Source organism: Platalea leucorodia (genome assembly GCF_965183815.1).
Source record: "Platalea leucorodia genome assembly, chromosome: 6".
NCBI classification, from domain to species: Eukaryota; Metazoa; Chordata; class Aves; order Pelecaniformes; family Threskiornithidae; genus Platalea; species Platalea leucorodia.
The window spans coordinates 42588023-42876380 of NC_138828.1; the positions used below are offsets into that span (position 1 = coordinate 42588023).

General features: G+C 38.9%; 5 protein-coding genes and 1 long non-coding RNA gene across 7 annotated transcripts; 5 read left to right on the forward strand and 1 right to left on the reverse strand.

The window, feature by feature from the left end:
• Positions 1-46078: 46078 nt before the first annotated feature.
• On the forward strand, positions 46079-46749 carry APELA (apelin receptor early endogenous ligand; the record flags this gene model as incomplete). The annotated part of the gene is made up of 2 exons (XM_082315330.1): positions 46079-46160; positions 46661-46749. 2 exons carry the CDS (start codon positions 46079-46081, stop codon positions 46747-46749), a joined length of 171 nt encoding a protein of 56 aa, XP_082171456.1.
• An 8851-nt stretch (positions 46750-55600) lies between these two features.
• On the reverse strand, positions 55601-73560 carry TMEM192 (transmembrane protein 192). The gene is made up of 6 exons (XM_082316156.1): positions 73487-73560; positions 70514-70660; positions 66180-66444; positions 64019-64153; positions 59581-59683; positions 55601-57198 (listed from the first exon to the last, which is right to left on the reverse strand). Exons 1-6 carry the CDS (start codon positions 73526-73528, stop codon positions 57075-57077), a joined length of 816 nt encoding a protein of 271 aa, XP_082172282.1. The 5' UTR covers positions 73529-73560; the 3' UTR covers positions 55601-57074.
• Positions 73561-73916: 356 nt separating this feature from the next.
• On the forward strand, positions 73917-81156 carry LOC309592152. The gene is made up of 2 exons (XR_014228516.1): positions 73917-73996; positions 80879-81156. It is a non-coding gene; the product is annotated as an uncharacterized lncRNA (long non-coding RNA).
• A 4160-nt stretch (positions 81157-85316) lies between these two features.
• KLHL2 (kelch like family member 2) lies at positions 85317-145392 on the forward strand. Of its 2 annotated transcripts, XM_082316133.1 has the most exons (15): positions 85317-85452; positions 87705-87830; positions 92302-92408; positions 96981-97102; positions 121850-122012; positions 132508-132617; positions 134064-134180; positions 135105-135254; positions 136139-136256; positions 136897-137094; positions 137860-137961; positions 138886-139014; positions 143258-143398; positions 143563-143706; positions 144354-145392. In XM_082316133.1, the coding sequence occupies exons 1-15, from the start codon at positions 85430-85432 to the stop codon at positions 144380-144382; spliced, it is 1779 nt and encodes a 592-aa protein (XP_082172259.1). In that variant the 5' UTR covers positions 85317-85429; the 3' UTR covers positions 144383-145392. The 2 variants fall into 2 exon arrangements, 1 of the variants encoding a protein (XP_082172259.1); XR_014228642.1 differs by lacking the exons at positions 143563-143706; positions 144354-145392 and having other exon boundaries at positions 138886-141547; positions 143258-143332.
• A 1221-nt stretch (positions 145393-146613) lies between these two features.
• MSMO1 (methylsterol monooxygenase 1) lies at positions 146614-155050 on the forward strand. The gene is made up of 6 exons (XM_082316399.1): positions 146614-146694; positions 148382-148691; positions 149753-149901; positions 150485-150611; positions 152407-152561; positions 154074-155050. The coding sequence occupies exons 2-6, from the start codon at positions 148437-148439 to the stop codon at positions 154279-154281; spliced, it is 894 nt and encodes a 297-aa protein (XP_082172525.1). The 5' UTR covers positions 146614-146694; positions 148382-148436; the 3' UTR covers positions 154282-155050.
• A 9435-nt stretch (positions 155051-164485) lies between these two features.
• On the forward strand, positions 164486-221275 carry CPE (carboxypeptidase E; the record flags this gene model as incomplete). Its single annotated transcript, XM_082315277.1, has 9 exons — positions 164486-164774; positions 204025-204221; positions 206089-206256; positions 207207-207324; positions 208326-208508; positions 214813-214952; positions 217244-217343; positions 219497-219615; positions 220804-221275. The coding sequence occupies 9 exons, from the start codon at positions 164486-164488 to the stop codon at positions 220900-220902; spliced, it is 1413 nt and encodes a 470-aa protein (XP_082171403.1). The 3' UTR covers positions 220903-221275.
• Positions 221276-288358: the final 67083 nt, after the last annotated feature.

Below are 288358 nucleotides of genomic sequence, written 5' to 3' on the forward strand. Positions count from 1 at the left end.
CCCATGGGATCACGCTGGCCCTGCCGAGCTTCCTCAAACTGGAGAGGGGGGGAAGGAAAGGAGGAAGTGACTGAAATAATCTCCTGAGGCACACAGCAATAAAGCTGCTGGTTTCTGCCATATCTGACAGTAACTAATCCTGCATTAACTTGATTTCTGTCTAAAAAAGATCTATTGTATGGGCATGTTGCTGAGCAACCCTAATGGAGTGTTCTTAACATACATGTCATCTCATAAAACTTCGGGCTGCTTAACAATTTGTGAAACAATAGTGGTCAGCATGAAAGGTAAATAAGTGTCACAGCGTTTGCTGCTTGCATGCCAATTAGGTTTCTTTCTTGCTCTTCTGCTCCCTTGGATTTTACATCATCTCTACACAGAAGGGGAAAGCGTTCGAAAACAATGCACATTTCTGCAGATAAAATGTGGTTGCCATGAGAACTGACCTCATTCAGACAGCGTGGACACAAGCAGTTTTTCCTAGGAGAAGTCCATTGTACCGACATGGCAAGAACTCCTCACGCTCTAGCGAGGGTGGGGGAAGTATGCGCTACAAGGCGTGCAGCCCCCATGGCAGCAAACAAATATCTGCAGAGCAATTTTGCACAGGCATGAACATGAAAATGAGACACTGTTTCACCTGTCTGTAACTGCAGTGTGTCTTACAAGATGAAAAAGGGAAGTTAATGCAATCATATTGATTTTAAACTTACGCCTGCAAGTATGCAAAGACAAGGTTAGGTCTCCTTCCTTGTCCTCAGCTTCCACAGTAACTTGCTACAGTGATACAGTGTGAGTAGCGCTGACAGTATCTCCTTACTGTCAAAACTGTATACTTTCCACTTGTCCTGTTTTTATCACCACAGCCATGCTTTCAGTTTGCAAAGTGAAAGCTAAATCTTCTGCTGAGCACTATATGAGAGCAGGATCCTGATGTCAGATCCCATAGGTGCCAAATGTCTTGTAGACCTTGGTGCACTCAGCAGGGCTAGTTCCCCCGTTCCAGGTTAAGACTATATGCAAGGCATCTTGCATGCAATGGCCTTGGAGAGAACTGCTGTGAGAACAAATTGCACTTACTACGCTAGTGAAATAACCCGCGAATTCAGGCAATGTCCTCCTGTAATAACAGAGCCTTGTAACCATGTTTATGTCTTTCTCCTACAACGTTTTTTAAACTCTGCATTTAGAGGAACAACTGGCAAGCAGAGAATCTGAAATAAAGCCTGCTGCCTACGACACAGTGGCAACAGGAGAATGAAAACCATGTATCGTCTTTGTGCTAACAATGAGGCGTGTCATGTTGGAAATATGTGCCTTGATTCAAAGCTAACTGAAAAATCCCACAGGTGCTTGGGTGAGGAGATGTTCTTCAAAGGACTTTTAGCATCCTCACCCTCTCATACAGCAGTAAGGCAGTGGGCCAGTCTACTAACAGTTGAAAGGGGTCTCCTTTGATTTCCATATTACATGTTATCTGAACAGAAAAGGAGGGCTATGGGAGGATTCTTATTTATACTTCAGTTATTTCAGTTCAGTTATTTATGTGGGGAAAGCACTTTTGTGAGAAGATGTGTATGGTTTTTTTATTTTCTCCTGTGGCTGGGAAGCTTGCACATTGTTTGCTTTTCCCACAATGCAGAACACAGTATGTATTTTTCAGTTATTTATTTAGATTAAGGAAAATGAGAAATAGAAATATTATACTGTGTTTCTCAAGCTTCTAAAGCGATTTTTAAGGGAAATTGTCCTGAAAAAAACAAGCTTACCTTGTATTACAGTATTTTATCATGGTATTGTATAGCAGAGTATATATAGTGTGAAGCAGCAGTTACTGTGCCAGCCCAAAAGCCAGTGCTCAGATCTGCCGTTTCAATGGAGGCAAGGGACTGGGAGAGAGGAGTGCACATGGTAAAGTATGGCCAACTAGAAATACCAAGTAATGTAGTTGGAAAGTGAGGGGAGGTATGCTTAACTTCTATTCAAAGAGACATTTTTCTTCCCTCAGAAAAATGAGGGCTTGTTCTGTAAGATTATCCTACATTTGTGAAAATATAGTAATCCATGCAAATGTAAACATAACAGCTTCCTTCCAAAGTCTGTTTCTAACTGAAGAAGATAAGCAGATGGTTTGGAACAACCAGGGTTCCCCTGTTCAGGGAAAAAAAAAAGAAATCCAAGAGCATTAATTGAGGCCCTAGTAAGACAAATAACATGGCAACTGAGATACTTGAAGAAGGATACTGAAAAAGTACAGGATAGGAGTATGTCTTTGCATTAAAGATGGACACTACTGAAAAATTCAGAAGTGCCTCACTAGATGTGTCATAAGGAAACTTCTATAGTCAAAGCCTGTTCTGCACCTCTTTTGTTGTCAAAAGATTTCTATTTCCAAATCATAACCCTAAGGTACATGAAAAATAATTCAGAAAATTAAATAAAACATGTATCATTACCATTATACTATGCATAATAGTAGCTTTTGGAAGTACTACAAAATCCTACAGGAAACCTATATGCAAGATCAAGAAAATACTCATCGCATGTGTTGCAAAACCTTTTTTTCTGGTATTACACGTTGTTCCTTACAATTAGAGGCCTACAGGCTAGCATCTGGCACAACCAGAGGTACAAGACACAGAGCAAAAGGCGACAAGAATGCAAACTGCTTGGAGATTTGTAATGGATGTGTCACTCTGAAGGAGGCTGCAGCATGTGTTTCTGGCTGCCCTTTTAGAAGAGGCTAAATCCACTGTCACAAATTATATAGAACATAATTTTCATGCCCCAGTGCCGCTGCTGCTAGGAATAACAGTGAGGAAGCAGTCTTCTGGTTTCTTTCGATTCTTTCTTGTGTGTAGCAGGTAAGCCTTGACTTCAATTCCTTTAACTATTTGACCTGTATCCCTCTCAGGAACCAAACCACAGCTCCTTGAAGCAAAGCGCAATGTGCTTTACAGTTTTGTTTTAAGAAACGTAAAAGATAACAGATTTATTGTAGAAAGGTAAAAGAGAGCAAGACATTAATAGCTTGTGATGCATTTGCTGCCAAAGAGAGACAGTCATTAGAAGAGCACAGTTTCAAGCAGAGTTCATGCAATAAATCTCCCACTGGAGGGAGTTCTCTAGTCACCGTGAGCCACTAGCTGTGCTACTTGGAGAAGAATTATCTTGCAAAGACCAGAAAAAACACATGAATTCCTGGAAGCCTTGCTCTCAGCAGTGTCTGTTAGAAATCTCAGCAGTGTCTGTTTGAAATCTCAAGTCTGAAGATTAAAATGCCTGTCTTGCCATTCACATCTCCATAGCATGACAAGATATTCCAAACACAGGTGCATGCAAGGGAGTTCTTCTATTTACTTAGCAGATTTTTGCCTCAGGGAAATTTGATTTCATATGCACTAACTGAATTTTGGTGGAATAAATTTACTGGTTTGCTCCACTTACACAGCATAATCCAAATGGCAAGACAGCAAGGAAGATACTAGCAAGAAAAACTCCTTGCCCCATAAAATTTGTTTCTCCTTATCTATAAATATATATTTTTTTTCCAGAAAGAAAAACAACTGTACATATAGAGGAAAAAAAGAAGGATTGCCTATAATAAACCACTATTTTAAAAAGTTACTTAAATTAAAATGACTGAAATTCTTTAAGATGCCTTTTTTCATACTGGCACCCAAATGCCTCTCCCTCCCCACTGGTACAAAGTCCATAACTCTGCCACTAATACAGAAATCTGGGGAAGGATTCTGTCTGTATTCATTAAGAGCGAGTTGTGGCATTCATATGATAAAAACAATATTTCAAAAAGCTCTAGCTATTATAAAGTAAATACCATCCCTCTGCGAAAGTAGAGATGACACACTGACTGTGTTAAACACCATACCTGAGTTTTTCAATGACTTGTTCTAGCCTGATGACTCAGAATACCCTGAACTCAATGCCTAACTATCTCTACAGGAGAGATGGTGGCTGGGAGGTTAGTCAATAAGAAACGTGAGTTACAAGTGCAGCTCTGAACGTCAGTGTCTCTCCGGTCTTAACACTTACGGTCTGCTGGGGTACATGAGGAACTGAGCCTCTGTGGCCATGCAGATGGAGAAGGAGCCACCCTTTTTCTACCATAGCCAGTCAACCAGGATTTAGGAGGTATGGGTTAGCTTAAAGCCATTCTCAAACCTGAGAGGATTTGAATAAAAAGATACCCTTTCCAGGAGGGTCCGTAATGCCAGACCGTGGGACAGGCTCTGATAGCTGCTGCTGGGAGTTTGCCACTGCGCAGAAGGGGTGCAAGCTCCACTCTACGAAAGAGAGAACAAGCAAGAGGTAGCCTGGCTTTCTAATCACATGAGAAAAATACCTGAGGCTGGGGAATGTTGAATACGATCTCTGCTTTGGAGACTGCTTAGGTATCTTGAATAAAATTTACCTGCTCATCAAATAAAACCTATACACATATACATAAAAGGTAGAAAGTGTATAAACACTAAAACACAAAGCACTTTTGATGTCCTTGCTGAGGGAAGTGAGTTACCATCTAACTTTCCCTTCTGGGATGGGAAATAATAGGGAATAAAGCCCTTGCCACAGACCCAGGCATCACTGACTGGTATGTCTCACAAGTGTCAGCTAACAGCATAAGTTTCTGGAGCCTTTCTCTCCCAGGGGGGTGATTCCTCTTTCTGAAATATTTAACAAATGCCGCTTTGAGACAGGGAGAGGTTGCTCTTGCAAGAATACCCCAGTGAAACACTTCTTACAGCTCTTCATTAAGAGCATTTTCTGGGATGTGGCATGAGCCATCGGCCTACACTTCCCAGGAAAGGTAGAGACAGGGAATGCTATATCCCCTCAACATACACTAAACAGAGCAGTGCGTCAGGCAGAGTTGTCCTGCAGGGCAGATCTTAAAATCAGAGTGGAGATCATGCAATCTACATCTTAAGAACCCTCTATACAGTCAGAGCTTAAATAAACTACATTGGAAGCCAGGGTGGCTACATTAGCTACGAATACAGCTGACTAACTGAACTATACATTATGCAGGAAGACACAGAGATTCTGCCTACCTTCCATGGATGGTGACAAGAAACAAGATGTATTTGAATTTGCCCTATCCTTTACATCATAAGCAATACCAGAGGGTACTGAAGTATGCCAGCAGTACACACAGTTTCATCATATATGTCTGGCTAACTGAATCTCAGTTTGCTCACATGAGGTGCAGAGACTTATAATGGGCTTTGTATTGACAAAAAAAGCCAAAAAGGAACATGAGAATGAAACCATATATTTTTAAGACCTTTTTTAACCTTGATATTTAGGAATAGTGACCATAGAAGTTGAGGTTGTCTGAGTTGATCACTTTGAAGATTCCTCTATAAACCTCTATAATGATTTGAGTACTGCTGTACTGGTCAGTGATAAATGCAAACAGTAAGTGCATTTAAGAACTTGTTATTCTCTGAAATGTTTAGGGTACTGTTGATATTTTTAATATGTTGCATATTAGGAAAGTTTAATGTTTCCATGATTTCTCTAATGAGAATTTTTTTTTTATTACAAACTGCTGGTAAGACTTTTAAGGCCGTGGACTCACATGGTGTACTCGAAGCACGCAAGTTTGCAGACAAAACCCCTTCTGTTTCTCTTTCTTATAAAAATAAAGGCTCAAGCAAGCTCAGTGATCACACATTTACAAAAAGCAGATTATTTCTAGAAAAATGACATGAGCCAAAACTTCCAAAATCTAGCCAAAGGGAACAACAAATGTTGTACATCAGCTACTACTTTACAGAATGAAAAGGCTACGGGCCAAGTCCTGAGCACCACAAGAAATAAAAAAAGAGTAACATTGAGAGCATTGTTTTGTACTAGTAAGTAAATCTGATTACACCAGAGAACAAAATACCGAGGAAAAGGAAAGACTTAATCATGTAATACAGATTTTCTTAACCAATTACTAGGAATTCCTAAATAATTTTTACATAAAAAACTTTGCATTACACAGTAAAGTTTTCCACACATTTCCATGGAAGCATCCCAGCTTCATCAGTCCCCACCTGTATGTTACCTACAAAACCTGCAAAGTATAATTTTGGGAATAAAGAGACTTGGCTGTGCACTTGTTCTTATTAGGGAAAATCAAAGCACATAACAACAGGGTTAGATCTGCAGAAGGAAACCTGGGGAATTAATGTTTAACTAAACGTAATTAGTATTTTTTAGGCTTTGCTATGATCACCTCATTTCTTTAACAACTATGTTCCTTCTGTCTCTAGTGTTTGATTTTGCCCTGTGTGAAAGGTCTTTAAAATACTTTCAGTATCTCCCTAATAGGAAGCCAAAACTCCACCTGTATTATAAAATATTCAGAAGCATCCTATCTACTTAAGTAGTGAGACAACAGTAAAATTTTGGTTAATTTGATAAAAAAGAATTTGGAATTTTGGAATTTACATTCCTTGTTTTAAAATCAACCATAAATGTGAGCTCCTTACCACTCTGATAATGTAGCAATAAAATAAAGGTATTTTTCAATAACTTCTTTAAACACTGCAACAATATACTTATGCAACTTGTAATAGACGTTACACTACATTATGGACACAAAATATAGAAGTATTACTTGGGTTTCACAACAGAGATATTAATAATGGTTTTTAAACTGAATAAAATTACCTGAACGTATAAGACCCCCTCAGTATGTGGCATATGTCCCTTTTACTACTGGGAGTACTTAGAAATGAAGTTTACTGAAATCAATGGGAAAGACTCACTTGGGCTTCAGAATCAGAATCCATTCAGAGCCACTTTTAGGACTGACCACCGTCACAGCATGTCTCATTTAAGAATATTATCAGACCATAAGTGGTCATGACATCATTAGATATATTAGAGGATGGAAGCACATTCCAGCTTTCCCTTATTTCTTGCTTTATAATTGAAAGTTTCCTTATTACTTTCCTTCTGATGCAGTTTAAAAAATGCCAGATATCCATTTTACAATATCTTAAGTCGAGAGGCAGCTTTTGTTGACCTGGACGTCCCTTTCACAAATAAGTAATAAAACTATATGTGATTCATGCTCAAAAGAACAACTTCTAATCCTAAACCCAAAATAGAAAATGTATGTTTAAGACCAGTATTACACCTAATGGAAGATTAATGCAAGAAGAGGACATTCTCAAAATTTAAGTACCCCACGCATTCAATTGTTTGAAGATACTGAAAAGTGGGAGACTATATTATAATTATGTTCCTAATTTCATGATTTAAAATAAAGCATTTAAAAATGGTAGATAATGAGACCTGTCAATGTGGGAGGATTTTTATATTTAATATTCTTCTCTATACTATGTATATTTGCACATATATATATTTCTCTTAAAACTTATGGAGATTTGGGGAGGGTGAGCATAGCTTGCAGTAGAATTTGCAGACATACTGCTAAAACCAGGCTATCACTGCATAATGGAAACATAGGGTCTTTTTACACTATGGGACCACCCACAGTGTAGCTATTTAATAACAGTAGAGCCTACACTGGATTGAACTATAGGAGATGCTGCAACACAACCATCTGTATGGCAATACAGACATGGCCTTAGAGGTGAAAATTTGCGGGTAATTGTTGAATAATGAAATAAAAGATTGTATTTAATCTGAAATAATTATAGTGATTCCTTTGGCTGAATGTAATTTATATGCAATTTTAGTTGCTAGGAGTGTGAAAGTCTTTAAAGGTATAGAGGCCAGAAGAGGAAGAGATGGATGAAGGTGATAAGAAAGAAGACTAGAAAAGTTTTAAGATCATACCTGAGGAAGGACTTGGTTCCCTTAACTTTTAGGCATCTGAACCCAGAGTTGAACACGTCAGTTGCTGTGCACAGGCTGTGCATGCCAAACAAAGAAGTTCCTAAACATCTGAGAACATCCTAAATTCATGAGAACGGGATGCTTTGGTGAAGACTCACTCTATACATGTCTGTTTCTTTAATTCGTTCGCTAAGAGTTAATAAGTATTTGCTAATGGTCACTGTCAGAGAGCATACTAGGCAAGATGTACCTTTTAAGCTGATCCAGTATGTCCTATACCCTGTATGCCGAGCATGAATCTGTCTACATCGGGTCAAATGCAATGCTGCGTGTAGCATTGAGTCCCAAATCCCACCATATGCTGGTCCATAGGACCCATCAGGGCTGCACAGGAGGCACAGTCTGCCTTCTTAATGCTTTCCCAGTGGTACAATGTCGCCAGAGTAACATAAACTAACTCTTCTTTTCAGAAGACTCTCTTGTGCACCTTCCTCTGGGCAAGTGCACAAACCACAGCAGAAGCCTACTGAATTTTAATTATTTTCTGCACACTTGCCACAGGATAGATTGTGCCTTCAGCTTAGGTCATAATTTGGTGGTTAGCACTTTCTTTGGTGTATTTAGGCTCCCTTGAGGAAGGCACTGAAATGAAGTTTTCCACTTCCTGCATGAATGGTCTTAACTGCTAAGTGATTGTAATATAAGCAATGGCCATGCTTCTGTTTCACAGGAGGACCTGTGCCAAATTGCTTGAGGGTAGGGCAGAAAGCGTTAAAAAAGGCACGCTACCAGGAAGGAGAAGATTCCCAGGGCAGCAAGGGAGAGAACCAGAATGGATGCTTGGCTAATTATATCATTTAGCTGGCAGGAGGAAAAGCCATAGCAACAAGTGCTTTTCCTCCCTGCCTCCCATTCACTCAGCGTAAGCACCGGGAAGATGCTTCCATTCATAAACATCATCTGCCACTGCTCTGTCAAGTGCAGACTGAATTCAGGATTTCAACTCAAAATGGCACAATGAGCAGACCATGCAATGCCTTGTGCTGATCAGAATGAAATGGAGGTATTCAAAGACAGTTATATCAAAATCAAATACAAAATTCAAAGGGTCTGGATCATTAGCAGCAAGACAGTTTTCTTGTCTTGCTTTTTTTCTGAGAAAACTTCTGGAGAAACCTAATAGGCCTACAGCAAGTCTCCCCACACACAAAAACATTACGAGGGTGCTTTCATGTCACTCCTTTGCCTCCCAACATATAGGCTTTAAAGTTTACTAACTCCCTTGTGTGCCAAAACTCAGAGAAAATAAGCCACCTTTGAAAAACACTACAGGGGAGGATAGAAAAGAAAGAAAAAACAGCCCTGTGTTTTCAAACTGATGATGTGGGAGTTAGAACTGAACATTAAGACTTTCCCAGGAATCCCTAAAGAATTGATATATATTATTTTAGGACTAAACTCAATCCATATTGGAGTCATAGGATTGCTTTGGAATTGTTGGCTAACATTCGTGGATTGGGTGACTTTCTTACTAAACTCAGAAGTATACAACAGTTTTCCTCTCCCTGGGAGGTAAATGTTGCTGATAAATTTACAGCAGAGTAAGTGCCAGAGAGGTTGAGGAGTCCTTCCCAGATAAAAAAAAAAAAACAACCCACAAACAAAAAACAAAACAAAACAAAAACAAAACAAAAAAAAAACCCAAACTAACAGTTTGGGTTGGAAGAAGGCAATAAATAAGATTACTCCACCAGCTCCTGTTCTTTTCTGTCTACTAATTCTACTTTTCCCTTAGTAATATGATACGCTTGCACCCCATCTGTGTAAGTGGTGTTTAGAAAGGGCTTTTTGAGGACTACGTTTTGCGAGTAGGATAGAGGCTTCCCAGTTCTCTCTGTGTAGGAGAATTCACATCCGAAAGAATATAGGAAGAAAAAAAGCTTGCTTATCTCAAGGATCTCTCCTGGCTTTGTGCCCTAGAAAATTATTAAGAACTTGCAAAGCTACCTGTATGAGCATGTACTCAGACTCATTTTGTAGCTAGAAACATTTGCAATGTGAGCGTCTGAATTAGTTCACACTTCTTCGTGGCTCTCATGTTCCTTTCTGTTCCCCGGAACTCTCGTTCTACCTCTGCCTTCACAGAATCCAGGCAGCTCTCCTCAGGCCAGTACTTAACAGTTCCTGTGAAGTACAAGCAGCTGTAGAAGTGTAGATAAGTGACTTTAGGTAGGCTTTTGCACGACCTGGCTGGAATCTTGGAAACAGACCTCTAAATAAAATTTGTTTTCTTTTAGTTTCCTGTAGTCTTCACTATACAGCCTTGAATTTCATATATCTTTTGTTTGTGGCTGATGCTGTGGGAAGGAAGGGTGGGTGTATATTTCTGTGAAAACACCATGAATCTGTGCTCAAACTGGTGTATAACAGAGAAGAAAAGGTTTTCGTGCATTGATTAAAAAAAAAACCAAAACAACTCCCTTTCTCTAGATATTTTCACTACTAAATAAGACTGATACCTAGGGTGAAATAGAAAAATTACTTATAAACCATGTTTTAAAATGTCAGGTCTTTTAAATCAATATATTTCCTCATCATGATTGGATTTCATGCAATTCCCATCTAAATACAATGAGGAATCTGCTAACCTCTAAGTTGAAGACTTCTGTATTCCCTGTTCCATGGCAAAGGATGCTCCTGACTTCCATAAACCTTCTCAAGAAGTCTTTCCAACCTGAGGGAAGTGAACAGATTTTTAAAAAAAACACACCCAAAAAAACCCACTACCCAAAAAACAAACCCCAAATTTCAAAAGATTCAGAGATTGTTGATGGGATTTCCATAGAAGGTAATCTAATGGGTCAGGAGGTGCAGGAGAAAGAGAAAATACTAGCACTCGGTGAGGCGGAATTAAAAGTGCAAAGGCAAAACAGGGCAAAATTAAGATAAAAAACATAGCTGCTTTTCAGTGACCTCTTCATATCAAAAAAGATTTATAAAAAATGGAGACATGGTGAGGCAATTAATACCAAAGGCATCAGAAATTAATAGTGACTAGATAATCCCAAGCACCCCCACTCCATTCTATAGTTCTATAGCTCTGTGTCACCTACAAACAGTCTATGTTGCCAATTCCTCTATGTATGAACTTACACTTGTGTATCTTAAACACAGGGGTTTTGAAAACTTCTTTCATTGAGATGCAAACTAACAGCACTTTCCTTGCATGTGGTGCAAGTTAAGAACACTCATATGAACAGGTAGGATGGCTCATCTGTAACTTGTTACACTAACATAAATTGGCCATGTTTGATAGAGGCCATAGCCTAAATGAGACTCATGACCCCAAACAGAAAGAACAATTCAAAAAAGGGATGTTACCAAGACAAGAGCAAAGACCCGAGTCCAGCAACAGTGCAAATATAGGAGAAGATAATTATAAGGACAGGTTAAACAAATATTTGAAGTATTGGATAACTATTTCAGAAGGCTGTAAAAACAAAAGTGCATGTTTTAAAGGTAAGAAGACAGATGCTTAAGGACTTCAAGACCAGTCAATTATGGAGAAAGTATGGAGGAGTAGATGGAGATGAGGGAATAACAAAAAAAGAAAAGAAAAGAAAGAAAATCAAACTAGACTTCACAACATGTAAAGGCACCAGCATTCTTCTCAGGGAATGTAATATTTTTCCTAGCTGCAAATTTATGTAACAGGTCAAATATGTGTCGGCCTCATTTTCTTTGATGGTAGATCGTATAGCTCAGATATCAGAGCCTAAGTATGTTCATCTTATGCAAAGACTGTAAGCCAATTTAAAAACAACTAATGGTGGTCCAAGAGAAAAGAACTGGAAATGGAGTAACTCCCTAATGATGAACTTCAGGGTTTGGATGCTATCAAAGCAGAAACTGCAGTGTATTTTATAGAGCTAATAAAGGTCAAACATCTGAAAACATGGACCAGGATGCATATGAAACTGTAACATGAAGGAAATTAATAGAGCTTCCCAGAGGAAAAGAAAAGTGGAAAGCCAAAGAAGTAAATTAACACTGGAGATTGAAGAAGTGAGAGCTTTGCATAGAAATGGTTTATGAGTATATTTAAACACCTCTTACTTCCTTCTGCTATTAAAGAAAATTAAAGAGGCCCACAACAGGCTGAAGTTAAGATATTGCAGTGTGAAAATAAGGCCAGTGAGCTCCTCACCTATAGATAAAATGCAGGAAAAAAGTCAATTTTCAGACAAAAATACAAAAGTGTGGCGAGACTGAAGACTAGAGATGCTGTCGAATAATCCATCAGTTTTCATCTCTGTTTCATGGTCTCAGACACATGGATGCTATGGAGAAAACTGCAGCATTATAGTTTAATGATCTTAGCATTCCATGGCTAAATTGGATTCAGTTAGATCCTGACTTAGAATAAATAATAGAAAAGCGGAGGCTGTAAAAGAATGAAGTTAATACTGATACGTAGAGCTCAGAATGAAATAGTGAGTTTATACTATAGAGTGGCACCAGGTTTTTTTGAGAGAATGGGAAGATTTTTTTAATAAAAGTCACAAGGCATACTGAAATATGGGTAAGATAGGCTGTTTTAAATTTGTTATGCATATTGTATTTCTTAGGATCATAATTAAAAGAATTAAACCACTGCTCAGATAATAAACCTGAACAAACATAATAATACTGTGCTAGCATTCATAGGTCATATAGATAGCTATACCCAAGTGCATTTATCAATTAGTAAAGTGACCTTTTTAACAAGTTAACAGAAGCAGGAAGTAGGATACTCAGTTTATCTGTGTCATTTCTTCCTATTTTACAATACAAGAAATATTTTAAAAGAAACATAAATGCCAATAGGATTTTGAGAAATCAGTATCAGACAGTTCTGATAGGAATATCCCATGATGGTGGCATTCTGAAGGAAAACAAATTCATTATCAAAAATGCAATACACTTGAAAAAATAGCATAAAAAATAAATACACTTAGAGATAGTTAATGTTGGTAATACTTCTAGGAAATTATCTGTCAGCTAATAATGGCAAAATGGATTTATAGGAATTTTTTTCAGAACTTTAGGGCCTACAGGTATAAACAATTCAACGGATTTAAAACCAGTAAGATGAGAAGTGTTATAACTGTTTCACATGTTTACAGTTACTTGATTATTTTATTCTGGCACAGTATATCAGGGATATAAAATTAAAGATTTTTGAATACTTACAAAAACATTAACAGCCAAGGAAAGACAACCTTATGGAATCTTAGATTTTGATTTTATAAACTCAGAAAATGTGTTCAGACTTACAGTTCTTATTTCTCTTGATTTCAGAAAATTCCCTACTACCAATCATGCTAATGAAATTAATGTTTAACAACACAGCATTATTTACTTATTTTAAAAAACAGTACTTAACAGTACTTAAATCACACTGAAAGCCAATCAAATTGTAATCTTTCATAGTTCTGAAAGATTATTCCTTCTATTACCATGACATGAGGTTTTAGTTATGCTTTGGAATTAGACTTGGCAAATAAATCCCAAATTCTGAAAAATTTTTGAATATTTTAATTGTAGTGGGGAACACAGGTAGTTCTGTGCCCACATAAATATATTTTCTGCTAAAAAGAGAGGTGCTATTTGACATTGGTCTGAAAACAGTAATTCCTTTTCTTAGGACACCAAACAATCATGACATAACTTTCAGTCACAAACAGCTTGAAATAAAGGGAGGAACATTCTTTACTTATTCCATATCTTTTCCACTGCCCATAGAGTTAATGTTCTGCTTTTGGCACACAGTTAAGTCTAATAAAGAAACAAGAACTTGGAAAACACACAGATGGCCACATACTATAAATTATGTCGTTGTCTTACGTGGGTGGTATGTAAAACATTGCTTCTTCACTCCCTCATATCAAGCCTGAAATCAGAAGACATTTGGTGCTTGATAAGGCTTTTACATTTTCTATTTTTAATGTATTTAAGAATTTTCCAACCTCCAAAAATAAGTCTTGTCAAGTAGGAAAACCTTTATGTAACATAATCTCTCAAAATCTAAAATGCTTATAATTAATTATGGCTCTATTCTCTCCAGAGGAAAGCTCCACACAGGAAGTGGACAAGAAAAGGATCAAATCCAACAAGAAAAAGACACGTTCAAGTATGACTGACGTGGTTTAGAATATTACCCAGGCCCACTGTTGGAAATACTTCTGAAAGAGGTAGCTCTGGAAGCTGGTCACCTGAAGACAGTGAGAAAAAGGATATAAGAAAGGAAGGACCTGATCGTCCGTCAAATGGAATCCAGACATGACAATTAGAGTTAACGAACCAAGACCCATGAAGCTGCTTCAGCACCTTTTTACAACCCGACTTCATGGCCTTAATAAAACTACCAGGGCTTTTTTTACAGAGCACATCTGCTCTAAATTCCAAAAGGACAAACTTTAAATTCAGAAGCTACATTTGGTTTCTTCCATGTTTTTCAGTCAAGTATAAAGTATGTTTAACAGCCGTATATTTACTTTTCTATCTGTTTAGTCAACAGAACATCAGCATTAGAAGATAATATTTCTACAACGAAACTGTAGAGTACTATAGTAGTTACTGAATTTATATTAATATTAATAAGCTGCTGAAGCTGACTGAAAAGTATCAGGCAAATATTTTTTTAAAAATTCTCCAGTATAATGGCATCTATATTCAAGTATTGCTTTTGATTTCAGATATTTAGAAAGTTTATAGTATGCTTTACAAAAATTAGGTTGATTTGCTGCTCTTGAAAGGTGCCTCACTCTACCTTGATACTGAAGTCCTCCATTTCTTCATAGAGCAGGTATGGCTAATGAAGCAATGCCTCTTTCTCCCTAAAGTCTGGAAGATGTGCTGAACTTCAAAGGCTGAGGTTGGAACTGATCCTTCTTGACTCGCAGACAAAGCATTTCTGCAGTTATTCAGTTTCCGGATCCTACCCATTTCCTTAGGTCTCAAGTACCAGTACTACACCAGCACTGCTTCTTCTGCCCACAAGTAAAAAGAAGCAAGGGGAAGGACAAAGTAGTTCATAGACTAATTGTTAGAAGACTCCCTTTTGCATATTAGCAGATGACTGGAAGAGCTCTGGGCTGGGCTACAAGGTACAACGTATACAGGGAAGGAGAACTTATTTCGTTCCTCACCACGGTGACAAGACTAAAAAATATCAAGCAATTGACCTTGCTGTATGACAAAGCTTCAGATGACCGTCGCTGAGCAGCCTAATTATGATACATGCTTTTCAGATTGTCAGTGTTTTTCAGGAAAGTAAAAAGAATGTCTTATTCTGTCAGATAGCTAACGTTAACCCCAAATCCCTTTTTTATCCCATATCACACCATATCTTTTTAGAAAAAGAAGACAAGTGCCTTTCAGAGACTTTCACCAGTTTCCCCAGATCACCAGAATGCATGCATTTTATCTTTTGCTATTATATGGAATGAAGGATTAATGCAGGGCCCAATAATTCTTGTTTTTCCATATCAGGCATACCTTCCCCCCGCCTTCTCCTAAGATGTTCTGCCAGCTTGCAATGTTCTCCCTACCTACAGCAGAGAGCTCCAAGTCTCGCTGCATGCTAACTTCCCTATCTTCTCCAGTGACGCTGCACACTGCTTTCTCTTCACCCCTAGCTACCTTTCCTGATGTTTCCTGACTCCCCTGCTTGTCCTCCCCACAGCAGGGACATTGAAATAGCAGGAGGAACAAAAAGGCAGATCCTTGGGAATCCCAATCTATTTGATCTCTAAGAAATTAAACTCTCTCTCTTCTTCTAGACCATATGTTTAGATGAAACTGTTACCCCCTCCCAAATGTATATTAATCATTAATTTAAAAATTAATCAGGCTGCATATTAATCCATGACCAAATCAATGTTAGAGCTATTTGCTAGAAAGATAATTTCATATTTTGTCAAGACATTTTTTGTCAGCCTGAGGTCTAATATGTATACAGCTTATACTGGCACAAAAATGGTTTTCTCAAATCAATTCACTATGAAAACTGACATCCAAATTACAATTGCTTTTTGTTAATGGTGGGCAATTTTAGGAACACTTTTCCAGTTTAGGCCTTGTCAAAGCCTCCTACAGTAAGATACATTATTCCACTCTTTTTATAATAAGCAGAAAATATTAACACCTTTGGGCAACATGTTGCTTTGCTTGCAGGAACTCAGTGGGAGTTGGTGCCTCACACAGAAGACCTTCCCACTGTGTTCCCGCAGCCTGGCTCAGAAACCCACGAAGGCAAGATACTGACTGCAGAGCAAGAAGCTTGCAAGAACTGAGAGACAGTGTCAGAGCAGAGGCCACCTGCGTCCCGATTCCCTCTTCTCACCGAGTTAAAAAGTGATTGGTCACATCCTGCTTCTGGGGAAGACAAAGGTGTCTCAGTAGTCGGCACCTCTTTAACTCTGACCTGGAAGAAAACCATCATTCAGAAGAGTCCAGTTCGGTCTTGCACATGGAAATGTCTGTGGTATGTGCAGGACCTCATTGGGAGTCATTGCCTCTCAAGAGAAGTGACTCATAGAGATTTGTATCAAAATCTTTCCATATCTTAATTAACGGATTAAATAATAAACCACTTCATTTTATTCCAGCAAGTTCTCTCAATGCAAAAAAAAATATTAACCTTCCAAGAGCTCATTAAATGTTACTAGTAATGAAAACATGGTCAAACAAGTGAAATAAAATAAAATGGGAAGTTAATTTAAAAATTAGCAAAATTTAAAAATTAGCAAAATATAGTGTTTTTGCTGGAAATACCTTCTGCCTTGCTTAAACATCAAATTATTTTTTTAAATGTGTGTTCAGAGAACACATATAACATAGTCAATAAGCCACCCACAGACCAGGTGAATGACATTTTATAGGTCCGCTATTTTAATATTTTCCTTCAACTCAATAGTACTTCAGTAAGGAAAGAACATATAACATTACATTAAAGAAATAATTGTTTTTATCTTCAGGTGTCATATCAACATATTTAGTGGAATATCTCTATGTAAACAAAGTTTTCTAAGAGAAAACACTCTACTAGACATTTGTGGTTTCATGAGCTGTTTACAAGTCATTCTGGAATGAATCAACCTAACAAGGATCCAGATTCTAGCACTTCTTATTTAAAAGCAAGAGTAAATGGAGTTTCTTCATAAATGGAGTTTCTTTGGTTTTTAATTAATTCAATTATTTTTTTAAATTATTGCTTTGAAGACATTTAATCTACAAAGCAATTATTTTGATTAAAAAAACCCACTTTTCCTCATCTGATGTTCTCATCCAAAACAACTCATGTTTGTAGGGAGATACATCCAGGAAAAAAATATTCTGCATCGACACAGAGATAAGAGATCACTTAACAACTCAGAATCGTGTCTTGGAAGATCCGAATAAAATATACATATTCAATCCTTCTTGTGAATTACAGTCCAAGTTTTTGCATATATTCTAAACAGAACTAAAGTGAATTTTCCAATCTTTTAACTAATAGAAGTTATATGGGACCAACCTCCCAGCACAGTAAGTGTATTTTAAAAAAAGTCATGTGTACTAATTAAATTACAGAATTAAAAAAATCTACGTCCACGTTCTCAATCCATGTTTCGGTGGCCTGTGTCCTACTTTGCATGCTAAGTGAGACACAGCTATATGAAGATTTATAATCCCGCTTTCAAAGGGGGAGAGGATACCAGGATTGGATACCAGGTAACTCTGGTATAGACAGTAAAATGCCCCATAATGAAAAGAGGTATAACTGTGGAAAAGTACTGTGTTCTTCTTGCTCATGAAGTTGCTATTGCAAACAGAAGCTGCTATTAGACAGAAATTAATTTCAACTTTGTCTTGAAGGCTCTCTTAACACAAAAAGTAACATTAAATACTGCAAAGAAATTTCTCTCCACATGAAGAGAGCCTCTGAACTGATCATCATACACTTTGGATCTTTTTTAGTTAAGAATTTGATTGCAAACATGTGTAAGCTGAAGTGTGAAGAAACTACTTTGAAATAAGAATATCCACACAGGAGTTGTATTACTTTAGAAACATTTCATAGTAAAGCAACTTAACCTTCCTGTACAGGCAAAGAGTGAGCCTTTCACAGATGTGTTGGCAGATACCACAGTGCAGAGGTAAAATCACTTCTTACATTATTGCCCAGTCACAACAAAACTAATTTTAATGGTCTGTAGTTATAAAAGCCACTGAAACATTAAAGGTACCATACAATCCTCACCTAATTACTTGCCTAACCATTAAGAGACAGGAAGCAACCATGCATGCACAGTAAAGAAGAAAACCTTTCACTAGTGACACACAGTTATACTTTACCAGGCTGAAATTCTGTGCTCTCTTCTACTGCTATCCACAATTCGGAGATATTGTTCTACTTATGCCTATTTTTTGTGCTCTGTAAGAGGACAACACGCTATCTTCCACCTTGAACAGCTGTAAACCTTCCTGCAGGTAATTTCTGCACTCCTTGAGTATCCTCCTTCTCCTGCCAGACATAATGCCATTACTTCTGTCACATATGGTACAGTTTTCCAGCTGTAGAGAACCCAAGTAAAGATCCTGGCTTTAGACAAATCTTTCCTGTAATGTACATCTGGTTCTATCGAAGTCCGGACATTTTTTACAGTTGAATTCAGTTAGGGGACAACTTAGACTTAATAGCCTGTTCCTGCTCCTGCTCACGGCACAAGTTAGAGAAGAGGAACTGTAATTTTGGGAGTGACTTATTCAGCCTAATGGCCACATCCTCAGAGCTGAAGTTAATTCATTTTTTACTAAAAACTCCCATAAGAGTGAATCCAAAGGAGAAGCAATCCTTTCCAGTACAGACACCGTACAGGTGAAGTAATTATTTTCTTATTCTGAGATTTAGTGGCTATTGCTCCTTAGTTCTATCCATAAAGTGTACTATTTCTGCACTGACTGATAGGTGTAGTTCCTGCTGACTGTTGTTCACCTTATTAAGCTTTAGTAGGTTATTAACAGTAAGAAGCAGAAAAGAAAGAACACTATTAGTTAAGAAAGTTAATTTTAAAAAGTGATGGAAAGTACCTCATCAAAAATGTGGATCCAAGCCATGAACTTTAATGAGGTAATAAAAAATAGTTAGAATGAAAACAAATGTGTATGAACAATTATTTTATGTGAAATTGCATAAAGAATTAATCATACCAGATCACCATTGCAGCAGTATAGCATTTGTATATAGTAGGCCAACAGCTGAAATCCATATGAGATTATTATTTATATGTACACTTGAATATGTTTTACTATAACAGACAGACAGTAAAATTTCCAAAAATTCTTGCAGCTATAGACTTCTACTTCATTTTGAATTGAAATATTTTTATATTATCAGGCAACATATTCAGGTTTTGATTCTTAGTACTGAGTCATTTAGTAATACCTCTGACTCTCAATAGCAGTAGGTAAATTTATAGTAGCTGGTGATCCAGCCATCAACTTCTAGACAAATGCAATACCTTTAATTTATTCTTCTTCTAAATATTATATCACACACATATATATATATATATCAAATTATTTTGCTGCAGGAGAGCAGCTCTTATCCATCATAATCAGAGAAGCTGTAACATGAAGAATGAGTGCTTCACAGCACAGATATTTTTTCTGCTTTCTAATACTCATGTAGATTTCTAGTTTTGTGATTTACTTGCACCACAGTGAAATATCCAACATAGTTCAAAGCTAATGATATGTAAAGTATTAACCTTGACAGCTGAATAAGATCTTTATTCTCAAAAAAAGTGAGGAATGAGTAAAGGAGGAGAGGACAGAGGTGCTCACAGACGCATCCATGATTCTTAGCAAAACATACTTAAAGAAGGCACATTACAGCATTTCTATGCAACCAAGCTCTTACAGTCTAAGCTACAGCTACAGTAGCTGTTCTACACTAACTTTCTACATGGGCACTCTTGTACTAGAAGAGGGGTGATTTTAACATTTTAAGCTTAACTCACTTTCAAAGACGACTAAAAACAAGGGTCTTGGTTCAACATAAGATTTAAAGGTAATACATTTTTCATACTATTTTCTTGCACCTGGAAATTCTTAGTCAGCCATCTCCATCCATTTCCAAAACAGATTACTGGTGACCGTCTTCCCTTTCACTTGAAAGTGGTTCAGAAGCCTAGGCTGCAGGTACTAATGACATGCAGCCATGTCATATGAATTGATATTTGACCAAGTCTTACATTCATCTTAGTATTTTCTGAACAATTAGCAAACAAGGAAAACAAACAGGAACATCCTGTTTGGAAAAACCCTCACTTTGAAGGACTGACAAAAGCTACCTCACTACAGTCACTGCAACCAAATGACACTTTCTACGACTGCCAGAACAGAGCAGCACACAGTATTCATAGGGGATCCCTTTGATCCCAAGAGTATCATTTACCTGTGTTACGGGTCATTTAATTATTTGTCTTCTCAGTCAATATCCTTTGATGTAACAAATTCAGGATGCCAGTGCTCTGGTATATGGAGAAGTGATTAATTCCAGCAGGAGTATCTTCAAAGATGACGTTGCAACACAACACAGAAGAAAGAGGAAGCCACAAAACAAGAAAGAGCTTAGACATAAATAGTATAACTCTCTAATTCAGCTAAGAACCAAACTATGTATGTTAGGCTGAGTGAGTTTTTTGGAGGGGTTAGCTATACAGTGTAGCTTTTTTCTTTGTTTTATGTGATACATGTAAATCTTGTATTTATTAAAATGTAATTGACAGATGTAAATTCAAGGGACTATACGTTTACATATTCTAAAGAAAGGTAATATTAAAATGCTAAAAATAGCATTCACTTATTTTTAAATGAAAGAATTCAGGGTGTATTCTCATTCCTTTCCTAACAACCCTCATAAAGTACAGTGATACTGAAGCCATGCAACACACAGTCCACACAAACACACATATATACTGGCACTCTGTGCCATTATCTCTAACTTTATAAACTGTATCATTTTTTGAGGTTGATCAAGGCAGACCAATGATAAAATGAGTATTCTGTATGAATTAAAAAATCCACCCTTGCTGGGCTTTTCCTGTCCCTTTCTATAAGGTACCTAGGCTCCTAGTTATTTTTGAAATTTCTCTGCGGCTCACTCTTGAGGTGCCCTGGACCATAAGGCAATATGCCCACTTTTGTCCTTAAATCCTGAGAACTAGACTGACTGCCAAAAGACAAAGTTCTAACTCAGAAGACTGAGGTTACACCCGCGTGAGCGAGTAGCGCAGCCCAATGGGAGAAGGCTTGTTGTGCAAAGCCGCTGGTGCTGAGAATGCACCAACATACGTCTCAGGAGCGTTTGCTCAGACTAGTTGATATCAGCTTCCGCGAACTGAATGCCCATTAGCAGTTGGACTTCATCTGTTGTACTCATCTTCAGTTCATAACTAGTTAGAAAAGAATCCAGTTTGCAATTTCTGATACTGCTTCATGACATGAAGTAAAGCACATAAATGTGAATGACTGGGATATTCACTTTAAAAGTGCACTCCTGATAAAAACAAAACACTAAGTTCAGCAAGGTGCTGGACAGTGTATGATTTCGTGAACGTACATAGTTAGTGTAGCTGCACAAAATCTTGAAGCTTAATATGCTTACCTACTTTGTTAGAATTCAGCCAAAGTACTCAGCCCTAAAATTTGACATTTTACTCTGTTTCACATACTCTAACTCTAAAGAGTTGAATTCAAATTAGACCTGGAAGCAGTCATGCTGAAAGATTAAAGTCTGTTTGTGTATTCCTTTTGGGCTACTACTGTGCATTTAGACTTTGAGATTACTCTTTGATGTGCATTTTCTAATTTTTTTTTAATCTATCCATTATCTTCTTCATAAGAGTTCTCCCTGAAGAAGTAATTTATCAGATTCAAAGGTATGATCTCTTCAACTGGGTGAAACAAATGAATTTGAAAAGCATGTGAAGCCTGATTTTTTTTTCTGGGTCGCGGGGTTTGTTGGTAAGAAATTGTCTTTATTTCTCTCCATGTTTGCTCATTCCTGTAATGGGATGATGACTGTAGTAAAGGTCATATTGTTTTAATATAGCACAAAAAAGCAGCACAGAAAGTTTTGAACTGTACATCAAAGAAATGTCCTTACCATTTCAATAATTTTATCTTTGTTTTATTAGATGTACCATTTAACTACCTATTAATGTGGAAACTGCATAAAACGTTACCAATTTACACTTCGATGCAAGCCCAAATTAGTAACTGAAATTATAATTGATGAAAACACAGCACTTCAACTGTTGGCTCTATGCCTCAGTGTATTTTTTTCTCAAACAAAAGATTATTTGGAGTGAAATATTATGGCTTGAGAACACAGTAATGCTCCAGAAGAGCTGCACATCCATTAGTGACAAGGGAGTGAAGAACTGCTCATAGAGATGGAAGATTTTCATCTTTCCTGCTTTCTTCAGATATCCTGGGGAACCAGGAAAATAATGGATATGTAGCACACAGTTCCCATGTGGTCTCTGCCAGGCCTTCATATCAGCACCTGTCAAAGCTTGATCTACAAGTTGATTTAATGTGTAGTCACTCTGAATGGTTGCTTTCACATGAAACCTCCTTATCTACCTGCTTTGGTTGTGATAGATGGAGGAGGTCATGGCCTTGGGAGGAGTTATTTGCAGATTTTCCCTCTGTCTTTTTCATTTAGTTTTCTATTTTAAAGGGAATCTGAGCGGTGTTATTTACAGCCCTGCTAAGGAAGATTAGCAGAAGTGAAGGACAGTAATACAGACAGAAATTTTATGATGTTATTGCTCCAGGCCGAAAGAGATGAAAGTACAGTGCTAATGACGCAACGTTTTGGTGTCTGCTTTCAAGTTATGGCAAGGAACGTGAAGGTAAGAAAAACATATTTACAAAGGTATTAAAGGGCTATGATATGGATAGGTGCTTTCGGGTACCTAGTAATTCTTCTCCTCTTCCTTCCTGCTCCTCTTCCTCCCTCCTCCTCTTTCTTCCTTCCTCCTCCTCCTCTTCCTTCCTTCCTCCTCCTCCTCTTCCTTCCTTCCTCCTCCTCTTCCTTCCTTCCTCCTCCTCTTCCCAAGACCCTATTAATCAACAAGAATACGGAACTAGCGGTGCACATAGCACATATAACAGGCACAATAGCAGGGAAAAAAAAAGCAAGCCTTGTAAAGCTGAGATTGCAACAGAATTGCAGGCTTCATTAGAAACACTACAGGTATATTCAGCATCCACGGACAGATTGATTGAGCTTTTAGAAAACAGCCTAAAATATAGCACAAAAACATAGCTACATAGGGAACAGGATGGTGATACTAGCTCTCAGTTTGTTTTGCAGTAGCTGGAAAGAGAAGAGAGGACACCAGCTATTAAGAAGTAGGGCAAACCAACTATTTTTGTCTCCTTCTCTGCCTTATTATTGAAGACTAGGAGCAAGTAGAAGAGGCAGTTGTCAGACCCAGCATTCCTTGGTTGATATTAAGATTATTACTGAAGAAAGATCTCAAATGAATGCACATTTTAATGTCAGTAGTCAACACAAAACTCTGCTGAAACGCCTTCTCAACAAGCTTGATTAATGTCAAAAATCTGAGAAAATAACTGTTCTGAATGGAACACCCATTTCATTTGATGTGCAATCACTGCTCCTTGCTGGGGAATGACCCTGTGAATTTATTGCCCTTATAAGGCTTCAGCAAACATTTTATATTATTCATCATTACTCCTAGTCATTAGTTTTACAACAGTATAAACCTAGATAATAAAAATACTACTGTTTGGGAGAAAAGAAATTGTGACTTCCTTCTGCACAGAGGAAGCAATCAACAAGGATGCATTTTATTTAACATTTAGTAAAATTTTCACTGTTTCCAGAGCTGATATGAAAGACTTCAGTGGTTTTTTGCTGTGTTATATATTTAATATATTTATTTTACTTTTCCAAAATGTTTATTAAATTTTAGATAATTTTCTCATCCTTTAATTACTACTCCATTCTTGCAAATGTATTTTTTTAGAACCCTTTAGTAAAAAGTATGGATTTTCTTGCCATTCTTTTAATTATTGTATGCACGCTTTATCATTTTGAGACTGTTAGTTTTTCTGCTAAAATATGGTATTTGAAGCAAAGCTTTCTCTACAGCAAATACCCACGTTTTTCCCATACTACATGTTTTTCCCATGCTAGAACATCAAGCACCTCTTAAAATTACCCATCACCAGTTGTTTCAGAATACTGCTATTAACATTGTAATGTGTTGAACCAATTATGCATGCACGTGCAGAAAGTCCTTTTCAGACCTGAAGTCTTCAGCCAGACACATTTGTAGTCGTAGTTTTCACAGCTAACCATCTCAAACCCAGTCATAGCATCTACGAGCATCTATGAATCACTAACTTTCTGCAGGAATGAGTTCCATAGGATGCCTACACACTCAGGAAAATGTTTACCTATTTTAACAGCATCTTCTCCTGTTTTCTACCCCTGTCTCAGAAAAGCATTCAGATCCTTTTGCATCCTTGAGTTTACATGAATTGTATAGCTTGAATGACAGTATAGGATAACACTGTCTCTCCCTTTTAAAATCCAAACTGATACTGAAAGAATGTAAATTATTCTATTTTTGTATATAAAAAAATGAGTTGTAGAATTGTTATAACTACTGTATTTATTAAGATGTGTCAAACTATTACAAATTACATCTGTTTCAGTTATGGTTTTCAAGAAAATTTGCTGATATTTAAGTAACTAGCTTTCACCCACTATTTGATTTAAACTCTTTTTTTAATTTTGAACACTTTTTGGTTGTAGATTTAAAAGTAGAAAGTCAAGGACTGGCCTAACTTCAAAACAAAAACTCCAAAAATTGGCTCTTCCTGAACATTCTTTAAACTTCCCTTCTTGACATTTATAACGCTGCTCATCTTTGAACTATAACACATGAGTTTAAAGAATGAACACTGAATGAAGTACAAATATCTGCATAGCCACATGCCAAAACTGGCACAAACTTGGACATTTGTTTTTACTTCTTCTTTCAAGACCCTGAAGCTGAGCTACTGGAGATAGCATAAGCTACTGTGGCTGCTGTGGCCTTCGTATGTTTTAACTGAGTTACAGAAAATGGTAAGAAAACAAGGGCATGACTAGAAGAATAAAGTCTGGAAGGAAGATGAGAGCTGGAGTCACAAAATAAGGGACAGAGAGGAAGGATAAAATGAAAAAAAAAAATGAAAAAAAATGAAGATGAGAGCTGGAGTCACAAAATAAGGGACAGAGAGGAAGGATAAAATGAAAAAAAAAAAGAATTACGGATAGAGGGATTAGGGAAGGAAGAAAAAGCAGGATGAAGAGAAAGCAGGAAATCAAGCAAGAAAAATAGATTTTGGACACTGTTTTTTACTCAACTGTCTATCTCTTTTATCAGTAGTTACTCATAATCTTGTACTAAAGAAGGAGCCATTACATTGGAGTTCTTTTGTTTAGTACAAGAACTACCTCTCTTCATTGCATCACTTAAATGAGTCTTAGATGTTTAAGACTTCTTTTTCTTTCCAGTTTGGCTCTTAGTCTGTCTCTCTAGGTTCTTAGACTTTTTTTTAAAGTCTTCAATGAAAGCTTTTGTACTGCCATCCTTGGCTAAACAGTTGCTCATAAACACATGCAACAGGCAAATGTTATGCTTCTTTGGTTTGCTTTTCATAAAATTCAGCCAGGCATAACACTTCCCTGACAGTGGTGCCATTATTATTGCCACCATCAGCATTGAAGAAAGCAGAACTGGCAAGCAAAACAGCTTCCCTTTTTGTCATGTGAACAAAACCAACCTCAGCAAATCCAAGAACACAAACTCAGCAACACTAAAAAACATGGAAGAAGACATTCTAGCAGAGAAAAAAATCACTATAAAGAGAAACTGAGAAAGAAAAAGATATCCCTCTTGATTAAAAAGCAATTGATGTATACATTCGGCATGCTCAAGTAAAGCCAGTAGAGACATAAGCATCCAGTGCTGCTCATTCATAGCACAGTGAGCTCAGTGCTTGAAGAAAGTAAAACATCCCCTCATTCTTTAGAGCTCATCAAATTCTCTACCCTTTTTTTTTCCTCTCGTGTTTTTGGCAAAAACCTGTCTATGGGTGTTTTAGTTATCTCCTTTCATCGAAGTGCCAATTTCTTTATCTTTTGCATTCATAACATCTCTTATCTTATTGCATTTCTCTTCCTCCTCCCAAATATCTCCTACGGACTTGTGAGTGGGAGAGGACATAAAAAGTGCAGTGGGAATACGAATGGCATTTCTCAACTAGTTTTCTTATATTATGTGTCTTTATCGATTTCCTGTTGTAGGGAAAGAAGTCCATGGCTCCTCCTGTGAGCAATTTATATTCATGTGGTTTTTGCTTTTAAAGTATTTATTTTGTTCAGGTGGATATCTAAAAAAACAGTATTATTTAAAGGAGATAGCTTTTGGTGTTTTGGTGACAGGTGGCCCCACTACCTAAGTGTTGGTATGTATTTGCTTAGCTGAATTGGCTGTAGATAAGTGTTATACAGAATAGTCCCCTCTTTCCTCAGAAGGTGGTTAAGGCTCATGTAATCTGTGATAAAACTTTTCCACTCTCTCACTGTTTCTCTTACAGAACCCTATTCCCTTTCTTCATAGCATTACTACCTAGGAGGGCGACCACCAGAAAGGTGCATGGACCTTAACAAGTCTTCCCCAAGAGCCTGTGTCACATATTTGACAAGTTCGTACAATGCCTCCATACCTTTGACACTGAAGGGAATTAGGACTGGTCAAAACTTTGCAAAGGAAGCCAGATCAACACTTGCAGATTCAGAATGAAAGTTCTCATACAGCAAAGCTGTTAAGCAAGTGTTTAAATTGATCTCTCTTCAGCAACCAGCCCTTGGATACGTGCCTTAACAGCCTTATTGAGCAATGATGGCCCACTGAAATGAGGCCTGAGAGCAACCATAGCTCCACTGAAGCTGGACAGTTCCCTAGTGACCATGACAGTATTGCACCCCTGTAATTGAAATTGTGGTGATTTCCAGCAGTCTTAGATTTTGAGTTGTTAACTTTTTTTGTTTAAATTGTTTTACCACATTTAGACTCTTTTTGAAGTGTCCTTGTCTTTCATCTGCTACTGTCCTTTTGTCTGAATTAGTTGCCTATGCTGAATATTAAAAAAGAAACACAAAAAACCACACAACCCCCCAAAAAAGTTCAGTGGGTTGCAAAACAGAGAAAATGCAATTGTAGAAAAAATTGTAGTCCATTAGCAGTTACCAGAAACTGATGTCATGTAGGTTGCATACAGTGAGAAAAAAAGTTCAGTGACTTAGTAATTCAATACTTGTTGAGATATTTTTGAAAATGTACAAATTTTACTTTTAGTCAAGTTCTGACTTCCCTTTGCTAAGGATAGAAGGTGTTTTAAACTACCGCCAGTTCCAAGCATTCAGTTCAAATGGGCATTGATGTCTGAACCTAATAAGATTTTAAGGGTTGCTTTTAAGACATCAAACCAAATTTTTGAGTATGCTGAACTGCAACTTCTAATTTTAGCAGATCAAGAATTTCAAGATAAAGACATTGTCTTCATACATATTCACAAAGTACTAAATATATGCCTTGCGTATGTGAGTTATTAACAACATAATAAAGAGGAATCTAAGACAGAATCACAGTGCTCCATAAAAAAACAAAGAAAATTAGCATGTAATGTTTTGCCTCAAGTGTCTTCAGTGACCTCAGTGATAAGAATGTAATAACTCATGACCATGCAGTAACAAAAAAATGGGACAAACTAGAATTCTGCCCTTGATCCTCTAGCTTATTCTGGTGTGCATAGCCTTGAAATTGTAGAGTTTCACAGATTAAGGTGACTATATTTGCTCATTAGTAACTCCCCTCCACAGCTCACATGGCTGGGGACCTTTAAGTGACTGTCTGTGATAAACCAGCCTTTACAACACCTTCTGTGGCCCACTCTGGTTCTGCTCACCTTACCTCCACCGAGATGGTCAGTGGTTATCAGCTGTCTCCAGCATAACTGGGTGCTATGACAAGATGGCCTTACAGCTAAGTCCATTCTCACAATTATTTTTTTTCTTATCTGCCAGCTGCCATCAAACAAGATGCTTAGATTGAAAAAGAAAATCTAAAATTTAAAATATCCAACTAATCACACATAGAACGGTTTATGACACAGCCACAAATTCCTACCCTACTTGAAAAATAGTTTTGGAGAAAGCATTTCACATATTGGCATGGACGATGACTACAGGGCTGCTTTACAGAGTAGTTTTTCCCACAATTTTTAATATCTCAAGTACTTAGAAACCACTTTGCAAGAGCTGTTTAGAAAGCTGTTCAGCAGAGGCTGCTAAAATTTACCAATGCCTAAATTTTACTGCTATATTTTATTTTGACTGACAATGTAACTTTTTATCAAAATAGCTCCACTACAGAATAAAGAAATAGCAATGTCATTAGAAAATACTTCTCTGCTGATAAAACTGCAGCCACGTTAGAAGGCTAGCAATGCTCTTTAGTATTTTGTTCTGGAGTAGACAGGTCTAAATGACAGCAGCTGAGAAAAGGTTGAAGGGTAGAATATGATCTCCAGCTAAAAGCATGTTTGCCCCGCGCTGTGGAGCACCATGCAGAAGTATCCAACCCAGGTCTGATCAAGCAAGCACTTGAACTACAAGTAGCGAGGTCGGATTAGCACAGTTGAGTGGCAAGGTTTATTAGCTGGAAAGCAGAGCCTATAACCCAAGCTATACTGCTTTCCAGATACAAGCCACAGAGTGCTGCCCTATATCACGCAGAGGAAAAAGCAGAGCTGGCACTAGCTGTAACAGTACTGTTAGGGAGTTCTTTAGAAAAAGCAAGCAAAAAAGACAACTCCTGAGGAAAATGAAGGAAGCAGCAGAGACCGCCTTGTGGGAAAACTGTAAAATGAGAGACATGAACTCAAGATAGTGAGGGTAGATTAGGAAGAGACCTTATCTATTCAAAAGAGGATTCAATGGTCTGGAAGCCAGGGAAGCTTGAACTCCCTTACCTCTTCTCCTGAGGGCACTTCTGTCCCAGTAGCTCAAGGCACAAGTAGCCCCTGATGAACTGCATAAAGGACCGACGTGGGCAGCCACTCATGTGTGCCTTGGCTGCATCTAGCCACACTAATCCGTCCGGCTGCCTCTGTGTGATGATGCTTATAGATGGGCAGCACATCTAATTAGAAGAGTTAGGAGCCATATTTCAATACTCAGTAATAAAAGCCGAAGCTGAAGAGGTACGAGGCTGCTAATATAATCAGGACTTTTGACCTTGCCGTGAGGTCTTATTCTGAATGAGGTTTTATCACAGTATAAAAATCTCTTCACCTGTCTTTGCTAGGGCTTACACAATGGCTACACCAGAGCAAACATGCCTCTGATGGTCATTGAATGTATTCAGGCACTGTATTTTTTTCAATGTACACAAAGCTGATCAAAACCATTTTCCATCTTTTTGCTTCTGTTTGTTTTAGAAAATGCCAAACAAACTGAGCTTTGGGAGTTGTAACTCATGCTGTTTAAAACAAACTGCCATTGGCAAAACATAAATATCTAGTTTTGCTGCGTTTTTTTCATCCAAAACTGATTGAAGAGGTAGAAAATCAACAGAATAGACAGACTGCTGGTCACAGCCTTTTAAACTTACTGATATTATTTCATCATCTGCCTCGTCCCTCTACCGTTTCTTGCACTTACATTATAAAAAGATTAGGATTTAGGAAAGGATGATACCTTTTATTAGGCTGATAGATGTAAGCAGGAGAAACAGGCAAGCTTTAGGACAGGTTTGAGATAGAAGCCACAGGTTGAGAACAATTTCCTTTAAGTTTATATTAATTATGTTAACGATTAGACAATCTGAGGGAATAAAAAAGTTGGAATAGGTATAGCAAAAGAGGTTATAAGTAAGCAGAGACAATTTAAGATTGTTAGTACTTGTGGGACAGAGACTAAAATGCAAAACTGTTAGGTGATGGTAAAACATATAGAAAAATCACATTGTGCTATAAAACCAATACCCTATTTCATTCCTAGTATCAAACATTTTGGCTTCCATCTGAGGCCTAAAGTAGGGCTTGTGTGCCTGAAAACTCATCTGTTTTTCCTCAGAGACTGGGTTGATCTAAAAAGAGATCCTTTTCCCTGTAAGTCTTGCCTTATACCACCCACAGCCACAATAATGCTATGATTATACAGTGGGTTTTTGGTGGGCTTCAACTTTGTTTTTGTACAGTACCTACAGCAACAGGCAGTGACCCATGTCCAGGCTGCCTGGGTGCTGTGGTGCCTATACAACTAATACTGACCGATCACTTCTCTCCTGCTTCTTATTGGTCTTCCAGATCGAGGATAAACTTCTGATGACTGTGGCGCTGGATGGACCACTGCTATGTTACGTGGTTTGGTTGTTACAAAATTTGTGCCATCTTCTAAAAAAGAAAATTTCTGAGTTTGTATAGCCAAGGACCAGCAACTGTGACAAAATCAAAGCCTAATCAAATGCAAAATACATGGAATTGTATAAATTAGTACCCAATTGTATTGGGTTTGCATGGCAAGGTTTTGGTAGCCAGGGGGGCTACAGGGGTGGCTTCTGTGAGAAGCTGCTAGAAGCTTCCCCTATGCCCAATGGAGTCAATGCCAGCTCCAAGTCGGACCCACTGCTGGACAAGGCCAAGCCCATCAGCTACGGAGGTAGCACCTCTTCAATAACATGTTGAACAAAGAGAAAAAACAACTGTGCAACTGTAGCCGGAAAGAGGAGTGAGAATATGTGAGAGGAACAACCCCGCAGACACCAAGGTCAGTGAGGAAGGAGGGGGAGGAGGAGCTCCAGGCACCGGAGCAGAGATTCCCCTGCAGCCCATGGGGAAGACCATGGTGAGGCAGGCTGTCCCCCTGCAGCCCATGGAGGTTAACGATGGAGCAGATATCCACCTGCAGCCCCTGGTGGACCCCACACCAGAGAGGAGCCCACGCTGGAGCAGGTTTGCTGGCAGGGCTTGTGACCCCGTGGGGGAGCCACGCTGGAGCAGTCTGTTCCTGAAGGACTGCACCCCATGGAAGGAACCCACACTGGAGCAGATCATGAAGAACTGCAGCCTGTGGGAAGGACTCATGATGGAGAAGTTAATGGAGGACTGTCTCCCATGGGAGGGACTCCACGCTGGAGCAGGGGAAGAGTGTGCGGAGTCCTCCCCCTGAGGAGGAAGGAGCGGCAGAGATGATGGGTGATGAACTGACCGCGTTGCGCCCCCCGCCCCCGAAGGTAGAGAAATCGGGAGTGAAGTCAAGCCCAGGAAGAAGGGAGGGGTGGGGGGGAAGGTGTTTTAAGATTTAGGTTTTATTTCTCATTATTCTACTCTGATTTGATTGGTAATAAATTAAACTAATTTCCCCAAGTTGAGTCCGTTTTGCCCGTGATGGTAGTTGGTGAGTGATCTCCCTGTCCTTTGACCCACGAGCCTTTCGTTATATTTTCTTTCCCCTGTCCAGCTGAGGAGGGTGAGTGACAGAGCGGCTTTGGTGGGCACCTGGCATCCAGCCAGGGTCAACCCACCACACCAATCGGCATTAAGTTCTTATGAGAAAACACTGAATCATCCATTATTGTTATAAAAGGGAACAGTGCCAATGCACAGCAGAATCTAAATAAATTGATTAAGTCAGCACAACTCCTGCGTATAAACAAGGATCACAGCAAATTGACACATCCTCCAGTTGTGTATGAGCAATTAAAACAAACTGAAGCAATACTGTAGCAAACTTATTTTTAAAAATAAGTGATGGACAAAAAGAGATTGGGGTCCCATTCTCAATAAATCTTCATGAAAATTCACACTTAACTACTTCCTCAGTGTTGGGGTTTGTTTTGTTTTGTTTTGTTTTGTTTGTTTGTTTTTAATAAAAGACTTGCTGCTTTTACGTGTTAGTTAGAAGATCTCGTTTAAGGTTTTTATTTCTTCCTTTTACACAAGACTATCAATTATTCACTTATGGTTACTTTTTAGGGGCAGCTCACCTCTGGCATTTTTTGGATGATTCAGTAAAGAATATTGGAAAGGTCTTTTACTATGTATGTTAATGGGTAGATGTTCAGAGAGCAATTTAACATACTAGTGTTAAATCTGTTTTAACAAAAAAAAAGTTTACATATTTTGAATTAATTCAAAACAGTCTGATTAACTGGGTTACTCTCATCAGTATGCAATGCTGGGATCCCCCACTTTTGTCAGACAAAGATAATTCTGGACAAAGTAGTGACTGTCTAATGCTAAAACAAGTGGACACCCTGGCTCTTTTAGTTCTTCATAACAATAGAGAAAAATGCATTTTGATTTGAATAGCCTTTTTCTCCATACAGGATGATCGTTAAATTGATCTGGATAAAACAGAAATCCAAACACTATAGCTAGTTTTGGGATTAATAGTTCCAAAGTATTAGGGATTGATGCTACCCTTTGCACAAACCTAAAAATATACCAAGAATTGGAAATGTTTCTAAAAATCTCTTAAATGTTTTTAGAAGGGATATAATTGTCTGATATCTATTAAATCGATAATTGTCTATAACTACTATAACAGATAGAAACACAGCTAAGGCCTTTCAAAGTTTACTCTGTTAAACACAGTGGGCCTTTCTTTATAAGTTACCCTACCAAGCTTTTACTCCCTATTTCTTTTCTCTGAAACACCGCCTCATTTTTAATACAGGACAATACAGGTGTCAGCTTGCACTGACTTTGAAAATTAACTCTAAACCATGCTATTTTACCAAAGGGTAGTCAAGAGGTTAGAGGGAGAGAATATTACTCTCTCTCAGCATTAACAAATCCATTCCAAAAGGGACACTCTTCACCTCGTTTGTAAGACACATAGTCCCATAAAGCCAAGATTTATAAGGCTGTATAAATTATGCGTACATGTCAATGAGACAAAAGCAATCTCTGTCAGCACTGGGGTGTACTTAACAAATTGCTTAACAAAAAAGAAAGGAGCATGCAATTTTCAAAAGGTCTTCTTTCATCACCTGGAAACTAGATAGCTAAAGGATAAACTGAAATCAGAAACAAAGTTATTATGTTATCTGAATATATCCATTGGGCTTCTGGTTAGACAAGGAAAACACCACGAGGAAAAAAAAAAAGTCAAGAAAAGAATTAGCAGCTTTGCTGTGAAAATTTGAAATCTGTAACAAGCTGGATCTTAGATGCCAAGTTAATGGGTGAGCAACTATGTCATCCTACAGAAGTAAAATTCTTTTTAATTTACAAGTGTAAAATAAAATATGCATTTATTGTTAAAAATCACAATTCTCCAAATGTTCCTACACACTCCTTCAAGTAAAGGGACAGTCCTAACGCAGTCAATGAGTATATGATCTACCTCACATTTGATTCATTTTCTGCTTCTGCTGGCCTTTCTGTATGGATGAGGGAGCTACAAGCAACTAAAAATATGAAAATATAACTATAAAAAACCCCAACCAAATTATTACAAGGATTTTGCTTCGTCTTGACCCTTTAAAGCAGCACTACATCATGGTTGGTACTCAGTATGGGATTATATCTACATATTGAACGTGGGAGAAATTAGTTATAAAAAAGGTCACTGAGATTTTTTTTAAATTATTTTGTTGGTAAAAAGCATTTTTAAGTCAACAGAAATTTTCTTAAGGGTTGGTTGTTTTGTTTGGTTGGGTTTTTTTTGTTGTTGTTTTTTTTTTTTTACCATTCTGGATCTTCATCAAGAAATAAAACCCAAATTTTAACAAAATCTATTAAAAAAAAAGGACCATACACTGAAGACTATTCTCTTTTTCTTCACAAAAAAAACCAAGCAAAAATACCCCACCCCAAAACACATTCCTAAAGTCATTCCAGTTCAAGATATTTAACTTTAGGTGACTAGGGTTTGTATGCTTAATAATACCATTGGTGTTACCATAAAGCTGATAGTATTGCTAAACATGGTTCTGACATCACTGAAGGCAGGGTCCCTTCTGAGTAGCGATCATATTTTCTGTAAGTGGAATCCTGAACAAATTGAAAACCAGGACACTTTTTTATCAGCCTCAGTGAGCTGAGAATAATCTTTTCTGTCTTCATGCAAATAAAATATCCAATGGTGTGTACAAGTGCTAAACACAGGCTGGCTCCACCTGCTTCTTTCAGAGTTAATCAGTCTGTGAGATACTAGAAGTGGAAGAAACTTTGGGGAGCCAAACGCAAAGAATGGCTGGTTGATAAGACTACCTTTCAGGGGCAGTAAAGCAAAGACAGGATTTCCTGTTTGATAAGAGAAGAGATAATGAAACTCTGAATAAACTGATAGTATTTCAACAAAAAATTCAAGAAAACACCTTTCCTTTTCTGTGTTTTATACCAGTAATTCTTAGTGGTCTCTACCACTCACTAGGAGAGGGGCCTCATACAAATGTCTAAATAACTCACATTTTCATTTCTGTTAGGTTTGCTCAATATTAAGAACTGGTCATCAGTTTTCCAGTGTAAAGACTTTGAGATCTTCTCCCCTATTTATAAATACTTCAGAAGATATTTTTCCTATAAATTACCTCATTAAAGAATGTACTTTTCTTTTATGCATTTCTACTTACCATGCCATTCCAGTTAGTGGCCGCTGCAATGCAGTCAATCCATCAATCCAAATTATATCAAAACTACTGGAGACGATGTGGGGTGAATACAAACTATTCCCTCTGAAATACTGGGCTGGGGGGTGAATAGCTGGCTTTCAATTAAGCCTGACATCATAAGAAACATGCCTATTCGCCTAAAATCATTACTTTCATGGTTCTGCATGCATCACGTCAGCTATAATGATAATTTCTAGGCAAGGATAAAACAAGAGTACATTAAATGTGTTTATGATCTCATGAGCTGCAATCAAATAGAAAGCAACACTTTTTGTAGAGCAAATCAGTTGCTGCTCACATACATTAATGAGCACCAACTTTGTGTGTTGGATGAAGATGTTCTCAAGTCCTTCACCTTTTTATACTGAAACTTTCCCAACAATACTTATTCATTCTATCACACTTTGGTCTAGCAAAGTATTCATTCCTGTACATAATTTTAAGCAGACAAGCAGTCTTAGTGAAGCTCATGGATCTACTTACTGGCTTACAGATACACATACACTCAAATGCGCTACTGGATCAGAGCCTGCAAGTTGCGAAGGATGCTTACTAGCTACAAAATTCATTGAGCTACACAGGAATTGTAATCTCCCAGGACCTCTCCGTATGTTATGACCTCATTTGGAGCTTCTGATCAGCTGCCAAACATTTACTTAGCTGTTAGCACTCTGTTAGTTAATGTGTAACAACTGCAACGAACCCTGAAAATAATGTATTTCAACCAGCTAGCTGTAAGTCACTTTATTTAAAATCTCTATAAAAATTCTATATAAAAAGTGTAGTCACAGTTCTATAAATATGACACTATACGTCATTTAAGCTTAATTTAGAGTGTAATAAACCCCAGCTTTCTATTCAGGTTCTTCTCAGGTCTTCATGGAAAAAACAACAAGAAAAAAATATTTTTGCAGTATAAACATTACTTTAACAATTCAATTATTACTGATACACACTGAGAAAATTATACAGTATTCTCTTCATCAATAAAACTGTGAGCTGAGTTTGTTGCTGTTGAGGTTCAAATAAAAGGTTCTAGTAAATCCACATTAATCTTTGAAAAACAGGACAAGGAATAGCAAGTTTGTTGGTGCCTTCCAAAGATGACTGCAGTCAATTTCTGTTTGAATTCTGAAAGAGTTTTCATATGCCTAGTATTGTAAGTATTTAAAGTCATGAAATCCTGCTGTTGGTACAGAAAAACATACGAATTATCTTACAAGAATAGATCATGGTCTGTTTACACTGCTACATGCCAGAGACAGACAATAGATGAAAAGAATAAGAGCTGTAGCTGGTGGCCTTCAAGCAGAATGCACTTATATTAGTACGTTATTATATATACCCCTCATATAATTTATTTAACTCTCTAAGTACACAGCATTTAATGTTGGTTAATGAGGTTGAAATTAGCACCAATTCAATGATGGCCTTAAATCAGTTAGCTCAGGAAAGCTACCCCTGTCACCATGACAGCATGGCCCTAAGAACAGGTTGTAAACACTTCAGAGGACGTGAGCAAACACTCAGGAGCATGGCTATTTCACTATTACACCACTGCGGTTACCTGAACTAGCACATCTAAATCTGGTATGGGTAAATCACTCCAGCGATAACACAGTCTTGTGAAGAATACCTCTGATGCTCATTCTATAAATTCATCCTTCATTGGGATTTCCAGTTGAAATACCATCCACAAGTTGCCCAAGCTACAGTGCTCAGGACATTTTCTGTCTGCCAGCACAAGCTGTGGAACTTGTAACCTGTTGTCAACTGCTCCCAGCCTTCAGGCCACAGGACCCTTTCCACATCTTGTAACAACTACACATCCACGATATGACAGATGGGAAGCCAAAGGGCTCCTCAGGAAAGACAGCAGAAGCAAGATGCTACTGGCACAAAAACAATTCATCCAGCTGGTGTTCTCCATCCTGACCATTCCTGAGAGTGAAGATGACTAGGAAATTGCTGCAAGAAATGCCTGGAGAGTGGCGGCCCACATCGCTGGCCACCTTCTCTCAAAGCAGCTTGGAAGCCAAGAGGCACTTGCCTGTGTCATGGGTAGCGCAACACATGCAAAGAAAGCCCAGTGCCTCCAAGACTCCATCCATGAAGACATGGACTGGCAGACCCAAACCTCTGTGGTAGTCCCAAACACATGACAGAGAAGTGCTGAGACCTCACCAGGCTTTCAATGCTGGATATCACTGAAATCTACTGTAGACAAAGTGTAAGCCTGTGAGGGCAATCTGTATCGAGAACATGGGACACATATGTAAACACTTCGGGTTTCTTTCTTTCATTACGAAAGTTATAAAAGGGAAACAAAAATACTGCTATTGCAGTCATACTGAATCCAAGCCCAAAGTTCTTGAAAAGACAGCTTTTCAAAGATGATGGTGTGTGAGTTCATATTCAGTGGACCTTTGCTACGGTGCCCTTGTAGCAGTGTGACAACACAAGGGGGGCATGGGCAAGAGGGAAAGGGTTACTGAGCCCCTGTGAGACAGCTGGAGACTCACACAGCCCAGAAAGAGCAGAACTACTGATAGCTGCCTCTGCAACTTCACTGCCCACTCAACCTCCTTGACAGAAACAAGCCTGGACTCCTGCATCTCATTAATCCCTGCCTGTTGTCACGACAGCTCCCTGGAGGCTTTTAAAGGCAGTTTAACCTAAACCTAAGTAACACAGGGGCTAAAGCATCGCCAGGCAGCTCAGGCAGCCAGGGCAATGCACAGCTATTTCACGCCCACTGCACTCGGAAGGGCTACGGACTGGCCAGAGGAAGCTTTCCGATTTCCATATTTAATTTGCTCACTGTGGAAATGAAAAACTGTGTTTTACTACCTATCAGCACCACAATATATACTTGAGCTGTGACATTCATGGTGGGATTTTTCTATCCTGCATGTATCTTGCTGGAAAACTATTAAGCCTATTTATAATTTTAACTACAAAGGTAGAAATCACTTTGTCTCCAAGTATATCCTGTAAGCCCACTGCTAGCTATCCACTACTCACCTTAGTGGCTCATTAAAAAAAAAAAAAAAAAAAAAAAAAAAGGCAAAAAGTAGCTTTAGTATGCATACATATGCACAATAGCATCCAAATGTGAACGCCAGTTTTCAAAAGTCAGCCCTCAGTGGGATGTACTTCTACAATTACTTTCAATTTCAACTTCTTTTCAATATAGAGCTCTTCTCGAAAATGTTTAAAGAATACATAGCTGTTTTCATGAGCATTAGAAACAGCATTTCAATCAAGTTTGGTTTTTGTGAGAAAACATTATGTGTATAACTGGAAAACAAATGAGATGATTGTCTTACACAACTGAGCAACACAACTTGAATTTAAGCTGTGCAGTATCAGTCCACAAAGCTAAAATAAATTAAAGATTCTTTAAACTCACATAGTTAAGAAATTCAACAAAATCACTAGTTACTCCTTGACCCTGTATACATATTTATATACATTAGCATCTTCACCTCTGTCTCAATAATAACATCATCTTTGTGTTTTTAAAGGATTCAAACACTGCAATCAGGAATAAGTTGAAAGGAGCAAGGACCACATCTCCTTTTGCAAAACAGACTTTATAAAATATCACCCATCAAAAGGAAAGTTCCTCAGGGTCTCTGGTAACAGAGATTTTTATGACTATTTCGTAGAAATTTGCAAGCTGAAAATATTTACTAGCCTCAAAAGCAAATAAAACCACTGCCAAATTCAACTGAGTTTCTAAAGCTGTGATGCAACACACATCATGAACTGCACCTCCTGACATTAGGTTAAGTTATGCACACAACCTAATGTAACCTCTTTTCCACGAAGCGTGTATTTTGTCTGAGGGTTGGGTGGTTTTGGCTGCTGTTTTGTTTCCTGGATTCATCTATTTTTGAGCGAGTACAGTATCCATTACAAAACTTTGGTGAGCCTGGAGTCTCAAGACCTTCTTTGAGGGCTTAACACAAAGATCCTTGTGGCAAACACTGAGATCAACTCAATTTACTTTGAGCTTTGCTTTGTGACTTTTATTCACATTACAGGTTATTATTATTTTATATATATATATATATCGCAGAAGGAAAACCAGTGCAAATCATCGTCACCTTTCAAAACCAGCAAAATAAACCCCCAAAACTTTGCTGAACTGCTGCATAGGTGCTTCAGCTTCTACAAGATATTCTTTCATTATATCCCATACCTAATGTCAGGCATTACCAAAATTTCTACTACATCATTCTCCTAAATTGGTCTTTGGTCTTTCCATTGATAGGGATAACCCTCCTCCATTAAAAAAAAAAAAAAAGACTGGACCCTATTTGGTATAGCTATAGGTGTTGTACAGCCAGTAATCACTCTACGGGATTAGAAGGGGGTGACAGGTTACAGCGCTCTGTCTTGTAGCAGGCTATTTTCCTCAAAATTTCCCACCTTTCCTATCAATGCAGCTTCAACAGTGGGAGAAATGGTAGTATCATTAGTGTACGAGATCTACGGCAAGCCCTGATCAGAGCAGTCTGATCTGCAACTGCAGCAGTTAAAGCATTGACAGCTTCTTCAGAGCAGTCTTTTCAGTGGGGTGGACTTTGTTACCACTGCACAGTAACTTAATTATCCAGAGTATGTAATTAAAAAAATATGGTGGCACAGATAGGTCTCAAGTCTACAACATAAATCTTGTCCCTTGGAAAATCTGTTATTAGTTAGAAGTATACAATAGCTAGACCAGCCAATAGAATACTCAAAGCTAGTTATCATGTAGGCGCTATTACCCTAACTAAGAGTAGGCATGGCAAAACATTTCAACAAAACTATATAACATGCAACTGGAAAACACTGGCCTTTCCCACACAGCAGTCAAGGAACAAACAATGTAGGAATTCAATGAGAAAGTCAACATTTTCCTAAATAAAGGCTTCACTTTCTTGCCTTTGTTCTTTTCCATGTGTTGATATCTTTTATTTGAATGTAAGCTTGCAATTCCTGCTTTTCAGCTTGCCTGAAGATTGGAAAAGTGAAAAATCATACATACCTTCTCTGCTTTTGCACCTCCCACCAGTTGTGTGGGCAACAGAAAGGCTGACCTTCCTGACCACACCAGATAAAGAAATAATTCAGATAGGAAAAATACGAAAAGGCAGTACCACAGCCTAGCTGTTGATGAAGAGCAAGGCAGATCTGCAGTCTTTCTGCCAGGAGGCAGAGTTCAAAGGACTGTACTAGAAAGGTCCAAACCTTCATGGGAAAACTCATATATAAAGTGCACATTTCACCTTGTTGCAAGTTGATGACCGGCCTTGCAGAAGGTTAATACTAATGGTGACAACTATCTGGAATATTAAAACATCACACTAGACCCTCTTATGGGAACTTGAGCTCTTTCTTCCTACAGAGCTGCGTCATGCGACACCATATCCCTAATGATAAACTGCAAGCAACATAGAAAAAACATCTACTGAAACTGCAAACCAAATTTACTACCCAAAGTCAGAAGTATAAATATGCAAAGAGCTGGAGGGTCATCTGAAATTCTCTCTCAAGTAACTACTCATCCCATCTCTACAGAAATTTGCCAAGCACGTCCTAACACTTCCTGCATTAAAATTTTGCGGTGGCTAGTGGCTGCCCAGATCCAAAACAGAAGATCAGTTATGTAGAAAATTATCTCCAAGAAATTAAATCTTTCTATCTGAAAAACTCACTGACCTTCGTACAACTAAATGGATAGATTTTGATAAAACCAGTAATTTTCCAACCGCATGTGAAGCTCTAAAACTTAGAGTTTAGGACAAAAATAGATCTGTCTTTCTTTACTGACCTTTCCCTAGCAAATATAAACAGTAACGTGTGTGTTAAATACTGCAGCAAGCACCTCTCTTTCCTAAATATGTATGTTAGAAGCTGTAGCAGAAAGGTAACCTTGTTCGCCTTACTTACATGATCACTTATGAGAGTTTTCATTATAACATGAAAAATACACTTTTTAAAGACTTTGCCTGCGAAACCTAGGTCACGAAGGGTCTAGATATGTAAGGCAGTTACATATTTGAAAGTTATCCGGCAAATAAAAATTAATTATAGAACCTTGTGCTTTGCAAGCATTGCGTTTTTTTTCTTGAATGTCATTAATTCAAGACAACATAAATGTCTCTTCAAATTGTAAAAGCTCTGAAATTTTGACGGGTGCCAGAGAAGAATCTGACCCTAAATGGGTTGCCTGAAATGGAACATGTGGTCGCTCTGGTGGGGATCACAGGCACTGCTGCTCCAGAGTTCGCCTCTTTGTTTTCCTATTAAAAAAATATGTATATATGTATTTCCTAGATGAATCTTAGAATCAAATTTATTTGTTAAGGCTGGAAAACAACTGAAAAATAAGTGCAACTTCAAGCCCACATAAACGTGTTTTCCTTAAATAAAAAGGAAAATCCATCAATACAGTTTTGTAGGTAACTGATGAAACCATCATTTGTCTAGGAGGGACTTTATGATTATTCAGATGCATGGCTGGTATTACTTTCATTGTATTAAATGAAATCAACCCTACAGATTGTAGGGTTACAGAAGTAAGACAGCCTGAAGTCTACCAGAGAATTTTTTTCCTTTTTATTATTATTCTAATAATTATAATTATGACTTGTACTGCAGTAAGACTCTGAAGATGCTGCCATGGACGCAGCAAACTTTCTTCCCAGTTTAAAATAAAAGAAAACGTACTTTCTAGGTTGTGCATCTCTGTAACACAAGTGGAAAACCTCTCAAACAGAGAAAAAAAAGCCAAAATTATACAAGGTTTAGCCTAGTCTGAGCCGTCCCCCATTTCCTTGCCTTGAGCACATCTGTCTCCAGTGTCAGGTTACTGGTGCGCATTCCTCCAGCCTGATGACCACCATTTTCTTCCGGAGCACTGTCACCCCCCAGGCAGGAAAGGCAGCTGCGCACAAACAGGCAGGGAAGCGGATTTTTTTTTTTTTTCTCCAGAAAAAGCATAAAATGCAAAAGAGGAGGAATGGGTTTTAGTTTCTGAGTAGGTTTTGATTTCCAAGCACAGATTAAAAACATGACAGAGTCCATCATTTTCTCATTAAATCATAATTTTCGAGGTAATGAGTTTTGTCTAGAAAAAGTAGTCTTCACAATTATAGTCAATGAAGAAGGCAAACATTATATTTGGCTTCTGATGCTGTACCCTGGGCTGAAGAAAAACCATCCTTTATATTCGTGGCTGGCACACAGACCCAATAAAACCATGGATAATAATCCCAATGAAATTTGTGGTGAAAAAAACATATCACAGACACCCAAACAACATTTCAAAATGTATTCCTTTGAGCATTTCTTTGCCAACTTTTTCCCCTCAAGCAGTGACTCAAACAATTTTTTTGCATTTTTTCTTTCATTCGTTGCACAGCTCATATACCGTGTTGCAATGTAATAGAAAGGAACTAGGAAAAGCCTACAACTTTTCCTAATGACATTTGCCATTGGACTTGATTATTTGCTTCACCAAATTCTTCTGCAGTAAACGTTTTGATCCCTGATCTTGTCTGGTTAGCGAAATAATTCCTCCAGATCAGCAGGATGGATGAATTTGGGGAACACAAAGTTAGAAAATCTGATTAGAAACTCCGATATTAAATCTTATCTGACACTTCTAAGCCAAAATAAACAAGAATTTTCATAGTTATCATCACTCTGCTGAGGATTTGGCATGTCTTCTCATAGTACAGTAGAGATCCACAATGAGCAATGTATTTTTACGGAGGGGAAGAGATAGTATCCAAAGACTGAAACCAGTATTACCATATATAACAATTAATTCCTGTACTTGAGAAGCTCTATTTATCATTTGATATTGATAGCATTCCAAAGCTGTTCTCAAAGATTAGTGACAAGCACTGTTTTTCACTAGAATTTACAGTTATGTGCTGGTCTTCAAAGGAAAGGTAGGATTCAACTTCTGACTAGCAGTCCAATAGGGAATGCTAATTAATCCCTTACTCCTTACTAGGAGGTGCCCAATTATCTCTCTCTCCTGTTGTTATCATCCAACTCTGTCTATTCCACTTCTTATTACTATTCATCTTCCTGCTCCCACCTATTATTTTATCTTTTGTGCTTCCGATCCTCTCTTGGTATAACTCCCGTCATATACAACATCTGTTCTCAGAAAAAGGCATCTTTCTGTAAAAAAGCATCTACATTCAGTCCTTCCATCTCCCTGCAAAATTTGACTTAAAAACGTAACATCACTCGCTCTCTCATTTAAATTATCAAAAGGTTTATATTTTTCTATATGTGGCCAAACAATTTGATATTCCCTCAGTCACTTTTCCCCTGTTTCTCCCAATCTTATTCCTAAAAATGGCATAATGATTTCAAATTATTTTTCCCAAATAAATAGGCTGTAACAGACACTCTGTACTGAAAATGTCATGCAGAACAAGTTATATCCTGTGAAGTGATACAGTACTGAATATAACTTATAAAAATGTGTCAAGCAAAAGACAATGCCATGTGTGTTGCTTACAGCTAATCCTTGATATCCAGGAAAGGCAGTTCTAAATTTTCCTTGTTGTAACTTTTGAGATTATTTCTGCTACGTGTTAACTGTGTTTTTTACTTTCTGGAAGTAAACTGATAATTTGACTATTTTGATCCTATCAAGGGGGAGGTAGGGAACAGAGTACCTTCTGGAAAACGAGCAGTGATATAGGTAATAAATGCTGAAGCCATCATCCTTTCATCGTGTTCCCTTCAGATTATAAAAGAGAAGAGAAGCTTTTGATTCAAAGAACTACCTCTTCCAGCTCATAAAGCATTATCTACAGACCTCCAGCTTTCCTATGTACTTTACATTCCCTTTCCTCTAAAGCCAATTAAAAAAAAAAAAAAGACAACAAAAACAAACAGCAAACCATGAAAAAAGCAGAAATGTTACATTGTTACATTTTGTCTAGATGTTCTTTGCCTAATTTCAAGTAGTGGTATGTCATATGAAAGTAAGTACCTGAAGGAAATCTGCTTGCAAAAGAACTATAAATTCTAGCGTAGGACTGTAATAATACATTTTAGAAATTTCTTCAGTGGGTAAGCATAAAAATATTACTCTAGCTTACACAAAGATTACAAGGAATCTGCGATGCTGATGTTACAGTGACTTGGATTCATTTAAACCTTTGTAAACTTTTGCATAGAGTAAGCGTGGATTGAATAGCTCAAAGTAAGCTAAGGGTAAAAAAAATATATATATAAATATATAAAAATATTGCACTTAAACATTGTATCTTACTCGGTTCTCTGAAAATGTAATGTCTCCTCAGAATGCCTGTAAACTTCACCAAATACAGGTGCAGAAGAGGCCTAGATAGCCTGAGGGACTGGCAATGGTCTATGCATTCTTTCTGCCCTTTTAGCTATTTACAGAGTCCCTATCACTTTGAAGTCTGTACTACTTTTCACCTTAAGGTTATGAGTCTGAACCTTACATAGCTCACCCCTGAATGAAAGTCATCATCATTTACATGGCTGTATGAACGAGACGGCCAGCGTGTTCTCATTCACAGTGAGCAAGTGAATGCATCCCTAAAAGCATACCTGCGGAGATGGCGTTGGAGTGAGATTTAGGATATTGAGGATGTAACCCTGGTTCTGCCACAAACACCCTGTGTGAGCTGGCCACACCACTTCTCCACCACCTTTCTAATTGAAATGATACACTCTTAAGGACAAGTCTGTCACTGGCACCGTGGGATCCTGATTTCAGCTGAGCTAGTGGCATTAATATTAAACAGAAGTCTAGTTTAAAGGCCAGAGATTGTACAGATGAACGCTGGGAAGCATGTGCTGCTTACAACAGATCAATGTGATCAATCAGCAGAGGATTTCCTTCGTTGATGTTTTGTCTGAGACATCTTCCTAAGCAGTCTTGGCATAATTTTAAAATAACTACATTCATAATTATTCCCACCACGTATTCAAGCTGCAAGTTGTCTTTTAATTCATACAGACATACTTTACCTAGACAAACCAAGTAACCCAGTAATGATGTATAACTTTATGAGGAGGGACTAGCATGCACTATTGAGTTAAACAGGCTCTTAAAGAAAATGGGAAAACCCACAACAGGGGAAAAAAATACGGGGGCAACTGAATTAAAAACAATTTATATTCCACTGTTTAGGGAATTAGGAAAGGAACAACTTTAGACAACTTTCTATAATAGTTATCTATTAATAACAGTAGTATTTCGTCTATGCAGAAATGTACTGTTTCCTGCTAGTTTAAAACACAAACTTTTTCCCCAAAACTGACAAATTTTCATTTTCCAAATCACTGGGTGCTATGCCATCCCAAGAAATCAGGAGGTTGAAAATAAGAAAACGACCAGTCGAATTTTAACTGATGCCAGTAATTCACTGGATTTCAAAACCATCACTGCTGCTAACACATTTCTCAGGGTTTGTCTTTCTTCTCTCCAGGCTTGCATATCTGCACTTTTATCACACTAGCTGGAGTTTGTTAAAGCGATCTCTCACCATAACCTTGCGAAAATATAACACAACGTACAGGTGGGCTATGCAAACGTAACGTCCTCTCCGAAGCTGCTTTCCCCAACATGGCACTGTTGTACCAGTTACATCGAGTTAATACTTCTATTTTACCCGACAAGGTAAAAAAACCCCAACCAAACTCGCAAATTAATTCCAGAATATTCTGATCCTTTAAAAATACTTGACGGTACAAAAGACGCCCATTAGCCTTAACTGCTAGCAGTTTCACTTTGAATAGCCACAACTTGGCGGATAGTTTAGAGAAGAGAGAAAGCAGTTGAGCTGGGAGGAGGGCAGGGCTTTGGGGGGGCTCCACAGCCCTCGCTTTTAAGAGGGACAAAGCCGGGGGGGGAGGACGGGGACTTCCTGCCACTGCCACCAGTGCTTGCTGCATGTGGGACCAATATGGGCAATGCAAAGTTTAAACAGTTGCAAATGGGGGAGGGAACATCGGGGCTTGTTTTACATATTTTTTTTCCTGCCTGGGTTGAATTTAAAGTGAAGTCGCTGCATTGTTCAGGAGGCTCCTTGCCCCTAATGCATTGACAGAAGCTACTGTGTACACGGATTTTTCATTCCTGCATTGTTTGCTTATGGAAAATAAGGGGGAGTGACAAAAAAAAAAAAAAAAAAAAAAAAAAAGAAAAGGAGAAGGGAAGAGGGAGGCACTGACCGCAGTGCAAACCGAGGACCTTGCTCCCGCCTGATCATTAACCTTGCTGGAGAAGGCGCGGGCGGCTGGCTCCGCAGCTTGTCACCGGCCCGTGAGCCGGCCGGGGCGAGGGGGCTGCCCGCCGCCCCCGCACAGCCACGCCGGCCGGTGCTCCACGCCTTGCTTCGCCGCTATACCTACACGCACCCCCCCAGCGCGCCCCTGCGCTGCCCGCCGACATGCGGCTCCAGCTGCTCCTTTGTATCGTGTTTTTCCTGCTGGCGAGCCTCCTCCTCCTCCCTGCCGACGGGCAGAGGCCAGGTAAGCGGTGCCTCAGCGCCACTGCATGCGCCGGGGGGGTCGCGGCTGCCGCGGGCACCCCCGGCCTGTTTTCTACCCGCATCCCACACCCGCTTTCTCCCCTCCGGGACGAGGTTGTAGCTGCCTGGCGTCCGCTGCCACGCGTTTTACCGAGGGCTTTTGCAGCCTGCGTCTGTGCGCTTCATCTCGATTTATAGCGGCAGCGTGAGATAATGCATCAGGCACCTCAGGAGTCTGGCAACTTTATGGGGGTTGGAATAAATTAGGACTCAAGGTCGGCAGCTGTCGCTAGCCTGCTCCCGGGGAAGCGCAGCCGGCGCCGGAGGAGCGGCGGAGGGCACCGGTAGCCCACGGCGAGCGGCGGGACCGGGGCCGGGGCCGGGGCCGGGGCCGCCCCGTCCCGGGAAGAGCAGGACCGCTCGCCCCGACGCCGTGACCAGCGAGGGGGAATGCCGGCGACCTCCCCTCACGCCCTGCCTCCCCTTTCTCTCTCTCCGCAGCCAACCTGGCCCTGCGCAGGAAGCTCCACCGGCACGGCTGCTCCCACCGGCGCTGCATGCCGCTCCACTCCAGGGTGCCCTTCCCCTGAGCCCCCGCGGAGCCCGGGCGAGGTAACCCGCGCCTGTCGCGCCACACCCGCGCCTGTCGGGCGAGGTAACCCGCGCCTGTCGCGCCACACCCGCGCCCGCAGGGCGCAGCCACCGCCGCCTCCCGGCGGGGTTGGTCCGCAGGCGCTGGGCGCGCTCTCCGCAATCAGCACGTTTCCTAATTTACACCTGCCTTTCCGAACTGTTTAAGAGGCATTTGACGAAGCAAGCCACGCCACAGGTGTGATTTCATCAGGTCTGCGGCGGTTTGTTCTGAAAACAGGGCTCCGGGCAGGCGCACGGCGGGCGCCCAGCTCCTCGCTTCCCGCCGCCCGCCCGTTTTCCCCCGCCGGCCACCGCTCCCCGCGCAAACGCCTTGGCCGAGGCGGAGCGGGAAATTCCCGAGCCTGCTAAATAGGGCGAACTACCGCCCTGCAAGCCCTTAAGACTGTTGGCAAAGCTGCGGGGCAAGCAGTGTGATGAGGGTAAAGCGGGAGCTGGAGAGGGTGCTCCGGGACTTCAGGCACTGACACCTCTTTCGCGTTGGGTGCAGGGCAAAGTCACCTCGCTCTGCCCGTCAGTAACATGAAGGTAGCAGCATTTACCCACTTCAAAGGGGACTGTAATTCTTAATCATTGTCAGCAAAAGACTTTGAGCTCCTTGGATGAAAGGCTATACAAGTGCAAAACATTAATGCTTTATAGCTGATGAGGGCATATACATTCAAATACTAAGTGACTGCAGAAGCACACAGGTAGCATATGCAAATAGGGTAGGCATCAAAAGGAAACCAAGGCGGTCTTGCAATTTAAGGATGAATAAAACATGCAGTCAGTAGTTTTGCATCTTGTAAACTCATTATATATTAAAATAATGTTGTAGCCCCAGGCGTGACAGCATCATCAATAAATGATGGCAGAACCTGCACTCTGTGGACCAAAGATGTTTCAATTTACTAAACGATTAAAAGTGAAAAGGAGACCAAAGTCAAACTTTTAACAACTCTATACCAAGAATCTTGTCAATGTATAAACTGCCTTGGTGAAAAGAGACTACGCCACTCCCAAAACAGCCATCCAAAAAGGTACCATTCCGCTCTATAGTGCTGGCCTATAAATGCATGGAATGTGCATATGGGATGGTAATCTGGCAAGTTGGTGAGGCTGAAAAAAGATTACCATATCTTAAGTTTAATCTCAGGTGGCCTGCATACTGAGTGGCAGAATTGAGCTGCAAGCAGACAGAGGGACATGCCAGAAGGATGCTTTACTACTGAATGCCACGTCTCCTCACTGCGTTCATTTCAATAAGAGACGGATTAAATGCGTTTAAGCATAAACCTAAAAAGAGGATAAGCAATCAGATCAATTCACTCAGCATGCAGAGACTGAACGTCAGGGACAGTGGAATTTAGGTCCAGAGACTTCTTGAATCACTTCTGAATGGCCTGCTTCAGTTCCTAAGAAAAGTAAATTTAACCCCTCTTCCTCCAGTTTGGCATCTCTAATCTGGAGACTGTCTGTGCAGAAAGCATCTACACTTTCTCTAATGTGCTCCGAAGCAGTATATAATGCATTTTGCTTGAGACTGCAGTAGCTGCACGGTACACGTGCACTTACACTGGAATTATTTTCCCTACAGAACATCAAGAGAAAAGCTATTTTCAGTGTTATCTCCTTTTATGTGAGGAGCTGATTTCTTGTAACAAAAGTCAATGATGAAGCAAAACTGTGTACTTATTAATTCATAATATATTTTCTAGACATTTAGCTACAGATAATTCCGCTTCATAAAGCTGTTTAGAAATCCATAAAACTTGACTGGGGAGTAAGGGGTGACAGGCACCTGAACCAGCTCCAGTCATCATTGGGGGTGCTCAGCTCTTTTATCTTAAGTAGGATTTACCATTTACGTTTACATTCCCTTCCAGTTTTAGTCCTAATTCAGCAAATATTTACATGCCTGGGTAACTTGACTCATGTGAGTAATCTTATTGATCTCAATGGAGTTGTACATATGGATAAAGCTATTTGCAGATGCAAACAGGATGGACCCTTAAGCCTGAATTTCAACAGGTGGTTGGAAACTGGGATGAATGTAGCAACATTCTTTTTCGCAACAACGTTTGGAATGAGGTGGGGATTGAACTTGACTTTTCATCAGTTACATAGGCAAAACATGGGACAAAAAAAAGTGGGAAAAAACCTTATGTTAGAGGCCTTCTTGCTTTTGGCTTTTTGTTTTTTCTTAACCTTTTTAGCTGGAATTTCCAAATTAAGAAACATTATCCCAAATTTCAACCATGTATTTCATAAATAATATATTCTCTTTTGTATGAGACAGGTTACTAAATCTCTCATTAATGGCTATTTCTCCTTTTTTTCACAGCAATTTCATAATGGGCTTTTCAGTGTTTTAAAGGAGCAATAATTAAACCGATAGAGAAGTTAGTCAGAAGTCCAGATCGACAACAGCTGACCTGATAGAGCCACCACAATCCCATCTTCAGCAGTCCTGTCTGTCACATTCTGCAAGACCTGGAACAAAGGCCTCTGGCTCACACCCTAGGAAGGGGGGAAAGAAACGGAGGGTGGTGATGGGAGGATGTACGTGAAACTCAGCTGGTTGAAACATTCTGTATAAATTCTTTGGTTCTCGTAACGACCAGTGAAAGTTAAAGACCAAATCAAACATCGGGTACCTGAGATGGATTTCCAGTGGCATTAAGAAGGATCTGACCAAGGGGACTCTTAATGGTCTGTACTATTCAGACTGAGAGAAATTGGACATGCTGTTGACTACTCAATCAGGCTGTGCGCAGGGCAGTATTTAGAGTTAAATAATGTCAGACTCCAGCACAGAACTGTGAAAGTCCATTTTTTGATTATACTTTTATATATTAATAATATATACATATATGTTTTAACACCTAATGTTGCATCTTTATGGAATTACCTTAATGATAACATAGAATGTATTACTGTAATACTACCAAAGTCAGCAGCAAACTAACGGTCCTACTGGTTTCATGTATAGTAAGCATAGTAAGAGTTTACAATATAAGAAAGCAAAGGGAGTATTATCCCTCATTCTATAGATAGAGAATTGAAGCACACAGAGATAAGAGATTAGCCAAGGGTCACGCAAAACTGATAACTCACATCTCTCAAGTCAGGCCTTAAGGTCAAGCCCATCCCCTGTCTAATGAGCTGTTACTGCAAAGCCTATCATTTGTTTTCTTAAACCGGGCTGCCAAACCAGACAGCTAAAACATACTTGAAAATTCAGTACTATAGAAGTATTTGCTTAATAGTAGTTTTCCTAAAATACCTGCTACAGTATTATAAATAGAGCATAAAAATAGACCATTGAAAAGAAACCTTTGTTTGGTCAACCCCAGTGTTGCATAGTACTCTATTCCTGTAATTTAAATGAATGGGATATTTGGAACATGCCACTACAATGAATGAGAACTTCAAACAGAAAACAGCCTGTTCTTTTCAGCACTGGAGGTCACGAATACATTGAGCTTTTACTTCACTTTTTGTCTTTAAAAATATATGCTTCCCATCTCCTTTTTATATAATCAGAAATTACAAACCTACATATAAAGCAAAACACAGTAGCCCTTTCACCAGCAGAACTAAAACAAACCTGGAAATAAGTCACACCCAGATTTTTGAGTCACTATACTAGTCTTGAAATGTCAACATTTTTTGTAAATTGCATAAAGATGAGCGAAGATTAGCAGTGTCACAATTTAAATCCAGTATTAGAATTTTGTCCTGCAACACATAGTTTCTAATAAGTAAAAGAACAGCAATCAAGAAAACAATTAAAATTTAACATTACACTCTATTCTGGAGCTTTGGAAAATAATCAGTGCCATAAAAAGATGGACAAACTTGTCTATACCAACAAACAGCCCTGCAGGTAAACCTTTGGAGTTTTGAAAAAAAGCAGTTTTCCAAAATTAGAGGCATACTACCACTAATTTTATTTTTTAATTATTTATTTAACTTAGCTTTCACATGTATCCATGGCTATCTCTCTTAAAAAGTACAGGCAGAGTATGGAAAAGCAAGAAAAGTGAAGAGTAACTATTTAACAGTTATATCTTATAAATGAGTATATGGATTTAGTGTAGCACTGGATATTTTATATAACCATAATTATTCAGTTAACTTTGATAAAATTGTAAGAAAAACATAATGTATCTATCAGAGACCTATATATGCGTGTTCCCTTACAGATGTAAAAAATAAATAAAACATGTACCAAAGTGTCCTAGGAAACCCATTGTCAGTCTACAAAATTATTGTAAATGTCTGTTCTTTTTAGACATGCTGATACCGTAAAATCTTGGTTAAAAAGGCATTGATTTTGATTTTTGATAGATATGTTTATAAACTAGCTGGTTAATTGTATATTTTGTAAAAAGATAGTATGCACTTCAAATTAACAATGTCTCATTTTAAATAAACTTTGTACACATTTTAAAATTTATGTTCTTCAGCTGTCAAAGGCAATGAATGTAAAGAAAATGGAGAATTTGTGTCATTTCCTTGTGGAGTCATAAGGGATCAGTGTGTAAAACTTTTTCTTACTCAATTTCTGACACAAATAAATAGTAGCTACTAATGTAAACATTTTCCTCATATTTTCTGTCTTTCTAAAAATGCAAAATTCTGATAAAAAACATGTAGAAAGAACTTAGTTTAAAACTACTGGTTGGTGTAATCACAGCATGCTCTAACGTGACATCATGATATCTTGACAGGATTACAGCAGAACCCAGACTATGCGTTGTCTTAGTGCCTAGAAAAAGTAATATTTTAAATTATCTTGGAGTGGTAGGTCGTGAAATCTGAATGTTCTCACAAATTTCAGACAACAGTCTTTCCTTATTTCAGGACAAAAAACAAGTTCAGAAGTAGCCTGAAGTGTAGCAGAAGCTAAAATGTGTGGTAACTTCTTCCAGTACAGGTTGGATACTATAAATTTCTAAGTGCTAGACGTCTTGCCCATTAGAATTAGAGAGCCAAGCGATGCTACTACAGCACAACACTACGTTGACATTTAACTTCAGTGGGAGCAGGGCCTCAAGAGACCTTGTTTTCAGCTGAGCTGGATTTGCCTTTGACTTTGTTGAAATTACCCGTTTTCATTTGATTTGCGCAATATAAACTTCATCTGGTAATAATCATTTTGCATGATAATGGTGTGATTACATATAAACATGAAGCATTTGGACACAGTGCTACAACAGCTGAACTGACTGAACTCTCCATGTGCATGTACGAGTGTATGTTTAAAGGACGTTTGTACAAATACAAATTGCTGTGTATCGAAAGTCAGAATTGAGGTTTGCATGGATCAAGTTTCAGAAAGGTAAATTCAGACCTCAAACTCTGAAAGCCAAAATGCAAGTTTCTGAAACTTAGAATTAACTCCTTGTCTTGTAGAGTTACATAGGAAAATTTTAAATTTTATTTGAAAGTCAGTTTCATGAAGTCTTTTAACCTATATTGGCTATTTTAGAGTGAAATACAAAATGATGTAACAGCAGGTCAACAGGAAATAGAGGTAAATGTAAGGCTGCGGTGAGAAACAGCAGATTAGTGTGTTCCCAAAGGATAATAAACAATTCACCTCTTCCCTTTCCAGTATGGAAAAAAGGAAATTATAGAAGAATAAAGACTGGAAATATTTCCCTTACGCCACATACATATGCTATAAATATCTCAATGTCTGTACACACAAAGCCAAATTTTGCTAAGGGTCACATAAGATTTATATCAGCATCAATCAGGAGAAGCATTAGTATGGTAAATGTTTCAAATGTTTGACTATGATCAGACAAGTACAATTAGCATACTGATCTCTCACTGCTGTCGATGGCCTTTATCTTTCCTGCTAGTCATCAAGCTGCAAAATATTTGTGCAAAGTGGGAACACTCCAACAGCACAAACAGCAGGACCTACGTCTTTAGTTAGCAATAACGCCTGCAAGCCTAACTCATTCCAATGGTGAGGATGCTTTTCCTCATCTCTTCAGTTACCTCAAGGTTAGATTGTTGTTTGCCCAAGTGCCTTTGGTCCTTGATACTTTCTTTTTTAGATTAAGAATGACCTTCAGTGGCACAAGTCTGCTTAACTGCATATTCATATAGAACCCTAAAGCATGAAAATCCCATTAAAATCCTTTGCAATCAGTGCTTTCCTTTGTGAGGTGAAATACTGAAGTGTTTATATAAGTGAAGAATTTCCACTATGAGCTATTCAGGAACAGAAAACAAATATCAACAGAGAGTTTTTCCCTTATATATGATGTGCATTCGTAAGAGATCATCACAATGTCTTTAATGTGTACAAAATACTTTGCACATTTCAGCCTTTCATCTAGAAATTATTAAAAAACCCACAGTGTGAACAGTTTTTGGGCAACCCTGAATCTTTTATGTTTCTTAGGTGGTCTGAAATACTTGTTTTCCCAAACCTGAAAAACATACACATTGTTGGGGCTATTGGGGTACAAACTGAATAATAATAAAAAACAAAATAAAAAAATAGATTTTTTTTTTTTTTTTTTAAACGTAGAGCTGCAACATATATTAGGAAACATTCCTTCTTTTTCATTATCTTCTTGCTGCCCCGGTTGCAATCCACTAGATCTTAACAAGTTAAGACCTCAGACCTGCAAATATTTATGCATTTCAGCAGCTGTAATTATATAAAGAGCACCGGTAATTTCTTCAGCTGTTCGGATTCACGTCTATTCCCCCACGTGCAGGTTTGCCCCGCCACGCCCGAGAAGGGCTGCGCCAGTGCTTAGCAAAGCACCGCTGGGCAGCAGAGCACCCGCACACCCCCGTGCTCCCAAGGCGGAAGGGACGGGCACCAAGCGCCCGCGCTGCGAGCCCGGAGGCCCTGCCAGGCGTCGAGAGAGGGTTGGGTCACGAGGAGGGGCCTAGGGCCACGTCTCTTGGTTTGATGGGTGTCTCAACCGCTCCTGGAACTGGGAAGAAAGAAGGATCCCGAAGTCCAGGAGCTGGGGCCAATAAATAGGGGCATGTGGGGGTGCGTGTGGGCTCTCTACACCAAATACCCCCATTGGCAGGTGAGGCGCTGGATCCAGGATTGGTGATCTCTCTATTTCTTCCCCCCCCCCCCCCTTCCCCTCCTAAAGTTGTTGAGTAACGCGAGGCTTACCTTCATTTCCCATAAAGCTGCACAGCTTAGGTCGGTATAATTGTTAGAGGACCAGTGTTTACACAATATTTGTTCTATAGAAATCTCCCATTAAAGCTGATGTTCACGTACGGACCTTGAGTGTTATTTCACCTTAATCCACACCGAGGGGATTTGCGAACCTGAGTCCCTCCCTGCTCCCCACAGGTGGGACGTGACACAAGGGGATACTTTTTTTTACTGAAACTCGTCCCTAATGCTTTACTGCTTACTGAGTGTGCAGCGTGCTATGGATTTTACTTCGGAGAGTGAGGGTCCAGCCTGCGACCCGGTGCCGATGCTGCGGGCTGCAGCGACAGCTACTCAGGCTGCGTCGACGGTGCTGGACCACGAGTTGCTCCCGAGCTGACCGGGCAGCGTTAGCCACCGCGGTGCCCAGCTGGCAGAGGGTAAGGTTAAGATAAGATGCAGCTTAACCAGACAAAACAGGACTGGGCATCCGATTTCAGAGCTGTGGCCTGTCAGATGCAGCGAGGCCGCGGCTGAGCACCACCGCCGCCATTTGCCCCTTTTACGTTGCATTTTAAGCGCCAGCTGAGGGATCGCACCTCCCCGGTCAGCTCCGCCGCCACCCGCCGCGGCCCGACGGGCTCGGTCGGGAGAACGGCGCCGGGGCGGCTCCCCGCCGCCCGGCCGGCCTACAACACCCAGCCTGCCACGCCGCCCCGCCCCGCCGTGACGCCACAACGCGCGCGTAGCGTCACAGCGCGCCTTGCGGCCGAGCGGGCCGCCGCGTCGCTGCTGCCACGGAGCCGGTGGCAAGCGGGGGCCCGGGAGCGGGGCCGGGCCTGGCCCGGGGCCCTCTGGCGCAAAGGTGCCGGCGGAGGCCCGTGGGGCTGACGCTCACCGGTGCGTGCGGCCCTTGCCGTGCTCCGGTAGCTCTGTGGACAATGCGGTGTAGCCCTGCCGCAGCCCGAGCTTAGGAATTGTTTAGTACGAGTAGTAAATCTTTTCCACAAATGTGAAAAGCCTTCCCCCCCCCGCCCCCCCCCCCCGAAGCTTAAACATACTACGAAAACAAGATACAGTGGGGATACGATAAAAATTGAAAAATGGGGAGTGGTTGTTGCAAGTTGTGTTAATCATTGGTGCCCTTACAGAGAGCTACGAGTTACAAAGGGCGGGAAATGTGCGTGGTCACACCTGACAACTTGCACTTTGCTTTCCAGCTGCTGTGTTCCATAGAGAGCAATACTGCTGGTTTTACCTTAAGCAGGCATGAAGGGGAGGAGGGTATGGGCAACACCCTCAAAATACAATGAAGTAGTTCTGCTGCACTAGGTAGCCTATTCCTCTATGTTGGAGAGAAACAGGAGTAACAAATTCTGAAGTGTGATGGAAAACATTAAGTTTCATTTTATTGTCTTTCCTGGGTAAAGCTTCAAAATGAGTGCACAGCTACCCTTGCCATAACAGGTTAAGTACTAAAACTGTGCTGCAGGAACTTGAGCATAACAGAAAATGTGCCCAGATACCCATTACAACAGTCTTCACCAGCTGTACATGAGCTTAGAAATGACAGAATTCACACTTTTCCTTAGTTGCATTTATTGTGCATGAACTTCACAGTCACATTTTACTGCTTTTCATAGAAATTACAGAAATTGATACACACAACCACATCAAAACCTGAGTTCTAAAACCAAAACATTTGTATTCCTCACATGTATACTATAAAATCTTGGCTGCATTTTCAAGAAACAACAGTTAAGGAGAACAGTTTAGTGTTGGATAGCAGCAAAACCTCCAATCTTTATTGTTTTCCTTTAAATGAGACAATGCCCATGTTTGTTGCACACTAAACAGTTTATTCTAAAGATGTGCCCTAGGACCAAATAGGATGGCTTAATTTTCTTTTGTTTTTCTTATATACAACTACAAGATCACTCCTCATGAGAGCCTTCTTCCCCATTTTGACTAGTGATTACCCTGCTTATCCACAGAGGTATTGGCTTCTAAAAATAATTCTTGGTCTACATTGGTAGACAAAGTAGTACCCAGAACAGTATGTTTTTTTTTTTTTACCAGCCTTTCCAATAAATCCATGAAATAAAATCAAAAATTCTAATTTCTCCAACTTCTAGAAGACCTTTCTGTCTTCTGCTGGTTTTTACCTCCCCACATACACCATTTTGGCTTTTGAATCAAGATGCTGGCATTTTTGAAGAGTCAAAGAACAAGGATGCATGTAACTGATGCATCTTTAACAGGATCTTTAAACCCATTCAACACAAGTTAGTTACTAGGTCAATGGAAAAAAGCTTACTCCCAAGTATTTTTGTATTAAGTTAGTTCAGTTGGCAGAGTAGGAATCTTGTTGATTATTAGCTGACACAGACTCCTAGCAACAGGAAAGTCATCAGCCCTGAAGATCCCTCTTACACGTTTTAAAGCCAGAATTCTAAACTGCTCACATTGCTTATCATGACATTGTTTGTACCACACACTTATGTAAGATTTGCCATTCTAGGGCACCCACCACCTTTTTTTTTTAAATCCCAAACTGGATGCCAAATTTTCCCACTGGCACAGGCAAGTTTCATTCCTTTTCTTGACAAAGGAGAAAAGGAGACCAATCTAGAAAGGAAGTATCACTTCATATAGTATTATTGAAGTACACCACCTCTAACACTGGAAGTAATGGGACTCAGTGACAGAACACGTTCAGTCTCAGCTTCTGCACTAGAAACTGAAGCGATATCCTTTGCAAAGCCAGATTTTTCCAGAGGAAAAAAATTGTATTGTAGAGATATAAAATACTTTGGTAGTTTGACACTTAAAGGTTACAGCAGTACAAAATAGCCACAACTGAACAAAGTTAAACCATTACCTCAGGTCCAACTTTAACCTATTAGGAATTAAAAATCCTTGAAGCTCCAGAACTTTTTTCAGAACTCATGATTTGAAGGGAGCCAGTGTCCAGTTGCAATAGGTTTATTGTGTATGCAGAGCTCATTCTTCCAGCTTAACTTCTATTTCAAAATGTGAAAGATGAAGAGATGTGTACAAATCAGTCTGGATATTCCATTACCTTGTGTTCCCTCCAGAGCTCCAGCAGCAGTTTTCCAAATGCTGTTAAGTTTTTATTTGCTGAGATGTTAGTGCCAATAGTCTCTTGCTGAGCAGTGCATTATGTCTCTGAAGATATTCTATTACATCTCCTTGCTTCTCAACTATCTCTTCTAAACTTGAATTTTCCCTTGAAATAACAAAAGTGAATATGGGTTTCAGTAAGTGACAGCAGTTTTCTAACATACAAAATGTCAGAGCTAATTAACAAGTATTTAAACAAGTTGCTTCCTTCAGTTTTACTTTTGTTTCCACTAACTTTTGAGGGAGGAGGCAATCTGCACAACCTTTATGTTTAACCTCCATTTTGCATGAGAAATCAGGAAGAGAAAAAAGTTTGGCTAAACTTCATGCTGCGTCTACATAATCAAGTTATATATTTCCTGCTTGACAGTTACAGAAAAGTTGTAGTAGTATGAGGGTTCTTACTGTTTAACAAACTTAGTTAGTGAGCCAGACAACACGCTAGAATTGCGCTAAGAAATCCGTGGCACCTTTTCCAAATACATTAGGAAGCTTATTTTAAGCAGGCATGGTATTTTTATTCAGCTGTGGGGATCGTAAGCTGTTTAAGACAGAAATTTCTTGATTAACCTGCAGTAGCATACATGATGTACTACTATATATGGTTACATCATCTGTTAATACCATGAACAGCATCAGCACCAAACAGCTGTGCTATTTCAGATCTACCTCATGTACAGCTAACCTCCCACTTCAAATATCTCCAGCTTTCAGATATCCTTCATTTTAACTAGGATAGTAACACTGCAACATTAAGTAAAGCCAAGTTAATTGAGAAAAATCTGTAAAAGTACAGAACTCTGTCAAACCTATATTAGTACCTTTTAAGAATACAGCAAGAACAAGTACCAATGCCTGAGCATATTCCAGTCTTCCCTTACACATTATTTCTTCCTAGCTGACTTGGGGATCTGCCTTCTTAGGACACACATAAGTATCTTGGAGCTTAGAAAGTTGCTCCTCAGCCTTGCAGCATTTTGTGGAGGAACACTGTCCTTTTCATAGCTCTTAGAAAGTGCTGAGGAAGATAGCTAGAGTAGAAAAAAAAGCTTAGGTCCAATTAAAAACCTACTGTAGTTAAGCTGGAAACAGTAAAGAGAACAGGTTTTGTAGACAGAAAGCTTGCAACCTTAACCAGTAATCTGCACTACCAACTTAAAGCACCAGAAGAGGTCCTGATCAGTAGCTTACGTTGTAGAGGTCATAATATTCAAAAAACAGTCTTATAACCAGGGTCAACTGAAGGGCTGACAGGATTCACTTTTCAATAGACCTTAACTCTCAAGGGAAAGAGAGTCAGAGTTGTATAGAGCTGAATTAAAATAACTGTTTTGCAATCAGTTCTCACAGGAAGTTTGCACTCTTTAATCAAAAATAATCAGAGTCTTTTCCTCAGCTGGTCATTGTTGCAGGCTTGTTCTCTGGGCATTTGAGAATTCCTCAGGGGAGAAGCTGAATGAGAAAGGAATGAAGTCCACCATGCGTTCACCATGGTATTTGTATCAAGATGGAAGTCAGACATTGTATCAAAATTCAAGACAACTCTAAATCCTTCCTGTATCCTGGACATCTACTTCCAAGTTCCATAAAAGCATGTGCGTGCTGCATTTGTGACACCAGGGAAAGTGCCAAAGTATTAGTCATTGCTGTACTTCAACTTTTTACTAAGGCACACATACAGAAGAAAGAAATTTTCTAATACAATATGACTAAATACATTCTTATATGGAAATCCACATTAATTTTGATGATAGGTTTTTGTTAAGTCATACCAGACTTATTTCAGCAATTGGAAGATGTTCAAGCAGTCAGAAGGTACACAAAGGACAAACAAGCAATACATCTCAGTGCTTGTGAGGTTGATGTTGGATAGCTTCTCTATCTTCTCACTGATAACTTCCTTACCTCTTAAGTGCCCCACCCACCTTTAAAGTTCTTTCCCAAACTGGAAATATATTCCAAACCCTTTGCAAGAATCTCATGTCAAACTGCTGGCACAGAACAAAGCTGCTAAGTCTTCTTCAACTATCAACTGCCCACAATATATTTCCTTGCCTGAGACTGGCTGAAGAAGCTAAGCTTCTGTAGGCATACTTTAAGTAACAGTGTAAGACACCCATATCTCTCCTCAAACTCCCATATACAGTCAACTAACACAGATTAAACCCAGTTATTTATAGCACATTAAAGATTCATGCAGCCAGCCATAAATGGTCAAATCATTCCTGTCCTCATGTTTGAGGATTTCTGCATTATAACAAGTTGCCATTACTACATAGAAAGTACAAGCCTGTGCTACTTCTCATCTGTGCATGTAAAACAGCAGCCTTAAGCATATAGTTCCCTTCAAAACTATTATTCCACCTCTACTTTGCTTGACAGACTTAAGATTATATGTAAGTCTACAGAAAGTAATACAGTTACGTTAATCAGTGCTCCCTATATACCATGGCTGAACACAGCACAAGATTAATACAGAAAATCTTACCTAAATCCAATTTCTGAGGTAATGTGACTAGGGTATGCATACATCTTTTCTTCTTCAATTATGTCGGGTCTTGGCTTCGCACGATTGAAATTGCTTATTTTGACTGCAATGAAGTTTTATGAATTAGTTGGAAAGCAACCAAAAAAGAGGCATTATCACCAGGCACCAAGGTAAAAAACAAAAAATCTGTAACAGATGATTATAAGATTGCCTTATGATAAGAGATGGAAAGATAAAGGAATCTGGGGAGTGAGAAGAAAAGAAAAAGCAGAATCCATCTCTGCTCATTTCTGGAATGGCTTTGATAAGTTAGTGGTGATGGGGTTTTTTGTTGGTTTTTGTTTTGTTGTTTTTGGGGTATTTTTTTCTCTCCTTTTTTCAGCCCTACTGCTTAAAAGACTACAGTGAAGTGAAGACCTGAATGGGGAAGCTTGAACACGCTGCTTAACATCTGCAAAGTTTCATCTGCCACCTAAGAGGGTGAAACCTTAGTTGCCTTTGAGAGAGTACTGAGATTCAGTCTCCAAATTCAGGCCATAAATTAAGCAACATGCCATAAAAAGTTGTAAAAAGTTTTGATACTAGTATCTAGGTCAGAACTTCTAACTTAAGCTCTTCAATAAATACTATTTTAACTAGACTACCTGCTGTGAAGCAGCAGCTTGTCTGCCTGCTTAAAACTAGGGCAGACTTGCTACAGAAAGCCATTAAGTATTCAAACCAGAGTGGCTCTGATCAGCTTCACATTGTGAACCTTGCAATGTTGGCTATCAAAACCAGAAGTCATTCCTGGGCACCTGTGAATAAAAGTTTAAATTTAAACAGATATGGAATGGGAATGGGTGGGAGAAGCTGTAGGCACCCTCTGCATTATTTCTGGAAGCAAGGTGAAAATATTTGAAGCCATTCAACATCAGATCCTGATTAAGGGAATGTACCAAGAAATCTGGATTCTGCAGCGATGGCTGCTTGTGAAGCAATACATCTAATGCCACTTAAAATATTACAGTCTGGCTCCATGAGAAATCCACACTACTGCAGCAGAGAAAGACTGTCCTTACAGCTCAAGAATATGATGGGGTTTATTACAGGCCACCCTGCTAAAACAATGCTAAGACCCCCCAGAGGTTAACTACTACAGGTCAGGCTCAAAGGTTAGTTATTTCTATGATGGTATTCCTCTACAAATAAAGCCACAAAGGAATGGATGTGGAATTCCCAACATGCATTGTTTGTGGGAATGTTAGTCTTTTATTCAAGTGATATTAGAAGTATGTAAGAAAGTCATTAAATACATATATTTAGTAAACCTTTTAAAGCTTGACTCCCTATCCTATCAATAACAAACTTACAATAGTAGGTTGACATTTAGAGCTGTCTGTATTATACTTCATTCCATGCACATTTACCTCACTTGAACGATTTATGTATGTCAAGGCTGTTACAGGTCAATCACAGCAATTCCTTGTAGAATTCCAAATCCCTGCCTCTGCATGCTACAGCTATATATACCTACACTGCTGAATAGAGGTTTTTAAGAAAGGTAGTAGTACTTCACAGGACATTGTGAATCATTCAATTCATAAAACAGCTCCAACAAACAAGAAATATCTAGAATCACAGTCAGGTATTCCATGCTACCATTTTCATTTGTGAGGCAGTAATATTAAAATGAAAATAAGTCAGGTACATGAACCCTCTATAGTAAGTATTTATACCTCATTCTAGTAGTCAAGAAATAATTATACCACAGTGGAGAAGTGAGGTATGAACTAGGGCTACCTTCCCTCCAAAATTCAGGAGTAATATGGTCACACAAGAAAGGGGTTGATCATGAGTTGCTAGTGTAAAGTGACTTTAATCTCCCCATTGTTGCTCAGCTACATTAGCTGATACTATCTTAACAGTAAGTGGTATCTGCTAAGTGCTTGCCTTGGAGAGGGGCGCTCTAACGCTGAGCAGAGAACTGCCCTTAAAATTATCCTACTAAAGAAGCTTCATGCTTCCAGTCACATAGTCTGCTCTGTTTGAGAGAAAAAAAAATTGAGTGTCACTATTGCTACAGATTCTCCGGCTATTTTCAAAACTGACCAAATACAGTTCTTTTGCTTCAGTAGAGCTTTAGTTTGATGCTTAAAGTGCTAAAAAACCTAAAAAAAACCCCAACCACTACACACAAGAGACATGCAGGCAGTCTCTTGGCTTACGTCAACACATATTGGGGTGGAAAACAAGAAAGCAAGTTACACTACCCACTGGAAGAGGCAACCTAGGGTGAATGGAGGTCTTCCCCATCTTGAGGCAAGTGTTAAGTTACATAAAAATTAACCCTGGGTTTGTACACCAAGCTTTAGAGAATGAAGCTTAGACCATTGTTTTGGGGCTGCTGAGGAAATAAGGTGGCTGTTTGCCTAGAGACTGCCATACTCCTTCCTAGCAATGTAGCTCTGTCCCTCCTTCACCTTGGTTCCAGGACTCGCTGGACCCTCCAAACCTCCTTCAGTTGGTAAGTGAAACATTGCACCCCACAACTTCCTAGTATAAGTTGGTCAATGGATTTGGTAGGCACAGGAACTGGCACAGTACAAGCTAGGAAACAAGACGCTTTTGGTGACAAATATGCAGAAAAGTAGTTTGAGAGCTCTTATGGGTGTCCAGGCTCAGACCTTAATACTGTGAAGGTCAACTTTCTTGCAGTCACTTACCCCTTTCTGCCAGGGGAAGAGACACACAATGTAGCTCTTTGAGCTCTAAGAGGCCTCAGGGTAAGAAATAACATTTCACTGGAATTCCTGACGTTCTATTAAAGTTTTGCAATTTATCTCTTATTTCCTGAGTTTCCCAGGAAAGTAAGTATGCATATGCAAAGAAGGGATGATCTCCAGCATTCTTGGAATAGTTCTCTAGGACTGCCATGCTTGTGTTCCCTCATCATTGCCTTTATTCCTCCAGAGGACAGTTAGCCTACTTGAGCCATGCTGGTCCATTCAGGGGTAAGCCTGACAAGCCTACAGCATTCAGGCCTCAGCACAGTTGTAAGAGGACACAGTTTAGAGCTGGGACCTTACTTCTTGGTGCATTTTGATTTCAGTGTTATTGCAGGAAAGTCAAGAATAGATTTCATTTCCTAGATGACCAAGCTACTTGGCAGCATTTCTCTGTGTGTCATTACATTACTGAGAACACAAAGCTTTCTTCTCCAAAAAAGACATCCTACATTAATTACTAATTATGAAATCACAAAAGAAGTCAGATTAACACAAATACTGATTACCATAGAAATGGCTTTTACTTTAAGCTTCATGCAGTCCTGAAGGAGGCATTTCCACCATCCTTCCTCCTGTTTCATTAGAAGTCAGAAGCAAATGAAGTTTTGCATATTGGTTTTGGTTTTTTTTCCTCCCAGAGAAACCAGTGCTACTGAGGCTACTTGGCTAAGGTGTCATCTCCTTGTTTGTAGCTGTAAATAATCAGAAAGCAGCATCTCAGAAGCAGGAGTATAAACTATTTAACTCAAGAGCAGGAACTACAACATGTCATTTAAACAGACATGGACTTCACAGTAAACATCCCTGGTTTTCTTGGGATAAAAAAATTGAATTTAGTGTCTTGTACATTTTCAATGTTTTTTTTTTTCAAGCTAGTTATTTTCATTTGAGTTAATGCAAGCCATAAACCCAAATAGTTTTTAAGATGAGATTAGAGAAAACTATTTGGTTCAAGCATTTATTAATCAACATTTTAGATACTCCTGCAATAGTTTAATGGAGAGAGGTTTATCAAGTCTTCATAAATTACACTAAAAAGCAGATAACCTCACAAGCCAACAGTGAAAGTACAAAGCAATGCCTCACAGTTTTATGATGCAGTATCTTATTTTGGTATTAGCACAGATCCCAAAAGCCACAATTTTTTTTTTTAACATTAGAGTGAATGTTCCTTTTTAGTGACAAAGAGGAACTTAAGCTTTTGAGGTGGAACCAGGGAAAGAGGAAGAGTCTGAAGAGTAAGGCACATTACCCTATCAACTATGCAAGTCCCACATGTAAATCCCAGCAGCAGTTCTGATAAAGCCAGCTAGCTCTTACTGCTTCACAGCTTGTGGCGCATGCATTTGAGAACACACTGCTAAACAAACAAGCCTGTTCACAGGATGCTTTTGCAACAATTATGCATTTATCACCACTTCACTGGATCAACAGCTTTGAGGTAACATGGAGCTTTCATTTAGCAGCACTTGGAGATCAAATCAAGCCTGACAACCTTCCCATTTATTTTGGAATTGCCTTAGTTCTCCTACAAGCACAGAATTATTCTGTATTTATAATTGCAGTTAAATGTCTTGGGGTACCCCAAGCGAGCTACTGTGAGGGCAAACAAGAGTTAAGTAGCAGCTATAACAAGTCTCACTCAAGAAGGCAAAAATTGCCTCTCTCACCTGTGTAAATCACTAGGCATGTCAGGGAGCTAATCAGCTCCAGGCCCAGGACTCCCAGGATAAGATACAGGTACACTCTACTGTGGTCAGGAAAGGAATGCTGCATTGACAGAATCAAAAGCAGGGCTGCATTACCTAGAAAACAAAGGTTATATTTTACAGGTGTAACAATGTCATTAGCTGTTGAAAATAACTTAGTACTCTCTCATCCCCAGTATCTGCATTAGGCTGCAACATTTCAGTCATGCTTTTCCATTTCATACCATACTTGCCTCTTTGGCTAATTTCCTTACACAAGTGATGCAAGCTTACAACTGCTGGCAGCAAAATGAGGTTTCACTTCAGCATGCGACTGTAATGGTGGAGAATTACAAGTTTTCTTATAGATTGTTCTGACTTAAAAAAAAACAAGAGTGGAAGAAATGCACTAGAAATACCTAATATACATGGGTGGGCTTAAACAGTTTCTAGCCTTATTACTGCTATCCATCCCCAAATCTGCTTGGACACTATTCATTTCTTTCAATTCCTAAGAGGTCACATCAGTCAATTCAAAGTGAGAGGGTGTTTTCCTTCAAGTGGTGGATTTGAATGTATTTAAATGAGCAAAACAGCAAAAACCCAAACACCTTCCTTTCACAGGGAGATACTTGCACAGGCTTCCAGTTGCCTGGCTATTATTTTAATACTTGCAAGTTACTGAAAGTTTAACTGAAATGAACACAATTAGTCAAGGAGAGCAAGTGTTGAATTACAGACCTAACAAGCATTCTTAATTCTTTACACACCCTCCTCTCCTCTGATACAGAGTGTGAAATGTTCTTTTCTTTCCTGTAGAAATGCTATAACCAGTGTCTGGATAAAGCACTAAGTGTGTTAGACCATTAATGTAGCTAGGGGACTGGACAGTTATCTTTCATACTGCTTTAGGCAACTGAACTGTCAGGATGGAAGTGGTACCAGCAGCAATCAGCATGGCAGGGAGTTTGCAGTAATGGAGTTAACCACCTTCTGAACTACAGATTGTTTACATCAAGAGTCCACAGCACCCAACTGAGTGCACCTGAACATTTACACAAGCCCTGAGTTTGTCTGGTAGGGGAGAAGTACGCTTCATCTAAGCCTGAAGACAAGTCTAAGTATTCCAGATTACATAGCAATAGGCAGAAATAGTCCTTTTACTATTCTGAAACATCCTTAAGCCTGCTGTAGCCTGATTTTGTCGCTGCACTCCAAACACATCTTTATCTTCAGAGCTCTATCTAGTGGCCAGAGCCTGAAGTTTTGCACATTCATCAAGTTGACTAGCTGTTTTAGTGACTGCATGGAAAGAAAGCTAGGGTTTTATATAAAGCAGGACCATCTAACTTATCAATTCTGGTGAAAAAATTTCTACTCCAATTATTCAGAAGATTTACAGAAGGGAGGTGGGACAAGAGGCAAAAATACTGTAAAAACCACCACTGTTCCCTTTTCCCCTGATATTTCTGTTTGAAAAATCCCCTCAAGTTAGATGGATTTTAGATTTCTTGAAGTAGTTTGTTAGAAAAGCTACACCAGCTAATTGTACCAACACTTCTTTCAGCTTCATTGGTCAGTGATGTAACTTCAGATATGTAAAGTTAAACCACTCCCATACACCACCCTTTGTCTGCACAAAAAGGCAGTTAGAAGTAGAGCTGAATGTTACACATGGCCACACTGGAGATTAGAAAATTGCTTATTTTACTGATTTCAGACAGCTGTTGAGCAAGAGGCAATTCATCTGTTTCTACTTGAATTGCTGAGCTTGAAAAGAGTAACACACTTCTTGGAAGGACTAGCAGTCTTGCCACATATCCAACTAGACAAATGAGTATGCAAATCAAGATCACTAGGAGCCAAACCCAGACCTCACTGGCTGAACATTCTAAGACTAGATGTTTTACTCAACTTCACACTTGTGTGCATTTTTCCACTACAAAGAGTTCTTTACAACATGTACCTGGCAGGCTAGAAAGGTCAGTCAGGAGGTCCATCTGACTAAAATAAATAGCACTTATAAATGCTCACAGGCAGGTTTTTAAAAGTTCATAATATACATTTATATATAAACTGTTCAGTCTATTATGTCATAGTTTAAAGCTTTAGAAACAAAAACAGGAAAACAAGTTCACTTCACCTGTGGAGTGTATCAGCAGTGGAAGCCTTTTTAGATGTCTTGTTGATCGGTATATTGAGAAATAGCCTCTGCTTCTGACTTTACTGTGGTGGTGCTGGATGTATCGTTCAAAACAAATATGCAGAATCCACAGAATTACTTTAGCAGTGATTATGACAGTCTGCACTTTAAGTGGGTGAGTATAGTTTCCAGGGCACTTATCCTGATTGGGATTGGGGTAAGAACAAAACATAGCTGCTAAAAATGCTAGAACAACAAAAGCAACCTGGAAGAGAAAGGAAGAGAGAGGAAAACTCTTAAAGTCAACATCTAATGATAAAAAAAGATAGGGTTATACAATTTATTCCTTTTGCATTACTTTATCTCAACTCTAATAAAATCAATTCATAAAGTATAAAACTTAGCCACTTATTACAACCCCTACATGTCATTCTGGGAGCATACTGGTGATTGAAACTTAAGTAGTAAGATTGTCTTCCAGGAGCACAACCAGTCTCCAGCTGAACAGAGCTGAGAATCACCCTTCTTCCCAGGACTTCCTCTAAATCAATGTCACTGTTCCCCGAGTCTCCCCTTTGCAGTGAGTTTATCTTATTTCTGGACCCTCTTTACTATGTCTTTTATTTTAAGGGGACCTTGATTTATACTGCCTCAAGAAAAAAAAAAAATCACATCTTCTTAGAATCATTCAGTTACACTTGTTACTGCTTTGCAGAACAGCCCAAGATTAAGTGAAAATCAACCCTTTATTATACACATTACAAATAATCTCCAGGTTTTGACATTAGAAAAAAGTGAAACATCATAGTAACTTACAAATTATTAACACTGGGTAGGCATCTTTGCCAGTTGGTAATCATTCTTTAGTATATTTACTATCAGGTTTTTCCATTTTGGTCAGAACTTATGTCAGAATGATCAGACTATAATCAGTCAGATTGTATATACACTTGTCCTTTCAGACTAGTGCCATTATGCCATTTCTCCTGTCTTCTAGACTTTTCTCCAAGTTTTCATCATCAGCAAGTGTGCATCAGCAATCTTTTGGCCAACTAGAAGGCAGAGTCTTGGGTGCACATTATCTGGAATATATGTATACAGACAGGGCTTTTTTTAATGCTTATAGAATGTTTTTGTCACAGAAAAATACTCTCTACTGTTTTCATTAAGTGATCAAGAAAATATAGTACTTTCTCATCCTGTTTTCATTCTACAGAATAGGAATATTTTAAAAGAGAACTGAAGACAAAAAAACTCCTACCAATACAGAAGTAAATTGAGATCTTCTACATACAACAAAAAAAAGAATTTGCCTCAAGTATGCAGAAGTGCAATACCTCTAATACACTTAGCTTAAAAATGTGTCTAATGTTCTGCATCTCTTAACTGCTAGAAATGCATCAGAACTGAAGGTGGAAGAAAGCATCTTATTTTCATTTGCTAGCTTTGTTTCCATACTTAATTCTATGGATATCCAAAAGCCCACCAGCCCCTTGAACTTATTTTTCATATTTTTGTCATTTCTCAAGCAACTTTCTTCACAGAAGTTAACCTTTCAGAACCACTTAATTACTCTTGATATGAACTGCCCTTAGCTTGCTCTGGTTGTAAATACAGTTAGTTAACTGGAGGGAGGAAGAAGGGGGAATAACTGCCATACAATCATGAATACCTGAAAGAGACATTACAGAGGACAGACAGGGTAGAAGGTGGGAGGGGAAAGAGAAAAGGAATGTATTCTATATTATCCATAAGACCACTACTTCAAATGTAAATTAAATCCCAGATTACTTTGAGATGGGTTAAGTAGCTACATTAAGAAGTGAAATAAGAGGGAGGGTTATCAACAATATTTATCTATTATTTTACCATCTCCTTTTCTTACAAAGCTAAGAATAAATCCAGCTAACCCATATTTTACTTGGTCCATTTACTGTTTGGTTTGCCATTTTAAAACAGTAACACATCTAGTTCTACTCCCTCCAGGTGTTAGGAATGTATTTCAGTACCTAAAATGGCTATATTTAACTCATATGAGCAGGACTGGCCTAGCATTGCAGCTCTACTGACCTATTACAGCAGTGTATACAAGACAAAACAGGTGGCATTAAGGATGGCATTTATTAAAGATGTTTTGCTTACATTTTAGGGTAGTCCAACAACAGGTGCTTCACCCCAATACAAGGTATTTTTAATATACAAAAAGTTATTCTTGGAGTAGTATTTAAGTTCAGTTTTGTGTATGGGCATAAATAGAGAGGATGAAGGAAAGACAGGGTTTATATAAAGAAATTATTTCTAGCCTTTACACTTTACACTGCTCTCCAGAGTCTCCTGATAGGAGCCAGAAGCCTGCAGAAAAGCAAGGCTTGGCAAAAGGAAAGCCACTCAAAAACCCAGCCCCACCATACTCCAGCATATCCTACCCACACACTCCAGAATTGTATGTAACTAGGCAGCTGCACTGAAGCAGCTATTTGCTGCCGAACCCCGTTTCTTGGCACAGGAAGGTGGAGAAGAAGTACTCCAAGTTACACACAAATTACTTCCATGACGCATTACAACTCTACCACATAATACTATGACGGCTTAACTTCTCCAGGACACTTGCCCCTTTGGCAGGCTGTGCATCAGAAGCTAACCTGGTGTCTCCATGTTCCACAAGGTTTCTACACATTTGCAGAAGCAGAGGGGAAGGAAATCAATAAGCTTGTTTTCCCCATCCACCTTTTCAGCAAGAGAGACAGCACCATTTCATGTGGCAATTATAATGCTGTATTTTACTAACAGAAAAGGATACTTCTCCATTTTGCTCCAAGGACCAACTGGCCACTGCAGCAGGTTCAGCAACAGCAGCAAGACTTCACCTGGAAAAGTGTGTGTTGACAGAGGCCTCAGCAGTTTTCTTTCTCTTCACCTCCCCATACTTCTCTCCATTGCAGGAGAGTGGAAGTGATGGGGACAGAAGAGGCAGTAGTTTCCTAGCGACTGATATTTGGCTACATCCATTATGGTAGTAGGTAGTAAGGCCCCAAGGCTAGGTGGAAAAACATTTACTGCTCTACTACCAATAGGAATGTCTACCTTCATAATGCAGACTTCAAGTGCCATCCTAATGGGATGGCACCAGCATTCTTCTGTTAGTGGAAGGCAATAAAGCTGAATACGCAGTTTCCATTGGGAGTTTTGGTAGTTCATTCAAAGGAACAGCAGAAGTCTTTTGTAAGTCTACCTGACAGACAGGGGGACATTTCTTGATATTACTAGGGGGTCCACAAAGCATTTACTTCTGAAATTAGAAGGCCAGGGCATGGTGTTAAAACAGCTTATGTAGCTGCCCAAAGAGAAACCTTGGAGGTTGGTATGTGCTTTTAAAGTTCTGGCAGAGCACTGGGCACAGAATTTTTTGTCAGTGATCAAATGAAGCTCTAAAATAGCCAGCAACACATACATGTCTTGTGCACTCTCTGGCTTTATACACATACTATCTTCACGTCAGTGTTAGTGGCATTATAGAATCATAGAAACATTTAGGTTGGAAAAGACCCTTAAGATCATCAAGTCCAACCATTTACCTAACACTACCAAGTCCACCACTAAACCATGTCCCTAAGCACCATGCAAGTACCATTTCAGTTACATCTTCAGATCAGAGCTCCTCACCCTTTCTTCATGTTTGGTTTCCACATGCTCACAAGCAATAATAAGCCTCTTCAGCTTATCAAGGATAAGCTCACTACTAGGCAGGAGTCTCTCTACTTATGCTTACCAGTCTTAAAAAGGTCTTCATACTGTTAGGTACAAGATTTGTCCTTTATCTCTACTTTTCACCCTTAACCCCCCGAAGTCAGTCAGAGCAGGAAGTAATGTGGATTCCTTTATCTCTCCATCCACTACCACGTGAAACCCCTGGAACAAGTGCAACTTTACTTGTTTAGTTACCGTAACAAATACTTTAAGTCTTCCCTGTGAAATTAAGTTCAGCCTCCAGAAGGCATGGCAAAGTTATCTTAGCCCTCTGCCACTAGTCTAAGCACTTCTACAGCAGTAATATTTTACAAGTACATTTCCAACAGCATAAAAGAACTGCTACTTAATAGGCTTTTCTTCCTAACAAGACATGTCATAGCATGTTAGCACCAACAAACAATCAGAATGAGAATGCAGCAAGTATTGTGTAGCATATACATTATCAAAATTCATTGGCAAGGAAGACTTCACTGGTTTGGAAGAACAGTGCATGCAAGTCTCATGAGAACTGTCTACATGACCCATAAGAATTCAGAACAGAGACAGCAAATTTTCATAAGGAAATCATGCTTTTTTAAACTTACATGTATTAGCAACAGAAAATTGGCAAGGAGAACTGCTGGGATAGCATGAAATCTTGGCCTCAGTTGGGAATGCAATGTATGAGACGAAATAAGCGGTGCATCCAGTAGAGGATCATCTTCTAAACTCTGTGTTATTTCCAAGGAACCCTGGAACAGAAGGGGAGGGCAAAGAGTAATAACAGGTAAGCTCTAAAAGTAAAGTACAAAGTTTTAGCAATTTTCTGTTAGCAAATCAAGCTTCGGCGGAAAAAAGCTAGGTTAGTATCTGGAGACAAGGTCTTAAATTCTAGGTAAACTCTCTTTGCATCTTTATGTAAGAACTCAGCCCCTGAGGAATCTGACACTAATCTACCTGCCAGCATCATACTGAGTCTTCAGGAACTTTAGTCTTTAAAATGTATTACAAGTATTTGAGCATCAGTCCTGAGAGGGACCAGAAGTATTAGTATGTCACTTTTTCCACCTTTTCATGTAAACAAAGTCTCTCTCACACACTTTACACAGGTACTATAAAACCCCTTGTTATTCTTACTTCATCCAACTGCAGCTGTCTTTCTTATTGCCTCTAACCACAGTGTACAGTAACAGTTTCAAGTGATCCAGCCACTGACACTACTGTCATGTCAAAAACGCCTGCAGCAGTAGTTCAAACTGAACCCAGGCAAGAAAGAAGCAGCAGTTTGGAGGGAAGAAGATGCTACCAAGTGCTGGGCAAGACATTCTCTGCTTTCGCTAGAGCATGCAGCCCTTACTTCTCACATGGGCACCAACTACTGGGGCTTTGACTTCACATTCAGCTCAGATGTTTGGCTATGTAAGTTTCTAGAAGTACCTTTTACTTTTTTTAAGTAAAAGGTAAAAGTAAGTATGGGTGGAGGGAAAAACCTTTCTTTGTGGACAAGGAACTTGCCCCAGTGCTATGCATCTCTGCTCCTTCCAGGCCAGGACACAGTCATTCGCTGCATCTTAAGCTGAACATACACAGCCACTATGAATGCTCCAACTGCTCAAGCCCCCCCCCCCCCCCCCCCCCCCCAGCATCCTGTTATGTCCCATGCTATGACTTGCTTGCTTCAAAAGATAAAGAAACTCAAGATTCCCAATCAAGTTTTGGCTGCTCTGCACCTGACTGATCACAGCCCAAAACAAGACAAGGGCAGGCCCCATCCCGCTCCTGACTTCTGACTATTCAGAGAGACATGCCAGGGTTCATTGGGATATTTACTGTTTTTAAACTGAGGACTTCTCCTCACCATGACAGAAAGCAGCATAAGCCTCAAGAGAAGTGAGGCACATCATTCTTCTAGACACTAGCACAAGAAGAGAGGTAAAGAAGTTTTTGTATTAGACCTAGGTTTATACTTCATATTAACCAGGACAATGTAGATTGACTCCCCAGTGTTATTTCACCTAGGGACAGCTGCTTATAGCAAAGGAACTAGTCATCAAAGCTTGTTTCAGTCAGCAATCAGTTTTATTTTAGTACTGTGAATGCCGCACTTGCCCAACCATAGAAGAGTGTGTACAGGCTTCCCTCACCTATTTGATGCCTTTTAATTAGCCTAGCCTTTGACTGTAAACAACCCTTGCTGAAATACCTGCCTGGTAAGATGACCTTTTACTGCAGGCCTGAAGTTTTACAAATGGCACTCCTCTTATGTCACTGATATAAAACCCAGAAGCACAAGTACAGAGATGCCCTCTGTCCCTCATCCCCCATTTTCAGGGGCCAGGTATAGTTTTAAGCTCTGAAAGCGAGTGCACAGGACCAGCACTCCAGCAGCCAAGACATCTTGCCTCATTCCTCCCCAACACAGAATTAATAGCAGAATTAACAGCTTACACCTCCCACAGAGGCAGTGATCCTCCTTAGGACAGTATCCTTGGTCTCATGGGAACAGGTGAACTCATCACTTCTGCAATACCATGACAGATCAGCACACTCCTTCACAGACAGAGCTTTATCAGAACATGTTTGACCATGTTACTTACTGCAAGACCAGCTACAATTCGTCTTTGCATCCTGAAGTGCAGCTAGCATTAGGAAGCGCTGGATAACATAACCTCCCTGAGTAGATATTATTACAGGCAACATGGGGAGGAGGGGAATTAAAGCAAGAGAGATGACAATGCCAGGCAATCAACCTGACATTAAGAAAAATCTAGTAAAGTGCCCCAATTAGATCAAACACAGGTTTCATTAATTCAGATGAGCCAAAACCACAGCTGTTAAAAACCAAAACGCCTTAAATAAAATGGGCCTTCTGTTAGGCCCTGATGTTACCACAAGCACGGGTTAAGGCTTCAGCCTCTCGGCTCCCTGAGCCACCTCCAGCATGCGACCACCTCGGCAGAGCCCGGCACCGGGGGGGGGGGGGGGGGGAGGGGGGAGGAGGAGGAGGAGGAGGAGGGGGGCAGGCAGGAGCAGGCAGAGCCCAGCCCGCACGCCTCGCCGGCGCAGGCTGCAGCTGCGGGGGGCGGGAAACACCCGAACAAACAGAAAAACGCCGCGGCCGCGCCAGCGCGCGGCGTGTACAGCAGGGATCGCACCGACGGGATCCGGCTGGGGAAAACACAACCCACACGACCGAAACAAGCTGCACGATCAGCCTCCATTAAATCAATAACCTCGATTAAGAAGAACCCCACACCCCCGTTACTTGGGGGTATTTCAAGCACGGCTGGGGAGGGGCAGCGGCCCCTGCCCGCAGGCAGCGCGGGGAGCGGCGAGGCCCGGGCAGGGAGCGGCCGCGGCGGCCTCCCGACTTCCGAAGCGGCCGCTTCCGAGACGCCCGGGCCGGGGGCTCCCCCGGAAGCAGACAGAGCCCCCGGCGCCTAGCGCGGAAAACAACGGAGAGGAGCGAGAGGAAGAGACGGAACGGAAGGCGAGGCGCTCCCCCAGCCGCGCCCGCCGCTAACGGCGGCCCGGCCGCCCAGCCCAGCGGGAGCGCCGCCGCGCAGGCCCGCACTCACATTGTCCAGGTCTTGCCGCCGCCTCCCCGCCGCCAGCGCCATCTCCGCTCCCGACCTCGGCCGCCCCCGCTGTATTTAACCGGCCTCCCCGCCGCGGCCCGGCCGCCGGCTGGCCCGGCGCAGGCCCCGCCGCCCCGCCCCGCCATTAGCGCCCACGGCCGCTATTGGGCCCGAGCGGCGCCGCAGCGCCGGCCCCGGGGCGGGGCCTTGCCCGCGGGCGGCGGCCGAGACGCAGCCCCCGCCCCGCCCGGTCCCGTCCCGTCCCGTCCCGTCCCGCTGCGCCCGGTCGGCGCCCGGCCCAAGCCGGGCCGTGTGTGTTGCCCAGGGGACGGGGGCTGCCCAGCGCAGGGAGCGGGGGCGGTAAGCCAGCAGCCGGGGCCCAAGCTTGTGCCCCCCGAGCCCGCCCCGTCCAGGTGACTCAGCAGCGGGGGGCCGCCGGCCGTGAGTGCAGGCCCAGGGCCGGTGTCCCTGCGAGGCAGCCGGCTCAGGTGGCGTGGCGGGCAGCGGAAAGTAAGTGAGAGTAAACAGCAGCGGGCGCCTAGCGAAAACCACGGGGATAAAGGCAGCGTAGTGCTGCCTTCAGCTTGCTGTGCGGAGCATTTTCCCGTTGCCGCCGGTTTGTCTGCAGGGGCTTGGTGAGGAAGGGGCAGAGTCTAGCACTTAGTTATTTCCCGTGGGTCTCTTCCCCGTGATTGTGTCTGGTTGCCCCTTCAGACCATGGAAAGTTTTGGCATGCACAAGGCACATAATAAGTCATCAAAGATATTTCTGGCCCAGTTGTATATTTTGTAAAGAAACAAGTTTTCTTTAAAACCTGCCCACTGCTAATTTAACTTTATAACTCTTTGTTCTTGAGAGAGACTATGGCCACTCATGGTGTCCATGCTACTCACTTTATGGATCTCTGTCTTATTACTCCTTGACACCCTTTTGTATGCCAAATACTCCTTGACCACTTTAGTTATTCTTTGGTAATCTTTGTTAGTTTATCTGGCCTTTTTCAGCTATATCCTTTCTGAAACAGGAACGACTGGAATGACGCAGTGTTCAAGCATGTGCATAGCATGAGTTTACAAAGCAGCATATTTATTATCTGTTGTGTGCTCTGTTCCTCTGCTCGTGTTTCTTAACCTTCTGTTTGCTTTATGAGACCGTCCCCGAGCCTTGAGCTGATGTTAGTGGGGACACTGAAGAGGATCAAAGCTGTGACAGGGGCTTGAAAGACAGCAAGATAGTATCATCTCCAGGCTGGAATTGTTCTACGAGTACTATTTAAGAGAAGCCAGGGCTGTCACCCTGAACAGCTGGCATGGCTCTGCCTCTCGTGAAAGAGTGCAAAAGTGCCAAAGGGGAAAAGCTGCTTTTGAGGTATGGGTTTCTTCAGGCTGTCCCAAGTTTTTCATCTCTGTTTCTGTGACTTCTCTTGGATATCTTTTTGTAGAAAAATACCCAACTGAAACCTCCCACCCAGAGCATTTACATTCATAACTTGCATTCATTTTTTCTTGTTTTACATAGATACACATATTTAACAACCTGGGCAACTAACTTAAATGAAAAAAAAGCATTAAACTTGCTGGTTTCAGTAAGACTAAGTCCAGCTCCCATGATAAGACCCTGCTCAGTTCCACTTTCTCAGCCCAAATGTTCTTTTTTCCTCTTCTTTATTGCGCTTCCTCTTTTTTCCTTCCTCACAAGAACACAAATCCTAATGACCAGCAGCCAGAGGACAAAGTTTTTCTGTGACAGTGAAGTGAGGCCACAATTCACTGGTTGCTGTTCAAGTAATCGGTGTTGCTTTTGTAAAGCGTTCTGCCTTGCCAAGTAGTTAGCTTGGTCTACATCTACACAAATCTAATAAAGATCAAAGATAAGGGTGGTTCAATAGATCATTCTGAAACTTGATTGTGCAATTTTTATGAAGATGCTGTGTGATTGCCAGGACTTCCCATTTCTTTGTATAACTATACAACTTACCCGTAGTGCCTTTGTCTGAGCTTTTGCTCAGCTTGAAAAGCATGAAGACTTCACCTTTTGTTTGTTTTGCAAGGAGCAACAATGTCTGTGTTCTGGTTAACACGTCTGTTCTGGAAAAACCAGAAGTGCTCATGCAGTGTATTGTACCTAGTCACACTGCCAAGAAGCTAATAACAGTGCCAGTTAATGACAATGGCTAGAATATTTTTTTTTTTACTAGAAACACATTTATATTGATTAAAAATACTTTATAGCAGTTTATTTTTTTAAAGAATTAAAATAGTGTCAAATGTTTTGAAGAAACAAAAAAACCAAAAACCCAAAAAAGTCTTTTACAAAAAATAGTCACATACCATCTCATGTTGCTTAGCTGCTATTGCTTTCATTTATGACCAAATAAAATGCTGAACTGCACGTTTATTTCTCTTGTTTCCCCACATTTTGTTTGCTTGCTTACATGCATGCTTAGGAATGCAGCCATGGTTTTGTTTGCTTGCTTACATGCATGCTTAGGAATGCATCCATGGTTTTGTCCTTTAATCTGGGAGGTTTGGATTCTGAATTTGGCAAGGATGATATTTGAAGGGAAACAGTAGGGCGCAAAGAGATATGATATGAAAAAATGAAGTGATTTAGAACAGTTGTTCAAAGACTTAGGAACCAAGAAGCCTAAAATCAGGGATTTGATTCATCATTTGGATACCCAAGCTCAAGCAACTACATTTTTTATTAGCATAAGAGTTTCAGTTGTGGAACTACTCCTCTTCCTGCTGCCAGTCTCCATAACATACTATAGGCTAGATATAATCTTGGTTTTAGCCTGTTTCTTCAGATATCCAATACAGTCAGGTGAGAAACACATACTTCGTCTACATTGTATCAGCAGCACAGTATTTAAAAAGTGGACACAGTTGCTGCTAAGTAGTTGCCATTTCTCTGTGCTTGTACACAGATAATTTTCTGACAATCTCTTGTTTGTTCAGAGATTTAGAAATTTAGTCTAATATATAATCCTTTACTGCAAACTGCTGTGTACTTACAAAACACTTCTATTCAATGGCTTGCATACATATATGCAGTGTGCACGATACATGCCATTAGACAAGTGTTTGAGATAAAAACAAATAAAAAAATTCTTCTAAATATAATTTTAGAATCCTAAAGTCCCAGGAAGTTTACATTTATCAGCACTCATTTGAATATGTATAATTTTATGTATAATTGTAAGTATTGTTTCTACTGAATGGAAAACGAAGGGTTCTCAATAGCTTACTGAAGAGCACAGTTGGGGAAAAATTACAAGTTTGAAGTGCATAAATATTTACTGTACCAAACACCAGTTAGCATTTTTAGAAATATGTCGCTGCCAATTTCAACTGGTTTACCTAAAGTATGCATGTAATCTTTAAAGTAGTAGTCTACTCTTGTTCTTAGTGTATCACCCAATCTGTGTTTTGGTTTTGAGATATTGTTTTAATTACTAGATTCACACGTAATTTTTATAGCAAGAGGTTTTAATGATGTAAGTAAGGTTTTAATGAAGCAAGATTCTCTTCTGCTCAATTGCTGTTCCATCTTCTGGCAAATTTTGCAGACATTGTCATTTTAGTGCACGTGACTTGAAAGTCTGCTCCTGAGGGCTGATCCTGTGCTGGGGAGTCTAAAACAGATTTAAGATATGGCCTGTTCTTATATTACTTCCTCTGCAACTCCATCAGTAATGACGAAGGTATCCAATAAGGGTACGGTAAAAAGATGTGGCATGGCGCAACAATGCCATGCTCTGATGTCCTTATTTGCTGGCTGCCCTTATAGAAAGCTAACATAGATTGGATACCCAGGATTAAATCCTGTACTTAGGCGTAATCTTTTCACTATCAGTAATAATCACAATATTTGGGGACTAACTTTCACAATTGTATCCTCACAAAGAGGCCTAATATCTACTTTTCTTCCTCTCAGTTTTATTTAAAACTTGACATGAATGGAAACAGGATTGGGCTCATGACCTTTTTCACATTCAACTATAAGGTGTAATTATTATTACTGTTTCTTATTCATATTGCAGGTACAATTAGTACTTAAACTGTATTCACCTCTATGTAAAGAATATAGTCTCTGCTCTGAGAATATGGGGTTGTGACAAACCCCAGCACGACTAAAAATACAAATGGGAAGTGAAAAGGTAAAAATAACAGTAAAGACAATTTTATTTGCATGAATTGGTTGTAATAGTCCTGACAGTCATACTGCAGTAAGCGCAGTCTATATTCTAGCCTTAAATTACAGACACTTCACAGGTACTTGTTTTATTTCAAGCTTCTGTGAGTTTTTAAAATCCTATGGAAATTAAAAAAGAGTTCACTGCCGAATGCGTTTAAAATAAAGGAAGCTTTCTCTCCATGTATAGTTTCAGATTTTCACTTCATGCAAGTGTTAAGCTTTTTGTGGTGAACAGCGTGGGGCTGTTTATACATGGTAATCATGTAATCAAAAACTGCCACTTGCTATGAAGCTTTGGCTTCATAAATAACATGCTCATTAAAAATTCTGTGGCCTTTAAATGCAAGCTATTGAAAAGAGAAGAGCATAACACTGGTATTAATGAAAACTCTTCCAGTCTTTCAGCAATTAATATACAAATTTGAATGCTGGAGGCTTACTGTGGCCATTGGTTAATTCAGCTAATCTACCAGTACAAATCATTTAGCAAAATGTTCTATGTGTCCATAACAAAGTCCAGAGATAGGGCTGATGAAAACAGGTAGATAAAAGTTAATACATCTGTAGAGAAAGAATTTGGACTGCTTAATGCAGATGAGATAAAGGACGTAACGTAACAGTGAATGGAAAAATTGTGAACAACAGAATGGGCACTCTTGCTTACTTTTTAAATTCTGCTGAATTTCCAGCTATATTCAAAGGCAAATTAATTGAGGTTAAAGAAGGGATACAACACTTGATTTCATATTTATTTTTAGGAATATACACTAGCAGTATAAATCAAACTTCGAAACAGGGTATCATAATGTATCTTCTTTACTTTGAACGAAAGGTGAGAGTTTTGAATGGTTTAGGGCTTAAGCACATGCCTAATTTGCAGAATGAAAAGTTTTGCCTCTGCAGAGTAATTTTAAACTATGGATTTTATCACTTTCTTCCGATTTTTCAAAATCACATTTCTGTATATATTGTTTTATAAAGCCATTGCAATATGACAAGCATTTACTTCAACTGTATAAAGGGAAATGCAGAGCTATTCCATGCAGAGCTGTTTCTGAAAATATTTGAGTTTAGATTATATACCGCCTAGGGTGGTTTTCATTGAAAAAAGAGGACTATTTGAGACAACTTGCCTCAAGAAAACTACTGATAAAATTAAAATAAAGACAGAGGATGACATTTCAAGGAAAAATTAGTGGTTTTTTCCCCTACAGTTCTTTTTCCATTTTCTAAGTATTTTGTCTGAAAATTATAAAATGAACATGTCAAGAACTAGCTTGCATAAACTAACTTTTTAGGCTGTATGGTTAAATATTAGCATTCTGACAAGGTAGTCTTTTGAATAGTTTAGATTCTGAGGACACCTATTTTTTCCCCAGTATGTTAGTCCAGATCACAATGTTCTCCTTTCACATAGAAAAATTGGCAAGAGACTTTCCCTGATGCCCAGGAAAACTGCACTCCAGGAACACCATAACAAGCTACTCATTGTATGAGCATCTGCTTGTACCAGAATTACTGGAAAAAACCTTTTCATACTTTTATCTTTAACATAACTTTCCCCTTCATTTTTTTATTTAATAGGAGTCCAATTTTACTAGACATTCTGCATAGTTAGGTGTACTGATACTGAGCTCTTTTCTTAATCTTTACAATGAGTTTGCAATACCTTCTAGTCTTTCTTACACACAAAAAAGATTATTCCAAACAATGATTTACTAAATTTCTTGAATAGCAGCATGATATGCTTTTCACTTTCTATGAACAACCTGTCAGTGCAAAATTATATGCAGTGACTACACCTATATGATTGTGATTGCTATGACTCCCTGAATATAATCTTTTAATATTTTAATGTCTTTGATTTCATTGCCTTTTTGTACAATGAAAGAATTTGTACAATGTGTGAACTATATCCCACTTGCTCTTTCCCAGTCTACAGCATTTTTCGTTTTTGTGGAATGCCCCTTCAAGTGCCGTAGACTCTGCAAATACTGTTACTCCAGTCTTACTTATATGCATATGAAACAATATATATTCAGATTGATTCTTTCACCATACTGTATCCCTTTTCACCGTGTAAATTGCTCTCAATTACTGTTCTTAAGTAAGCTCACTATATGCATGACAACATGCAAATTGGTGAGTTTACCTATTCTTCTGCTATGGGCCAATCATAGATACCAAGAACTATTGAAATTAATAGAATTTCTCTGTATAGTTGTGCATCCAGTAAGCACTAGATGGCAGTATGTCAATTGGTTAAATGTAATGTTAATTAGCTGTACCTGTTTTCTTGTCAAAAAAATGTGTAATAGTTGATTGAATTGGTTAGGACTATCTTATAATATTGCTTTTAGAATGGAGAATAATTATGATGGAGCAGAAATACACTGACTTTGATGGACTTGCACTGATAGGTATAGTACTATACCTTACAGTTATTATCTATGAAGAAAATTACTTTTGCTTCATTTTTTCAAGAAAATAATGTTTTGACAAGTTAAACAGGTATGACTGAACATAAGAATAATTTTCAGTCTTTTAAAGTGAAATGATCAGGAAAAAACCACCAATGACTGGCTACCCTGACAGTCCTGCTTATCCACATGATGTATCGTTTGCTAAAAATTGGATCTGGTAAATCCTTTTTTTTTTTTTTTTTTTTTTCCTTTTTGGTGTAGGCTGCACACAAAAACTGTGCAGAACTTATTCCAGTAAGGTATCACTCTGTGTTGAAGGGTGGAGCTCCATCATCAGCTTTGCCTGCAGCTGATTGGGATGGTCCAGCTTTCCCCAAGAAATCCCTGCTGCGGGTTTCTGCTGCTACCTTTACATCTTGTCTAAGTCATCACATGGCTACAAGGTGAAATCTAATAATTTTTGATGGGTTTTCTGCTGGTTCAGTGAATGCAGCCCACTCTGTATAGAGACCTGATTGCCTTATCCAGTGCACCGGAAGCAACACAAGCCTGAAAGCAGGAGTAGGTCCACCTCTTCTACAGTCATCTCAAGGATGAGAAATCCAAACGTACGCAGCACTGGGCCTCAGATCTGCTCTACTTTGTGTCTTAGTAATTTGCAGTACTAATATGAATCAAAGCCATGACCTACGCTTGCTTCCATTCGTAACGCTTGCTTGAACTAGGACTTCCTTTTCCCATGGCACTAAAATGAACTTCTAATCTACAGGAACACTGTGCTGCTCAGCACTGACCACAAGGATCTGACCGCTCCATTGAGTAGAACTCAGAAGCTTCATACTGTTTGCATTTTATTTGGCCCTTCTTTTACAAGACGAGGATTGGAGTATTTAAAGCCTCTTTACTAGACTGTGTGCCATATCAAGTCTTTCTTGAAATTACACCATGTCTAGTTTTGAAGACTGAAAAGCCAGTTCTTAGTTACTAATTTTCATCATCATATAAGGTCCATGAACTTTACAGAATAAATCTTACTGTTCACCTGTTTTCATCAAGTATATATCATTCTTAGTACTCCAGCAATTGCTTCCACAGCAGAATAGTGCTAGAAAAGACTAAATATTTTTATCCATGCTTAATTGCATTTAACTGATTTTGGTTACAGTACAATTTATATTTTATAGCAGCTGCTTTGCTATTCCTTATTTCACATTCCCAATTTACACATCTTATTTTTTCTCTCTGCCCACTCTTCAGTACATATTCCTCTGCAATCTGGTCCTTTTCTCAAGTCTGCTGCATGCACTTTCTTGCTTTTCCTTTTCACGTTACTTTTTGATGTGATCTTTCTCAACTGCATTCATGTCCTTAGCTCAATGGTTCTCTGAAACTTTAAATATTCCATTCTTCTGGGGGAAAAAAAAAAAAAAGAGTCTCTTACACTAGAGTAATGCCTTGTAAGATAAGTTAAAGCTAGATTAATTCTGGTATTAGGGCTTAGACAAAAGAATGCAGTAATAGCTAACGTCTGTGTTGACCTCAAGTCCTGTCATGAATTCCACATAGGTCCTTGTGGATCTATTTTGATGCAGGGGCCTTGCCTGTATAAAAGTCTGTTGCTGGATGGTAATGTTACTGGGGATGGAATGCACAGGGGAAAAAAAAAAAAAAAAGGATGTGTGCCCTGAATGATTCTGGATAAAAGCATACTTATTTTAACATAAATTTTATACATAAATTACCCACAATGAAATTCAGTAAGATACAAATATTGGATAACTACTAACAAAGTGAGGAAGGACCTTATTTTTCTGTTAGAAGCAATAGCAATACAGAGGGGTATTTATGTCTTCAATTCTAGCCCCTTCCTTTATTCTTCCTTTTTCATGAAAAGAATCCCAGCCTTAGCAGCAATTTCTCATAAGCATTCTGCCCAAATCGTTAAGAAGCTATGAATTCTAATATCTTAAACAAGAGTAAATGTTCTTACGAACTTATTTTTTGTCCTTTTTGGAGAGGTCTTCCTAACCTGCGTTTGTCAATTAAAAATACTGGTAAGAGTTTATTTCAGTGTTCTCTGTGGCTAAACCTAATACAGATTTCTTCTAACATGATCACGTCAGCGTGGTGCGTGATCCCTTAAAGATGCTTACACATCTTTATTTTTACACGGTGTATGCATGCAGTTACATTGACTTTTACCAGGATTGCTTATTCCATTTGTAGGACTGTGTAACTTGTAGAACTGTCTTGCTAGAAAGCAGAGCTTTGCTGGCATAGCTTCATTTGCAGTGGATGTACTTCACTGATGTACAGTATCAGGATTTCTATATCAATAAAGTACTTCTAGTGTAAGTATATCCAAAGAACCATGCAATCATTAGTAAGTGTTGGCAGCATTCCTCTGGAACTCTCTAAAGGAAGTGGGAAAGGACCAAAAGTTGTTACAGGGGCAGTCTTAAACATGATAGGGAATTTCCTCAGTAAATGCAGTGATTTGAGTTGCTGCAGCATAAACAAAGATGGCAACTGTTTCATCATAGGTAAGAAACGTAGCCTAGTTCCTTTCAAAACTACATGTATACGCCCACACACATACATAAATAATTCTTTTGTCTGAAAGTTCTTTTCGAAGAAGAAGTATTGGATCAAGCAGAATCCCATAAAAATCCAAACATTGTATTTAAAGGATGTGTTTTCTCATGGTTAGGTATATAAGTTGTTTTGCCATAACCACATAATGTATTTTGGATGCAGTCATTTTTGTTTCAGCTATTTATGATTCCTTTCAGGATTACTGAAATACAAAGACATCATTTTAGAAAAAAGATAGATCCCTGCCCTATTTGTGTTTCTTTTTGCTGTTGTACATCACGGAAGTTACTTCAACTAACGTTAAACATTTGGCTCAAAAGCCAAAACAACACTGCAAGAAAACGAGAGAAGTCACAGGTTGGAAATGCTTAATGTTCATTTAAGAATGAACATTATTAAACAGTTCTGCCATGTCAGCAAGGGGCAGAATCTGCAGCTGCCTACGTGCTTGCAGGATCTATATGCGAGTAGTGTACAAAAACCCTCATCAGCTTCCGGACAAGCTTGCAATGACTTCATAGTCTAACACGGACCCTTAAACACAGCGCCATCCATTACTAGTAGGATTCACTTCGGTCTTGTGGATCGGTAAAAGCTAGGATCCTTGTCTTACAAAGTAACATGCACAGGAGTTTACTCTAGGGTACAGAAACCTGGAAGTACGATGTGACAGTCATCAGCAACTCTCTGATCTACCCAGGCCAGACCTGCTTATGAACTCAGAACTCGCTGTGACACATGGAGCCGGCTGAATTTTAACCCTCCATTTCAGAGCGCATTATTGCTCGCTGGGCCCTTCGGAGCAGACTGCCCTGCGAGCAGGTTTTGTTGCGTCTTTCAAATCTTTAACAAGTAGCTTGTCTTCTCCAATACAACCAGAGGCAAATCTGGTTGTCTCTCGAGAAGAGACAAATTCAGCTGTTACGAAGCACGGACTTTGTAAAAACAGGCACTAACAATTGCGATTATTTAATTTAGAAAAACCTCCAGTGGAAACACATTGAAAAAATTTTGAAGCGTTCCCAGACCAAACATCACAGTGTAGTGAAAGAGGACTGGTAAACAGAGAAAACTAAAATGGCATTTTCCAAGTGAGGAACATTATTAGAGATTAGCAAACATGAAATAATAAATTAAAATACATTTAGTTTTAATAACCTGTGGTTTTATTAGAAACATTGGTGAAGGCTTTATGTATCTGTCTATAATATTCTTCACCCAAAACGCACCTGCCATCTTCTGTTTTGCCTTGTACTTAAAATGTGCAATCCTCAAACTCCTCTCACTCTTAGAAAAATAGCGTTGGTCAGTTAGTGAAAGATTTATTAGTTTTAGAGTTACTTTGTCAAGATCAAATCTCTTACTCTGGTGAAAAGGCGCTTCATTTTTACCGACACTATCAGACTTAAATACCTAAATTGTGCTCAGCTTGCTAAACACATCTTCCACTGCACAATCTTCTAAGATTTAGAAGTAACTTACAGAGGTTTAAGTACAGTAAATTCTTCTCAAATGCCCCAAGCCAGAGGTTGCTATTCTTCGTTACTGTCTGAATTAGTGTCGCTTCCAAAGAGACGTGTTTGAAACAGATCCCTGTCCTGTTCGTGTTGCGTTTTGCCCTTCTGCATCACAGAGGCTACTTAAGCAAACATTAAAACACAACTCAAGTACTTAATGCTAAATGTCAGCGACGCTTGCGATCCTACGGCTAGCGACAGGAGGGCAGCTGTCGGGAGCGGCACAGCCGCCCTTCCGCTGGACGCGATCAAACGAGGGCGAAGGAGGCGGAGCAGGTCCCGGCGAAGGGGAGCGCCGGCGTGGGACTGCAGCCCCCCCCTTCTCCCCAGCGCGCGTCGGGGCTTCGCTTGGGGCCCTGCTCGAGCTCCGCGCCCCGCCTGGGCCGCCGCGGCAGCCGCCCCTCCGCGGCCTGGGTCTTCTCACAGGGGAGGCCCGCGACCGCTTGCAATTGTTTTTCTAACAGAAGCGAGCCCTGGCTCCAGGGCCTGGAGCACCTCGGTGTCCCCACGCCACTGCCCCCAGCCAGCCTCCCTGGCGCTGAGGACGCCCTGGCGTGGGCGCTCTGTGGGACGCGTCCCCGCGTGGGCCAGCCCGGGGCTGTCGCTCCCCGGCCCTGCCCTGAGCCACCGCTCCCCTGGCAGGCGGGAGACGCGCACTTGGGTGTCCCAGGACCGAGAAGGGCATCGGACCCAGGCTCGTCCCCTGGAAGGAGACGCTTCTTCCAGCAAAGGGGCACGGCACCGACCCCGCCTCCTCCTCCTAAGGGCCAGGGGCGAGCAGCCGCTCAGCCGCCGCAGCGAGAGGCAGCAGGCTGCCCCGCAGCCCCGGGGGCACCCAGCGCAGTGCCCGGGCGGGAGGCTCCGGCGTGAGGCAGCCCGCCCGCCTCGGCGACCGGGGCCGCCTGAGGGGCGACGGCCCCCGCGCCTCACCGGAGCCTCCCCCTCCCAGGGGCGGGGCGGGGCCGGGCCGGGCCGGGCGCCCCCCGCCGCCGCGCCTGCGCGCAGCGGCCCGTCCCCGCCGACGCCCTCCGGCGGGCGGGAACCCGGAAGTGGGCAGCGCCGGCGGCTCCCGGCGGGCCGGCGGGCAGCGGGGGCTCCGCCGGGCGGGCGCAGCCGGCACCCCGCGGCGGGGGCAGCGGCGGCTGGCATGGTGCTGGCGGCAGCGCGCCGCGCCCGCGTTGCACGGAGGAAGCCCGAGCGGAGCCGCGATGGAGATGCTGCTGCCGCCCGTGTGAGTGTGGCGGCGGCGGGGCGGGCGGGGAGGCTGACGGGCTCCCGGAGCCCGCCGGGGCGGCGGTGTGGAGCGGAGCGCTGTGCCGTGCCGGGGCCGGGGGCGCGGGGCCGGGCCCAGCCGCGTAGCAGCGGGCTGAGCCGGCGCGGCGCTCCGCAGCCCGCCCGGCCCGTGGCGCGGCCGGCCCGCCCCGGGCCCCTCGGCACCGGGCGGCGAGCGGTGCCCGCGGGCAGCCTCTGCCCGGCGGGGGGGACCCGGAGCCGGCCGCTGGCGGGAGGGTCGTGTCGGCGACCCGGCGGCGGAGCCCCGTCAGCGACGGCGCCCGTCAGCGACGGCCGGGGGCGGCAGCCGGTGTCTGGTGCCCGGCGGGCCGGGGCTCCCCGCGGCCAGCGCGGCCGCCCGCCGGCGTGAGGTGCCCCGCCGTGCCCGCTGCGGCGCCCGGGCCGGGCATCGGGCGGGCCGGGCCGCGGGGGAGCCGGCGCTGGGCTCCCCGCGGGCGGGCCGGGCTGCCGGCACCCCCGCCCCGCCGCCTTCCCCGGAGCCTTCCCGCTTGCGGGGACAGGCTTTTTTTTTTCCTTTCCCCTCCTCCCCCTCGCTCCTTCTGCTTCCTCCATATGTGGTCCCAAATTACTCCCTGTTTGACTCAGCAGTCATGCTCATCACACTCTCGGTTTTCTGGTTATTTAGTTAAGCATCTTTTTTAGCAGCAGTGTGTTAGGCAAGCCACGTATTTCCAGCTGCACTTCAGTTGGGTTCATCCAGTATTTTCTATGCTCCAGTTCAGTGTAGCTTCATCCCGCGCCTTCGGGAGGTTGTGTTTTCAGGGTACGCTGTGAGGCTCTTGAGAACAAACCAAAGGGAACCAGTTGCAGACAGCTTTGATCCAACTGGTGAAATGGTAAGAGAGACTCCAGCAACTTCAGGCAGACTAGCGATTCTCAAAACAGAAGGCATGTGACTGACGGTTTTGTAGGCTTCATTACCTGAAAACAAAGTCATCCTTTGTGACAAACTAATGAAACTTCAGTAAATGAATGTACGCTTCATAGGAACTCTGCCATCTATCCAGGTTGCTTGGCAGCTCTTTACAGGCAACTCTGACCACTTTTTTTCCTTGCGTATCTGTATGTGGTGTGTATGTAGTCTGTATACGTATGCAGATACGTACACGTCAGTATCTGATGCATTGCTTTGGGATGTAAAAAGGTGCCATAGAAGAAGTGTTCTTATCTTGGACTTGATAAGTCAGTGGTATAATTAAAAGCTGGGTCTCTTCCTCACAGTTAGTCTTTGGGGTTTTGAATGTTTCCCGAAGTCACCGATTTCTGTGTATAATTTTTTTGAATGCTGATCACTACATATGTCATGTAATTTAGACGAGTAATATTCAGTCTAAAGGAGTTTGCTGATAGGATGTCTTTTTTTTTTTTTACCTCCATACATGTGTATGTGCTCTATAACATGTAACCTGATTTTTTTTTTTCTGATTGATGCAAAATTGCTGTCTGTTACTTGCCCCTTTCAGTAACGAGTTGTATCATTTTCAAAATTGAGCCTGAAACTTTTAATTCCTAGCAGTTTCATGGTACAATGTAGTAAGCTGGTAGTAGTTTGCGTTCTGTAGATGGACCTTACTTTGTTGGCCAGTGTTTCACAGAGACTTTTTCTATTCCTTTGTTGCTTGATGCAGTTTCATGCTGTTTTGCTGCAAGATTTTGTAGCTAGTTTTGGAATAATGAAAAGTAGAGCCAACTACTTTGCTTTGCATGTTGTTGTAGTGCACAGAATATAGAGTTCTAGGTTAAAATCTTAAATTATCATTGCATTTTTCTTTTAAACTTCTTTAGACATGCCCAAGGAAAAAGTTTTAGGTATGGTAGAAGAGAGGCTAGAATTATGGGAGTCAATGCGTACGTTCAGTTTGACTGTTCTTACCTAAAGCAAGTAAGATTGAGTTTTCATTTGAAATCAGATGTACTAGGGTCAGTTGCCCCACCAAGTGACTTCAGCGACTTTGCTTAGTTCCAGCTCAGAGGTTCTAATGGTTGTATTGGTCACCAACTTATCGCTTCCTCAGGAATTCTACCTACTCCTGCACACTGTTGGTAATAGGGAAACCAAAATTTCTTGGAGTAAAGAATAAGTTGAAATGCAAATCTTCTCCTCCTCACCAAGATGAAGCTGGGGGAAAATAAGAGTGACAGAACTGGAGATTAGACAGAAGTATTAACTCTTTTTTTCTTTCTTTCCAGATGTACCAAACTTTGCCATCAGAAGCCCTTGGATCTGAAAGATGATAACACTGAAATTCACTGTCCTGTTACAGTAAATCCATGGCACATGAAGAAAGCTTTTAAAGTTATGAACGAACTAAGAAGGTATTACTTCACTGTATACATCTGCCTGGAGTCCATAATACATTTTTACTTTCATTTGCACTTAAGTTAATAATAATAGTTTATTTATTAAGAACAGGCGATTCCAGAAGTGTAGCTGATGAGAAAGATTAAATATACAATGAAGTGGTAGCTGAATGATAGTCATGTGATGATAGCTGTAATGTGTGCAGTATGGTTTTGCCCCTCATAAGTTAATCAAAACAAGGTTTATGAGACTTGAAAAATACATAGAGGTTGTATTTAAGGAGTTACAGCTACTGATCCTGTCTTGTATGTAGTTGATCCTGCATAGATGAAAAGTGACTCTTTAGCTAAGCCTGAGGCTCTTCGTATGCCTGTTGTTGATTTTTGTGGTAGGCTGTGAACTGGAAAAATGTTAAAATTTTCTAGTCTGGAGACATAGGTCACAGTCTAACAAATGTAAACCAACTGACAGTCTGCTTTCTTTTCTTAGTTATGTTTTGCTTTCCCCTGGGAGAAATTGATGAACTCCCAAATCAAATGTTGAAAGTAACTTTTCTCAATAAAGTTTCTTAAGACCTTCAGTGATACTACCATCAGTTTCAGCAAAACTGGGAGACTGGTGCTGATGCTGCTCATAGCACCCATATTGATTTATTTTCTACATATGAGTAGGTGAGATGGTGTTGAAAACTGTGACAGCTGGTAATTAGAGCTCACAACTGAGCTCTAGTAATTAGGACTCACAACTATCACTGACAGTAATTCAGCTTTATAACTAACAGCAACGATGGAGAAATTAAATAAAACACTTCTCTAGCATAGACAATACTGGAGGGTATGAAAATCCTGTAGTCCTTTGTTATTTCCCATATATGATTAAAAACTGGAGAGAGTTCACCTGAAGAAAAGACAGCAACTGATACCCTATTAAAGTATGCCTCTGCCTTTGATCTTTGCTGTTCCATATAGGTAAATCTTAAATACATTGATCTGATCACAGGATCTACCATAGTATTAACCTGGCTGTGACAGTTTGTACTGTACTGGAAGACTGGAGAAAATCATATGCTGACTATAAATTACTTAAATCCAGCTCAAAGAGTTCCATAGTCTGAGGATAATGGGATAAGAGCAGAGACTATTTTTCTACTATGTTAACAGCCTAGTTACCTTATGCAGGAAGGACTGATACGTTTTGCTTCACCCTACTTACACCCTTGGCTTTTTCAAGGATCCCAGTAACCAGATTCAGTGTCTCAAGGAGTGTAATAGAGCCTGGCTAGAGCCAGTAGCCATGACTTCCTAAGGATGAGCAAGAGTTTAGATGAAGAAACAGTTTCCCAGAATGAATCTTACAACAGTTTCAGAAGTCAGAAACCTTACCTGCATTTTGTTGTGTGGCGAGTAAAAGATACATGGTCTTCTAGCAGAGTGGATTGTTGAATGCCGTGGATTATTTTCAGAATATACTGGGGTTTCCATGGTTACTTAAATTCGAATTGCTGTAGAAGCAATTTGAGCAATTTTGTCTTACGTGTATAAATAGTTAAAGTTGGAACAGGGGCAGTGCCATGCAAACCTTAACTGTAGTTCTTATTTAATAAGGCAGTTGATGCAGCATTGTTTACTATTTAAGATGAGTACAGCTTTTAAACTGGTAAGTGCTAATTAGGTAAGCTTATAAACATTAATATTTGAATTTATTTGTTTGAAATAATAAACTGAAATATTTTAGAAATGTTTCAGACTTCATTACTCTAAATCAAGACCTAATATCAATCAAGTAAATGATATTTTCAATTTTATTGACTACATTTTTAAAGTGGTTTCTATCTCAGTTCTTTTCATTAGTGTAGCGCAAACACGTATTTGCCAGAGGTATACTCTCCAGAAAGTGCATAACTAGTGAAGAAATCATCTGCTTAAGCATCTAAAATACGTTGATTTTGGAATGCTTAAGTCTGTGAGTTTCTATTACATTTTTGGCTGCTGTCAAGTTGCCTGGTTCTGTTAGCTCATAAGAGGGTTTTTCTGTGCCTTCAAATTTTGACAAATTTGAGTAATTCTGTCCTTGGTAGTTTTTGTCATTTCATTACTCACCATCACCTCAACACTGAGTCAGAGAGATCATTAGGATAGCTAATTAGTTCTTGACATATGAAGAAATTACCCTCTGATGCCTATCTTTCCTCTTCGTTATAATTTGCTTTTATCACAATGGAATTTGACCTTACCTATATTTGTTAAAATACTCATTCTTACAAACAAGACTTCAAAATCTTTTGAAGATATGGGTAATGACCTTTCTCTGTATAAACCAATGAAGAATAACCTGCAAACTAGTAAACAGTTATTGTTCTTATCTATACTTTTTTGCCCCCCCCCCCCCCCCCCCTCTCATTTCCTCATTTCCTTTAGCAAGTTGGTGTACCCCCCACGGCTCTGTTCATTTGGTCACTCTATACAAGCAAATGAGTACAATATCGCTTCAGAACGCAAGCTTTTCTAAAATAAATTGGTGTGCCCTCATGAAATGAAGGTGCTGAATTGCTGTGGAAGCCACAAGATGCTTGCAGCAGAGTACATGATTAAGTTTATAAGCTTGTTTATTTAGTAGTTTATTTAGCTTGTCAGCTTTGTAGTAATGTGGAGCATATTCATTCACCTAATGCAGTTCCAAACTAGAGATGTATCTGGACTACCTCTAAGTTACTATGTCTGTATATGCACAATGTAATTAATTAGCTGGAGTTTTGCATTGATGTAATTCTGTGCCTTCTGGCTTCATTGTTATCTTTAGTATTTCTGTGCAGCTAAGTATAAAACCTTTTGTTCCTGTTGTCAGGATAAGTGCAGGTGTCTGAAAAAGCTGGGTGTCTGACCTCTTATGTGCAGCTTTCTGTTTCAATTTTTGTGTAATAAATGTAGTGGTTGTTTTCAAGCTTCTCTGAATTGTGTGTTTCATCTGGGTATGGTCATTACCTTGTATTATACATCTCTTTTAGCCTGCAATATTGCTATTATTAAACTTATGAGATGTAGATAGTTCCTGTAGGTATTAAGAGCCAAAAGGGGGAAAATATTCTAATTCCAGGATTGCAATATGGCCCCAAAGGTTAGTTGTGGCCACCAACATTTTTGGTGTGTGACCTGCACAAGGCCACTTTACCTGAGGCTGTGCTCAAAGAAATTGGATGATTGCAGAGGCTGAGAGATCACAGGGTTTTCTTTGGACTGGGGTGAATATCTGAGCAGTTTGGCTGAGAGCTCTAGCTCTGTTGGAGCAAAATGCAACTGCTCACCCCAGTCTCTGCTACAATTCTGTGTGGTAGTTGCAAACTATCAGAAAGTCTGCATTCTAACTGCAAGATATATATATATATATTCAGGCAAGGTAAAATTTTGTCTTTTCAAAAGTACTGAGAATAGAGATCGCTGGGTTGATGTACAGCTCTAGCTTTGTCCCTAAGGAATATGTTGTTAAATCGTACTTTCCCCTCTTCACTGTGTTGCCCTGGCTCTGAGTTTTGTGGATTGTACACTACTTCTACAGGGACAGTGCTAGCATGAGAAGGAAATAAAAGGCAACTGTGACTATGGTTATTGAGATGCTGGGAAACTTCAGCCTTTGGTGTTGTGGTGTGGGTTCCCCACCTTTCCATCTAGAAAATTGGATTATAAAGAGTACACGGTGTGATGGGTTTAACCGGAAGGGGTATAACCAATAGCTGTAAACTGCATTGGAAACGCCTGTATTAGGAATGATTATAAACGAGATGTTACTTTATTGCAACAGAAGAGGGAGGAAATATGTATCACAGTCTCAAAGGACAAGAATGCAAATGGATGTAATGAAAATAAAAAGTCAGGCAAGAAATGAAGTTAACCATAATAAATTGTAAGCTGGTCAGAGTGGAAAAAATAATTGCTATTGTGTGAATGGGCTGTGTGTGAAAAATGCTTGGAAAACAGTAAATATAGAGATGATCGAGTAGTGATTTTGAACAATTAAGTAGGCATGAGCTTCCAGTGTAATGTGACACAGGCATCACCATTGAAATTTGGATTCTTCGTTATCTGTAAAGTCTTATTTCTTACCTCAATTTTTTTAGTGTTTGTGTGTATCAAATTCTTTTTTCTATCATAGTTTTTCAAAGAGGTCCAGACTTCCAGTGAGAAGGTTCATAAATTGGGGTGATACAAATTTTGGTTATTCAATGCAGAAAACTTCTGTGAAAGAAATAACAATTCAGTGTTCGATTTTTTTTTTTTTTTTTTTTAGAAAGTTCTGTGTACCCAAGCACCATCTGTAATCCAACTGAGTAATAGCTATGTGGTCGTGTAATGCATTTAAAACCAATGCTTCATCAGCATTGTCTGCCTGTCTCTTTTGAGGGCATGGGGAAAAGAAATTGTGCATGATGATATATGCTTTTCTGTTGTATTTCACTTATGTGAAATTGCCTTTTCTGATATTTCTAAATAGTCAGAACTTGCTGTGTGATGTGACGATAGTAGCTGAAGACATGGAAATTGCAGCGCATAGAGTTGTGCTAGCTGCCTGCAGCCCCTACTTCCACGCCATGTTTACAGGTACCAAATGTTTAAATACTTACTATGTTCTAATCCAATCCAACTATGTAAAGCACAAAATTAAATTACTTTTGCTTTTTAGGATCTCATTTAATTTCTAGATAAGCCAATAGGAACATTTGGATTTCTTAATGAATTTTTTGTTTTGCAGTCTAAGGAAACACTGGCAACTTTGTTAGCATGATGAATGCTTTAAAAAGTCTCCTTCATTTAAACAAATGTATATGTTAAGTAAGCCAGGAATAGTAAAGTTGTTATACCCTTTAAGGCTCTAGTAATCTCACTTGTCCAAAAGAAGGTTAAAATAACTTTCATGTGAATTTTGGAGTAAATTATGTCCTTTAACAACTACTGCTGTGTTCTTCAGACCCTGGGTACTCTAGGCTGTTAGTAGACATGAAAGCTTTCTGTGGCTTTGGCAGCCTATAGCTGGAGTGCATGTTTCGGTATTTTTAGGGTAATTCCCTGTGACAGATGTACTCGGCATCATTGCCACAACTTTTCCGTGCAGGCTTGATTCTGCCTTTGCTCTCTCCATGCTGGCCAAGTTACTGCTTTGCTGCTACAACAGGAATGCTGAGGGCTTGTGAGGCTAAGATAGATTCAGGTTCATAGGAGCCTCCAGCTTAATTCCTGTGCTGTGGGTTTAATTCCATAATGGTTATAAATCACACTGAAATCATGTGGAATTGTCAAAGTGAGAATGCTACTAAATGCATGTTAAAATTAACATTTGAAGTTTTGTCTGTTCCTTCTCAAATCTCGTGCCAGTTTGGTAGTTAATGTTGACTGTCTGAAATTAAGAGTTCTCTGTAACATATTGCTTCTGACCACCCACTCAGGTGGAGGCAGAAATGTGACTCTTGGCCTGCCAGTATACAAGCAAATTGGAGTTTTAATAACTTTAATTGTACGCAACTGGAAGATTGATGAAATTTGAAATACTATTGTGTCCTGGGGAAGCAGCTGATTGTTCTTGATTTTATATGCAAATATTTTGACACAACCAAAGCTAGAAGTGGAATCACTGCTAGCAGCAACAATGCTTTAAAGTTGTGTGTAAAATTAAGTATCTATTTCTCTAGTAGTTCTTCAAGTTTGCATTTGTGGTTGAAATGAACATTCTAGGTGACTGATACGTTCTTTCTTAATTTTTACTGCTTTCTTTAAAGTTAGAAGGAAAATAGCTGCTTCTATGTTTCCTTTTCATCACCTTAGTAACAGAGAAACACAGCCTCTTACATTAGTTCTGTGTTGAAGATTAACTGTGGTTGACTGTCACATTGAAAATATTCTAGTATAAGTTTTATATTACGTTTCTGTGGCAGACAAGACATTTCTGCTTGCCCCGACTGCCCTTTCTGTGGAGAAGTTTGACTTGTTAGGAGTGCCAGTGCAGCTGTGTCTGTGGTCGCTTTCCAGATGGAATCACTGAAATCTTGGTTCTTACCTTGCTTCAGTCCCTTTTAAAATTTTTTGCTTGTTTTGTTATTAAATGTAGGTTGTCTTTGACCCCCAGTGGTGTGGGAAGTGGGAAGGCTTACCTTAGTAATGGGTGGGAAGCATTTAACCCATACATCTGTGGCAATGTTTGTGTAGTTGGTAAACCAAATTGGTGGGAGTTTAAATAGAATTCAGCTGTGGCTTCAAGATGTATCACCAGGTGTTATACTACTATCATAGGCTGCTTTCAGCAGGGCCCAGCTATGGTGTTGGTGCATTTCAGTCATTCCCCACAGAAAAAATCCTGAAGTTCATCCTAAGTGTTATCTCCATGAACCCTGCAATTCACACTTCTCAGGTGGATTTGTATTCTCATCCAGTAATCTGCAAGTTCAAATAAGCAAGTTTGATCCCTTAACTAGCTACAACCTAATGGAAAAGTATCTTCCTCCATCCAGAATAAAACAATGACTGAAACGACAATAAAAAATTTGCACTTTTATGCTTCAGGGTTACTTCTTGACTAGAAATTAGAAGCTTACATTTGGACATATGTTTGCAGGTTACTTCCATCTTTCTCCGAGTCATTAGGTACTGACTGCTGTGCAGGATGGAGTATGGCATTAACTGAGATCAAACCCTCTGCCTGATTTTTTTTTTCTGTTTCCACTTGTTGCAATGGTAGAAGTAGCCCTGTTAAATACTGAGAAAGAAAAAGTTACTGCCTTTGGAAGTTAGTAACAATTATAAGTACAGCTGAAAAGAATGATTAAACACCTGGGACTATGTTACCAGGAATAATTCTTCCTTCTGTATACAGTGAAATTCTTCAGAAATATGTATTTTGATCTGAATTAAATATGCTTAAATGATTAGAGGAAGGGATTATAAAACACCAGTGAAGGGACACTTCAGTGACCCTAAGGCCTTACTTGGGACAAGGTTTAATTTTCTCTTCTGCCAAGGCAGTTACCCTTAGGGAATTGTCTGCTTTCTTTGCTTCCGTTCTCCATTTGTAAAATTCTGGGTTTGTTTTTTGTTTTTTTTTTTTTTTTTTAAAAAAGAAAAAAGAAAAGCCTTCCTTACATTACTTTGTGAGGAACCATATAAGCTTTTTAGATAGCCTTTTAGTAACTTCAGCTCAACTGGTGCTCTGCTGCTCCTGCTTGGGAGGTTGGATCAGCTCAGTGCTTTCCTTTCTGTTCACGAAATGCTTTCCTGTCACTAACAACTCTGCGGAGATCTGGTGGTGCAACTTCCCAGTCATGAACCGAGTTCCTCAGCAGGTTGAATTCTAGACTGAGACTGCCTAGCGAGTGAATCTATGATTTCCTGCATATGATCTCTCAAGTCTGGATCACAAGAGGACTGGTCTAGAATTGTAGTAAGATTGCATGTCCCTTGAGCATGAAAGGTAGAAGCAAGTCTCTGGTTTTTTTTATATATATATATTCTGGGCTCTGTTGTTAAACAGACAAGGTGCCTATCCGTGGCTCTAGAAGCCTTGACACAAAATCTGAAAACAAACCTAATGTGCTTGCAGAATATCAAACTCTACTCTCCCACACACACAATTTTCCCGAAGGACCACCTCCACAGCAGCTTGCATAATAAATAACTTGCAGCATGCATGCTCTGAAGAGCAATAGGTTTAATCTGTGTCAAACTAGAAGCAGAAATTTGGAATACAGGGCCCTACAGAGAACACACTGCAATCATCCTTCAAAGGTGTAGGGATATGTTTCAGAAGAGCAGGTGAATAAAAAGTTCTGCAGGGGCTGGATTTTGCTGATTTTGAGGTAGTTCATAATCATTGCTTTCTGGAATGCTAGCAACCTGTGCTGCCATTAAGCAGTAGTATGTTGCTGTAGATGGTCTTCTGCACTTCCTACCACTTAAAGGGCTGATTTAAAATGTCATTCCCTACCCTTCAGCTCAAAAAAAAAGGCATGGATAACAATAAATTTCTCAGTGATGATCCCTTTGCCAAATGCACTGGGTAAAATGCATTGTTTGGCGCCAGTCCTGGAGACCACAGGGTAACAAACAATGAAAATGCATATGTACTTCATAAGGAAGTATCAGCAATGATAAGCATCTTCTGCTTCACTTCCCCATCCTGTCTCCTTCTGTTGTTGTATACATTGAATTCGTTACCTCATCAATACCCGTATCTCTAGATGCCTAGGGGAAAGAAATAAGAATACATATAATATAGAAGAATAAGAAATTGATATATCCAGAGACTGGGATATTCTCTTCCAAAGTCAAAGTTGATAGATCTATCAACATAACTGGTGTAGTTCATGTTTCACTTCCCAGCGCAAGTCAATGCAAAAAGGGTTAAAGGTCTGAGATGATCAGATGTATGGTTGGTAGTCATGGAGAAGGTTATAATCATTACTTCAAAATGTTTATATCTGAAATAATTGCCCAAAGATACAAAATGTTGCATTTTGAGAAACATCATATTTTAGAAGGCGGAAGCTATTTTGCAGGCCTTTCTATGAAGATCAGTTGTGGCGCATGGCCAATATGTCAGCCTCCACAAAATGAGATCCAACAAGTTTTTCCTTGCTTACCATTTTATCTTAGCTTGAGTTTTAACTGTTAAATCAGATCTATAACAGAGGTGAAATTGCTAAGGGAGTAATAAGTAGGCAAGCAAAGAAATATGTATGTTAATTCTTCTGTGGGGATATAATTTTTCTTTTTTAAATAGAATGACTCCAGACTGCATTTGGTATGCTCCTTCAATTAAGAAATTAATAAAGCTAGAGTATTTTAATAGCTTGCTCTGCCAGCAAAATGTTTTTGTATGCATTGGAAGAGTCTTATTTAGGTCTGATAACAATATTTTCCTGATATTGTACACTGGAGAAAATAGGTCACCTGCAGTACAAGTGTTAACTCAGGTAGCATTTGCATGATGGTAACAGCAAAGTCCTCCTTTCTCATTGGAGGGAGGAAGGAAAGAAATTGAATTATTATTGTTATTATTAAAGTTGTTTTACTGTCACAACTGATCATACACAAAAAGTTCTGCTGCTGGGAGGAGCAACTGCTGTTACATTTTCACATGTGCTATATTTCTATCTAATTTACTTGGCTAATAAACTGTATTTGTAGGTGAGATGAGTGAAAGCCGAGCAAAAAGGGTTCGAATAAAGGAAGTCGATGGCTGGACTCTAAGGATGCTTATTGATTACATTTACACTGCTGAAATTCAAGTTACAGAAGAAAACGTGCAGGTAAGAGTGAGGATATTTTCTGCAATGAAAGAGATGTAATGTGCGGAGTCATTTATTTTGTCAGTGTGGTTCAGCTCTGACACAGGAAATCTTATCTGCAAGCTGGAATTTTTCAGACCTTGTGCTTACAAAGCAAGTAGTCGTGCTGTTTAAATTCTGGGTCAAATTCAAAGACTATTGAAGTAAATGAAGAGTCTGTTGACTTTAATGGGCTTTGCAACCAAACCTTATGTAATGCAATAAAATAGATGGTCTACTCTGCTTAAAATTAATGCTGTCAGCTACCTCTGTACCACCCCCTCTCTGATACTTCAGTGCAATGTACATGAACAAAGTAGATTTGCTCCTAAATGTGAAACCATGTTCTCCAATTGAGCTGTTCTGTTTATTTTAATATATTTCTTTTCCTGCTAGCCTGCAAAATAAATTGCTTTCTCCTGCTCAGTCTCTGTACCTTGCCAGTGGCCACTTGTGCAGAAATGTTTAGGTGCTGCTGTTTTTTTAAAATCAACTGATATCTAGCATTGAGGTTTTGCCCATCTCATACAGAGTTAATCAGTTTTTCTAATCGGCTGTACCTTAAGCTGAAACTTCAATTAGAATAAAACAAACACAAGCTTAGAAAACGTAGCTTCCTGCCCTTAATGTTTTCTAACCACAAATCCTGAAGATGGACAGGGTAGATTTTCCTTCCACTATCTTTTGAGATTTGGCATAGATTTTTGGTAAGTTTAAAACTAGTTGCATAACAGGTGATATATTTAATTCTCTTGTTTTTCTTCTTGCTCCTATGCCCTTGTTTCTGCTCTTGCCCAATGCCAGATTACTAGCAGTTATTTTGCTGCTTTTACAGGGCACAAAACCATGTTGCTGTATTTGGTATTGAAAACTTCTGTTGCAATTGCATATTCTGAAATTAATTGCTTTTATTGGGCATTAGGCTGAAATTAATAGCTTTTTATTGGCTGCTGAATCCAATGGGGATACTGCTAGTTTTAGCTATGCTTGGCTGAAGGCCTAGTAATGAGAAATATTACCAACTTGAAACAAAATATCCTATTACTAAACCTTCCATATCTTAGGTCACAAGTCTTTTAAATCTGCTCACCTACTTCTTAAGGAATTGTTTACTTCTGGCCTGATGATAAGTGTATGTAGTTAAAAACTGTCTGAAATTATGTTGTATCTTGCCAGTCTGGTGGTTGTACAAATCTCTGTGTCACTGTGGAAGACCTTGGGTAAAATCCAGAAGTGTCAAACATTATCTGATAGACCTCTTCTTGCTTGATCATGCTGGCTTTTCCTCCTTAAAACAGAATAGTCTGTCTTGCTGACACACCTTAATGACCTTAATCTTGTACTTTTGATGCATAATACCAGACTGGACTTAACAGGCAGCCTAATGTGCTTTGGCTGTAGGTGCTGCCTAGGAGGATGCATTTTAGCCCGTTGTTGGCAATACTGACTCTTCTATGTTCATGGGGAGGAAAAGTCAGTGTTATGTTTCTTCCTCATACAGGACTCATTAAAGGCCAGAAATCTCCAGGTTTAAAGCTCTCGAGTCTGATAGGGCTTTCATTTTCACAGCTCCAGATTATCTGTCTGAAGATATATCTGATGATGTTGGGGATGGTAATATAAATAATGTAGCCCGGTGAGTGGTATTACAAGTTTGTGATTACTTGAGTACTGAGAAGATGGTCAAGCTTTTGAGTGGATTTGGATTCGTTGCAATATAGTTGCACTTTAATGTTGATGTCAACATATACTTGTGATATGTCTTGGAATATATAGGAATTGGAATTGGAATATATATTGTCTTGGAATATATAGGAATTGGTATATTGGAATATACTTGTGATATGTCTATGGAATATACTTGTGATATGACTGGTAATGAATGTAAAGCTATTCTTACTTTGTCACTTTCATCCTTTTCACATTATTAGTACTAGATATGTACTGTTTATTTGCATTATGGCAGAACCAAACACTATGGATAAAAACGAATACACTAATGCAAGTCCCTAAGTTTGAAAGCCAAGGTGGGAAAATTGTTACTGTGAATTTTTGGAAACTTAGAAACCTAGGGCAGACTGTCAGGCCTTAGTTAAAACTGTATTCTCTCTATGAACATGTTGCATGGTCTTGGGGTTAATTCTAGCTCTCAACTTCTTGTCTATATAACAGGAATAAGTATCGCTAGTAGGTATTGTGAAATTTCAGTAATGGTTAAGGATTTATCTTGTAGGAATATAGAAGCCTGAAGACCCAAGATGCCGTGTAATATGGTCTCTCTAGCTTTTTTATAGTTGGGCTAATGTGCTGAACTGGAGCTTCAGCTTGTAGATAGCTGACTATGATTCTTATTCTGATACCTTTCATGGGATTTGAAGTGCGTTATTCTGTCTCTTCAGGTTATACATAGTAAGAATTGCTATTGAATTAATTTCTAATACGTGATACAATATTGGTTTGAAAAGGGCATGAGTGCTTCATGTTTAAGTAATGAAGAATTGCTAAGTACTCTTTGGTATTAAAATAGCTACATTGTATATTTATGAAACTAATTATAAATGAATACTTAACAGTATAACCAAGCTCACTGCTCTTGCTCAAGGTAACTATGAGCTTCTTTCATTGTATCTTACTTGATCTAGACACGGACAGGAGATTGCTTCCTTACTGTGCCTTCACAACTTCTGAGGAAGAGCCGTTCGTTTCTGCTCCCCACTGTCACGTTCTCACTTGTATGTTTTTAAAGGGCAAGGAGGGGAGAGATGTAGAAAAGTCAGGTGTAATCAATGACTGAGGAGAAAAACACATTACTTCAGTGCATAAACTAGCAACAGCCGAGGCCCTCAGCACTGGTTGTTATCACTACATTAGTTAAATACAAAAGAACATTTGTTCTTTTCTTTAGTTCCTGGTTCAATAGGTTCCCCCCAGCCCCCAACAGTAAGACAGCTGGTATATGACCATGATGAATGTACATTCTTGATTTTCTTCTAGTATTTGTCCTTCATTTAGAAGGAGTTATTTTATCATTCATCTCTTATGGCACTCACTTCGCATAATGCCATACCAGTGTTTCTGTCATATTTATGTATTATGTCACATTTTCTTACGTTCTGAACTCTCTGCTCTTCCTTTTTTCCTTTTTTTTTTTTCAGAAATGAAATTAAATGTCAGACTTAATGCAATATGACATTTTTCATGTTTTAAGAAGGGAACATTAAAGTTAATATTTTCAGAAGGCAAATCAACTTTCTTGCACATCAAATTTTTTCGATTTCCATATAGGTATTAACTACACGCAGTGCACAATGTGGGAGAGTTAGTTACTATAAGAAGCTCATGCGTGAGGAACTCTCCCACACTATGCCTATGCATTTCAGCACATATTTAATCAGCCTTATACCTAGGGCCTCTGCTGAGCACAAATATATCAGAGAAGAAATTCCTGCGGTTATTCGCGGGCTGTAGATTTGTTATGGGCTTTAGAGGTCAGCCTGATACAAGGTCAGTGGGATGTGATTGGGCTAAACGTGGGATAAAGTTGGTTGTGTTCCTTTCTGATTCCATGCTAGTTCTCTGTTCCTGTAGTTGTGCTGATGCAACTGTTTGCTGGACTGCATCATAAACCATATCACTGAACTTACATAAAAAAACCAATCACAACACTCCTTTTCCCCTCCCTTCCCCTCTTCCTCCCCCTAGCATTTTTTTTTTTCATTTGTTCTTAACTTAGATCACTTCAAGGATCTGGTTTATAACATGGCCCTGCCAGCTGTTGTGTTCACACAATATTGTGAGTTAGTGTGTTAAAGTGTGGGAACATACACCTGTGTTGGGAGTGGATGTTCCCCTGCTGCCTGGGGAAAATAGCTTCACTTTGGACCTACAGATAGACGTGCTATCTTGCTTTTGAACAAGAAATGTGCACGAGACATAGCAGAAGAGAAAATCACGAATAATGATATTTTTACAAAGCTCTATCCTGGCATATTTTTCCCTTTGAAGAATTTTGTTAGGTACAACCAACAGAAAGTCCAAAATCCTGAACATGATCCTTTTTAATATATATCATTTTTTGTGTTCATTTTCTGAAATAATTCAAGAACAATGGTTGCATAGTAATAAGCATACTGTAAACACATGAACACACGATATGTATGCATTTTTCCTTTGTAACTCTTACTGTTCACGCAAATTGCCATCTCAAGTATAACACACAATTCTATTTGTATGGTGTCATGGGGCATGGGCATAAGAGTTGACAGCACATTTGCTTTGAGGTGCTGTCAAAAGAAGGTCCGAAAAAGCAGCCGATTTCCCTAAGAAATCCTCAAAAAAGATCATCCTCATGTCGTCCAAACTATTTATGAAGGCAGTCATTGTACAGTACAATATTTGACTGTTCGTGCTGCACCTCATCACCTGTAGGGTCTGCTTTGCAGGGTTGTTGAATCCTGAAATGTTCTCTAGCTTGGAAATGAACAGATACCCCACACTAAAACCTAGAGAAGTCCCATGGCTTATGACAACAGGCTTGTGCTTTTCAAGATGGTCAGCTTCTGAATTTTGTTTGTGGCATGAGCCACGAACAGTTGGATAGGCAGGACTGAGGGTATGTTAAAGGAGGACAATGGAGAAGGAATGGGAAGTTACAGGGATACCATAAAAGATAATTGCTATTGAACACTAAAGTGAAACAGTGACTGAATGTATCTAGTCTTGGCAGAACATATTTAATCTAACAGTGGAAACTTTATAACAATCCTTATGTAGTTTGTTCTAGTTGCTTTAATAGCTTTTCTAATTAAAAATATAGTATCTGACTTAAATCTTCTTTGGTCTGTACTAGACCAATTTCTGGTACTTCCTTCTGCTGTCTTGTAAAGCAACTTGTTGCTAGTTTTGCTGGAATAATCGTGTATTGAAAGACTGTTCTCATTCATATAATCTTTTTTACTTTTTCTTCAGACTGAACATCATGGACTTTGCTTTGCAGGCAATACTTTCTAAATCTTTTACCATTCTTCTTGCTCTTCTAGACTCTTTCCATTTCACCTATATCTACATTTTTAACATGCAATGGCCAAAATTGGACCCAGTAGTCCATTGAGGCCTTGTTAATGAAGACTAGAGGGAAATTATTATCCTGTGAATAAAATACAGGGCCTGTTTCTTTGTCATTGGGTGGGACTTCTTTTCCAGTAATATGACATTGATTTTATGAGTCACTTTCTCTTTATGCCAGTGCAGAGAGACAGAAAAAATGAGAACATGAAAGTGGTCATCATCCAGTGGGAGAAAGAACTTGTGGCTACCTCTTAATTTTGGTAAATGCCAATTTGAGTGATTTGTTATTGTAAGTATTTATGCTTATTAGTGTAATACTTCTAATAAACCAAAAGCAGAACCAGCAGAAGTTGTCATCTGTTTTATAGTAGTAGAGTGGCTTTCAGTAAGTTTAGTGGGCAAGACTTCAGTTTCACACCAGAAACTATCTGTTATGAAGAGGTGCCAATTTGCAAGTCTGTTTTCAGAGTACAGCCACATGTTAAAACTGGTTTCAATCATAAATGTAAAGAAATTAATTATTTTCCTTTTGGCGAAATGTTCAATTATCTTTTCAAACTCAGGAAGAACAGAGAAGAATGGCCTACTGAAAATCTTGTAAACTTACGTCAGATTTGGGGGTGGGAGAGCAGGGGAGGAGAAGAAAGATGTGTACAAGTAATTTTAAAAATGTTTGAAAGAAATACGTAGAATATCTTTTGAAGAGACCATTACACAGAATAGAATGCAGAAGAATGAATAATCCAGACGTTTCTGTTGAGGAGGGCAAAAAACCTCCAACAAACCACCAAGGAGTAGATATTGGTTCCAATAAAATGTAGTAAAAATATGGGCCATCAGTAATATGAGGTCCATGTAAACATAGGGTCTATGTTTACCATGCCTGATCTTTACTGGATACTAATTTAAAGGCAAAAGTAAAATTCTATGCAGCATGTAACATTCCTTATTTGTTCTTCTGCTGAGCACTAGGATAACCTCAGATCAAAATATTCAGAATAAATTGTTGTATTATATTTAGAAGTGGTCGTCTTATGATGCATCATGTGCATTTTTTTGTGGGTGGCACATGTGAAATCACCTCTGTTTAGGGGCTACCAGTTTATTCTGAAACTTGTATTATCAGAATATCAGATTTGGCAATGAAGTTGTTGTTTTCCTCATGCCTGTGTCTCATGATGGTTTCGGATTCCCTTCTTCAGTACCCTTTCCACTAAGAGATGGGTACACCAATTTACGGGAGTTTAATTAAAACGGGTGTTCGGGATTGTGATGGAATTACCAGTTTAACAATTTACCAGTTTAACAACTGAATAACAGCAGCTGTTTGTGTGTGTGCTTTTAGCTTGAAGAAAATATAAAATGACTTAGTATAAGCCAGTTTGTAAGACTCATTGCCTTGCTTAGAATTTGCCACAGTCTCTGAGCACCTACATGATCAAATTATTATAGCTTAAATTCTAGTAATCTTCAGAGCCATACTGTCTTTATATCTGAGCTGAGAGTCAAAATACTCCTAGGAATATTTTGATGCTTGTCAAGCATTATCCTCAAAGGAAATATTTCATGTATATGAACTGGTGACTAAACTAACAGTCTTTATATGAGTTAGCAACACAGTGATGTGTGAAGAGCATAAAGCATGTTTTCTGAAACTAGTTTTAGATACCTAACTTGGAATGTTTTTCAAGAGTTTCTAAAACCTACCAATAAATTATACCTTTTTACATTAAAGAACATCTCTTTTTCTTTATTGGATCAAAAGATGTCCCTAACCTTTCAAAGGGGTATATTGAGTTTTCTTTAGGAACATAGGAAATTTTCTGGTTTAAATGGGGTAGACTTTTCCTTTTTAGAACTGAAGGCTGACTATCCTTTACAAATATGTGATTGGGCATCGTAAGAGGAGAGAGTTCATTTTGGTACTTGAACAGAGACGTGCATTCTGTGTCCTGGAAGTATGCCTGCTGCTGTGTAAGTAGGTGGGAGAGATAAAAGAAATATTTACTCAACTGAACTGAATGCTGTGAAGCTTTCACTGAATCTTATCATACAGTAGGTTCTGTTTTAAATATAACATTATATATATTATATATATAACTGCTTTGAGACAAAGTAATGCTGAAATTGCTTCCATGGGAACTTGGCTGTTTTCCTTTGGAGAGCCTATGAAAGAGATGCCTGGGAAAAAATGCTACACTCGATTTAGGAACCTGAAAGGGCAGGAAGGCAATAAATTTGATCTCGATGCATTTGCAGATATGCCTCTAGCCACCTCTTCTTTAAGGACTTTTTGATAATCGGGAAAAGTGAAAGAGCTTAAGTGAAAGTAATCTTAAAAAGAGGGAGTGCTAGGTAGGCTGGATCTAGGCAATTACAGCCCTATTAGTCATGATTAACACCTTGCATGTCACCAAGAGACCAGCAGATAATTAATATAGATCCAGTACCTCCCCAGTCATGCACTCTGCTGAAATGCAGGGCTCCTTAAGAAGAGTTTATGCTGAATTAATAGCAATTGCTGAATGGTTTTCAAATAGACTATTATACACTAGACAGTGTAGTTTGGTGATGACAGTAGGGGTAACAATAGCCATTTTCCTGGCTAGAAGCAGTTACAATCTTCTAACAGATGCAGGTAACTTAATAAAGCTATTACTGCTGTACTACAGGTTAAATTTGGCATCCTTTAAATTTGCAGTCTGGTTGTTGATAAAAGCCTTTTGTTTACTTTTATTTGCCTCTATTTACTGACCACAATTGCCTGGTGACAGCATTTTAAAATAATTCTTCAGAGAATACCTGTATTTCCCACTGCAGTCTTCACTATATTATTTATTAATTGAACACAACTTTGAGTTCCTAGATGCACGTTTTAAGCCAGTGGATTTTTTTCCCCCACAGTTCAGATATCCTCTTGCATCTCCACAGTACCTGGACAGCCACTTCTAACAACTTTTTCATCTTGGTTTAGCTTCCAAAGTCTTTCCTGCAATACATGGCCGCTTGCATGTTTGGTGCTGGAGGCAGAATGTTGGGCCATGTGAGTATCCTTCTGAGCTGGTTTCTTGCTGAACTCTGCATGCTTCTAAAGAAGAATGAAGTTAGGTCAGATAATACCAACACTATTGAATATAAGTGATACCTTTTTTTTTCTTTCTAGAGAACATTTTTTTGGAGTGAAGGAGTTTAAGTTGTTTCTCTTACTGTCCCTAAAAAAGTGGAACAATATTGCACGGATTTCTCTGTCGATAGCTGCAGTAGAATTTTTTTTAATGAAATTAGCTCTGACTTTGCATTAAAGTTTATAAATATCATTGACAGCATCTTTTGAGCTGAAATCTGTGAATTCCTATTTCCTGTGACTTAAATTTAACTTGCCAGCAGCTCTCAGCAAAGTATCCTGGTGCAGTACATAGTTTTTTAGACAGACTGTTAGGCCAAATGTTCATTAAAACATCTTTCAAGCTGTTCATATAGTTTTATTTTTCTGAGATGATATTGAAATCTTGTACCCAAATAGTCTCCTGTAAGCTTAACACTTTGGACAGATTTGGCTAATGACAATTGATACCAGAAAATATTGCTCAAAGATTAGTTTTCTCTCCACATAAGGTTAAATAACGCTAAATGTTAAATTGTTGTACTGCATAATTTCTCAGTGCCATTCAAAGAAAAATGATCTTTGCACTGTGTTCTGGTGCCTCAGATGGGCACAAATAAAACCTCATTTTGATGTTTTGACCTGTTAAGACTTGATAATCATCCTGCTTGTCCTACCTGCCCCTGCAGCAAGTACATGTGTCTCAAAGTTTTTCAGCTGAAGGGCTAGGTGTTAAACATGTACCTGGGCTATTTTATTACTTCTGTGAGTTTCTGCGGGGAGAAGATAATTTGTAAAGATACGATTTTTATAAATGAGGTACAGGTACATCATTTCTCATCAGGCAGAAGCAGGTCTTGCACTGACAGACTAAATTGTAAGCTGCATTAATTTTTAGATGAATACTATTGTCAAAAATGAGTAATTAACGCTGTTGTCCATAACTACTGCTTTAAGTATTGGACCACGCACTTAGAATAAGGGCTAAAATTCAGGAATGCCAATACAAAATGTTTCTGCTCTGTCTTAAGCGCATCGAGGCATTTGAAGACTACGTGGTGCGCCCCAGCATGCAGAGCCATGCAGCTTTACTGGTGGTTCTCTTCACTGTGGTTCACGGGTTATGCCCTTGCGAGAACGTTTTGGGAAGAGAGGGAGCAGGAGGATTGAAAGACAGCAGTATATGTAGAGGTCTTAAGAACAGAGAGTATCTCAGCTGATGCTTTCAACTTTCTAATTGATGTGACAGCTTTAGTGTTCCTTTAACAATCTTTTACATGATAATTCATATAAAATATTTGCAGACAGACCCCCCCCCTCCTTCAATATATGACAAGTAAGGTGCTAATTATTGAACCCTGAGGTGACGGGTTACTATCCTGCTTGGTTCTGAGGGAATTAAAGTATTTGTCATGTTATTCAGCTCCTTCATCTTCCATATCTTCCACCAGCGGGTGTTTGCTGGACTTGGCTTTACCTTGAAACCTAGCAACCTTTCTTATGCTGTCCACCAACATGTTTTAGCTTACCATCACTTTTTATGCTGCCTTCATGGAGACCTGGAACCTTCTGTCCATAAACTGTTTTTTTGCTAATAGGTTTCAGGCAACTGCATTAATTCTTAAAAGCACTTTTCTTTACAAAAAGTGTTTTATGTAATAGAGCTATTGAGTGTCAAAAGCTATCAGCACTTGGTGATCTTATTTCCCTGACACAGATATTATTAAAGGTTTAGGAGGAGATGGAGTTCTTTATTGGATCATCTTTTAGAGTTGTAAACACAAACAAGCTTTTCGTCTTTCTGCTCATCTCCATCATGGCTGCAGTGGCATGGCTATTAAATACTGGAAGCTCTTGCAAATTCTGAAGTTGTATCCAGAATCAGTCAAGTTAAAATGTTTTATAAAACTGGCTCATCCTAATGACTTAATGATTAAAACTGAATTAAAAAAAAGTCAGTTAATCTTGATGTGTGTTGAAACCACTCTTTATATGGTAATCCAAACGTTTACTTATATTCTTTTATGGCAGCACAGTTCTAATAATATTAGGGGCTGGCTGACACTGCAGAGAGGTACTTAAGTCCAAGCTGACATGAGTTTGATTACAAACCCTATTCATGGAAACATTTTTAAGTCTTACTGGGCCAGAATTTAGTGTTGGACTAAACAGCCTTATAGTATACTGTTTGATTGTGTGCTGAAAGAGTACCAATGGAGTACCACTGTGTTCTGCTATTGTACATATTTTATACGTTAGGCCTCAAGCAACCATCTGGTTACCTCTTTTGACCCATTTTTTCGTATTTGTGACAACAGCTTTGAGGATTTTAATAATGTGAGGGCACAACTAACATGTGGCTTAGCTGGAGGAGAGACAGTGGCGCACTTCTTGAATTTATATGCATTGTAAGACATGTCAGGCAACAGTAAATGATCTAATTTTTCCAGTGAAATAATCCTACTATGCATTCTTCATTTGCTTATACATTCCTGCCTGTCAGGAGAGTGAGTGTAGGAGGGAAGGGAAAAGAGGAATGTGATCTTTCTACAGGCGTATTTAATTACCAATACAAGCTTCATTAATTTGTGCTTTAAATGAGTAAGCTTCGCATAAAAGATCTGCTGTCCAAAATACTAAGCAAACAACTTTGTGGGGAAACTTAGTATTTTGTTCTCTGACAGTTTTTAAATGAGTATTGAGTAGTACGTATTTTTCTTTACCTACTTTTTTTTCATAGTGTATCTTTTGTGACTTTAGCTATTATGTACGTGCAAAGTAGAAACTGTGTGGGTTTTGGGGCACAATATTATTATCTACACTGCAGAATAGGTATGGTTGCTATATTGTCGCTCCCCTTTCTGTTTGTTTTTCTTAAGACTGAGAAACTGGGGTTTTTTGCTTCATTGAAGGTGTATTCCAGAGCCTCACATCTGGCTGACAGGCGTTTAATGCCCTACTAAAAAAATTCCTTCTCTGAGTTGGCTCACTTGATGATATGTGACAGAAGGAAATCACACTGTGTGTACTTAACATGAGGAAAGTGTTAAGGGTTGCTGAATCTGGTAGCCTGATAGCGGCAAGGCGGCTGCAACTCCATGTCCCCAAGCTCCAGCTGGTAGTGAGGCTGAGCATGTATTTCCAGTAGGTACACACACAGTCACACGTGTACAGCACACGTACACGTGGCCAGCCACACAGATCGATGCAGATAGAAACACTCAGCTCTTGTCTCGATTCTGTCTTGAGTTGGGCTGTTTTCATCAAAAAGTCTCTTGGACGTGTCTGTTCAACACCATCTTTTGCATTGTGGTGCTAGACCTAGAGCAGACCTTCCCAAATTATGTTTTATGCCAAGCTGAATTAATACAATTCATGCTCCCTCATTTAGGAGTAAAATTATTTACTATTCTCTCCCCTTGGTTATAGACAGTAGGGTGAAGTTCCAGGAGGTAGGTAGCAAAAGGACTTTGTAGAGAAGGCAACTGCTGTTTCTGTACAGCCGTAGCTTTGGTTAAGACAGAGAGAAAAATGGTGGCAGGACCATCAGAACCAGGAGAAGCAGGTGTTGCACAGATATGCCAACTACTCTTTCCTAAGGTATTCACATTTTTACATTCCTGCCTTTTTTTTCTTTTCTGAAGGTATCTTGCTGCTATTTGTGTCTGTCCTCCAAATGATGCTTTATTCACATTTTGCTGGCATTTTCCAGCCAATGAATCTTTTTATAACATCTTTTTTTGCTATGGTCTTGCTGAATGGGAGATCCCAGAACTTTGTTCATAAAGAAAATTGGGTAGGCAGAAGGGTATGAGCCTTGTAAGAATGAAAAGATACCTGAATGGAAATTTGAGCTGTTGTACACCAGCTTGTAGTTGCTAAAGAGAAATATGTAAGGAAGAATGAGAACTGAGAATGAGCACAAGAGTTAAAAGATGAATGCAGAATTTGGATCAAAAGGTATATGAAGTGAATTAAAATTGTCCTGAGGCTGTAAAAGACTGTCCTGGACTATCAAATGCCAATGTGTGTGGGAGGCAGAGAGCCTTGAACTTCTTCTGGAGAGAGACTGAGGTCTTATGAACTGAATGATAGATTTTCCCTATCTCGAAATCTTTGTTCCTGCAAAAGACGTTGGGTTATTTTGGGGAGGAGGGGGTAAAAAAAAAAAAAATGCTTGTTTCTGCTTATTTGGAAGAGAGACTTCTGGGCAAAGGCGGTGAAGAGGCTTGTAGCTTGGCTGTGTCAGCATGGTCTAAGCAAGAGCCAAGGAATGAATCAGAAACTCATGGAGGAGGTGATGGGGTGAGATAGAAGTGGGGTTGAGGCAGGAGTACATTATAGAAGAGATACTGATCTCTACTCCTGCACTTCAGAAGCATGTGATTCTGATGACTGTGGGAGGTGAATGGGAAGTCACTGAGGGATTTAAACAGGCATGTTTAATTTAAATGATAAAAAGAATAAAACACTTTTACTCAGCACTGCAGCTCTAAATATAACAGCTGTTCATTTCCTGCATATTGTTTTTTTAATGAGTGATTTAGGAGAGCGTGTAGGCTGCCAGAGCCACGCATGAGCAAGGTGCCAAAAACTAATTAAGGTAGAAAGTCCCATTTACGCCAACGGACTGTGCAAGGTGCATCCTCTTACAGATCGAGGACAGGATTAGAGAAAGGGTCAAAAGATGAGGCACTGAAGCAAATGAATATCAGATCACTAGGACAAAAAGGATTTTATAGACATATGTAAAAAATAATCGTCATATAACCACAGAGAAGAAACTTTTAAAGTGAGGTGGCTGAGACTGTATAAAAATGTCATATTCTCTAGCTGGCTATTCCTTGCAGTTTCAGCTCACCTTTTAGTAAATAGGTACAATGTCACTAGTGATCCTGAGTATTAGAGAGACTATCAAGGATTATTTTTTTTTGTTAGTGTCAGGTAACATAAGGGAAGTTCAAACTTGCCATATGTTTTAGAATTCTGAGTTGTGCATAGCTCCTAAAAACCTCCTGTAATTCTTTGAGTGGTCTAGAAATAACCATATCAAAGGCTTTTGAAAGTCAAGTTAGTTATAGTCCCTCCTAAATTGTCACATGATGAGCAATAAATAGATCAAAAATCCCTAGGGAGCACAGGAACAAATGGGAATAAATAGTTGGTTTTCAATGTATCCAAATGGTTGTAATGTGTCACAAGCTTCCAAAGAAGGATGGGTTTCCTTTAATTTTGAAAAGTAGGTAGCAAAAGATGTAGGTGATAAACTGGTTTAAGGATTTTTTCAAGACCAGACAAAAATAGAAAATTTCACTGCTTTCTAGCTAAGCTCGATGTCAGGCTGGCATGATCGCAGACCAAATTTAATGTTGGAAAGTGTAAAGTAATGCATGAAAAGAAAAATTTGAATTACTCCTACGTATTGCTATGTTTTACATTAACTTTTCCTAGAATAGAATACCATACTGTAGTCACCTTAGAAAAACTTCTGCTCATTGTGAAATAGTGGCTTTAAAAAGGAGTGTTAAAAAAAAAAAAAGCACAGCAGCACCTGTATGTCATTGTATAAATCTATGTTCTCACCTGTAACACTCTACTGGATGGTCTAAAATATGACAGGAATAGCACACTTTGGGGAAAGGCTTAAAGCTGTTAAAGGCATGGAAAAGCTGTCATTTAAGAGCGGGAGAGAATTCAGGCCTTTTTTAGGTTGACTAAGATGACTGAACAAGGACTCTTTTTCCTCCAATATCTATTTGTTTCAAAGACTCCACATACCCTTTTTAAGCATAAAAGAGCGAGTTATTTACTTTGCTGAAAGATAATAAGCTTTTCTTTAGGATACCTAGAGAGAAGAGTGCACAAAAACATACATGTGCATACTTGTTATTGTTGTGTTTATGCTTAGAGTGGATGCCTAATGAATAGAGCATGTTGCTGCAAAATGCATGAGAGGAGCTGCCTGGGATGCAGAAGGTGAGCAGTGTGCTTTTCTAGCTGCGCTGGTTGGTTTGGAAATTATTACCTGTGAGCCTTGGGATACCATTAGACAGACTGTGTTTCAAAGCAGGTATTTTCACCCTGTAAGGGGTACCTCCCTAATTAGATGAGAGCATATGAGGTCCAGGTCTGAGTTGGGTTCACCCGTTCTACTTTTCCTCCATCCTAGGTTTCTTCTTTTTCCCCTTTTCCTTGGAATGGGGGAAAACAGAGGAAGGGATGGTGCTGATGGAAGCAGGGCAGTGCTGTGAAGCTTCATTTCAGTTAATACTGGGTTTAACCACATATTGGGGAAGGGGGGAGGACATGACAGATTCTGTCTTGAGCCAGCCACCAAACTTGCTTCGAGTGTGGCTGAGAGTGTGGAGGAGATCCCTGGCTTTTTGCAGCGGAGCTAGAGAAACACAGTTCTAAGGGCAAAATTTTTGCCATTTCTTCTTTATCTTCTACCTCTCTCCTACTCTTAAGAGAGCCTGCATCCCTGACCCACCAACCAGAACCATAGCCACCACCACAATCTTTTACTGCCCCATTTCAAACCTGGAAGACCAGGCTCTTGTCCCATTGCAGCCCTTACATTTATTTACCTGCGAAGCACTGGACACCGCCAATTTTTCTCAAGTGAAGTTTGGTTTTAACTAAGTAGAAATGCTGTTCTAAAAGGTAAGGTGTATCCTTGTGCTTCAAGAGCAAGCTATTCCTTACATTTCAAGGAAATGTCCTCTGTTGTGGCTGATTTACTCCAGACTATGAGGTTTCATGCACCTTTCTCTGATAGTGGATGAAGGTGGATGTTCCTAGACTACCTGGGATGAATAGGCTATTGCTTTGGTCTAATATATACTTATCCCTGTATTTTCATTATTAACATGATTTAAGGTTGGTCTAGGAACTGATCAGAAGTGCTCAGCTTCTGCACCAGAAGGGTGTTGGACTCCTAAAAATAGGGTGGGAAAAACATGCAAATGGAAGAGAGATTACTCTCTTATTATGCAGTTGACTTGGGAGGGATGCATTGCTTTTTCTTTTTAGAAGACAGGAATTTTACCCATTATTTAAACATACATTTAGCTAAAAAAACCTGTCAAGTTCTAGGCTAGCCTGGAAAATCTTTTTAACTGTTTGTTTTATGGGCCAGCTAGGATTGGGATTCTGTTGTGAGAGGTATTATAGCAACAAGCTATAAGTATGGTGTGGCCCAAAAGAGTTTGCAGACTTGAATAGAGTATTTAAAAAAAAAAATAAAGAAGGGGGAAACAGAGATACAGTGACCCATGGTAGGTCAGCAGTAGTCAGGACTGAGATCACAAGTTTTCTCATTCTAAGACCTGGTGCCTTTATCCTGCCTTGCTAGGATGTGGTTGCCCTTTAACTAGACATTAATGAATCAGAACTTTTGTATGTAAACTGCCTTCTCAGACGAACAGCTTGTGCAACTTTTCTGAGTCTGTGATCTTTAAAATCATCATGCTGCTAGGCTGTGTTAGAGACTTTTCTCTGTCAAGTCAGATGAAAGCAGCTACTTTTGTCTCAGCTATGACCTTTACCATAGGCATCCATGTATCTAGTTCTCTGTATAACCATAAAGCTACCTGTGGCAAAACCTGACAGACAGCCCTTGCCAACCTGAAGTGCAGAGGTCATTTGCTCATTTTTAAAGCATTCTATGCAAATCAAAGCATGTGTGTCCATCCACCTCCCTGTGAAATTCAAGATGCTTATTATGAGTAAATTAAGCCACTTAAAGAAGAGACTGCATGTTTGACCTCTCTCGCTTGCAAGTAGGTTCAGCAGTATGTTGTTACACATAAGATGAAATTTCTGGAAGCTGAATAAAGGCTTTCTTGAAAACGTTTCTGTTGTCTGGTTATTGGTCATGCTTTAAATTATGAAAGGTATGCATTAAACCTTCATCTGAAAAAAATTTCAAATAGGAGGCTAGGGATGCCATTTGCTTTGGGAATTCTGTCCCTACATACCTGAATTTTATAAGCACATCATCTAGATTGAAGTGATTGTGAAATTTGTTACTAAGCCTAATGTCGTCGTCTTTTTTTTTTTTTTTTTTTTTTTGTTGAGGAGGTATTCCCCTGTGACATTTCTAGGAGAATATAAATATGGTCTGCTATAGGAAACAATGATAAGTAAAATATTATCTCAATAAAATATAAAAACATAACTGTAATGCTAAAAGCTCTGAGTAGTCAAATGTCTTTTGAGTCTACTAAAGGGCCATTTATTGCACACTAGATGTTAATGTTGACACAATTTTTGTATTGAAGATAAGCAGCATGCACACAAAGCATTTCTACTTCATGCTTTTTCTGTTGTTATTAGTTCCTGGTTTTGTATAATAATTTAATAATACTTTTAATAATTTAAAAATTAATAATAATCTTACATTTTAATATAAAACCAGGTAGTATGCATGCATCTTCTGTACCAATGAATGGGATAATAGAGAAAGCAGAGGTTCACAATCTACTATCCCAGTTATGCTGCTGTTTGTTTGCAGCACAGGCTTTAGGGTTTTGCAAATGGTGTTTCAATCCCTCTCTTTAAGATTGCCAGCAAATATGCAGTTATACTAGGAGAACAAGCCTTGTTTGTTACAAGTCAGTCAGTCTGTAATGTAGAAAAAAAACACCAACAAACCAACAAACAATTCTTCCCTCAATGCCCTGCCCCTCAGTCCCCCCAAAGTCATCTTTTATTCTTTAGGAAACATAGCACATGAATATTTTGATTCTTTTGTCAGCATTTTATATCTTTAGTTTTAGGGAATATTTTAAAAATATTTCTATTATAGTAATCTTTGATATAACCAAACCCTGTGTATTTCAGTGGGGTCTGGTACTGAAAGTGTGAGATGCTACAGGTAAATCCTATAGCTGAAGCACACTAGCTAAAAGGATCATCTGATACAGTGGTTCTTTATGTGGGTCAGCCTTTACAGAAAGGTCGAAGACCACGTAGTGTGAGTTATGTTATCCTGCCTACTTAATTTTTTCTTTTAATCCTTCTGCAGGGGAGCTTTATATATTATTTGACTGGCTAGCACTTCAGCTCCTGTAGTTAAAAAATAAATTTTCCAGTTTCTGAATGACAAAATATCAGCAGCAAGTGGCTTTGTTCAGACTCTAGTTAGTCTTGTTTAGATTATCCTGTCCCTAAGAAAATATGAAGGAATTTTTATGCAACTGTATAATTTCATAAGCACTGATTTACAGTATGATGAAGGATTCTGAGCTTTCACTTTAGATGACTTACTGTACATATACTTAAATTCAGTGACCAAACTTCAAATGAAAAACTCTGTTTCTATCAAATCAAAATGTCTACGATTTTTTTTCACTGAAAGAAAAATCTAAAATTCTAACTAAAATTATTTTAGGTTCAAGAATGTTTCACTCCAAGTGAGACAATGTTTCAGTTCTATTTCCAGTATCTTTTAACAGAAGAAGAGGATATGAAAGGCTAAGCTCATGACTGTTAACAAAAATAACCGTCAGAATAGAAAATCAATCTGTCTCTCTGGTGTGGAGGTTTAAGCCAAAATGCGCTGTTACGTGGTGGCTAGGGCACCGTTCTGGTAGAGAAGATGTAGGAGAATGTTCAAGCGAAACAAGACTGCATGGTTCTCCCTTGTTAGACCAGATAGACACCGTTAATTATAGCGTATTACTTGATTAAAGTGACCCTTCTGTTACTTTGTTTGCTTTGTGAATCTAGTTTCTGCACTTCAGCAACCCCTAACTGCATCCCAAATTCATCCCAAAACTTCCACACCCACCCCCTTCAAAAAAACCCAAGACAACAACAAAACAACCACCTCCACCCCAGATGTTTTAACTAATAATTAGTAGTTAATTCAGATTGATCTTCTAAAGTGGTAGCTCTTCTAAAGCCAGTTTTTGAGCAAATCAATGTATAAATTGTATATCACTGTAACTGAAGTGGACTCAAGTACAGACTATGATGCTGGCTAAAAAGCAGGTATGTAGAACAGTTATTTTTTCCTTATACTCCATTTTAATCTGTCATGCTGCTTTCCAAGTTGGGAGCTGCTTAGTGTTTTGTAGATTGTGTCAGTCATTCAAAATAGTATATTATTGTGATTGTTTGCTTGTTTTCAACTGAAACAGTGCTCAACCAATTTGTGTCTAGCACTAGGGGAATGTGAAGCATTAGGACTGTATCTTGATTAGCAGTCTGATTCCTTCCTCTGATACTATAAAACTGCCACCCACACCTAATTTTTAATTGGATGGCACTGCTTAAGCTAAAGGATAAATTTATACATCCAAGCCTTCACATAGCCTATAAAGTCAAGGATGTTAAGATACCCAGAATGCATATTTTCTAAGATACATGGTATCATGTTCTAAATCTGCAGGTCATGCACATCTTTAAATCCAGTGCAGCATCTTATTTGTGTGTATTTTAACACTGGAACAGTGCACTTAACTTGCACATGTTGTTCATATAGAAATGCTAGCAGGGTTAAATTTTCCAAAATTGGAACTTCTACATTTTATTCCACAGATGCAAGTGTTAAAATATTTGTGTCTATTTTAGTGTTTTTGTATGCATGCTCCCAAACAGCATAATTTCAATGCAGTGCTAAATGATTTCACTAGGACTTAGACTACACTTAGTTACAAACCACAGTTTTAATTACACCATAAATGCATGTAGATGAGAATAAAAAAAATAAGATAATTTGGATTATCTTTGACCATTATTTTCATTTTCTTCTTCCTTATGCCATGGTAGTATAATCAGCAAGTGAAGGAGTTTAGTTTGCTGAAATCTTTATTTAAACCTTAGAAAAAGAGGTTAAGCTTTACTGTATTTCCTCAAGATTTGTTTTATAATAGGTATTAGCATAACTGCTGCTCTCTGAAATCGATTTCATTTTAATGTTGTAACTGAAAATATGGAATATCTGCAATTAACAAGGATGTAACTTACTCTCTTGTGTGCTTCTGTGTTGCATTGTATTGTGTTTGGATTCTCACACATCTGCTTTCCTAGGTTAGTCTCTTTCCTAATGTTAAAGATTTGTTTTTGGTTTTTTTTTCCTGTCCATGTAAGAAAGAATTAAATTTTTATATTTTAGACAGCACATTATTCAATTCTCTTTGCATATACTGCTTTGATTTTTATTGGCTTATTTGCTTGCGAGGTACTTTAATGTTCTGAGAAATTTTCCTTTTGTTTATGCTGGGGGATCTTGCTCCCAAAACGGGCAATAGGTTCTTTCATTATTTTCATATTGGCATTATACTGATCTTAATGCATTGTTGGTGGATATGAGTTTGAATTTGGGCAAGAATACATGACAGAAATCTTAAAGAAATTCCAGGAAATTTAACAATAGTGGAGATGAAAATACTGCCTTAAGAATCTTCATGCTGCAGGTAGCACAATAAGCTCTGGCTAGGAGAATCTATCAGTGCAAAGAGGAGTGCAAAGATGGTAGCGTGGATTGATATAAAATTACTGAATCAAATTGATTTAAATCAGCAGGCAGGAAGCTTTAATCAATTTAAATTTTACTATGACTTGAACTTTTTAAAAGCAGGTCCAGTTAAAGCAAGTTGAGGGCCCTGTCCACTGAATTTTTAATATTTCCAAGTGTGGAGATCCTGCAGATTCTTGGGGCAGCCTGTTCCAGGGTTTAACCACCCTCATGGTTTAAAAACAAACAAACAAACAAAACCAAAAAAACAGCACAAAATAACAAAAAACCACTTAACTCTCTTTTTTCCAATCAGATTTTCCTGTGTTCCGACTTGCCTCTTGTCCCACTGCTATGCATCTTCAAGAACAGTCTGGCTCAGTCTTCTCTACCCTCTCATTAGATAGTTGTGGACGGTAATAAGATCTCCCCTTTGTCTTCTCTTTTATGGTGGAACAAATTCAGTTTTCTTAACCTCTGTTTTTAATATCATATGCTCCAACCCTCTGATCATCTTGGTGGCCCCTTCCACTGGACTTCTTCCTCCATTCTCAACTAGCAGGACAGGTACTAAAAGCTTATGTGTTGCATGAAGTGGTACCAACTTGTGGGAGCAAGGGGCTGTGTGAAGGGGAGCGTAGCACTGAACTTTGTGAAGCAAATATACTGTGAAGGGATGCCCGTTACGTCATTTAGCAGCCTTTGGGTAGGATGCACTCCCTCATCTGGTGTGGAGGCGCTCCAGGGCAGCTTTTCTGACAAGCTGGTTCTAGATAGTCCATGAGGAGCGTTTAACATTTGTTATCAAATTTACTTATTTGAAGACACTTGGTGCTACATGTATGCTATGTTTTGATTTAGCAGAGAGATACAGCAATATACTGAAATCACAACATGAGCAAAATATAGCAATTGCAATATACACTTGGATCACCATGCAAAAGTGATTCCCATTACTGGTCTCTGTATGCCCACTGTCAGGATGTTGGGCAGCCCCAGTTCACTAGGAAGGAATATGTGGGATAAAACCAGCTCAAAGCTCTTGCTCTCTTCAGCGTTCCTTCTGTTGGTTGTTCAGTTTTTATACTTTCTATTGGGCTGAGCCACATATACACCTTCCCCCCAGCTGGTCTGGCTAGCTGGGGAAGACATTACACTCTACTAATTATCTCAGGTTGTGTTTACACAACCTGACGACTCACTGGTACAGCCATATATCTAAAACAAAGGTTATCCTCTAGTCCCTCTTCTGTTGAGATAAGTTCTTCCTTTGCACTAACAGTGCTCATTCCTTGCATTTCTTCCATGGGTTCAACTCCTCCGAGCCTTCTTCCATTGTAGGGGCTTGTTGGTCAGTCACGCAGGCTGTACCTCCCTGAGACTGTTGTAAACGTGTTCCTTGTGAACAGATGGGTCACACGTAACTGGAGAAGTGCCTGCCTGTACCAGCTGCTCCTTGCTTCAGAGCTCAATATGTGTATGTTTTGGTCACGTGGGGTAAATATGTCCAGCTGCACAAGGGTGAACAGAGTCATGATGCTGTCTGGGAAAAAAGAGGGAGAAAAGCTGCAGGCAACATCAGTACCCTCAGCCCTCAGTGTACTCCTGGCATGTATCTGAAGGACCAAAAGAGAGGGCAGCAGCCTCAAATATGGGTTGATGATCTACCTAAGTTGTTTTGAAGGGCTTGAATCTGCTCCAGTGAAAACAGCACCCAAGTTCAGGGCCTTAAGTGGATCCCTCCTGACTATGCAGGTGACCTTGCAGGTGGATTTTAAAACAAATACTTGTACGTGGTCACAGTCCTTTTTGTCTCAGTGGAGTTGTAAAAGTGTATTTGGCATGGCGGGTGCACATGGCTTTGGGAATAGGAGTGTCGCTTCAGGAAGGAGAACCAGGAGGAGATAACCAGGGAAGAGTCTTCAAAGACTTGTAAGGGTTAAATGATCTGCTCTAGGAAATGTAGCAGTCATTCCAAGATTCATCACCATGGCTTTGACACAAAAAAGAGAATACGTAATTTCTTACTTGCCATCTGTAATAATAATCTGTTCAGTTTCTTTGATTATAAAAACAACCACCACTGTGATGAGTATACGTTTTCATAGAATAAGCAATTGGAGATTTTTTTCCCCCCTCTGCATTTCTTGCAGTACAAAGCGGTATGCATATTAAAGTGTTTTTGATCTTTAAAGGAAAGTTAGGGTACCCTCTACTGGGTATTTTTGGAAATAAATCTGAGTTATAGCCTACAGTTTGTAGTCAGCAGCAGTTAAACTTAATCTGTACTGCAGTTTTAATATAGTTGTTTTTTTTTTTTTTTTTTTTTTTAATGGGTTTGAGAGGAGTTTGGGTTCCCCCCCGGGGCTTCAGCGAGTGAATCAGCCTGTGATGAAATTGTATTTTTAAATGCAGGTTGTTACAGCTTCCAGGTTAACAGTTCTATAGGTACAAATGGAAATAGCTAGATGTTATCACAGCTCTTGTTGCCTAGTAACCAAAGCCCAGTGTATAATTTCAGTGGGATAAATTTGATGCACTTTGCCTCTCTTTTCCTTTTTAGTAGCAGAACACACATAAATATATTTAGATTTAAATTTCTTATTGTCTGATAAGTAAAACGTATTGAAATCTGCAACTTTACAAACTCAATCACAATGATTTAAGAGCTGATGTAAATTTCCCATAATGAAGAGTGATCTTCTAGTTCTTGTAACATTGCTTTACCGTTCATGAGTGAGCAGGCATCGCAATGTGACTGTTTCGTGCGTGCAAATCTTGAATTCTTTTCTGCATACCATTCTCAAATTCCACCTTTCTGTTTCATTCACTGAGTTGATGATGATTTTACATATTTTTCTACTGAATCCATTTAAGCAGTCAAGAACTGTTCTCAGAGCAGTCAAGGATTGTTCTCAGAGTTATGTGCTCAACTATACTGATAACATGCTTAAAATTATCTAGGACTGTGTTTGAATTAGTTACTGAAGTTGTAAGCAGGTGTGAAATGTTTGCTTCATTGGGACAAGTTGTGTAAATAAATATTTGTAGTAGATTTCTAGCCCTGATTTTTGGTATGTAATTTCATATCTTATCCTAGAATTCACTATCAAATTAATTATCACTCACCATTATAACTAATCATACTGTAGTTCTAGTAATAGAAAATGCATTACTAATATTATCTTCACATTTTCATAAACATATGCTAAAATAAAATTAGTTCACTGTACTGTTTTAACCTTGTCATTAGTAACCTTTAAGCTTACTAAATTTGTTTTGAATTGTGTGACTTTGACACTTGTGCCTATTACATACAGATCTTCTCCATTTATTTTGTTAGACTTATTTGATATTTTCAAGGATTATCTAAGATTTAAACTAGTTTTTACTTATTTTGCATAGCAGCAGTCTGTGCATCTCAATGCAATCACATTTGTGGTTTTCCTTCATTTCTCTTTCATTGACAGTTGATATTCAAAGCAAACTCTTGTTAAACATATGATCCTTCTTTTTTGCTGTCTATATTGATAACCAAATGTGTAAAACAGGCTATAGTGGATTATTGCTTCAAATTAGGGATTAATATCTTGAGGAAAAGAAAGATGGTTTTCAAGCAGGCTTTGTATATGGCAGGCTGAAGGGAGAGGAACAGCCATAAATAGTAGAAGTGGGACCAAAAAATGGAAGTTTAAAGCAGACATCAGCTTTACAAGGTTGTAAGTCCTTTGCTGAAGTCCTTTTTGTTTTAGTTTGGGTCATAATTGTTAGTTTTATTTCAAGAAAAAACTCTAAAGAGTGAACAATAACAGTAGCTCTTCAGAAGCCAAGTAGATAGATGCTTACAGAGATGATGGCAAATATTTGATTTTACAGGCAGTTACTAAGATTAAAACTTCTTCCAAAGAGCAATAATGTAGAAGTATATTCTGCAGCTTTCATGTAATAAGTGTTACACAGGTTTCTAGATAGTTGTACTCTGCTCTTTTCTTCTAGTTTCCTTCTTGTTTGACTCTCTCTAATTCTACCCAAGTAATTGTTTGAATGAAAAGCAAACATTAAGAAGAGTAGTGCAGCCATTGCCTTTGGTGTATTTTTTGCTTGCTTATTACTGACGCAGTCCTATAGTATATGTTTTCTCTATATGTAAGGGAACAGTTGCAAGACTTCTGTGTTAAAATCTTGCCTGTTGTCATCCACTGAAGATGCAAGCTAACATTAATTTCACACTTGAATTTTCTAAAATAGAAGTCTCATTAAAATAACTGTCAAAGGCACAGAAAATGAAAATATTGTGAAGAAGAAATTCTAGATAGCAGTATGGAATTTCACTCAAAGGCACAATTATAGTTCACGGAAATCTCATGTTTAAGTTTTACTGGGCAAATAAAATGTATGTTATACAGGTTTTTAAATTCTTCTTTACTTTTTGCTTGCTTTGTGTAAGTTGAAGGACAAATATGTCATTTGCATTAATTCCTTATTGATATGGATTTTTAATGAGTTATAGCGTATTTTATATGCTCAGGCTTTTAAATGCCTGAATTGTCATTCTTCCAAGAAGGTTACAGGATTCTTTGGAAGCTGAATTGATTCCTTACTAGAATCAGTTGCATAAAGATGCTTATTACTCATGCTAAAAAATGGTACAATGTCCAGTGCTTGCATGCAAACAGGATTTACATATTCTATCATGGTCTAGAAAACTTTGATTTAAAGAAATATCTAATGCTGAAGGTTTGGAAATGAGATGTAATTATGGAGTGTTGGGAACAGTAAGAAGGGAACTTGTGAATGAATATTGGGAAGAGGTTTACATGAAGTGTGAGAATTATAATCTATAGAATGTTTTCCCAGTGAACATGGTGGTAGAGATGTTGCTTGTTATTTTAAATCTTAAATGGTATTTGCAGGGAGGTAAAATCATGTTAATGTTGAGGTTTAAGATCTTCAGTCGCATAATGCTGAAATTTTCCTCTCTATTTTACTCTTTTATTTTTTAATGGATTATTTTGCTTTCTTTGTTAATATTGAGAATACTCTTGTATAAGCTCAGAATTGAATTGGGATATTAACCACCTGTTGCTTCTTACAGGTACTGCTCCCAGCAGCTGGTCTCTTGCAACTGCAGGATGTGAAAAGGACTTGCTGTGAATTTTTGGAATCCCAGCTTCATCCTATCAACTGCTTAGGGATTCGTGCTTTTGCCGACATGCATGCATGCACAGATCTCTTGAACAAGGCCAACACATATGCAGGCAAGTTATCATTAGTATAGAATATAGCTTGATATCTATGCCCACCCAACCCCACCCGGAGGACACAGAATTTTATGCAGGATATTGCAGACATGTATCTTCTGACAAAGAGTGCATTTGATATGAATGTCTTTAAGAGGAATAAAGTCTCCTGGCTGGAACATAGTTATAAGTAGCACAAAAGGGCAGCATCTTCATGGCCTATCAGGGCCATACAGGGTCCAAGCAATTTGTAATCCAGAAAGAAGCTAGTTTGCTGTTTAAAATTTTGCACCGTCACTTAGGGGAGGAAATCAGGAAAGAAGAATTAAAATTCTGGCAAGTGCCACAAGCCAAAGTCTGTAGGAGGTACATAGGGGAAGAAAGAAGATGAGGGGGTGTGTGTGGAGCTATCTGCAGCCCCTGTCCTGCACTGGCTAAGATGCAAGAAACATGCCATGAGTATTGTATTATCAATTTGTCTTCTGAAAACCCTACTCATCTAGCTCAAGACTTGAAATTTCTTACTGTAAATGGTACCTGTAGTTTCATTCTTCTACCTTGACACAAAGTAGACAGAGGTGCATCTTTTAACTAACGGTATAGCTCAATCAATAAAATTCTCCTTTCCTTGTAAAAAGCACTTGCAATTGGATTGTTTCTCATTTTTTTTCTGAAAAAAATGTCCATGGAGTTCTTAACTTTAGTACTAAAAGTACATTGTCACGGTCATCTTATAGATTGTGTTATTCATATCTGTAAGAGGACTGGCTCATGTCAAGGCTTGACATTTTTGAAAATTAAATTCTCGTTTTGCTTGCTGTTGTGAATTAAAAAGCAATTCTGATTCTGTGGTGAAGTAACAGCAGTGTTGTATGGGGGGACAAGGGAGAATAATTATTCCCTTTTTCTTGATGCTGGTGAGGTCTCGGGTGGAAAAATGCTGAACCGACCTTTAAGACAGATGCAAACAGGCTGAAGTGAATCCAAGGAAGTCTAACATGAACATACTAAGAAAACAGACTGACCTATGACAAAGACTGAGAGAAGAGTTTCAGTCAAGAAACTAAAAGGCTAGGAGGATGAGAAGGAATGCAAATCTTCCTGTGCGTAAAAATGACCGAGAATGAGTAAGCTTAACTGGTGAGGTATTTGTGAAGCTGCTTTTAAGGAAACATGTAAAAGTAACACAGATCAGGCAAGCTGTTTGTGGAAGCTATGGACTCTGCTGTTAGGCAGCTGTGAAAAAACTGGTTAGACTAACTTCTGATTTAGGTTGATCTAAATCACGTCTGTGTGCAAAACTAGGTAATTTGAAGTTCTTTCTAGCTTACATTTCTATGATTCTGTGAAGGCTAAAATCCTTTTTTTCTTTATATTCCAACATTTTCTGCTGTTGGAAACTGATATACATGTGGTTTCAGAGAAAGTATTACTAAATTGGTAATTTTTAACATAATGGATTAAAACCTTGTTTGACTGCTCTTGATGCCAAGTAAGGTTGCGTAATGTAGATAACTAAAAGGTAAACAAAACATTGTGTAAGCTTGTAAGTTTGTAGCATAATACTGTAACCAAAACTAAGGCTTTTAATTTGTTCAAGTATCAATGTTCTTACTGTTCTTTTGTGTGTAGAGTGCCTTGGGGTCTTGATGATTGAGTCAAGACTGAAGATGTTACACTGAGGAATTATTTTTTAATGGAAGCTTTTTGTAGTGAACACCCCCTCCCCGCCTTTTATAGGGTTTAACTTACTAGCCAGCAAAGTAGTATATTTTGATTAGAGCTTTGGCAGTGAATATTCAGAGAGTAGGACAAATTCATTTGGAAATTCAGAAGGCACAGGTTGTCAGAGGTTGAGAGTGACTCTCGGGTATGCCTCCTGATACGCAGCTTGCACTGTCTGCCCAGTCACAGATCTTTTCCTGTCTTTTCAGTGTCTTTTGGATGTTTCATTTCTACTTCAGGTTCAGTAAAACTGAATTGCTTTCCATCTAATCATCTTTCCCTTCTTCCTGTCGTCTTCTGTGGTGACTTCAGTGTTCTCCCAGTCATTCAGGTTCATAAACTTGACAAATTTAACTCTTGTCTGCCATTTTCTCTCAACTACTCAGTTGTGTGTTCCTCTATTTTGTTTCTTCCCTCCCTACCAAATCTGCTCTACATCACATTCCCCTTTTGCTGCAATGTAAATATCTCTCTGCCATAATTTCCCTTCGGTTTGCTAAGGTCATTTTACTACTTTTGCAGTATTCCTTTTCCCCCTGGATCAAATTCCAACCTCTCATCCTTGGCTTTTCCAGTTCAGCAGAATTACCCTCACTTGAATCTTTTATTTCATATCTCTCTCTACTAGTTTTGTGCTTGGCACTAACCTTCTCTTTCCTTCATAATCAAACCACCTTCCATTTCTGTCAAATTCCTCCAGAAAGCACTTTCCTCGTCTATACTTCCCTTTTTGTCATGGTATTCTTGGAGTCTTGCTGGCCCATACCACGAGCTGCCAGCTCAACTCCTACTGTGTTTTTGCTGTATCTGTGTGGTGAATTTTAAAGCAATGCACACTCTGTTCTTACTTTTGAGATAAATATGCTGTGCATAGTCAGGGTGTGAGCTACTTCATTGCATTGCAGTCTCTGTGCTGCCTTTCTTAATCCCTAGCACTCTGTCAGGCTTAGTACGAGAGCAATACAGAAAAGAGAATTAAAAATTAAATATCCTGAGAAGGCTGCAGAAAAAATTCATATGATTGGATTGCCTTTCATAACTTTTCTAAAATGTACAGTGACCAATTAGCATCATTAGTACAGAGTTAAAAGTGAAGATTTTCCTGAAATAGAGCACTAAGTGCTTCAATTCATGTGTCTAGGTCCAAATAATAGGTTTTCTATTGCCTTGAGTAATTTTAGGCCTCATAAAAAGAAGGATTTTGATGAATGCTTTCAGTTGCCTTAATTCCTAGAAAATCTGTTTTCCGGTATAGATTTTTTTTTTTTTTTTTTCCCCTACCCACTTCCAGGAGATTATAGTATCTCTAGCAAGAACGGATGTTTCAGGAAAAAACAGAAATGCAGCAAACTCATACGATTAGGTGTCTGTCAACAGAATCCTTGGTTGCTGACTTAAGTGTGAAACTGAGGTATACAAATCAGCCGTACTCAGAAGTTTTTAGTCTAGTGAAATTGTATTCAAATTATTTATGTATCAGTTTAAAAAAATCAAAAGCTATTCAGGTTTCTTTTGAAAGTACTAGCTTTTGTAATGCATACCTTACTTGAAGTTCTAATGTGTGTGTGACTGAATGACTTCGTGATAACTGTATTTAGACTATTACGCAAAAAGTTTTAATTAAATGTTTTTGTCTGAGTAACATAATATCAAATCCAAAAAGCTATTATATTTTTCACCTTTTATGCAATAGGAAGCAAGGCGTACATTTATTAACTAGGGTTAATGTTCAGATGTTTAATGTTTTAGGGAACACATTTTTATATAGCAGTTGCTTAATTTTGAATTTTAAATTCTTTTTTCCAACTTCTATTCTGACTTTGCCATAGTAACTTCTAAACTACTTCAGTTACTTCTAAACAATCTTTGTTCACTTTAGTAGTTGAAGCTAATATTTATGTAGATTGCTTTCTAGAAATATAAAATCTAAGACCATGGCGAGACCTCGAGTTGCAATATTGGTTACATGTGTTTGGGAGCACAGGAACTGTGTCCAGCTTGTAACCCTCCCTCTCTGGGTCATTTTATTCAGGCATCCTTTGCTGTGCTCAGAGCGAGTCTGCAAGCAGGATACAGATAAGTGAAAAGGAGAAGGAAGCTATTTGTTGGTCCTAGCTGGGACTTGCAAGCTACTAGGCTGAGCACTGGCATGCTCAGTACTCCTGGTAAAAGCACCCAAGGAGGAAGGGTTGGCCTTCATTTCTCCTTGGAATGGGCTGATTATCAGTCTTGATGGACTTCTGTCTGCTGACTCCCTGGTTTTCTTCTGTATGGTTTTATACCCTTTCAGGTTAATGTTTTTCATCTTGAATTTTCAAGCCTCATACTGCCTGTATCTCAGCCATCACAGCTTCTTTTACCCCCTGTTCTTATTTCAAATGGCTCTTTGTACTTTGTCAAGGCTTTTTCTTACGACTGAAAATATTTTCTCAAAAGTCTGAGCCAAAGATACGTGGCTGTGCCATTTCAGAATTAGGCCTTGTATCACAGACATCTGAACTCCCAGGAGCAGACATTTCAGGATTAAGGCTCCAGAAACTGGAATGAGTACAGAAGAGGATTATTAGATTGAAAAAGCAGTGAAAATATTTCCCTGCTAGAGAAAATGAAAAGCATTTGGATGTTTAACTTCCCCCAGTCTTTATTTTGTTACACTTGCTATTTTACATTTAGAAAAAAGAGGTAGGGAGATACTTCTGCTAATAGGCAATGATAGCATAAAAACAAATGGATACCGATGAAGATCAGAAGCTATTAGAAAAGTGAAACTCTGGAACTTCCTTCCAGTGGAAGTAAAAACCCAACTTTCGTCAAAATTGGAGCTTCATAATCCTATGGTAGGGTTGGTCCTCCTGTAGCTGAGTGTGAGTTTTCTATAATTTAGGAGAGTCAATTATATGCATCTATGATGCCTGTGGAGAGATCTGAAAATAGCAGACAATTGATACAGATTGCTTGGAATGAGCTTCTGTTGCAATTAAACTTTCTGAGATGCTACCTGTTCTCGTGATGTTCCAGAAAGCAGCTCTGCTCTGGGCCTTATCACACTTGCACGGTCAGGGACTACGTACAGCTGAGGCCTCTCATCCTTCTTGTGCGAGGATTCCTATGAAGAGTATGTGGCATGAGCTCTGCTAGTCTGTCCTTGGTTTTAGTCTGAGATACACCTTACAATTTTTCCTGAGAATGTGGTGCATTTTATAGTTGTTGTCATGCTATGTACAACCTGAAGATAGATTGGTAAAGCCTTTTAATGAAGAGGGGTGTGCCATCTTGGACTAGAGAGACACTTGCTCAGTGCTTAGGCCTTGACATATTTCTTAGTTATAACCAAAGAATAATGTACTTCCACTTAGCACATAGGCCAGTACGGGGTTTGGAAATATAGGATTACCTGTGGAAGAAGTGTCTTTTGAGGACTAGCTTCCTCAAACCTTCCACAGCAAACCTTCTTGGCTTTTAGCATCGTGCTGAGGAGATGTTGAAGAAATTTTTGTTAGGGAATATTGGCATATGTTGTGAAGCAAGGATTGCTGTGTTGTACTTAACTGTGGGATACAGCGTTCTTGATTCTGGTGTTCCAAGTCTAAAACTTTGAGCCCTGACTAGACTTGGAAGCATGCATGTCTTCTGTAGACTATTCTTGTGTACATTTGTATGCATGAAATCGAAAGGACATAGTTAGCAGAATCGTACTTACGATTCTATTCTGAGTAGCAGTGTCTGTTGCTACGCTGCTGATACCTTGGCTGCTGTGAATTTCATGGTGTTCTCAAAAGTAGTTATTTAAGAATAAAACTGACAAGTAAATCGTATTTTCTTAAAAAAATTGATTCTGCAATGTTTAGCTTTTGCTGGTTCTCCAGCTGGCAGAGCTTGTATCTATCCTTCTGTAATACAGCTGAGGTTCCTGCTTGACCAGTGCTTTATGTTAGGCCATTAGCAAAGATCTTTTGTCCCAAGCCAAAAAAAAATCACAGTGTGACATTGTGAATTGAAGCAATAACTTAAAAAAAACTAATTCTTGCTAAATATTTTTGTTTCACCTGCTTGAGAAATTGTTGTTGTTTTTTAAGTGAATATAAGGCTTAGATCTTTCCAAGCTCTCATGCTCTGCATTGCTTTAAAACAAGAAGTTATCAGTTCAGAAAGAAGCTACATTTCTGGAAAGTTCCAACTGGTTTTACAGCATTATCACATCAGAAAGATGCAGGTACTCCATTTAGTTTATAAAAAATACCATAATCTGTTTTGTGGAATAGAAATAGTTGGCCTAAACAGGACAAAAGACACTTATGGACTTGATCTATTTGATTGTGATATTTTGTTTTGCCCACTAATATATGTTGCATTACTGTCATGAAAAATTTAAGGAATATGAGGGGGTTTTCCCTTTTTTGAAGCTGCAGCCTCTGGCACTGATGAGCTCTGGCTGTGTTTTTCATATGTGTTAATGTGGCTTTGCGGAGGTCTTTGGGAGAAGATTTCTGAAAGTGTACAAAATGTTAAAAAGATTTCTGGAAATGGATATTAAGTGTTATCAGCTGCTGGAACACCTCAGAAAAATGTTAGAAAGTGACTGAAGCCTATTAATGACGGAACAGAAATTTAGGCAGTCTTCAACAATGTCATACACAAACACAGGCAACAGCCACTGTCCTAAAACAAAAATGGGTTACAGGCTTTTATTTTTGGCCACCATGATTCTCTGAAAGGTTTTTAATCTGAGGGAACTTTAGCAGACCTTTGCTTCTGTATTTGTTTATTCCATTTAGTAAAGGCAATTAAGCCAGAAGAAGGTCTGACTGTAGGTATATAAATGAGCGAAATAATCCACAAATGTTTATAGCATAAAATGTCCTGTGCAGATTTCAGATGTAGCTTTCCTTCCTATGTAACTGAAAAATATAAAGTTAGTGTCAATATTTTTATGGCCAGCAAGACTATGTGCCTTTTGGATAGAAGAGGTAGGTCAAGTACTTACTGCTGCTGTCTGTATAATACACATCTCCAGATTCATAATGAAAAATACCAAAAAGTGGTACATTTACAGTTCCTATTATCTTCCTGTGCTCTCGATGCTGGCATTGTGTTAATTACTTCCTTTTTGTCCTTTTAGTTTGTCCCTGAAGCTGAAGTCCCATCCTACTGGTACAGGGCAGACAAGGACAGATCTTTAGCTATTCAGATAGAAACAGTCTCTGTCGGTTGTGAAAATGTGAAAATCTGTTTTTCATATGCAGTTGGAACAGATATTTTCGAAATGTCCCAAAATGGAAGGGATTTTTTTTAAAGGCAGATTTTAGTTTTGATAATAAAGAACTAGGATTCTACTTGCTTAGGAAGTGGGAATTTGGGAGCCAAGCCTCTGCAGCTCCGAAGCCAGCTTGTTTCCAGGCTGCCTGACTCTGAAGCCAGCTGGCTTCAGAGTCTGGGTAAAGTGGCAAGAAGTGGGGCAGGATTCCAGTACGAATTTGTCAAAGTTGCACACTGTGTGGGAAATTCTGATTTGGAAAAAAATAAGTATTATATTCTCTCATGAAAACTTCCAGCCAGGTAGTTCTACCATCTAGGAGATGTTAATGAAGAAAGAAGTATGTTAACCTAATGCAACAAATAAAGTCAAGCTAATTTGAGATTTTGCAGGGGACACATGCATGAAATATTTAATCATGTCATAAGTTTCATGATGATTGATGTTAGTATCTCCAGATTATCACAGCTTTCAGGATGTGAGCAATAATATGGGATAGTACAAATCCTAACCCAGAAGGCAAAAAAATACACCCCCCACCAATACTATTTTTCTCTCATAATTACTGGAAAAAGAGGATCTAAAGGGGATTTTTGGAACTCTTAGTACTGAATCGTATTATTTCAAAGATGCTGATACCCTTCTTGTTAAAAGCAAGCAAAAAGTTTGAATTTCATAAGCATTATTTTTATATATAATAAAATAACGCCTTCTGTCTTCAACACTTGAACAGCTTTAGATAAATTGCCGTTGGCAGACTTAATTGGTGTTTTTGCATTTCCTTGTTCTTTTTCAGTTTCTAAGTATTTTGAATAATCCATTTAGCTGTAATTTCAATTGGCTTCTGCCAAAAGATTTTCTATCAATCAGTTAAGATGGTCTCCTTGACAACAAGAGATCTGGTTCTTAAGAGACAAGTGATTTCACCTTACCTCTTTTTTTGATGACTAAAATTTATATAGCAATCTACTCTCCTATTTCTCCTTTTTCTGTAATGCATTCAACTGAGAATTTGTTTCCAGGTGTTTCTTGAGAACCTGAGCCTGTAGCTATTGACTGAGTAGTTTATTTTAACTTCTTTTTTTTCCACTCTTCTTTTTTCACTTGGCCCCATGCCTTATTTTATGCTTTAGGCACAGAGACTGACATCCAGTAAAACAGTCTTAGTTTTTGTTCAAGTGCTGTCTATTTTTGTCAGATTTTCTTCTACAGTTCTCTTCCTAGCATGAAGACAGAAGACAGCCTCGCATTCATTGTATTACTTTGAAAATTCTCAACTTTCACTCTTTAGGGGCTGAATCTCCTCGTATTTACAGCATGTCATAAATGTAAATCACCTTTTTAAAATAGAAGGCTTTTGTATATAAGTCTATAAAATCAACTGGGTATTTCCCGTTTATGAAGTGTATCCTGTTGGATGTGATGCACTGTTGGATCAGCTTTCTCAAGGGAAGATGAACGAGGCTTCTGAACCTCAGATTTGTTTCAGATTGAGATGAGTGTTGCTTCCCCTTTCTGCTTGCTTCTCAACTTCTGAGTACAGTCAGACATGCTGTTTTGTGGCACTGTCACTTGAAATCTGGAGTTTATCATAAAACTAATTTATGCAAATTACCTTTCTGAATTTCTATTTGCCATACGCAAACAGTAAAATTCTTCAGATACTTATTTCAATAAGCGTACCTCAGAAAATTCTACTTCAGCTCAAGAAACTGCGTATTTGTAGTCTGAAAAGCAAACAGAGATAAAGATTTGTAAGGGGTGGAAAGGTAATGGTGGTGCTATAAAAATCAGTAGTATTTCTCCTCATCCTTTCTCTCCCATTGCCTGAAATACGGCAGAAAATACTACACGTCCATCATAAGAGAATGCTGCAGAATTGGAGGGACTTGTAGCAATGATGATTGCATGAATGAAAAGGCTGGTAGCATGAGGGACTGAAAAGGCGAGCGCTGTCTACTTTAAATAGAGATGAAGGCTAAAAAGGAATATAGAATAATGACTGATTTTGAGTAGACAGGTTGTGGCTTTCCCTATCATCGTATTCAGCATTAGAACATGGGAATATTAATTGCAAACTGATTAATGGTAAACTGGGTGTTAAATTTAGATATGGGGCTTTTTGCTCGCTGAGACTGTGGGATTATTACTATAGGAAGGTATTAAAGTCAAGAATTCAAGAGCATTCAAGGGGACTAGACTGTATCTCACTAAACTCATTCTTTAGTAAAATGTGGTTAGGGTAAAATATCATCCCTCTGGCTATCAGTCTCTACTCTTCCATGGTTATAGTGACATCTTTATGAAAGGAGGTTTTATTATCCTACTTTTCATATATATTCTTGGACTTTTGTCTGAAGCAATTTGTGCTGCCTGTTTCAAGGAACAGGATGCTGAATTAGATAAAAGACAAGAATTCTACTGTGTTAGATTTATCTTTTTATGCTCTCTAATCTTTAGTACAGTGCAAAAAAGCTGTTGCACACTGCAAAGTTAACCTGAAAAATTTAGACTTCTTGATGTGGAAGCATTCAGCATTCTTTAACTTTTTTTAACAGCTTAGGACAGTGTGTCAAGCATGGAGTCTTAACTATAGTAGCACTAGTGGAGTGATATAAAAGGTTTTAAAAAGTTCTTTAGTTTGAATATGTTTGATGACCTTTTTTTACTTATTCTAATTTTGAGTGAATTCTTAAATTCCCAGTACAGTTGTACCTTCTAACTTCTGCTAAGAACAGCTGAAGAGGGGAAAAATAACAATTAACAGGATGGACCTACTTTTTAAGCAACTGAATGGCTTAAAAAGCAATTTTAAGGATGGGACAGGACAACTGAATAACTGAATGACAACTTAATAAAGATACATGCTCAATGTTAAAAGAAAATGTCTGGTTCTCCAACTAAAACACTGAATTTTGTCAGTTTTGTTTAAGTTGAGGCATTAAAAAAATGAGGAAAAATTACACATCTACATGTTGTAGAGATTGTGATATGTAATATTTTTAGGACCTTGGAGAAGCTCTGAGAGATGCAACAGGATCCAGCCCTGTTGTTTTATTTGACCTACATTAGACTGCAAAACTGCTAGTTAGCTCTAATGAATTAGCCATTGTTCATGTTGAACTGCAGGTTTAAAACATGTTTGTCAACAGCATAGAGGGCATTTTCTTCTTCTGGAATCTTTTCTGCTGTATTTGTGCGTACAGAGTTAGAAAAAATGAGATTCAAGTAATTGCCAAGGACAAGTACTGAGATGAAATAATACTGAAAATGTTAAATTCCTATGATTGCTACTTTTAGTAAAATGTGTTTTTAATATTTCAGTTATTTTAAAGAACCTTTAAATATAATAGCTGTTTGTGAGACCAAGCTTTAACCTATTTAAAATGTTTGAAGTTAAGGTATTGCTCCTAGATATGATGAAGTAGCATGCATATTGAATCGTTTTCTTCTCTTTTTTCCTCTGCTGCTTTAATGCTTGTTGTGGGTTACACTTCACACTGTATGTTAGAGTACTTCTTTTCCTCCAAACAGAACAGCACTTTTCTGATGTTGTACTTAGTGAAGAATACCTCAATCTTGGTGTAGAGCAGGTGTGCAGTCTTATATCCAGTGACAAACTCACAATTGCCTCGGAAGAGAAGGTAAGACCATCTGTATCCCAGTATTCTTTTTATCATTTTAGATCAGAGAGTGAGCTTGCTCTTAACTGCTCTTGTACACTTGTTTGGATGCATTCTTTGTTTCCTCAGTGAAATTAGGCATGTACTGTGCTCATGTTTGAAGGATTTTTCCCAAAAGTGTTGTCAGTCTGATGTTGAAAATTAGTCTTAACTCTTAAAAATCCTAAAATTAAAAAACATAACCCTTTGTTCTTTGAAAAAATGGAAACTAAATTAAATGGAAATTTCTCCTCATCTTCAAGCAGAACAAACAGAACACATGCTGTGAATCACATACACAGGAGTTTGGTTTACCAAGGGAAAAATAACTCAAAAGTAGTAGTTTGAAGAGCAAGTATATGCCATCTACTAACTTTAACATCAGCAGTCCCACAAAGGTATTAAAACTCTGTATGTATATGTGGGCTGTTTAGCTTAACTGAACAAATGTGGGTTGCAAAGGAGATGGTTAGGTAGCTTGGTATAACCAAACCTGAATTTAAATGAGTTGACTCACCTTTAGCTAGATCTCATTCTTTTAAAGCCATTTTTGAAACTCTGTGATGTTCAGTGAGTCCAGTGCATCTCTTTGAACCTCTGATGGTTTTCAGGTTGTAGATGTATTAATTTTTTAATCCAGTTGTGATTAGTTTAAGATATGTTGTTTTTCTTTTTTCCAAGGACTATATAGCTGTACTGACACCTCTGTTCAAATTAGGCTAAATTGTATTCGAAAGCATGTTTGCATACTGATTTACATGGCTAGGTAGTGTTTCGTGTTAAAAACTTTTTGAAACTTTGAATCTAAGAACTATCTGCTTAACTGCAACTAGCAAAGTCATGGTGCTGTTCCCATAATACCCTGAAGGTCCAGTTTTATCACTTTGATTTTGATTTTTGCTTCTGTGGAGTATAATTAAGGTTTTAATGCTCTAGCGTATGATGAGCTGCTGTGCAATAGAGGAGAAAGTAGGCTTGGGATCACTTCTCCTAGTAAGATCACTTCTCCTAGTAAGACTCAGTGGTGATATGTCATTTGAATGATGATGCGGCAGGTCGATTTTTCCAGGAAAGGACGAAAAGTATGAGGACTGTAATATTGCTGCTGCTGTGTGGTTTGTTTTTTTTTTTTTTTTACCTAGTTTTATTGGATTTTCAGTATCAGTGAAATTACTGTGTGCGTTTTGTCAATGTAGCACAGCTATCCTTGAAACGCCGGTAGAGGGGTGATATAAAAAGAGACTGGCTAATGCATCTTCAGAATTTTGTAGTGGATAAATACGGAAATAATGGGAGCTGTAACTGCTGTCATCTTTTCTTACGTTAGGAATTTTTGTATAAGCAAAAACTATTTTTGGAAGCACACTGATATTTTCATATTTATGCACTTGTAAATCAAGGGACTTGCATTTGTTTGTTTCCTGGAAGGTATTTGAAGCAGTGATAGCATGGGTAAACCACGACAAAGATGTAAGGCAGGAGCTAATGGCACGCCTGATGGAGCATGTTCGGCTGCCTTTGCTTTCCCGGGAATATTTAGTTCAGGTAAGCAAAAAGGAATACTAATTCTTCTGCATGTGAACATTTCTGGGTTTTTTTTTTTGTTTGTTTGTTTGTTTTTTTAATGCCAGATGGATATTTTTAAATTTAAACAACACTGTAATGTAGTGTTACTGATAGTAAAAATAAACAGACAGCCACCACCACATACGCAGGTGCACGTAAACACACACAGTGTAATGAGGGATTGCCACATACAGGATGACATATATAAGTAATTTACCTGTTTGGCTGACTACTTGTCATACCGCATTAGTAATTTGAACAATTTAATTTGCTGAGATCAGGTTAGCTTTCATTTGTAATACAATCTTTGATACAAGATTTGTTTTCGTAAGTGAATTTTCAACTTCAGAATTGTATCTATATTTTAAGTTGATGAGGAATTAATGACAAATGAAACATTCCTTTACCTGGTTCAGATATAATACATTTTTTTAAAAAATTTTATAAGCTCATTTTGAATATTTTGGTGTCAGGACAAATATTTAAGATTTTGGGGTTTTTTGTTTGGTTGTTTTTGTTTCCTGTTGTGTTTTTTTTATTGTTGTGGGGTGGCTTACTAGTTTGTTAAATTAGTCTCCACTACTTCTCCCTTAGTGTTCTGTACTCTCTGCATTTGAAAAGTCAAGAAATGTGCCTGACTGTAAGAAAAGTGATTTACCTTGCCTAACACTTTCTTCCACTTACTAATTGAGGACCAACATCTCCTGATTTTTTTTTTCTTTCTAGTGACTGCATATTGCCATCACATAAATTTGTGTCTAACTGTGGTTAAATGACAATCTAAAAAATCAGATTAATCTGCATTTGTGTGATATAACACAGGCTTTATTTCACTTCAGATTGTGATTTGTGTTTTACTTCCTTAACATGCTCAGACCTTGTTAAACTTCTATTAATAAACAGAGAGTTGAAGAGGAAATATTGGTTAAGAACAGCAGCGCTTGTAAAGATTACCTCATTGAAGCTATGAAGTATCACTTGCTGCCAACTGAGCAACGAGCGTTGATGAAAAGCACTCGAACAAAACTGAGAACACCCGCTAGCCTTCCAAAAGTAAGACCTTTATTTTTCCAGTGTACTTATTTCTTCAAACTCCATTTTAAAAGATTTCATGACAGCATGACTGTCACTTGGGGTATACCAGTACAAATTTTTTGTAACAGAATTGTTTATCACAAAAAATATAACAAGTGATTAGCTTTACACTCCATACTACTTATGATATAGATGTCTTAGTCTCCCACCTGCACACACCACCACCACTACCTTCCCTCCCAACAAATATTTTTTAGGAAGTGCTTCAGCATTTGAGAAATATACAGTTTTGGGGAAGTAAACCTGTTTGTTTTAAAAACAATCAAAACAAAACAAAGACTGAAGCTTCTGAGTTTTATTCAATTTTTAGCTAAATACAGCTTTTCATTCATTTTAGGAGAAAACAAAACAAACATTAGATATTATCTTCTTCCCAATGATGTAAAGAAGTTTTTTCATAGTACTATTATGGCAACTGCAATAATAGAATAGGAGATTCCATTCAGTGGATTTAGCACATTTCTCTCACAGGAACCAGAGAAGGCTGTTCTGTGACTGATGGTCACAGTTCCATTGAACAGAATAGGCCATGAATTCTCATACCTGAGGTCAGAGTAGGATGTGAAGATAGAGCAGGATCTGCCTTGTTAATGGGAGCTCTACTTAGATTCTAATTGCTTCCTGCTTTTCTACCTCAGATATTTCCTCTGGACACAATAATTACAAATTGCATGTGTTTTTAAAAAAAACAAATTTTGCCTAACTTACAAGACTCAAATTTCTTAGGAGAACCAGCCTTTATTTCTTGTACAGAAGCTTGCTTTATTTTTTAACGCTTTTTTGATATTTCTGGTGTACTCATATATGCAAATAACTAACAAATATTATTATCTCCCTTTTAGTTGATGATGGTAGTTGGAGGACAGGCACCAAAGGCAATTCGCAGTGTTGAATGCTATGATTTTAAAGAAGAACGTTGGCATCAGGTGGCTGAATTGCCTTCCAGAAGATGTAGAGCGGGTAAATGATGCCTAATTTTTTGTTGTGGTTGGTAATGCTTCAGAATTTAGGCATCTGTATAGGCATCGTATGTTCTTTGCAACAGGACTTAAGATACTTATCTGTGAAGGGCTAAGCCTTGACTTCGGTGATCATCCTTAAAATTTGAATTACTTGCTACTCCGGAACGATACAAATTTGATAACTTGATCTTAATTTGTGCGTTGGTTTGTAATCTCTAGAATAAACTGCTTTATCACCTACCATACATACAGAGAATAAATTTAAATATTAATGCATTATAATAATGAGTAATTTTATTCTTAAAATACCCTATTATTATTAAATATGATGAAGAATGTGAAGAAGTGACCCACTGATACTAAAAATGTGAAAATATGATCTTAAAGCAGCTGAGATATCTAAGAAGAAATTCAGCAAGCGTGATATTCAGAAGTGTGAGCTATTAGTAACAAATAGTGTCAGAACTTCTAGTGCTTAATCTGAATGAAGTGTGGCTCTAGGACCCTGTCAAAAGCCTGATAGTGTAGTGAATACTATAAATTGTGTCAAGTATCTGCACACTTAGGACAGTACGGAATAAAATTAATCGACAAAAAGACTAAAATGCTCATCCTTCCTCCCTATTTCCCTGCTCTAGGAATGGTGTACATGGGAGGCATGGTTTATGCTGTTGGTGGTTTCAACGGTTCTTTGAGAGTTCGCACAGTAGATTCCTATGATCCAGTGAAGGACCAGTGGACAAGTGTTGCTAATATGCAAGACAGGAGAAGCACACTGGGAGCAGCTGTATTAAATGGCCTTCTTTATGCTGTGGGAGGATTTGATGGGAGTACAGGTATATTTGCCTTTATACACTGCTGATTAGCTTTGACTACTCTTGAAATAATTGTATCAAATTCGAATGTCTCTTTCCTGGTAGCTCTGATGAAACCAAGCATGAGGGTGGCCTGGCACCTTGTGGTGTGGAATGTGCTTTAGTGGTCACATCCTTCTACCTGAACAGTGGACTGACTGCTCCCATCTAAGAGTTTAGGCTTAATGACTAGTGAATCTTTGACAAGTTCCTTTTCAGTATTCCTTCTATGGTCAGAGTCCTTAACTCCTGGCAGATGTGAGCAGAAAAATTACCTGGTCTCTTTTGTCCTGTTTGCATATGAAATATACCTCTGGATTCTCGTGCAATGTAATTACAAACAGCTTTCTCTGACCTGTGGGAAGGCTTTGGACATACACTGTTCATTCTCTTCACAGATGCATTAAACCATTTGTGCAGAGATGATCCTTGCCCTTAATAACTATTACAGAAGCATATGTAGGAGAAAGCGTTATGACTTAATTAAAAAGAAAAAAAAAAAAAAAATCCAGGGAACGTTTTTTCAGAGTTCCACAAAAGCTTTTATTAATTTGCCCATTTTCAGACACCAAGAATGGGTTGACTGTAACTGGCTATCTAAAGGACATCAGTTGTGCCTTTTGCACAGTAATTAACAGTCCTTAAAATGAAATAACTTGAATTTTCAGATCTGAAGAATTTTCTGGGAGGTAGACGGTATGTTGCACCTAGATTTATAGAGAAAATTATGTTATATTGTCTTCATAGGTTTATCATCAGTCGAAGTTTACAACTTAAAGACTAACGAGTGGTTTCACGTAGCTCCAATGAACACAAGAAGAAGTAGTGTTGGCGTAGGTGTTGTTGGAGGTAAGTCAACAAATGATATTAAAAAGAAGGGGGGGGGAAATGCAATTGTTTACCCTACTACCTTTTCTCACTTTTGAAAACATACTTCAGATTTATGGTTTTGCTCAACCTTGCAATTCAAATGGTATGAACAACACATAATCATTCTACTTGATTTTGACCAGCTTTTAGCTTAGTTGTTTCAAATTTTTTTTTCAGAGCTTCAATTGTGCCTGAGGCCAACTGAGGAAAAGCTTGCTAAGCATGCATGCTCTAGGTTACGCATGTCAGCAAAGCTAGAAAGCCTGATTACTGAAGTGATGACCTTATAAATTGGTCTTTAGTGATGTAGCGCTGCAGTATTGTCAACTCTGTTATCTATGGCTGGCTTTGCTGGTCGGACGCTGGAGATGATCTCAAGGACAGTGCCAGGAAAACTGCTGACTTTTGAGTCAGCTTGGTGGTGAACAGCCTGGATGTTGCTTGCACAATGCAGACCTGGGCTGGCTCCTGGGTATTAGGATGGTTTTAGGTGTGTGTTTTAACTGTGTAGGAACCACTGCTGTTTCTGATCTGAAAATGCAGACTGTAGACATAATTTTCCTCTGAATTTTTGATATTTCTAGGAAGCTTATTTGCAAGCTTCCAATGTTGGACATACTTGAATTAGCTTACTTTTGAACAATTCTTAATTAAAAACAGGGTAAAGTACCTTTGTATTTCAGCTAGGCAGTTTAAAATCTTTTGACTCACATTGTTCTTGTTAGATACTGGCTGCCTTTTACATCCTAAAAATGACAAGAACTCTATAGTGTACTATCTTAAACTATTTACAAAGTAGAAACTCAGGTAGCTAATTCAGAGAACGATGACTTTCCTTAAGCCTGTGTACCAACATAGTCTGTGCATTAGAAATCTGTAGGTTTCTGTTGGTTACCCTTCTAGGTAAACTGTATGCTGTTGGTGGCTACGATGGGGCGTCACGCCAGTGCCTTAGTTCAGTAGAATGCTATGATGCTAATACAAACGAGTGGAGCTATGTTGCAGAAATGAGCACTAGACGGAGTGGAGCAGGTGAGTGGACAAGAATCAACTGTCCCTGTAAAACTGAAACAAATTTGTCATTTTAGAATGTAGCTGAAAATATAAAAGGTAAGCTAAATTCTGAGTCTAATGGAACTTGTTAGTCTTAGATGGCTGATATATTGCAGGTTATAAATACGAAATCGTCCTACAGAGTAAGATTCAGTCCGTTAACAGTAAATATCTTTCCTTGCTTTTTCATACTTTTCATATTCCTCTTCTTCCCATAACTTCTGATGGTTTTAACATACAGAGTAATACGCATGGATTGTGACAATCAATTTAATGTCACCTAAATACTGAAGTATCAAAACCTAGATGGCCAGGATGAAAAGATGTCATTTCTTCAGAGATGTCTCTTTGCCAGTGTAGGGCTGATTTTTCTAATAGCGTTTTCAGGTTGACTTTACGTGTGAACTGTGACTAGATTTCCACCTCTTTGGAGGACTTGTTCTGCATTCTGATTCACTGCAGGAAATTTTGTCCTTGTTCATTCTTAAGTTTGTATTACTGGTTTCATTCTATTACTTCCACTTACGTACCCTTTGTTTCATCTTCAGTAATTCTTCTCATCACCTGGTGTTTACATCCTTTGGATATGTATAGGCTACTACATGTTATCCTTCCTTATCGTTTAGCCAAGGTATATCCATTTATTTCTTTATAATCTTAAAAATCCCTTATTTTTTTTTGTGGATTTTTTTTTTCCTTCTTGCGATTCTGAGTATGTATATTTCTCTTTAAAGACATCAAAAGTGCCTGTGGTATTCTGCTTTTGTTTAATGAAATGATGCTTCCACAGCTCCAAATTGACTTTAGCATTTTCATTATCTATTTATATTGTGGACTCAAATCTCATTTACTGTTCACTGTCCTCTATTTGTCTTTTGGTATTTCAGGTCTTTGCAACACGCAGAAGTTGTTTTATTTCTCTAGACGCATTCCTATGGACTTTTTCAAGTCAAATTGCATGATATTATTTTTCTACATTTATTTTTTTTAGTTAAGTCACTTTTTTGCCAGGTACTCAATGGTGCTTTTTAGCAACACCCTTCAGATATCTACTGGTGATTGCATTAATGTGCTTCATAATTGGAAGAGATGTTGCTACAAATAAAATTGGATGTACTTCTAGTATGCTCAGTAGATGATTAATAGTTATCCCAACTTTTCTTCTTGCCTTCCATTATTCCTTATTAACTCTGAACAGTTTTTAATCTGTATAATGATGTTTAAATTAAGTCCAAATTATTTCAAAAGGATTATATAAAAATATTAAAATAATTACTAAAATTAAGATATTAAGTTTGTGATACTTCCATTATACCATTACAAAATCAGCAAGTTGATATGTCTCTTATTGCTGAAAGTAATGTTTTGATTGTGTTTCTAAACTAAAACTGTGATGTTAACGAAGGAAACGTGATATACTATATCTCAAGAAAACAGTCATCTTGTGAAACTTCTAGTTACTCAGTCTGTGCATCTTGGAAGTAAATTCTGGGTTAAAAACTGGCCAGAGTTACAGTAAGGGTACTGTTAAATACTCCTGTCTAATATTTGCAAGTTTTGAGGAAAATATTTATATAAAATGGGCAAATTACAAGTATCTTTATAAAGACAAACAGTGTTGGTGGGTTGTGACAAAGCTTCATTTTGCAATCTGCCCGCACATCCATTTTATCTCAGCATTTTTTTTTAATATTCTGTTTTCTCAACTATCGTTGTGCTTGTAGCCTATTTATACACTAGATATTTTCAGTTGTTTTTTGTTTTTTTTTTTTTAAATGTTGAATTACTTCTACAACTCTGAAATTTAGTGCCTTAGATACACTAACTACTGGGATCTTTCTGCCCCTCTCCTCTCTCCCCTTGTCCCAGAGTTCAGGACTGTGTTTGTTTACTCAACCCTCTGCTGCCTTTTACCTTGTCCTCTGATTAAAAAAAAAAATTGGAGAGGAAAAGTAAATGTAGTCAGTTATTTCAGATTCATATAATTGAGTAAAATAATCAACATTCTTCTGTGCCACTCTGTTAAATACATGGAAAATTATATTTGTGCGTGGGGGAGGAGTGGGTGGTAATGTGAAAATCATGACTGTTGATTGAGCTTGGCTGTAGTGGCCAAATATCCAAAACCACCAGAACTGTTTGAACTGGCGATCAGTCCTGGTGGTGGTGTGGGTGCTAACTAAAGACAATTTTGTTCCTGTATTAAACCTTTGGATCTCTGGTCATCTCAAGGAACTTAAGCCCATCTCTTCTGTTCCTACTGCTTCAGCTTCAGAGGTTAACCCTCAGTTACTCTTCTTTAGTACCAACTGCTTCTCAGTTGATCAATACGGGGACAGATCTGTTTCCAGCAACATGTTGGGATGAGGAACTTCAGATCCAGATATAGGCCATTTGGGAGGGATGAGAGATATAAGACAGGGTCCTGAAAAATGGGCAGGAAAGAAAAATAACAAAGGAGAACTCAGAAGACGGCAACAAGAAGATACAGACGGAAGGAGCAAGAAATAAGGTAGGACTTGGAAACTGGGTGTGGGATTAAGGGAAAATGAAGCAGCAAAGAGGAACGGACGACATTATTAAAAATAAGGAGCTATCAAAGAAAAAATGGCATTGTGGCAGAGGGAAAACTACACACTGAATAGGAAGGTCGGTGACGGTACAGAAAGCATGGGTGGGGGGATTTATATCACATCACATATTTAAACCAAAAATCTTAGCCCTCCTTCTAGCTCTGTAATGTTTAATGCTACAAAAGATGAATGTTGTATTATCCTGCCTAATAAAGTGTGATCAGAGTGGGAGAAAGAAAAGCTGTCACACTGTACTGGGACACGATAGCTAGAAATAATAGCAATAAAAGAGGAATTAAATTAACTGCGAAGGATATCGGGAAACGTTAGTAGTGACTATCACTGATAAAGCATTAGATAGCATGATTCATAAAGCAGTGTCCTATGAAGAATCTATTTTTCAGATTTGCAGTACCTATTAACTCTTCCGTGTTTCCTTCCCCTCTTCCTTTAATTATTAAAATCTACCGTTTTAATAAGAAAATTTAGTTATTTCAGCAGGAGTTGTTTCTCTCCCCATATAGGAATGGCTCTTACATACAATATTAGTGATATGTTTTCAAAGGTTTTTTTTTGACCTAGCATTTTTTTTTTCTCTGAAGGACTTAACTGATCTTTTGCATTCATATTTGCTGTTTTCCTTTAATAAAGATTTTAAGCTGTGCCCGTTCCATGGAACCCTTTAAGAACTATATTTGCAAATCTGTATCTTGGCTTTGAGTCTCATAATTTTAAATGTGACATATATTAGATTTCCCAATGTACTTTCACAGTAGTGTTTTTTCAGTTGTCTTTACGGTCCATCAATCACAAGTTTTAATGGAAAAAAAAACCCTACATTTCTGAAATCTATTATGTTTGGGTTCTAATAGTGCATTATAAAGTGAGGCATAAATAAACAGGCCTTCCTTTTTGCTTCCCCTATTACCACGTTTTCAATACGTGCAGCCCGATTAGCAAGTAGGCATAGACTAGCTTTATTTATTCCTTCATCCCAAGCTTACAGATTGAGAAACTTTTGTTGTAAAGAAGAACCTTTAATATCCTTTTGGATATTTTGATAACTGAAGCTTGGTTCAAGGAACCTTGGTGTTCTCCTCCAAATCCTGGGGGAGGAAGGTGCTCACTCTGTTTACTTTTGTTTCATATATGTTTACAAGGTATTCCAACACTTCAGTGGAAACATCCCTATTGTATAATGTCTATCCATTCAGCTTTTATCCTCCGTACTGCACAGTTTTTACTTTCTAAAAAATTCACTTATGCTTTATCATCTTGTCAGATTTCCATTATGCTGGCTGAGCACACTGTCTCATTTACTGTCACTTCTAATTAGTCCTAAATTTCAACAATCCTCATTTTCCTGCACATCATTTTTCGTCCAAAATTTTCTAAATCTTCTGTTGCAGAACAGCTCTGGTCTTTGTATGCTGCAATATGGTAGATGGGCTTGCAAGACATTTTATCAGTGTCTTGCTGTAGTTACTGTCTTTTTGCTTTAATGCATCCTGACCCAAATGTTTTCCAAAATAGCTCCTAACATTGACTGGATGGAGGATTTATATTAGTGGACATAATATTTGTTGTTTCTCCTTTGTATCAGTCAAACCATTCTCTGATTAATTTTGAGTATTTTCATATGTTCACAGGTGTTGGTGTGTTAAACAATTTATTGTATGCGGTAGGTGGTCATGATGGTCCTTTGGTAAGAAAAAGTGTTGAAGTGTTTGATCCCGTCGCCAGTACGTGGAAGCAGGTTGCAGACATGAACATGTGCAGAAGAAATGCAGGTATACACAACAATTACTTTAAAATAGTGGTAATATCATTTGGTGTAAATAACATGTTCCTGGGTTTCTGCTGCTTTCATGATGCCGCAGAAGAGAAACCATACTTTTATGGGGTGAACAAGCCGATTGCTAATTTTCATATTGGTTTCCTGTCTTCTTTTTAGGTGTTTGTGCTGTAAATGGTCTCTTGTATGTAGTTGGAGGAGATGATGGTTCCTGTAATTTATCAACAGTGGAATATTATAATCCAACAACTGATAAATGGACCGTTGTGTCATCTTGTATGAGTACAGGAAGAAGCTATGCAGGTAACATGTATAGATATTTAACAGACTCTGCAGTATAACAGCTAGGATTAGAAATTTGACACAGCATCCAAACAAAGTCCTGTCTAAGGTAAAACCTAAGATACTAGAATGCGTATGAAGAATCTGATGGTATGTTTTGAATGGTGACTTCAAACAGTTATGCACTACAAGGAAAAAATGGTATTAAACTGTACTTAAGAGGGATTTAGCACATAAGTGGTGAGTCAGAAAGATGATTCTGGTATGACCAATCCTCTTTTTAACAAGAGATTTGTGTCTCAATTTGTGAGGACCCAATTCTGAAGTTCTTTGGGATTTGAGATTTAGAGAACAAGAGCTGTTTCAGGAATCTTTTCCTTCAATAATTGCAGTTTCTCAAATGAGTTATTTAAGTGAATGTTAAGGACATATTTCACTGATAACAAAATTAAATGAGTAATGGCAAATTTTTTCAAGTCACAGAAACTTTCAGAACTTTGCACTGATTCAGACAACTTTGTCAAAGAGAAATTAAGGAAAATATGAACAGTGGTGCTGGTGCACAGTTTTTTGATGTTATACTAGTTGCAAGGTATTATCTTAAAACTTAGTCTTGACTTTTTTTAAAATACTACAAGATTTATGCATTTTTTTTTTCCTCACTTTAGGTGTTACAGTTATTGACAAACCATTATGATCAGTAAAGGGATTTTCAACTTGATTATGCACTAGAAGCAGCCTTCAACAAGTGTATTTGAAGTGACTGAGTATCTAAGCACTTCTCTACTTGTAGCTGCACCTTGAGTCACAGTGGAAGATGTGACAGTCTACAATTACAGATGACAGATGATGAAGATTACTCTAGGTAGAAGCAATGCATAGGATTATTCTGCAGCTGAGCAGAAGCTGATTGAATTTTTGAAGTCTAGTGGACCATTTCTTTTTTACTGCAAGGTCTTCAAAAAAAAAAAAAAGGCAAGCCACTTTCATAAGGACCGACTTATGTCAGTCATGACTGAGAAACGGATTGTCAGTGAAGAATGGTGTGTATTCTGGTGAAAGTAAATTTTTGTCTTATTTTTTCCAGAGACTAATAAATATATTTAAAGAAATGAACTGTCAGTCTTCATAGTAGATATTGAATCCCACCTCAGTAATTCAAGCTGGCATGGGGTAAATGTTTCCTTTTATAAAACTTTTGTTACATAACTATAATATGTGCATATGTTTGTGTGAGCATAAGTTGCTTTCTACTGAAATACTTCAAAACCTGACTTTACTATTTATAATTTGGCACAGTTCTTTGAATATGCCAGTACTATGTTGTAAAACAGAGTTGTATTTTTTGATATGTAACAATGCTTAACACTACTAATTCCCACTGAAGAAGAGATCAGAGATGGTATAACACTTCGTGAACAGGTGTAATTTCAAGATCTTTTTAATAAAAATATTGTCTGTACTTATGATTTTTTTTTCTGTTCAATTTTGGTCACATTTAGATGTTACTTCTTTCTTACCTTTTTATCCAAAAGGTGATTTGGCATGAAAATAACTGAAAATTTATAATGAATGTATGGAACTGCGTTGAACTTGCATGGTACTAAGGCCTATTTATGCGTGTAACCTTAGCTTCTATTAGCTAATATCTGAATATACTGTATGTGGCCATGCTTATAAAGCAGCTCATTTTTATTCATTCTTGGATGGCCTCCTTTTAACATGACCAAAGTTATTGTCATATTTGAGAGATTTTCTTCAAATAAAAGTTTGTATATTGTTTCCTAATGCCAACCAGTTGCTTAAAACTTGTGTTTCTCAATACAAGTCTTCAACCAAATAATCTTGACATCAGTGAAGAGCTTTTTTTTTTGGGGGGGGGGGGGGGCGGGGGGAAAGTGGAAGCTGGTGTTCTAAAGGTCTGAATGCAAGCAAACTGAAAAGAATTATTAAAGTTTAGGAACTGGTCATGTAAATATCACTGGTTTGCTGTAGGTTTGTTTCTGAAAGCTTTGCTTTTCAGGTAGTTAAGGTAGCGGCCACCTCTAAGTTCCAGGGAAATTATTTGAGCTGTGAAATTAGTACGATGGCTGAGAATAACATAATTTTTTTGGCAGATGCTGAAATTAAATGGATGATTGCAGTTTACTGTTGGTATTGTACGATGCATTGTGGGTTTGTGTAGAGGGCTTCACTAGAAACATTTTATTTGAATTGTACATTTGTAGTATTTGTAGAATTTTACTTGCGTGATGCCAAACTCGATGAATGGGGTTCTGGTCCGTTGCTACTCTGCCATACCCTTGTATTTCCATCTGATGGCACACGGGCACCACCCGTCCCCTGCAGCCGCGGGCAGCGCCGTCAGGGCCGCGGCTGTGTGCACAAACCGGAGCGCCGCTCCTCCCCGAAACAGAGAAGATGAGCCTCTTGCTGAAAGAGCCGACGCCGCTTTAAACGATGCGTCAGGAGCAGCGCGGGTGGAGCTAACGGACCGCGGGGGCTCCGGTCGGGAACGATCCGCCGTGGGCCGCGCTCTGACTCGCCGCCTCCTCCTGCGATTGTGCTGCTCGGCAGCTCCTGCAGCCGGCCACGCCCGGGGGCGCGGCCCCGCGCAACGCTCCCGGGGCTACGGAAGGGCCGCGCCCGCCTCACTGCGCCCGCCTCTGCCCACCTGCGGAACCGCTCTCCGCCTCATCACGTCTTTGACGTCACCGGGCCTCCCTCCCGCCTCATTGGCCGCGCGCCGAGGTCTCACTATCCTCACTCCACCCCTTCAGCCAATCGGCGCGCGGGAGCCGCAGCTCCGTCCCGTCCCTCCTCACGCCTGACTCTCTGCCGCTGGCGCCGGCCAGCCAATGGGCGCCGCGCCGGGGCTGGCTGCGCGGCCAATGGGAGGGCGCGCTTGGAGAGCCGGCGGCCCCGGCGGTTGTTATTGCTGCGACGGGCGCTGCCGCCCTTGCTGCTGGTTCCGCCGCCGCGCCGGGAGCCGCCGCCGCCGTCACCCAGGTGAGGGGGCGCGCGGGGGCGGGGGAAGGCGGGCGGTCGGGCGGTCGCGGCCTGACCCGGGGGTGCCCGTGTCGTTGCCGGGGCGCGGGTGCCGGTGCCCGGCCGGCTGCGGGGGTCCTCCCGGTGGCACCCCGATGCGGAGCGGCGCGGCGCTGTGCCAGCCCGGAGGACCGGCTGTGCGTGGGTGCCGCCGGCCGGGCGTCTCCCCTGGGCTTACCCCTCCTCGCCGCCATCGTCCCGCGCGGGGGCGGCCTGTGGCCGCTGCCAGCCGGCGGCGTGTGCCGGGGTCTCTCCGCTTCCTCGCAGGGTGCTCGCGGGGGCTGGCCGGGACGGACGAGCCTGGTCCAGGCGCAGCCTGGCCGCTGGTCCCTCGGCTAGGCGGCTGCTTTTTCGGCAGGGTAAGTAGCCTTACAACCCAGGCGCTCGGGTTGCGAGCGTCCTTGGCATCTGCTGTGATGTGTTTACCGTGAATAAAATGCTATCTGCCGTGATGTATTTGCTGGTAATCAGAAATGGTAGCATCTTGGTGCCGTTGCTAAGGAAGAAAAATGGTAACTAATGTTGCTGGATGCCGAGCTCGGTGCATTATTTATGTTGGACCTAGTCGAAGTGCATCAACAGGAGACTAACCAGCATCCTCCGGCCTGTGAATCGTGCACACGTTTTACGTTTTAGAGTGGAAGATGGACCTGTTAGAGGGGGTCGTCAAAGGGCACGTTGCCTATGGAGAGAGTCTGAGAGGCTTGGGGTTGTTTAGCCTGGAAAAGAGAAGGCTCCAGAGACACCTTACTGTGGCCTTTCAGTATGTAAAAGGGGCTTATAAGAAGGACGGAGAAAGACTTTTTGCCAAGGCCTGTAGCAACAAGGCAAGGGAAAGTGGTTTTAAACTAAAAAAGGGTAGGTTTAGGTTAGACATAAGGATGACATTTTCTACAATGAGGGTGGTGAGGCACTGGAACAGGTTGCCCAGAGAAGTTGTGGATGCCCCATCATTGGAGGTGTTCAAGGCCAGGTTGGAGCACCACCTTTGAGCAACCGGTTCGAGTGAAAGATGTCTCTACCCATGCCGGGGGGGGTGGTGTTGGACTAGATGACCTTTAAAGGTCCCTTTCCACCCAAACCAACAAGCAGCCTGCTCTGTGGAAACGGCAGAAGTTCTGGGCCCCTATGGGAACGCTGCCTCTGTGCTTTTGGGAGCTGTGATGAAAACTCCCTTACTCACAGAAAGGTGGATTGCCTTAAGCTAGCTGCAGTCTAAAGGCAGTCTGCTGTGTTGGTGTAGTTTGCGTGGATTCTGGCTCACAGCTATGAGAGGAATGAGGCTTGGATAATCAGGAGATCACAGTTAATTTAACTTCTAAATCTGTTTTGAACCTTTCTGTGCTCTTTTAGTACAGAATACAATTATCCTGCAAAAGACTTGAAATAAAATTGGGTAATAATTAATATTTCTTTATTCTTTTGCTTCCTTGACCTAATCTCAAAACTGGAGAGCTGATTGCCTCTCAAATTGGTTTGCCTCTCAAACCAATCTTAAACTTTGTTTTACACTATTCTGTAGAAGGAGAATCTGTCTTTCCATTCCTTTCTCTGTTTTTACTTTAAAATTAGGTCACAACTAAAATGGGTAATGTTTTTTTTTCTAAAGTTTAACTGCTGTTTATTCAATTTTTCTCAAAATTTGCAGGTTACTTATAGACAACAGTAGAAGAACTGTAATTGTCATGCTTTATGTTTGAACAATGGCAATGAACGACAGCGTTAATATCTTGAACTCTGCTTATCTGGCGGTGGAATATATAGACTCTTTCTTGCCTGACAATCCATTGCAGCAACCATTTAAAAATGCCTGGAATTACATGCTGGATAACTACACAAAGTTCCAGATTGCAACTTGGGGATCACTTATAGTTCATGAAGTTTCATACTTCTTGCTCTGTGTACCTGGATTTGTCTTTCAGTTTATACCATACATGCAAAAGTATAAAATTCAGCAGGTAAGACAAAGTTGTGAACTACACACTTCCTGATTCGTCTTTGAATATGTGGAGTAGAACATATAAGTGCAGTATCCTAGTTTCCAATTTATATGACCCCATTTCCTCTATCAATGTGGACACCCTGGAAGTGACAGAGCAAAATTACAATGTGTGTGAGGAGAGAAAGAGGAGTGGATTTTGGGGAAGGAAAGGAGTTATTTCTGAGGGAGGGTATCCTTTCTACCATAGTGGTACAGAGAGAAAAGAGTATGTCAATCTCTATGTTAGCAAAGTTAAATTTTCACCATGTGAGTTTATATGTCTGCAGAGGAAATTATAGTAGAATCACAGCATCCAGTAGTAGAGAGGTGTCTTAGTATTATGAAAGAATTACATGGTGTACTTATTTAATAGCAAGCGCCTCTTTCAAAATATCTCTATGCACACCCTCTTGAAAGGATTTTGAAGTATTTTAACAATGGAGAAAGCCTAGGATGGATTGCACACTACTAATTGGTACCAAAGGCACATCCAGTGTCTAAAGATGATTGCTTCCCCCAGTTCCTTGTAATATGAATTAGAAATTAATAATACCAGCTTCTGAAATTATTATAGTAATTGGTAAAATGTCTCCCTGCAAAAACTGGATGTTTTTAACACAACTTACTTCTTTGCAAGTTTGTATCTTCAGCTTCTCTTTGTATTATTTTAGCTATAGAAATACATTCTATTACTTTAGCCGTGGAAATACAAACTTAGATTTGTATTAGACTGTAGAATATGAAATGTTCCTGCTAATTACAAACACTGAAATAACAAGAGTAGTTTGGGGAGACTGGCAAAGACAACCTTTGTTAAGAGAGACTTAATTTAAATTTTACAGAAAGCTAGCTTAGAAAATCAAGAGGTTTTGATGAAACTGAATCCAATCCCATGGAATTTGTATTGCCTGAGTTAATTTGTATTCTGCTATCTGTCTTCCAAAGTGAAATGAAACTGCCTCCAGAGTATCTTTGCAGCACTTCAGTTATTTGCAGTAGAAGTATGTAACACCACTGATTCTTTTTGCTTCTTCTTAGGATAAACCAGAAACATGGGAAAAACAGTGGAAGTGTTTCAAAACACTTCTCTTCAATCACTTTTTCATTCAGCTTCCTCTGATTTGTGGCACCTATTACTTCACAGAGTATTTTAACATCCCGTATGAGTGGGAAGAGATGCCTAGATGGTAGGTAGATTTTTCTTGTATGTTGATGCTGAGTTACATACAGCTGGAGGCAGAATATTTAACAAATAGTGTTGTCAACTTTAATACACAGTAATTTTTTGGCCATGTAAACCGTGTTTGTTAATTTTGCTTCTGTTGATGCTTAACTGCTATAAGAGCTAGTTAGAGCTTTCTAGTTTTTTTTTTTTTAAATGCCTTTTTTTTTTCTGATAACTGTTCTTTACAACAGAAGCTCACGTTTCTTGGAAATTTATTTTCTGTCTGGTTTAGATAGCTGATGCAACTCTATGTTTTTATATGTACATTTTACGCAGTCTACGGGTGTTCTTTATGTTGAAATGGCAGGTTGTTATACTTCATGCTAATTCACTTCATATCAACAGATGAGCTGATGGGTACAAGGACTAATGTGCTTGGCAATTAATATTTTTAGTACGTTAAAAAGGTAGTGTTAATGCACTCTTATTCAATCAGTAACATACATAAACATTTCCCACCCTTACGAGAATGTAACTATTATATCTTTCAAGATTGTGCATCTGCTAGTATATTCTATAACTAATAGCTCTTCTCCCTTTTAAAGGTATGTTGTGCTTGCCCAGTGTTTTGGATGTGCAGTGATTGAGGATGCCTGGCACTATTTCCTGCATAGATTGCTGCATCACAAGAGAATATACAAGTATATCCATAAGGTTCACCATGAGTTTGTTGTACGTATTCCTTGATTATTATTTCTTTAGTGGTTTTTAGTATAGGCGGTTTCATACAACTTGTTTAAAGGTCTTATTTGAAAGACTTAAGAATTTTGCATCCCTCTGACAGTGGGATAGGTGTCTTGTCTTGAGCTCTTTGTCAAGAATAGTCATCCATTTTGTTTCTGGAAACACCTCCTGTAATTTTATTTCATTTAATGGGAATGAAAGGTGGCACTCAACTCTTTGATTGTTTGATTGTGTCTGTTGAGCTAGGTGAAAGCAAGCTTTTAAAAGCGTGTTACGTGCTTGATTGCTAGGGAAGGGGGAAGTGGTGGGTTTCTGATTTTGATTGTTGGTCAGTTTTCCGCCACCTAGAGTGTTATCCAGAGTATGCTAATCCCCAGAACACCATCCAGACAGGCAGCTCCTGCGTGGCCTGGGTGTGTGCATGGTATATGCAGGATATGTGATTCAGGAAAGGCTTATAGCTTTGGATATAGGCCTCTGGAAGCAGTATAGCCAGTTGTGTGATACTGCATGGAGAGCACAGTGCAGTACAGCGATATGTTGGGTGGTTCTACATTTAGCTGTGTTGGAGCTGACATTGGGCACAAGGTAATGAGCCATGCTTGACTGGAGGTGGCACTGTTCTGAGCCAGGTAGGGTCCAGCAGTGCCTCCACATTAGAGTTGCTGTAGCTGCGTTTAGATGGTGCTCTCTGGATCACAGAAGTCAGCGCTACCGTGTTTGTCTACTGCTGCGTTTCAGTGTGTAACCCATACTGTGCCTAAGGTAAACTGCAAGCTACTGGGTATGGGGTGGTTTATACAGGCTGCGATAATAGAGAAACTTGGTATTGATTGATGCGTGCATACGTACGTACATCTGCAGCAGCAGCAGCTGCTGTTTTCCTCTTGTTCTTGGCAGCCCCTCAGGTCTCTAGCAGGAGCAGTTTCTGGCCATTATTCTTGAGTGGTTAGCAGTTCACACAGAAGTGATCTGTAGGCTAATGGCTGTTTTACTAAAAAATTTCCCTGATAGTAATTTTTGAATTAAGCTGAAGTGAACTTCCCCCCACCCCCCCCCACCCCCGATAATCAAACTTACAACCTTGAGCATTAGGTTAAATTTTTTTTAATTATTGTCTTTCTATGGTGGTCTACTTCTGAAAACCCTCTATGGAATTTCTTTTTTTGTAAACCAAACGTAGGCATGATTAGGGGTTGTTTATATATATTTAAAAAAATATATATACATATATAAAGAAAATGTTTTATTTCAATCTCATAATAATATTTGAACAGTAAGAATTTATCTTAAAAAGTTGTCAAAGATGAGGGGGGCTTTTTAGTTATTTTTTAAATAAATTTCTAAGTGAATCCTGACTCTGAGAATATTTTGGCTTCCTTCTTTCTTCTGCTTCCAAGACTGGATGTATAGCAAAGCTGATAGGAGCTTCCCAAACACTTTTAATATTCCTGAAATAATGCTTTGGCCTTGGGTAATGGTAAGCCTAAATAAAAGTTTTCAACTTTTCAACTAGTAGTGAAGTGTTTGGAGTCACTAACGGAATGATAATCCTTACCACCTTGCAGTACTGTTTCTTGTTTTCCCAACGAGGAGCTGAACACCTGTGTTAAGGCCCTTGCTCGGTCAGACCGTTTCCTTTACCCATAACATCATTCTGCTTGTCCTATTGTAGTCTTGTGGGGTAATGGGAAGGGGAGAGTACCACAAAATGGTGATTGTGATTTGGGGGTATAGAAAATCGAAAATGGTGACTGTTTTCCTGTCTGTTATCTCTTTCTAGTCTCCATTTGGAATGCAAGCAGAATATGCACATCCTCTGGAAACACTTATCCTTGGAACTGGCTTTTTTATTGGAATTGTTGTTTTCTGTAACCATGTGATTCTTCTGTGGGCATGGGTGATATGTCGCTTGATGGAAACCATTGACGTACACAGGTGACATCCTTATTGCTTTTTAGTAATTGCTTTTTCTCTTCTCCCTAAGTCTGTCTTAAACATGCCTGTCTGTTTCACTGAGCTTTACTGGTTATTTTGCACTGAAATGCTTTTATGCATCTTACAAAGAATGACACAATCTGAACAGTTACACTGCCTTCTGTTTTGAGGTAGTGTTAATAGCAAATGTTGCTGATTAAGAGCGTAGACTGTAGCTAGAACATCTTGAGGAGGGTTTCAGAAGCTGGGTGCCTCATTAGGATGTCTGGCTCTTGATATTTGGGGTACAAGTGACCTTATGCATATTAGAACACTAGAAATCAATTACAAGATGTGATATTCCAGCCAAGGGTTCTTTCCGTTTAATACTTTGTCAGCCAGTTTTCCTGAGCCAGAGAAACTTTAGGCTATACAACCACTGACTGTATTTTAAATACATAAATAAATAGTTTTTATTTATTTATGGTAGATACAAAGGGCAAGACTTCTTGTATCTGTAGTATAACTGACTTCTTTCAAATTTGGCTCTGCCAAGTTTTGGTAGCGCAAATCCCAGTAGGCTTAGTTGGGTTCATCTGCAAATGAATGAGCTTTTCTTTCCTGTGTTCGAGAGGAAGGGGTAAGTAATTTTTGAAATGCTAGTATTACACTTGACCTTGTCTCTGTAAATATATTATGAAGTGTATAGTGACTTACTGTAAGCTGAGTGTCAAGTGTTTTAGTGGAACATGAGCTACTAACCAACTTATTGTACATATCGTTGCTGGTTTAATTATATATTGGGTGTAGACTGAGAAGTATATGTTGTGACATATCATAAAGTAATTGATGCAAAATATGAATCTCTGATGATTATCATTTTAATTTGTGGTCCATATGAGGTGCTTATAACAAATTACCTCGCGCTGTCCCCACTAGGTGGTGGTAAGATGCTTTCCAGTACTACTAAGCAAAAGAGCTGAAATCCCTCTAAAGCAAACTGTTCTGGTTTTAATATTACTTTAATTGTATATTTTGAATTTTAAACATTTGAAGAGCTTGCAGTAAGCTGAAAATAAGGGTAAAAATACTACAATTGTAGTTGATTTGAGATGCTGTTTGATGAGCAGCTGAGCTGATGTTCATAGCTTGTTGCTAAAAGATAGTGTTATTTCTTGTTCGTCCTTCCTAACGTCACTCTTGAGTCAGTTAAAGCTGGTAAGCCAGCAGGAAGTCAGCCACTGTGATTTTTTAGGTTACTTGCTTAAATTTTTTTGTGTTGCCTAATAAACTGAGCTGAAAAGTTCAACAAGTGGCAAAGCCATTGTAGGATAGTTTACAGAAGCATTTGGCTGCGATAGGATGGATCTTGTTTTCCTATTAAGCTAGCATTACAGTCATTACCTCAGGGCCTTATAATAACAAAAAATCTTGTTATTTTATAAAAACAACAAGTTAGTGTCTATATTTTGTGGTTTATATCTGGGAAAATTCCTTACTCTAGTTGCTTTTTTTTCCCCCCCTCCCTTGTAGTGGCTATGATGTTCCGCTGAACCCTCTTCATTTGGTGCCTTTCTATGCTGGGGCCCGTTTTCATGATTTCCATCACATGAACTTTATTGGCAATTACGCTTCAACCTTCACGTGGTGGGACAGAATCTTTGGTACAGACTCTCAATTCATTGCCTATAAAGAAAAAGAGAAGAAGCAACAGCTCATAACGAAGAAGAAGGCTAACTAAATTTCCAGTGTAAAAATTCTGATGCTAATACTGGTAGTCAACTTTTGCTTTTCTGTAAAGCAAAATAGTGATTGGGTGTTAAGCGTAAATCTTGTTCCTTGGCTACTAAGTGGTAGGGAAAAATAGCTAATTACACTGCAGTATCTTCCTAATGGGAATGCTTTCTATTTTATATGTAAGTACTGCATATATTTTAACTACAGATTTAAAGATGATGCAAAAAAAATGAGATGACTTGTGTCTATCCTTTTTTTTTTTTTTTTTTTTTTTTTTTTAAATTCAATTTTATCTTTAATGTTGCCCACTTTGGATCCAGGTAGAATTATATATGTACACTGAAATTGGACTTAGCTTTTTTAAATATATATTCTTAAATTTGTAATATCAAATAGCAGAGCATATTAACTGGTATCAGCACTGTATTATTTAAATATTGGGTAAAAGTTACTTAAAACCAAAACATCTGTTAGTAGGAAACATGGACAGGCCATTTGCACACTGGATGATGTGAACTGTTAATAACAGAATAGCTGGCTAAACATAAGTTACAGAGACATTCCTGATCTAGATTATTATGTTATTTTAGATTACAGGTAAAAAGAATAGAAGTTTTTATTTGAAGAAACTGTTTTTTGCTGCTCTTTTGAAGTTGGTCTGTCAGCGTACTTAGCATTTACATTATATTCTTCTCTGTATGTTGTAATTTGCTGAACTGACTTGTTGCTATATTTGCACTTGTGACTGATGAAATAAATGTGGTTTGGTTTGATGCGTGTATTATACCTTTCATATGTTTTTTAATACAAAGTTGTGATAAAAACATGTAGGATGTAGCGTCTTACTCTGTTCATCGCTTTAATGAAGAAGCATTATTTCTGGTAGTATGGTCTACCACGGTTCCATCTGTAAACTACTTAGAGGCAGCAGTAAGAAATGGAAATGGAGAACATCTTGTAAATTCTGCTGGTTTGTGTTTTGAAGGACGTGGATACGTAGCTACTCAGTGTAGCGACAACTTTTGGGCCAAGTGCATTCTCAAGTTAAGCTACAGCTTTCACAAACTTGAATCTACTCTAAATATTTGTCTGTTGCACAGGAAATAACAGTGGAAGTATTTAAGAAGGGCTTAAATGCTTATAAAGATCTTGCACTTTGTATTTTAATGTCAGCTGCTCTTCAGACTTCAAATACCACTTCATCTACCCTCTAAGTCCTTTAGAGATGCTTACAGTGTTTTCCTTGCTCAAGACCACCTGAACTTTCATGCTGCTCCACATGCAGTCTGGTGTAATACTTAAAACAGGCACTCCTGTGAAAGTGCAGATGAGATCAGGCTTGTAACAAAAAACCAAGGTGTTAATGATCTTCAGAGTGATTAAAATATTTGAGATGTGGGAGTGGTTCAGATTCCTCTTCTGCATGTGTTTTGTAGAAGCTTTTACTTCTCCATCTGTATCCCCGTTGAAATCCGTTATGCTTTCTCTTCCCCTTCCCTCTAAAAGGAGGTCAAAATGCTTGACTGTGGCAGGTGAATGGAAGCCAAAATCCCTATATTGCTCAATTTTTAGCAGGGACTGGTACTTAAGACTTCCCGAATCCGTATGTACTGTCAGCCTGAACTCTCCAGGGTGGAAGCGACCTCTTTAATCAGATTTCAAAGATGGCCATTATCTTTGCTTTGTCAACTCCCACTCTCATTGTGCAGCTGCGGCGGTACTTCGCTTTATTTTACTGAACCCCTAGCCTAAAATACAAGGAGCTTTCAGTGCCTCAGATTTTCCCTGTGTATATCAATTCTATTGACTGGTTCTCAGCCTGCTGGCTTGTGCCTATACATGCACTGTCGCAAAATTGTGTACAACTGTGAGCCAATTGCTTAAACACTCTAGTAAAGGTATTTGTAAAAGCTTGGTGTGTCCTCGGCTAGTGGAGGGCTCAATCAGAGCACCAGAAGTTTGATAGGATGACTTACAAAGTTAGGATGTATATTCTGTTCTTCAAGAGGTTTTGAAAATAATGAATGTAATTTTAACACATTACTTATGCCATCGTTTTAGGTACAGTGTGCATGGGGTGAGTTTTCCGTTCTTTTTTTCGTTACTTGAATCCATATTTTTCTGACACACACTGCTCCTTCAGGTTTTTGGGTTATTTTACATGCATCCTTAGAGTAGAATGTGATCGCATCATTGCTTTTGATCCTCTTTCTTTAACAAATCCCTAGAGAATTATGCAAGCTGTGCTTTAGAAATGTATTTTTTGCTGAAAAAATGTGTCCACTGGACCTCTTTCAACACAGGAACTTGCATTTGAAAACCATAGGCTTGTTTAGCTGCAGGACTCTGATAGACCTGCATTTTGCCACCAGCCCAGCACCTTTTCAAATGCAGAACCTTGTATTCATTACTGAACATGATGCTGGCTAGTAAATGACCTCATTACTATGTATCTTTTATGCATATTAAGAACTATGTTAGGCAATTACATTTCTGAGGTTTTAGGCCTTTATTAAATAAGACTTCACTGGTTTTTTTAGGAAAAAAAGCATCATACAGGTGACAGTTTTTGGCTCTTGACAAGGCACAACAAAACCTTACACAATCTGTTCTCCTTTATCCTCTTTAGCAAGGAGATAGATTTAAATCTTAAAAGTGGTAGGAAAGGGCAATAAGTGGGGTAGCAACATTTTTCACAACTTAATCTTTTTCTGAAAGTCCAGTTTAGTTTAAGTGAGGTTCATCTGTGGGAAATAACAGCTTGTACTGTTCCTTAGGATATGACAATAATTAAGTCCTATGAAAGCAATGAATTAATTTCTTAGGTTTTGTGTCAAAAAACATGGAAACTTGAAAAGTTCAATGAATTGCTAAGATTAGGATTGCAGAATAATCAACTGCTTTTGACTGCTGATGTGAAATACTAAATAAGGAGGTTTATATTACACTACAGCACAGCTTGCCAGAAAATATTAATAATGATTGATATTATGATGATATTTGTAGATTATATGACTTCATTTATTTTCCTCACTGAGTTTATAATAAATGACTGCTGAGTGTTTTAAGATAATTTTAAAGTGTGATATATTTCTAGATTTTTAACATTCATTTTTGTTGAAAAATGACATTATTGAAACCTACATTATGGCTACAGATGGTTAGTGCTAACTGCAGTGTCTGGTTCATTGCCTCCAAATCTGCATCCTGTTACTGCTGCCTCTCTCTCCCCGTCAGCTGCAGCCTTCTGGTGAATCTCAGCCATTGAAACCTATAACTGGCAGGTCCAGGGAGAAGGCAGCTTTTTGCCATTGGTTCTTGCTATGATTTTCTATCTGTGAAGGTAATAAGCACAGCAGTGAAATCGCTTTTCAGTTGCATTTTTCACCAGCTAACTGGATTATATCATGTCCTCTGCAGTAAGGTATTTCTTCTATTTCTCAAATAATTTCTGTGGCTTGTCTCTGAATTTTCAATGCCTTGTTTCAGCTGTAGATATCAGAAGCGCGTGTCCATTCTCTCCAATACCACCTTGGTGGTATAATCGCATCCTTCCTCTGAAGCATTGTCCTTCTGTCTAAACATTCAAAGATAAAATTAGCTGTTCTGCAGCATTGTGCTGGAAAATATAGTCAAGTTACCCATCTATTGTGATCTCTCAGTGCTTCTAGCAATACTGCTTGCCAGACTGTTATAAGTGTGGTTTATATTTCTCGCTCTTAAGTGTAATTTGCAATTTGCTGCTCTGAAATATTTGAATGTGCTCGACTTACCAAGTAATCTAAATCACGCTGAAGAGCTGCTATATCCTTATTATTCACCATTCTTTGTTATCTGCAAATTTTAATCAGTTTTGATTCACATTTATGTAATCACTGAATAAATTAGCCCCCGGACTTGAAATACTAGTCCCTGTGGAAGACCAAAAGAGCACTCCTGTTAGGTGATGACTCACCACTTTTAAAAAACCCTGTCAGCCAGTTCTGCAGACCCTCAAAATGATCCTGCGTGGTAGTTACCCTGTAAGAGTGTGTGGCAGTGTAGCCATGCCATCTCTGAGAAACAGCGTTGCAGTTCAGTGTCCAGGACCTAGTATCACCTCAGGAGTAGTGATTACTGCTGCAGTCTGAAACAAGGGGCAGAAATAAGCCACTGCCATTTGTGTCGGTATGCAGCGTGTAAGTGCAAATGTCAGGTACGTTTTGCATGAAATGTAAGTTGCAGCCTATAAAAAGGCTTTACACAGAATTGTTACATGTATAGGATGTTCACCACCCCACCCCAACAAGAGCACAGTAAGCTCTTAAATACCTGACAGGGTTGAGTTTCGGTAACATGGGTGGGTCCTGTAACAGGTGGAGCCAATAAAAGATTCAGTCTTGCAATACATAACTGGAAGGTAGTTTTATTTCCTTTCCCTCTCTGTAACCTCCTGCGTAACTGCCTCGTCTATATTTGGATTTTAAAACATTTATTCATTCTTTATGTTTCCTTTGGCCTGCCTTATGTTAAGCCTGTTCTCAAGGTACTGGGAAAGCTGTGACTTCCCATGTCTCAACCCTGTTTTGCAAGCATCCAAGCAATAGAGCCACTGAGTTGTGCAAGACATTTTGGAGGTTGGTAATAGAAGCTTCTGTCTTAAAGGCAAATCTTCAAGTGCCCAGAGCTGCCAGGTATAGTATGTGTATATAATCAGCATTCAGATAAGTTTTGTAAAAGCTTCTTATATCTCACGAGTTATCTCTACCTGCTTGCCTGGTGGTTTGTCAACACTGAGATCAGCTGTTCTCTTTTTAAAATTGACTGGAACTATTCTATTCCTGTCATTAATTTCTTAATTGAAACCCTTACCAGCTTTTCTGTGGTTTGACCTGGTCTTTTAGGACATATATGGTTTATAGCTGTTCTTTCTGAATCATTGTGCTGTGTTAATGCCCTAACTAGTCTTTCAGAATTTTTTCAAGGCTTGAAAATGCGATATAACTGAATATTAGCAGGCCAAAGATAGCCTTCCTCAGAGGGGGGCTTGAAGACCAACTAGTCATTTGGTCTTGCTGGTCCGAACACGCTTCTCCCTTACGCCTTATGTTCAGCACCCTACTTGCTTATTTGTATGGTAGAAAACACTGCCTTCCTCGTGCAGTATAGTGCATCCTCTCACTTCTTTCCAAATATAAGCCAGAGTTTGCTGAGTATTTCCATGGTGTCATTACGAACAGTACTTTGTTGTTAATAATGTAAGTATCTGATCTCCATCATAGAGTGTTTTGGGGATTTCTGCTGTTCCTAATGTACTTCTATTGTTTTCAATGGACATAGCTTTAGGGTGCTCATTTTGGGTTATAAAAGAAAAGAGTTGCCTCAGCCTGCTTGTCGTGCCACACAAATGAAAAAAGCGCAGAGTTACTCAAGTCTTGTAAGCAGAACTCTGAGAGTGTGAGGATGGGGTGGTTTTTTTTGGAATTTTATTTATATACTTGCTGGTGAGTCATGAATTGCTGAAAAAGACAGATTCAGGCAAGTCAAAAGCATTTGAAAATTTGAATCACATTCAGCAAATTGTTTTGGCGAAAAGAATGGAATGATATGTAAATATATATGAATATTATATATATGTTTGTACATATTTATTTGTTAGAATATGTATTTTTGTAAATGTCAATGCAGTTTTCTTCACTATTACTAAATTATTTAGGCAACATCTGTTAGCAAAATATAATCTACTATTTGGTGTCATATACAGACATAAGAGAGAGGTAAACCAGATTTGAAATCTTCTGATCAGGATGTTTTCTGTACAGGGAGCACTTGAGCTCTATGCCCTGCTCTAATTAGTAGTATTAGCTTACCAAGGCCATACCCAGGAGCCTGGTTATGCATATAGCCTGGAAATGCCCTTGGGGTTAGGGTATTCCTCCGAGACTAAGGCAAGTGCAAAACCGTTTTTGATATTACAAGGAAATTTGGCCTTTGCCTGTGACGATAGTCGTCATCTCTGAACTATGGAAAATGGGAGGAGGGATTGGATACAAAGGAAGTCATCAACTTATTCCTCCTGCTCAGTTCTGCAAATGTGCCTAAGCTCTCTGAGAATCTAATCATTGTTTCTTAATCCCTTATTAAAAAGAAATTAGTATGTGTGAACTCAAAATGAAATATTTGATAGTCTATAAAGTGCCCTGTTTTATGTGCGATGTGTATGTGCATGTGTTTTTAGAAGCACTCATTCTCTTCATTTTTTTAGGGATGAGGGGATAATAAGTATGGAAATTAATGGAAATCGATTCAGACCTAGTTGTGAGACTAATTTTGTGTAGTGGAATAATAATTCACTGCTTGAATAGATGAAAAGAAACAGATGATTTCTGAGCCTACTTGTATCTTTTAGTGACATTGGTTTTGGGGAAATAAATTTGAAGGGAAGCCAATGAGAGTTGGTACACTGCACAGAGGGGTTTTTTTTTGACTGATCAGAAAGTTCTCCCAGAAGATGATACTGTAAGTCTAAAATCACAGCATCAGCAGATTTGTTTACTTTGTGTATAAGGCACAAGGGAAAGTGATGAAGAAAACAAGGAATATTTACCCTTGTGATGAAGGTAGCCAACAAAACCAATTAAGAATGCGAATCTTTTGAATTCTAGGTCAGCTACCTTTATTTGTAGTTAATTTTGGAGCTCTGAGCGCATTGCACATATTGCACATAATTCTAAAGTGGTGTGAAGTCATAATACAATTCATGCTGTTAGGGAGGAGAGAAGTCAGAGGGATGGTCCTTCTGTGATCCTAAATCTGAACAGCGATCTTGGTAAGAGAAAACAATATATCAGGGAGTGTCTGTACATCCAAGTCTTGCAAAATGCTTAGAGCAAATTTGCATTGTCGTAACCACAGAGCTAACGTGACGTGATACGATAGGCATCTCCCAAAGTTTTCTAGCAGTAAGAATGGAGAGTTGACGGTTCCAAGAAGTGCTCTGAAGGTGCCATTGCACATGGTTGCATTCTTGTAACCGTGGAATTAAACTGGGCAGAGAAGCTTCTGAACCAGTTTGGCTTTGAAAGATGGTAAGGACTGGATGAGCTGACCTTAGGTTCTTGCTATGAAGAAACACATCAAATAATCCAGGATTGACAGGACACTGAAAAATAACAAGTATAGGTGAATATAGACAAATAGACATATAAGTATTTACATATAGTAGTTGCATTTTCAGGTCTGAGTTTCCGAGCTGGTATATCACCAAGTGTCAATGAAGATGTTCTCCTAGAACATGCTTACCCATGCTTATGGGTGAAGATCAGAGGGAAGGCTAATAAGGCAGACATCCTGGTGGGAGTCTGTTAGAGACCACCCAGCCAGGATGAGGAAACAGACGAAGTTTTCTACAAGTGGTTGGCTGAAGTCTCACGATCTCTAGCCCTTGTTCTCGTGGGAGACTTCAACTTACCAGATATCTGCTGGAAATACAACACAGCAGAGAGGAAGCAGTCTCGGAGGTTCCTGGAGCGTGTGGAAGATAACCGCCCGACGCAGCTGGTAAGCGAGCCCCCCAGGGGAGGTGCCCCGCTGGACCTGCTGTTCACGAACAGAGAGGGTCTGGTGGGCGATGTGGTGGTCGGAGGCTGTCTTGGGCTCAGCAACCACGACATGATAGAGTTTTCAGTTCTTGGAGAAGTAAGGAAGGGGGTCAGCAAAACCACTATCCTGAACTATAGAAGGGCAGACTTTGGATTGTTTAGGAGTCTGGTTAACAGAGTCCCTTGGGAGGCAGTCCTGCAGGGCAAAGGAGTCCAGGAAGGCTGGATGTTATTCAAGAAGGAAATCTCAAAGGCACAGGAGGCGGCCGTCCCCACGTGCCATAAATCGAGCAGGCGGGGGAGAAGACCGGCCTGGCTGAACAGAGAGCTTTGGCTGGAACTCAGGAAAAAAAGGAGAGCCTACCACCTTTGGAAGAAGGGGCAGGCGACTCAGGAGGACTACAAGGATGTTGTGAGGTTATGCAGGGAGAAGATTAGAAAGGCGAAGGCCCAGCTGGAACTTGAACTGGCCACTGCTGTTAAAGATAAAAAATGTTTTTACAAATATATCAGCGACAAAAGGAGGGCCAAGGAGAATCTCCATCCTTTGTTGGATGCGGAGGGATACATTGCCATGAAGGACGAGGAGAAGGCTGAGGTACTTAATGCCTTCTTTGCCTCAGTCTTTAATAGTCAGACTGGTCATCCTCGGGGTTTTCAGGCCCCTGAGCTGGCAGATGGAGATAGGATGCAGAATGAAGCCCCAGTTGTCAAAGAGGTGGCAGTCACCGACCTGCTCCTCCACCTGGATGCGCACAAGTCCATGGGGCCAGACGGGATCCACCCAAGGATACTGAGGGAGCTGGCAGAGGAGCTGACCAAGCCACTCTCCATCATTTATCAGCAGTCCTGGTCAACTGGGGAGGTCCCAGATGACTGGAAGTTGGCAAATGTGACGCCCCTCTACAAGAAGGGTCGGAAGGAGGATCCAGGGAACTACAGGCCTGTCAGCCTGACCTCGGTGCCGGGGAAGGTCATGGAACAAATCATCTTGAGTGCCATTATGCAGCAAGTGCAGGACAATCACGGGATCAGGCTCAGCCAGCATGGGTTTATGAAAGGGAGATCCTGTTTCACTAACCTGGTCTCCTTCTATGACAAGGTGACCTGCTTAGTGGATGAGGGGAAGGCTGTGGATGTTGTCTACTTGGACTTTAGTAAGGCCTTTGACACTGTCTCCCACAGCATTCTCCTGGAGAAGCTGGCTGCTCACAGCTTGGACAAGCGCACTCTGCGCTGGGTTAAAAACTGGCTGGACGGTCGAGCCCAGAGAGTGGTGGTGAATGGAGTTAAATCAGCTGGTGGCCGGTCACAAGTGGTGTTCCCCAGGACTCACTGCTGGAGCCGGTCCTGTTCAATATCTTCACTGATGATCTGGATGAGGGGATCGAGTGCAACCTCAGTAAGTTTGCAGATGACACCAAGTTGGGTGGAAGTGTCGATCTGCTGGAGGGTAGGAAGGCCCTACAGAGGGACCTGGACAGGCTGGATCGATGGGCCGGGACCAACTGTATGAGATTCAACAAGGCCAAGTGCTGGGTCCTGCACTTGGGTCACAACAACCCCATGCAACGCTACAGGCTTGGGGAGGAGTGGCTGCAGAGCTGTTTGGCTGAAAAGGACCTGGGGGTGTTGGTTGACAGCCGGCTGAACATGAGCCAGCAGTGTGCCCAGGTGGCCAAGAGGGCCAATGGCATCCTGGCTTGTATCAGGAATAGTGTGGCCAGCAGGACCAGGGAGGTGATAGCGCCCTTGTGCTCGGTACTGGTGAGGCTGCACCTCGAGTACTGTGTTCAGTTTTGGGCCCCTCATTACAAGAAGGACATCGAGGTGCTGGAGCGTGTCCAGAGGAGGGCAAGGAAGTTGGTGAAGGGTCTAGAGCACAAGTCTTGCGAGGAGCAGCTGAGGGAACTGGGGTTGTTTAGTGTGGAGAAGAGGAGGCTGAGGGGAGACCTTATTGCTCTCTACAGCTACCTGAAAGGAGGTTGTGGTGAGGTGGGGTTTGGTCTCTTCTCCCCAGTAACAAGCGATAGGATGAGAGGAAACAGCCTCAAATTGCACCAGGAGAGGTTTAGACTGGATATTAGGAAAAATTTCTTCACTGAAAGGGTTATCAAGCATTAGAACAGGCTCCCCAGGGAAGTGGTTGAGTCCCCATCCCTGGAGGTATTTAAAAGATGGGTAGATGTGGTGCTTAGGGACATGGTTTAGTGGTGGACTTGGCAGTGCTAGGTTAACGGTTGGACTCGATGATCTTAAAGGTCTTTTCCAACCTTAATGATTCCATGATTCACCGAATACAATAAAAAAGCAAGGTAGGAATCGTGCCCCGGGATTCTTCCAACGCTTTTCTCCACCTGGACATCGAGATGGGTTGATGAAAACAGCTTTAGCGGCTCCCGCCCGCATCTTGCGGGGCCGCGCACTCCCCGCCGCCCTCCGCGGGGAGCTCTCGCTCCTCCCGCCGCGGCCCGCGGAGACGGGCGGAGCGGCCGGTCCCTCCCTCCCTCCCTTCCCCCCTCCCTTCCCCGCCGCCTCCGCCCGCCCCCCGCTCCCGCCCGCCCGCCCTCCCTCCCTCCCTCCCTGCCGCCGGGGCCGGCGGCAGCTGCGCGGCCGCAGGCGGGCGGGATGGCGGTGCGGGTGCTGCTGGCGCTCTGCGGGCTGCTCGCTGCCTGCCGGGCGGCGGCGGAGCCGGCGGCGGGGGCGGCGGCGGGGGTCGCCAGCCGGCGGCGGCGGCTGAGCGCCGAGGAGGGCATCTCCTTCGAGTACCACCGCTACGCCGAGCTGCGGGAGGCGCTGGTGGCCGTGTGGCTGCAGTGCCCCGCCATCAGCAGGATCTACACGGTGGGGCGCAGCGCCGAGGGCCGAGAGCTCCTGGTCATCGAGGTCTCCGACCGCCCCGGCGAGCATGAGCCCGGTAAGGGGGGCTGCGGCGGCGGGCGGCCCCCGGCGGTGCCCGCACCTGGCGGCAGGTAGCGGCGGGGCGGGGCGGAGCGGGGCTGCTGCCCGGGGCTGCTGCGCTGGGCCCGGGTCCGGCGGCAGCGGGCAGACGCTGTCCCTAAAATATTCGCTGTCAGCGATCGCCTGCACTCAGCGCAAAGCCTCCCTAGGTCTCTGTCCTTGGATTTAGCGCCCTGTTAAAGAGAGAAACACGCAAAAATCGCGGTGAAATGTCAGAAGGTGCAGCAGCAATAGGGAATGAACGCGCTCCCCTCTGCTCTGCGGTGAAGCACCTGGTGCAGATGTGCTGAAAGGGAAAGCGTTGGCCTCCCCCTTCTCTGGCACGGCCCGAAGTGTCAGGGAAAGAAGCACTAGGTATGAATGTGCCTGTGTGAGCTGTGCAACACGGCCAGGCTGCCTGCGGAAACCGTGTTACCGCATCGCACTACAGGCATTTGCACAGATGTCTCAGGATATATGGCTATGCGTGCCTAGGGTTTGAGACATTCTTTATAAAAGGGGATGTGACTGACACTGTGCATTTGTTTTATGCCTATGAGGGTGCATTTTTCATTGTTTCCAATTTCAGAATTGGTAGTATCGCTTACGTCTATACGTGAAAAGGCTTAATCTTGAAAGCTGCTCAGCACCTAAGGCCCAGCCATAAGCCACCTGCAGTCGTGTCTTCACATTTCCCTTGGTAGGTTACAGAACAGGCCTGGAGGTCTGTGATTTTTAGATGGAGATGTGGATTCTGTGGGTCTCTGGGGATTTGGTCTATACAATTCGTGCTTAATGTTCTGCTTTATGACCTGAATATAACCTTGCTTTGCATCCTCAAGGGACTTAAATTTTTACTGACTGCGTTAGGGCTACTGGTAAAACTTCGAGGTCATAGGATATTGGACGTAAGGAAGACAGAAGAGGAAGGCAGGGTAGCAAAGCATTGTCTTGAAAAATGTAGGAATTGCAGTGAAATTTGAAAAATTTCTTCGTGGTATGTTGCCATCTTCATATGAAGGGTGATCCTGAAGCTAAGAATTAATCTATTGCCACTGTGTAATTTGCACGCTGGAATGGTACGCAGTTATTGTTGTGACTTTATGTTACTGTCAGGGGACAGTCGCTACAGCTCATTTATTTGGCACTTCCATCAAGCCAGCTGAAACAGGGATGAAAAGAGCACTCTGTGCAGTCTGAGATGGGGCTGTGGCTCTTCCCAGAGACGCACTGCTTCTCCTGGTGGTGTCGGTGATGTGAGAAAGGGTTTGTCACTGAAACCAAGCAAAAGAAAATTCAACTTTGTATCAACGAGCGATAATAAACCACTGAAAAGAAAGTTGCCTATGGATTGCGTCCACATATAAGCTACAGTGAATGTCAAGCATTTCCTAGAACGTGCTCGGTCTCTCACAACAGGAGCCCTATAGACGAAAATGCCACATGTTGTAGTGTCCAAATCGCATGTCAGGGAATGTGATGAGTCCTGGCAATCTTTAGTGGTGGATGCTGAAAATGCTGGGTTTTTCAGAGGATTAAGCAGAGTTTGAAACAGAGCAAGTTCATTGTTTTATTTAAATCCTCAGTTTCATTCTGTGAGGTACTGAGCATTTCTCACACAGTGGAGAGCTGCTGCAGCTTTTCGCTATCTGCAGTGGCACATGAGAGAAACTCAGGATCTGTTTCGGAAGGGCAACGAGCCAGACCCTGTGCCTAGTTATGGTTGTGCTCCTTGAAATAATTATGAAGGCACTGTTAACATCCCTGCTTCTTTGTTACAGAGCCTAAGCACCTAAATATTATGCTAATGGTTGCATTAGAGGTGTTTTCTTCTTAATAATGTGTCCTTTCTTCTACTGCGTCGTAAAAGGTAGCACTGTTTATTTTTCTATGTGAGCTTTTTTAAGCTGTCCAGTAAAAGAAGTGGAGCCTTGTACCAGCCTTGGCAGGAGATACGAGGCTGATTCTGCAGCTCTTACCTGAGGGGGGATCCTCGCTCACTCTGAGCATCCACGCTTGATTCCCAGGGCAACAACAAGAATAAGGATGTTTTGTGTGATTAAAGCGTGCAGGATCAGGACCTGATTTATCATCATCTATTGTTAAAAAATGATAGAGAGATTCACAGACATATACATACACATAGTTATTATTTCTTTTTTCATGATAGGCTAAGAAGTTTTTATTCCTGAATGTAACCTGTTCCTACAAGATATCCTGAGTGTCATGGGGTTTATTTTAAAATATATATATAAGTATAAACAAAATATATGCGTGACTCATAGGTTTACAGTCTGTAGAGAGCTCATGCTTCTAGAAACCTGGTGAGTATGCAGAGATGGTACCTGAATTATCTAGTGAGCTGCTGTGAAAAGAAAACCAAATGTTTCCATTCACTTAGTGGGCAAGTTGATGACAAAATAAATCAGGATGGTGTCAGCAGAGCATCAATAAAGACTCTTTGTACTGAGTAGAGAGGCTTTGTACTGAGTAAATCAAATACTGTACATGCATACATTGTATGCATACATACATACAATATGTACATGCATACATACATACATACAATACATGCATACATTGCATAATCACACATATTGCATGGCCGTGCAACGTTGTGTGAATGGATTTGATCGTATGTAAGCATATAAATCAACTTTAATTTTAGAATATCAGCTATTTTTGAAAATAAATTTGTAATATATGTGTAATATTTGAAAAAAATGCATGAGAGAAATAGAAAAATTTTAGAAACATGCTTTAGACTTCCAAAGCAACTGGAATAAATCCTTAGTGAATGAAGCAACTGGAATGAATCATTAAGACCTTCTTTTGCTGGGGTATATGTACGTTATAAGGATTTTTTTAAAGTCCTGATACTGCACTGGAATCCAGAACGACTCCATATGAGCCAGTCTGGTTTCTTGTATAAGCATACAAAGTGTCCTGGCAAATCTTGGAAACCTGGATTAGTCACTTGGAAGATGAGCATAGCCTTCACTGGGCTCTTCCCAGGGACGTGCTAAATGCCAGAAACGTGAGAATGCCTAAAGTTACTGATCCTACCTTAAATACTTGGAGAATGTGCTCTCTTCTCTGCAAACTTGAGCACCACGCCACCTGTGTTTCCCTTCTGGTTAATGCCAGAGTTTGTTTTAATATTTTGCAATTTTGTTTTTTTATGGCAGCAGTTTCTTTAGGCTGATGCTGCACCCATATGGGAGATTAGAGCCTGCAATTGCTAATGGAAAAGAAGCCCTTGAATAAGGAAAAGCAAAAGCCGCAGCTGAAGATATTTGAACTTTAACAAACAGCTTTATACTGAGGCAGCTGTTCCATGCAGATAACCTCACTTTGAGTCGGTGGGGACTAGAAGGTTAAGGCAGAGGAAGACTTGAACGAGACTATATCAGTGGTTAGGTGTAGAAGGTGTTGTATGAACCTAGACTGGAAGTGACCAAAACATTTTGGAGTGGCTTTGATTATGTGAGAAAATATAATTCTTTTCCTTGTGCTTGCCAAAAATTGGCAAAGTTGACAGAAGATGGTGGACGGCGAGGTAAGATAAAGCAAGGAGAAAGAGATTGTGGGAAGTTGATGATGCACCAAGGAGAAACAGAGGACAGTTGATAGTAAAGTACAGATTATTTCTGGGATAAACTAAACAATATTTTACCTTAATTCAGGTGCAGGAGAATACTGTCTACGCCTGAGAGAGGAAATAGGCTTTTGCTTTGGATATCTGATGTTCTGTTGAACAAACACCCAATGGATGCTGATCTCTTGAGGCTTTTTTTATTACCATAACTAAGCTCATTTAGGCATAAGTTTGTATTCTTTAATAGCAATGAAATATATTTAGAATTGATTAATGCCAAAAGCAGTTCCTCCACCATTAATGTTCAGCCACTTGTTTAGGCATGCTGCCACTTCTGACTCATTCGTGCCATTGATTTTGGTGGTGCAAGACCAGTCCCCTCCATTACCGCTTCACTTTGAACATGAAAATGAAACATTTTGACACGAAGATTCTTAGTTGTTTTTTTTTTTCTTTACATGAAAAAATTGCAGATAAAAATTTCTCTCAACTCCTACCTTTTTTTTTTTTTTTTTTTATAAATTACTAAGATTTTTATAGTGGTTATTTTTCAGTGTTTAGTTTTGTGAAGAAATCCTCAAAGTAAGGCTTATTAATTGACTGGTTATGTGTGCTACAGATACAAACTCTGAAAATTACTTTGGCATCAAATGGAGGGGAGAGAGGGTGGATGAAAATACAGATTCTGTTACAACAAAATGATCTGCAAATTTGTGACATTTTTGTCAAGTTGTTTATACTAGAGAAAAGGAAACAGAAATCCTGAAAATATCAGAATAATAGCATTTTGGAAACAAAATATTTCTTGTTTTTTCAAAGCAGCGTTTAATTTGGAAGTTTTTTCAGTGTTAATGATTTTATTGTTTATCCTTCTCCCCACAAGCATCTTTAAAAATACTTCAAATAGAAGGAGAAGGTTTATTTGTAGTTGAGTGAGACATCTGATTTTCTAGAAGATGGCATACTTGGACTTTTCAGTTTTGAACAACAACAAAGCATTGTGAGCTGGTGAGGCAGGAGCACACCGCGATGAGGTGAGCAACGCAGCTGGGACTCGGAGCACTGGCAGCGCACCGCGGATGTGACTTCAGTCAATTTTACGAGGTGCAACTCAGCTACATTAATCCTCAGACCCATCACTTTGATAAAGACCCCACTTGGCACAGTGAGGAAATGGGTTGGGTGGGTCAGTGCTGGCGCTGAGCCTAAATAAGCTGCTTGGCTTCCCAAATTGCAGCTCCTGTACTGGCCCCCCAAAGTCGCCCAACGTTAGGCTCTCAGTATCTCACACTCCAGTCCTGCAGTGCTGGAGCTGTTTCCTCCTGCAAAAACATAATTAAAGGGTGAGTAAAAGAGAAGTGAAAATCATGCCTCTACTGTATATTAATGAATGGGGAAATCCAAGATCTGTCCATTAATGCAGAAACCATACCTAGGTTTTTTTCTGTCATTGAAGCGCACCCTCATTCAGCTGTGGCACCAGGCATGTGAGCCAATACTTTCTGTGATCAGAAATTGTGATAAGTAAGGCTGACAAATTCACAGGGAAAAAAATTGTTGCTCGTAATGTTTGTATTTCACTGTTGCACAAACCCCATTTTTTAATATTTTTTAAATGATTGTAATTTAAACGATGCTGCAGCCGTTCCAGAGAACCACAAGCAAGTGCTGCTCTTTAAAAAAGAGAAACAGCAGCGCAAGAAACAAACGTGTAGGAGGCTGCCGTGATTTCAGCCCAGCGTGGGCAGGAATCTGCTGTGCTGCCTTAGCGCAGTAGCCCAGGAGTGGGGAGACCGCTCGGGATCACCTGTGGGCCTTGTGGGCTGCCCTGCTTCAGATGGGCGAACGCAGAGCTCGGATCGGCGGTAGGGCGTTTTAGCAGTGGTGATGTTAGAAAGCACGCAGCTCGTCTCTTGGTTACGGTGATGTCATCAGATGTAGCCGTTCTAATTTTATCTCTTACAATTTATTGCACTTGAGTTTGTAAAGCTTCTTTTCCTTACGCTTGGAATTTGCAAGTAAAAATCTTGTGAGCTCTTTGATGGGCCCTGTTAGTATTTCCCAATTTTGCAGAGCGTTAATAAAATTGTATACAACAAGAGCTTGTTATTAAATCTAGATATTAGAGAGCAGACCTAATTTTTGCATGCTTGAGGTTTAAGCAAATGCCAGTTTTTATCAATGGCCACTTGTTTAGTATTCCCTTTTTGGAGGGAGGTGTTGAAGGATACAGGGCTGGTCTCTGGTGAACGCCAGTGCACCGAGTTCATATCTATCTAGCTGCAATGCATAAGGTAGGGGCTGTAAATGGGTGGATATAAGCAAAACACTTTGTATCAGGAGTACAGGAGATGCTGTGCTGACGACATTATGCTGTCACGTTTTTCTTTCAGCTGTGGTTCAGCTTCTCTCCTTCTCTCATGGCTTATGTTTGCAATCCTCTTTAAAGGTGAGCTGCTCTTCGGGCAGCAGAGTAACAAGAGCACCCACAGTGCCAAACTGAGAGCATGAGCAGGGCAGCTGCTGGTGTCTCTGCAGTGATGTATAAAACAAAATGCAGAATAAAACGTGGTTGAACCTATTATTCGCATAGCCTTCTGCATTTGGATTTTTTCTTTCCTTTGTGCATCAGGGAGCAGATTTTCTTTCAGAGCTTGTGAGGACGTTCTGGCTTTCCCATCAAACACCGCAGGGGACACGCTACCAACTCACCTCTGGGAGTGCAAATCTGGGGCTGGTTGTACCTCGCTCATTCTGCAGAAGACTGAGAGGCTGTAATTAACTTTCCAGTGAAATCTCTTATGGGTTTTAGTGCCACTTAGGGTAGTCCCTCAGGAGCCTCCCAGCCAGGATTTGGCCTGGGGTAGTCTCTGGCAGTATGATTTTAATGTTGTCTGTGTTCAGAGAGGGATGTCCAGTGTCCTTCACAGACTCTGTAGGTTGTGCAGGTCTCGAGAGGGCTGTAGGATTTGCTGGCAATAAGATGGCTGGCTGTATGTGCTGAGCGAGTTTCTTAAAAACATCTGTTTTATTTTTAAGAGCCTTGAATAACTTGATATTTTTTTAGAATGTACTTGGTAATACTCAGTTTTTTGAAAATGGATTTTTCTTCTGTAATATTTTCTTTCTTAAATAAATAATATTTCTGAATTCATCTACCTTCCTATCTCAGTTTTAATGTTCAACTAAAACCAGAGGTGTAGAGTACCAAGAGAAAAATGCACTCAAAAGCTGGTGAAAGTCAAGGAGATGTAGGCACATTTATAGATCACAGTTGCAGCTAGTTGCTAATGCCATTCACGTTCCCATTGAAGTCAATGGAAATTCACAGTAAGTGTGATTAGGCAGCTGTGCTAGGCAGTCTCTGCAGTGTTTCCTAGAGATGCAATACCCTTACTCCAATTGCTTCACTGGCTGAGGTATTTAAAGACTTCCCTTTTTGTTAGATCATTTAAAAAAGGGTTAAGAGAGGCTGTGTGCTACCTGCAAAAACACTATAGATCCCAGCTACTGCATCTCAGAAGTTTCTCTTTTATTTGCTGGAATAACACAAAGGGCAACCAAGCTGTAGTAAAGAGGGCTGTAATCATTAAGAATAAACATGACTCTACAGAAGGCAGTTGTTTTATTTTTAAAGCTTAAAATTAGTCTGAGTATGCAGAGTATTCAGAGTTCGTCGGTCTGACTCAGGCTGGTTTTGACAATCCCACTCCTTTTGAAAGAGTCGATTACTTTTTTTTAATTTATTTTAAAGAGAAGAGTTGTCATCACCTCCCACATCTGCAGAATGCCTTAACAGTTTCCAATGAAAACAGGAGGTGAGCCTGTTTTGTTGTTGGTTGGGATTAAAGGGATGCTTTATTATGGTGACATCAGCGTGAACTCCAGAGAATTAATACGAAGTATATAAAGCACAGCAATTTCCTAAGATTTCATGAGACATTTTGTTAAAGGAAGTAAATTGTAATCATGTGATTTATCAAAAAATGACTGTGCTATTATATTAAATCTTAATTTACTTTATTCAGGAGAAACTGTTTATTTTTCTGTAATTTAGTGATCAATATCTCTACTGACTATCAGAGGAGCTGACATTGGGCAGGCTTCTAACTTAGGAACATGTGCAAGAGCTTATGGTTAAGACCTGATGAATCCCAGCCTTCATGTGTCATCATGTAAAGTACCTTGTCGTGCTTTATAGGCTTGCTTTGTGAAACCTACTATTTATGAACCCTATCTGATCTTTTCTCAGCAGATTAATTTATATTGTTAAGTCTTCATATGTATTTAATTCATGTTCCTCCTAAAAAAAAAAAGTCATATGTCACATCTTTTTTTTGGTCTATATTTTCTTTTTAAAGAAAAGCCTCACGCATGTATTACCACAGGCTCTTGCTTATTTTTTTCCCATTGAGTTGGGAATTAAAATGGAAAGAAGGTTTGTAGCTGAATTCTCTTAAGATGTTGTGGAATTAAGCAAAAGTGAAAACTGCAGTGTGTACTTTAAGGCTTCTGAGTCAGTTAATTAAAATAATGGGTAGAATTGGGAGCAGTGGAGTAAAGGATATATACTTCATATACGTCATTTTGGAGTAAGTTGCAAATCAAAAGCCGGGGTTCAGTGAATTCAGTGGGATCAGAATGTTATGTTGGAAGCTTACTTTCTTGTATGCTGAGGCTAAATGAAGACACCAAGGGCCTTTGTAGTTAAAAGGTTGGAAAAAAACAATCCTTATCAGTAAAATGGTAGCAGGGTAGGGAGGTTTGATTGGCAGTGTGACATAAATCTGAGGTCTTTTGGCTGCCAGAGATCTGCATGTGTTATCTCAGGTTTGATGCTGAAAGCTGGTGCTGGGGCGTGGGTTCGGAGCTCTGCAGAGCAACAGTGCTGGAGAAAGATGGTTGACTTGCTGGGATTTGGGATTTTGGAATGCAAGTTCTGCCATATTATGAAGAAACGATGGTATGTATTGTGACATGATAGGTGCCCTGTGGCACTGAAGTTGTCACCTTGCTTAGTCCTTTCAGGTGCACTGTTGGGGATGAGAACAGTAGACTAAAAGCGTGGTCTTGGTCCATAATGCCCTTCCCTTTGGAGTGCAGGTTTCTTGCAGTGCACTAATGTTGAGCTATCTGGATCAGCGCTGGACACATCTTCCCATGACAGCATCAGGTAACACGGTGATCGTCAGAGGGGTTTGGTTGAATACGAAGGCATATGTTAGAAATGTGTCTGTGCAGCTACAATGGCCAGGTAAGAGAGAATCCTGAATCATAAAGCTGTGGTTGGCAGTTCAAAGGCAGTAAACATTTGTTTTTAATTAATTCTTTTTCTGAAGTGAGACATTTATAATTGTATAAGCTAGTAGCTGCTTCCTGGTAGTTGTTCATATTGAATTATAAGCAAAACCTGACATCCTTGTTTACTCACAAATTAAGTCCCGTGGAGCAAGCTGAGATAGTCATTATTTGTGTGGAACTGTTCATGACCATGGAGCGCGAGCTGCCTGATTTACAACCAAAGAAAGATACTGCTCTGGCTGCAGAGCTTGCCTACAGCAAGAACAGCCACCATATGCCGTTTTGAATACTTATGCTTAGCGTGGATCTGCCTTAAAGCCAAGTGGAAAGAATTGTTTCATCAGGTGGGACATCCAATTGGCCAAGGTTTAATGAGCTGTTTTCTTGGCAAAGGCATCCTTGCTGGTATACCAATCTAATGATCCAGTAGATTTTTTTTTTTGGTATTAAGAAAGTGTGAGGTTTCTAGCTGCAAGACATGTAATTTGAATGTCCTTTTACTTATGTGTCCCTCAAAAGTAAAGGGAGCCCACGGCGTGATGGTCTTTCAGTTACACATTGCTGTCCTTCACTGTTCTGAACAATGTACTCCTTGCACACTTATCATTCAAAATTAACCTTTTTTGCCGATGCTAAACTGAAAGTTTTGTAGTTTTGGCTGGCTCTGCGTTTTGGCTTATTGCACAAAAGCACAGTTTTAGAACTATAAGCAACATCGGGGTGAGTCTACATCATAAGTATACACTTTTTACACATGTTAAAGATCATTACTTCAGAGGGAGCTTTATGGCTATGGTAAGCTGACTCTCCATGTCGGATTTTCAACTGATATAAGCTAGACAGGGGTTTAATTTCTCCTCCTGTCCATCTGCTGAGCATCCACAGATCAAACTGAAGTCACTGTGATCTGTACATCTGAATCTTCGTGATAAGCAGGAGGCTTATAAATCCTAATGCTCAAGCCAACTTGCATGTATGCCATTAAAAAAGAGGTCTAAATGTGACTTCGATTTTGTAATAGCCTGCAGTTAAGGAATGAGTGGTCAACGTTTATGCCTTTCTGAATGAAATTTCTTCTTTCTTTTTGGTGACATCAGTACATAGTGGGATGGAGAGAAGAAAAAAGCTGTGGGGTTGGGAGCTGGGCTATCACATGTTTAAACTTTAACCATTGTCATTGTAGGAAGTTGTTTCACAGAGAGGAAAAGTGGTTTTGTGATAAAGGATATCTGACTTCTTTCCTGGCTCTGCCGTGTATTCCTCGTCTTTTCGGATAAGAACATCCTCTCCCTGTGCCTCAGGTTCTCATCTACCTGCCTAGGTTCTCATCTTCTGTGCCGCAGGTTAGCGTGTGGCTATGCCATGTATCCAATATATATATGTACCTGATAAGTGGCATATGGTTCAGCATTTGATCTACCTTTAAGATGTGGTTCCTACCTGCTTCCTGCCAGATTTTTCGTAGCAGCAAATAGCCCCAATATTTGTGCTGACTCAGCTATGCTTATGGACACAAGGTGAAGAGGAGTCAAGGGTTTCTCTCCCTGTTTACCTGCTGCAGATATACAATTTTTTTGTTTGTTTGTTTAAAAATCTGCCTTGATAGCAGAGGAGTATGAGGAAGGTACCAATTCTCCGTTTTCTTCCAGTGCTGGTAGGTTTCACAACAGAGACATTTTGCAAGGATTCCATGTGTTACAGTTAGGGGAACAAATCCATAGTGGAAATCTTATAGTACAAATCTTTAGTGGAAAAGTCTATAAATAAACAGAAACAGAGGAGCATCTGTTCCTTGATACTCTGTGGAACAGCTGAAAAAAATAAATTCTGTATTACAACGGTAGCCAATACAAAGTGAAAAAGTACCTGACAACGGAGGACCCCCTGAATAGAGAAGTTTAAGAGCCAACAAGCTCATCTGACTTGAAAATTGAAGAATTGTCTGAAATAGATGTTGCCATGGAGACAGAGAGGATTAGCAGCCTGAGACTGATTTCATTGGTCTGCTGCTAGCACAAGTTGCTTGTTTGAGTAGCATTAATATGTTGTCTCATGCTGCTTTATATGCTGAGACCATCTGGCATTAGTGGTATTTAAAGGTGCAGTTCCGCTATGGAAAGAGTTGGCCATCGTGGTTTGATTTATGCTTGTAAGATGAGTTACAAGAGTTAAGAGGTCTTTGAAAAGCTGCCTCATGCACTGAAAATATTCTCAAAAGTCAAGGCCCATACAGAGATGAAGTGGAGCTTTGGCAAGCTGTATGGGGAATTTCAGAAGTTTGTTTTATACTCAGTGCACATTTAAAGTATTCACAGCACAAACATGCACTTTTGCATGTTTCTTCAGGTGTGCATATGGAGGTAGCCACATTTCTCTTTTCAAAAATAAGCCTTTTCACTGTACACTGCGAAGCTGCTTGGGAGCTACAGCTCCACCACCTTGAACAAGCATGAGATCATGTTGCTCATCATATTGTGTATTAAGGAAAAGTATGTCATAGAGTTAAATGAACAAAATAAGGTTTAACCAAACAGAGCCCCTCTAGGTTGCTTCAGAGTCCATGCTTTCAAGAAGAAATATTTTCTTTTAGTTTGACTATATACCATTGAAAACGTATTTTGTAGCAAAGTATTTGATAAGAAAGACAGTTTGTAGAGACTAAGATAAACCTTATCTTTGATCTATTTATAGCTGTGAGTCTTCATCTGCTTTCCTTAATACCACTCTGGAGTGGGAGTTATTTTCCAAAGGAGCTTATATGATAGTGCTGACATTCCTCAGACGCTTGTTCATTGTGTTTTTTCTTTGATAATTATTATCATGATACTTAGTAATTCTCAAGAGTTTTTCCCTAGACAGAGATGGATGGTTAAAGACTGACCAAATAATAGCCAGAAAATGTTCCTGTCTGAGCTAATGAGTTCCAGTGTAGAGGTCTGTCTGTGGCTGAGCATCATAGGAAAAGTGGCTGGAGGCTTTGTTCTCCTGGACAGACTTAAAACTATTTGAAGTTAAATCTTGATAATAAACACTACGGAAAGCATAGGAACGGAATAATTTTTACATTCTCAAGTTACCGATGTTCTGAAGTTACTAATGAAAAGCATTCATCATGGTGTTCTGCAGCTGTGTAACACTTGTCCACAGATATTGATGTGGTATTCATTGGATATTGGTGGTGTACTGTGTAGTACAATAATAAAATGAAATGAGGACTTGGGATCTATTGCGCAAATCTTTAGGTTTTAAGCTTTTATTCTGGAGCACAGACTTTGATGCCAAAATAAATTCTTTGTATAATTTCACTTTAAATACCAGGCCCAAGAAATACATAGCTGTGGATGTTCTAGCTCCTTTAAATAGCTTTAGAATGATTATATATGATGCTTAGTGTTTTTACAGCTTAGTTCTGTTTTAACTCTGTCAGAATGAATATAGGGCACATGAAGAAAGCCAAATAACTTATCTCCCCAGCCCACTCTCAAGCCCCAGTTCCTTGTTTGCAAGTCAGTTTGCTCCCTGGGTTTTTCTTGAAGCTGGTCATCCAGTTCTCTCTGAGACAAAGCTTGGGTGCAATTTTGGGGATCAGTTCACCCCAAGACCCACCTCGCGGTGATATGGACAGGACTGCCACAGGACTGCTTGCTGCTGTTATCCCTGAGCAGTCTTCCAGTGTTGCCTCGTCATGTCTCACAGCATCACATACATCTACCTACTCTCACAACACACCCAAGGTATTCCACACACTTTCACAGTGTTGTGCTATTAAAAGCAGCCTGAGAGGCTGTGGTACAGCCCTGACATGATTGCAGGCACTTTGAACTAAATAAAACCACAAGTAATTACTTCTTAAAGACACCTGGTGGGGCCCTTTGTAGCCTTGTCCAGCCATGGGGGTGATCAGAAGGGACTAGCCCCGAGGAGCGAGGGTGTAAGTCACCAACGCCACCTGGCACGAGATGTCTCTTGGGTGCCCTTAGCAATGTAGGCATAGCCATAATTGTTGGTTTCCAGTTTTATAATCAGAAGTTATAGTTTCTTGAAAGTTATTTATACTTAAAAGCTTAATTTCTGGAGCCGTCTATTTTGGCCAGATGCTACTTCATGCCTTTGCAGTATTTGGTTTGTTTCAGTTCTCCAGATGCTGAAATTTCACATATCAATATTTATAGTCTGGGAATGAACTTCTTTTTTCTTCATTCCGTTCATTTCCAGGGATGGAATGCCACTTCCATTCTTGCTGCATTTCCATAGCACTTTAATGAGCCTACTACAGCTGATTAAACTATTCACAGGTTATTTTGGTGTGAGGAAAGATGATCAAATTGAGAAACAGTACCATCTGGAATAGTGTTTGGGCTACCGAACATTATACTGAGTTGCAAAGTCTGATGACTTGGACTGTCTGAAATTGAAATAGTTGCAACTAGGCTTTCTTGTCTGGAGTGTCCAACCCAATTCTTTAAATTTATTGTTAATGTGAAGTGGAATGAACATAGATCAATTCAACATATATTTTGTGATCTATTCCACTGGTAGCCCTGAAAACTAATGATATGGAAATGTGCATTTGAAATAACTAGCCATAAATGGCTAATGACAAGTTCTTCTCACAATACCATTACAATAGATTTGTAGATCCAATAGATCTATTTTAACAATACATTTTCTATATTCAGTGGGTTACTTTAATTAATAGGATTCCATATTATGGGGGCAATTTCAGAAATCTGTAGTTAGAAACAGTTGACTCATCAGAAGGTGAAATGTCTCCCATACAAAGAATCAATAAAAGGCTCCAGAAATGCTCTGCTTAAATGTAAACAGAGCTGCTGTTAGATTTATGCTTCCTAAGCTTTGTCCCAGGTAAATTGCACCTTTGGATACCATTCCAGTGCTATTCCAGTAATCCCAGTGAAATCACTATATAAGGTCAGTCTGGAGTGCTTAGGTATTACTCAAAGACTTGGCAAAGATTTAGTGCCTGTCTATACCTCTGACTTCCTCTGCAACTTTGAGAAAGGTACTTGTTCTGCCTGTACCTCAGTTCACCCTCTGGGACCCTGGAGCTATAGTGCTTGCACAGCTCACAGGAGTCTGTGAGAGGGAATCCTGTGATGTCTGTGTTGCCCAGCCACCACAGGAACTGGAGATATTAGTGCACTCCAATCCATTTTTCATTTTCTCCTTCCTAGGAACTGAAAGTATTAGGATAATCTAAACCAAAAATGTGAATTTGACATGGCTGGAGGAGGTGGAGTGTCTTGTTGCAGGTCCTGCTTAAGGGTTCTTTAGTGTCCTCTCTATTGACTGGCAGCATTGTCTTCTGCTCTTGTTCATCTGCTCTGTAGGTACTGGCTAGAACAGAGCATGGTGTCTCTGTAAGTTCCTTATTCACTTTGTAGTAATATTTACTTCAAATTACTTTAAATAGATAACACAGATCACATCTTTTTTTCCAGCATAAAATAGATTGGTGTGAGGCAGGACCTTGAGCATCATTCTACTAACCAGAGTTAGGAAGAGAGCTGTATTTTGCAAAGGACAGGTGAGCATCCAGAGCTGAACAACTTACAATTTGCTTATTGCTGGTGCCTGTCATCTGGGAGCACTTCTGAGACTATTTCTATTAAAATTAATTGCATGGACATTGAATTAGATAGACCTTACCCTATTGCTGGTATAAAAAATGTAGGTTGAAACCTTTATGAGCTCCCAGTTGTAATTTAAACTCATCACATCCTGGAAAGCTGTGAACAGCTTTTTTCTTTTTTTTTTTTTTTTTTCCTTTTTTTTTTCTTTTTGATATAGGGATGAATTTAAAACATTTTTCTCTTTCCTTTCTTCCTTCTCCTTTCTTTTCACTTTTTTTTTTTTTTTTTTTTTTTTTTTTTTAATCACTGCAGTTGTCTTTTAAAAGCAGCCTCTCAAAATACAGCAAAGGTGAAATAGAGGAGAGGAAACAGAAGAGACTAAAGAAAATGTGGTTTTGCTGCATATTCTGTAGACTTTCAGTTTTCTCCAGCCTTAAGGCTGCATTATAGTGTGCATGAAGATTATACTATCCAGAAGGAAGCTGTAGCTGTAATTTACAACAAGAACATGGCACGTTAATCAGCAATTTGTTTTTAACATTGTGGTTTAGAGCAGAACTTGCCCTTTCTGTAGGAGGATCTCCAGGAGAATATCAGGAAAATTGAAGCAGCTGTGGCTGTAAAAGGAAATGTCCATTAAAAATGCCAGGGAGAAACCACAGGCAAGGATCCTCCTATGCCATTTATAGCTCTGTGATTAAATGTCCCTTTCAAAGCTTTGAATGGAGATAGATCATGTTTACATATAGATACATAAAAGGAAAAGGCAAATAACGACATCAGTGGTTCAGCTGATGATGACATGATTTCTGTAGTCTGTAATAAACTGGGATCTGTCATTGTAGCTAGTATCTGAATAGAAACCTCTGAGAATAAGAGCGTGGGAGTACAAGAGGCAGTAAGTGTACAGAGTCTTACCTAGTCTATAGGACTGGAAGGAAGCAAATGAAATATTGTGATAATTTCACCATTAATATTTTTACAGCAAAATGCTGATTTGGTTATTGAGATTTGCATGAGCAGATGCAACAGGAGTGTGGATCAAACTCTTCCCTCTGATTGCTTTAGGTGAGGGACAGGCTGATTTCAATGCACTTGTCATCCTCTTCTGTTACTTTCTCTTTGGTTGCCCTTGTGTTACTCTGTGTTGTTTAAAAAAACATTGAGATTAATGCAACATAATTTCTTGTTGTGTTTACTTGGCAAATTGGGTACCATGTTTAATTTCTGAAACAGTTTATCGGAAGTGCACTAAGTGCATTTCAAGGAATGTATGTCAAGTTATTTCTTCCAGCTTTCCCATTAACTGGTTTACAGTGATGAATGCATCTTCCAGTAAAGCAGTCAAAATTAAATAGCATGAAAACCTATATGGATTTCAGTTCTGCACACAATGAAGTCCATTGAAGCTTTGCCAGTGACATCAGGGGATCCAGAGTTTAATGTATTACCTACACTGTTAAGTACTATGGAAATGAGACGAGAGGGTGGGCTATACGTGCCTTCATAAGCCCTTATTAATAGTATGAAATAACTTATAATAGGTTAAAATCATACATGATTGCATGTGCATATTCATGTGTACATGTACCTTTTATATCAAAAATCTTCCAAAAGGTCCTTGTAGAAAGGAAAAATTCAAATCTCTCAACCATTGGCTGTGTAGAGGATCTGTTTCTTGGGAGCTGTAGCAGCAGCTTATCAATGTGGAAGTAAAGGTGCACCGATAAGTGGGGTAATTGCTGAGCTGATCTTTAAAGCTCACTGAATACTCAAGAGGAGAAAGTAAAGTTAAAGACTGGAAAAAACTTACGCTAGTACTTATCTTAGATAGGATTCCACATTAAAAACTAGATACTTGGTAAACTTTCCAGCCCTTCATATTCATGCTGCAATTACCTTTTCATAAAGAAATGACATTAAATGCAAAAGGAAGCATGGTAAATACTTCATTTTAACATTCTTAAAATAGCACTGATGGCATTCATTGGCCACAGCAGTGAAGTCTCATGGAGACTTCTGAATTATTATCATAGAATTATTTAGGTTGGAAAAGACCTTTAAGATCATCGAGTCCAACCGTTAACCTAGCACTGCCAAGTCGACCACTAAACCATGTCCCTAAGCACCACATCTACCCATCTTTTAAATACGTCCAGGGATGGGGACTCAACCACTTCCCTGGGGAGCCTGTTCTAATGCTTGATAACCCTTTCAGTGAAGAAATTTTTCCTAATATCCAGTCTAAACCTCTCCTGGTGCAATTTGAGGCCGTTTCCTCTCATCCTATTGCTTGTTACTTTGGAGAAGAGACCAACCCCCACCTCGCCACAACCTCCTTTCAGGTAGCTGTAGAGAGCAATAAGGTCTCCCCTGAGCCTCCTCTTCTCCAGACTAAACAACCCCAGTTCCCTCAGCTGCTCCTCATAGGACTTGTGCTCTAGGCGTTTCACCAGTTTTGTTGCTCTTCTTATGGGCAGGGCAGGCCAAGAAGCAGCCAGTGGTTTTGAGATTTTGTTAATTCTTCTGTTTGAGAAGCAAATGAATCCCAGATCATCTGAAGATAATATATGGATACAAATTAACACACAGTTATGCTTGATCTTGTGTTGTAAGTTGTTTTATATTGTTCACAGTGTGCACAGTTTAACAACAGATAAAATACATGAAGCCCATGCTCTTCCCTTGTTACTAGTCAGTAACAGAGTTAATTTGTGATGTTCCACCTTTCCTGATGTTATTAGCAAAGGTTTAGTGGTCTGCAGTGTGTGCAAAATGGATATTCTGGTGGGTTTTCTTTCCTGTTTCCTTGGCTATCCCTAGTAGCAATTATAATTTCAGATTACTTCAAAAACCAGTCTGTTTTACTAAGCTCTTGGGGGAATTCAAAAAACAAAACAAAACCAAATACCAAAACCAAACAAGCAAGAAACTTGTTCCAAAGCACTACTTTTTATTTTCAAAGCCTTACAAAACAAAAATGTATTTTTTGGACTTTGAAATGTCAAAAATCACAAGTCTTGTCTCTTTTATTTGTATTCCTTGATTTCCTGGATCAGTCAAGACTCTGTATTGGGAGCGGTCATAATTCTCCAGTGGCAAGGTTTAACCTTGAAGAAAGATGTTTTTTTCTAATATAGTTTGGTTAAATAAGTTTTAATAAGAATGAATAATCAGGTAAAATTACTCAACTACTAATCAGAGTTTTAAGCATGCAAGTATAGTTGGAATTCAAGTCTCAATTTGCCATTCTTGGTGCATCAAAATTCTCCAGTTGTTTATTAAGTCTTTTTACAAGTCATTTCCTGGCATATGTTGACCCATCCTTCAAAACTTCAAGCATTATTATATGTTACAGAAAAAGATCTTTTGAACTTTGTGGCAACTCTATAAAAGTTACAGTGTGCTCAGGGGAGGTTTCTCAGGTCAGCCTGCTTGCTTGACTTGCAACAGTGAGGCCAGTATCTGTAACACTGCAGACACAGTTGTCCTGTCTCACCAGAGGGTCAAGGCAAACCTGAATACCATTGGTAGGTGGCAGAATGAAAGATGCCCCCAGAAAACAGAATTTCAAATGTTCACATTGGGCTCAAAAGCCTTTAAGATCTACTAAGCCTAAACTGTGTTCAAGTCAAGAGCTTGCTTTGTTTGCAATTCCGTAATTTCAAAGGGGAAAAACATAAATAACTTTAAAAAGGAAGTGGTCTTAGAGAATGAGAACAAAAACATCAAAGGTAACTTTCTAAAACTTTCTCATGTATTGAAGGGATAAGAGCAGATAGGTTAGAGGCATATGGTGCATCTTGAATACTGTTTTATTTATTTCTTTACAAATAGAGAAAAGAAATAAAAGAATCTACCTAATGTTAAAGTCTGTGAAAGCTCTTTAGATAAAAAGAAACAAAATTCTCTCAAGAGTGTTACTGTGTTGCTATGTGAACAATTGTAATGCAGTAGCAGAAAATGTTTACTGAGTGCCGACTATTCTAGGAAGTATTTTCTGTAGGCTATATCAAAAGAGAAAGAAGTGTTTTGATGCCAGTTAAAAAGATCTGTCCATGGAGTGAGATTTGTTCAGTAGTGTTTACTCTGAAAGATCATGGCAAGCCTATTTACCAAGACTTGAACAGACTCTAAAATTGCTGAAGAGTTAAGACGACATTCAAGGACAATTTCATTATTGTTAATTATTGATATATGGGTAATATATATGTGTGAAGGACAAATTCATTCAGAAAAGAGATGCACAGGCCCATCTCTTTGTAGGGTGTCTACCAAATAACTAAAAGTGCAGTTGTACCAGAAAGTATACTTATACTTTGTTTAGTCAAGTGGCTGAATCCAATGGTGTTGATGAAAATATGTTAGTAGAGGTTTTCCTCTATGTTAATAGAACTTTTCCTGAGGGTGTTTTGAGCTGACTAGGATTTTTGGGTGCTTATTTGTATTACTAGCCTGTGCTTAAACGTGCATCTCCATCACTGCTGTCACTCACTTACGTAGGTTAAACTTGTCCATGCTGCTGTCACACCTCCATTTACAAGATTTCCTGATGCAGTATGGTCGTTGAAACTCAAATCTGGAGAGAGGAACAGGATAAACAACCCATTCATTAAGGCAGTGTCACAGAATTTTAACGAGGACAGATACGACTTTATTATGGTTCCTAATAATCTGGAGATTGGCACTCTTGGAAAGAGAGGATCTTTAACAATGTGAGGCATTCATTCCCAAAGGGATTGGAGGTATTGTAATATCCAGGTATTCTGTGAAAATAAGCAAGGAAAGAAATATTCTTTGACAAAATGTCTTGCTTTTTCAATGCTGATGACATTATTGAAGTGCTATTATTAGGTTTCCCTTGATATTTTTCTGTGAAATAGTGTCCCTAGCTGATATCCCAAAGATGATGTTGACTGTTCTCATTGTCTTATTGATGCCGCTGTTATTAAACTTCTTAATTTTTTTTTAACATTTCCCTGATAAGTAAAATAAATACAATTTATTAAAGAATATAAATATAATTATATTTATTATGATTTAGTTTTCTTTCTTCAAGGAAAACTTCGGGAACTCTGTTCCTTCCTTCTCTACATTGTTATTGTGTTGGTTTTTTTTCAGTCAGAACTCTGGAAGGAAATTCCTGACCTTTTGATTTTTCCCATGTAAGTGCTGAACTGCATTTGACATGGCAACTCATAATGTTGTCATAATGTCACAACTATGGTTTCAAACCTGTGTCTCTGTGGGATTTCCTTAGGAACCAGGAATCATAAGCAGCGTTTGTAGATACACTCTATGGTATTACATTTCACTGATAAATGGAATGCAAGCAATTAATTAAGAAGTGTTTTTATTTAATTACTAAGCATTATCATTTTTAGAATGATTAGAAGAGAAAGAACTGGGCAAAACTCTTCATAACTCTAGTAAAAGTGAAATCACAGTATATATACATTTTTTTTTATTAATTTGACTTTTGAGAGTAATCTGTAATTGAAACATAATTTTGGTCTATATTGTGGACCAAAACATCATTATTAAGGATACTTTTTCCTTCATTCGAGTTTATTCTACTTATAACAAAGATGGATGCATTGTTCCTGCATAGTGAAGTCAACACAACAGTGGAAAAATGAGCTGGCTTTCGTACAAAGAGTTATGGACTGCACAGCTGATTAAGTGGAAGTAGAAATTGGTTGCAGTATTTTTTTCAGGGGTAAGAATACTGTGATGATGGATATAATCTAAAAATGTAAGGAAGGAAGGTTAAAAATGGTTCAGAAAGAGCAATGTGTAATTTGACACATAAACTGGGACAATGCATGTCCCATCATTGTCCCAATGCATGTGATGTTCCATCAGTTCCCAGCGCTTGAAGAAAACCCCAGTGTTATGGTCCTCTGGGAGGCTAAGCACTAGTTATACTTTATCACTTGCCAAGGCCATAAAGAGAATAAATGTAAATATATGAGTTTGGCAGTAACCTGGGAGATGTAGCTGCTGCTGTCTTGGGTGTCCAACAGGTCTCCAGTGAACAGATGCTAATTACTGTGCCAAATGGAATATTTTTCAGGGTGGATGGACAGGAACCAAAGGCTAAGGATTAGAATTAAGCAGTGGTGAGGTCACATGCGGAAACTACTTTTCAGTGTGGAATACCTAATCAGAGAGAAAGTAATAACCTATGTAAACTTAGTAGTGAGGAGATGGTTTATGAGAAAAAGGTGAAAACCTGATATAAGAAATTAGTCATTAGTCAATTAAAAGAAATTAGTCAAAAAACCAGGAAAAGCATCTAGCAATATTCACGCTAGGAAATTAAATTATGAAAACAAATATGAGCAAATTCCTAGAAGTGTTCCCTCCCTGTTTATTCTTAGGCCAGTGCCTGTTGGTCTTGTTAGGTCTGTGGCATGATAAGTTAATGAAGACTTCCCCCCCTTTTTTTTTCTTCTGGTTACCAGCATAACAATTCTTCACAACTTTAGATGATGTGAAAACAGCAGGATGCTCCAGGTGGTGTGATCTCGCAGGGTGAATGATGATGGAAAGCTGATGCCATGGTCAGCAGGTTTTAATGAGGTCATGGAAACATTAACTTTGTGGCCTGGTGCTGCCTGTTGCTGAGTCTGAGTACGCACTCGGACTGGACTGGCCAGTGTCCCATCTCCAGGAACATGCAATGCTGAGGCACCGCTTGTTTGAGGGCCATGTGTCCAAATTGCTCAGCACCTGGCACCTCTATTTCTCTGGCTCTGTAGGAGAGCACTGTTTGAGCGCAGGCTGCTGTGTTTGCACCTTCTGCCTGTTGTCCTCCCTCTTTTTGGGTCCCATGCAAAGTAACTTCCCTCTCCCTCCGCTTTTACTTCAGAAGACCTCCAGTTTCTTCAAAGTAATTCTTTGCTGTTCTCAAAAACATCAGCTTGAATCATGGAATAGCTTTCCAGGTAAGTGACTGAATTTTCCAGTGCTGTTTTCCAGCCGCTGTGGTGCTGTGAGACTACTCCCTTTGCTCGCTTACAAGCCTTGCAGCAGAATTGAGCTCACACCTATCAGAGGCCGACATGGTATGTTATTTCATCTTACTGTCTGCCTAGGGTACCTTATCCTGGTCTTGTGTTCTTCTCTATAGTTGTCTTTATTAATCAACCTCTTATGGCAGCTTAGCTTAACTCTTCCTGAAGTCCGCAATAACTTCTGAAATATTTTGGCTTGGTGGAAGAAGTCCAGTGTGATTATATTCTGCATTGTATTTTAACCTCAGGAAATCCCGGCCTGCTGTTCCCCAAGCTGAAGGACATGTAAGTGCTAGAGGAGCATGGCAGCACTTGTATTTTCATAGTGATTTCCAGAGGAAAATATTAGCATGTATTAAATGTTTTCTTCATTTTAAGGTTTTTTTTAAAAGTATATTAGTTGCTTCTCCTCTAAGTAGTTTAAGTATGCCTCTCTTTCTCCTCTATTTCTGACATTCAGTAAAAGGATAAGACAAATTAAAATCCCACAAGTGTTTCTGAAGGAAGATGAGTGCTTGGAAGTTCTTGGAAGAAACATACTTTGTCTTAATGCAACACCATATATATAAGAAGTGGTTGATGAAAATAATTATAGTACCATAGCCTTAAAATTTTTAAAGGAGAAAAAGCTTATTTTCCTATACCTGCTTCAAGGTGTTATGATGTGAAATGAAGTTTGTGTCCACTCCGATGTAAAGTAGGATTTATAGCTACTATGTAAACCTTGATAGGATGCTTTTGGCATGCTGAACTCTGCTGTACTTGCTTCATTGCGTTGTGGATAGTTTCTCCAGTGTATAGATCCAGTGGTGAGATTTGAGGGCAAATTAGGCATAGTACATTAAGCATGGTGATAACAAGTCATAGATTCTCTTTCTAGTGTCTAAATCTTTGCTTTTCTGGTAGATAACCATATATACTACAGGGCATATATGAATAAATTTTGTCTTCTCTCTGCTGTATGTCAGTGTTCATTACTCTAAAAAATAAAGGTATAATGCAATTCCTCTTGTAGGCAATTGAAGTGCACCATGTAATGGAGAGCAGAATAGATCCCAAATCCCATACCTAGCCTCCCCTGCATAGCAGGGGGACAAAGTTGTCAGGGTCCTTAAATGCCTGTTGCTAGTATGACAGTCTAGCAACTTACATTGAACAGGCCCTTTTAAGAAGAAGTGGAGTTTAGCTTGGTCTGCTGCCAAATATTCTTCTTCCAGAATAATTCTGTGAAATTACCTCCATCAGGGTTTGTGTAAGAAAAAAAATAGCACGAAGGATTTTTGCTGGCAAAATGTGGCAGGTTCAGTATCCAGTATCCCCAGGCATAGAATATTGATGCCCAGATAAAATCTAAATTTCCTATATTTAACAGAAAAATACATCTAACATAAAAAATGTGCTCTGAGGGGAATCTGTCTTGCCTCTTTAGTGCTCTGAAATGTACAGTATCACTGAAGATACACTTTTCAGAATGAATTATTTATGGAAGACACATCTGTGTTACATGGCTCATTAGACCAGTAGTGTGCTGCTTCTGTGGTTTGCTGCCACCCAAACTCTGCTGTGTCCATCATCTTTACATCTGTTATTCCTTTATAACTGATAACTAGTTGCAGAGAGATCTCAGAGTAATAGAGCAATTGCATACCACAAAACTGAAAGGGGAAAAACACTGAACTAAAGCATAACAAAAAGTCCAGTACGGCAAATTTCCAAAGAGCAAAAGCCTCTTTCTATATGAAATAATACAGCTAGCACCACATGTAATGAAAAAAACATTAAAAAATGGGAAATGTTACTTACCCAGGTCTTATCCACATACTTCTTACATATGTGCTTATACATTTGAAGTGTGGAGTTTTTGCACTTTCAAACGTCTGGGCCTTCATTTTATTAAAAAGTGGATACTGAAGTTAAAATCAATCAGTCAATCACTATTGTGAACCAGTATGGTGATGTCTGTGCAAGCTCTTCTCTAAACTTAGTTCAGGCTACTTTTCTGCTCACTGTCAGAAACAGGTTTAAGTGCAGTATTGAACCGGAGGCTGATTACTTCAGGCAATGATCCTTCTTTAATTCGTAGGCAGTTTGGCACAGGAGTTGAAGTCACCTGGTTTGACACTGTTTTGTCAAATCTCAGACATGCTGAAACATTTCCATTTTCTGTAGAATGTTAAATTTTTTCATGAATTAATGTTTCCAGCCCTTCAAAAAGCCAGAAATGCTTTTTGAGTTTGCAGACTCAAACTGTAACTGTTACAGACTGTAATTTCCATATTAAAAAAGATGTGACTCTGAAGTCTCTCAGTAAATTTGAATATCAGCATTTACTCTCTTACTGATGATGTAACAGGCAGATTCAGTTTAAAAATAAAATTGTTGCAGCATGGACTTTTTCCTTTGACTGGCTCTCCAGGATGCTTGCAGTCTCTTAAGTTGTCAGTCGTAGGAAGAAGAGACTTCATCTAGCTGTAGCTAGGATTTCTGCTACATGAGAGAGATGGAGTTGAGGGAAAAGGCCTAAAAACTCTGCGTGGGAAGAGAGGTTCAATCCATATAAGCCACTGTGGGAGACTGAACAGCAAGTCCACTCTTTTACTGCTGATGGTGCTGTGTTGTCAAGCTGCAGAATTTCACCTGTTTGTGATTGTCACCTTTCTGAGACTCCTCTGGGGCATAACAGCTAATTCAGGCTGTCTGTAGTGTCACACTTGAGTGGTGCCCCTTCGAGCGGCATGGCCATTCCTGGCTCAAATGGCCTCATCCTGAAATCTTGATTCAGATCTGGAGTTCAGCTGCGAAAGGCAATGCAGGCATCGCTTTCATGCTCTAGCGTCCCTCTTTTTCCCCAAGACGCAGTGCTTGTATAGAACAGGAAGATGGTTTGCAGATTATAAATTAAAGGAGAAGTGAAATAAAATGGCAGTGAGAAACCTACATCACCTGACACAAGTATCTAGTAGCTCAGTGCAAGGAATTGTTATAGTGGTGAAAGTGATAAAGAAAAATTTCCTGGAAGGTTCATCAGACCAGGAAATAGTTTACAAAGGGTATCAGGAGTTAGTTATTTAAAAATAAATGGATCAACCTTGAAGAATACTTTAGAGCAAAATCTTCTGGCAGGAGGAGAATATACAATATCTGTGTAGGCCTTGCTAGCTTCTCTGGCTTCTTCACTTACCTGGTTAAAAAAAAAAAAAAAAGTTGTCTTTCACTCTTGTATGTTGAGAGTTAGAATATTCAAGGGATTTAAATGAAACAACACATAAAGGGCCTAACAAAAACACATCTTCTTCTCAAGTTTTGTCTAATTTACCTGAAAAAATGTTATATTCACTAGGTATAGCATTGCTTCTCACAAAACTTTCATTTTCCTTTATAGGTGGATTTGTGTGGGTGTAATCACAATTCAGCAATCCTAAAATAAAGCCATAAGATAGCACATTTCCTTCCTTCCTTTATATAGAAACATATAGCTGTAAAGCCTGATGATAAGTTAATAGCAGCTGAACATCGTGTGTCATCCTGCTTTCTCATGCGCATTGATGCGATACCACAATGACATCTGTTAGGGTATTTCTGTAGTGAAAAATCCATGAAGAAAGAGCTCTGCAGTACAGCTGCCCAGACTTCAAAAAATGTTATAATAACACCCTTAAATTTTTGTTTAGTAGAAACATTGACAATATACTCAGGAACAACTGCGGCATAATGACAAGTGAGTGCTATGTATTTCTTCCTCTGCCAAAATTCACTTGCTTTTATACTAATTGTACAATGAACTGATTTCATTTTAGACAGTCTTGCTATCCTTATACAAACCTGTTTCTTGTTTTGGTTTTTTTTTTTTCATTACATCGCAAAATGAACTGTACCTTAAGAAAGAATGTATTCATATTCAGTTGTCTATATGAGCTAAGTGTTGCTTATTCTGCCTATTTGGAGGTTTCTTTGAGTCCAAAGGAGCATTGTTTAGGATTGGTACTTGATTTTGTTGCTGCTGAGACATTAAGTGCCAAAATATTAGTAAACATTAAAATATTAATTTGTACTTCTGAGCCATTAACGATCACTTCTGTTGTCCACTGAGCAAATTTTCAAACCACCTTCCTTGTACTTGCTCCTGTGGAGACATCTGCGGTAGCAAACAACTTCCCCACAACAGTGTCAGAGATCATGATTTGATGCCCTCCTTCAGAGCTCTCCATAATATTTACTTTTGTCACAGCAGTTCCTAATGGGAAGGGAGGAAAAGGGGTTAATGAGATCTATGGTAAGATCATCGCCTGCCCTGTGCTTGCCAGATGCTTCTGTTCTCTTTTCTTCTTTTGCTTAGATAGCAAATGCTCTGAGAGCAGGTACAATCTTTGTTTGTTTGTGACAGCACAGTGGTGTCTGTCCTGTCCTGGAGACTGTTAAGGATTCATGATAATAGTATTAATACTTGTATAGAAAGTCTCGCACTGCTGGAGTGGCAACTTTGAGTAATCTATGGTTAAGATCCCTGTGTGGCTTTCTGCACCATGACTATCCCTTGTAATTGTGCTTGTGTACATGTCGGGAAAGAGGGCTGTTGTCTCTGACTGATGTTTTTTTTTTAAAAAAAATGCCTGTTGTTTAGTGATCAATACAATAAACTGTATAGATTTTTTCACATTTGTATACACCACTCAAGCCACCCACTGTCGTCAAGCAATCTAAAATAGATGTTTTTCTTTTTCTGGGAAAAAACTTCATGGTCAGACTCTTGTTGCCTGGTTGGAAAGAGCTGTAAACTGAAGCATGAACTGCTCAAAACAGGCGTGTATAATACATAGCTCGGAAAGCCTGGTGAATTCTGGTTTCCTACATTACACAGTGTTATGTTTTAGCTTGGTAGTCTGTAAGTTATGCAGCTGTGACAGAACAACATCTTGATGGAAGTCTGGGAGCCGTTCCTAGTCAGGAAACTCTTACAGTTCCTGAAATTATCTCTTGGGTTTTTGGGTTGTTTTTTTTTTCTTCTTCCCATAAAAGACTTAGGTTTGCCCTCATATCCTGCTTCCTTTGACACTCTGAGTTGATTATTTGGATCTAATGGGGCCTTATGAATAGCATTAGATATGATAACAGTGTTGTTCCCCACATGAAATATTTTATAAGCAAACCTCAATTTTGAATTTGTTGCTTTCGTGGGTTACAGTAGTAGACTACTATGTCCGGTGGGGGAGATAAAGATTATCCTGAGAGCCTAGCACACATTTGTTCCCAGCATAGCCTTATTGCTAAGGGCTGTTTTGTTTTCCTTCTGTAAAAAACGTTATTCTCTAACACTGAAGAGTTTGAAATAGTTGTCTTAGCATAGCAATAGTATATAAATGTAATTTTCCTTTCTGTCTCCCTTTTTAAGCAAAACAAGAGTAAGAAAGGCTTAATGTTGTACTAACCGCAGTGTGCTTTTCTACAGTTGGTTACCAGATATGAGTCTGCAGAGTAGACAGTTAAGCGTCAACATCCCACTACAACCATGTGCTTAGCACTGATACTTTATATTCACCTTTTTTAGTAGCTTTTCAAAGAGTGTCATGATTCTAAATTTCATATTGCCTACTGCAAGATGGAGTTTTCAAGCTTTTATAAATCTGTTGGTTCATATCTGGTTTGAAGGGAAAGCCTCAGTGAAAACAAGCCAACTGGAGAATTTTAACATGAAAAATTGATTTGTTTTCTCAGTTACACAAGTGCAAAGAAAATATCTGCGCAAAAAAATGTTGTCTTGCTAGGGCCTATCTGTTTTTACCCCCAGATAATTTATAAATGGGTGAAAAGCTTTTGCTTAAAAAAAAAAAAAAAAAAAGTAGTTAAATGCAGATAGAAACCAAATATGGAAAAATTGCATCCAGGAAGAAATTTTTCAGAAATAAAGACTTGATCCAGAATTTACAGGAGTCAGTGGAGAATCTCTTCTCTATGTTGTTGCCTTTGCATGAGAGTGCAATGCCGTATTGTGGCAAATTCCTGAGCATGTGCTTGACTTTGCAGTCCAGACTAACCCCTCTGATGCTAATATGCTGAAGTTAAGCATATGTTTAATGTGCTTCACTCGTTCAAGTCCTAAATAAAGGGAAAAGGTGATAAAACTGAGCTCTCAGTGTAATTTTTATGGTAGTGTTTGCTACTAGCGAAGTTAAAAGGGAAAATATCTTTATTGTATAAATACAGAAGTCTTTATGGTGAGAAGAAGAGAGCCATATCAGGTCAAATATCACTTGGACGTTTTTGGGAGAAAAGTATTGTTCCTACCTGCTGGGTTAGTAGCATGTCTTGGTGAGTTTTATGTGCTGGCCGCTCTTTCCCAAATTTGTTGGCTTTCATTAAGTGCAGTCTTTAATGGACAATGTGGTAATCTTCAGTCCCTTTGCCTTCCCATTTCTGTGTTCCTATAATCTGAACACAATTTTTTAGATTATTTTACATTTTGTAACTATTTTTTTCCTTTATGGCTTAGCAGACAGCTGGAAAAAATATACTGAAACATGCTTTTGGCAGTCATCACGCTGTGATCATAAAAGTTAAACCCAGGATGAAAGAGAAAGTTAAGTAAAATACATATAAAAAAGAAGTAGAAAATATAGCAAAGACTGGATAGCTAATATTTTATAGAACAATCCAAGCAGCTTAAGGTTTGTCTTTTAATGTAAAAATATAATCATTTGATAAAAAAGGCTTATCCTTCACATTGTTTGATTAAATAAGAATGAACTACTGAGTCTTAAGGTGTAAGAGGGTTAATAAAGACAGGGAATACTGGATCACTTCCTAAAGGGTTTCTTTCTCCCTTGGAGTCATGTGGTTTCGATTTTGTTTGTGAACTGTGCCAAATCTGTCTTTTCATATGATTTTGAATATCTGCAAATGCAATTTCTTTAGTTAAAATTAGAAGCGTGCTTTAGGTCTAAGAAGATGTTAGTGAACAGAAACATGAAAAATATTTTCATGACCTGGGGATGACCTCCTTGGTGCCTAAGTCTCTCAGTGACGGACGTTCATGCGTGTCTGTAAGATGTACATGCCCACATACACACACAATAGTAGAGAATTGCTTGTGTACTGCCAGAAAAGATTTTGCATCCACACTACCCAGTACTGTTCCCCTGTTTGTTGAATTACTGTCCTTGAATTAAGAGCTAGTCAAATGCATGTTGGATCAGACACCACATTGTCTTCCTATTTGATTGGTATCAGTATTTCCTAGACTTCCTCTTCTCTTCATTAGAGAATTTTTTCTTCTCAAAAAGCCCCAAATGCCTGAAACATCAAAGTGAAAATACTGCTGTAGGGCTTATCAGGAGATGCCTTTTGGATGTATTGTGCTTTCCTCTGTGGGCTGGCTAGTTATCTACTTCAGGGGGTCTCTACCCGTGAAGAATGACGGTATGCATGAGAAAAGTAATTTCAACAATCTCAGAATATTTGTTAATAAATAAAGGTACAAAATGCATGAAACCATCTTTTAAAAAAGTGCCAGACTTTATTATACCTCTTCATTATACCTCATCAGGCTTCTACACCTACATAGAATTGAAATGAAATGGAATAAATCTGGAAGGTAGGACACAGTTTTCCTCTCACTTTCGCTGCTTTAATATTGGTCTGAATTACGGAAGTATGGCAAAATGTTTCAGCTCCTAGCGTTTTACTTCACTTAGTAAAAAATATAAATGACTACACAGGAATCATGGTGAATACACTCAGACTAATGCCAGATACCACTGATACCAGTAAGAAAAGCCTTTTGGACTCTTATTAGTGAAGGAATTTGCCCTTAGATAACATGTACATTTTCACTAACATGATGTTTCCTCCTGCATTGGCAGAAAAGAGCTTGTCTGATGTACTGCTAGTAACATAAAAGAGAAAGAAAGTTTCAAGTGAGATGAAAGGGACCACAAAAGATGGATTTGCTGTAGCTTTTTGTATTGATCAGAGGAAAAAAACATTAGACAATGCTAGGAAAAGCTACTCAGTTTCTGATCCTGTTGGTCATTGCACTTTAATGTGCTTGGCATATTGGAGGCATAGCGGGTATTATTGTAGGAAATGGCTATTATTCGCTCTTTTGTGAAGAACCATGCCTTCTTACTTTGAACTAACCTTTCTGCTTGCACCTAGAATAAACCCTAGGTAGTTTCATTTTATATCAAGTTGCACAAAGCTCTATTGCCCTACATAGAGCTCATTATAAAATACCTAGTTGCGCAGCTGCTGGTTCACTTTCTGCACTTATAGGTGCTGCTCAAAGACAAGATTGCGTTTTCTGTCGTCCTTGACTGTAGACCATATGGGCAACAGGTACCCCTCTCTCCTTTCTCTTAACGGAGGACTGTCTTATTACTCTTCGGAGGGGAAACCCAGTGGAAGCTCTGAGGAAAGCTGAGAAAATACCAAGCTTTTTTGTTTGTTCCCTATATGAGGAAAAAATCTGTCTATTTTTGAGACACTAGGATGTGTGTCCCTGAGCAGACCTAAAAGCCATTACAGATTTTTTGTTAAGCATTTGTTTCTATCTTATGAAGGCTGTTCTGTGTTTTGCAGCTATACAGCTGTGCTGTGGCTTGCAGTGTTGGGGTCGGTATCCATATGGGATTTTTTGCGTGGAGCTCCCTCATCTAAAGGCAAAAAATCTCTTGAAAGCCTTCTGAATTCACTTCCATCTGCTATTGAGACAAAGGATTTCTCTGGTTCTGTCATCTCCATCATTATTCTTGAGTCATCAAGCTGTTACATGATTCACTTCTTCCTCTTACGCACCAAGCTTGATTTTATTAGCCTCTGCACCAGTTTAGCTTCCTCTCCTTATACTGTCTTACTAGGAATCATCACCTTTTTTCCTTTTTTTAATGTTTAAGATGATATAGGGGGCATTTTCTAAAGGGTATCTATATTTCAAACATACATGAGTGTGAACAGATAGACCCCCTCCAAGCATCCAGATCTGCATTTCTACCTAAATTGGCTATAAATAAATTGTTAAGGTACGATATCAATTTTAAATAAAATTTTACATACCATTGAAAAATTCTGAAGCCAGGTGTTGCAATGTTTGGAGATGTAGTGTTGGACTACCAATCTTGATCACTCTCTACCCACTTATCCTTTTTTCCTTCTGCTTTCTACTGACCTCATATAACTGGTGCTATCTCAAGAACAAGTACAGTCAAGATTTACTGCTGGCTATCACATAGCATTCCTACCTTAAATGCAGAAACTTGAGATAGTATTAGCTGCTAAAATCAGGCTGGAGGTGAAGTGCAGCAAAAGAACAGATCCCAATAAGCTGCTTTTTCATCAAGGTTTCACGCAGTTTACCAGGTTTTTAAGCCTACAATGCAGCAAAAAAACCCCTTAACTTCTGAAATGACAGAAATCTGTTTTTTAAAATTATTTATACCAAAAGGGTGATGCTAAAATAGTATTATGACTAAAAGAAGCTACCCGGGTATTTGTTGGTTTCTGAGGATATTGACATAAATCAGGTTGTTTATGTTCTAACGTAAATGGTGTCCTCTGTTAGTCATCACATCAATCTTGCATATTGTTTTTCCACAAAGGAGCAAGGTAACGGTATAATTAGCTCCTGCAGTTTGCCTATGTCTTTCTTACTGTAATTTATTTTAAAAGGGCACTTTATAACTCTTTCTGTAAACTCCATGACCAATAATCACAGAAGCTAAGATCAATAAATATTAGGGCTCATCTAAGCAAGGGAAGCTAAATAAATACGCCAGTGCAGAAGAAACTCTTATTTTGTAACATGCTGTCTACACAAGGGACTTGTTACAGATGTATATTTATGGGGAGATTTTATCCCTCTCCATCTGTTAGCAATGACCAATGCACTTCAGCATCATCCGTCTGAATCACAGATCTGCAGCCCACAGGTTTTTTCACACAGTGTCAGATTGTGACAAAACAGCAGTGGAATAAAATAATGTTCCAGTTACCAATAAAGAAGCAGCATCCACTATGTGTAGCCTCAGTGGAGTAACAAGTGCCATTGTGATGCCTCAGAAAGGCTCCTGGAAATCAAGGGAGGAAGTCTGGGGGCTTACTACTAGTTGTTCCTAGATCCTTAAGCACAGAAAGTGTATTTCGCAAAGGCCCAGAACGTCCTTGTGATGGGAATTGTAATCCTTTTCAGTCAGAAATAGCTCTTCTCTACAGAGAGAAAATGCAAAGAGTGAAGATGAAATCTGTGAGTGAGCTTCCCTTGCACATGCTGGTGCCCAAGGTAGCACAGCCTTGAAAGGTGTCCTAGCTTGCTTTCCTCCTGAACCACAGCTTCACAGTGAGTACTGGGGCATAAGGCTGCAGAGGTGGAACCCTGGCCTGACTTTACCCCCTCAGCCCTCTTCAGATTTGCTTTCTGCTCTGGGCACTGCTGGGGAAATCATAGTGCTCGTCATTTCCAGCCTGGAAATAGCCTCCAAGTGACCTCATGCCTGTGCTTCCATGCTTTTGGCCCCCCCCATTTGGCATAGGGAAGCCTCATGGCAGTGTTGAATTGGGCCTCTATAACTTACTGGAAAAGACTTATTTACACCTTTTCATTGACTTTTTATGGAAAACTACTTTTGTTTCTTCATCTTTTTTTTATCCAGCATTTCTGCCTACCTCTTTGACTTTAGAGTCTGGGATCTGGATATAAATGGGTTATTTCTGACTTTTATTTCTTGTCTTCATGAAATGAGGATGAGGAAAAGCAGAGCCCAAATGTGTCTCCTGCTGGTAGGAGGCATTTGAACTAGTTTAGCTTTGAAATTTCCTGTATATTTGTTGCATGCAAAAGGAATGAGATAGATGAGCTCAGTCCTTTTGAAGTACTCTGATGGCTGGCAGGTACTTTCATAGTTGAAGTGAAAAAGCCAATTTTAGAGTTTGCTGAAGAGAGAAAGCTTGTTAAATGAACTTGATGAGGAACCATCATAAATACATGTCTAAATTATATATCAGCTTTCTCTTCATCAGATGTTTTGATGATGGATTAAAAAAGTATCTTTGCTCTGTGTGCCAACCAAAACTGGAGGGATACAGTGAGTGTCTTTGAAATGAAAATTCACTTGGTCACACATAATTATAAATGGAAAATCCCCCCCTCTTACTGAGCACAGTGGAAAAGATGAATTGAATCAGTTGTATCCCACACATGGCATCGCAGTGGACGTAGAGAGAGTTACTTGGGTAATCTCTGTACTGCCAGTGTCCTTCATAAAGAATCCTAGGGTACGTTTTGGTCTGGGTTTTTTCCTCGCAGTGAAAGCAAGAACTGGGAGGTGAAAAAAATGTACATGTCTCATACTCTGCCACAGACTGGTTCAGAACAGTTCATTTCATGTTTGGTTTCTGAGGAATCTCATCTTCAATGCTGAGCTAATGATACCTGCCACTGTAACAAATTCCATAAATGCAAAGTCCTATTCAGTTTTACTAGAGCATGAAAAATGCAATGCAATGTAAATCTAATCTGGTTAATCTGGTTGTATACATAGATGGTTATTTGTTACTTCTAAAATTCTGATGAATTTTAAATCTGCTTTGAACTTCAGAGAGCACTTTTTAACACACACAAAATCAGGGTTTTGTGCATATCACATTTCAGTGTTTCTTGTTTAGTTAAAGGGTTTTGATTAGATAAGTAAACTTGTTTTGCTTTACAAATGATTTGTTATGATTTAAAGAATCATCATCAATTTTATTAGATAGCGCCGTCAGTTTGTGCGCAGTAACTCAAACCTAGTAGGCAAAACTCATTCTACTCTCTGGTAAAGCAAGTGGGCTTTACCTGAAATACCGAACCCAGTGCTATACTGTGCGCAGTGTAAGCACAGGGTGTTGTGGAAAGATCAGCATTGGGATGTGCCAGCAAAGAGCTGTAGGTGGGGACTGGAGGAGCTGAGCAGATGCTTTGCCCACTTCTCGTGGGAGGCTCTGCCAAGTCCTGTAGCTGCAGGGGTGAGAGTGGGCTGTTGGAAACCTGAAGAAGGAATGAAGATCGAGTCACGCAGAACCTTTTTGGTGGAAATAACTGTCTTGAGCATGAGGTAATCCATCTGGAGAATTTCATTTCCAGCACAAAGACATATAAGATCCTATTTTGAAGTCCAACCGACAGACTTTATGCTGAGTAGAATGCAGATCACATCTTAATTTGTACGTGTCAAGGCCAGCAGAAACATAGCTGTTCTTTGTCAGCTCTCGCTCTGGGTTTAATGTGCTGTGCAGACTTTGTTGTTAACTTTAATTTTAAGCAGTAGTGTTCAAATAATTATGAAAATTTCCAGAAAGAGCTTGAGACCACTCTTGAATCATAGCTGTTAAAAAAATGCATGCATTTTTTTAAAGCAGGAGATTGCCAAAAGAGCCTTGATTTTCGTTTCCTCTTGTTTTCTTCTCCGTGTATTTTCTAGCAGTTAATGACAAGAAAGTGAAAGATTGGATTTTTCACAGGCCTTCAGTGTTGACCCATTTCTGCTTTCATGTAAGCCACCTGTGAAACTTGAGGTAGTTTCTCTTTCAGCAAGGTTAGAGCAATGCTACATCTTCGTAAATGTTGCTCTAGAATTATGTAAGGCCTATCCAATGATTTAGAAACTAATACTGCATTGCAGTTCTATCTTTCAGTGCTGTTTTAACACAAGTCGTGGAGATCAGCATTTCTATTGAAATGTTGTTGAAGCAGGTTGCAGACGTTTAGTTTAGAGGCTGTTAGAAATCTAAATTTTCTAATTCTTTCACTTTCCAATCTCACCTCCTCATTTATTTTCTTCTTTCCCTCTCTTACTTTTTCATATTCAAAGGAGAAACCCATTTTATAATCCTTGGTTTTCCATGTAGTTCATCTCCAGAGAATTTCTTTCTCTTTGAACTGCTAACAAAAATGTGGAGCGTAAGAAAGTCTTCAAACACATTTAATGAATGAATTTCTTGCCAGCAGGGGTTCTGAGATTTTCCATGCCATTTATCTACAAGGAAAGTTTACTGGTTGCCATATTAAAGATGACAAGCAACTGTAAGTAATCAAAACCACTAAGTCTGTTATTTCAGGAACGTTGCTGACTTTTCTGTAAGAAATACAGGAAAGCAGAAGGAGGACTCTATTTTTTAAGCACGTTTGAGGCTGATTTGCAAAACAGTTCATTAAGCACTTAAACTTTCCAGTAGTTAATTTTTTTCTTCCATATGGCTTGCACTTCCATGAGTGAAATACTGTACATTTTAAGGTTAACTGCTTGACATTAGACCATGACTAGTGGCATGACATTACCTTGACTCATAGTCTCATAGTATATATAATTAGTAGGTGCTAAACTTTCTGTCCCTACATTTTAGAAAATTACTGTCTTTACTGTACAAATACAGCCTGACCTGAAAATGGCAGTGGTTAGTCATCTTTAATTGGACGACCTGTCTAATATTAATGATGTACATGCTGTTCCTAGGAAACTGCAGAAGACCTTAGCTGACAGTAACTGCAGAAGTGAATGGTGACATTTCACAATGTTTGTCAGGCACCAGAAAGGCACGACATTTTAAAATACTTTTTCCTCAATCGTTTATCAGGTTATAATGTACCACGCAGTCAATCTAAGAGGGATGTAAAAGCCTTCTAAAAGCCATAATGATGTGATGACTTAGGTTTCACCAGAGATACTGAGATATTTATAAACTTGATTGCTGCATTTCATTTCTTATGACTTGCCCCGAAAGATGTTAGTATCCACCCATTCATTTGTTATCACAAACCTCTGTATCTGGGCTGAAATTACGTTTAAGCATTTATAAATGTCATGCTCACATTGTTACACAAGGCATACTTTTGCTGTTGTGAATGAGAGATTATAGTTTGAAAAGATACTGTCAGAAAATGAAAAAAATTAAATAAGAATTTAAAATATTCAAGCAACAGAAATATTCCTTTGTGTTTGTCATATCTTGCACCATGGGAATCCATTAAAATAATTTTACTTTTTTGTGGGGGTCAAATAAATGAGAAGAAACAGTTATATTTCTTCATGCTTCTTCTCCCTTCAGGCTACCTCCAGTTCTCTGCAGTGGAACAGGAGCGTGTCCACTGATTTGGAAAAACTATTTAAAAGTTCATCATCAAATTGAGATTTACAGAATATTTTCATAAATAAAAATAATTCTGTGAAGCAATTACAGTTACAGAATCCTATGAAGGGTGATTAAGGTCTGCATTAAATGGCTCAAGAAGGATTAATGGGAAGAGCAGCTCTTCCTTTAGCTAAGTAGCATGCTAGCAAGAGGTGACCGAAGGCTGTTTTCCCCATGGGGTGGACTGTTTTCCAAAGAAGCCTGAAGCTTTTGGAGATGGTGTGGCAGGAGATAGTCAATGAATAAACCAGGGAACCCATAAAATGAGGAGTGCTGGCTTAAGGACTGGACAGCTCGGCATTTGAGGTATCTGTGTTAGCCCATGGGGTGGAGGAGAAGAAGCTGGTTCCTTTGGGAGCTATAGTGGGCCTGGGGTGCTGGCTGCATTGCAGAGTCATTCAGTAAAACTCAGGCAGCTGGGTTTGCTTAACTCAGCCAACAGAGCAATGGCCTCAGCTAGCAGTCTGCCTTCCGGCTTGGACTTCATTGGCCTAGAGAAAAAGATGATTAGGAAAGGATTTAGGTAAAAGTGGCTCCAAAAAAAGGTTTCCAGAGGGTACTCCCTGAGTTGCAGTTTTTAGTCTAACATGAAAGGCTGAAATGCAAATGCAAATTAAGGGCTTCATTAACTTCAAAGTTGTATCAGCAGATAGTAGCCTGTGGAAGCTCCCTCGGCTTTTTGGGCACTGTGATGATAACTAATGACTTTAGCAACATTGTCGCTTTTTCCAGAATGGAGTCCCTGACTTTGCCTGTGATGGGCATGGACAACTAACGAGCGAACTGCTAATTCCCCTGCAGTTGGTTTGTAGCATTAATTTATTTCCGCTGAAATAAACAGTAAAAGTCAAGTTTGTTTCCTTTGGAGCAGCTGCAAAGTTTAGATATGAGAAGGACATGTTTTTTCCATTGTTCTTTTAGATGTAAATTACACTGTTGAAATGATGAAGAGTTTTCCTAAAATTGTCAGATGCAGTCTGAAATTCAATATCTTCTGATATTGAGCAGAAACCCAGTATTTCTTTGGTTGCTGTGCCCAGAGGTAAGTAAACAGGCAGTGCTGGGGAGCTGGTAAAGAACAGGTCCCATGTGTGTGGACTGCACAGCCTTGCTCTCCACAGCCAGGGAATCGATAGGAGATGGATTTCTTTGCTTCAGAGAAAGGTGTAAGAAAATGCCCAGGGAGCTAAAATATGAACACAAAGTTAAGTTTTGAAACACGGCTATTATTCAGCTCTCTGTTACCTTTCCCTTGTAATTCTTTTTCATTTGCTTTTAGATCAGTTTTTAAACTCTTGGTTTGCTAGCAAAACTTGGAGTTCTGCTGACACCTCACTGCCAACGAGATTCTTTGAATACTGGTTTCGCACTTTGTGTTATAAGTAATGTTATTTTTCTTTATCAGTCTAAAAATGGTCATTGTTCCCTTTCACTGAAAATCACTCTCTCTTGTATTGTGGTGTAGTGAAGTGCTGTTTTCCAGACCAATTCCTCCATGCCATAATGGTCGTATATTTGACTTCCCCTATTATTCTGCCTAAGGAAATGGGGCTGATTTCTTCAATCACTTTTCATAGGAAAGACTTTCCATATTTCCAGTGACTCTCTTTACCTCTTCCTGAACTCTTTTTAGCTTTTAATGCTCATTTGAGATGGGTCATTACCACCAAAGATATGCTGTAGCTGAGCCTGTACTCTTGGTTCACTGTAGACTCTGTGCCTGTTTTCACAAACCCTTCTAAACACTGTTAACAATTCTTTGGGGAGAGGGTCAAGCAGTACAGTACAGGTAACATATGTTTCTGTTTCTTCATTTGAACCAGACCTGTAAAATTCACATGGGAGAGAAAGGTAGGTGATTAATGCACAGGGAATCAGGAGAAATGATTTCTCCTTCAGGCTTCCTTAGTGATGTCCTAGGAAAAACCACAAATGCCAAATGCAACCATGTTCATATTTATCACAGTAACAAATTTGCCTGTTGGCTTGTGAAGCACTTTTCCCATACGTAACACGCACATGCATGAGTATTCTAATTACGAGACTGTGCTGTGCAGTGCTGCCTATTTTATTAAATAGTATCCATCTGTTTTAATGGGATTGGTTTGATTGCATGGTCAGGATGATTAGACCTCTTGCATTCCCTGGTATTAACAGATAAGAAAAAACAGTAAATAGGAGCTCAGTGCTAAAAGAGGAAATGGAGGTTTTTGGCATTGTGTCTATCGGATAAAATGAAGCTATTTCACTGAAACTAGAAAACTTTTTAACCTATCTGACAAAAAATTTTGGGGACAAATCCATATGTACAAAAGCATCTTAGCTGGAAGGAAAGAAGTCGCAGTATTAATAGCCCTCTGTCCGCTAACATCACTGGATTAAGGTTAACAAGCAGAGACTGAGGAGTCATAAGTAGATATGGCTGTGTGCTTGATTAGCAATTATTTAGGTCTCATTTGTGTAACACTTTCTGGCTTGAATTTGCCCCTGTGGTAGTGCTAAAGGCTATTGCAAAGTGTGTTCAAAGACTATTCAGAGCCTATAATCAGAATGTTTGATTAAAGCTGTTACAGCAGAACAACTGCATTTAAAAAGGAAAAGGATAAGAAAAAAAGGGCTTCAACCCAGAAAACAGCGCATTCTTCATTTTACTTCCAAGACAATCCTTTTAATCTCATTTGGGTATTTACATTACTCTAAAACCTCTCTGGAATTAGGGCCCAAAATGTAGTCTTTTAAAAGGTAAATCCTTCACAGCTATAAGACTTATCTTGTGTGTTTTTCATGTCTAGGGTGATGAGAATGCAACTAATGAGCAACTGGGAATATTGGACTGCTCATTTATATATTGAATATATATATGAGTATATATAGAATATATATTGAATATGTATTATACATTGGATATTATATATGAGTATACAATATATATTAAATCAACATTGAATATATACATAATACTGGACTGTTTATTGGAATGTTAGATGGCAATGATTAATTTTATGAGTTAGGTTATTGCACTTGCTTCATAAAGTCTGAGCTGACTATCCAAAGCAACTGCTGAATAAGATTTTTCAGATCACTAGGATCAACAACTGTTGCTTTGGTAAAAGAAGTGCAGTTTAATGAATGTGTAGTGTGATAAGCTTAACCTAATCTTGAAGGGAACATTAAAGATAAGAAGCTCTGTTAGTGTCTGTTTATATATTTAAAAACTACCTAATCAAGACACCCTTTTGTAGTATTGAAGCATCAATTGCATTAGATCTCAACAGTAGTAATGTTAATGGCTGTGCTTAGCATTTATTTTGGCATACTCTGTTATCCTTTGATATTCTTTTTCTGCCTTCGGCAAACAGCTGAATATAAATTACTATTTGTTTAGCCAGAGTTTAGGAAAAAAACTAAATCCACTTTTCTGAAGGAGGCTTGTAGCTTCCTGGGGGGTACTGTGACCAGTTGTAGTTATAGTGATAGGCACATCTCAGCTGTGCTGTGTGATCCAGTCCATGGGTGATTTTTATGTGTTGTTCTAAGACATTTTCTTCCTTTTTCTTGCAGGAGAACCGGAATTTAAATATGTTGGGAATATGCACGGGAATGAAGCTGTTGGAAGGGAGTTGCTCATCTTCTTGGCTCAGTACTTGTGTAATGAATACCAGAAAGGAAATGAAACTATTATCAACTTGATCCATAGCACACGTATCCATATCATGCCATCTTTGAACCCGGATGGCTTTGAGAAGGCAGCATCCCAGGTTTTATACTTCTTATATTTATACATTTATAAGAATAGTTACCAATGTCTATATCAACCTTAGGATCATAATGACACTTGGACTAGCAGTTTTACAGATACATGAACTCTTGGTGGTGATTGTTGAATGGAACAACATAACTGAAGTATTTCCTAATAGTACAGTAGGCTTGTTCTGTTTAACAAGGAGGATTTTATGCTTGGGTTTCCAACAAATAGCCGTCTCTCTTGTAGTCGATGTCATTATATTTTAGTATATAGTAATGTTTATGTTTCATGTATGTTCTTCCATCTAAGTTCACTGACCGAACTGCTTCCTAAACAAGAAACTTCTAGTAATACATGATGTTTCAAAAGTGGTAGAAAAAGGAAAGTTGATATTTCCTTTAAGAATATTCTCATGTAAATTCACTTATGTGAACTATTCACATTCATCAGAGCTTGATCCCAAAACAGGCAAACTTTGTGAGCCATCTTTTTAATATGAATAACTTTGATTCTGAATTTCAGGCATGAGGTACTTTAATTAAGCTATTAGTCAAGAAAATTTAGCATGTATTTTAGAATGATGACTCAGTCAAGAAACATGTAATGTGTTAATACATAATTAGTAAACAGAGGCCAAGTAGGACCCTGTTATATACAGCTTCTGGTGTGTATTATGTTCTCAACAAATATAGGAATTTTCTTGCTTTACAAGGTGTATTAATTTTTTAAATTAATAGGGAAATGTTGAATCTTTTTATGTGACTGTTTATTATTAAATAAGTCAAACCTTATTAAGATCTCGATTAAACGGATTCTCATGAAGTCTTTAAAAAACCCAAACCCCAGAGAACTCTTTTAAACCATATTCGGTCGTATGTCTCCCTCTCGTGGCAGTGAAGCAGAAGCTGGCCTCAAATTGGTGCAGTGTTTTGCTTGTTTGAAATCTCTCTGTAGAGATTTTGTATTAATATAATTTGAAACTTTTGCTCCTTAGTCAAAGTACACTTGCTTTTACAGCATTGTCTTACAAATTACATACGATTTATAATACAATTTGCTTTAGTGTCACTATTATTCTAATTTAGAAGTATCTTGATCCTGTACACAGTGTGTGACAGTAGATTCAATATACCCCAAGATTAAAACCAGTAATCAAACTAAACCTACTTTACAGAGTACTGAAAGCTTAGAGAGACAAGCTAGGGAAAACTATGTGCTCTGAAGGCATTTCGTTAATGCAACCCAAAACCTATTTTAGGGAATCAGCTAAAAGAAAAGATTTTTGCAAAAATTCTCGCTGCATCTTTATTCAGTGTCACCATTGCAGTGAACGAAGCTGTCAGACACCGTAAAAATAAAAATCTTAGGTAAATAAAAATTAAGGTCCTTCTTTACCTTGAAGCTATTTAGAGGAACTTTGAAACAAGTGCAAATGTTCCTTGTGGCTGGCTGATAAATCTCCAGCTGCTCTGAGGCTCACTAAAATGAGGTCTATAATTCACAAGCATAGCTATGAAGCAATGGGGAAAAGCCATATGTCGGGGGAAGACTCAGCAGGCACTGGAAAATCTGATGCTGCTGGTAAATTTGCCCATCCTTAGTCCAGATCTGCCACTATGAGAATGATCCTCTCCTCCGAGACCCTCAGTGCAATAGACGTTGGTTTTGTTCCCACAGAGCTCTAGGAAGAAATAGAAATGACTCAGCTCATGGTGCTTCAGAAGTTTTTACTCCCGCAAGATCCCTCCTTATTCTCAAGAACATGAGAAGTAAACCCATGATTTAAATTTGCATGGCTAAATATGCCCATATAAAGCTTGATATGTAATCTCCTGAACCTACTCATCTCCCTTCTCTTTCTGTTCCTTTTCCTCATTCAGCCCGGTGAACTTAAAGACTGGTTTGTTGGTCGAAGTAACGCCCAAGGGATAGATCTAAACCGAAATTTCCCTGATCTTGATAGAATAGTCTATGTTAATGAGAAAGAAGGTGGCCCAAACAACCATCTGCTGAAAAACATGAAAAAAGCTGTGGACCAGAATCCTAAGGCAAGTAGGCGCTTAATATTGGGTCACTTACATGCCCATCTCTTCCCTTTAATGCAAGCAGACATAGCAACCTCTAAGAGCTGTGTGTATGGTCTTTACGATTCACGTTCTTATAAATATTTTTTTCATTTTGTTAAATTTATCCGTCTGATGCTTCCTGAAGTTTTTCTCAAAATGACTTGCTGTAGTAGAACCTTTTGATCCATATTGCTTAATCCTTAGACAATTCCTCACTCAAAACATGTTTTATTTTTAAGGCCAGAGATTTTGTCGCCTTCTCCCTTGATTTGAAGCTATTCTTGCAGATATTCTGCATTTTTACCATTGCCAGAAATTCACTTCTGTATTGTGCTTAATTGCACTGCTGGCTAGATAGCTATTCTCACATATAACACATGCATTTTTGTGAAGCTTAAGCCTTAAATATACAGGCATATATCTGGAGGGATTTTTATCTTCTTGTGTTTACCCCCAGAGGAGGTTCTAGAAAATATAGTGTTGTGACTGCAGTCCCATAGGATTGTGGCCTTAATAGCCATATTCTCTCTTCAAATTCAAATTATTAAATGAAGTAATTTTACTTTCCGTGCAGAGAATAGACTACATCCTACCAACATTTATTTTGATATAGTTTATTTTCCTTTATTTAAAATTTGGTAGGCTTTTTTTTAGTCATAATGGGAAGAAGTAAAATATTGAGATTGTTTTATGCGTGGTCTCATTCTCAACTAATTTACACCAGTTTTAGACTTATATTAATCTACTTAATATAATTATAAATCTGATGTAAAGGACTGATTCAGTTCTCTCTGAAGCCAAAATAAAATTGCTGTTCATTTAAATGTCTTGCACAATATATGTGATAATAATTAAGCCCGCTATATATAATTGAATAAGTTTCTGTGTTGAATTATCAGTTTGTAACTGCTTGTAATGCTATTTTGTTGTAGCTTGCTCCTGAAACAAAAGGTGTCATTCACTGGATTATGGATATTCCCTTTGTGCTTTCTGCCAATCTTCATGGAGGAGACCTCGTTGCAAACTATCCTTATGATGAGACTCGGAGTGGTATGTAATAGAAGTTAACATGAAATAGTAGGAGATAGAAATTACATTCTGTTCTTATTTCACTGCTACCTAAGGTCCACTTTGTAAGCATCATGTCATTGCATTGTAATGACTTATTTTAGCATGTTAATCACATGTTTAAAGCTAGTCACTGTATGTCCATGTTTTCTAGTTTTGAAGATGATAGTTTTTTCAGTAGAGTTACATCACAAAAATGATGTAATACCTGAGGGAATCATAGTCCCTTAGATATTTTAATTAAGGCAACTTAGCTCTTAAATCAGCTGGGGGTGTTTGTACCCTGTTAACTGAAGTGAGAGAGATGTGTCGAGGCTGCCTGTATGATCTAAGATTTCTCTACTTGCAGCTATAAAAAATTAATTTCTGAAAGCATTAGTGTGCTGATAGAAACAACTTTCATTGTTTCCACTTTCTCAATATTGGTCCTGTATAAAAAGGATCGCATTGTGGCAGAGATGTTATCATTTAGCACACAGCAATATTAGTTTGTTTTTTCTGCTACTAAGGGATGTGCACATGACTGAAATGGTCATGATATGATGGTATTGTTTGTGATTGTCTTCCTTCAGTCTACTTTCTCACAGTTTAATTGCAAATCCTTTTAATATCAGACTGTAAAACTCTTTAGGGAGAGACCTTTGTCTATGTACTGTGTGTTCTAAGAAAATATTTAAAGTCTACAATAGCTTAGATTTTGTGGTGCACTTTTAAATTAATATTTTCAAAAATATTAAGACTGGTATGAATAGTCACCTTAATAATGGGGCAACCTGGTACAGGCAGTTGATGAAGTATTGGGGAAATGTTAATGCTATTAAGATAATGCTATATTAGTTTTTGATGCTGTAGGACACTTACCCATGTACAGAGAATTTCCAGGCACAGTCCTGCTGTGCAGTGCTGGTAATGTAGGTTTTGAGCCTGGTCGGTAGGACTGCCCTTTTAATAATCCTTGTTCCTGGACTTTTTTCCCTCCCTAGGCAGTGCTCATGAATACAGCTCCTGCCCTGATGATGCTATTTTTCAAAGCCTGGCTCGCAGTTATTCTTCTTTCAATCCTGCTATGTCTGATCCAAACAGACCACCATGTCGTAAAAATGACGATGACAGCAGCTTTGTGGATGGAACAACTAATGGTGGTGCATGGTACAGCGTCCCAGGAGGTGAGCTCCACTGCATGGGGCTTCAGTGTCACTGGTGGTTATTTTAAGCTTAGTTTTCACTGATTTAGTTACAGACTGGAATACCACCAGGTTATCCACAACTGTTGGTGTGGTTAAGGCTAAATCAAAGGCTGAACACTCACCACAGTACATCTATAAAATCCCATAAAGGTCATTGTGATGCCTATTAAAATATTCTTCTTTTATTGCTTTTTCTGCAGTGTTTATTCAGTCAGGGTTCAGGTCGTTGCAAATTTAATAGTTCTACAGTAGGTGAGTGATTGCTGTGATATCATGAGAGCTTAAAGGTTTGTTTTGTTTTTTTTTAAAGAGTAAAAAAAATCCCCTAATAAACCCTGAGGAGAGAGAGCAGGCTACTGACTGTTCATTTTAACCTCAATAATGAAAGCATCCAACCTTGAAAGAAGTGGAGAGGCCTGATTTTGCAATGTTATTGACAATGGCAGTTTGGCCTTTGATTTCCATGGGAACAAAATCCAGCTGTGAAGATACTTGCGTCTCCATACTTTGTGGCTTAATTAGTGCCTGATTCCTGCCCAGGCAGTGTTCCCCTAGACTTTGGTGGAGCCTTTTGTGCTAAGAGGAACAGCAGAGCTACTATGGCCACTGCAACACTAATTTTCCAGAAGTCTAGAAGAGTAGCCTGAAATAATGAAACATTTCATTCCTTTTTACTAAGGGTTTTGATATGTCATTTTCTTTGTAAACTGAGGCAAAAAAGTGTTGGGATATCTAAATTGTTGAGTCGTCTTTGTCTGCTAAACTCGGACAAAACTTTGGAGTGAAACTGAGCTGGGGATTTCTGAGCTAGAAACTCAGCTCGTGTTGGAGTGACTTGCCTGTGCATTGGCTTTCTTGATTTGTACCACATAACTTTGAACGCATGTACCAGTTTTATTGTTTGCTTTCCTCTTAATATTCAGTTACAGGCTCTGAATGAATTTTAAATTTTTTACCTGGAATAAGTAGGAATCTCTCAAAGCATTAGACAGCATAGATGGTAGCCTAACTCTGCTCCTGTTACAGTAAAGAGGGTACTAGAAGTGGAAAATAATTAAGCTCACGTGAAGAAATTAGAAACAGAACAATGACTGGTAGTGCTCACACAGCCAGTGATCACCTGCTTATTCTTAGAGCTGTTATCTCCAGTCTTCACAGAGGCAGCACGTTTCCTCTGCTGTGGTACCACAGGTACCAGGGACTGGGTGTAAGGTAAAATGTTGACATTTCTGAATATGCCTGAAAAGGAAAAATTTCCCTTTGTGTGAAGCTTTCCACGGACTTTAAATTGGAGCCATTAAAACACCCTTGACAAAACAGAGTTTGCATAATTTGAAAAAAAATGAATATAACAAAATATTGAGAGGTTTAATAGTTAAATTTTGTTTCAATTCAGTCCAAAAATTATCTTAATGAAATATTAAGTATTAACTATAAAAAAGTGGGCATATTTAACTTCAGCTTTTTTTTCCTTAGGAAAATGCTATAAAAAAACAGTCTTTCCATTGTTCTGATGAAATGCTTTGGTTCTGACTACACTGCACATGCCAAAGGCACATTTTTCCATTGGAAAAACTTGTTGGAAAGTTTGAATTATTTCCTTCTTTTGGATCTTATTTTAAGTTAGACTGCAGATTCCCCAAATGAGCCCTTTCTTTTTCTCATGTATTTGTGCAGAAGTTAGTAGACAGGAATCAGTTCTAACCAGGTTCTATGATCCTAATATGGTGCAGCTAATAGAAAATATAGAGATGACAATGTAGTTTGGACCATACGGCATGAATCTGTTCTTTTTTTTTCCAAGTGTAGAAATCAACTGGCAAGCTGTGACTTTGGAACAAAACCTCCATGGTAATGTTTGTCACAGGCTGACTTAAAAAAACAAAAATAATTCAGCGAAAACAGTTCTGTTTTTTTTTCATGTCTAGTGCTAAGGAAAATAACTAAACGTTGCTTAGTTCAAGTGAAAATTTTCTTGGAAGCTTTAGTCCAAAAAGCTCTGTCTGGAAACTGAAATGTGGTGTGTAAGTTATCTGTTGTATCAGTGACCTTTTGCTATCCATATGATAATGCACTCAAAGTTAGCAGTGATATAAGCTATTGAAAAGCCATTTGTATTGCTTTAGGAAAAGTATTTCATTGTATATCCTTACCAGAGTTCAGGATTTATCAAGAGAAACTCTCCGAAGACCTTGTCTGCATGGCATCTGCTCTGGTTCGGAGCTAAGGTGGTGCTTCTCTGCTTTTTGCACCTTTGGGTTGCTGTGGGCTGTTCTGGGTCCTGCGAGGGGACATGAGAGTAGCTCAGTGTCCTGTGGGCATCTACAGGTTAGGCTCGCGTCCCTGTGTGATCTCCCTGGGTTGAATGGAGGCAAAATAAAAGAGGACTTGCCACAAGTTTATAGAGAAAGGAGGAGAACTGGAGCAACGTGACTGAGAATAGGGATAGAAAATAGGTGAGACTAGGTACTGGAGCTGTGTTTCATGTAGAAAGGAGTGCATGGCTTTAGCAGAGCAGTGGTGAGGGAAGGAAAAAGGAGAGAGTGGAGAACAGCTGAGCTAGATGAGAGAGGCTATGCTCTCCTAGATGCTGCCTTTGACAATACCTCATCAGACCAAGAGCTCTGACCTAGGAAGGGCTGATTTTTTCTTTCTAATAAATTACTAAAGTTGCTGTTCCCCTATAGAGCTTATTACGGTGGCCCCAGTTGTGCTGCATCAATTTCTTTGCCCGTATCATTCGCCCACAGGAACTTCTACCTTCTGTAAAAGACAGTACTGCACGGTGGGCCAGCAGCAGTCTTCATTGGTTCCTCAGCATGCAGGGATAATATATGGGTGGCTCTCTTGTGTGAGTATGGGTTGCTTTTGCATATGTTTTTCTGAATACCTGGGTTCTTTCAGTAGGAAGGCTGAATGTCTGGTTGCAGAAAAGTCTGGTAGCAGCCCTTGTCTCAAGCTGGAAGTAAGGACGAACCCTCCATTGCATTCATGTTCTGTCCTTTAGCATCTTTGTGCTAAATCTGAGACCATGATACCTGTTACACTTGTTTTGTATTAGTTGTCATCGGTAATTAGTTGATCCTTGTAGGTTTTTCAGAGAGCAGCAAGCAAAGGCAAAGGGGTCATTCTTCTGGGTTCAGGAAAGGCCCTTTTAGCCACCAGATCCTGGGGAAAAACAAGCCTGTACATAAAATCCATGCTGTTTTTAACACTGGTCTTCTCCCTATCGGCATGTAATTAATGATTTCATTTATGCACAAGAAAGCCAAATTAAATTTACACAGACAGCTTTAATTTTGGCATTTCCTTAGCTGTTGAGTGCATAACTTTTCAACATCACTAATGGTTTTTTAATGTACCTTTTGTGTGGAGTATCTATTTGGAAATATAAATGAGAAGAACAGATAGCAATGAATTACTAGCTAGGCACACGCCTGTTCTGCTTGTTCTGTCATTACAGAGTCACCTGAGTCTAATCAGATTCGTGTCATTACAAAAATAGCATTTCAAAGCAGCTTACATTGCTGTACTATTAGGCTATTGTTTAAGTGTCGTTTTATTTTCAGATACTCTCAAATCACTCTTCACAATTAATTAGTTCCTAACTTGACTTACCTTTCATGTTACCAGTTTTGGAAGTAATGTTAGGTAAATTTTTTTAGGATTTTATATGACGTGTAGGAGGCCCATGTTCTCCCTATTACGCACAAGGCTCAAGCTCATCCTATTCTGCTAAAAGTTACTGTCTTTATAGGTGTAGAAGCTGACCTAGTGCTGTAGCTTGCAATTCAAAGTCTATGTAATTGTGATGCCTGGATGGCAAGGGACCACCCTGCACTCCACTGTCTTTGTGAAGGTTGGAGTTCCTTTTTTTAAAAGCTGAAGAAATTAATTTTGTCCCATATTCTAAGCTTATTTATGTGAGTACTAACAAAGAGACACTGTAGTCCCTCAGGACAGTAGAGCAGTGCAACAGAGGAGTGTTTGTGTTGCTCAGTTTCAAAGAAAAGTCCTACTCATGGTCAGCAGTGAAGGGCATGAATCTCAGTTATATCTGAGGTCTGCTAAGCCTTTCTGATCTTCAGAGAGTGGTCCCTGTTAAAGTATAGGAAAGTTAGTTTTGTGCTATCCTTTGTTAAAATGAGAGCCTTTGGGAGTGTGGTGGTGTGCATGCATGTGATGTATGCCATGTGCATAACAAGAAGGCATAGGGCAGTTAGAGAGCTTGATCAGTGGCAGCAAAGTTGCTGCAATGTTGAACAAATCTTTTGAAATGTATTGATTTCTTGGATATTGCACCTAATTGCCATATTGAACAGGCAGGTAAAGAGTGCAAATTGTATGTAGCTGGCCCGATGCTCTCCAGATTACAGATATGGTAGGCCACAATTTAGATCGAGGCTGTCTTCACCCCATTGTCCACCCCAGAGATTCAGATCATCACCTGCAGCTCAGTGATGCAAGCTGAATTTTTTCAGGAGCAACACATAAAAACTACGACCCAGGCCAGGACTGGGAAACAAACTATAGGATATGGCCACTGCACAAAACTGGAAAATATATTGCTTCTTTATTGTGCCCTTGAGAAACTAGGGCATCCCTGAGTATCACCTTGCTTTGGGAGGTGGGGCGGGGGGAGAAACTGCCAGAGAATTGGAGCAATAATGGTTAAGAGTTGTTGGCACTACAGTAAAATTACATCATGCCCTTTAGCTTCCAGTTCTTCTCTTCATAGATTCTTTCTTTCTTGTAGAAGAAAGGCAAAAATCAACAAAACCAACATTATCTAGTGTCTGGAACAGATGTCTGGCAGTCAGCGTGGCTGTCAGGATTTTACTCATGACTCTGCTGCTCTCTCACTGTGTACTGCTGAATGGTCCATCTTGCATTCTGCCTGGTGGGGCATCAGAGCCATCCCTCCCAGGAGCACCTTTGCCTTCTGTGTCCTCATTTTTCAGCCATCTAAAAAAGGCTTAGAAAATAAAAATGTTCTTTTAGGAATCTGAAAAATCTCTGTTCCTATCAGTAGTTAGGAGTCTCATTGCCTGGTTGGCAGAAAATAGATTCATCCTAATGTGCTGGCAAAATCCCACCTGACTCAATCTGTTCGCTGCCCTCAGTGTTCTCTTTTGGATATGACATCAGCTCTCTGGACGCTTCTGGGTCGGTGCACAACACCGGTGCTTCTGTAAAGAAACTGCATTAGGTCTCATATGTAGCTTGCATGGAGGAACATAGGGCTGAATGAATTAGCTGTGTTCGAAGCACTTTTAAATCCCTCAGTGACCTCCATGGGGATGCTCAAAATGCTTGGTAGCCTTTTTCTTTTCAGTCCTCTGAGAATCATCTGACTCTGCTAGCTAGATAGACTGGGAAGGCAAGTGCTAATTCTACATCAGCTTCTGCAAAGAATATATTTATAACCCTCCTGGGGGCAGCCACAGTCCCTCTCCAGCTGGTTGATCCAGTTACAAAACTGGAAACCGCTTTGGTTACCAGTTGACTGATTTGAGAAAATAGCCAGTATTTCCATGTAGTAAGAGAAGGGGCTCAGAAGTATAAAAGAGTACATCTTTCCCATCAAGTTTTTATTCCTAGTGGTGATGCTACTGTATATATTTTTAAATTCCTATGGTTAAAGTTGCATTAATAACGATGTTTCTCTTAATGTATTAATTATTGATTTTGCAGAGGCATTGAGTCGGTTCCCTATCCATGGAAAAATTTCCATGTAAAGAATTTTCTTGTAAAATGTTACTGAGTTGAAACCCTATTTTTTCAGAAAAAAAACAAACACGGTTTTGACCAGTCTTTATAAGCCCCTTTTTCAGAGGCGCTTTGTCATGTTTCATTTGCTTTATAATTAATTGCCATTCTTCTCGGTTTACAAAGTGATCACCTTTTACTTTCACCTGGAAATATTTTAGCCATAATGGGAAATAATATTCTGTTCCTGAAGAGGAAAAAAAAAGTAATTTATATGTCAACTATCCAAAAACATGTGTCAGGTAGGGATATGCAGGCCAGGTGGAACGTCAGGTAGAATTATACAGGCCAGGCGTTAAGTCTTTTCTAAACTTTCTGTGGGAAGAAAATGTTCTTGGGAATTAATTGTCTTGTTGGTTTTTCTAATTTAATACCTCTGATTTCAGAAGTAAGCTGATTAGATAGAACTGCACCAACTGTATTCTTTTCTTAACAGCCCCAGCATCTCACATGCCCCCCCTTTATTTACTTCAGAACAATGCAAAATGCATCACTCTCTTTTCTGGCATTGCAGGAATGCAGGATTTCAATTACCTCAGCAGCAACTGCTTTGAAATCACAGTGGAGCTTAGCTGTGAAAAATTCCCACCTGAAGAAACTCTGAAGGGCTACTGGGAGGACAACAAGAACTCCCTTATCAATTACATCGAGCAGGTAACAAAAAAGAGGATGGCAAAACTCTAGTTATTGTACACAAAACTTCTAAACCTTGTGCTGTGTGAACACCTAATTCAAAATTTCGTACTAATCCCATTGGTGCTCTGTAATTCTTATATGTCTCTAAGGTGGTAAGTCTTGCTTTAGAGCTTTCTAAATATGTGGAAGAAGAGAGGAAAAGAAAGAAAATGTTACAGTATGGAATTCATCTCACCTTACTTAAGCTGTTACAGACATTTAATTTAAATGATTTGTGTTGGCTTCCTCAGTGAAAAGAAATACACATCACCAGAGTGTATATAATTAATTCCCCCAGCACTGATGTGTATACTAAGAGAGATGGATTGCCCTCTACAGATAGCAAAGCGTGCCTACAGATGTGGGATGAATCACTCTGGGTGTACAGGGAGCCTAGATAGCTGGATTAGACTGGAACTGCCTGGCAGTTCACTGTAACGTCAAGGGACATCGCGAATCCTGGTTTTGTAGGTATTTCACTGCTCTCTGATTGTATGAGCTGCTGATATTAAATATAGAGCTGTCAATGTGATGATTCCATTAAAAATGATACGAAATCTGGTTAGAAGTGTAAAGCATAGTAATGGTTTTAGTTACTCTTGTGCTAATGGGTTAGAATTTAAGACTCCTGAAATAGATCTGTATGTGTGTGAGTTTGGGGGTTTTTTTGGGTTTTGTTGTTGTGGTGGTTTTTTTTAATCATTTCATGCCACTGTAACAGGCTGCACTGAAATGGTGGTTCCAAGCAGTGTGGGAGTTTCGACTCTCTGAAACCTGGATATTGTAGTTAAAGATCACAAATATACCTGATATCATTAACAGCTGCACACCTGGGACTGCAAAATCAGAAACATACTTTGTTAGCAGTGCTGGCCAAGTAATACATTCATTTCTTTAAGAATTGATTTGTGGAGAAACGCTTTAGTTAGCCAGAAATCTGAAAAATTTGAATATATGAAATGTTTGTTATACAGTTCTGTTAGTAAGTTGCATGTGGGCTGAGGAAAAAGCTCTATCTGCACTGCAGGTTTTTATCCATTTATGATGGGATCCATCTCAAATTGTTCAGCTGCTTTGCACATGGGTTAATTTTCTCTGACTCATGGAAAACTATGGTGTCACTGCATTTTCATATTACTAATGTGTAAGAGATTATTTTGCCAACTTCCTCTGCTCCTGTGGAGCTGCTGGCTTTATGCTTGAAGTTCCCATGGTCTATCTGGCATTGGTTTTCATCCTCTTACAGGATGAGAGGTCCAGCTCTATGCTCCAGCTCCCCCATGATTGCTGAGGACAGTACAAATATGTACTTTCTGCTTTTCTAAACCGATCTGTGTCAGGCTTCTCCCACAGTGTAAACTAGAGGAATCTGGTGAACTAAATTATAGCAGCTGAGTACACCATATAGGTTCGTAAAGAGAACATCAAAATCTCAAAATAAAATTTGTGATCCACAAGTCTTTTCAAATATCACAGAATCAGAGAGAAGCCTGAACTTCCCCACTTAATTTCCAGGCTCCCAATGAGATGCATCTCTGCACAGGTTCAAAATGTCCCGGTCTCCCCAGTGCTGAGAGCTCCCTGTCTCAGGCTGTGAAAAGGTAGTTGGTCCTCAGCCTCTGAGGAGCTCAGTCTGCTTTCAGACCATGCTTAATAAATAGCAGCAGGACTGGTCTCTCCACACACTGCAGTCAAATCGGTTCTTTAATTTCATATAAGCTGGGAACAGACAGATTAGGTACTGCTGATGCTGTTGCCTGGAGTATGTTGCCTAAGAGGCAAGAAGGAACTAGGGCATGACCAACCATCATCTTTCTCTCAAAGGACACAGGGGGAGTGTTGTGACTATATGTGGTCCCAGCTCAAAGACCTGGATGTTTTGGGTGCACAATAGAGAGCTCAAGCACCTCACACAGGGATTGCCCATCAAAGTTTAAGTGCCTGCATTTAACTGGGGGTTCATTAACCCCCAGTGACAGACTTTCAAGTCAGTGTTCACATATGTTATGATTCGCTGCATATTTCTGAGAAATGCTTGCATTGCCCAGAGAAATTGGTATAACTACCAGCTGAATTATTTTTCCTCTTCACTGTTTGTTCCATTATGATGTCAGTAATTATCCTTGATAGTTGTTGGCATGTAGACTGTGGGATCCATAACATGCATTGTTAGATATATCAATAGATATTTCACTGATGAAAATGCTAGCTTTTCTTAAAAATTTTCCAGGGATTTCCCATGTGTTGCTGACTTTATTTATTTATTTTAGATTCATCGAGGAGTGAAGGGGTTTGTTAAAGATCTTCAGGGCAATCCAATAGCAAATGCTACAATTTCTGTGGAGGGGATAAGCCATGACATTACGTCAGGTGAGTGTTGTACCTCAGGAAAACAGAAAGTGCTGGAATACACTGCTACTCCCTCTGCTTGGCAACCTGGAGCCATTTCAGATCTTATTAGCTGAAGCTTTAAGGGAACAAAATTTTGAAGCTGGGAAAACATGTTGTGCCTCAAGAAGCTTGTTGCCTGCATCATGGACCTTTCTCTTGTATTTTGCTCTCAAAGTAGCTGGAGACTGGTTGTTGGGACTTCCTGGATCTCTGGCATGGATTGGTTCTGGCAGCCTTTGGTTATTCATGCTTAGTTTGTCTTCTGATTTCTGGTGCAAGTAGTGTTTCACAACTCTGCCAGGATTTCAAGTCCTGTTGGCAGTGCCATTTTGAGCTTGAAAACTACATTGTAGTCCAAAACTGTTACATTACTTCTGATGCAATCATACCTTTTGGTATGTAAATTCTTGACAGATTTTCAGTTTCCATAACTTGAATGGCATTTTTTTTTTGTTTGTACAGATACTAATTAGAAAAACAATAATAAAATGAAAATGCTTTATGTATGAGCTAACATTATGGCCATTTTCTCAATGATTTGTCTCACTATATTGTTACAGAGATGCAGAATACTATGAAACAGGACTGGTAGACCCTGCAGCTGGCTTTGATTTGTATTTGTTCTCACATCACTTGCAAAGAGAACAGCATTTCTGCCAAGCAGGAGAAGTCTATGATAACATTAGCCACCTTCTTTCACTGTATATAAGAAGGCAAAAAGTATAGAGGCTGGACATAAATTTTCAGGAATAATAAAAAGGGAATAAGCTGTGCAAAGAGATATTTTGAGGTATGAGGGTGATGCATACGATACTACAGATCATGCTTCTACAATACAAAAAAGCATGTAATCATGAATCCTCTCACATCATTGTGCGTGTATAAGGCTGGAAGTCATGTATTGTCAAAACAGTGAGGAAAACAAGTACTTGAATTTTAGCACATTCAAAAAGAAGGATAAATATTCTTTGACTTTTTTTTCCCCGCTCCTTTGTTTGTGAGTTAAAATTCAGCTTTGTTCCAGTGCCAGGAGTTAGAATAGATCATTATTGTAGCTCTGCAGCAGTAATTTTTTTCCTTTCTGTTTTATGAAGAGAAAAGTCTGTGAACAACTGGACTGACTACTGACATTTTTCGACCGTGTGAATTGCAGACATTTAAGTAATATTTCCCTCAGTGCGCTGTGTAGCTGCAGATGTGCTGAAAAAGCATTTAAGAAACTGGCAGTAAGAGCATGGCCAAGTGCTTTAAATAGCACTGCTAACTGACCTTTAGAATAGCCTTGCAATGTTTTCTGAAATTCTGTGTGGAGATAGAGAAATTCAGAGTATTACCCTGTGACAAATTAGATTATTGCCTACTTCTTCTGCAGGGAGGATCTGATTCTTTGTGAAAATGGGAGAGGGTCATTTCTAGAGACGAGGATGATGCATTTTTATTCTGTGACTGAAAAAGATGGTCTGCAGTAACACTCAGTGCAGTAGGAGCCTTTCTTTGACCTGAGTGGCTCAAACTTTCATTTCTTTGTTTAGCTAAACAGAAGAAAAAAGCCCCAGACATTGCCTGGATACTGAAACATGTAGATAATGATGCTTCAGAGGTGATTCACATGGAATATTCGAGGAGATGATAATTTATAGCTTTTTCAGCAAGGTAAATTGAGAAAGGTGGTCCTATTTATTTACATTTGATGGCAATAAAATTTATTTAAATTTGGATTTTCAGAATACTGAGGAACATTAAAAATCCACATTGCATTGCCAACTGAAACTCAGACACTTAGCAGGAGCCACACTTTGGCCAGGGGTGCTTCTGAAGTAGAATAATATCCCAGATTGTCCTTTTCTTCAGTGTGCTGGAGAGCCTTCAGCCTCCGCAGGCAAAATCTTTCGTGGAGGCTACAGCACAACTTCAGAGTTTAAATCTGTGTTTTGGTTACCTGAAAAGAAGAAAATCTGTAATGATGTATTTATACAGCTCTTACGGAAGAATCCTTTCAGACAGACAAAAGGAAAGGGCTGACAGGAATACAAAAGATGCTGGCAAGGTATACGGTCCCTTCTCCTTAGCTGCGTAATTCAGTTTATATGTATTTATTTGGATTTTTTTTTTTTTTTTATTCTTCTCTACAGCCAAGGATGGTGATTACTGGAGATTGCTTGTGCCTGGAAATTACAAACTTACAGCCTCAGCACCAGGCTATCTAGCAATAACTAAAAAAGTGGCTGTGCCCTTTAGCCCTGCAGTTGTGGTAAGTGCTCATGTGTATGTTGGTTTATCATCTATTATATATATATATATATAAAAAAAATCTTACCTTTTTTCCTTCATGGTATACATGTAAACAGGAGATGATTTTTCATAATGTTTCAGAATATGCTGATTTAGAAGACTGACTGCAAATCTAATCTTCTAGTACTCGCTGCACAAGCAACTGAGAGTAATCTCATTGTAAACTCATTTAATCTCCTGTTGGAGATTAAATTTATTTATTAATGAATAATTTTATTCATTTAAAATGAAAAGACACAGTGAGGGGTAATATTGAGATACTTATACTTTTTTTTAATTGGTTGATGTGTGAATAGCCAATCAGAAGATTACAGAATATCTTTGAATAGTGCAACATAAGAAGTAAGAGGTGTTGAGGTTTTCATTGAGACTTGATGTTTTTAATCTAAATTGTCAAGTGACTACGTGCATAGGTTAAAAGCAGTGTTCAGCTCTGTGCAGAAAGATAGTGATGGAGCTCTGCTTTGTGTAGATACCCAACATGTATGGTGAATAAGACCTAGGCTGCATCTAAGAGTTCAGAAGCATTTTTAATTTATCCTCTGTACAGGTGTGGATTCCACTTTTAACAATTAAAATAAATGCTTATTTCTCTAGCATGTATCATATGTTAGGATATACTACAGTAACACTTTGTATCTACACTAATGAGCCATGTGTCAGAGAAGGTCTCTGGATCTTCTTGATGGCATAAAATTGAACACGTGTTTTGATATGCTGGGTGTCTGCATTGCTAGGTGTTAGACAGCAATACACTGATGATACTTTCTATTATATGCTAGAAGATTTATGTCGCTGGCTCTTATTCAATTTTAATTTCATTGGCCTGTATTTTTTTAAGTGTTTAGACAAGTCAAAAACTGGACAGATGTCTGGTTTCTTTTGGAAATTTTGCTCGCCTGTGTGCATTTTTTAGTGACGTTTATTGTACGGATATGCAAGTATTGTACACATTTAAATCAGCCCTGAGAGACTTTGAAATAAACCTAGCCTAAAATGGAAGGTACTTCCCTAAGCCCCATGCCTGTGTTAAACAACTTCTTTCAATAAGTTCTTTCTTATTCTTTCTTACTCTTCTTTCTTAAAAGCCTACACTTTTCTCTCTCTACAAATCTTACTGATGTTTTTGATTGTTTCTCTTATTCAGGTTGATTTTGAACTGGAGTCATTGTCTGAAAGAAAAGAAGAGGAGAAAGAAGAGTTGATGGAATGGTGGAAGATGATGTCAGAAACACTAAATTTTTAAATGAAGATTTTGGCTTTACAGCTTTTAATCTATTATATGTTGACTTAGTATAATGTACTGTGGAAAGTCCCTATATTCTAGATTTTGTGCACTTCACAATAATTAACTTTGAATTTTTCAGTCATCTTTTGATTAATATGATTATAAATAACTACTAGCCTCCTAGCTAGATAAATAAGTTATTAATTTTCTTTCATATTGTTATAGAAAATTTACTCTTATATACAAATCAGAAAAAAATGAGTGAATGTCTCTGCAGCCTATATGGAAGTACAATCTGTTGTGTATTACTTGCAAGTTCAGAATATGTAGGTTAACTCTTAATTTTAAAAAAGAAATGTGCTGTAGTCAATTCCCAATACTGCCAGAAATATTTGACAGTGCATAGTAATAGACAGTGCTCTTTACTGAGTTCTATAATGGATGTTATTGAAAAGATTTATGATAACAGTGTGTGGTGTAATAATGTTTTACAAGGATTAAAATTCAGTATAACATTTTTTATGTCTCTGGTGTTGGGGCTATTTAAATATGTAAGAAACAGAAACTGATGTCATTTTAGTAAGCGGAAGGAATCTGTGTAAGCTCTTTTATTAAAGATGGCATGGAATGAATTCAGGGAATAGCAGAGCTTTATTCCTTAAACTGTTCATGATCTTTCAAGATCAGGTTTTAGTTATTTCTCATTACTTATTAATCAAATTAAAAATTGTGAATGGGTGAAGAAGAGCTTGTGCATCTTATTAATATACTGCTTGTGTTTGTTTTACAGCAAGAAAAAAAAAATCGTTTCAGGTGATGTCTGTTTTAATTAGATAACTACCTTTTCAACAATCTTTACATGTGTCAGTGGTGTCTAGATAATCAGCCAAAAGTTCCTGTGTTCACTGAAAGCTACCAAAACATTACAGTTTAGACAATGAACTGGAAGTCTACTGAGGACATGCATTTAGTCTCACAAGCCAAGAATGGTTTTGTTTCCAACTTTGTTTCTTCTGCTGGTTAGTCTTATCTAAAGCTAGAAGCAAGACAGATAAGTGAAAATTTTTTCAGTGTGGTGAAATTTTACCAAAATACTTGAAGATGATACAAAGAGCATCTTTGATTTAAAAAGATTCTTCTTCCTCCCATTTTTTTCAGTATACTTGAATTAACTTGCTTTAGTATTTTGTCTAAGATGAGTGAAATTTGCGGAGTCAGAGAATACATATGAACAGTAGTGGGTGCAAGTTTGGTATAATTCTTCTGAAACAACAGCTGGTATGCTACTTGATAGCAGCTAAGCATCTCATCTGTTTGAAAGCTTACACACTATTGCTGGTCTATTTTAATTCAAGATCAGATGTTCGATATAGATTTCCTTCCCCTGTTTTTTTAGTATCACTGTCTGTGTTTTGATTAGCATATTATTTTAGTTGATACTGTAGAAGTTCAGTACTGTTCAGAACCAACCAACAATGCACTATCATGCTCCTGCAGTAAGTGAAAAATCACATGTTCAGGAGTAGGATCCAAATTTACCTCCTTTGGGTATTTAAAAGCTACTGAAAATACTGTTTTTTGAAAATTTGAAATTCTTTAATAAAAATAGCACTTGATCCTTTAAAGTAACAGGCTTAAGACTTGACACACATTGATAGATTGAACAGCAATAAAAAGGCATAAACTTTCTCTGATCAAGGATTTGCTGTGTAACCTGTAGCTCATTTGGGTAGTAGATATTTAATTCCAAACTTCAGGGGAACTTCACTTCCTGTAAGTTGTTAAGCAGTGATGAACTTTGAATCTCCATTGCGACGAGGAACCCCTGTGGCAAATGAAGAATTGTATGTGAACGTGTCTTCATAACAACTTGTGGCTAGCTGTGCACAAGAGCGTGTGTAAAGGGTGCCCAGTTACACCAACTCAGATGTTTATGACAATTTGAAAGGCTAAGACACGTAGCACAAAACACACTCTGTCTCTGGAAGTAACGATACTGTTTTTGACTGCACCAGGTAAAATTGAAGCAAACAGTATAAAAATGAATTAAAACAAGAGACCGCTGGCATGTGGGCAAATGGCTACAGGAGTGTTTGTGACCTGTAAACTAATGTAATAAGGCAAGTGTATATTTGTGCAGAACACCCTGCTCTCCCCCTTCCAAACCTAACAATTTCAATCCAAACAACATCACTATGTGGTGTGATGCCTGTCATGCATCTGGTCTTCCTGTGTGGTGGATTGTGTGGCATAGTTAGTGCAGATATTACATCAAAGTGATCTCGTAACAGATTTCTAACCCTTACTTGTATTACGTGTGTGAGATCCTCTGGTCTACTGTTCCGTGCATTTGCGATTAAATGTACTAGTGTCACTTAAATGATCCCTTCGTTTTGCTCTAAATGACTGCTTGCTGTTACTGTGCTGAGAACAGGTTAAAGTGATTAAATGTTACAACACCAGAACCACTGCCACTGTTCTTGCTGTAGGTAAACATCCTTAAGAACAGCATAGCCAGGACTCTTAATAAATTAATTCATTATGTGGATTTCCTAGCTGAACTGAGCTGTGTTGTAGGACTGTGTATGTTTAATTGGAAGATTAAAGTGTTGTGTGATGCTGAGCTTTTGGTTAAAAAGTCACATGCTGTACTATTGTACAATAAATCTACAGGTTTATTTAAAATGTAAATGTGTGAGTAATTTACAGGTTCAAAATGTGACCTCTTTGGCTGTGCATGTCTGCAAAGTATGCCATAAACATCCACAGTGAGGTGCATGTGCCAATTCATTTTCCATTTGAACAGAGAAATGAGACTGGGATTAATGCCGGTATCCCCTTGAGAGCCACCCATAGCCCCTTAACTTTGTGCCAGAACATCTTCCTTTTGGAGTATACATCTTTCTGAGTGCTTTTCCCATGCAGGTTTTCAAGTAAAGTAACGGATAAGAATGAGATGCTCTTCATCTATGCATGGTTGGTGGGGACAGAGCATACGCTTTTGCATGTCTCTTCCTTCCACAGTATTTACAAATCTATTCTTTTTCCATATCAGTCCTTAGGATTAGAAAGCACAGTGTGCAGTGTGCTTGCAAACCTGTGGTACTATGCATTCCTTATAACTACAGTGGTCAGGATTATAGTAACGAAGTAAGTCAAATAAAATCACCGCGTTTGAATTATGTTTCCCTTTTCCTAGGTTGTGGTGTTCATGTCGATATATGTGAATTCACATATAGTCCTGGCTATTCCTGAGCTGATAATAACATACATTAAAGTGTAAATTAAAACTTAGATGGTATGTAAGAAAGAGTTGCTACCAAGTTTCCTTCTCTGAGGTTTTTTAACAGATCTAACAGGTGTGTTAGGAACACTTAATAACTAGCCCGTGAAAGGAAGAGGATTCAGAGAAGGATGACAGGTAGGTTTAGAGGGGCTGGAATTTAAAGTTAAAAGGCACAGTTCCCATGAGCCTGATTCTCTCCCATATCTGAGCTTAGTTTGACTCAGGATGGCAGAGGCTGTAGAATAGCAGCAGGTTAATGACTGCCTCTCTAAGAGTTAGAGCAGCCGTCTAGAGCTTCTCGGTAAACCTGCTCCACCGGAGGAGTGCCTTGTTTCCTACTTGTAGTTAGCACTGGAAATGCAGGACCCAGAAACATCACTGCAGCGCTTGCTTTCTGCCTTCCTGAATCTTGCAAAGAGCTCATTCTGGTCGGCTCCTTGCAGGTATTTTATTCCCCCTGTATGTTTCTGTTCATGTAGAGCTACATCTGTTGTGAATAATTTACTGCTTGTTAATTTGACTCATAAGTTCGGTCATTGACACAGCCTCTGTTCCAGTATTTCAGACTTCTATAATTAAATCCAGAAAACAAAAACACTCTGAAAGTGTTTTCTGAAAGTCGTGGCATAAAAAAACCCAGTGGGTTTGTTTGCCTCCTGGCTTGTGAGTGTTTTGAATGAGCTTGCTTCAAGTTTCCATTTTTAAAGCCTGCTTTAAGGGTAGAAGAAAATGACAACTGAGAAGTTGATGTAATCCTATGCCTCCAGGGGCTAAGGTTTTGAGCAGTATAGCAAGTAAGTATTGGAATAGGCAGTATAAAAATGAGATATTTAAAAACAACTGCTGTTTACTTTTACTAACTGTGCTAATGGGAGTATATTAATTTGAGTTAAATGGCCTTGCAGTGCTGATCTTTATTCAGCCCTTCTTGTTTTGCCTCTCCATGCCCCAGGCATTATATTTCAGCGATGGCTTAAACACATCCATGATTAGGCACCATTTATCACAGTGCTAGATTTTCCCTGAATTAATGGTTAATACTTCATATTATTTTATCTTTGTCCTACTTTCATATTCAGTTAAGCCACTACAGATTTTTGTAATCACACGTCCCTCTGTGCACAGTGGAAATTGTCAAAGAGAGAAGCCGAAGAGTTTGGCTCCTGCATTGGGAATGTAGAGGGAATTTGACATCTGGGAATATACTGGAAGCAGTTTAGTATTGTGAAATAAGTAGATTTTGTAGACCTTTTTGCTAATCATTCTTTAGTAAAGGGCTGAATAGGATTATGTGCCTATGGGATTCTAGGAGTGCAGTATGTCTGTACCTTTAGACTTTAGGTAAAGCTACTCTGGAAAGATTCCTGTTAGTTTCACTGAGGTTTTTATCAGACTGTCATGCTTGGAATCTGAGTAGTCAGGACTATATCTGGTGCCAAGGCTGCTCATTTTGCATTAGCAGTGATTGTTCTTCATCTTTTCCAGGAGCAAAAGATGAAAAATAATAAACAAGAAATGAAGCTGACTTTCACAAAGTGCAGAATTGGTCGTGGAACTTGTTAAGAGTCACTGCAAGACCTAAAGCAGAAATAATGGAGATTAGCTGGACCAGTGGCAATCTACAGCTCACTAAGCCTCTGAACCGCTGCTCAGTGGAAGCCAGGAGGGTAAATAAGGGTGATATTTTTGTTACATTCACCCACTGAGGACGTGGTCAGGGCCATAATTTAGAGACAAAATATAGAGCTAGATTAATTTCTCACCTGACTGCAGCATGGCAGCAATAGAGGGGTTCACAGTGTTGCAACACCATCCGGTAATGTGAGATTCCAGTTCATGGATGCGGAGGAGCATCTGTTCTGCGGTCCGCCATGGTGTGTGTGCTGGTGTCCAAGGGTGCAGAACCAACATCCCTCCTCCACATTCCAGCACCTCTCACACAAAAGGTAAATTAAACACATTTCAGAAAGTATGGACAAGATTCAAGAGAAGACTTGGCTGCCAAGAGCAGTACGAAATTACAGTCTGACTTCCCTCCCTTCAGCTCACTAAATATCCGCTCATGTGGCTTTCCTTGGCTGCTTCCAGTTCTCACTCTGGGTGTGTCGAAAACTAGTCCAGCCTGAGCAGCTCAAGGATCACTTGTGCCAAGACCCATCAGGAGTGGATTAAAGGGCTTTCTTGTGTCAAAAGATCCTAAGTTTGCACTTGCACTGTGAGGCAGGTCCCCTGGCATGGCCTGGCATCCTGCATCTTTGGGTCTCCAGAATGGGGTCCCCACCAGTAGCTTGCTTTTGTTCTGCATGCTTAGGTTTCTTCCAATGGAGGTAGAAGACAGCTACTACACCTCCCTGGTGGTATAGGAGGAAGGATCTGGCCTGTGCCTCGGACTCCATGTCAGAGCGTGGCAGGCATACATTAAGACTTGGAGGCTGGGAAGTGCTACTGGATCCCATAGGTTAGACATGGTCTGAGACATGGTTTCTGAGACATTGTCTTAGAAACTCAATCTGTAAAGGAATAGGAGTAAACCTAATACTGCCTTCAGATTCAGATAATTTATTTGAGGGTTTATCATGATAGTGGTATTTATCCCTGTATATGCATATATCAGCATATCTGCTTTGTGTTTCCTGTGGGGGCTGGAATGTTTTTTAGTTTAAAGAAGTTTTGGATAAAATACAGAAGCAGCTTTGAGAGCAGGAGCACACTGAGACACAACTAACTGGCTTGCAATTTATTATTACCGTGTGGCAAATGAGGGGCATTCACTCCAGTCCCTGTGTTACTCGGTTTTAACAGATGTAATAAAAACTGTTGGGAGGCAGTTCTTGCAGATGTTTAGTGTATAAAAACTTAGGGCACAGAAAGATCTTACTGCAAAGAAAAGACTTAGGTGTTGCTAAGTTTATCTTTTGGATTCACTGTGTGCATACATACGTAAATGTGTGTGGGAGCGGAGGAGCAGGGCAAGAATGTACATTGTCTTCTGTAGGCTATTTTAGGCACTTAATTGCTCAGAAATCCTTGAAGGCACCTATTCTGTTTGCCATAAAGGGAATGCAGATGCCTGGTTATAAGAATCACAGCTAAATTAGATGCTTATGTTAGACAAGTGAATCCCAGGCAGACCCTTGTGTTATGGAGCTGGGTGCCCCTAGGGGGCAAAGCAGGTGCCCCTCAGTGGGGAGGGCCAGCCAGCCACCTTACCAAAGAGGCTTGGGGTCCAGTTACTGCTTACAGGAATATTTGAAAATATGTAACATACAGCTCTACTGTAGCTGGTGACTATATCAAAACGACAATGGTGGCTGCTGACTCGGCGTGCGGGCTGCCCTGCATCCACCTGATGCACCAGATGCCCTTCATGCACTCTGCTGAAGCCTGTAAACCTGTATCTTTTCCTGCATTTTGACCTAAAAATGCTATTTATTAGCTGTTTTAGTAGGGCTTTTGCAAAAGAAACTTCTAAAGGGAATGTTTTCTTTTGCCTTCTTCAGGAAACTGAAAGATCAAATGAAAAGAAACTGATTCTGAACCTTGTTATACCAGGGCATGATACATGCCCTTCCAAATAAATACAGATTCTGTCTTCAGCTCTCTGTTTCCACATACATACATCTGACAGGCCTCAACATCAGATGCCTGTTCACGTATGTGGTAATACGCAAGATGTTAAACATCTGCAAAATCTTCTGATCATTTTTGTAATGTCTCAAAAGTTAGACATAGCTTGCAGGGGATTTCCACTGAAAAGAAACAAGATTTGGAGGACATTCTAACTTAAGTCATTCAATATTTGTTTGCCAACGCACTGGATGGTATTACAAGATGCCAAGATAAATTCAACTTAACATGAAAAATATTCAGTACTATTAGTTGTGGGTTTACATAAGTTGCTGGCACATTATGTTAGGAATTCTCAGATAAATAGTTGCCAGGAAAACAAAGTCCAAATGAAAAAAATAATAATTACATATAATACACTTGAACAAGTGTCACAGAAGAATGAAATTTTTACCGAGTGGAATTTTGCTTCAGCAAAGCAATTAAACATGGAGATGTGTTCACAGACCGTTTCAAAATTAATTGATCTCAAAAACCTCATTTTAAGTTTGAGAAAATTGGAGCCAACGTAAAAATAGAAAACACTATGAATTCCAAAATAAAAATACAATAAATACATATTTAAAAGATCGTGAAAAGATTGCTGTGAATATTTGTGTACCAAAACAATTCACTTATGATAAAACTTCCTAGATGCCTTAGGTGCCTTTGAAAACTGTAGGTTGAAAAATAATTTTAAAAAAGGGTTATTGAAAGGTGAACAGTAAAATTTTGAAAAACCTGCTATTCTGTAAACCTACTTGAATCTTTCATCTGTAAAAATGTCAATTCAGATTTTTTATATTTTATGGTAGAATGCTTATACTTAAAAGCATTTTTACTAGTTTCATATTTTTTATTAATGTAGCCACATAATTGAACCCACAGGCTAGCGAAGAAAGACTGAACATGATCAAACAGTTGGCAGCTGAAACTAGGCAAATTCAGAAGCAGAACTAATGTTCAGTATTTTCTTAGTGAGGCTAATTCACCTTTGCGATCATTCATGTAGCTCTACAGTAGATTTTTTTATCACATGAATTTTTTTAAATAAGAATGTTGTCCTTTTGAAAGACCGTTTAAATGCTGTTGTGTTCCTTGGCTGAACCAATCCTTTATTCTTCATGGATACGCCCTTTCAGTTGATTGTCCCATCTGGTTTATTTGTTTCCCCGAGGCTTTAGACAATCACACATCCCTTTGAGCTTCTGCTTCATCAATCTAAGAGCATTTTTGGATGCATTTGTTACAGGATTCTGAGAATCCAGGCTTGGATTCCATGGGCAGTATCTGTATGCCATTAAAAATATCTGGGTATTGATTTTCCATGTTTGCTTCTGGGATGGTTCCCTTACTATCTGTGCTCTGAATGAAGTCAAGTGAGATTTTTAGCTTTGATTCTGAACTGAATTTTCAAATATAACAGAACCTGCTGAAATGTTGTACGAATGTGTTTGATTTTAAGATCAATCAAAGTGCTTAAAAGGGCTTTCTCTCCTCCTTCAGTCTTACATGTTTCTCAATTTTCTTGGCATTACACTATTCCTAGAATTTACTAATTAAGGACTGGCTTGCTTGCATGATATTTATAATGTCAGCAGCTTCAGCTCCCGTAATATCCAAGAAAAATATTTGTATTGCAAGTCTCCATTCTTCTCAAATCCATCCACTTCCATAGTAGGAAAGGATGGAATGTCAAAGCCATACATTTCCTGCCCTCCCCCTTCAGCAGTTTTTGTATTTGTTCTTTCTCCACAACCTCCTTTTTTCATTCCAACATCCCTGAGGTGTATGCTAAAATCCTGATATGGCCTGTGCACTGCAGAAGGTGCTAGTTTCCAGGTCAGTAAATGTGAAAGAGATTGCAATATGACGAAATTTATTATCTAAAAAGTGAAACTAAGCTGCTGCTGGTAATAGAAGGCCATACAGTCACAGAACATGCACTACTTTATCATTTCTAATGAATGACCCCATTATTCTGGGTCATTGTTGAAGGCAATGAGTAGTCTTTATACTTCATGTCCTGCCAGAACTTCACTCAGGAATTCTTCTCCTTGAAGATGGGGCTAGAAAGGTGTGATCATAAACTGCAGTTCCATTCCTTTTTCTGCTTCAGTTTACTCTCGGTTCCTCATACCGTTAAGTCTCTTCTATCAGAGCAATCTACTCCATGACAACTTGCACTTTCTTTTGTACAAATGGATCCTTAGGTGGATATTATGCAAACCATAAAAAAGCACCCACAAAAGGGAAACAAGATTATGAATGTTTCGTTTATACACATATACATACATACATCTCTATATACATCTATATATAGATATATGCATATATATCTATATACATCTATTTATATTTAAATATACACATATATTTAGTCTTCCCTGAATTTCAGTGCTTCACTTGAAGTGTTTTCTTCACGTAGTCTTTCATAAAACAGCAACAATAAGGTTTATCTCAGATCTCTGTATTTGTTGGGCAATAATAAACATCCTTTTCTCTCACTACACTAGTGGGGGGCGCAAGGCCCAGCACTTTTCTTAGCATGTTACAGTCAGCTGTAGGTGACTCAGAGTTCAGGACTATCTCATGGTTTTATTCATATTCTATTTCTCATTTTGCCTTGCAAGGCATATTTTCCCTCCAAGAGAGGATGGCCCATAAAATGGCTTTGTTTGACCTACCCTAATCCCTACCACATCAATGTCAATACTTGAAAAACTTGTTCATCCAAATAGTTCAAGCCGATGCTTTATTGTTTGATAGTCTTGGATTAGGACCTGAATAGTCTTAATCTTAGAATCAAAACCATGCTTAGTAATGAGAGGAAATACCAGGATAAGCTTCATTAACTGTAGGTAAGCAGCTAAGAGCACAAACATCCAGGAGCACACCCAGTGAAACTCTTTCTTGACTACAGCCAAAGCTGAGAACTTGAAAGCTGCGTGTTTATGGGGACGCTGAATGTACAGTGAAGGAAAACAACAAAGTCGCACCACACTTTTAATTTTAAACCAGTTCTTCTCCAGGGCATCACACAATTATACTATGGTTTTTCATACCTGAGTAAGTTATTGGGGGGGAGGAGGGGAAGCTTAAAAAGGGGATTCTGCTTGGTTTGCTCTTCTTCTCTACACTTCCCTGTCATCAGCTAAATAACTAATATTCCTTAGCAATAGCTCCTCTAACCTCAGAGTCACAATTACCATGACTGAGATTCTGTCAATCTCAGCGTATATTTTCCTTTGATGTTTCCCAGATATTTCTTCTGGGTATTATGTTGGAAACCTTGAAAGTTGACTATGCCTTGAAACTTTAGGATGCTGAGGTTAGGCTGAAGGTCCACAGCAGCTGTCACTGGCATTGCTGTAGGGAAGCTAGCGGAGGCGTGCTGATAGCTACCAGCTGTGAATCTGTGCTGTGTGCAGCCAAGCAGTAACTTGCTGGAATATTTTGAGGCAATAGCTCACAATAATTTTGCTTATACCAAGAATGGCTTTTCTACCTCTTCGTAATGTATATGCCCACAATGATTTGTTTACAATGAGGTTACAAAGAGGGGACATGAAGACACATGACAGGAACTAGCTGTGTGGAGAGGACAGGCCTTTCCCATACAATCTTGCAGCTCTCATCTGTGTTGTAAGTTCAAGGAATGTATCTCAATTATTTCCCACTTGCAGAATCAGAATAAGATACAAACAGAGAGGACTCAGCTATGACTGTGTAGAGTAAAATCTGTAGTTTTCTTTACTCAGTCAAATATTTTGTCTTTCTACCTATGGAATGGGAAAAAAACAAAACAACAATCTGGGTCAAAAAATGACAGAAAGGTTGCAATATGGTTATTTATCTGAAGAATCAATGGAAAATTAAATATAAACTCTCTCTCTCTCTCTTTTTTTTTTTTTTTTTAAATCTGGAATGCACTCAGAAGCCTAAAATGGGGAAAAAAAATTCCCATGTCATACTTTTCCAAAGAATGTTTTCCCTTTAGAAAATTGTAGAGCAAAATAACCAAAAGATAAAAATCAAGTTGTGCAAACACTTCCTGTTGCAGCTTTTTTTTCCCCCCCCCAAAGTCTTTAATATTTGGAAAACTTGCTTTGAAAAGCTAAAAATAAGCTGCTACAAAAAACTTCGATTCTAAGTATGTGGAAAAATCTAAGCATAAAATTAAGAACTATGTAAATGCCCTAAATACCCTTTAATCATTACTTGATGACCAAAACTTAAAGCAGGATCTGGACATCTATGTTACCTGTTACTGCCAAGACTACATTATTATGTTTCCACCTTGAAATTCTATGAAGTGGGAAATGCGTTGTGACTCTAACGAGGCTTGCTGCTGTTACAGAGATGGGACAAACAAATTTTGGCTGATGAGGTGACCATTCTCTGTATCACCCCTTAATCCAACACTTTTTGTGAGTTAGCAAATCCAGGTAATTAGGTACCTGTTTGGCCCTTATCGTAGGTGTCCCTAGAGTGGAGGAGAGACTTAAAGATGTGCTGAACTGACTCTCCACCTCCTGTTGTGTTTAAAAAGGGATAACAGCCAGAGTCTATTTTCCACTCTATATTTAAAACCATTGACTTCAGTGGAATTACTCTGGATTACAAATGCCATCCTTGGGAGTAGAAAATGACCTTGTGTCCCTTTTCTTTCCACCACAAAGATCCTCTTTCCCAGCTTTCACACATTGCGCAAGGGCAGTTTGGCATGTGCTACTACTGCGCATTTCCCTCCCAATTACCTGTTTCCTCTCCGGTGTGCATTTTTGGCATAACGTGTCGTGTTCTGAAACCTCACATACCTGAAATATTTGGAAGCACTGAGTTCTGGACACATCTGGTTATTAGATTCGAGATGGCTGCCCCTTTTGTGAATAAAAGCCTCACACTGCCATAGGAAATTCCACTAAGATTTCCCCCTCTATATTATAATTTTGCCTCCAATATTTTACTGCTTCTTTTATTAACAAAGAAATATTACAGTAACCATGCAAAACACTGCAGATGCTTAAATGTAAGATGTCATTTTTTAGGACAAGAATGTACAATCTTCTTCTTCCAGGTGAGGGCATACATCCCTCACAGCTAAATTCAGTGGTAACTTTTGCCATCCACTGTGGTGAATGCTCAGTAACAGGCTATGGCCTGTGGGAAACAGTTTTGTAGATGACTGGCCAGAAATCCTGTTTTTCTGTATACTTTTACTGTGAAAAATTGTGTGTAATCATATAGTCAGCAAACACTTTCTTGTAAAGTTGTAGTCTGAACAGCTTGAGAAACCTCTTGTTTGACTTCAGCCAGCTACTGATGCTTGCCATCAAACTGGCACACAGAAGTGCTCTTGATACATGCTTCACCTTCAGCTCTAGTTGAGGAATTAGTAGCACAGTGTCTTCAGAAGTTTCTTGACCCTCCATTACTTCCTTAGAATAACAACATCTTTCCCATGCTCATAGAGTTCAAATGAAAGGCTGGCTGCTAACTTAAATGCTGAATGGCCTTGCTAGAGCTAGCAAAAAGATTGAGGCTCATTAATAGGAAGCTGTTGAAATCTCTATGTTATTAGGCATCTAACGAGAGGAATTCTTTCTCCTCTGAATTTTAATGTAAACATCTTGCTGTTTCCACTTTGGCTTAAAAAAACCCCAACCCATTCAAAATCAGTAGTAAAGGATGCTGTTATAGATACTCTCTTCTATTTGGAACAGTTTTTCCTTAGTTAACAAAAATTTATTCTTCTTTTAGAAAAATAAGGCAGATACTACCACTTGTTTTAGAAAGAATTACGTTCTTTTTATATCTTGCTCTCTGAAGCAAATATTCATTTATTCTATTAACTAATCATACAGTAAGCTGGTGATCAGGTAATCATTTGTAAGTGCTTTTATTTTAGTAAATGGGGAAAGTACCAAGCTCTAGTTATAGCAATGGCAGCTTTTTCTGACTACATGCCAAAAGGCTACAGATAGGCCTGAACTAACTTAGATGATGCTGTGTCTGGCTATGAAAAGCTGTGAATTTAAGGCTGGAAGAAGCTTAAGGACAGTGATAGAATGAGGGAAACAGTCCACAGGAGGGCATGGAAGAGGTGTACTAAAATGTCTCCCTAGTTCTGTATCTGTAGATTGTTATATTGAAGACTTAAGTACTTGCTTCACTTTTGTACTGGAGTTGCTGTCCTATTAAAGAGAATGGGAGTATTTATACCATTGGTGGTAGGTACAGGTATCAGTATTTTGCTGAATTAGTGTTCAATATATTTATAAAAAAAGGAATTATAATCACCCTGGAACTCTATTTACACTTGCTACCTTTTCTCTTGGCATAACGCCCAACAGCTGCACTAACAAGAGAAGTTATCAGCCCTAATTGTCCTTCACCTCCCTCCCTGCTGGAAGGGACTGGCCTCTCTGATCTGCTGACAGAGCCAGTGTAGTGTTTCACTTAAAATGCCACTGGTTAGCTGAAACAGTTGGCTTTTGCTAGCCTGGCTCTTTTAGACTGAAATGAATTAAGATGCTAGCTAGCCTCCTCCCCTAGCTCAGTTGTTTATGGGCTGCATGCATGTTTGCATCCTGAAGCACAGTGTAAGTAATATATGTGGGTCAGTAACAAACCGAGACTGAATTTGATAATGGATGTATTTTGATTATTAATTGTAGTAATAACAAATACAAGTGTGTAATGTAGTGGCTAAACAAAAGGCTACAGGCTATTAAATATATTTATTGTTACTACACCTTGTGCAATATATCATATGATAAGGACAGTAAAGCAAGTGAATGTGTCAACAAAGAGAACCAGTAATTCAAGACCCAACAGCTAGCAAAACAGAGGTAAAATCTGCTGGTTATGTATAACATCAGGCCCTTGATATCTTGCTAAAATGATGAGGCACTGAAAAGAACAGCTGTAGGCAGTTCTTGTAAAACATGCTATTTGTAACTGATGTTGGGGTTAAAGGAGCTTCTTTAGTTCCATAACTGGGAAGCCTGATTTTGAAATCAGAGACATGGTTTTGAAATACCGCTTCCCTTTCTGATCATAGTAAGGGTTCTTTCCTGTTCTCTCTTTCCAGTGGAGAGCCTGTTTCTGTCTCAGGTGAACTGGCAGATGGGGTGAGTGTGAAACCATTTTTCTCTTTTTTGCTCAGCATTCATTGCAGCACTCCAGAGCCCAAGGAAGGACTGGAAAGGAAGGTGGGAGCCCTCAGTGCCAGACTGGCCTCCCCATAAACCTGGTGGCCAGGAGTTCTCGAATCCAGTCCCAGCGCATTTACTTGTTCCTTTGTCGCCTTGTCTATGTTATCAGTTAATCTTTGCATTCTGGATTTGGGCCTGTTTGTGTTTTGAAAGAACTCTTCCAAAAAAGATAAATCTTACCATAAAGATTTGAGAAACATGTGCTTCAGAGGTCTTGGTTTAAAAGCCCAGATTCTTAAACTGGAGTGAGGCCTGTGTATTCAAAAGCATGGTGGGACATTGCTCAGTATTTGGTGTTGCAAGATTTCAGAATGGCCAAACTCCACTCTTACAAGCACCCAAATGTCTCCTGTTGTTAACTTGGGTGTGACGTGCCTCTAGCAGTGTTCAGGTACTCTTACCAAGTAATGCAGGTATGGACAGTACTCAAGGGTGGGATATGCAACAGCTAACATTCTGCACAGGGTGGCATGCTTGTGGGAACCTCAGTTCCTCCTGGAGCAGGACTGGGAGACTCCCATGCGGCCACCTGGGGCAGCAGCACAGGGCTTGGGGAGCATGGTGGGAACACCCCATGGCTCCTGCGTGGAGCAATTGGTCTTTTGCCACTGCAACATGAGCTGTGCCTCTTTGCCATCCAGGAACTCGTCAGTGCAGCTTAGCTGCCCTCCTTTTCTTGCTAAGTTTAATTAGTTATAGAAAGCTGGAAGAGAAGGATTAGGATCGTTCCTCTCTCCTCAACCCAGTGTCACTCCAGAGCGTGGTGGTTGTGTTGCTGTCAGGGGTGAGGGCTTGTATCCCCTCCAGGGGAGGACCATTGAATCCCAAGCACCCTTTGCTGCATGAGAACAGTTGAAATTCCTAAAACTTTTGGTGGATGTACCTACTAAATACAACAGAATGGTATTCAATAGAGCAGCTACTTTTAGAGTAGTGTTTTCTTTATGGTGCTGAATTTCTTTGAAAGACAAGTCATACATTTCTTGGGATTGAGTGGCCTGGAGGAAATCTGTCTTTCTGCAAGATATAAAGCACTGAGGAAAGCCAGCTAAGAGGAAAATTCAGCTGCTATATACGATGTAATGGTTTCCTGGGATTTACAATATATACTGCATACACTAGATGGCAATGTAATACCTGCATAAAGAGGTTACGGCTGAATTCAACAGAAAGTAGTTTGAGGTAGGTACTACAAGCTCTTTCAAAGTAATAGCTTTACCTTAACTGCTTTACTCTTTTTGTGAGCAAATGTTCTATCATAAGGAAAAAACACAGGGCCAGTTTAGGTCAATAGAGTTTGATTCTTGCTTGTTCCCAGTTCTTTAATAATTTTCAGAACTGTGTATATATTTGTCACACGGCTTAATAATTATTTCATAAGATAAACTCTGGTGGCATGTGGTTTAATGTCCTTCATTAGGTTTTGCATCTCCTATCCCTGTTTGACACTAGCTCAAATAGCTTTGAAACATCCTTCCCGTATATTCCCCTTAGAATACTTTAGACATTGCAGATGTTCCCTTTTCATTTCCTCTTTTTCCGATGAGCAAAAGCCTGTGTAATAGCTCAGCAATGTTTCTGGGATACAAGGAAGCTTTGTTGCATGTATATTCCAGGTCCACCTTTTTCTCAGGCTTTGCTGTGGTTTTATGGATTTAGACCAGCCATAGATAAGCCTGTGATAATATTTGATTTAACATACACTGTACTGTACTTTACTTATTTTTATATTTGGGTGATTGCCTCATTCAAATATGGCCAGTACAAAAAGGTTTAATACATCTGAATGTTCACTAAGGTTGTATAATATACTGAGAAACTTTTCCTCTACTGTTTGGTTTTTTTAAAAATTATTATTATTATTAATTTGTTTCACATACTATTTAAATAAAATCTAAGGGAGATCTGCTGTCCTGAGCTCATAGCAGAAGTTCTAATTAATTCTTTTGTAGTGCTGCTGTCATCAAGAATCAAACAGGGAAATCGATGTGTTGCAGCTTTTGAATTATAAGCCAAAAAGTTAATATTTCAGTTATACCAGTTTAATCTAAGTTTTGGTTCAATTCATACCCTTCACAGCTTGCTTTATTGTGTAACCAGAATGAAATGCTCCTTAGTTAGTGAAATTCTGGTTTTTGTTTTCAGTCAATGAAGGATTAGTTGGACACTCCAGATGGTGTTCTTCAGTATTTCTGGTGTCTAGGTATGAAGAGCTGCTGTAACCCAAGGCAACAACCAGTAATCCCATATGTCCCTCAAGAATCCACCCTGTCAAATATCTTTTTACATCCCATATAACTATTCAACTTTGTTTCTCAGGTCTTCATTTTCTATCTCCTAGTTAATTCTTCTAGTATTTCCCCCACTCAGAGAGCAGTCTCTCTCTCTCTCTGTTTATTGTTTCCGTCCTGTCCACCCATCTGCTTTTTTTAGCTACCTTTTCCTTCCTTCTGCCTTGCTTCTGTATAGAACATACCCTCAGGGATCAGGAACTTATACATTGGCTTGCAGGGAATTAACAGAAGTATTTAGATTTGTTTTCTACTGTGAGGACTTGGTTTAGTATTTCTATTTCTCTATACCCATGCTTTGACCCTGTCATAAGAACAATTAATTATTTGTTTTCTCAACAGAGTGTCTGAATGTAAGCATCCACATTTAAACTATAGGAATGCTTAACACCGCATTTCAAGGATTAATTGCTGTCATGTATTTATCCTGAGTGTACCTCTTCCTTCTTGTCTTCTAATGTGATGAAAACTCCTGTGCTATGCTTCCTTCCTTAGCCTCTTTTCTAGCAAGGACCTGCTTTTGCAGTTGAGGTCAACAGTGGAGCTATCCTTGAATGCAGCCCTCTATTACAAACCAGCATGGGCTTGCATTGCACTGCAGTATTGCTAGCCTCAGGGTTTTCTAAGTGAAACAGGCTGCAAAAGTGAAAACTGAATTAAGTCATTAATTTATGGAAAATGTCTTCCCTAACTGGGTAGTATGGCCTTAGATAAAAAGTCAGTTGAAAATTCTCCATGAAATCCTTTTGGTGCTTTTGATTGCTGAAGGGGTCACTGGATAAACTCCTCCATTCCCAATGCCACGCATACCATCAGGCATCTTGCATTTGAGACATTTCATTATGTGATATTTTCAGCAAGTTAAAAATATGCATTTTTAAAGCCTATTAAATATATATTAAAAATATCTGTACTTCAACCACAGCTGGTTAGAAAATGTATTTTAACATCTGATGTTTGATTTGACGCTTTGACACAAAGACATTTGTCCTTTTGGTTTCTGAGTGAGAGATTCCCTTGAGGTATAAGGTTAGCAGCCTTGGGTGAAAGATGTCTTCACACCTCCATATAGAGCAAGAGATTAATATATTAATGAGATGAATTTTATGCAATTAACTTTTTTTTGCAAGTGAGGAGTGGTCTTCACTTGTGTAGAAAAGTAAGGCAACCTGTGCAGACCTATTGTTTCACTCTATAATTCTGGGGCTATAGTCTTATATCATCAGGATATTATATATTAGATAATTTCCATGCTTTATAAGGTACTGCACAGTTCCAGGTGTTGGAAAAAACCAGGAGCCATTCCATATGTTATTTTATTTTAACATATAAAGAATGTATATTAGGTAAGGAGTGAAAGGTCAGTGTAATTGATTTAGCCTCAAGACACAAGTTTTCCATATAAGTAAATTTCACAGTTCTTTATAGCAAATTCTGCAGAGTGGCTTTCTCAAGCAAGAGGAAAATAAAAAAGTAGAATTTGCTTCACTGGTAAACTGATTTGATTCCAGAATGACTGACTTATTGAGATAAAAAATGAAAATTTGCATGTAATCCTCTTTGATCACAAATTCCCCAACATAAATCAAAATTAAGAAGCATCTAATAAGTCATGGATGACTGAAATGCTAAAATAACTGCTCAGTCTCTGTGGCAGTTACAGACTCTCAGCCCATTACTGCTTTGCAATTTCCAGCTCAAATTTTGTTTTTATTTTGTTGCTATTTACAGTTTGTTATGTGAAACATAACAAACCTGATGTGAATTTTCTCTTTCTTTGCTGTGTTGTTAAGTTAGACATACAGTGAGACTGTGGTGATGACTGCAGTAGCATGTATTTGTTTTCTGTTTAGGTTGGATTTACACTCGCCCATCAAGTTTTTGGGTTGGTTGGTGATGTAGTTCCCTTCCTTTAAGTTAAAAGCCTTCCCCATAAGGATTTTTCTCTAATTATGGGATTCTATTTCCAAAAAGGAAACCAGTTGTACAAATAATTCCCACTGCAAACCTTTTGCATCTGGCTTGTTACAATGTTCAGAGTGGATGGCTTTGCTATCTAACTTTCTGTTTTCCAGGGTAAAATGGATTAACCATGGAGTTTAAAGCAAATCTTGACTGATTTAGTAAGAAATGCCCATAGTGCTTATGGTGATCTGCAAAGGTCTTAAGTTTAGAAGACAGCAGCTGACTGAAATTCCCAGAGAGAAAACAGACAGGGCTATTACCTCAAAAACAAGACGAATCCAAAAAATCTAAGTAGTAATAATTTTCACCTCCACATTTCCAGTAATTTGACCTGCATATTTTGGAGAAAATGCTGCAACCCTTTGTTGAGCAATTGTTTCTTCAAGCATTTGCATTTGTCTTGACGTCTCAGCTTACTCAGGGAGCCTGCCTTGTGAATGAGCTCATTAAGAGCTATGGTATCTGGACATCAGACTGCCGTTAAATGTGCCTGAGCATACTATGTGGGCAGTGAAGAAGTGTGGGGTTTTTTGAAACTTTTTTCCAAAATGTTAAAAAAAACTTGCTGAGCTGACAGTAATGGTTATGTTCTCAAAGTGAATCAGGCATTCAGCTTTATCTTAAAAATCTCATTGAGAATCTTTAATCTTCATGCCCTAAACACTGGAGGGGAAAGGAAAAAACCAGAACAAAAAAAACCTCACCCCAAACCAGCACCACCCCCAAAACCTACAAAGAAAACAAATATGTCTCTTTTTCTTCAGTATACAAATATGTGGCTCTCCTTCAGTATAAAGTTTCTTTAATATTTTGGTATATTTAATACACTGATTCTTATTTAAAAATAAAGTTATTAAAAAATGCATCGTGCCTATGTTGTATGCTGAATTCCCTCTCCCTTCCCCTAAGCAAAGGTTGTATTTGTGCTGCATATAAAGCTAAGATGGCCTTTTTCTGAAGAGGCACAGTCAGCATGCTTGTTAAATCTTTCAGTGGAAGGAATTTAAAATGCAAAGATGAAGGATTAGAGATGGCAAATATAAACAATAAAATATTAAATGTTGATAAAATTGTGATGTAGTATGTATGAATTAGGTGAAAAGAGCATTTTTTTCTTTCTTTCTTTTTTTCCTCTCTTCTCTCTAAGAAGCTGCATTTTGTGACTGCTGGTAGCTGAAACATCTTTAGGATTATGAAAAGTTTTAGAACCAGAGGAGATCATTTGATAATTTGAGCATTTGCAAAGCTCCAGGTAATTAAACTCTCCTCCTTTCTATCTGGTGGAGGAAGAGCAGTGAGTACTTCAAACTTATTTCTCATTGCATTTCAGCACTCTCTTTTGACATCTTCTACAGATTCATTGTAATAATTAGATGGATAAGAAAGAAGCAGTTGCTGTAGCAGCTGACTACTGTTGAGGAATGAAACAAACATTTGGGGAAGATGAAACAATGGAGGGCACCTGGGAAGGGAGCTCAGGTTTAGGAAGAAGTTTCTGGTGGGTGGTAAGGCAGCGATATTGCAAACTCGAGGAGATACAGAGAAGAAAATATGGGGTTAAGTTAGCAATGGAGTATTGATGTGGGAAGGCTAAGAGCTTAGGAGAAATTTGTGAAGGAAATAACAAATGTAGTGGGTTTGGGGGTGGAGGAGGCAGTAGCTGAGGAGAGCAACTGCAGAATGAGCAGCTTTTCAGAGAGCAGAGGAAGAACTTGGAAACTTAAACCAACAACAAACCCAAGATTAGTGGCAGGCACTGTAAGCATGGTAATGATAAGATCATGAGGGGAGACAGGCAGCATCCTGTGCTCATTCCATGTGCTGAGCTCTTCTGGCAAAATTGCCATGGTGGTTTGTGAAAGAAAGCGTGGTACAGCATCGAAGGTTTGGGGATGGGGAGGTGTCAGTTCATGTTGCCCTGGTCCCCCAAAAGTGCAGTCGCAATTTTAGCTAATAACTTCCTGTGAAAGACAAGACTGTGAGCAGCGGACAAGCTCGAGGTGGGAAGCCAGGGTGGCAAAGCCCTCATGTAGCAGCATATCTTCAGACCGGTCTTGTTTGCACTTCACCTGGTTTCTGGTGCTGCTAGAGGCTGTAGCCTACTGAACTTGAATGGTGCAAGGCAGAGAGAAGTGGAAAATCTCCAATCCAGAGTGCTGAGAGAGCATTTACAGGAAGTGGTTAATGGCAGTGCAAGGCGGTGATTAAAAAGCTTGCTGCATCCTCATGTCTTTGATCTTACTGTGGCGCTTGTCCCATCGATCATTCCAGTTTATTCCCCTATCTATGCACATTTGCTCTTTGTGGAACTATTTACACAATCCATCCTCATTAGATTATCAGGTGATTTACTCCCTGTCTACACAAAACCAATCCACAATGGGTGATTCCATTGATGTGCAAGTGGGTTTTGTACAGTTCAGTTGATGCTGAAGTAAATTGCAGTGCCGTAAACTTGCAGGTTTATAGTATGTGTGTGTGTGCGCGAATATGGATTAAGGGGTTGGCAGAATATCAATTACACTGATGTCGATCGCTGTACAGAACAAACCCTCAAAATAGAAAGAAACTTAGATGAGAAATATTTCAAGAAATACTATTTTAAAGCATGGTGACACAGAATAAAACTTACCCTGAAGCAGATCTTTCTCTCCATGGTTTAATAACCTCTAAAACTGAATCTTGCAATCGTGTTTAAAAAAAAAAAAAAAAAAAAGCCATGACAGTTAACATTTCAAGTACTGGCTTCTTTTTTTATGACTTCTAAATGGGGGAAAAAAATCCCTAAGAATATAATCTTTAACTATAAAGGATTTATTTGGATAAAATATTCCAGTAAAAACATGTTTCCCAATCTCTGTGCTCGTAAAATAACTTGAATACTACCCAACATACTTTTAAATTTCCCAAGAGCTTAAACCATGATTTAATTTTAAGCATATTGATTACTGAAAAGAATCAGGTGCCTAACAGAGGGCTGAAAAGAAGAATTGCTAATAGAAGCTAAGATAAGGAAATAAAGCCAACACAGAATAATACAAGTAGTCACATCAGGGCATCTGCAGTGAATGCTGCCCCAATCTGGATGATGGGGAAGGCGCAGTAGCTCTGGAAGCCAGTGAATGATAATGGGGGTTGCTCTGAAAGTGCTGGTATCCCTTTTGTGTCTCTGGTCTGCTTGTGCTGCTCAGGAGAAAATTATTTTCTGCATTTGAGGGTGGTACTTCAGTACTTCGCTCTTATATCTACTTGGTGGAAATTGAAAAGAATCTACCTACCTGGTTTTCTGTTTGGGTGGATGTTGCTGTTTAAACTTTTAACTCTGGTTCATGTGCTTCAGAACTACTTTGCTCCTCTTAGTCTTGAGTCCGATCTTCAGAAGAAGAAACAATAATGATAAGATGTTATTTGTTAGCTGATTAAAAATGAAGTATGGTACAGTGGAGACAACAAGATTGCAGTGTGGTTTCTTTGATGCATCAGTTCAGGTTACTTTACCAGAGACCCCAGCAATCTGGTGCTGATGTTGGATTGGATTAAGCTGCTTGATTTTGTATTTGGGAATTAGTGACAAAAAGATAAAAATCAACTCCAGTGGTACTATCATGAAATATTTGATGTCATTCCGTCTCTTAGGCAGTGTCCTAACTTCTTATAAAAGCAGTGAGTGAGCAATGAGCATTTATCAGTTGTGCTCTGAACTGTGTGTGTTTAGCTAGGTTTTGAATGGACATACAATATTTTGCTATTTACTTAGTACTGTAGCTGCTCAGGCTTTATTTTTCCCAAGAAAAATGTGGGAAGGGAAAAAAATTACATCTTATAAACTACCAGGAGTAGAAGCCTGGATTTCACAGAACAGTCTCCAGTAGGGGAAGATAAATTTTCTGATAATGGCAGTATACTTTGTTTCTATAGACAGCAAATTCAAAGAACACTTTAGAGTAAATATCGAGCCATACAATACGTCTCTTGGGATAGACATTAATTTGAATCCTGAATGATGTATCACTCTAATAAAGTCAAAGTCAGAAGAAGCTGAATAAAGCATGTCCTTCACCTGCTGCTTGGCCTGTCACGCATTTTGGAGATGAAGTAGTGGATTACATTCACACAACTAATGAAAGGTCTTAACAAATGAGAGGATATGCTAAAGAGACAGAGCAGTAGGTCTTGCTTCAATAAGGAACCAACTGTTCCCAAAGTGCTTTTTTTTTCCCCTTCCCCCACCCCGTGATTAATCCGTATTTGAGACTGTTGACCCGAGTGATCGTTCCCAAATGATCGTCTTTGCTTTTGCTCTGCTTAGTCACTATTAATCTAAAGCTGAAGCTCTATGCTTTCCTAAGATAGTTTCACTTGTTCTGCTTGTCTCAATAGGTGTTTTTAGAAGACATGTCTTTAATTAAACTTGGGAGGACTTACACTAAAAATCCCAGGGAGGGTTTTAGCACAAGGTATGAAGAGCTGCTAAAGTTTAAATATTGAAACATTTTGGCAGAAATAATAAAGTACATTCATTACATTTGCTAGGAAGAAGGCGGCTGGAATTCAACAAACTGAACAATGGCAAAGATTTAACACTTGGGTATAAGAACATTTTAGAAATAAATGTATAGGGTGGTGATTTTCCAAGTGGGACTGGAAGTAAAATTGAAGTCAGATCAAGATGCATGAAAAGATATTGCATACCATTTTGGACTCGTGTTCTGTGATGCACTGACATTATTTTGGCAGTATGAAAAGTAGCACTTTCATAAGTGAGTTCACACTCTCCTACTAATTCCAGCCATAGAGCTACGACAACATGACTGGTGAAGAAAGATGAATATGATGGATTGGATAGAGTGCATGGATTAATAGGTGTCAGAGCAGAGAAAAAATGTGCAATGAATAGAAATGGGGCATGGGAGGAGAAGGAAAACAGGTGTTGTGGCTTACTGGAAGGTTTATGGAATTTGGCACAGAGCGTGATCCCATGTTCACTGAAGCTGATGGCAAGGCTCCCATCAACTTTAATCATGCAGAATCCAGACATTTCCCAGGGTATCCAGAAGAAAGTAAGAAAGATTTTGGGGGAGCAAAATAATCATTAAAAGACGGGAACCTGGAGAACAGCAACACTGAAAAATACAAGCTTGTCAGGATCCAGCCAACAGAATATGGTGATTTATTAATAATAATATTATTCCGTCTCATAGACCAAGCAAATACAACTTCAAACAAAGGTAGAACTGGTTTAAAGAATTCCTGTTCTGTCATCTGCATCTACCTAAATAAATGTTCAAATGTCAACTCCTGTGAATTAACATGGCTCAGAGCAGTATGTCTATTATTTGTTGATTGACTGTGATGATCCAGAAAGACTCTGTTTTATTCTGTGTAGATGCTTCTAGCAATGATGAATGTCAGACAGTAGTCACTCATTCTTCCTTAAGGAAGAATAGCTTGTCAGGCAGACGTACACTCTTAATTTTGTATGTTTAGCCCGTTTGTGCATCCTTAAATTTGGTCAGTTCTCTTCCCTATCTAAACGGTCTTTTAAAGGTGACTGAAGGACATATGGACAGGACTGGTGGGGTGCACTGCAAGACATCTATTTTGAATACCATCACTACAGTAGGAGAATGACTTCGGTTTTCCTGCTGCAACCACAGTCCTCTCAGCCTGTTCAAAGCCACCAGGCAGTGGGTATCAAACTGTTGGTTTTACCATGTACTGGTGAATGTGCCTTCAAGATATTTTTAGCCTCTGAGCCATATCTGAGAGGGTACTTGAAAGTTGTATACTGTAAATAACCTATATGTGTTATGCAGCAGTGAGGAAATCTCAAAAACAGATTAAAAAGAAACCAGCCTGATTTGTACTTAAACTATCACTCTATTGTTTTCAATAGAAAAATCTGAATCACAGAAAATGGCGGAAATAAAAAATATTCTGATTAAGGGGTTATGAAACAAGATGCCTGATGGTATCTTCAGAGATGGGACTGCTTAAAGGAAGGCTTTATGAATAGTGGAGAAAATGTTATTGTCTTTATTGTTATTACTTATTATGTGGTATAGTCACATTCAGTGGTAGATATCCTTTTCTTTATTAGATTGCATGACTCTCGAAGCAGTTATCTATGATCAGAAAAGGTTTTGGATTAGTTTACTTCTAGAACTCAATTGTCCATAGTCACAACACTGTGAACTGTTTATTATTATTTTGGAGAGGTACTTAGGAATAGGAAACAAGAATTTTTTACTGGTTGGATTTTTAATTCTGAGCAGCAGTTCCTGGAGTTATTTTCATGGACTGTACCTAATAGTTTGGACTTAGGCTAAGGGCCTTATAACAAAAGTAATCTGTGCCATGGTACCTTTTTGTTCAATATCAGTTCCAGGATGCGCTTGGTGAATGGAAGCTTACGACCAGGGAGAATTCAGCACCGTTACTGAATGAATTGTTGAGAGGGACTAATGCAGCTGGCTTTTCTAATAATTATTTCAAACAACATAACTTTCTGTCTCTGTCATATGGCTTTGCTCTCATGAGAGCAGCTAGTGGATGCCAGACCTGCTCAATGAATCCTGTTTTTGGCGTACATGTGGGAAGCACTTTCCAGTACCAGCACAGCTCTGTTGGTGTCACAGCCTTTGCTGCTGGCCGGGATGCTATCGGCAGCCCTAGGCTCCCTCTTCTGTATCAGAGAGCCGACAACTGGGCTTTTTTGACTGCCTGTCTTTGGTTTGCAGGTTGTGCATCAGGCCAGGGTATCTGTTATCTCTGTTACCAGCTTGCATCCCTTCTCTGTCTGGTAAAGAGTAGGCTCTCACTACCCCTACTGATGGCTGTGATATGCTACTCCTGGGACTGACCCTAGTGCAGATCCTCGTTCCTGGTATCTCTGGAAGGGACTTGGTGGCTGCTGCAGCTGTGGCAAGCAGCTGGTTCTGCTGAGGACTGCCACAACTAAAAAGGCCATGTATAAACACCATAAAAAGAATTTGAAGGTTACAGTTTTGGCAGCCCTGGCTTTTGAGTAGTATGAGATTGTGTAGTGTTAAAAACAATTTAATTCTTAGCTATCTTAGAACTTGCAGTGTTGTATAATGATGAGCCAGCTTTGAGGAGCAAGGACACTGCATAATTAACCATAGAAAAAATGCACATATTTTACATTAATATGTGCTCAGGATCAATGATTATGTACATTTGTCTAATTATTGTAATTGAAATCCAGTTATTTTTCCTCACCTGAAATACTGGTACTTTTTGGCTGAGGTATTACTTGAAAATCAAAGTGCCAGTCATCATCATCTTTACAATGTATTAATAGCATATACTTCTGTCTTGTTCTGTGTCTGGCTTTTACATGCTCATCCACATATACTCTTTATTTTGTGAAAAGTGCCTAATATTAGATATAGATTTTAAAGGCTGTTTTCTTAGAGGGAGATCACAGTATTGATGTAACCTAAGAGCAATAAAAAGCAAAGGACAGAGGCAGTGCACACACCAGCCTGAACAGGGAGCTTGCTGAAGCTGTATTTGCTAAGGAGATGAAGAGCCCTGGGGGCAGGAGGATCTGCTGGTAACCAAGCACAGCACTGAGTCTGTGAGAAAGTGAGCACCGGACCAGAGTAATATCTTGCAGGACAAACCTGTTAAGCCAGACAGTTATTTTTACACTAGCAAAAAACCTTATTTGGTGTTTACTTATTCTTTCTCAGAATTTTTCTCTGTTTACAACTAAACATGAACTACCTAGGTCCATAATTTAGGTAGATACATCCATATTTAAATCTTCTTAAATGTCACTTTTCTGTCTGTTACATTTGTTAAGCACTTGAACTCGTTAATGCTGACAGAAACTTCAGCTAGCTGAGTGCATGCCAGTACTGACAAGACACTGATGATGACCTTTGCTGGGACTTGAATGAGTCCTAAATTGCAGATCATAAAGGCACGTATGTATTGTCAATGCCTGGGATTGTGTGTCTGGATGTTTGATTACAATGCTGACTGTCCCCAGCATATTCTGTGGTCTGGCACTGGAAAGCTCAGCATGAAGAATAAGACAATTGCAAAATTCTGCAATCAAATATGGATTATAGGTTTAATTCCATGTTTCATTATGACTGTCTTCAATTTAATTCTGTAAGGCTGTAGAGCTTACCTTATAAAAGTTTCCGTGAGGAAATATCAATAATCTGCAGCACCCAGAGTAGGTATTTGAATAGAGGTTTTAATTTAGTGATAGGAGAAGTTGCTTGATTGTAGTAGAGCAGTGAGTTTCCTGTGATTTTGAGTGACACTTTATATAGAGTATTTTGTAGCTTTCTGAATAACTTCTTGACAAAACTGACAAGAAACCTACAGAAAGTTTGTCTCATTTGAAACTTCTAAAATGTCTCTGGGATAGAGATGTCTACGTGTGTGGAACCAAAGTAGTTTCCTCTCTCTCTGTAATAAATAAAAAGGTGGCATGTGGCTCATTTAAAAATGACTCTATTAAGGTGCTTTTGACATTTTGTGTGTAAATAACTTGGGAGTACTATCTTCCCTCGTTCAGGAATACATCTGAAAATGTGCTGATGGCAGGTGTAACAGACCACTACTTAGAAAGTGCTGCTCAAACACTTTGTGTTGTCTCTGCTTCTCCATTTCAAAGTAAATGTGCTGTTTCTCCTCTGCCTGCCTCAGACCTTATTTCGCTGATCATAGTTGAAAAACAGAGGCCAATAACCTAAAATGACATTAAAGGGCAGTACCTGTTGCTCTGAAGTGGCAGTAATTTTACCTTGTATCCAAAACTTATGGCAGAGCAAACTTGCTCATCAACTTTGATTTCAGGGGACCATTTAAATCTTTAGTATGAATATCTGTAATCCAGAAACATTTTTGCTTTATATTACCTGCAATGCCTCATACCAGCTGAGCAATTCCACCCTGCTGTGAGGATAAACACGTTACATCTACATTCAGTGCAGTATTTAAAGATATCACAGGTAGTTCTGTATGGAAATAACAGTGTTCATACAGAAATATTAAAAATGAGTCCATGTGTTTTGTTATTATGCTCACCTCTGATCTATTTTTCTTCTGCTGTGCAATTAATCTACTAGCAAGTGGTAAATTTACAAGCATGCCTCTTGTTAGTATTATGATTCCTAAGGTCTCCAGCTTAGATTTGTGAGGTATTATGCTAGGAGAAGCCAGTATTGCTGAAAATACCGGCTTCGAAGGAATGAAATACACCAGTCACACAAAAGCAGAAGGGAGGAAATATTACTATTCTAATCTCAGTATTAAGTAGATAAAGAACCAATCCACTGAAACTGAATGACTTGCCCCAATGTCATCCAAATTTTTTTTGTAGTAAAGCCAGTGAGATGATTTTGATTTCCCTAGTGCTTAACCCCACCCTTCCTTCACAATGTACTTTATTTTAAAACAATCCCTAAATCCTGTTCATATCAAGTGAGAGCAAAAGAAATTTTTGCATCTTGACACAGTCACACTATTAATTTGGAAAGAATTCTGAAAGCATCTACAGTATCAATCCAGCAGCACCAAATAATTTATTGATTTGTTTCTTGTCACCAGAGTCTTTTGATACAGAGATTTTTAAGGTTTTTTGTTTGTTTGTTTGTTTCTTTTTTTTTTTTTTTTTTTAACTACATGGAGAATGATATCTGTATGTTAAAATGTTCAATCTGCTTGCTCATTATTGGCAAGAGAAAGAAATTTTGAACCTTCTTCTGGCACGTCTCCATCCCTAAATCTGCTGCACATAGCTGTTCTAACGTTTCCTTTTTTCTCCAGAGTAGGCACAATCACTCTTTGTCCTCTACAGAGTAGATCAGTGCACAGGAAAATCTCATCTCAGCCCTAGCACAACTTGACTCCTGTGGTGTTGCAGTACTGAATTCTGGCCATCTGTGTCTTACTGCTTCAGCAAGTTTCCTCTTAGTATTGTCATTAAGCATTTTCTGCACGCAGCCTTTGCACTTGGAAATGAGCAATGTTGTGTTAATCTAATTCTAGTGCATCAGCTAGACTGTGTAAATTTGTGGGGACATGTTATTTGGACCAGAATACATATTTCCTTTGTGTTAAATACATGTTTCCGCCCTTGCCACTAGTCTTCCAATTACTTTATATTCAGATATCTGTCCTGTTGCAGACTACTAGTTACTTTACTCAGAAAAGAAACCCTGGCTTCCTCATGAATATAGTGCCTTTTTATTATTGACAATTATTCATCAGACCCTTTCCGTTATAAGACACAATACAAAGACATTTATGCAAGAGGAAGGGGTCACAAAGCAGTTTAATTTTTGCCATTCTTCAGCTTGGATCCCTGTCACCTGCTGGATATTATGTACATAATGTCCAGTGGTGTGAGAATATAAATGTGCATTTGAAGGAGGTAAGCAAGCTTCTTTTGCAGTGACTTTTCTATTGCTGTTCTGCAAAGGCGTGTTGTTTGTCTCATTAGGGATCTTTAAAAAAAAAATGCTCAAAAATAACCCACACAAAATAAAAACCAATAACATTTTCTATTAAAAAATGAAAAGCAAGATTTCTTCTTTGTACTTAATAGTGAAGTAAAACCCAGATGTCTCAGTTAGGGATGGGATACCTCTGTAATTAGCTATTCTTCACAGCAAACAGATGGTTCCTGCCACATAACACTAAACATCTAAACACATGATGAAAAATGAGCAGATATGGCAGTCAGAAAATGCAAAGAAACTCTATACAAGAGGCACTGAATGCACAACCTAGGTGGCTTATATGCACAAACCAATGCATGCCTTGGCTACCCCTTCAGCTGCAGTAAAAGTGGGGGAAGATGGAAGTGGGCAGTTCAGTAAAGCAAATTGACAGCTTCTGTATAGACCGAAGCAACACCTGGCTCAGCTTCACATGTGCAGCTGAGAACAGAGGGCTTTTGGGCACAGGCCTTCTACATTTCCAGTGCTACAGGGTCCTGGAAATTGCTACAAGTGAAAATACTTCCTGCTCTGGAAAGTCAGTAGTCTGTCTTCTCTATATTATCCAATACGTTTTCCTCTGTTTATTGAATTTGAGTTCAACAGAGGGGTCTTAACTATTCCAGAACCATAAACCCATCTCTTTTTGAACTTGTGAAGCCTGGTCCAAGGAAAGACTGTGAATGGGTTCATGTGAATGTGTTCATGCATTTCTTTTCTCTTAGCTCCGAAGTACACTTTATTTTGGAAAACGAATGTTTTGTAGAAAGAGCATGAGGGGGTTCACAGCAGACTCTAACTGCCGTAAGGACAATTTTATGTCATCTTACTGATGATGAAGACAGTTGCTGTCATGCAGCCCTGCTGTCACATGGGTCTTCCTAGCAGGTAGCTGGGCTGGCAGCTGTAGTTTTATAACTTTTTGTCAATAGTACAGATCCAGAAGCTTATTTTGTCATTACTTAAAAAACAAGGTTTGTTCAGTTTCATTGGCTTTGCTTGTCTTACTGACAGTTTTCCACTGCTCGGTTGCATGGTTAGGTTGGTAGGCTGCACACTTTTTAGTAATTTGTGGACATGAGTTAATTCAAGTTAAATATTCAATGGGGTTTTCCAACTGAATATGATGTATAGATGCTGCTTACTTTATGTTATTTATACTTGGTAGTGACAGAGACCTCTGTGGTAGGGAGCAAGAGATTTTTATCCTTATTTAATAGTTGTCTCATGTCTCTGAATCATGTAATAGGCTACACAACCCTACTGAGCAGAAATAATTTGCTTAACAGAAATAAAGGGAAAGAAATTGCATCCCAAGAAGGCAGTTCATAATGACCTGCATGAGATCTCCATGAAAGTGATTTAATCTGATATAGACTGTCCCTATTTAAAAAAAAAAAAAATCATCTCAGATGAGTGCAGAATTCCCCCTGATCCCACTAGATGTTGGATGATGGCATTCATGGACGATTCCCAAAATTTGTTTAGAAAGTTGTAACTTGAGTATTCTCCCAGAACAGGAATTGAATCTCACTCTTTTTGATTATATTGCATGTCATATGAATTTGTGTATTTTTTTTTTCCTCTGAGGATGAATGTAAGCATCCAAAGAACTAAATTGGGCATAATGGGTGCTCCACAGCAGCTGAAAGTCCTTAGGTGAAGGACTCCAACTGCTGGCTTGTGCTGTGGTCTGGCACCTGTGAGCCAAGCCTGGTGAGAGCCTTGGATAATGAGAGAGGTTGATGAATGTAGGACTGTTTGATTCCGTGCCCTCCCGCCCCCCCCCCCCCCCCCCCAACAGCACAGCAATTCTGAAAGTATACAAATTCATTTTAAATGTTCAGCTCAGGTTGTCAGGTTTATTATTCTTTTAGGTTATTGCAGATGGTAAATTCTTTTTAATCTTTCTTTTAATGTTCTGTACATTTGTTTAGAAATTCCTTAACTTTAGGAACATCTGCATTTTGTTTTCCCCAGTATTATTAAAGTTGTGTCACATGCATCAGATTTGCTTTCAGAATATCATTATGTGCAGCAGTGCCACCAGATTAAAGAGATGATTATGAACTACCCATACGTTTACTTCTCAGTTTTATGCTGCTCTGTAAACTGGCTGAGTGGATCTGATTTGCAGCATGGATTTTTTCTGCAATATGCAGATGATTAAGACCTATAATTAACTAGTGATCTATACAGCAATTCAACAAATTCTTTTGCTCTGATTGCCTACTCCCCGCAGAAGCCTTTCTGTATCTTCACAGAAATTTCCGCTCCTGGTTCCTCCAAACATCAGCTATGAAACCTCTTTTAATTTCTAAAGGAACTTAACATTCCTCTTTATAGCGGAGGAGGTGGTTATGCAAACCTCACAGCTTACAATGAAGCATAAGGGCGAATACAAAAACTAACAGTCACTAGGTGAAAGAAGAGCTTGTTACAGCTATCCTTTAACTGCAGCCAGCAGTGGTGTCAGCCAGCCATCCTCCACAAAAAGTAAAGTTATAAACACGTCTTCTGAGAGCAGAGCAACCTGGCATTTCTGAAGTAACTGTAAATGTAACATCTCCTTTAAGTGACAACCCGAAACAATAATAGCATTTAGGGAAACAATAGCTCGTTAAGAGCAAGTGATGCTGGAACATGGGGAGCATTGGCTGTCCTTGACTTTCTGACAGCCTGGGAGCTGGTGAGGAAGCGCAGATGGAGCCAGTCTGCATAGGCTTCTTCACACTCACTTTTTTTTTTTTTTCTCGACAGCAGGAAAATATTGAACAGTGCCAAAGTCTGAATGAGTCACTTCACATACAATAGGAAAAATCATAGAGTACTGAAGACCACCTTAGATGTGAGTTCAAAAGAAAAATGTGTATACACATCTTGCATGTATCACTGATGTTCTTCCTTTAAATACCCACTATGAATTTTCCAGGAAAACATGTGACAAACAACAAAGAAAAAGTTCTATGATTTATATTGTATTCTAGGATAGTAGAAGAAAATGTTGGAAAATAATCAGGGTGATGTTTAAAAAAAAAATGTGGGCACATCTCAGAAAAGTTGATTTAGAACCCTATCAATCTCCTTTTTAAATCAGTGGCTAACCTCCAAGTGGCTTCAGAGAGAGAAGGATTCAGCATGGAGAAAACAGTCTTAGAACACATTTTTTAGCTTAGGATTTTTTCCCCCTGCTTTTAAATGATTGAAAATGTAAACCACATTTAATGCGACTGGTTCTCACAGGTAATATGGAAAGCATGCAGTGGTGTTGCAACTAAATATTTCTGCTTTGACAATACCAGAAGCTACAATAACCCCAAAAGAAAAGTATAATTATTACGAAGGATGGGTTTCAGCCACTAGAAGTAAACAAGAAAGCTCATATCCTCAATTAGAGGAAAGGTTTGGAAGAAAAAGTGGCTATGGCAGAACAGTATGAAAGGCAAGCAAGAAAACTGAGGTTAAAGCCAAAGACCATCTGCAAGAATGGCAAACAAAGACCTGAAGATCAGATTTCTTAGGGCCAATGAAACTTTTGACATCAAAGATGTGCTGATTGATTTCAGTTGTTTTGATTTAGGGTTTTTAATTGGATTGAAATTATTATGCCAGAACATATATAGCAGCAAAGGTCTAAAACTAGATGTTTGCAAGCTGGTGGCCTAGTATGTGTGAGGAAGTCACGGTGGAATCAACAAATCAGGAGTTGGTTGTATTTATTCTGCATGTTGAATCATATTTTATATTTTGGTCTCCAGACTGTTTTGTTACATCTTCGTACTCCCTCAGCATTGACTGAAAAGATATTCATGGTTCATAACAGTTGGGCAAAAATTGAATTCCATCTGTTTCTTCCATAATAAGTAACTGGAATGAAGGTCTTAACAGAGAACTCCTCCTTGCTAAACACCACATCAATGCTATTTGTGGTTTTATGTCTAAAACTCTTGCTTAATGTATTTGTGCAAAGAAAAACTGCTTTCCTATGCAGAAGTCCATATGATCAGACAGCAGTGCCAGCTGATCATCCAATCTGGTAAAAAACCCACAGCCACTTCTGATGTGTAACAGCTCATGGATTTTTGACTGGTACTTCAAGATAATTTTTGTAGGATAAGAGTTTTCTATGGAAAATTGAATGAATGACAATTCCAGGTCTCTCTAACAAGCACTTTAATTGTGACAAATTCATCCAGAAATATGTACTAAAATGTTTCTCATTCCTTCATAAATTAGACTCTTTAAGGTGTTTCTCTCCAACTTTTTCCTTATTTTGTTTTAAATTGTGCTTGCTGCTGATCTGAAAGCCAAGCAAAAATTAATGTTTTCTGCAAGGACTTAATGTTAGCATTTGGGTGTTGAAGCTGATCTGTCATTAGAAACTCAGTTTAGCAAAATAGTCAGTTCTATTATTTGGATGGGATATAGATAGAACAGTAATACAAAAAATAAACCCAGAGAAAATATAGTCATAAGCATTGAATACCTGCAGATCTAGTGACCCTTGGAGCCAGGGAGGAAGTAGTTCTAGGGAGTTTCAGAGCAAAGGCAAAGGAAATTGGTAGTGAATACTACATTAAAATAGTTTTGTATGTCTGATATAACTGCGCAGAATGTGAGCCGAATCTTAAATGTTATTGCATTTCAGATGCCTCACCTCAGCTTACTCTCTTATGTTATGAAGCTTACTCCCTAAGTTATGAAGAAATTGGCACAAATTCACTGATAGCTTATTCTGAGTGATATTAGAAATGGATAAACAGTCCATAAGTCTCTGAAAGTAAGCATTGGCAGCCGTTGTTGACATAGAACCCAGCAGTGCAGTTCTTATATCCCAGTCATTCTGTAATCATTGCCAGAGATACGTAGTTATCTCTGGAGCAAATGTTAACTCTGCTGCTAGATGAGATGTTTGTCATTACAACAGATAAAACAGAAATTTGAGCTGAATACAGTTGTTCCAGACTAAAGGAACTAAAAGGTGGAGTCCAAGAGCTCTGCAATATGCTGTTTTATTCTTTTCCTGAGAAAATAATGGATTGGAAACTATCACGTATTAATCGTTTTTATTAGATTTCCTTTCTATGTCCCTCTTATACGTCCTTTCTGTCTACTTTATGACTTCACATACAATTATAATCTAAAGGTGCAGGTCACCACGTTCAGAATGTTACACCCGTTTCTGGCAACATCCTCATAAATAGCCTGGAGCATATGCTTCCTGTATCATCCCCCTCTCTTAGGAAGAAAGGCTGTTACTGCTGATAACAAATCAGCTCCTCTGTGATTCATGGGAATAAAGAGCCAATACACTCTTAAACGTTTCTGTCTCACCCACAGTCTTACCTCTTGATACTGTGTCCTTACTGAGGACTTCCTAGAATGGTGTGGTCATCACCTCCTGATGCTCTTTGGCACCAGTGAAGTCTACAATGCCCTTGGGTAAAATGACTTTACTTTTTGGAACAGAATTTTATTTCCTGCATCAGTAGTTTGCACTGATTCCATGGAAACTACTTTCAGGACCTCATCTATTTTCTACTTGAATTTATGGGCGATTTGCTTTTCAGCATTGGAACTATTTTTCCAATCAAATGTTGTTTCTCTGTGAGTGTGTATTTTAAAAAACTAATAATCTTTTAACAAGCTAACTCCTAATTGTCAGAGAGGTGATAAAAATAGGCTATTTTCAAGAGCTAGCTCCTCTGCCACAGCCTGCTCCTCAGATAAAGTGCTCTGGAGATCAAAAATAGTGAAGGAAAATGCTGTATTTAAATAATTTGAAGCTCATGGAACATGAAGGACTCATCGACTTAACTAGTAACTGTTTCTTCAGAGAGATTTCATCTGTGTCAGTTCTGCACAGTATGTTTTGTGGATCCTTCACAGCAGGAACTGCGTATTAGAATGAAGATTTCTTTTGATTTTCAGCAGAATCTCACAGATTCAGGGGAACCCTTTAAAGCTGTATTTCTTACAACTATAACTTAATGATGTAAAGCAAATCACATTTTAGCCTAAAGCATATTGCAGGTCTGTTTTTCACCTAGAAAGTGGTATTGTTTAAACCTCCACCTGCCCCTTGAAAAAAAAAAAAAAAAAAAAAAAGGAAAAACAAAAAACCCCAACCAACTCTGAGACTGGTTTTGAAAAGATACAAAAGAAAAAAAACCCCAAAACTAACAAAAGTAGCATCAGAAAATTATTTTAATACTGTACTTGGAAACATCCTATGAGGTCTTTCTCCTTTAGATTCAACCTAAATATCCAGTTTGAGAACCTACACTATCATTAATTGCTGCTTTCAAACAGAACTGGTATAATACCCTTACATTTCTCAATCCATTTAACTGAAGGATCAGGCTTTCCTCTGAAATAAATTAAAGGATCATTTCATAGCATGTTGCCACAATAGTTTCCAGTTACAACTCAGTGAATAAATATATATTTATAAAATATATTTTAATGCAAAGCAGGCTGAGAAACATAACTTTAGTGAAGGCAGTGTTTCAGAGGTCTCTGACTAGCTGTGCTGGAATCACTTATAGTCCATATAATCTCCTGTAATTTGGTAGCTGATTTGTCCAGGTTCATCTCCCATTCGCACAAGCATGTCTGTGTAGTTGTCTGCCTACAATGGATTTGTTAATACATGTATTGCAAAGTCCAACTGAAACTGTGGAATCTGAAGTTATGTAGTGTCTTACAAAAGATCAGGCTTTTACACCAAAGATGTTGAGTCATCTATAAATATGCTGTAGCTATGAAAATATCAGTACCTGAGAGGCAAAGTTGCTACCCTCTGCTTCGGATTTTTCTTTCCATATCATCTGGACTTGATTCCATTTAAAAATGTCAATGGAATGAAAAAAACCCAAAACAACTCAGGAACCTCAACAGTGAAGCCAAGCAAGTTATTAATAATTACAGATTTTTGACTCTTCTGCAGCTAGAAGCATTTGTCCATACAGAATGAAAAGCCCCATTTAGATTCAATTTATCACATTCTCAATGTTTTAGTGTTTAATTAAAAGATCTCACCATGTCCAATGGCACAATAAGTTTAGCACATTGAGGAATGACTTTCTGAGCAGGATATGCTAACATCAGGGTTATTTTCTACCTTTCTCTGATAGTGATCCTACTTCCTGCATTATTTTTAGAAAGTTGTCTGTTGATCAAAAGCTCAGTAAGGATGACCTTTGAAGAAGCCAAGATGATACTTTTCCCCTCGCACAACAGCCTCTGCCTCCCGGCCTCAATCCCACCTGAAAGCAGACACTCCTGCCCTTCATATTAAAGGGTGCTACTTCACAAATAGAAATCATTGTCTGATTTGATACTGTCATTTTCAGTTTCCTAGGTATTATAGGAAACATCACACATTTTCATATGTAGTATATTTTTCTGGTGTCAGTTTTGTCTCACGGATTTTTTTCTTCTTCTCTGACAGGAAAGCTGATTTCCACACACCGGTGCTTCTGGGACAGGGAATAATAAAGCCTGGAACCCCCTCCCTCCACTCAGTTTAAAAGTAAGCTGTAAAAAACCCAAAGTAACTAGCAGGCTTCCTGCAAAGCATTAATGAGTTGATTTATTTATTTATTTATAGTCCCTTTAAATATCCTCTCTCCTTACCTCCAGTGGGAGGGATTTGAAGCTCTACCTCAGCAGTTATTGAGGTATCCAGTGGAGCAATGCAATCTTTTTCTTCCCACTGTACAGAGAGGAAGCAGAAGACTCTAGATGTCTGGTTGTCGAGATGGGTTTGTAGTTCCCCAGGCTCTCAGATCAGCAGGGTAAAGTGGGCAGGAGGCACTGGCAAAGCCCAAAGATACGCTGTAAGTCATGGTAGGAGGAATCTGGTGTGTTGCTGCTGGGGTGAAACAGGCTCTGTGAAGCAGCGTTGCAGCTTCACAGTAGCTTAAGAGGATGGCTAGGAGGATTACTTGGCAATTACTGTTTAGTCTGATCCTGGAAGGACCTAATTGTGAAACTTTGTCCAAGCTTTCCACAAGATGCCTGAGCATTCAGCACCTCAAAGTGTCAGGGCCAGAAATGTGAAGAAAGGGGAAATGATTGCTCATGATGACTGCCAAATCTCTGTATTTGTACGAATTTGGCACTTTACAAATAGCATGCTATGTCCTCTTAACAGTTTAATAAACTATAAACATTCATTACAATGTTTTCTAAATGTGATGATTAGTTGGGTTTTTTTTTCTTTAAAATGGGACAGACATTCATTTGTTAAAATCTTGATGGAAGTAGAGAACTATTTCCCTACTTATCTCCCCTGGGAAACTGGCCCATCAATTTTTAGCTTCTATAAAAGGGGATAGAAGACAGTTCCCAAGAACTAGACTTGGAGAGCAGATTGTGGAGGTCCGTCTCATCCTACTTAATGCAGTTCAGATGTAGGAGGCTCCACCTACTCTAAAAGATGGTTAGCTTCTAGTGATTTTCCATAACTAGCATAATTAGATCATTTTTAATGTTGTACAGCGTCTGTCTGCAGTGAAATAGTTCTGGTGAAGGAACTGACACAGATTGTATATCGCAGCGTATGTGTGCAAGAGAAATTGGTTTCTATCTTCCTATTTTGACTTTCCTCCTCCAGAATTAAATTTTCAGACACACCCAAGTTTACACTGATCCTTAAAAACCAAGCAATTATGTTTAAAGGAACACAGCAAAGTTGTTATATTTTCATCCAACTCTTTGACACAGACTGTGGGGGTACTAAGTTTTGAGGAACTGTGATGTGAGTAATTCCAGTAAGAAGATTTGTAATCACAGGCTGTGTATCCTGTTAGTTAATTTGGAGTACAGGAACAAAGTTTCATCAAAGTTTGTAGCAGCAAAATTATTTGTCTCCCTTAGGCACCCAACTGAATGCTCAAGAGAATCTGAAATTGGAGAATTAGAGTAGAAAGTGCATCTGGAAGCCCTCAAGCATTTGTTTGCTTCAGTATGCTTACCACACAAAGTCACCACAGGTTTTTATTACCTTAAATTGATTGTGAAATGTTGCCATTATAGAGTTTTGAGATTTCTTCACAGTGTTTCCAATACGCTAGTAAAGGAGATTTCACATGATTTTAATGCAATTCGATCTCTATCTGAACTGGAGCTAACGATGTGTCTGTATTATCCTTTTTGTTTGGATTAAAGATACACTTTCAAAGTGATCCTCTGGTGATCCTCTCCTTTCACTGCATTTTGGTTTGTATTCAGGAGCCCGTGAGTTAGGCTGCATTGCTCATCCAGCGTAAACAGCCCAAAACCCATATAGTACCAACAACTGGTCCTCTGTACTACTTGCCAGTGTACAGATATTCTGTATGTACATGGCATCACGCATTCGCATAACTGAGCACGTACCCTGGCGCAGGTTTCTATTCTTCATAGTTACTTGGGGTTTAGTCTGGCAGCCTGGTACACATCTCCTAATTCACTTAAAATATCTTCCTTTTTGCAAACATGGAAGAATGAGACGTCAAACTTTGAGCAAGCTGGTACTGTGCAGCACACGGCGTGCTCTTCCCAAACCACGCTGGTGCTCTGTGTTCAAGTGGCATGGCAACTGCTGCTATGGAAACTGCTTCCATGATGACCAGTGTCATAACTCCCCTCTGTTATCAGCAAGCTATTGCACTTTCAGAATATCAAATCATCCATTTGCCTTAATGAGTAGGAAGATGTGAGAAAGTCACTAATTCAACTTCTGTTAGTAAATGTGACTGATTCTTTTTCAGAGCGTATGTTAAAATAATGTCACTGTTTCTTTCTTAGCTTATCTCCATTACATGCAGTTTTGCAAGTAGTTTCCCAAGTATTGAGTATGTTAACATCCACCTGAAAAACTTCTGGCGATAGCCCTGAAGATTTCCACCCCCTGCCTTGGGTCTTCAGTATTGAATCTGAACAGTGAAGCTGGTGCAGAGGGAAAATAGAGAAGGGGAAATGTGAATATGTAAGGACCTGGAAAATGAGCATTGCTATAGTCCTATGCACAATACCAAATGGAGAAGCTTGGTAGTAATTAGCAACCATCCCGTCTCATGGAACTGGGGACTGAGAGTGTCCTTTTAATTTTTTTCTCCTCTGTGATACTCTTATTCATATCACTCTGACGTATCTTGAGGAGATCATTGCGTAATTCAGGAGCAGGAGAACTGACTAAGTGACCAGTCACTTCACTAGCTTGTTGTGTGACCTTGTCTTGTTTCACTTCTGTGTGATATTATTCTTCCCTCTCTACATTTTGTTTAAAAATAAATTTTTCATAAAGGATTTCTTAAGTGTAATCAGCATTTGCAAACAATTTTGTTTCACACAAAAAAGCAGTGTAACAGCATCATGACATGACACGTTACTTGGCTTTATGTGTTTACTATTTGTCTGCAAATAGCCTTTTGGCTTAAGCAAAAGGAGTGCTGGATGCAAAAATTCTGTGTCAGCAACTTCATATCCTCCCTATTGCCTTATTTACTTCTTTCTTGAAAAATCTTACTTGTGTTCTTAATTTTACTGGGTGTTTGCTGATCAGTTTTCTCAGCACAGAGATTGTGCTCTGCAGACAATACTTTCACATGCATTGGTGGCAGGGATGGAACCATGTTGTTTTATCAGATTGGCAAATGTGACCTAGGAGAACTTCAGTTTATCTTCATGATCTCTATTTTCCAATTATTGGTTTATGTTTCCTTAACTGATCTTTTAAAGAGCTGCCTTTCCACATGCTTTGGATTCTGTTTTTTCTTGTTTATTTATCAGAATGAGTAAAACTAACATAGAAAGAATCTGGCATAAGACTCTGCTCTGCTCGGTGCTGCTGTATCAGGGAGTGAGGATGGTACAGTGCCACCCTCAGAGAAGGTGCTGTATCCCATTGTCTTTGGGATACAGAGCCACTCTGCAAAAGTTGCTGGATGATCTTCAAAATACCAACAGCAATGTCATTAAAGATCTGCCAAGTACAATGACTGGGGGACTGTACAAAACACTATTTCAAGACTACTGGAAATTTCCATGAAACACAGGGAGATGTGAAAAAGAAAAACCTGAAAAATATTGCAGGTTGTAAGCTAAATGTTTTAGTAATGATTTGTGGATGTATAGGGATCACAGAAATTTGAGGGAAGTTTTCCACAGAAAGAGTATAAGATGATGCTACAACATCTAATGCCTGGAATATATAAAAGAGTCAGGGTTTTCTATGCATAATTATTTATACATGCATATGTCAGCCTTTTATTGCATATCATGTGTTAATTGGACAGCCTCCTTCATTCCAGATAAGAATTCTGTATATTTTAAATATGGCTGCAGCAAAGAAAAAATTAAGATCAAACATAGGGCTCGGTTCTCCAGTAGAAAAAGTCTTTGTAAACCAATAGTAGCCCTTTGCTTAATGAGAGGCTAAGCAGAATATTTCTGCCAGCTCTGCTGGTGTAAGGGATTCAGAAGCAGTGTGTGGCCAAGGAACATAAGGAAGAGTGACCTTGGTATCCTTAAATCTGTTTCTTTCTTTTTCTTCTCTGTTTTGGTGAAGCTGTGCTAATTTGGGGAATTTGTCTTATTATGATCCAAATAAGAAATAATATACTAGCTGAAGCTGCAAAACAAAAATTAAGTACTTTTGAAGTTGTTCAAATTATTTTAAATGCAGTTTTGAACATTTTTCTTAGTAGTTTTACCCTAGACAATAAATCTTGACTATGGTAACATTTTAAAAGCCACTTGAAATCCAGATTTGATAATACTTTTTTTTGTTCTATTTACTCTCATGTGCCTTTGTGTTTCTTTTCTTTTCTTCTTGTGTTTTTTTTTGTTTGTTTGTTTTTGGTTTTTGTTATGCTGATGTGGGTTTTTTTGCTGTAAAAATGTGACTGAGGCTATTTCTGTTGTCTATTGCCCAAATGGCTTTTTATAGAATTTACTACTTGGTCACGCTTTCTGTTTTCTTCTTGATTCTTTCTCCTGTCAGTTTTAGCTCTTTTTTCCTTCCTATTCTTCTTTTTCTTCTTCTATCTTACAACTTTATCTCTCTTTTGCAATACTTATTTTTTCCTCTTACCTGGGAACTCCTAAAATATAACTATTATTGTTTTACCTTTTAACTTTTATTTTAAAATAATTTATTAATGTTATGTGTTGGTATGTAGAATATATAGAATTATGCCTATATATCTAATTCTGATTTAAGTGAAAAATGAAATAATTTCTTTCTTTGACATGATCTAACAGGATCAAGCAGAGAGTTTGTTAGTACTTACAGTTTGCCTAGCAGAAAAACTGAATAGATTTTTTTTTTTACATCAGGGACATTGGATATTACTTCAGAAGGGAACAAAATGATAAAGTTAGTGTCTATCTTTAAAGGGACTGAAAAGGAATTATTATTCATGAGTCAGCTTTGCTTCAAGGCATGGAAAAATACTGGAACTAAAAATCAAGCCAAATATTTGTAAGTAAGTTCTTTAAAAAAGGAGAGTAACAAAAAGAGATAAGCTGTAGTCAACACAGGCCTGTCAAAAATATATTAAATCTATTTTATTTCCACCTAGGACTGGCTAATACCCTTCGTCAGTAGAGAAAAGGTATTAAATACAAAACTGGGAAGTCCTGTTGACTCTCTTGAGGGACAAGGGGCCTTATAGAGGGATCTAGATAGATTGGAGCATTGGGCTACGGAGAGGGAGATGCTGAGTTCTTCTCCCTGGTATCCAGTGATAGGACATGTGGGAATGGTTCAAAGCTGCACCAGGGGAGGTTTAGACTGGACATTAGGCAGCATTTCTTTACTGAGAGGGTGGTCAAACACTGGAACAGGCTTCCTAGAGAGGTGGTTAATGCCCCAGGCCTGTCAGTGTTTGGACAATGCCCTTAACAACATGCTTTAACTTGGTCAGCCCTGGGCTGGTCAGACAGTTGGACTAGATGATTGTTGTAGGTCCCTTCCAACTGAAATAGTCTAGTCTAGTCTATGCTATGCTATGCTGTTCTATTCTAAATATTGTTACATTAGTAGAGCCGTGGATATTTTCATAAGCAAAGAAAATACAGGCTAGACGTAAGATGAACCATTAGAAGATTAATTCACACTCAAAGACTATACTCAGCAATTTTCTGTGGTCCACTGTCAACTCTTTTAATTAGCTAGCTGGATAGCATCTTAGAGAGTGTTCTTATTATCTTTGTAGATGGCATCCTCCTGGGAGAGTCAGGAAGGGGGGGCTGGACTTTGAGATAAGCATTAGCATTGAGGGCATCGTGGCATTGTGTCTCTCTCCCAGGGCACAGGACAGGACCACCGTCTTTTGCAAGAGTTCAGTTTGGCTTATACTGATCACACATGAGCCTGGTTTACAGCTAATGTCATACTAAAATTTATCAGTGGGGAGTGCTGTAGGTGTGACAAGACGTGCAATAGCTTCTGCTCAGAGATGCGAGAGCCTTGGAGCTGGTTTGCAGTGTCAGCCTTGGGGCAACACTCTTTCTGGAGGGATGGGCTCTTGGAGTTGGTTATTCAGTGAGCAGCCAAAATGATCAGAACCTATGAAACTGGGAAAGGACTGGGCTGATTAGACCTTTGTTGAATCTAGAGGAGACAAGAAGGAAGCACGTCAAATGTTTCTCCTAGAGCTGTCTGCTGTGGATAAAGCCAGAAGCAATAAATTAACTGCAGCATGAAATGCATCTGTTAGATTTTTGCAAAATGTGATGGCTACTCATAAGGTTAAACGAATATTGGGATAGATTCTTGCAACAGGGTTTCATTACTAAGGGCTTTAACAGTGAAGTTAGAGAAATATCTGTAAGGAACAGCTGACATGCAGTTTGATCCTGCTTGGTGGTGGTAGAGAGCTTAATGAATTACCTTTTTATTTCCCTTCCACCTTTATGTTTTAAGATCTTATGATCAGAAGAAAAGATTCCAGAGCAAAAAGATAGCTTTATATTTCAGTCCTGCTGCTCACTGAGATTTTGGACACGGAGAGTGTTCTGAAGAGCTGAAAATCACATTTGGAAAATAGGCACATGTGAAGTTTGTTTGACAAGATACAAGAAAATTTAAAGATGGGCCCATACAACCTTTAGAAGACCTCTATCTCCTTTTTTGTAATATGCTAGCAATTAGGGTGTCTCTTTCTCTCTGTAATGCCACAATGTCGTTTGATTTATGGACTGGCTGATGTTATTCTCTTTCAAAGATTTCCCCCTCCTCCTTCATCTATAAAAACAGCTCTCTTGGAGGCTTTTAATTAACATGGAACAAAGAAACATTATTTCACTTGTGAGAATATTTTTGTGGTACTAGAAATATTCTCAAGGGTGTGAACTTTATAGGGAGTGTTTAGCAGCACAGATTCCACCTCTTTTCCCACATTCACTTTGTAATTTGAAGTCTGAGTTTAAAATTCAAGCATTACCACTCAAAATTTTCCCTAGTAAAACCCTATTAAAACCATATTTCTGAAACAAAAATTGCAGTATGACCAAAACAGTTGGAATGTTCTCATCAAGGCGTATCTGCAATACTTGATAGCTATTGGCATTTTAGATTTATGAAGGGCCAGCTGTGCAACTTGCACAAAACAGAACTTTTGATTTATTTATTATTAGTAATAAGCAGAAGCATGCATTGGAAAACAAATTGCACAACGTGATAAGCTAATGAAATGAATATATCTACTCTAGTAAATTCCTTGTGCCAAACATGTGATTGTGCATTTGCATAATGACTTCATTTACTCATAAGTGGTCAGAAAAATGCCCTTGCCGAGTACAAAATTATTTCTTGCTTTGATTTTTTTTTTTTTTTTTAAAGTTTACAAGATGAATAAACATGATGAAACTTCCAGGAATTAGTTTTGTTGGTTGCTAGTAATCTGTTATTAGAAAGCCATCAACCCATCCATGTGATCTTTAACTTTGAAAAATACATTATTTTCTTTTTTCAGATATGGATAGCTAATTATTTTTTAATTGTTTACAGAACTAACAGGAGAACTAGTGAAATTTTTTCAGTTGTTCAAGACAGCTTGCCCGCTCATGCGCAGATATTGATATCCATCCAGTTTCCCACTGATGGAGTTTCCTTTCTATTTCTCACTGGAATTTAATTCTACCAAATATCTACCTGACTCCTCATTGGGGTTTGTCTGAAAATTTAGTGATATTATTTTAGTAAATCATTGTTTCACTTATTTTTTTTAATACGTCTTTGGTTAGGATGAAAAGTTGGAACATTTTATAACATACTTATAATAGCCTATTTCTGTACATGGGAACACATTATATTGGCAGTGTGATGAAGTAAATAGTTTATTAAATGCATGTAAGTCCACTTGCTTTAGGAAGAACCATTTGGAAGACCAAAGTACTCATAGGTTTCTGGTTTTTGCAATGCCACTGGTTGATGTTGGCATAATTTCTATAAACAGATTTCTCTGTGTTCTTTTTTTATTGAGGGAGAAGATATATCTGATCCAGTGCAATTCTATCAAAGTACCAGGGACCCAAATCACACATTATTGAATGTGTAAACTGGATTCCATTGATTGACTGTAGTTTAAATTCTGAGGGAATATGTAAAAAAAACCTCAGCATGTTTACATACTGTAAGTTATATCAATAATAGAACTGGACTATATTTTCAAAATGTCTTGTTTATTACATAAATTACATAATTAACATTATGCTGTTTAAGATTGTGATACCAAAGTATAATACTATCAATGCATATTTTATCACATGGATCTGAACCAACAGTAAGATTGTAAATTTAGTAATTAATAAAAATTGCTGTGGATTTGTAGTGGGATTTAAAACAGTACTATTTTCTGCAGCAAGTTTATCCCAAAGAATAGTCCTTCTGTTTCCTTACCACTGGTGCCCAATGGCATGCTCTCTTGTTCTTTTGTTATGCTTCTGGTCTAACTTTAGATTAAAAGTAGGACTCATGGAGAAATTGTTTACATCAATGACACAGCTCCCTTTGATGTCAATAAATCCATACTCCATTTTGCTTATATTTGTGTTTCAGGTCCCATATGCATGTATAACATTGTATAGGTAATAATCTCACATAGGTCTGTGCTTGTTAACTATGGAAATGTAAGCTTACAGTATAAAACAGTTGCTTAACAAATACCTACTTGAAAAAAGTAAATTAGAAATACAGTCCTACAGAACCATCTTTTCAAAACTAACAATCTAATTTGGCTTTCTACATTTGAACCTGCAACATCAGTAAAAGACTGAATAAGTGCTCATTCTGAGTCTTGTCCAAAACCATTTCAGTGAATGGAATGCAGCTATTGAGGTCAGTGGTCTTTGGCTGACACCTTGTCTCATGCGTATAGGGTTGAGACATGTAAAATAGATGAATATGTAAGTTTAATGAGCAATCAGGTTAGAAAAATTTTACCCTGCATGTTTATTATCCAGCTATGACTTTCTTACTTATGCAGTTTTAAGCCTCTAAAATCCTCATGGAAGTGGCAAGAAAGATGCAGAGCTCTCCTTTCTGAGTGTTTCAGCAAAATGATTAAATCTGGTAAAGCTGCACAATATTGTCTGACAGTTTTGAAGCCCATCTAACAATATGTGTATGAATTTATTTATTGATTTGCATGGCAGCAGTTAAGGCCATTCACTGTAAAATGGACAGAAAAGTTACATTTGACTTAAAAAGGAAAGCTGACTTTTCAAGAAAGCAGGTAAAGAAGTAAATTCAACTCTATAGGATATATTTAGTAAGCACTCCTGAACGTTAAATAAACAGAGCAATCACAAACATCTAGTTTTAACTAGTTTTCAAAATCTGATATCGCTGATGTTTGGGAAAAATGTACCATGAATATTTTTGTGAAATTCATGTTCGTATTTCAGGCTTAATTTTTAATGTCTCTCTTGCATGCTATGTCCTTAATGTGAAGTGCTGAGCATGCTGTCTTTCATCTATGAAAACTCTGAACTTGCTTAACTTTAAAGATGAACAAATCAAGATGTCATTTATGATAGGGCTGAGAATTTCCTAACAGCTCATTTGTCTGCCAATAAGAAAATTTTATCTTCCTAATACGGGCCAGATTCTGCACTAGTGATCAAATAAAAGCATGTGATGACACTGATGTCACTTTTCAAAGATAAAATTGTGATAGAACTACTGATGAATATTTATGATAATAATTTGTCTTTCCTGACATGGTATCAATAGTCACATGAATCAGAGTTATTTCTCTAAATAAGGATCTAGTCTACTGTAGTCCCTTGAGATTTTGGGAAATTAGGCATGCCTCTTTCTTGTTATATTTCTCCATTTCCTGTCTTGGAAAAAAAACTGGTCTTGAACAGGTCTGTACTGCTTCTGCCCTGGCAGAAAAGGAATATTCTGGGGAGCAGGAAGGTATTTGGAAACCTACCTTTGTAGACTCACTCCCTCCTGGATGAGGAATATCTTGATGCTAACCACTTGCTTGGAAATTGTGGTAATCCAGTATAAGATAAAATACAGATAAAAATACATTATCAATTCATACATGCTAAACAGTATTGTTTACAAATTTTATTCAGACAGGTAATGAAGTGAAAAGAAACCCCACCATTAGAATCTACTTAGTGACAGATCAAACAAAAAAGATGTCTCATGCTGTCTAGCGCTCTGCTAGATGCTTTTGTGGCTGTTTGGGGTTGGGATTCTCTCTCACTCTGTGGCTGCCTTCCAGAGAACCATCCCACTCCCTGTGAAATGCACTTGTTTCTATAGCCAAATTCTTTCTTGGTGCTCTCCAGGGATTCCATTCAGATCCAGATTTTCCTTCCTATTTATCTCTAAATTTTTGGTGGAAAGTTTCGATATACCTCCCATTAAATTACAAACAGCCTCCCCTTCCTTGGGATATAAAAGTCATGTCTGCAGTCCAGTTTTCATCCTACGTATTTGACTAGCTTGCAGATGACTCCATGACTGGAAGGAAGGCCTTATCTTCCTGTCAGTGGCTGAAGGTATCTTCTCTTTCAAGGGAAATCTAAAGTGAGAGGCTTTAGTTGGTTACCAGAACCATTCAGACAGGGCTTTCACTTTGCTGTCATCTCAGTTATCGTTACAGCTGTTTGTGTGGATGTGTTATGAAACAGATTCACAAAATAATTCAGGTTAAGAGAAACACCTCAAGGTATTATTCAACAGTATAATTTCTTTATAAAGTGTGTATGTTTCAGGGGAAAGGGTCTCCATCCTCTGAGACTTGTAATTCGTCACCTATAGACTGTCAAAAATACTTCATATATACATCTAGATGAGATTAACGCACGCGCCCTACAATAGGCAGTTGACTGAGCCTAGACATATTAGTAATTAAACACTTCAGGATGATAATGTGTATGAAGCAACCACAGCCAAAATCTATATTGGAGAAAGCCTCCAAGAATATTCTTTGCAAGTAAATTTTAACACTGATTACCTCTGTGATGTAAACCTAAGACCTCTAAATATACAAGACACCACATATCAAATAAATGTAAATAAAATATAGATGATATTAGGTTCTCATTCATTTGGGTGTGTGGGTTTTTGTTTTGTTTTTTTTTTTTTTTTTGAGCATCAATGGACTTTTCAGCCAGATATATAAATAATATAAAGAATGAAATCAAAGTGCTGATAAGAAATCCCAGATCAATTGCTTTCAGAACCTGGATAAGTTTTCTGTATTGTGTTTTTTTTTTGTTTTTTGTTTTTTTTTTTTTTTTTTTCTGGTACACCCACATATCTAATTCTCTCCAGCTTCCAAATCTTGTACAGTCTCAGAATAACATCAAATCAATACACATCCAATACTCTTGCTTTTGCCTCAACAGAAAAGAGCTAATGGTGCTGACAGTCTTTGAAAAGCTTTCCAGTTGGCCCAATATGGAATAAATTATCCTGAAAAAGAAGTAGAACTCTTTTCCAGCTATGCTATTATTGTAGTACATTCCATCAGCAATACCTTTAAGTGTTTAATAATACATTACAGCACCAAGAAAAGGCTGATGGAGGAATCTACCCTTATTACAGAAAAAATGGTGCATGCTTTGTGTCTCCTGCTTTTTCTAAGAAAAGTACTCCTCAAAGCAAGAACTGTGATTTTTATATTGTAGCTTTGAGCATTGATTCTTTAAGAAGTAAACACATTTAATGTAAAATGCCTGTGTAATTTACTTAGGAAGTAGTTTAGGAAGAAAAAGTAGCATAGCATTATGTTGCATTTTCTAAACATAGGTGCTAACTATGACTTTATTTCAAGAGGATTCTTAAGCATGTCTCTCTCTCTCATTCTGTAAATCTATTGATGCTATTATGACTTCTTATGGATTAGGATCACACACGTGTACGAAAGGATGTGCTCTTGCCACAAAAGGAGAAAGGATTTAACCTTGTGTCTCTCATTCCTTTCTCCCCTCCTCTACTATCTTCTATTTGCAAATGTCCTTGCCTTTACATCTTTCTCCTTATAGATTTGACTTCATCTTCTGCCCTTCTGGTATTTATCTATCTACTTATTTCTCCAGAGGGGTCATCACAAACATTTTGTTGATCAGAAGTATTAGACGCACTACTAGCTGAGGCAATATCTCTTACTTCATCACTATCCCCAGCCCTCACTGCATTGCTACCTCTTCAGCAGTGCCAACACAATTGTTTGTGGAGTTGTGCAGTGAAATACCTCAGGGTGAAGAAACATAAACAGGATTTAATAGGCATTATTTAATAAATTCTGTTTTCAGGTTACTCATCTGGTTCATAGTGCAGTCCCAGACCTGGCTTGTTGGCACAACTGAGTTGCAGTTAACCACTGTACAGCAGTGGAAATAAATGGGCAGTCATGGAAAGGGCCAGGGCTGCCATGGGGTAGTGCTTAAGATGGTATTTCTGACAGTGCTTCATACCTCAGAATAAGGCCCAAGGGCGACACTGCTTTAAGGTCTACCAGAAATGAAGGCAGCCTGACTTCCACATGAGAAGCTGAGAAGTCTGTGGGGTAACTGTAGCCGTTGTAGTTGAGGACAGCCTGACCTCTCCCATTTAGGAGGAAACTGTACAGCAGATAAAAAAAATCAAGAGGTTGTGTCTACTGACGATCATAAATGGTTTTAAAAAAATGATTAAATTCCTAAGACTGCAGGCTATAAACAAATGGAGTTTGCTTGTTTATAACGTCTTTAAACTTTTGCCTATAAAAAGTTGAGATACATGCTGTACTTACAAAACACTTTTTTGAGATCCCATGTGAAGTCAAGCCTTGATATTGTGATGCCAAGCTACAGAATTGCCTTGAAAAACCTGGAGGGCTGACAGAGATACTGTAGATCTCATATGAGGGTGACACTATCATCCTATTCCCAAAATGAATGTTTCCCCCAAAGTCAGCATCCTGAAGTTAGAAGACAGCTGGAAAACAACAGTATTGATAAGTGATTTTGTGTATGTATGTGAATCTTTAAACATGCAGGTTTTTTTCCTACTCTTTTTGTATTTTTTCTGATTGTATAGTGAGTCCATCTGAATGTGCATAATGGTATTCACCTGTAGCTTTTGCTAATAATACTGCCTGCACTGGAGGATGATGGAAATTCCTTAAGTCTAACCTTTCAGAGTGAAACTCACCAGATAGGTAGTTATATAGAAAATATAAAAATGGATTGTTCCTTGTTAAGAATCAGAAACTTTTCCCACCAAAATGTATGGTAATTTTTTAATAGGAGCTGAGTTTTATTATTTGTATGTTATCAATGAAAGGATTATTTTCAAATTTTTATTTAGTTTGCATGTTATGAACAGAAAACATAAACAGTCACAGGATCAAGTATTTATTCTGGCCAATTTTCAGCTAACATCATTCCATATACTTTTTTTAAATAAGAAAAAGATTTTTGTAGATGTTCAGTTTTTGTGTTTTTAAATGCTCTTGGCAGGAAGGATAGGCATAGGAAAGACATTCTACATGAAGCTCTTTGCTCTCAGATTTTACCATTTGTTCTTAAGAGCTAGGTATACAGATTGGGACAGCAAAAGAATAACAGGAAATAAAAAACCAACCAACCAACCAACAAAAATCCCCTAACAAGATTGTTTGTGGGGGTTGTAAATCAGATGATTGACTACCATAAGGAAAGAGCTATTATTCTTTGTCAGTTAGGGGGTGGCAAATGTTTCATTTCCACTTATCTAGCATTGCTTTTGGTTTGCAACCAGACCATGGCTATGTTTTACAAGATTAGAATTCACCTGGGTAATTACACCCTATTAACAAGGTTAAAAGGGCAATGAGAAAGAGAGAGAGTGGGAGAAATAAAAAGCATTGGTGGTGTTCTAGTACCAAGAATGGATGGGAAACTGCATGAACTTTACAGTGAAATTGGGATATAGCCAGGGAGAGGAAGACATTATTCCTTCCTTTTTCCCTTGTCTGGGATGAATATCCTTGTTTGGTTGTTTGCTTTTTTTTTTAGTAAAAGAAGTCTAAACTGTAATGGTAAATTCATCATCTCCAGTTTGTGGGCATATTATTGATGGCTGTGATGCGACACGCTTCCTGATGTCATAGTGGTAATGTTCTCCACCAATTCCTGGATTTATTGCCACACTAAACAAGTTTCTCATATGCTCCTCATAAAAGAAGCTCCATCAGATTTTCCAGCTGTAGCAAATCCCAGATGCATTTGTCTTCATTTTAGGAAATTCTGGTTTGTTGCACAAACCTCCACAGAAATGCTGAATACTTTATATCAGCTGATTTTATTTCAAAGATATTATCCTATATGATATTATATACTAGTATATGTCATGCTCCTATCTTGCAACTAACTGGAACACCTAAGACCTCAGACCAAGAGAAAGTTTAATAACTTTCCTAATGTCAAATATGAAAACTTGGACTCTCTGGTATTTTGGTAAAAGGAGCTCTCTAGTCTTGAGAGTTTTTGATTGATTTGGCATATATCTAGCTAAAAAAAAAACCAAACCCTTCTTGCCTATGAAACCCAACTCTGGAAGTAATACTGAATGAGGAACGAATGACTGGGTTCACTGATATTAAGAGTAGAAGAAGAAGAAAGGAAAATGGAAAATGTAGAGGTATTTTTCTATGATTCCCATTGTTATGGCTATATATTATTATCACATAAATAGAGTCAACACATTGGTCTAGAGCTCTGGTCCTGTGTCTGTGTTGCAGTTGGAGTTTTTATTTATAGAGCAGTGACCCTAAAAGCCGCGAACACAGAGCAGGTTTCCCAAGGTGCCTGGTCCTCTTCACATGTGGAAAAGGTGGCTCCTCTAATGAACAAGCTGTAATTATCCTGTAATTATCCAAGTATTAGGGGCAGAAGATTGCTAGCTGAGATGCATAGAGGTCCAAAGAACAGGAGATTCCCACTCTGTAATGAATCAAATTTAAAATTATCATATCTGAGATTTTCAAGTTTGGATCTAAATTTTGTCCAGTCTTTGGCTTTATGAAGAATGCTGTTTCTACCAAGTGTATCTGTATCCTTTCTCCTGAAGAACGTAAGTTTGCTTCAGTAAGCTAGCTGCTTCTGAATAGCAAAATACATCATAATTCCTATAGCACTTCTCATTCCTTCCATTTTTTTAAAGTTTTCAAAGCTTAGCATTTTATTATAGATGATGAAATTAAGGACACAAAATATTTACATAGTGTTGCTTTTTACTTATCCATTCTGCATTTTCCATAGTTCAAGATAATTCCATTTATTCTTCCTGATGGCAAGTGTATTCATTTATTATTTACTTGTGTTGGTAGTTTCTAGCAAGGATGCATGAAAATGAAAGGATGGACATCTGAGGGAAGACTAGCTCTACCTACTTGACCATCAGCCTGTAAATGACTAAAGCTCTGTATAATTTGTTGAAATACCTGGGAAAATTTCTGCTCAACCTTTTTTTCTTATTATTTTGTTAAAAAAAACCCAACTGCTTTTGACTAGCAACCAAAAAACTGGCAATGAATGAATAGTAAGGAAAAGGAAGGGAAATATAACTGGAGAACTGGAAGAGAAGAGCTGGAAAAGCTGGAACAGAAGCGGCCTCTGAATTTTCTTACTCATGTGAAATTCTCTCAGTTTCAGCTTTCCACCCAGGTACTTTGTAGGACTGTGATCATATTGTGTTTGCTAAGACACACGCTTGCTATTTTGCTGCCTTCTTTTCTTCTGCTTAACTCTTGATAGGAAGTACAACCCATCTCCTTTGTACTTGGTGCTAAACTGAAGTTGCAGATCTAACAGATAGTTTATTGTTTAGCTTGGTGCTGATGGCTACCTTCCATTTCACCCAAGGGGAGTTCTTCTCACTGTTTTGATAAATTATAGTTGTTGCCAATGGATCCTTTCCGTCCCTTTCTTCAGCACTGCAATCCAGCTGTCTATTGAGTACAGGGAAAATAGCTGACTGCCCAAGGTTAAAGCAAGAAGGACATTTTGCTGTTGCTGGAAAGCTAATAGTGAGCAGAATAACTTTGCCTGAAGAAAAGGACTTATCCAAAATACTCTTATTAAAAGATCTTTTCATTCCACTTGACATCCATGTGTCTACTGGTGGTAGTTATGTTGTTAGTGTATTACTCTAAATCCAAAGCGACCATGACAGCATTTTTTTTTTTTTTTTAATTAACACTGGAGGAAACTCAAATTTTTTCTGACATTTTTGACATTGCTTTAAGGCATGTGCTTGCCTTTAACAGTAACTATTAGACACCATTTTGTTTCAGGAAAGAAGGTTTTTGTTTAAGATGAGTAAAATCAAGTCTCTTCTCCCCTATAACAACCTGGTGTGTCACCTTATGAAGAAAGACAAATCTGAGATTAATGGTCTTGAAATAAATCTGAAGTTTGATTCTTATCAACTAGTCCGTACTCAACTTGAGGATCTAGTCATTAGAGGTCAAGCTTTGATGAACCACAATTTCAGCTTAAGCACTGAATAGCAACATTATTAGTTACGGAACTCTAATACAGACTGCAGTACCTCAAGACACTGATATGTGTGTTTTGAGTTATAAGAAAGTCTGTAAAAATAATTATTTACATAGGAAAGAAAATTAAAGTGTCGCCAAATACTTGCTTGATATTATTTCAGCTGGTGAATTTCTGGATGCTAAGCACTTGCTAAAGGTTTAAGTATTGTTAGTCTTGAAGAGTTTTGTCGACAAAGTGATAAATAGCCTTTAACTGTCAGACCAATTAAGAGTCAAAGGAAAAATTCCAGTTGACTCCTCATAGAGCTGCAAATAAGAGTAGCCTCTCTTTGCGCCACTGGTTCAAACTATACTTTACTGCTGGTCAGCTTAATGTAAGTTTGATCTTCATTGATCTGTAGTCAGAACTTTCTGCTGAAGATGAAGAGAGCCAAGAAAGGTTAACCTTCCAACATTGTCATAAAGTTTTCCTGCATCAAACCTATAGAAGCAAGTTGCTTTAAAATCATTAGTTCCTTTAATGACTTTGCTGTAAGTTCTTTGGTCTAAGACCTTAAAACAGCTACCAGAGCCTAACCACAAACGTTCACAATCCCATGACGTTTTTCCATTACCTTAATAAAAATACTAAAATGAAAAAATATTTTTGCTTAACTCTACTACTGTCATACGCAGAAAGCAGGTGAAAAGTTAATGCAAACTGAAAAGCATAAATGTAAAGAAAGGCTTTTTAGCATGTGATTCAAGAGCATGCCACTTAGTAAAACAAGGTATTAGTATGGAAACAAGGCCAGAGTAATACTCATTTCTTGCAGTGAACTAATAAATGTTTTGCTGCTCTCCCAGTGGCTTTGCATGAAGTTGATTTAAAGATTAGCATCCACATCAAATTTAAATTTGACCCTAAACTTATGCTTTAACTGATGCCTGTGGTATTTGCTTGCTAGCACTACACCTGAATTCAATCCCAAGTGACAGATTAGTTGTAAAGGCACTCCTGAAAATATAGTCTTTGGAAGATAATTCACAAATTTCGAAAGTAGATCACAATGGCAGGTCAGTATCATTTTCTGTGTGGTTGTGTCCTTCTCAGAATACACCTTGCTCAAGTTGAAGGATGACAAAGTTGTGATGGAAGAAGACTGGCTGTTAACCTTCACACATAACTATAGATGTTACTTTTACAGATTGAATTCTCATCTTTTAAGACTTTAAATTCTTGCCAGATGGTAAAACGCTAACCTATGTATCTCACACATAATTGATATTTAAGCATAGTTTTAAATCAAAGCCAATTGTTCAAAAATCTCTAAACAATGTTCTGTGAGTAGTGATTGTTTGTCACAAGCAAGGTTTCTGCCAGGAAAGTATTCTTTGTTCTCATGTTCTTTAAATTATTTGGGACTCTCTGCATGGGGGATATATTTCCCTAAATCTCAGTTCAATTTCCATTAAGAATTAAAGAATTATTAGGTGTCTTTTTCCTCCAGTTTCAGTGAACAATGGGCTAAGCACTGAAATTATTGCTCTTGCATTGACACTGTTGAATCATAGGTTTCCTTCTTATTTTGAGTAGTAAATCCAAAAAGTGTAACACTGTACAACTCTTACAATTAAAAATGTCCTTTTGTATCTCATTATCATATTGCTTGGCTGAGTTTTTAAAAAATAAGCCAGATTTAGCCAGAGAAGATTAAAGACTAAACTCTTATGCTGGAAGAGCTGTATGCGACCCTTTGCAGTAGGATGCTCTACTTTGCCCCATAGCTATCTATCCACTTAAATTACCTGCCAGCGAATACATGCAGTTCTCATTTGTTACCATGAAAATGTGAATGAATCTTAAGCATTGCTTCATTTCCATCACTTGCTTGAGGCTCAGCAAGCATATCACATTGCCACATGCCACTTTTCCTGACCTTGTATCCTGGACAACTTTGAACATCTTGATGTTTAAGCATGAAGGATGCATAGTAAGAACAAGTCGGTGAATCAAGAATCAAACACTTGTGAAAATAAAACTGTTGTGGACAGTAAATTATCTTCATTTAGTAGCATTGGTGTTGATTTTCTGTAAACCAGCTGTTGCCAGTTTGACATGATCAGATTTCTCAGCAGTGAGCATTTTAATAGGCTTAAGCATATATCAGAATGACTAGGTATGCTGTATTTTAGAAATGCAGTTTTTAAAATGTGATAATGACTCTCTAGATCATGACAGAGGCATAAAATACTAGTGAGTCTGGCTGCCAGCAGTGAATTGTGACCCATGTACAGATCTGCCCTAGATGTGGCTAACTAGCTTAAAACTTGAATTATGATTTAAGAATTTAAAAGCTCAGTAGAAAATTTCTTTCTCCTAGAGAAATAATAAGAAAGCCTTCAGCATTTTAAATGCAGAATCAATCACCAAGGACAAAATTTACCCAGTAAAGCTGCTGTTTGCTACCTTTAACAGAGAAGAACTGTTTCTTCAAATGAATACTGATGCCCAGTGACCAGTTTCTGGGTTAGTAAGCCAGAGTTTTGCCAGCTCTCTGCGTCTGTGTTGGTATTTAATAAGATGTAGTAGATAGAAGCAGAAAGAAAGTCTCATGCAGTGACAAAGAGTCTAGCAAGGTCTTGGACTCGGTTTATCCATCCAGTTCTTCTGGGCTCAGCACAAGTTCCCCTCAGTTGCACCATGCTGGCCTAGCCGATCCTTCAGTGTTATAGGATGGGCTTTTTCTATGCCCTTTTCCCAAAGCATGGTTGTGCTGCTGTCAGGCTCTAATTGCTCATGTACCGCCTGCTCCTGTCTCTCAGCTCTGGTGAGTGCACCAGAGCTGACTTTGTGTGGAGCCATCATGGCCACCTCTACACCCATGGGATGGACATGCCAGAGGTGCCAAAGTGCTAAGGCACCCCAAGCAGCAAACCTCTAAAGGAAAACTTTATCAAAAGAATAAGTCAAAGTGATTATAGCTTTCGCTATTTCTCCCTGCAGCCGCCTTAAAAATTTAAGCCCTTAATAAGAAATAATGTTGCTATCATATATATCATATATATGTCTTCATCTGAACAGGATTAATTATTGATGGGAAGTATGCATTACATTAAAGTCTTAATGCTAGTAACAATAAATATGAAGTGTATGTAATTACAGAATTTCACTGCAGAATCGGCAAGTATACTTGTACATTCAAGAAATGTTTGTTTCTTTGTGCATTGAATGCATGTTTATACACAGCAAAATGTTACTCTAAGCCAATGATGTGACTTGTTCTTCCAATTAAATTTATTATCTTATTAGAAAACACCACTTTTGGTACCTTTGTATACCTTTATATTTTCATACGGATTTAAAATTAGTTCTTTAAGGAACAAAATAATTTAAAAAAGAACCAGTTACTTAATGATGCTTTCTGCATTTCTTACCTTTATTCAGTACAGTACAATGAAAGGGTTTAGGAAATGTCTTCCTTGTTTTTAAGTCCCAGAGACTGCATAAAAAGCAGAACAATTGAACACATTGCTACTTATATTTTAGTAAATCAACTAATTTTTACTTGAAAAAAAAATGCATTTAGACCTGATCATATGCGATAGTTTACCTAAAATACATAGCAGTAGTTTTACTTAGTCATGTAAAGTGATCTAATATTTTTCAAAGGTGTCTGTATTGACAAAATCAGCAATTTTATTGTTGAGACTGTTTGCAGAAAGCTGAAGTCATAAATGCTAATTGAGCTCATGCTTCTGCTTCAAATACCTTTTCACAAAGATTTCTGTGGTGTTCATGCAGCTTTACTCTGGACCCTCAAGACTGCTGCTCATGCCTTTGCTTTATTTAGCCTCTTGAAAAGAGGTGAGGGGAGAAAGATCAGACTTTTCCTGCTGAGTGTATAGGCTTGACTCATCTCTTTTCATCTTGCTACCTTTTGCAGAACTGGCAGAAAGAATCTAAGTTGGTGAGGGAAAAACAGGTTTTGATATTTCTGGGTAAGACCTCCAGTGTTGTCTATGTTTTTCTTTCATCCAAGGCCCTTTTATTTTCAAAATGAATAACTGTCACAATAAATAATCTTCACAAGTTTCAGATAGCATTATTTGCTCTGTTGAATCTCCTCAATGATCTTGATTCAGATATCAAAAACTTTTCACAAAGGTGGGAAAGCCTTTTCATTCCCAAACCAGGGAAACAATTTCGGTGGTATAGCAATCGAGCCAGCTTTGCTTACAGAAAGGAATGCAGTTCTCCAGTCGCTATGATGGAAAAAAATTACAAGTCATTTCTGCTGTCGTTCTTGTGGCTGTGGTTTCTTTTTCATGGTTCTGTTTCAATCTCTGTGACCTTGCAGCTGCTGCAGCCATGTTGCTTGGTCTCAGAAATGAGGCTTTAGCATTTTCCTCCTTTATGTTGTGAAGACTGTGACCCATTGACCTGTTACGATTTTTTAAAAGCTCTCCATAGAATTTAATCCAGTTCACATCTGGAAAGTAGAAACAAAACTGTCTGAATATTTTTTTTCTTTTTTTTTTTTTTTTTTTTTTCAGTGGGGGGAATGAGGAGGGGAGAAGAGGTAAAGAAGAAGATCAAGATTTGGATTGTAGTTACTTCTACTGCTTGCTGAACTAGTATTAGTGGTTTGTAGAAATTTAACCTACACAGAAAAAGAGGCCCAGTTTTAGCCTTCAGGCAAAGTCTAACCCTGGGAAAATAGTTTTAAGATCATTTTACCTGCTCAGATATGGAAGCACCAATGCAGAAAGCATAAGAAAAGGTAGTGGAAACATTCAGGGGCCAGACAGACCCTTTATGAACAATCAGTCTTCTTGGCCCCCCCATGCATCCCGGACCCTAGGGCTGCACAGCAGCATCCCATCAGTGGAAAGCATCCCTCTCCATGATAGAGGTGTCACAGCCTTTCTGAGCCACCTTTCAGCCAGGTTTGTTGCCATTTCCTGGGGGGCTAAGGTCATAGTCACTTGTCCTGGTTTTGGCTGGGATGATAGAGATAATTTTCTTCCTACTAGCTGGTATAGTGCTGTGTTTTGGACTTAGTATGAGAATAATGTTGATGACACACTGATGTTTTAGTTGTTGCTAAGTAGTGCTTACACCAGTCAAGGACTTTTCAGCTTCCCATGCTCTGCCAGGTGCACAAGAAGCTGGGAGGGGGCACAGCCAGGACAGCTGGCCTAGACTGGCCAAAGGGCTATGCCATACCGTATGGCGTCATGTTCAGTATATAAGCTGGGGGGAGTTTTTTTTTTTTTTTCTATTCTCTCCCCCATTTCACTGCGGGAGGGAAGGGTGAGCGAGTGGCTGTGTGGTGCTTAGTTGCCATCTGGGGTTAAACCACAACATCGCTGCAGAGTTTATTTGATTGGGCTCAGTGCAGTACTTTATCTCTCCCATCAGTGTGCCTCAGTAGTGAAGTGCAGCTGATGAAGCAGGAGACGGTGCTCTGGTATCAGTAGCTGCTATCTAATCCAGGAGGCAAGCTGCATTTCAATGAAAAAATACAACAGGAAAGTTGACACCCAATTATCATACTAAGCAGAGAGAAATTCAATGAAGATGAAAGATAGATATCCTTTAATAAATAAATCTTGAGGTTTCTTAAGTGATTGAAATAACTTTACCGTACAAAAATCTCCATAGCAAGACAAAATTATATTGCTGCCAGCTAAAAAGAAAATACCCCCACATTAAAATATGCCTTCAACCAGATTAAATACAACTTTTTGAGGTTTCTAGGGGTTTCTGCTAAAATAAAACGACTCTGTCAAAAGGGGAACAAACATCTCCTTAGAAACCTTTGTTGGTGGGAATAGGCTTTACAGGGGCTCAAGCCCTTGGTGGCAGCACTCCAGCCAGTTAGCTCCTTCCAGCTTACTCAAAATGGATTCAGACAGGTAGCAGAAAAAAAGCTTTGGGGTTTGTGTCTGTGGTTTTTTTGTTTGTTTGTTTGGGTTTTTTTAAATGAATTTTTGGTATTATTTGAAATCATTTGTTCATTTAGCACTGACTTTTTCAGCCTTTTCACACCCTTCCCGCCATTTCTAGAGGGGGAAATTAGTTGCAGGGAGCCAGTGAGCTGGAAAGCAAGACCACATATTTTAGAATCTAGATGTTTTCATTGTGCTAATTTGAATGTAAGACTTGTAATTGCTTTGCTGACTGTCAGTGTGTTAACAGTACAGGACACCACGACATACTTCTACAAGTATTACAAAAAACAGAGACAAGAGAGAAAGAAATGATTTACAAAATAGAAATCTCATGTGGTTGATGTTTATTGGTGCTATCTACAAGCTGATGCAACCTATAAATCTACAATGTTGATGAAAGTTTATTTATTACTGTGCAGTCAGTGAAATTAGTAATGTTCTGGGCAGTAGTTTTCTTACTGAAGCAATAAGAAAATTAGATGCTTTTACTGGCAAACAACCTGGAGCACTAGGGAGTTATACAATGAGATCTAGGAAATTTAACAATTTGTTGGTTGTATAGAAGTGGTGGAGCTAATCTGGGAGAAAGAAGTCAACAAAAATATTTCTAGTGAAAGAAAAATTTATGATACAACATAGAGCTTAGCGTCCATGTAAGACCTGAACTTTGAGCTGTGATAAGAAACACAGGATTTATTTGGCTGTGACAATGAGGTGATATTCATTCCTGTATAATTAGGTGTGATAATATCTACATTTGGTTCTGAACACCACAAAAGCAGCAGAATGCTGAAGAAATACCTTGAGAAATAAAGGGAATGATGAAATATAAGGGTATTTGTAGATATGGCTAGGTGGCAGATAAGGAGAGTAAGATTGGTACAGCTGCATGAAGAATGACACAGCAGAAGAGATAATATTCTGTTCTATAATATTATAGAACTTCTCATCAGCAACTTCATCATGAGTTTTCATCATCATCCTAATCCTCTGAAAATGAGTGAGTTGTGATATTTCATAGCAATTATAAAGTGGCATAACTTAAAGCAGTGAAAATAAACTGAGGGGAAAAATGTAATATTTTCAAACGTTATAGTAAACGAACAAATGAAACAATTGCAAGCATCTTTGGAACTACTGTATGTCCATTAGCTAAACTGATCTGTTATACTTTGTATATTTTGGCAATTTATTCATTGTCATTATTTCACAAGTCGATTTTATCCACTTCACAGTTTTGTGGCAAGACTGCTCAACATATTTTTGACTTGGTAGTCTATATAACAAGGTCTGACCCTAAAATTTTCTACCCATTTTACATTGTAGATACACTAACATGAAACATTATGAAATATAATATTTAGAAGTTGTCAGATGTGTCATAATGGCTGTTTCTAACCCTCTGTGTGAAACTAGTTCTATATGTATTTCATTAATTCCTAATATTTTATTATCTGATTCTTTCCAAGACTTCTCTGATATTCATTCATTCATTATGAAGGTAAGAAAACTTATGGATAATTTGGATTTATTCTTAAAAAAAAAAGTACTATATAGAAACCATTTTACAGGGACAGACACCTTGATTATATACCGATTGTGCCTGAGTTATAAATAAGGAACTGTGTGGGTTCACTGTTTATTCCAGAACAACAAATATGAGATCCAAACCTTGTTAGTATAAAGGGTGAATAGAAACAACTTTAGAAAGAAGGAATTAAAGTAAATGGAAGGAAATTAAAAGCCAAAGATATCAATATTTTTTATAAAAATGTATTTTTGTTCTCTTGATAGTGAAAAACTTGATGGAAAAAACTGTCACTAAATTTCATATCAAGCAGTGTGTTCTACATGTTAACATTGTTAAATATTAATATTCAATCTATCTGGACAAGAAAAGCTGAACAGTGATATTTCTACCCTGGCTTTTCAAAAATCATATAAGGTTTTTGTTGAGTCTTTTTTCTGGCAGTGTTCACTTTTTCCAGTAAGTTTGACATCAAAAGTATTGTAGGTGCATAAACATGAGAATTATAAAGAAAATACTTGATTTTACTTTTAAATGTATCAATAAAAAGTGGGTTACAGGATATGTTTGAATATATCTTAGTGGATATTACTGGGAGTATGGATTAATTTGGGAACACAAAATTTCTCAAGTGTACCATCTGTTATTTTTAGATTGTGCCTTTATTGATGAGAAATTTGCTGAGTGAAGATTCTGAACAGAGCCTATATAGCACAGTCAAAGGGGACCCCAGTTCATTTACCAGTGGTATAAATAGCAATTTTGGTTTTTTGGGGTTGGCTTTGCTTTTTTTTTTTTTCATTGCCTGGATGAGGTCTTGTTTGAAGTACACACAGTAACTCTATAAAAATACATGAGTTGTCGGAGATATCTCTGAAAGATCGGAAGATCTTTTTATTCAGATAGGAATAAATTTCTAATATTAAAGGCAGAAATATTTCCTCTAAAGCCAAGGTTGTGAATAGGTATTTTGTCCTTAGTGGTCTGAATACTTTAAGCTTTGAAGGAAATTAAAAACATTATCAGAATTTGAAGTTTTAGCAAGAGCAAATTCAGATTTAGTAAAATCACTGTGCTTAATACTAGCATGGAAAATTTATTTGTCACGTCTGAGACAGTAGGATAGGAGTGAGCTGTGCTGCTGGTTGCAAAAGCTGTGCATTTGCTTTGTGTACATTTGGAACACAAGCAACAAAACATTAGCATCATGTCTGTGATGTGATAAGAATAATAAGCTATTCTCCTTATTTCAGGTAGTTCTAGGTTATTACTGCCTACCAAATAGAAAAGGTCATTGCTATTTCACTGGTACGGAGCCAGTCAGTGAAATTTAGTTGTTTGGGAAAGCATTTTGTTCCGCATTTGGTTTTGCTCAAAAATAATTGGGAACTGCCAGTTCTAAAGGGAAAGGGCCTGTGTTCTTTTATCCAGGATTCTCTATAATTTTATTTTAGTAAAGGAGTAAGTTAATGAGTGTTTTATGCAATCCACAGATGTGAAGTTAAAAATGACACTCTAAAGTCTGTAAAAGCAAACCCACACTGGAGATTCAGTCCTTCAGATGAAAACTGTTATCACTGAAATGAACAAAACTGAAATTACTGTTGCTAGCATTATGACAGCTTTTTGCCCGTTGCAGGCTTCCTAAAATACATGCAATAAGGCAAACACTTGTGCAACATTTTTTGTATAAAACTCTAACAACACTTTAAAACATATGCATGACTCACACCAACCTTTTCATATCACACATGCATTATAACCGTTACTCAGATGAACAAACTCAGATATAGCGATATTGTTTGAGAACAATGGTGGAAGTGGTCAGAAAGACAGGATTTTGAACCACCAGTGGCCCTTGTGTCTTTCTGTCACTTTACAAGGAAGATAGATTTTGATTCTGCAGATTTTCATGCAGAAGAGTTGGTGACAATGTTCTACTTAATATTGAAAAAGACTGCATCATTAATCCAAGCAGGTAAACCCAACGTGTCACAGCCCTTCCAGAATGATCCAGCTTGCTTAAAAATCTGAAGAGCTTTGCTATAGAAATATTATAGTCTGTTTGTTGTCTCCTGTGCTTTGTTGGGTTTCACGGCTTCTAGATTTTTCTCTTTAACTATGAGGTCTACGATTGGTGAGAGTTTGGGGTGTGGTTATTTTTGCTTTGCTTGTTTTAAATAAAATCTAAGATCCTGCCATGATTACGCACTTCCTGTCTGTTTGCAAAATACTAACCACTATTGCGATATGGCAACTCTGGCAGAAAGAGGAAACCCTTCGTTGTGAGGACCCTGCAGCCAGAGGAGGTGCTGAGCACTGCCTAGAGCTCTTCTCTGTCTGGGAATGAAAGTGCTCCTCCAGCACAGAAACAGGGGGACTATCCCTCCTAATAAATGGAAGGAGTCAGAGGAAACAAAATGATGTCTGAATCTTTTTGGTAGCACTGTTGCACACACGACAGTTGACAGGCCTCCAAAAAGCGAAGCAAATGTTTCAGAAGTCTCACTGTATGTGTTATCTGCTCCCATATGGATGGAAGAAGCGAGCTCTTCCAGATTGCAATTCTCCCATGACTAGATAAATAACAATAATAAAATTAAAAGCAGTGCTGCCCTGGGGACAGTAAGTCTCTCAAGATTACTAGTTTGTATTTTTACTGTGTCAGCAAGGATGTAGATTTGTAAATATCCCAGACTACCCAAAAGGGCAATAAGTTATTCATCTTTTGTTGTTTTCTTACGTAATATACTTCCTTATTTTCAGTAGAGAAGGAAATATAATGCTGAGAACCAGTGCTAGAAGTTGCCTACTCAGAGTCTTTCTCATAAATATGAGTGAGTCAGAAGTTGTCAATTTGTTCAGGAAAAGCTATGTAACACCACCACACAGAGATGAAAGAAATGTATTTTCTTAAGGACGCCTTGTACTACCAGAGTTTTAAAGGCTGATTAATTATAAAGGTCAGAAGTTAATGTTTGTTTTCAGGATAAAAACTCTGCTTTGGGAAAAACTTGAGTCATTTACTGTAGGCAGTGAAGGCTTGGATTACATTAATTTATAGTTTGTATTCTGCCATACAGTGTTGTGAAAAATGCCTCTGAAGTGCTGTTATATTGAAATGATAGTGTCACAAGAAAGCATGTGTAATGAAGTCTGTACTAAAGGATGTAGGTATCATTCTGGCCTCATTACAGTCAGAAGAGTTTTACTGTTGACCTCAGTGAAGTTATGAGTTCCACCCCACCCTATCTCTAACTGACAGCTGTCAGTCTTAAACTGACAGGTCGGGATGGGGTTTCTAGCAAAATCTTTCTCAATTTCTAGCTAAATTCCTTCTTTATGTGTCTTGTTTCTACCATTGTGTTAGCTGTAGTATCCAGACAGCTTTTCAGCTGACTGGCTACTGAAATGCTTATTTCGTGCCTACAGGACTCCTTGGGCTCAGTGTCATTGCCTAAACTTCACTATTTAACGCCTTTTGGACTGATCTGATGTACCTGAAACACTGTGCAAAAGAGAGAAGGTCTTGGAAGACGCCAGAATATATGGGAATTTAGGTCAATGAGCCCTCAGTTAAAGAGCGTGGCTAATGTACAAGGGTACCCCACAAAGATGTGCAATTTCAGTAAAGCCTTTGTCTTTTATTCTACCTTTTTTGATTTAGCCTTTCAAATATTTGTTTCAAAATTACATTTTTCATTTAAAATTAACACAAATTATAGCAAAAAAATATGGGATTTGAAAGTCTGTACATAATATTGAATTAATGGAAGATGACTTCTGTTTTTTTAATTTTTTAAAAATGAATCTAAAAAAATATTGACTTGGTTTCAGCCTGACCGCATTTCTCACATGGTATTTTCTAGTTCAGAGCCTGAATTAATATAAATGCACCATTTGCTCAGCCCTTGACTCATGGCAATTACTACTTTCCCCCACAAATACTATCACAAGGAGATTTCTTTCGAAGGAATTTTATTCCACCTTCTTCCAATCTGAAGGAGTGATGAGATTTAAAACATGCTGTTTTCCTTTGCATCTTGTCAAGTTTGAAGACAGTAGTTTGAGCCAGAGCATTGCCCTGTGATATTGTCAGACCTCTGACTCCTCCCCAGCATTGCTTTAGCAACCTGGGCTTCTGGCAAAGCGCTGTGGATTCCAGGGGCTACCAGGTAGCTGAAAATTAAAAACAAATCCTCAAGTGATATTGAAGCTCTCCCCTCTGATGTCTTTAGCTCCTACTCAGCTCTGAGTGCTTGGGCTTTAACTAGGAGGAATGAGTCCTGTTGTCAAGAAAGTGAAAGGCATGCCTGGATAATGACATTTCTTCCCTTGGAGTGAAGTTTTAATGCCATTTAGTAATAATGTTGCCTTCAACTGGAAACTGGAGCTATGTCGGTTTATCTATACTGCTGAAATAGAAACTTTTCTCAGCCTTTTGCCAAGATAAATCATTCTCTTAGTAACATAAATTGGAAAGATTTAATCTCATTCTGAGTCTAAATGATCTACTGATCTGTTTATCTAATCAGTCCACTTCTTTCTAATCTATTACAATGACATCTGAATTTGAGTCTATTATATGGTAGATTAAACTTAAATAACTGTCCTCTAACACTTTGGTATTCTTCTTAAACTTCCCTCTCTCTGTTTCTTACCTACAAAAGATGTTTCAACAGTGGAGTTTTAAATGATCCCAGACTGGGTTATATTATTTTTTGATAAAAACTACAGGTTTCCAAACTGTGACCCATTTTAAGGAAATTCTCTCTTTAGCAAATATCTATGAAAAATCAAGTTACATTTTGAACAATTCTTTCATCTAGTGATGCTATTTTGTAGAAGTTGCCAGCATTATTAAATATTATATCCAGAGGTTTATATTTAAAACCATTCTTCTTATCACATTGATTTTATGAAAAAATCAGAAATATAGCACTTAATTCAGTCTTTTGTGGACAGGTAAAGTTATAAAAGCACCACAAAACAGAAAGCAACACAGTTTAAAGTAAAAAAGTCCAGTTTTCTCAGTGTAGTTTTACCACACATTATTTAAACTTTGTCAAACTTTTAGCAAATGTATGTTACCTGAAGTGACCTAGAGTTATTGTCCAATAGATACAATCATTCTTATTGTCTGTTTCTTATCATGTGTTTTATTTTGATGTGTTAGGTTAGACATGTTATGTTCCTCCTTTCTGCCTACTTTGCTGTTTACCATGTTAGAGGGATCGTCCCCTTACAAGTTACTCACATAAGTAATCACAGTTTAATCCTTCTAGGCTGCTAGAATCCCATTATATGAAAAAAAATTCTGAATCTATGGGTTTTATTCTGGTTTTATTTTTCTGAGGAAGTAAAGTATCTTCATGAAGAAAGGATAGCTTTCTGATTAAGATATGGGGTAAATATCACTGTAATTCATCTAGCCTCTGTAATATGTTCTTGCATCATCCTCAGCCAAATCTGTTTTTTTGGAAGAACTATATCTTTTTTCTGCTTTGAAAAAGAAAAGGTAAGGGCTTTACATTCTTTTTTTCCAGTTTTCTCTGACACCTCTGTAGGAATCTGTATATCCTGGCTTTTAATCCCTTAGAAAAGGGGGAAACGATCTTCTGAGGTAGTGGTGGTAACTTCAAAGAATAAGTCCGTAGCACATTTTCACTGAGAAAACAATACTTTCTTTATTCCTGCTTGAAAGAGTTCAATCACAGCCTGGATACTTACGGCTGTATTTACTATTCTTAGTGTGCCTGTATCTATTGTTTCCATATAAAAGGCAATGATAGCATTCACATGCAGGATTAATGTTAGTAAGAAATCACAAGATGAAAGATACTATGGAACTGAAAAATGTTCTGAGTATATTTCCAAAGTCCTGATTTTTGTGTTTTTCCCTTTGGATATGAGTGAATTTCCTGACTAGATTGTAACTAGGTCAATGACTAGATAATTTATTCACATGACTACTAGTATTTTTTAGAGTTGTTGATTTCACTGTTTTTCTTCTTGTTTATCAGTATATGTATTTAATGATATTGTGATATCTTTAGCTAATTTCCTTTGCCTACTAGATATGGTATGGTTAACTATCATGTGTATAGAAAACAGAGAGCAGGTCTTGCAAGGTGCTGTATGATGTAAATTTTCTTTGACACCAGTTCAGCACTTTCATTGCCTCCCAGGACTGTAATGGAAGATATGAAGATATTTTATTGCTCCATTTTAATATTTATAGTTTTGCCTTTTATGCGATAGGATTTGAAACCATACTACAAAGAGACAATGAAATGTGAAACGTCCAAGAGTTTGATTTTCGTGTTGAAGGCTTCATAGTGTTCTTATTGAGAAAAGTGGTAATGTGCTGCAATTAGTATCTGGGCTGCAGAGAAGCAGCAGAGTTATTCTTCTGAATACAGAATACTCATAAAAAAATATACAGTCTAAGGAGTTTTTATTGGTTGGCAGCCACAGAACTTCATTTTGCCTGGATCAGAACCCTGTTGGCTTTCTGGTATTTTTTCTTAATACTCTTTAACAGCTCAGTTTAATCTAATTTTGATGTTTAATATTCCTTTGTTTAAATAGTATCTAGTTTTAAGAAAAATATTTTAAAGGGTATAATTGCACCCTCAGGTTTACATTAACATCCTGTGAAATAAGATACATGTTAAATTAGTACTGATCAGAAATTAACTACTACCATGAGGCCTCTGTGTTTCGTCTTGCATAGCTAACCTGCAAAAAGGGTGAAACTCATGAAAATATCTAACTTCCACCTCTTTTTACCAACACAGAATTTGTAATACTTGCAGCAAACCTGATGTCGTTTCAATGCAAAAACTGAAAAGGAATATTAAGTTTACTGTGATTAATAGCAGAACGAAATTATCTGTTGAAAAGCTACACGTGAAAACAAAAAGCCTGCATCTTCAAAAGCACTGAATCTAACACCCTTTTGTCCAGCCCGTAGAATTTCTTTGTGGAATCTCACTGCACCCTATGACAAAAATCTGAAGACTGGGATATCGTATGAAGAATCAGGCTCTAGTTTTGTGCCTGGTCACTTTATTCTGAGGCCACATAAGTCATCAAATAGCTTATTTGCTATTGGCTATGTATTTATATTCACAGCATATCCTATCCAGCAACTGACCAAAC

Excerpts from the sequence above, each read along its gene's own strand:
- TMEM192 (XM_082316156.1), bottom strand. The coding sequence starts at position 73,528 with ATGGCGCTGGCGGCGGGGAGGCGGCGGCAAGACCTGGACAAT. Across the intron at positions 66,445-70,513 it reads ATTTTCTGTTGCTAATACAT|GTTGCTTTTGTTGTTCTAGC; the intron begins GTAAGTTTAAAA and ends TTTCTCTTCCAG. Across the intron at positions 57,199-59,580 it reads ACCTCAGAAATTGGATTTAG|GGAAAATTCAAGTTTAGAAG; the intron begins GTAAGATTTTCT and ends TGTTATTTCAAG.
- KLHL2 (XM_082316133.1), top strand. The coding sequence starts at position 85,430 with ATGGAGATGCTGCTGCCGCCCGT. Across the intron at positions 134,181-135,104 it reads CCCGGGAATATTTAGTTCAG|AGAGTTGAAGAGGAAATATT; the intron begins GTAAGCAAAAAG and ends ATTAATAAACAG. Across the intron at positions 143,399-143,562 it reads CATGTGCAGAAGAAATGCAG|GTGTTTGTGCTGTAAATGGT; the intron begins GTATACACAACA and ends TCTTCTTTTTAG.
- MSMO1 (XM_082316399.1), top strand. The coding sequence starts at position 148,437 with ATGGCAATGAACGACAGCGTTAATATCTTGAACTCTGCTTATCTGGCG. Across the intron at positions 149,902-150,484 it reads TGGGAAGAGATGCCTAGATG|GTATGTTGTGCTTGCCCAGT; the intron begins GTAGGTAGATTT and ends TCCCTTTTAAAG. Across the intron at positions 150,612-152,406 it reads AGGTTCACCATGAGTTTGTT|TCTCCATTTGGAATGCAAGC; the intron begins GTACGTATTCCT and ends ATCTCTTTCTAG.